Source organism: Eublepharis macularius, chromosome 12 (assembly GCF_028583425.1).
Source record: "Eublepharis macularius isolate TG4126 chromosome 12, MPM_Emac_v1.0, whole genome shotgun sequence".
Classification (NCBI taxonomy): Eukaryota; Metazoa; Chordata; class Lepidosauria; order Squamata; family Eublepharidae; genus Eublepharis; species Eublepharis macularius.
The window spans coordinates 77,231,197-77,438,216 of NC_072801.1; the positions used below are offsets into that span (position 1 = coordinate 77,231,197).

General features: G+C 47.7%; 10 protein-coding genes across 22 annotated transcripts; 7 read left to right on the plus strand and 3 right to left on the minus strand.

The window, feature by feature from the left end:
- The first annotated feature begins 13,500 nt into the window (after positions 1-13,500).
- Positions 13,501-40,693, plus strand: CPNE6 (copine 6). Its single transcript, XM_054993153.1, has 17 exons — positions 13,501-13,568; positions 23,788-23,948; positions 24,040-24,228; positions 26,919-26,993; positions 27,750-27,824; positions 29,244-29,327; positions 30,479-30,568; positions 31,572-31,670; positions 33,091-33,177; positions 36,397-36,456; positions 36,580-36,713; positions 36,828-36,882; positions 36,977-37,028; positions 37,989-38,122; positions 38,516-38,749; positions 39,909-40,082; positions 40,523-40,693. Exons 2-16 carry the CDS (start codon positions 23,796-23,798, stop codon positions 40,029-40,031), a joined length of 1,644 nt encoding a protein of 547 aa, XP_054849128.1. The 5' UTR covers positions 13,501-13,568; positions 23,788-23,795; the 3' UTR covers positions 40,032-40,082; positions 40,523-40,693.
- A 13,161-nt stretch (positions 40,694-53,854) lies between these two features.
- Positions 53,855-58,771, minus strand: NRL (neural retina leucine zipper). Its single transcript, XM_054993646.1, has 3 exons — positions 58,644-58,771; positions 56,369-56,762; positions 53,855-54,646 (listed from the first exon to the last, which is right to left on the minus strand). The coding sequence occupies exons 1-3, from the start codon at positions 58,661-58,663 to the stop codon at positions 54,266-54,268; spliced, it is 795 nt and encodes a 264-aa protein (XP_054849621.1). The 5' UTR covers positions 58,664-58,771; the 3' UTR covers positions 53,855-54,265.
- A 28,592-nt stretch (positions 58,772-87,363) lies between these two features.
- PCK2 (phosphoenolpyruvate carboxykinase 2, mitochondrial) lies at positions 87,364-108,644 on the plus strand. Of its 2 annotated transcripts, none has more exons than XM_054992716.1 (10): positions 87,364-87,435; positions 92,543-92,788; positions 93,248-93,432; positions 94,237-94,440; positions 96,138-96,328; positions 99,636-99,798; positions 101,466-101,684; positions 102,591-102,728; positions 102,815-102,910; positions 105,180-108,644. In XM_054992716.1, the coding sequence occupies exons 1-10, from the start codon at positions 87,407-87,409 to the stop codon at positions 105,632-105,634; spliced, it is 1,926 nt and encodes a 641-aa protein (XP_054848691.1). In that variant the 5' UTR covers positions 87,364-87,406; the 3' UTR covers positions 105,635-108,644. The 2 variants fall into 2 exon arrangements, with proteins under 2 accessions (XP_054848691.1, XP_054848692.1); XM_054992717.1 differs by having other exon boundaries at positions 96,141-96,328.
- Positions 108,645-113,490: 4,846 nt separating this feature from the next.
- On the plus strand, positions 113,491-126,452 carry DCAF11 (DDB1 and CUL4 associated factor 11). Of its 5 annotated transcripts, none has more exons than XM_054992527.1 (15): positions 113,491-113,641; positions 115,361-115,625; positions 117,327-117,454; positions 118,004-118,125; positions 119,449-119,513; positions 119,616-119,716; positions 121,018-121,164; positions 121,281-121,335; positions 121,416-121,484; positions 121,939-121,996; positions 122,788-122,973; positions 123,391-123,544; positions 123,633-123,785; positions 124,362-124,468; positions 124,794-126,452. In XM_054992527.1, exons 2-15 carry the CDS (start codon positions 115,471-115,473, stop codon positions 124,923-124,925), a joined length of 1,632 nt encoding a protein of 543 aa, XP_054848502.1. In that variant the 5' UTR covers positions 113,491-113,641; positions 115,361-115,470; the 3' UTR covers positions 124,926-126,452. The 5 variants fall into 5 exon arrangements, with proteins under 5 accessions (XP_054848502.1, XP_054848504.1, XP_054848503.1 ...); XM_054992529.1 differs by having other exon boundaries at positions 115,375-115,625; XM_054992528.1 differs by lacking the exon at positions 113,491-113,641 and adding an exon at positions 114,174-114,253 and having other exon boundaries at positions 115,375-115,625.
- Positions 125,650-128,363, plus strand: FITM1 (fat storage inducing transmembrane protein 1). 2 transcript variants are annotated; one of them, XM_054992533.1, is made up of 2 exons: positions 125,650-125,801; positions 127,656-128,363. In XM_054992533.1, the coding sequence occupies exons 1-2, from the start codon at positions 125,650-125,652 to the stop codon at positions 128,272-128,274; spliced, it is 771 nt and encodes a 256-aa protein (XP_054848508.1). In that variant the 3' UTR covers positions 128,275-128,363. The 2 variants fall into 2 exon arrangements, with proteins under 2 accessions (XP_054848508.1, XP_054848507.1); XM_054992532.1 differs by lacking the exon at positions 125,650-125,801 and adding an exon at positions 126,538-126,964.
- Positions 128,364-130,605: 2,242 nt separating this feature from the next.
- Positions 130,606-145,763, plus strand: PSME1 (proteasome activator subunit 1). Its single transcript, XM_054994559.1, has 11 exons — positions 130,606-130,765; positions 131,492-131,524; positions 131,965-132,027; positions 134,023-134,124; positions 137,508-137,553; positions 139,390-139,487; positions 139,601-139,669; positions 139,995-140,062; positions 143,995-144,049; positions 144,141-144,227; positions 145,561-145,763. The coding sequence occupies exons 1-11, from the start codon at positions 130,724-130,726 to the stop codon at positions 145,639-145,641; spliced, it is 744 nt and encodes a 247-aa protein (XP_054850534.1). The 5' UTR covers positions 130,606-130,723; the 3' UTR covers positions 145,642-145,763.
- A 141-nt stretch (positions 145,764-145,904) lies between these two features.
- On the minus strand, positions 145,905-152,881 carry EMC9 (ER membrane protein complex subunit 9). 2 transcript variants are annotated; one of them, XM_054994560.1, is made up of 6 exons: positions 152,787-152,881; positions 148,936-149,149; positions 148,027-148,103; positions 147,870-147,939; positions 146,942-147,036; positions 145,905-146,305 (listed from the first exon to the last, which is right to left on the minus strand). In XM_054994560.1, the coding sequence occupies exons 1-6, from the start codon at positions 152,792-152,794 to the stop codon at positions 146,125-146,127; spliced, it is 645 nt and encodes a 214-aa protein (XP_054850535.1). In that variant the 5' UTR covers positions 152,795-152,881; the 3' UTR covers positions 145,905-146,124. The 2 variants fall into 2 exon arrangements, with proteins under 2 accessions (XP_054850535.1, XP_054850536.1); XM_054994561.1 differs by lacking the exon at positions 152,787-152,881 and adding an exon at positions 152,550-152,680.
- A 1,556-nt stretch (positions 152,882-154,437) lies between these two features.
- Positions 154,438-159,037, minus strand: PSME2 (proteasome activator subunit 2). The gene is made up of 11 exons (XM_054992496.1): positions 158,812-159,037; positions 158,497-158,529; positions 158,354-158,416; positions 158,034-158,120; positions 157,887-157,914; positions 157,688-157,785; positions 157,475-157,543; positions 157,316-157,383; positions 155,437-155,491; positions 155,136-155,222; positions 154,438-155,048 (listed from the first exon to the last, which is right to left on the minus strand). The coding sequence occupies exons 1-11, from the start codon at positions 158,857-158,859 to the stop codon at positions 154,968-154,970; spliced, it is 717 nt and encodes a 238-aa protein (XP_054848471.1). The 5' UTR covers positions 158,860-159,037; the 3' UTR covers positions 154,438-154,967.
- RNF31 (ring finger protein 31) lies at positions 158,562-187,273 on the plus strand. Of its 5 annotated transcripts, none has more exons than XM_054992489.1 (22): positions 158,562-158,729; positions 162,724-162,902; positions 163,603-163,749; positions 164,077-164,232; positions 164,339-164,398; positions 164,583-164,652; positions 165,589-165,769; positions 166,029-166,398; positions 167,676-167,945; positions 168,926-169,189; positions 171,138-171,320; positions 171,406-171,618; positions 173,713-173,886; positions 174,646-174,744; positions 175,795-175,884; positions 180,320-180,434; positions 184,073-184,191; positions 184,894-185,007; positions 185,178-185,235; positions 185,722-185,818; positions 186,509-186,683; positions 186,804-187,273. In XM_054992489.1, the coding sequence occupies exons 1-22, from the start codon at positions 158,585-158,587 to the stop codon at positions 186,879-186,881; spliced, it is 3,357 nt and encodes a 1,118-aa protein (XP_054848464.1). In that variant the 5' UTR covers positions 158,562-158,584; the 3' UTR covers positions 186,882-187,273. The 5 variants fall into 5 exon arrangements, with proteins under 5 accessions (XP_054848464.1, XP_054848465.1, XP_054848468.1 ...); XM_054992490.1 differs by having other exon boundaries at positions 162,727-162,902; XM_054992493.1 differs by lacking the exon at positions 158,562-158,729 and adding an exon at positions 159,016-159,058.
- A 1,936-nt stretch (positions 187,274-189,209) lies between these two features.
- On the plus strand, positions 189,210-202,134 carry IRF9 (interferon regulatory factor 9). 2 transcript variants are annotated; one of them, XM_054995683.1, is made up of 9 exons: positions 189,210-189,272; positions 193,420-193,609; positions 195,336-195,522; positions 196,402-196,526; positions 198,244-198,346; positions 199,415-199,492; positions 199,660-200,031; positions 200,239-200,354; positions 200,833-202,134. In XM_054995683.1, the coding sequence occupies exons 2-9, from the start codon at positions 193,421-193,423 to the stop codon at positions 200,929-200,931; spliced, it is 1,269 nt and encodes a 422-aa protein (XP_054851658.1). In that variant the 5' UTR covers positions 189,210-189,272; position 193,420; the 3' UTR covers positions 200,932-202,134. The 2 variants fall into 2 exon arrangements, with proteins under 2 accessions (XP_054851658.1, XP_054851659.1); XM_054995684.1 differs by having other exon boundaries at positions 189,258-189,331.
- The last annotated feature ends 4,886 nt before the right edge of the window (positions 202,135-207,020 follow it).

Below are 207,020 nucleotides of genomic sequence, written 5' to 3' on the forward strand. Positions count from 1 at the left end.
TCCATTGAACTATATACAGAAGAAGAAAAGAAAGAGAAAACAAGAACGATTTTTAAATACAAATTGTGGCCGTTTCCACACTGCTTATCTTCCCTTGGAACGACCCGAAACATCGCGCAAAAAATGCGGAAGATCGTGTTTTCTCGTGCGAGAAAACACGATCTTCCGCATTTTTTGCGCGATGTTTCGGGTCGTTCCAAGGGAAGATAAGCAGTGTGGAAACGGCCAGTGTCAGGTTCCATAGTTGGGTTCCTTCAGTCTATGAAATGCAAAAAGGTGATATCAATATGTTTATCTCGTATATAATAATTTTTAAGCGTAGACAAGTAGATTTATAATAATCTTGGGTGGACATGAGTTTTTTAACAAGAGTTCTCTTTCGTTAGAAATTCTAAAACCAGAGTCCACTGTTCCATAAAATATGGTTTGTAATTTGGTACTTCAGATTGTTTTATTTGATCTGAGCATTTCTCCATGATAAACTGGTCCCAAATATAAATAAACCAGTTTGAAATTGTTGGTGCTCGGTTTCCCTTCCCCAGAGAGGCTGTAACAGATTTAGCCGCCGATGGTAGATTAGCTATTAAATTTTTTCAAACAGGAGATAGAAATCTTTTGAAGTATAAAATGTACAGATGCATCAAACCCGATCTATCCACATCCAACTGCTCTCAAAAAGTTAATTCATAATTTTTTGGTGGGTAGCCGTCTTGGTCTGTAGTAGAACAGCAGGATGGTTCCACTGGACTCAAATCCCTTAATTCATAATATAAAATAAAATAAAAATTAACATCGTAAGTTACCATACGGTAATACGTCCTTTAGGTCAACACTACCTTTTAGTCTGGAGTTACCGTGTTTTGTTCATACTGGGTTTTATGGAGAATCCAGGTGATATCATTGTCAGTCCGTTTGCATTCCTGTGTTTTCTCTGTTGTCTTCCTGTCTTTTAATTCAGCATGGATTTATGGTGCATTTCTTTAATCTAAATGCAATTATAATGCCAGCCATAAGATCATAATGCTGCTAGATCGGACCAGCAGGCCATCTAGAAAGTCAGCATGGTCCTAGTAGTTAAAGTATTGGACTAAGATCCAGGAGACCCAGATTCAAAAACCCACTCTGCCATGAAAGCTTGCCAGATCATTCATTCATTCATTCATTCATTCATTCATTCATTCATTCATTCATTCATTCATTCATTCATTCATTCATTCATTCATTTATATTCCGCGCTCCCCGCACCAGCAGGCTCAGAGCGGATTACACTTCATAGCATTCCAATAAAACTTGCATTTAAGAAAAATTTAAAACCACAAATAGATAAGCACAATCGGGTGGTGGATACTTCTGATAGGGAGGACCACATTCTTCTCCAAAATGGCCAGCGGGGCCTGGCTCAGCCTCGAACGTACGCCTGGCGGAATAGCTCCGTCTTACAGGCCTGGCGGAAAGCAGATCCTGCCGGGCCCTGGTCTCATTAGACAGAGCATTCCACCAGGTTGGAGCCAGGACCAAAAAGGCCCTGGCTGTAGCTGAGGCCAGGCGGGCCTCCCTGGGGCCAGGGACCGGTAATAGATGTTTATCGCCAGATCGAAGCGTAAGTACGATCAGTCATACCCTAGCCTACCTCACAGTGTTGTTGTGAAAATAAAATGGAAGCAGGGAGAATTATATTGCCTGCCTCTTTGAGTATCAATGAAATAAGTAAATAAATACGATCCGGGATCCTGTTTTTGCCCAGCAGCCAAGCATGTACCCCGGAGGGCCAGCGAATGGCATAGAGGCCAAGACCTTTCCCTGTTGTTGCCACCTTGCACTGGGGTTCAGAGGTTTACTGCCTCTGTGTGTGGGAGTTCCTTTTAGTCGTCTTTGCCAGTAGCCACTGAAGGACTTCTCTATGAATCTGCCTAACCTTGTTTTAAAGCTATCTATGCTCAGGGCCATCACTGCCTCCACCAGCCGTGAATTCCACAATTTAATTACTTGTTGGGGAAAAATGTGTGTCCTTTTCTCTGTCGTAGCTATCGCCCATCAACGTCATTGGGTACCCTACGTTTTAGTATCCCTCTATCCAGGGCTTTTTTTCAGCAGGACCGCGGTGGAACGGAGTTCCGGCACCTCTTAAAAATGGTCACATGGCTGGTGGCCCCGCCTCTGATCTCCAGACAGAGGGGAGTTGAGATTGCCTTCTGTGCCGCAAACTCCCCTCTGTCTGGAGATCAGGGGGCGGGGCCACCAGCCATGTGACCATTTTCACCAAGGGTGATTTAAACTTTTAAAAACAACCCCCCCCCCCGTTCCAGCTGACCCCCAAGTGACGTCATTGGTCCTGGGAGTGTGTGCGCACTTTGCACGCGCACATGTGGTACCAGGGGCACCACCTCCTGCCAAGAGTGGCCCCCTGTGCTGGCAACCCCTTGAGTTCCACCACCTCTTTTCCCAGAAAAAAAGCCCTGCCTCTATCTATTTTCTTTACCCCATGCAAAATTGTATAAACTTCTATCATATTCCCCCTTAGCCTTCTTTTTTCTAAACTAAAAATTCCTAGTCCCTCCTAGGAAAGGAGCTCCAACCTCATAATCATCTTGCTTGCCCTCTTCTGCACTTTTTCCAACTTTGCAATTTTTTGTTTTGAGATACAGCAATCAGAACTGTAGATGGCATTCCAGACAAGGCCACGAGGGCATTATAATATCGTCCTTTTACATTTTCAATCTCTTTCCCAATAACCCCCAACACAGAGTTGGCCTTTTTCAGTGCTGCCACATGCTGAGCCGACGTTTTCAACGAACTATCCACTATGACCCCAAGACCTTTTCCTCTCATCTCAACCACTTCTGAAGATCCCATCAACATATACTTAAATTTAGGGTGTTTTTCTCCATTGCGCATCACCTTGCATTTACATACACTGAATATCATTTTGCCACTTTGTCACACACACCCAAAGTAGAGAGATCCCCTCTTATCTCTTTCGCAATCCATCTTGACTGTCACCATCCTGGATAGTTTGGTATCTTCTGCAGACTTGGCCAGTAAACGACTCACCCCAATTCCAGGTAATTTATGAATTAAATAGCACTTATCGCAACACTGATTGGTTCAATGACCTCAATCGCAGAAACTGTCAACTTCTTCTCGCTGCTTCCTGTTGTTGGTAGATGTAAGTTGTCCAGTGAAATGTGAAAAGTGAAATGGCAAGCAAGCCCGGCTGCAGTCTCTCGAGGCGCTTGTCCCTTTCGATTCTCCTTCCCTCTTTTGTTTTGAAGCGACCAGTTCTCCAGGCTTAATGGATTGTGATTCTGCAATTGCACGATTGACATAAAACTCTAGAAAAAATGATGAAAAATTGCTTTTTCTGCAAAGAAAAAGGGAGTAATGAAATTCCCCGCACCACGGAAAATGAACAGATTAGAGGTCTATTCAGGTAAACAGGAAGTAATTAAATAAGCCATTAAGACAAGAGCAGATGAAGAGTGTGTGGGGTGGGGGATAAGTTTAACAGGGAAATTTCAGGGAAATGCAGGATTGTTGGACTTAGTGCCAAGTAAGATATGATAGTAAGATATCGCCCCTTGCTGCCAGATTTTTAATGCTGTGCCAAGGCCTGTGTGAATACCCCATTTTAGTCCCACTTGCAACTGATTATCAAAAAAGAACCTTCAGCAGTGCAAAAAGCGTGGACCATTTTGCATTGGGTTTTTGATCAGCACGCTTGTTCCCGGCCGCCACGCAGTCTGGCTCGGCTGCATCTTCCCAGAAAGAGTCTGGCTTCCATCTGGATATGTTGCACAACTAAGCAATACTTCACTGAGCAAGTGACCATTGACACAAGATGTGACCAGATGAAGCCAGAGGGAGGGGGGGCTTTCAAATGGGCTGTCTCAGTGCTTAGTTCTCCTGGCTCCTTCTTACATGTTCAGGGTAATGCTGATCACCACCTTGTGGTCAGGTAGCAATTTCCCCCAGGCCTGTTTGGCTAGGGATCCTGATGGTGTTTTGTCATCTTCTGGTCATGGAGCAGGGATTCACTGGGTGGGTGTGGTGGGGGGGGAGGTAGTTGTGAATTTCAATCAAACAAAGACTTCAATCAAAGACTCATAGATATTGAGACACAAGAACTGAGAAGCCTTGCCTCTGGCAGATGCTCCCCTTTGAGATGGGGAACCTTTCCCAATGGTTCCTTGGCAGAGTATTTCTCGTGTCTGTCTTTCCCTTACCTTTGGAGAACATTCATGTTAGCTCGGTTTAACGTTCTTCCCTCTGCCGTATTGTACAGGAGGTTTAAGAAAATCCCATACTCCACTCGGCTTTGTGCCTCTGAGGGAGGTAGAAAGTACTGAACACGTTCTTCTGTATTGTTTATTTTATTGTGATATCTGTGCCGTGTATTTAGAACCTCTTTTGCAAAATCAGAAGAGGCAGAACTTCTTCTGCAAAATCATGAAGGACATTCTGATGTCAGTAAGACTTTACTCCTATTATTCACCCCAAACCACGAGGCCATTGAGTCCGTGGCTAAATTCCTCTGTCGTGCATCCAAGAGGAGAAGATTGGTTTAAATGTTCAGGTGACGGTGGTCTTGTCTTCCTGTGACTGTGCATGTCCACGTAGTTATGCCAATAAAGGTATTCTTAAATGGAACGGATTCTGTCTTAGAAGTGTATTGGGAATTCTTCAATGAGCAATGGCAGATTAAGCTTTCTGGAAGCAGATGAAGTTTCCTGGAAAGGCATTTTGCCAATCCTCCTGCTTCTGCAGAAAAGAATGGGTGGGTCATCCAAATTCTATATTTTCAAGTGTTAAAACATTTCTATCCCACCTTTCCATGGGGTTCAACAGTTAAACGCCGTTTCCAGCTAAAGCCAAAATAAAATAACAAACCCCAAGGCTCTTCCTCCCCTCCCCAAATGCCTGCCATTCATTCTCCTTCAAAAGCTCTGGCAAACAAGTAAGCCACCTGAAGTCAATTCTCTTGCTGACCTGGATCCATCCCATGTGTACTTCTTTACTATAGATTCCAGGGACGTGGTGCTTCCAGCTCTGGTGAGGAACGAATCGGCTGGAGCAATTGCTACATTTGAAGGCCAGAGGCAAAGGCTGCAGTCCTAAGCAGTTCCAAGCCAGTCTCATGTTATTCATAGATGCAGAGGAGTTAGCCGTGTTAGTCTGTAGTAGCAAAATCAAAAAGAGTCCAGTAGCACCTTTAAGACTAACCAACTTTATTGTAGCATAAGCTTTCGAGAATCACAGTTCTCTTTGTCAGATGACGAAGAGAACTGTGATTCTCTAAAGCTTATGCTACAATAAAGTTGGTTACTCTTAAAGGTGCTACTGGACTCTTTTTGATCATGTTATTCAGTGGGGCATACTCCCAGGAAAGTGCTTTTAGCCAGAGTCACTGAGAGCAGTGGGCAAAGAATTTTGGGTATAATATACATATGAATCAATGAGAAAATATATGGGTTAAGGGTCTCAAATTTACTTTGTGTTCCACTCTCAAGGAGAATTTTTACAAAATGATGTCTCGGTGGTACATGTCTCCAGACAAAATTGCAAAAATGGCTAAAGGTGTCTCAAATGAATGCTGGAAATGTGAACAACATGAAGGAACACTTTATCATCTTTGGTGGACTTGCAACAAAGTGAAAAAATGTTGGTTCCAAGTACACATGTTAATGCAGAGAATTTCAGAGATTAATTTACAGCTTAAATCAGAGTTCTATTTGTTGAGAGTTATGGATAACAAATTGGAAAAAGAGTATGGTATCTTAATTTTATTTATGGTAACAGCGGCACGGCTCATATATGCTCAAAAATGGAAGTGCAAGGATCTACCTTCATTGGAAAATTGAACGGGAAAGATGATGGACTTAGCTGATATGGCCAAATTTACATCATTAATTAGAGACAAAACACTCTCTACATTCATGGCAAATTGAAAACTCTTTACGGACTATCTGCAAGAGATGAAGAAAAACGAATTAATGATTTGTGGATCTGATTTTTAAGAATAAGGATCTGGGATATCAAGAAGATAAGACACAGAAAAAAGATATTAATTAGACCACAAGCTGATTGATAATAAAGGAGGAAGTGTTGTAGGTGAAAAACTAACGGATTAATAATATGCTTATTACGCTTTTACTGTTTTTTTTACTTTGTAGATATGTAGGCCACGGCTCTTTGTAGTTGTGTTTTTGTTATGTTTTACTCTGTCTTTTAACTTTTTTGCAATAAAAATAAAAAATAATCCCAAGTCACTGAGACCAGGTTGACCACTGGCCTTGCAGAGCGGGTGGTGGGTGAACCTTAAGCAGCTTGGCACACATGCCCTGTTCTTGCGCCAGGGACCCAGCAGAGGAAAACCCCAATACGGACTGACAAATGACAACCCACCCACTGAGAAATGGATGTGTAAATTGCCAGGTGCGCAGTCCTGGTGACCTTCGCCGAGCTGTTGTTTAGAACCAGGCAAACATTGCTGCAGTGTTCCCAAATGGCCAGCAGGTGACAGCAAAGACGTGGGCAAGAGGAAGGACCAGAGGAGAAAGGCCTTGGAACAAGAGAAGGAAGGCCAGATGCAGTAAAGAGCAGCAGTGCCTGCCCAGCCTTTCCTTTCCTCATTGTACATTTAAAAGATGTAGACCTTACATAGTTTTGGGTAGGCAGCCATGTTGGTCTGCAGTAGAACAGCATGCCAGGTGTCAGGTATCTGAGGAAGGGAGCTTTGAGTCTCAAAAGCTCATACGCTGGAAATCTTGGTCTCTCAGGTGCCACTGGACTCAAATCCTGCTACAGTTCTTGCATGTATCTCGATCTGAGATGGGGCTTTTAGGTGGCATATAGTCCAAAGAACTGGCTGGATCTGCCAGTGCCGGTCTGGACTGCTGGCTGTTCACATTGTCGTGCAGTTTAGTCCTATTGCATTGTTCATTGGATGTTTTACACTATATGAATGCATTTCCCCCCCTCTCTGAATTCTGTAATCCGCCTTGAGTCCTGTATGTACCCTGGAGAGCGCTTCGTTCAGCAAATAAGAACTTGCTGGTGATCCGTGGCCCCAGGGAGGCTCGTTTGGCCTCAACCAGGCCAGGGCTTTTTCGGTCCTGGCCCCAACCTGGTGGAACTCTCTGTCTGAAGACACTCAGGCTGGCCAAGATCTGGTATCATTTCGGCGGGCCTGCAAGATGGAGATATTCCGCCGGGCATATGGCTGAGGCCAGTATTAGGACCATCTTTGAGCCTCCCGTCGCCTTCCCCTATCCAACGACATCCCGTCCGTCCAGGTGTCTCCCTCTCTGTATTTGAGGGCAGGAACGTGCAATGGGCCGTCTGAGTTATGATTTCATGATATGATTTTAATTGTATTTATATAATTAAGTATCTTATGGATGTTGTACCCCATCCTGAGCCCGTTTGTGGGGAGGGAGGGCTAAATACCAAATAAAGTAAAGTAAAGTCATGTAGAAAGGTGAGCTATAAATAAACTAGCTACCCAAACTGTTCACAAAGCCCTTCACCCCTCCTCATTTGCCAACAGACAAAAAATCCCTCTCTCTCTCTCGCTTTGCCACTCCATCTTCTCTACTTCTCTATTCATCCATCCACCCTGTGGTTGCCAGCTCCAGGTTGGGAAATTCCTGGAGATTTGGGGGGTGGAGCCTGCAGAGGGTGGTGTTTGGGGAGAAGAGGGACCTCAGTGGAGTATAATGCCATAGAGTCCACCCTCCAGAGCAGCCCTTTTCTCCAGGGGAACTGATCTCTATGGCCTGAAAATCTTTTGTAATTCCAGCACCTGGAAGTTGGCAGCCCTAATCCATCCTCTTGTGCTCACCCTTCCTCTCATATGACCAAGGCCCTTGCAGCCAGCTCTGTCTCTCTTAATTGTTGCAAAGAACCCATCAGCCCCTGCTCTACCCTTGGCAAACTGTTCCCAGTCTGGAGTGCAAAATAGTAAAAAGTCCAGTAGCATCTTTAAAACTAACCAACTTTATTGTAGCATAAGCTTTCGAGAACCACAGCTGTCTTGGTCAGATGCATGGAGGGTATGAAGAAATTGGCCAGAGATATATAGGTGATGAGGGGGGGAGGGTGCAGGGAATGAGGGCCATGTAAATGTAAATCAGTTGCAAAAGTCATGAAAGAGGTGAAGTGCGCAATCCAGGCTGGGTGATAACCATCCAGAGACTGTATTCAGTCCAAGTCTGACTGAGTCAAATTTACATATGAACTTCAGTTCAGCAGCTTCCCATTGGATTTTGTTTTTGAAACGTTTCTGTTGAACTATGGTGATCTTTAAGTCCTTAATGGAGTGTCCTGGTAGATTGAAGTGTTTTCCTACTGGTTTCTGGATATTACCATTTTTGATGTCAGACTTTTGTCCATTTATTCTTTTGCACAGAGGTTGGCTGGTGTCCTATGTACAAAGCAGAGGGGCATTGTTGGCACGTGAGGGCATAAATCACGTTGGCGGATGAGCAGCTATAAGAGCCAGAGATAGTGTAGTTGACTCCATTGGGTGCTGTAATCGTATTTTCTGGGTAGATATGTAGACAGAGTTGGCATCTGGGATTGTTGCAAGGTCTGGTCCTTGTGCTGGTGACTCTGCTAGCTGGTTCTGGAGCAGTTTCCAGTGTGACCCAGGTGGTAGCATCGGGTAGGGAAATGCTTACCCCTGAGCAATCCAATTAATCTGCAGAGATTTGGATGCTAGTCAGACCTTGCGCTGTTTGTTCCATCTGCCCACCCAAGGGTTTCTTGCCCCTGGCAACCCCTGGCAAACCTCTCTTCTACTCTGCTTTTCCCTTTTAGGAATGCTGGCATTTCACTCGCCTTCTTCACTAGGTGGGGCTGCTAAGAAATGAATGGGAGACCTGTGATTTCCCCATACCCCCCCCCCCCCCGCAAAGTGTCTATAAGCCCGAGTCTTGATGTGTCCTTAGCGCCGATGAGCTGGAAGTATCTGAAATGGAATACGTGCAGCTGGAAAACAGTGTTCTGAAGTTCACAAGCTGTTAGTTACCGCTTTTCTCTGCCTCCCTTTAAGCATCTTGCTGTAGTCAGAGTTGCTAATGGAAATTTTCCTCCCAGAATCCTTTCGGCATGCTAAGTGGCCCTGGAGTATTTTAGGTGGGAAAAATGGAAAGGGTGGGGTTGATAGAAATGGGGACAGAATTGGGTTGCCAGTCTTCAGGTGAGGCCTGGAGATCTCCTGGAATTACAACTGATCTCCAGGCAACAGAGATCAATTCTCCTGGAGAAAATGGCTGATGTGGAGGTGGTCTCTGTGGTCCCTCCCCTCCTCAAAACCCAACCTCCCCAGACTTCACCCTCAAATCTCCAGGAATTTTCGAACCTGGAATTGGCAACCCTGAAACAGAGTGGGCACCTGCTGCCGCTGATGATGATGATGATGTTAATAATAATAATAACAATAACAACAACAACATTCGATTTATATACCACCCTTCAGGACAACTCAATGCCCACTCAGAGCGGTTTACAAAGTGTTATTATTACCCCACAACAATCACCCTGTGAGGTGGGTGGGGCTGAGAGAGCTCCAGAGAACTGTGACTCGCCCAAGGTCACCCAGCTGGCTTCAAGTGGAGGAGTGGGGAATCAAACCCGGCTCTCCAGATTAGAATCCCGTGCTCTTAACCACTACACCAAACTGATGTCTTTTGAGCAGGAATTTTCCCAAGTCGAAAAGGAAGTTCTCGCTCTTTATGGTGGTGGAGAGTGCCCTCAAGTCATAGCTGACTTCTGGTGACCCCTGGGGGGTTTTCATTGCAAGAGACTAACAGAGATGGTTTGCCACTGCCTGCCTCTGCAGGCCCGGTCTTTGCTGGAGATCTCCAATCCAATTACTAACCAAGGCCGACCCTGCTTAGCTTCCGAGATCTGGCTCACCTGGGCTGTCCAGGTCAGGGCTCTCTTTCTTTCTATCCAGAGGAGTTAGCCGTGTTAGTCTGCAGTTGCAAAATAGTAGAAAGTCCACTAGCACCTTTAAGACTACCAACTTTATTGTAGCTTAAGCTTTCGAGAACCACAGCTCACTTCGTCAGATGCATCTGATGAAGAGAGCTGTGGTTCTCAAAAGCTTATGCTACAATAAAGTTGCTACAATAAAGTTGGTTAGTCTTAAAGGTGCTAGTGGACTTTTTACTATTCTTTATATCCTGGGGTTTTTTTAGGGAGGGGGAATACATAGATAGGGCGAATCTGGGCTTCAGGTGCACTCACAGGTCCCACCCTAGCTACAGATGCACAAAGAAAAATGTTCATAAGCATTGCTTAAGTGTTCCTTCCCTGGGATCCGTGCCCACCCCAGAGTCTTGGAGGGGGCGGGCGGATGCCTTGTCTGGCGTGTCAAAGCCGGCGTGCCACCGCCGAGGCACCCTGCCGTGCATATCACGCGCTGCAGCTGCAGGGACTTGCTGCAAACTCTCGAGACCTTCTTCTGACGGCTGAAGACTACGATGGGGCTGTCCTCGCTGAAGGCTCAAACGCCCTCCTGGCTTTGGGCGGGTGGGGAGCCAGGCACCAGCGGAGGAAATGGGTGCCGTGCACAGCAGGCGGGGGGATCGAAGCCGGCAGCGATGGGGAAGGGCGTGCACGTGTGCTCGCGCGCCTACGCACGCTCAGACAGTGATCCTCGGTATGAAAACCGGGGCGTTGTTATTATTTTGGGGCGTTTTTGTAGTCCGCCTTTCCCGCAAAGACTTAAAGCGGTTTACAGGGTGCGAGTCAATTTCAAAGGCATCTCGGTGAACGATGGACTGGGGTGTATGGATGCAATTTAGCAAAGACTGAAAACCGGTAGAAACCCAAGACAGACTAGAAGTGTTGGAGCAGAGTGTAAGCAATTCTAAGACTGATGTGATAAACAGGATAGTAAAGAGCCCAGTAGCACCTTTAAAACGAACCCACTTTATTGTAGCATAAGCTTTCGAGAACCACAGCTCTCTTCGTCAGATGCATCGTCAGACGAAGAGAGCTGTGGTTCTCGAAAGCTTATGTTAGAATAAAGTGGGTTAGTCTTAAAGGTGCCACTGGACTCTTTACTGTTTTGCAACTACAGACTAACACAGCGAACTCCTCTGGATCTATGATAAGAAACAAGATAGAAGCTGTCCAGTAGGGATCATATTTATTTATTTATTTATTTATTTAGTTAGTTAGTTAGTTAGTTAGTTAGTTAGTTAGTTAATGTCATTTATAATTCAACTTTCTCACTGAGACTCAAGGCGGATTACATAGTGTGAGATTAGGACAGTCAATGTCAAGGACATTTCCATAAACAATGCCATAGGGTAAAGAAATACCAATTTACAAAGACATAAGCAAAAATTAGACATTAAAAAAAGACATTAGCAAAAATTCAATACAGAGTTGAAGAGATGCTGAAACAGAGCATAAGCAATTCTAGGACTGACATCAGGCAACATAGTACTACCCAGTAGGGTCATACTTAAAGCACAGGTAGCACATAGGAGCAACAGTAGGACATATGGCAACATGGTGGTGAAGTCTACGGTCGATAGTAAAGTCTGTAGTCCCTCCCCCTTTGCTGACGCATCTCTTTGTAGAGACCGCTATAAGCGTGTCTGGGGGAGGGGGCTGGCACGTAAAAGCCATTTTAGGGGAGGAAGAGAAGGGGTGGTATTTTGTCACCCCCAGTAAAGTACCTCCGCCCCCCCCCCCGGATCCACAAAGCCAAGCCCCTCTGGCATCCCACCCCACCCCGTCCCATCAGCAACCTCTGATGGAGGTTGTGCTGCTCCAGCAATGGTTTGGCCGGGGCCTGATCCTGGGGGACAGCATCTACTGGGAGCCTCTTGCCCGCCCCCAGGTCCCAGTTCCAACGGGGGGGGGGGCAGACCTATCGGAAGTCATGCCCTCCAGTTCCCTGAGATCCCCTCCCCACAACCTCAGCTAGGTGAATGGAACGGCGGGGACTCATCCAGAAAAGAAAAGCTCTCTGCACGTGCTCAGAGCCACACTATTGTGTTTCACATTGCCCAAACTGAGCTGCGGTACTGAAAATAGGTAGCGGGGGTTAAAGCCGGAACCAGGCTGGGAAGGATTGCAAGGTTGGTCTGACCTCCTTCTGCGGGGCAGAGTCCGCTGGGCGAACTTGGGCCCCTCCCGGGATCTCAGACTGGCCTACCTCGCGGGGTCATCGTTGGGGCGGGGAAATGGAGGAGAGGAGAATCGACGCTACAAGCCGCTTTCAATTCCCAACGGAGGGGGAAAGCGGGATATAAATAAATAAAGGCATGCATCGAAATGTGTGGAGGGCGAAGTGCCTGTTGTCGCTTGTTTCCATCTTCTGCCTACAACCACGAGGTCGAGAAAGTTTTTAAAAAACTATCAAATGCTCAGAATCCTAGATGATAATGATATTATTACTATTATTGCTACTATTGCTATTCCTTTTAAGACTAACCATCTTTATTGTAGCATAAGCTTTCGAGAACCACAGTTCTCTTCGTCAAATGCATCGTCAGATGCTGTGGTTCTCGAAAGCTTATGCTACAGTAAAGAGGGTTAGATGCATCTGACGAAGAGAGCTGTGGTTCTCGAAAGCTTATGCTACAATAAAGTTGGTTAGTCTTAAAGGTGCCACTGGACTCTTTACTATTTTGCAACTACAGACTAACTCCTCTGGATCTATTACTACTGTTGTTGTTGTTATGTGATGTTGTCACAGTCTACCAGATGTTTTTGGCTCCCCACGGAATCGCATTTTATCCTGGAACCCAGGAGTCCGGGAGGTATCACCTAAGCCCAGGTAGTGCAGCAACTGGCCAGCTGCTATCCTGTCTATTGCGGTTGTGGTTGTTTTCCACAGTCCACCAGTTGTCTGGGCTGGAGATAACAACAATAGTGTTATCCTATTGTTGTTGTCGTTGTTTGATGTCATCCTAGCCACCAGATGTTTGGGCTGGAATTTTGGGGGCTCGCGTTTTATCCGAGAATCCAGGCACCGGTGCGGCACCGCCTTTGCATGTGGCAAGTCCCACGGAGTGTTTGCGAATCTGCGACTGGCCAGTTGTGCTCCCGAATATGTCGATTTCGCTTCGGATTTTAGTGAGTCGTTCAGGATTCGCACCAAGCGCTCCTGTCGCTGGCGGAGTAGCCCTTGAGTGTTTCTCCCGGAGGCGCCGGGCTTCAGATCTCAGATCTTGAATCACCGCCACCACCACCACCACCACCACCATTATTATTATTATTATTATTGTTGTTGTTGTGGTGGTGGTGGTGGTGGTGGTGGTGGTGCACGCGGGGGGCTGGGGCGCTCGCGTCTCGTGTCCCGCCGGGCGGGCCGGGCGCGCGCGTGCGCGCCCTCCCCCTCCCCGCCACTGCGGCGCCCAGGACGGGGAGGAGCCGCGGAGCAGGGGATGGAGGGACCGTGACAGCGGCAGAAGGAGGCGGCCAGCAGCCAGGAGGGGCGCCCGGGACAGAGCGCCACTCGGCCGGGCTGCGGGAGCGGCCAAGGGCGGCGAGGCGAGGCGAGGCAGGCAGAGCCTTCCGGGCGGCGCTCCTTCGACACCCAGGTAGGCGCCGGCCCCGAGCCCGAGCCCGAACCTGAGGCGCCGCGGGGGGACCGCGATCCTGGGCGAGGCCCCCGCGGCGCTCCTTCCCTCTGCGGGCCGGGCGACCCTCCCGCGCCCTTGCCCCGGCAGGGGGGTGTTCGGCGCCTCTCGGCGTGAGTCCCCGTCGCCGCCTGGCCAGTTGCGAATCCCGACGCTGCGCGGCCCGACCTCTGCATTCCCCAGCGCGCGGGAGCACGCCTGAGCAGGTCTACTCGGAGTAAGCCCCAGGTTATTCCTAAGCGTCCTTAGGGTGGCAGCCCGCGTGCGGTGCCAGGGGCCGGGAGCGTGTGGGTGGCCTGCGGCTTGGCACGCCGGTTTGTGTAGCGCTGCTGCCCGGGTTGCGTCTTGCCGGGCTCGCTGCTCCTTGGCCTCTGCGTTGCCCCCGGCCGGACCGGCCCTACGATCCGGTGCGTCCGTCTCCCGGGCGCTTGCCTGCGGACTGCGTCCCCCGGACCGGTGCCAGCGGGGATTGCAACTGGGCGCGGGCGAAGCCGGCTCCGTTGGGTCGCGTTGCCCCTGTCCTGTGCCCCGAGCGCCCCGGACCTTTGCCCACTTCCGCCGACTGCCTGGGTCGCCCCGTCCCAGCCCTCCCACCGCCCTCCTCCAGCACCTCGTTGCGCTTACTTTGGGTGCGGGCCGGGCAGAAAAAGAAAACAGGGCTTCGCGTGGCGCAGAACCGATTTAGGAAAGTCACACCCTTCAAAATGGGCTTTCGGAAAGGCTGGAGAGAGGCGCCTCGGCGCCTAATAGCCACCAGCGCAGCGTGGAGCCTCCAGGTACAGAGGCAGTCTATCGTTGATCAAGATGGAGAGCGGTGCGAGTCTGCCTGTAGCAGTGGAAAAAAGCAAGAGCCCAGTAGCACCTATAAGACTCACACAATTAGTGGCAGGGTAGGAGCTTTCGTGAGCCACAGCACTAATTTTGTGAGTCTTATAGGTGCTACTGGACTCTTGCTCTTTTGCAGTCTATCTTTGGGATGCAGATCCTGGAGATAAACGACACGGAAGGGTCGCCACCTTCATGGGCTGCTGGCATTTCAACAGCCAGGGAGATTCGTGCCATCCTACAAAGTATTCGTTACTTACTGTATTTATCGCATATTCCCTGTGTTGTGCATTATGTAATGGGGGGGGGGGTCTTCCCTGAGTTTTCTATTGCCTTAGATCGCTCTCCTATTGCGTTTCATTGACCACATTTAAATCCCACCCGAGGAGCTCAGGTCATAGATGGGCTGGCGGGCCCAAGTTCCCTTTCATGTATACTGCCTTTGATGTATAGTGTTGCCCCAGAAGGTTGGGCCAGAACCAGAACCAACGGGTTGAAATCAAATCAAAAGAGTTTTCGGCTGAACATGAGGAAGAACCTCCTGACAGTGAGAGCGGTCCCTCGGTGGAACAGGCTTCCTCGGGAGGTGGTGGGCTCTCCTTCTTTGGAGGTTTTTAAGCAGAGGCTAGATGGCCGTCTGACAGCAATGCTAGTTCTGTGAACCCGGGCAGATCGTGAGAGGAAGGGCAGGAAGGGCTACATCAGTGCGTAGTACTCATGACGCCTTTTTACACACTCAGGGTAATGCTGATCACCATTTTGGGGCCAGGAAGCAATTTTCCCCAGGCCAGTTTGGCCAGGGATCCTGGAGGCGTTTTGCCACCTTCTGGGCATGGAGCAGGGGTCAGTGAGGGTGTGGGGTAGTTGTGAATTTCCTGCATTGTACAAGGGGTTGGACTAGATGACCCTGGAGATCCCTTCCATTCTATGATTCTACTGCCCCAGAACAGGGAGGCTCCATTTTGTTACTACAGCGAATAGCTGCGGAGAGTTTCCCTAATCCATTTTCTAGCCTTCCAGCACCCCAGCGAGATGAGTTCTGCCCTGAAATTAACGGGAATGGGTGCGCCAGTTAATTTTGCTGAGCAGGATTCCCGGTTGCCCCTGTCTTCTGGACCTCTCTGGAATGTGTTTTTCTGTGTACTACCGAAACAGATGAGTCTTTCTATACCAAGCATATATGTATGTTGTGTTCTTCCGTAGTTCGTAGTGTATTTGTGCCCTTCCTTGAAGCATTTCTGCACCTCGTCATTTCCCATTTCTCACAGGCATGTTGCCATCAGCCATCCCATTTATTGTGGGTGCTGGGTCACCTCTCGTTGTTGGCTTAAGCATTCCCAAGGAGCATTGGGCAGGTGTTTCCATATCTGCACATGTTGTGCCCTTCGTGTAACTAACACTCTATGCTGCATGCTCTTGATGTGTCTCCATAGTTAAGCCTCCGGGCTGTGTTTTCCCTTTTTTCTTGTGTGCGTGTGTTATATATTCAGCAAGCAACCCTACTGTTTGACTCTTGAACGATAACACATTTAAAAGTAAGCAAAATGATAGTTTTTAAGGGGAGCAGATTTTGTGGCAGCTTGTGTAAGCTTTGGGGTTTCACAGAGCTCTATGTCAAGAAGTTCACCAAAAAAGTTAAACATTCCAAGATCACTGTGGAATGAATTGCCACCTGCCATAGCGACGGCCGCTCTTTTCCACAGCTTTTTGAATGGCGTAGACAAATTAATGGAGGGTAGGTATAAGAAGAGTCCTGTGGCACTTTCAAAAATGAACACATTTGTTTTGTGGACTTGAGCCCATGTTGTCAGAGGACCGGTTTCTTCTTTCCTTTTTGCTGCAGTAGACTAATATGGCCACCTCTGGGAATTAGGAGGATAGCTACATCAGTGGCTAATAGCTCTGATCATGAAATGGAGCCTTGCAATCAGGGGGAATATATCTGTGAGTGCCAGAGCGCATGGCCATCTCCCTTGTGCCCCGCTTACGAGCTTCCAGCATCTGGTTGGCTGTCGTTCAAATCAGATTGCTCGACTGGTCCAACAAAGCAATTACCATTCTTGCAAATTCTGCCTGCTAAAGAATCCTGTGAGCGTCAATGGCTTGCGTTCTTATACAATAAACTAAACTGGTTCAATACAAGGTTAAAAAAAAGGTCACGTACCTATTGTTTCTTGGTTATGTGGTGATTCGAGGTTCCCTTCCCCTTCCCCCCTGGGGATGAATTTTGTATGAGCCAAGTTTTCTTTCTCTGTGATGTGTTTGCCTTTTTTCTGGATAAGCTGACAAAATTCCCTTGATTGTGTTAAGTGAGTAGGGAATGCCTCAAGCTACAAGTGACGAATGACACTTGAACGGCAAGTGAACAGACTCACGTGTATTCCTCCCTGTTCACTTGCGCTCCACTTGCACTCCACTACGTGGTCGAGTGGAGCGCAAGTGAATGGCAAGTGGACAGGGAGGAATACACGTGAGTCTGTTCACTTGCCATTCAAGTGTCAGTCGTCACTTGTAGCTTGGCCCTCTGAGGAAACGGTTCCGGTTTCATTGGCAGGGAACCGCATTCCTTTCAAAGGCAGGAGCAACATTTCAAGCCGCTTGGAAGAGCTAGGGCGGTTTAGATGGAAGTTTGCTGTATTTCTCAGTGCGCCAAATTGCACAGATCCACCGAAGCCCCATACGAACAACCTCCATATGAGCACTCCTCATGCAGAGACAAAACAGAAGAGTCTGCTTGCTGTGTCTCTGCAGGATTCTCTGGACTGGCTTGCCTCCTTCTAATCAGCTTCTACTGCAGGGATGGGGGCAAGCTATTCCCATGCAGTCCCAGTGGCCAACTTACATCCTAACTGTGATCTCTTATTAAAAGGCTTTCTTTTGGAGAGGTTTGTTTGGCCTCTGTTGGATCTCCAACCTTCTCTAGAAGGGCAGCCTCACCCTTTGGGACATTAAGCACCTGGCTCAGGTTCTGTAAAGTTTGCAAGGCTCTCAGATTGTTGTCCATCGGCTTCTGTACGGGCGTGGTTCTCAATTTCTGGGCAAAGAAGGTGGTTGCATTTAACTGGGCTGTCGGGTGATTTTGGTTTGGTTGGATTTGCTGCTGTTTTATTCTTTCATTGCTGTTAGGAGCCTTCCTGAAGACTGAGAGGGAGGGACAGTTAAAACACTAATTTTCATCTGATACTGACATACAGTGGAATCCCCTTCCAGAACAGCGACTCATGCAGAAGCACAACATAGCATTCCATAGCATTCTCTGCACACAACGATACCGCACACTCACATCCCTGAATAGTTTCACACAGAGGCATCAAAAGAGCAGATTCTTAGATAAAACACGTTGCAGGGGTGGACTTGGTGATTTTGAGGCAGTGGGGAAAAGTCCGGGAAGGGACCCCAGAGCCTGCTGCCACCACCATCCTGCCAGGGACAAGCAAGGGGCAGTCGCCTCCTCTCCCCCATGCAAGGTAAGAGGGAGTGGCTGCCCTTACCCAGCTGCTGAGTCTTGAATGGGGTGGGCATAAGTGGGCACCACTGCCAGGATCCTACGCTCCTTTCCCCCCTTTTTGGGAGCAGTGGAGCCATTTGCTTGCTTGCTTGCTTGTTTAAAGTCCACCTTTCTCCCTGAGAACCAAGGCGGATTACACAGAGCAAGTGAAATACTTTATGACCAACAGCTAGGACATTCACTGAGCAAAATGCAAAAACGAACAACCATTAGGACATTCGGTGAGCAGGCGCAATAGGGAAGGATAGCGGAAAGTTTGGAAGAAGCATAAAGCCGAGGAGTGAGATGAAATCTTTCTGGAACAAAGCATAACTAGTTAACATGGCATGTTTAGCAGTGTGGAAACTCCCTAGGAGGAGCGTACCTACAACAGCAGACAATACCCAACGGAGTAGCAAATAGTCCCTGTTCCGGCGAATGCATCTCTCTGAGCTATTTCTTATGACGCAGTTCTGTAATCTGGGTAGAAAGCCCTCCCAAATAATTCAGTTTTGCATAATTTGCAGAAAGTCAAAAGCGTGGGAGCTTTCCTGATCTCCGCAGGCAGGCCATGGGTGGTCGCCCCCTCAGCTCAGGGCTGGAGCAGCCGCCCTGGTGGTCCCTTGGCTAAGACCTCCCCTTTACTTGGGTAGCACTCAGTTGATAGCTGTGTTAAGTGGTTGCTCAGCTTTTGATATCTGAGGACAGGATAGATCTATTGTATTGCAGAGCCGGGTCCAAAGAGCAGCCTGTCTTGTGGTATAGTCCTTGCATGGGTCTGAACCACCTCTGAATGCACACCAGAGAGCTCTTACACAAATGTGCCCCACCATGTGAAATATTGGCATGCTTGGAAAAGGTTTGTTTAGGCAATTGCGGGGGAGCAGTTTGAGGTTTTGATTTTCTTTTGTGTGGATCAGCTGCTGCTTTGTGGGTCCCAGAAAGTGCTGTGGTATGGACAAAAGTTTCTAGCCTCAAACTGAGCAGTGATCTCTTCCTAAAATCTACCCCTTGGCATGCTGATGCACCCGTTTCTGTGCCCCCTGATGCTTGCCACCTGCTCCGAAAGATACCTACAGGCACAAATGCTTTTGCTGAGCTCATCTGCATAAATTCAGAGTTCCTTCCTGGATCCGTTCCAGTGGGGTGAGCGTCGTCTCACAAGACCTCATCCCGGAATAAATGCTGCTAATCTTTAAGTTGCCACTGCTTTGTTTTCCTGGATCTGTCCAGGTAGACCTTCATCCTGTAACCAATGGAGATCAGTCAGATATTTACTGTTTTAAAATGTCGATATGCTTGCCTTTTTCCTGACACCGTCAGGACCCAAAATGAGTAACACGAACACGCAAGAAATAATCTCCTTTAAAATCAATAAAATTGCAAAAAGTGAAGACCAGCTAGGAACCCAGATATGCAGCCTTCTGTATGTCCCATAAGCCCCCCTTCTCAGTAGAAAAGAGCAAGAGTCCAGTAGCACCTATAAAACTAACAAAATTTGTAGCAGGGTATGAGCTTTCAGGAGTCACAGTTCGCTCATGAAAGCTCATACCTGCCACAAATTTTCACAGGAGTTAGCCATGTTAGTCCATAGTTGCAAAATAGTAAAAAGTCCAGTCGCACCTTTAAGACTGACCAATTTTATTGTAGCACAAGCTTTTGAGAACCACAGCTGTCTTCTGTGGTTCTCTTCATGCATCTGACGAAGAGAGCTGTGGTTCTCAAAAGCTTATGCTGCAATAAAGTTGGTTAGTCTTAGAGGTGCTACTGGACTCTTGCTCTTTTCTACTGCTACAGACAGACTAACACAGCTACCCATCTTGATCTACCCCCCTTCTCAGTTTGCAGAAAGAAATAGCTGCCTTCCATTCCTCTTCCAGGAAGTTGTTGTGGGGCCGCAGCCAGAAAAGCTCAAGTCTGGGCAGGGAGAAGGGAAAAAGCAGGAAAGTAGCTATGGCTGCAGTCCGGCCATTCTGCTTGCACCCTGAGGCAAAGCTCTACCCTACTGCCTCCAAACTCGGAAGCTCTATTTTGCTATCACGGCTAACAGCTCTGGACAAACTTCTTTCCCAGCAGGCCTCTTGGAATTCGCAAGAGCATGTTTCTTTTCCACACGTCTGTGGATCTGAAAACGATCACACGGGCAAACTCAAGGATGCCAGCAGAAATTATTTCGGGTGTGTGTGTGTGTGTGTGTGTGTGTCTGACTTCTGATTCGTTGGAGTCTATACCAGTACATTAAGATTCTGTGGGGATCTATCGTTATCGTTATCGTTATCGTTATCGTTATCGTTATCGTTATCGTTATCGTTATCGTTATCGTTATCGTTATTTATTTATTTGTACTCTGCCTTTCGCGCTGAGACTCAAGGAGGATTACATAGTGTGAGATCAGTAAAACCAGTATCAAGGACATTTCCATACAGTGTCAAGGACATTTGTAAACAATGCCATAGGATAAATAAATACAAGTTTACAAAGACATAGCATGAGCAAGGATCCAATACAGAGTTGAAAAATTGCTGAAACAGAAACATAATCAATTCTAGGACTGACATTCGATAACATGAAGCTCAGGTAATATATAGGAATATTAAAAGCAACAAATATGTAAAGCAACATAGTGGTGAAGTCTATGGTCCCTAATTCATTAGCAAAGCATCTGAGATCCCCTCCCTACAATATAGCCCTCCTATCTGAGTAAAAAACCTTTTTGAAAAATTCCATTTTGCATCGTTTGTGGGAAGCCAGGAGAGTGGGGGCTCTCCTGACCTCCTCAGGCAGGCCGTTCCACAGGGTAGGGGCCACCACAGAGAAAGCCCATGTACGGGCTGCTCTTGATTTTGTCCATGTGCAAGGTGGCACCTGCAGGAGACCCTGTTCAGATGAGCGAAGCTGCTGTGGAGGGGCAGGGCACCTGGCTCCTGGCGAAGCTGCCATGCAGGAGCACAGCACTTCACTTACCTGGCTCCTAGCAGTCCTTATGCTGGTACAATTAGGATTCGATGGGGTGAAAGCACCCCCTGTGGATACCCATGGGCAGACACATGAACCCCAGAGGTTTGTCACCTGTTCCGAGAATGAGCAGAAGCGTTTTTTGCTGGGGGCGTCTGCAGAGGTGCAAATGAAGCAGAACAAACATGAGACTGGCTTTCTTGGCGAGGTCCTCGCTCGGGAGCAGAGCAGCCGCTTGGTGGACAGAAGACCCCAGGCCCGATTTGATATCTCCAGTGAAAGGATCTCAGGCAACAGTTGTTAGTGTTAGAGCGAGTGTTAAACTACGCTGCGGAATTAAACGCCGAGCTGGTCAGAGAGGCAAAAGCTTTATTTGAGGAAGTTACATACTTGAAGGAAAGGGGGAGAGATAGATCCTAGCTATCTGACTACATCTTGCAGAGATGGAGAAGAAGTGTGGCAGGAGAGAGAAGAAGCAGGATATTGCCCTGTTTAGCCCAATAGGAGACAAGACAAGGAAATGACCCCCAGGAAACAAGAGAGGTGCTACTCTCACTGTCCTAACTAAGTGATCCTTGCTGCCCCCTGCATGGTAGGCTCTTCTTACTTCTTGCTGCTGCAGTACACCAGACATTGTTATTTCTAACAGTTAGATGAGACTTTTCCTTGCTCAAGACCTGGGAAAGTGGCTACCAGTTGGAGGAGACAAGACGGGGCTGGCTGGCCTGAGCAAACCAGCATGTGAGAGAGTCACTGTAAAAACCACAAAGAAAAGAAACTATGCCGTGATTAGCTTACTAAGAAATATATACAAAGAAATATTGTAGAGACTATTACGACAATATAGATCCAGAAGAGTTAGCCATGTTAGTCTGTAGTAGCAAAATAGTAAAGAGTCCAGTGACATCTTTAAGACTAACTAATCTTATTGTAGCATAAGCTTTCAAGAACCACAGCTCTCTTTGTCAGATGCATCGTCAGAGAACCAACTTTATTGTGGCATAAGTTTTCGAGAACCACAGCTCTCTTTGTCAGATGCATTGATGCATCTGACGAAGAGAGCTGTGGCTCTTGAAAGCTTATGCTATAATAAAGTCAATTAGTCTTAAAGGTGCCACTAGACTCTTTACTATTACAACAATATATTAATTGCCCGTTGTGGTTACAACTGAATTTACAATTGGAATACTCATACCCTTAAAAATTATTTTGTGCATATCTTTGTGCTTTTGATGAATGTATGGACATTTGAATTTGCTTTTGGTATTCATACTGTATTGCATACATTTCGTTGGATTACTGTGAGGCACGGTCACTTTAATGGACGGGCACTAGCACTTCATATTGCTAAGAAAATTGTTTACAAACGCTTGGCACTTTAGAACCGAATTGCTCTTTGTACAGATTGTATTTTGAGCAACGTCCCCCCATGGGTCAGTAATGACTCGGTGCTTGCACAGGGGACTACCGTTACCTTTTACCTATAATATTGAAAAGATTAATTGCCTGCTCTCTCGTCGGACAGTTTGCCCTTAAACTTTATCATTCTTTATGTTCTATGATGAGCTAATATATTGTTGTAATAGACTCTAAAATATTTCTTTGTATGTATTTCTTAGTAAGCTAATCACGGTGTAGTTTCTTCTCTCTCTGATCTGGGGACAAGCACCTTTCTCTGTTCATCCGTGGGTGCCCTGGCTGGAAAACATGTTTACAGCATCTCTTCTGACAACCCACTCACGCTACTAGCACCGGGTTTCCTCTCTCTGCCTCCGTCTCTGGAGAGCTTCCTCCTCCCGACCCTTTCCTTCTGCCTGAGCATCCAGGATTTGACCTGACTCAGGTCCCGGAGGGAGCCAAACCAGCCATCCAGGCCGCAGTGTAATAAATCAGGCAGGCAAGGCTGACTCAGCGCCAGTTGGGCCCAACATCTCCCGTGCCAGGTTGGATGTGTCAATAGCTTCCTTCCCAACTTCTGCAACTAGAGCTGGGAAGGAGAGTGAGGCGTCTCCTCGCCTGGGAACAGGTGGAGGGATATTTAAAGAAGAGAGTGCCTCTGAGCAGGCACAGAGTGCTTTCCCTCACCGCTGATGTCTGTGCCAGGCCAGTACATTTGGAATTAGAGGGGCTTCCCTTTCAGAACCCTTTTGATTTTTTTTTAGCTTCTGTGCTCCCAACTGAGCACTCGGGGGTCCGATCTCCTTTCTGTCACCGACTCTTATTCAGCTCTGGTCCTCCTGAAAGGGCTTCGGAGGATGTGCAAAGTGTATTTCTCTACAGAGAATCTTCCTCAGTTCCAAGAACTATGAGAGGGAGGGGAGCACCCATTTCTTTAGAAATGAAGCTCAGCAATTCTCGCACGAGGTGGCCTTGCGCGCTCAGTTCTTCTTCCCAGCAACTCTCTCTTCTTCCCCCTTTCCTCATGGCCATGTGTGCCACGACTGGTCAACTGGCTTTGAAACGATGGCTGCTCACAGCATTGGGGATCCGCTGCTCAGTTTTATTCTACCGGCATGTGAGAAGCTTTTCTCCATGCCGGATTCCAAGATGACCAGAACTGCTTGGCATGGATTGGACTTCCCTTTCTAAGCCTGTGGGTAAGAGCAACATAACTGAGACCTACATCAAAGATGCAAGACAGCGAGCTTTTAATGTCGAGTTCGTTCGCCCTAGCCAGCGTAGACAAGTGTTTATTATTATTTATTATTATTATTGAGCTTGTGCTCAAGTAGACTGGTTCCTGTTCCGCATACACTCCTTATAATCTTTTTCCAGCCACCCAAACCAGCTTTTCTTCTCCGCATCCCGTCCATTTTCTCCCTGTCCCTTTTTCCCTCTTCTTCGTGTCTGCCTGGCCGTGGATCTTTTTCTTTCTCCCGTGACCTCTGACTTCTGACTCTTGCCCTTCTGCAGGCGACACCATGTCCGAGGGGATCGACTCCCAGCCAGTGGCCCTGGGGGCTTCCCGCGTGGAGCTCCGTGTGTCCTGCTGGAGCCTTTCTCTGCGTGAGGAGGCCCTCAAGCCAGACCCCTGTGTGATGGTCCAGTTGTTCAGCGATGGGCAGTGGAGCGAGGTACGGGCTCTGCTCCCCACACCTGGCTGGGAGGGATCCAGTCTTGCTCCTTAGCATCCTAACCATCTGGCCTGTGTCTGTGTCTCCCCAGGTGGGGCGCTCGGAGGTCCTTCGGGGCTCCCAAAATCCCGTCTTCGCCCATGTCTTTGCTCTGGACTATTTCTTTGAGGAGATGCAGACCCTGAGGTTTGAAGTGTTTGATGCCATTGATGACAGCCCCGAGGATGGGGGGTCTGAATTGGGGACCCTTTTAGGGGCAATCGAATGCACTTTGGGGCAGGTAAGTCTGACGCTTCTGCTGCTCAAAATATGTGAGTCTTCTCTGCTTACTCAGATGGGCTTGTAGCACCTTTAAGACTAAACGACTTTATTGTCGCATAAGCTTTCGAGAATCACAGCTTTCTTCGTCAGATGCATCTAACGATGCATCTGACAAAGAGAGCTGTGGTTCTCGAAAGCGGATGATGCATCTGACGAAGAGAGCTGTGGTTTTCGAAAGCTGACAATGTATCTGACTAAGAGAGCTGTGGTTCTCGAAAGCTTGTGCCACAAGAAAGTTGGTTAGTCTTAAAGGTGCTACTGGACTCTTTACTATTTTGCAACTACAGACTAACATGGCTAACTCCTCTGGATCAGATGGGCTTACGCAGGTGTGGGATGACAGTAATATTACTATTATTATTAATTATTATTATTTATAGTCTGTCTTTCTCACTGAGATCCAAAGCCTATTACACAGTACAAGTGGAAATATCATGGACTGCTTTGCTGGTTCAGACCCCAAAGCCTGTCTGCCCATCCATCCACCTTGTTTTTATCCCACCCTTTTTAAAAAAAATATTTTTAATTTTTTTATTTAGGAGTTCTATATAATAAAAGGACAATACATGAAACAAACAGTTACACAAGACCTAGCCAAACAAAAATAACAAAACACAAACAGAACAAAGAAGGAACACAGAAGAAAATAAAGAAAAACTATATAAACTAAAAGAAGGCTTCTGTAACAAATACTGGTACCATTTTCAAAATTTCTCTTACTCTAATTAAAGATAAAAGCTTTCTTGTTTCTAATGTCCAAGTTCCTTCGTCCAGAAATCCAGAAACCCTCAATTCATTATTGTCTGTTTCATGCAAAACATCTGTTAAGGGTTTCCATTCATCAGCAAACGAACGTATTGTCTTCTTTCTAATCAGTGAAGGAAGTTTTGCCATCTTTGCAAATCCCAACACTTTTATCAATCAATCTTCCATTACAGGCACTGTTGAATTCTTCCAGTTTTGCGCATGTGAGAGTCTTGCTGCCGTAGTCATATATATTTTTAGCCCAACTTTTGGGGCCTCAGAACGGCATATGCGCCCTCCTCTTTGTTTTATCCATGGAGTTTGAGTAGTCCATCGCTCAGTAAGCTTCATGGCTGGGGGTGGGGGAGGGGAGCCTGGGACTCCCTGGTTTAAGTCGAGCACACTAACCACTAGGCTATACTGGCATGCCAAAGGTTCATCTTGCCACAAGAAACTTGCTTGTGTGGCACTCCTACACAAGCCATACGCTGTTGTTGTGTAGATGGAAACTGTCTCTTCCTAAGAATGCTAAGCGGCTCGGTCGCCAGCAAAAATGAGACTTTTTCACAATGGATTTGCCTGAAGGGGGGATTAAAAAGAGAGAGAGAGAGAGAGAGAGAGAGAGAGAGAGAGAGAGAGGTGCTCCAGGAACTAGCCAGCCAACCAAAGAACAACCCTTCCTGGAGTACACAATCAAGAATTGTATTAACAAATTCATATGTATGTAAAGTGCAAAAGTGCTCAGTTTCAACAATAAATATAATAAATATATATAATCTCATCAGTATAAATGTATATAACAATATACAATAGGTCAACTTTTCTTAATCACAATATCCAACTGGTGGGAGAGAATACGGTGTACAGAGTCAATCCAATTTCTTTACATAAATATAATTTCAAAAAGCATTCATTCATTTAAAATGCCCACTAGCGTTCGAACTGAGTCCATTCGATAGTAGTCAAGGAAATCCTCTATTCCTATCCAATTGTCTGCAGAGATCTGCAAAGACACCTCACTCAGAAAGCCACGCCTACAGGTTTGGCCGGCATATGTTGTCCAATCCCATTTTGTCCACTCACTTCTTCATAGGCATTTTTACAGCAATTGCAACAATCAACAATACACCACCGTGTTGGCCATCACAGGACGGTCTGATGGGGGATATGCAAACAGAATGCTTCCCATCATTACTGTCTCTCTGGGGAAATGGTATTATCTGGAAAAGACACCCCCCCACACACACCCAGTGTCATGGCACCACAACTTCCCTCCGACTTCTGGGCCTTGGACAGAGCTCACATGTTGTCAGGTCAACATAGAACCTGCCACAGGTAGGAATGTGGCTTGCCTCGACTTTCAGGCGCATATTTGCAGGGAACCAAACTGATGATTAGGGCTTCACTGATCTGTGGTGTATCAGTGAGGAATAGTGTTTCTTTGCTTTTCTTTTTAAATTATGGTGGAGAATCCTGTACTGTATTCTGCACTGCTGTCTTTACATGTCTATGGGTGTGCAAAGATAATTTTCGGGGGTGGGGGGGATAATCCTTCCTTCCCTAAACCTACCTACCTACCTGCCTGCCCGCCCGCCCGCCCGCCCGCCTTTCTTTCTTTCTTTCTTTCTTTCTTTCTTTCTTTCTTTCTTTCTTTCTTTCTTTCTTTCTTTCTTTCTTTCTTTCTTTCTTTCTTTCTTTCTTTCTTTCTTTCTTCCTTCCTTCCTTCCTTCCTTCCTTCCTTCCTTCCTTCCTTCCTTCCTTCCTTCCTTCCTTTCTTTCTTTCTTTCTCCCTCCCTCCCTCCCTCCCTCCCTCCCTCCCTCCCTTCCTTCCTTCCTTCCTTCTCCTGGTCTATGACTAATTCTGTCTTTTCTCTTGTCCCTGTGGCTCCACCACCAACTCCACAGATTGTCTCCCACACAAAGGTCACCAAAGAGCTGGCGCTGGCAGACGGAGAGCCCGTGGAGAACTCGACCATCACGGTACCAAGAATTCCCTTGGGGTGGGAGGTGCAGAATGGAGAATGGTGAAGCCTCTTCAGAGGCAGGGCAGGCCAAGGAGGAAACCAAGGGCAGGCCTGTAGAAAAGAGGGAAAGGACAATCTGCCCACTTATTGCACGCATATGCTATGAACTTGGAGTTGTATTTACCTGTCCACTTTCTTCTTTATTGCACACTTATGCTATAAACCTGGGATCATATTTATCTATCTACATTCTTTCTTTGTTGCACACATATGCTATGAACTTGGAGTTGTATTTACCTGTCCACTTTCTTCTTTATTGCACACTTATGCTATAAACCTGGGATCATATTTATCTATCTACATTCTTTCTTTATTGCACACATATGCTATGAACTTGGAGTTGTATTTACCTATCCACTTTCTTCTTTATTGCACACTTATGCTATGAACCTGGGGTCATATTTATCTTACATTATTTTTTTATTGCACACACATGCTATAAACCTGGGATCATATTTATCTATCTACATTCTTTCTTTATTGCACACATATGCTATGAACTTGGAGTTGTATTTACCTGTCCACTTTCTTCTTTATTGCACACTTATGCTATGAACCTGGGGTAACATTTATCTATCCACTTTCTTTATTGCACATGTATGCTATGAACCTGGGGTTGTATTTATCTATCCTCTTTCTTTCTTTATTGCACACATGTGATATGAACCTGGGGATGTATTTATCTATCCACTTGGGCTGTTTCTCTTGCCAGATTGAAGCTGAGGAAGTCTCCAGAACCAACGAGTTTGTGCAGCTCGAATTTCACGGCCAGGAACTGGATGACAAGGTAGGCACCGATAGGAACGCTGGTTTGGCAGACGTTGTTGAGATTCTTGTTGAGGGGAAAAAATGGTAGAATCTGAAAGCTTGCAACATATTTTGAAGTTTATTCATTTGGATCAGGGAAAGATATTCTTTCTCCATTTTGATGTTTCTAAATGAGATCTGATCAGATCTAAATGAGAGCCAGGACTCAGTCCTCAAGCTGTGAATCTCGTTGGCTGTGCCCAAGTGTGGGGAGTGTGTAAGCAGGAAGAATAAAGAAAGAGGAGGCAACAGCGGGTTTCTGAAGAAAGAACAGAGAACAGCCTGTCACTGTAGGAAAGCAAAGGGCATTGGGGTAAATCATGGAATCTTTTGATACAAGAACTCTCTAGGGAGGGGGAGAGACCAAATACTTCCTAACAATTAGTTTTACTAGCCTGAGTGATACCGGGGGAAATCAGTATAAAAAGGCAAGAACATTAGTTACAATCCTGTCGAGAGTAACCATTTAAAATCAAATACCTAATTGAAGATACTGTGTGTTTTCCCGTAGACAACGTTAACGGCGCGGGGGGTGGGTGTATGAAGAGGCGGAACTAGCAGCTGTTGACGAAAGACAGGGCAACTGGAATTCCAGGGAGGGGGGAGGAAAGCACATAATATTTTACGTGATTTTGAAGATGTTCCTAGTGCATCAGTGTCGGTGTGGGAAATGGGTACAAAGTTGGAGTGGTATGCTTAGGGTTGCCAGCTCCAAATTGGGAAATTCCTGGAGATCTGGGGGGTGAAACCTGGAGAAACCTGGAGAAAGTGGGGTTTGGGGAGGGAAAAGACCTTGGCATGGCATAATTCCATAGCAGCTACCCCCCCAAAGTAGCCATTTTCTCCAGGTGAACTGATCTCTGGGGCTTGGAGACCAGTTGTAATTCTGGGAGATCTCCAGCCACTACCTGGAGGCTGGCAACCCTAGATATGCTACTCCATTCTTGTAGACCTGAGTTTCTCGGGGGTTTGATGGTGAAGCTGGGCCATTGCGGCAATGTTATTACAATTTTGCCTAGGGCTTTTTTTCAGCTGGAACACGGTGGGACGGAATTCCGGCACCTCTTGAAAACGGTCACATGGCCGGTGGCCCCGCCCCCTGATCTCCAGACAGAGGGGAGTTTAGATTGCCCTCTGCGCTGCCAAGCAGTGTCTGTGATCTTGTGTTGCAAAAGAGAAGGATGCCTTCTCCTTGCTTCTGCCGCATCCTGCCTTTCTGCCATCTGTTCAGGTGTTTAATGTTTCCGAGTCTGAACAATGCCAGAGTCTCTGAAAGAGAGCTATTTTCTGGGGTACTCTTTCCCCCATTGCTGTTTCCCCTATTGGAGCACAGGCAGTTTGCTTGCTTCTGGGCCTCTGCAGTATTACGAGGCTTGAACCGATTCCTCATTCCGCGTAGGATTTCTTCAGCAAGTCCGACCCATTCCTGGAGATTTACAAGGTCAACAGCAACGATATAGAGCAGCTGGTTTGGAGAACAGAGGTAAGGAGGTGGTTTTGGCTTGCTGGACAGGTTTAGTGGACCGGACGAAGCGGGAGTCCCTGGGTAGGAGGAGGCGCTTGGTGCTTGATGGAGGTGAACTAAAGCAAAGGGGGCAGAAGGACCAGGAGTAGCAGTGGCGTGGTGGTGGTGGGGATCTTAGAATATTTTGGCTGCCAGGTGATTGATCAAGCTGGCTTTTCACTGGATAATATTTTTTAGAAGATGGAGAGGCAGCTTCTCTGGAGCTCTGCTCGAAACAGTTCACAAAGCATCAACACAAAAAGAAGCACATTAATTAAATGACTGTACTTAAATAACTGCAGGCATTGCAAACCAACAAAGGAGCCTTGGACGGCTGTTTCTTTCCCCATCCAATCTGTCGGAGAGAGGAGGGAGCTGGCACTGAGCTCGTTTCCATCCAAGGCCTTTTCTTCAGCGGCCTTGGGGCAGAGACTGCAAACTTCCAAGGGGCTCAACCAGGAGGGGAGTGTTGAAATATTTTAAAACAGGTGCAGGGATGGAGGAGGTTAGAAGACGAGTCTGAATGGAGGTGGATTTTATTTTTATTTTATTCAATTTATATTCCATTCTCCTCGTAAGCAGGAGCAGAGCGGAACACCGGTGGTAATAAACGGCTTTTTTTCAGGGGGAACGCGGGGGAACGGAGTTCCGGCACCTCTTGAAAATGGTCACATGGTCGGTGGCCCCACCCCCTGATCTCCAGACAGAGGGGAGTTTAGATTGCCCTCCGCGCCAGGCGGCGCGGAGGGCAATCTGAACTCCCCTCTGTCTGGAGATCAGGGGGTGAGGCCACCAGCCATGTGACCACTTTCTCTGAGGGCAGCCCACTGAGTTCCACCACCTCTTTCCCCAGAAAAAAAGCCCTGGTAATAAATACAATAAAAACAGATAGCGTACGTTAGATTAAAAACATAACAGTCAGTAGAATAAAATCTGTATCGAGCAGTCACACGCCTATTGCACATCCACAAAACATGAAGGCAAATCTGTGGGGCAGGGTGGCCAGCTGCCAGATGACACCAATCTGTGGATGGTGATGGGGATCCCATAGCAAGGGGAGGGACTTTGGCACCTGGATAAGTTCCGTGGCTGATGTTTTGCACGTCTTTTCCCTTCCCATGTTGTGCCAGGTGGTGAAGAACAACCTGAGTCCCCATTGGGAGCCTTTCCGTGTCTCCCTGCAGTCTTTGTGCAGCTGTGACCCAGACAAGAACATCAGGGTGAGCTTCTCCCCAGCGGCTGTGCCTCTGGGGTAACCTTGCAGGTAGAAGATGCAGAGAGAAGAGAATCGGGGTTTGGAGCATATTGGGCTGGGGGCTGATATCCGAGACCTGAGTCTCCTAGCTCCTCTGTTTAAGAGGAGGCAGCCAAGGCGGCAGGATGCCCAAGCGAGATCTGGCACCCGGCAGCAGAAGTGCCTTTTCTCTGAAGGTGCATTGTGGACCATTGGAAAACGGCTGCAGTACAGAGCAGTGCCCTAGCACAGGGTCTGGGAGATGGCTGTGATCCAGAGAGCCCTTGGCTTAAATCTCACCTCTGCTCTGAATTCTCAAGGGGACTTTAGACAATCGTTGACTCGCTTGGCTGCAATCCCCTGTCCGCGCTGTGGGAATCAGCATATTGACCTACCTTACAAGATGGTGGTTGTAACGATTGCTAAGATAATCTGCATGGAGTGCCTTAAATATTCTAAAATAGTAAAGAATCCAGTAGCACCTTTAAGACTAACCAACTTTATTATAGTATATGCTTTCGAGAACCACAGCTCTCTTCATCAGATGCATCACCAGCTTTCGAGAGCCACAGCTGTCTTTGTCAGATGCATCAATGCATCTGCCGAAGACAGCTGTGGTTCTCGAAAGCTTATGTTACAATAAAGTTGATTAGTCTTAAAGGTGCTACTGGACTCTTTACTATTTTGCAACTACAGACTAATGCGGCTAACTCCTCTGGATCTTAAGTATTCTAAGGTGCATTCTAAATCATAAGAATCATTGTTGGTTAAATAAGACTGAGCCTGCCACCCCCCCCCCAAAAAAAACCAAATTCCATTGGTATTGTGGAAGGTCCCTATAAGACATACATATGTTGATTTGTGCCTGTGGCTCTTTATTGTTAGGAGGCAATTAGCCTGGTTTCGGGAGGCTGTAGGTGTAGACCCAGCCAGGGCCCCTTTTTCCAGCCCCCCCCCCCCGTTCCTCATTTTCACTTTCTCCTTTCCAGTGTGTCATTTATGATCATGACTCCAGTGGAAAGCACGACTACATTGGCGAGTTCAGCACCACTTTTCACGAAATGCTACAGGCTTCCTCAGGAGAAGAGGTAATTGTGGAAAGACGGGATGCCCCAGGAGGGGAGGGGGCACTATTTCCAGAAGGAAAAAGAGAGGAAAGGCAGGGGTACTATAAAACCCGAGCTCCCAATGGATCCTTCAGCGCTAATAAGAGTACGGATTCCTCCTAGCACTGAAATGGCAGACATCCACACCAGCCAATTCTGTGTTGGCCTGGCTGTCAGTCTTTCCAACCGCCATGCTTCAGGCAAGCTGCCTGCCTCTTTTTGGTGGATCCATGCAGTTGTCACTATATGAACTGTTAAAAGATGAAACTTCTTTTTTTAAAGTTGCTGTGAGCATTGCAGCAGGATAACCTTATCTGGCGCTGGCCAATCAGTGCTATGCATCTCTGGATTCTGGATAAACAACAGTTAGATAAAATGAAGGGGGAGGGAGCCCCTTAAGTTGTCCTGAGTTTTCTCCAAGAACGGGATAAAAAGAGATGTTCCACTTTACACCTGAAAACTCCCTGTTATTTTTTTTCAGAAATTGACTGTGCAGGGGGGAAATGGTATGTTTTGAAGGGAGCCACGGTGTTTGCAAATCAGCCTTGGCCGTTTCCAGACTACTCACCTTCATCTGGAATGCTGCGGAACGTCGCGAAAAAACCGCGGAAGATTGCGTCTTCTTGTGCGAGTTTTGCGCAATGTCGTGCAAAACTCGCGCGAGAAGATGCTATCTTCCATGGTTTCTTCGCGACGTTCCGCAGCATTCCAGATGAAGGTGAGTAGTGTGGAAACGGCCCTTATCCCCATGTCTGTACATTTCACTGAGAATAGGAGAAATAGAAGGCAACCTTTTTGAATTTAGGCCAGTTGGTTAAGTTAAGATGGAGGGTATTGGAAATAGAAGGCAACCTTTTTGAATTTAGGCCAATTGGTTAAGATAAGATGGAGGGTATTGGAAATAGAAGGCAACCTTTTTGAATTTAGGCCAATTGGTTAAGATAAGATGGAGGGTATTGGAAATAGAAGGCAACCTTTTTGAATTTAGGCCAATTGGTTAAGATAAGATGGAGGGTATTGGAAATAGAAGGCAACCTTTTTGAATTTAGGCCAGTTGGTTAAGTTAAGATGGAGGGTATTGGAAATAGAAGGCAACCTTTTTGAATGTAGGCCAGTTGGTTAAGTTAAGATGGAGGGTATTGGAAATAGAAGGCAACCTTTTTGAATTTAGGCCAGTTGGTTAAGTTAAGATGGAGGGTATTGGAAATAGAAGGCAACCTTTTTGAATTTAGGCCAGTTGGTTAAGTTAAGATGGAGGGTATTGGAAATAGAAGGCAACCTTTTTGAATTTAGGCCAACTGGTTAAGTTAAGATGGAGGGTATTGAAACCAGCACTTCCGTTTTCAAGCCTTTCTTTTCTTCTTAGTTTTATCCATAAACCCAGTTCTATTTTGTTTGGCAGGTGAAATGGGACTGCATCAACCACAAATATCTGGAGAAGAAGAAACATTACAAGAACTCGGGGTACATTGTCCTCACTCAGTGCAAGGTGAGCTGTGGTGAGGGCGAGTCTTACCAGCTGGTATGACTCACGCTAACATTCTGGCTGCAGCACTCTGTACCGACTGTAGCTTCCGGACAGCCTTCAAAGGCAGCCCCACACAGAGTGCATTGCAGTAGTCTAATCTACATTTTACCAGGGCATACACCACAGTGGCAACAAATTATTATTATTTTTTTAAATAAATTTTATTGGATGAGGTGATATAAAACAGTTGGTTAATACATACAACTTATCCAAATTAAACCTTTCTAAATATATAACCCCACCCCTCCTCTCCCCCTTTTCTCTATTGACTTCCAAAAACACTCGAACCCCCCGTTTATTCATAGAAATTATTATTTCACGGTAATACAATTATGTTACCCATGGTAGAGATCTTATATATATTCCCTTCGTTAAAATCTTAATAAAATTTAAAATCCCTCCAAAGACCACAATTGTCCTTTAACATTGCATTTCTTTTCCAAATATTTCTTAAATTTCTTCCAGTCTTCCAAAAAAATGTCTGGATCTTGCTCTTTCAGATTTCTAGTTAATTTGTCCATTTCGGCCATGTACAACAGCTTCCTTGTCCATTCTTCAATATTCGGTACTTCTTTTTTCCAATATTGAGCATATAAAATTCTTGCTGCTACTATCATATAATACAACAATATCTTATCACAACAAATTATTATTTTAACATTGTTTCTGTTGTAGTCAGCCATCTTGGGTCCTGGCTGTGTCTGGAGAAAGGGGGGGGTATATCAATATATTCTAAATATATAATTCTCCAGGAAGCTGATTTCTAGAGGGAAAAGGTGCAGCTGGAGAGTTAACTCCGCCTTCTCAGGTGCCACAGACCTGATTGAAATCTCCTCTTGCCCTGCTGCTACTTGGAGAAGTTTAACAATATGGGAGGCATGATAGCAGATCATCTGTGTCTTCTCTGGCCTTTATCTTTAGTCCAGATAATGCTAAACATATAAAGTTACCTTATACCAAGTTGGACCATTGGTCCACCTTGCTCAGTGTTGCCAATTTGACTAGCAGTGGCCTTCCAGGGTCTTGGGAAGCGTAACGCCTTCTCCAAAGCCTCTTACCTGAGGTCCTTGGCTTTGATGATGCCAGAAATTGAACCAGAGACCTTCCAATGCACAAAGAAAATGTTCCGCTGCTGAACATCAACCCCTACATGGAAGAACAGACCATCGCCCTCAATGTTCTTAGACTGGCAAACATTTAATTAGCAGCAAAAAATGCCTTGCTTTGTACTGCTGGATGGAGTGCACCAGCAATTATGGAATTGCCTTTTAAGTCTCCGTTCCCTAAAATGGTAATTTCTTGAATGTGAATTACAAATTGCTAATGATTTTTTTTTTAATTGCTAACTGATGGAGTAATGGTGTAGAACAAGCGATTGCATCATCCTGCAGGGCTTGTTTGGGGGAAAAAAAGAATGTGGGTAGAGAGAAGCAAGGGGGAGAGAGAACTAGACACAGGTTTATTGGACAAATGAAGGAATGAACGGGAAGAACGGGCCAGGCGAGTCGGTTTTACCTTCTGGCTTTAAACTGAGTCTCCGTTGGTTGGGATTCTTTTTTTTTTATATATATTAAATTTTTATTGCAGTTAAACCATTACAACATACAAACGTACACATATAAACCGAAACATTAACCAGTACAAGACTATTTTGATACAGGAGGGAGTTAAGCACATACAGTTAAAAGCTATGTAGTTCAACAAAACTTATAAGCTATAATGTAAAGCTTCTAGAGAGAGTAATTGTTTGAAGTATTTTTGATCTAGGCTGGATATTATTTTTATCAACATATTCAAAAAATGGAAGCCATTTTTCCATGAACTTGGAATCTGCAGGAAACTGTTCAGCTATGTAAAGGTCATTATGGGTTTTTTCCATTATGAAGTGATTCCATACTTTTTCAAGCCATGAATCTACTGAGGGTGCATGATCTTTCTTCCAGACCAACGCTATCTCATTTTTTGCTACTACGAAAAGAGTTGCAATCAATTCTTTTCTAATCATAGGTATTGCTAAGTCTTCCCACTGATCTAAAAAAATGATTTTGGGGTCCAAAGGGACTTCATATCCTGTAATTGTTCTGATTGATTCAATCACTTTCTCCCAATAACTTTTTATAAAAGGGCAGCCCCACCAACAATGGGCAAACGTGCCCGTCTCTCCACAGTTTTTCCAGCATTTTGGGGAAGCTGATGGATATATATAGGATAGTCTCTTAGGCGTAAGATACCACCTGTGAATGATCTTAAATGTCTGCAGCTTAGTTAGGGTAACATTTGATCTAAATATAGCTGAAGTCCAAATCTTATTCCATGTCTCAAGAGATTGATCTACATTGCAATCTTTGGCCCAGCTGGATTGACAAAGGGTTGGGATTCTTGATGGCTACTCTGACCCAGGCATCTGTTTGGTGAAAAGCCTTTTTGGACATTGCACAGGCGTTTAGAAGAGTACCCAGTTCTGTGTAATAGCAGATGTGCTGATCAGAACTGTTGGACCCTTTTACTGTGCGAGAACCAAAAAACTCTCTCCGAACCCTGCAGCCTGCATTAAAGGAGAACCATAGTTCAGGGGTACAGCACCTGTCTTCCACATGCAATCGTCCAGATTAAATCCTTTTTCTGCAGTCAAGACGGCCATATTGTTGTGCAGTAAGGTTGCCAACCGGCAAGGGGAAAATCTCCTGTCTTTTTAATAGCGTGTTAATATGTGGAAATGGGCGGTTGCAAGGCATGAAGCTAAATAACATCACCTGGGCGTTGCAACAGATCACTCTGATAATAAAGGGACAGCTAGAAGCATTTAAAAATTGCCCCCTCTAGTTGAGAAGGCTCTTAAAATATACAACCCCCAGCAACTACCCAAATTCTGTAACCTACAGGGGTGGCCATGGAATGCAGGGCCAATTCCAGACGGTCCTCTGCAATCCGAAACGTCGCGCGTTGTCGTGCATCGTCGTGCGGAAAACGTGAAATATCGTGTTTTCTCGCGCGAGTTTTGCGCGACCTCTCGCAAAACTCACACGAGAAAACGCAATATTTCGCGTTTTCCGCGCGACGATGTGCAACGACGCGCGACGTTTCGGATTGCAGAGGGCCGTCTGGAATCGGCCCAGGTGACACATTCCTTTATAAAGTAAGAAAAGAATCTGAAAGTGGATGTCCTTTTTCCTTTTGCAGATAGAGAAAGTCCACACATTCCTGGATTACATTATGGGAGGCCTGCAGATCTCCTTCACAGTAAGAAAATTCGGGAGGACTAAGGTAGCCTGTCCCCCCCAAAAGGGGATTTAGAGGAGAGATATGCTGGGAGGGAATTGAGAAAGCCAGCCCCGTTTATCCTTTGCATGTTTGTCTAACCAGGTGGCCATCGACTTTACGGCATCCAACGGGGACCCACGTAGTGAGCACTCCCTTCACTTCATCAACCCGAAGGAACCCAATGAGTACTTGAAGACCTTGTCTTCGGTGGGCGAGATCTGCCAGGATTATGATAGGTAGCCGCACTAGAACCCTTTCCTTGTTCAGTCCAAGGCGGGTCACACGCATCACGTACACACACAACCGGTAATGTGAGCCGGCTTCACCATGACCTAGTTTTTCTCTTTCAGTGACAAGCGCTTCCCAGCCTTTGGTTTTGGGGCACGGATTCCTCCAGACTTTGAGGTAAGCCCTGTGGATTTCTGAGATCAGATTAAAAAGGACTAATCTCTGCACTCTGGCATGCGTTTTAATTCAAGATCCTTTAATCCTTTTATAGGTGTCTCATGATTTCGCTATCAACTTTGATCCAGAGAATCCGGAATGTGAAAGTAGGAATTTCAGATCTATATAGGACTTCTCAATAGCAGAGCGATCCTTTCCCTGATTCTAAACAAGTGGACAACATTTGGGGGAGGGGACTGGATGGAGAGAGACCGACGCCCAAAGACATTCATGAGTCAAGACTTGTTTTACGCAGTTTTGTGCAGACGGGAAGTATTGATTAAGAGGAATTGTCAGGAAAGCGACAGATCTTGAAATCAGTTTCTCCCCCATCCAGTTTACACTATTTAAGAATCATCTTGCGGAACTGTAAATAGAAGGCAAGCACCAGCATGATATCATGGATCTGGGAGACCCAGGTTCATGTCTCCACTTAGAGATAAACTACACGAGACATCGGACACGTGTCGTGTTCCCGTAAGTTTACCTGGGAAGTGTAGTTGGGCCCCACCCCTGAGCTCCCAGAGGAAAACCCGAGCAGAACGGAGACACTCTTGCAAAAATCCACTCCGCTCGGGTTTTCCTCTGGGAGCTCGGGGGCAAGACCCAGGTAAACTTCCCAGGTAAACTTGCGGGACCCTGACACACGTTCGGCATCTCGTGTAGTTTAGCTCTTAGCCATGAAACTTGCTGCGCTAGTCAATCTCTCCCAGATGTAATTGACCTGACAAGGCTCTTGTGAGGATAAAATGGAACCATGTACAGGGATGTGAGTTCTTTGGGGGAATGAGCAAGATAAAAACACACAAGATAAACAGAGTGCCCGCTAATGCATTCTCCCATCAGCTCTACCTCTTGTCCATCAGAGAATGATAAAGTTTTAGAATGGGCATTCTTTAAATGTCCCAGAGTTATATCATGGTTGCAGTTCAACATTCCCATTATGTTATCTTTGTGAGCAGTGGAGAATGTCACATTGGATTCCCTCCTGCTATGAAGACACAAGAATCCTAAATCTACCTTATCCTGAGTTCAGACTCAGGGGTGTTTCCATCTTCTCCCCACAGGGCTCACCGGTGTGATCGAGGCCTACAAGCGATGCTTACCCCAGATACAGCTCTATGGACCGACCAACGTCGCCCCCATCATCAACAAAGTGGCTGCTCCTGCAGCCGAGGAAGAGAAAACAGGGTTGCCCACGGTATGGCAGGACAAAATGGTGGGAACTTGGGAGGAACTCTGGGGTACCAGCTGTAGACCCCAAATGCATGGGATAAAGGGAACAGATCAGAGGTAGAGAGTGGCCCAGAGTGTCCTTTTATCCCCTTTCCTGCTGTAGCATAGTGATTAAGTGGTTGGGCTATGAATCTGCACTCTGCTGGTTCGAATCCCACTACTGCCATGAGCTCAGCAGGTGGCCTTCGGTAAGCCACCACTCTCAACCCCAGCTCCCCAACTATATTGTGGGGATAATAATAACACTGATTTTGTTCACCGCTCTCAGTGGGGCACTAGTCTGTCTAGAACAGCTGTTATTAATATCATTAACATTATTATTATCATTATCTTTCCCACTGACCCTTCTGCCCCACAGAAGTACCGTGTGTTGCTGATCCTCACAGACGGCGTGGTGAGCGACATGCCTGAGGCGTGCGATGCTGTCGTCCGAGCCTCCCGGCTGCCACTCTCCATCATCATTGTGGGCATTGGGAACGCAGACTTTTCGGACATGCGAGAGCTCAATGGCGACCGCGGGATGCTGGAGTCAGAGGAAGGCCGAGCTGTCCGTGACATTGTCCAGTTCGTTCCTGTCCGTGAATTCAAGAAGGTGAGTAGATGCTTCCTCAGGGCATGCTGAGAGCCACTGTGGGCCCCTGGAAAAAAATTCCTCTCTGGGCCCTCCCACATCCATTTAAAGAGAACAGACAAATCAGCGTGCATACACAGGGGTAGGAAGGAAGGCGGAAGGGAACCATCATGGAAGGAAAAGCCTCTGGGAATCCTCAGTTGCTCACTTTAACCTTTCGCTTAACTAGAACTGAGGTCAGAACATCAAAACCAAAACTGTTTCATTTGGCTTCCTAGCCATAGCCAGTAGCCACCAGCCATCAAAGGCCATTAAACTAGCACTTTTACTCTGCAAAATATACTGAATCTCCAAAGAGCATGCTTGCGGAGTATCTCTCTTCATCCATCTCGACATACGGCATTGCCTCTGTCCCCTGCCTGAACACAACCAAGGTGCCTTACCCTGAGTCAGACCCTTGGTCTATTGTCTCCTCTGCATGGCTGCGAATCTCCAGGGCAGAGTCCCTTGTTGCTACAGCCTGATCTGGAGATACCAGGGGTAGAACCTGGGACCTTCTGCATGCCAAGCGAATGCTCTTACGCCGAGCTTTAGCCCCTGTCCCTCTTCCCCTCTCTGAACCTTCCAGCCACCCTGTTGGGTGCTCAAATGAAGACAAGAGGGGAAGGAATCAAATGTATACAACCTCTTGAACGTGCCTTCCTTGCAGAAACTTTCCTGGGGACGGGGGGGGGGGGCATCAGGGCTGGCGTTAGCAGTCTGTATACAGTTATGAGGGCCCCAGGAGCCCCCACAGGCAGACACCTGCCTCTAGGCCCCCCACTGAGTCTTGATTTACACTGTGGGGGTGCTGCTCCGTGGCTTCCCTGCAGGGGACTCTGGGGCAATCTCCCGTTCCTGGCTGGGGGGTGCTCCCTGGGGGAAAGAATGTAACACAGTGCTGCAAGCCCTGTCACTTCCAGCAGGACAGGAGGAAGCCTGAAGGATTCTCCAATAGTATTCCACTCCCCTCTCCAGGGGCAGGAGCCTGTATGGACACCTCCACCCTTAGCAGGGGGACTGGGCATCGGGCGTTGCATCCCCCAGGGCCCCCGAACCAGGGATTGGTCCTGAGGGGCACGGATGGCCATTTGCCCCCTCTACCTTCCATACTCCAGCACACCCCTTTCTTCTCTCCCAGGCTCCTCCCAACGCTCTGGCCAAATACGTTCTGGCCGAGGTCCCAAAGCAAGTGGTGGAGTACTACGGAAGCAAAGGCATCTCACCTGGGACGCAGAGGTCCTCTTCCCCGCAGCCCCAGTGAGGCCCACGTGCCCCCCTCTCCCTACGGGCCTGGCCTCTCCAGCACCTGAATGTGAGTGTTGAGACTGGGAGCAAGTGGGCAGCGCAGAGATGGAAGGGAAGGTCAGGTGGGGTCTTGATCGGTCAAGGATGGGGGTGGAGCCGGTGAGATATGGTACGGGCAAGACCAGTTAGAGCCAGTCTCGTTCCATTTCGACTGGTGAGGCTCAGGGCCAAGCTACAAGTGATGAATGACACTTGAATGGCAAGTGCATTTCTCCCTGTTCACTTGCCCTCCACTTGCGCTCCACTCAATCCACTTGCTGTTCAAGTGTCATTCGTTACTTATAGCTTGGCCCTCAGATTCAGGTTGCTGCTCAGCCACGAAGCTCACAGGGTGGCCTTGGGATGTGGTGGTGGGAGCCGTGGTTTGAGCAAACAGATCACTCACAAAAGTGAGTCAAGCTGCAGACTGTACAATCAGGTCTTTTCCTTCTCTCTCTCTCTGCTCAGGTGCCTGTCTTCTCTTTCCCCTCACCTCTGCCTGTCTTCCGGCCCTCAGTCCCTTAGGAAACACCCCCTCCACCTCTTCTGGTGGGGAAGAAAGAAAGAGAGCACTTCTGCCTCTGCTCCGGGCCTACACCCATGACTCAGGATGGCAGCTGGAACCGTTCCCCACCCAGATGTTGCCAGCTGTTCCCCCTCTTCCCTCCTTCACGGATTTCCCCCCCTCTCAGATAGCCTGCAATGGTGAATTCTCTTTCCTTTAATAAATCACCTCTCTTGAACACAACTTTTCTCCTGCCTGAGTCCTTGTTTGTCCGTCTGAAATATCTCTCAATGTCAGGAATTGGAGACAATGAATATCTGCTTTGGTCAAAGGGTCATAGTGTTGTTTTTCAAAGAATAACTTTCAGGACTAAGCCCTAGGGACAGAGTTCTAGCAAGAGAAGTCCTGAAAAGCAAACGAATGATTTTGAGTATGTACAAAGTGCTGTAACTGCCCTCTGAGGTCCTCAGATGAGACAGTGGCTTCCAGGGAGGCGGGAGCTCTCATGTGTGCAGTTGTAGCTGCACCTTGAATATCTGCCTATGTGACAGATGTTCAACAGGGACAGCCTTCCCATGCACGGAGGCCCAGAACCGGGACTGCTTTGCCTGTTGAATATCCTCCCATAACATAGCTGTTAAAGTACAGCAGCCCTGCCATAAAAGCATACTGGCTCCCTACCCCTTTAAAAATTAAACACTGAGATAGGTTCCCACATCTACTGATGCCCCGGCTTCCTACCTGCCAGAAGGAATTTATGGCTGCTTTTTTTTTTTTTGCTTCCTCCCTGGGGATCTGGGATGGAAAGTGCATTAAAAGATGATAATGTCTTTGTGCTTAGTGCAAGAAAGGACGGGTGGTGGTGGAATTGCTATCTGCATTTTCCTTTCTAAGTGCCCCCACCCCACCCATAATAAGTAGCATTGCTTTGCAAAGTCAGGCTCATTAACTGTTTACTTATTATTTATTCAGGGGGCCCAATAGTGTCCCTCGCCCCACCAGAGCTGGTTCTTTGCCTGTGGGACGGACACAGCACGCAGTGCTGGAAGGGAGTGATTGCACAGTCTCTCAGAGCTACGTTAGTAAAGAGCCCAGTAGAACCTTTAAGACTAACCAACTTTATTATAACATAAGCTTTTGAGAACCACAGCTCTCTTTGTCAGATGCATTGTCAACTTTCGAGAACCACAACTCTCTTCGTCAGATGCTACAATAAAGTTGGTTAGTCTTAAAGGTGCTGCTGGGCTCTTTACTATTTTGCAACTACAGACTAACACGGCTAACTCCTCTGGATCCAGGGCTACACTGACATTGGAGGGGCAGTAATAATCTATGGTTGGGGGGGGGGCGTGTCTGTTTAAGCAAGGCCTTTCCCCCAACTTATCTTTTAGCCCCTGGTTCAGTTTTTTGCAGCTTGTCAAAATGAGAAAGGAGCCTCTGAGCGTATGCAGAGTGACTCCCCCTGTGGCTTCACACACAAACACACCCATGGCGGTTGATTTCTCAAATGAACAGGCAGGCTCCGTTTGCCCGGCAGCTGATTTCCAAGCAGCGAGGCCAATGCCAGCTGTTTCCAGAGGTTTCCCCGGCCAGGCTGTGGCGTACCAAGGTTTGAGGTTTGCTTCCATTGTGGTATTCCCCTCCCCTCCCCCAACACGCCAATGTTTTATTTGTGGTGGCTTTGCAAAGGCTCTTTTAATCTGGTGGTTATTTCTGGTTGCTCTTTTGGCTCGGAGATGACTTCAGTTCTAGAAACCGAGCCTGCCTTGAAAATGGAATAATTTTAAAACAATTGTTAAATACGGATTAATTTCTGGGAAATGAAGCTGCCTGGAATCCTGCCCCACAATTTTGCATGCTTGTGAGTCATACCTGTGGTCACTCTGAAATGCTTTCTGCGCATGCTCAGAAGTGGTCAGGTCTCTGTTGTCCTGTGTCATGCACCCTTGAGCTGAGCAAGGAAATTTGGCAGCTCCTGCCAGAGAGCAGCTGTTCCTTGGGGCATCTGGATCCATTTGCTCTGACAGCACATTTTTCGTGATCTGGACGGCACGGGTGGAAACCAAGGCAGACACGCACCGGACTGAATTAACGGTTGTGCTGAGTGTGCCACCAGAACCGGCGGCCTCAGCTAAATTGACGTCCCCAGGCTGCGGAGTAATTAGCTGGGAGTTTTCCACCATCCTATGGGCTGCATGAATTCCCTTACATTTTGTTGCAATTTAGAAGAGCGTATTTATCAAGTGAACCCCCAGGGGTCTTTGGAAGCTTGTGGGGGGGGGGTTCTGATGAGATCAGCAACAGCAGATGGTGCTTCTCAGTCCACCATGTCCCCCTGCAATGTACAGTTTCAGGGCAGCGCAGAGCACATTTTTTGTTCTCGCAAGATGAAAATAACCCAACAGGCTCTACTTTGTGGGGGGGGGGGCGCACTGGTTTCCGTATGCTCTCTGGTGGTGGCGCTGCAAGCAATGGCAGACATTCTCTTCCCACTTTTCTCCAGCTCACAGGCCAAGAGGGCATGTAGCAGCAGCCACCCTCAATTTCCCTTGTTGCTCAGCCACCAAGTCAGATGCACAGGCAAATGATAGCTGGCAGAGGCGGGGAAGGCGTGGCTAGCACTAGCCACTCACTTGCCTTCTCCTGGGCCTGCTTCTCCTTACCTGGCCGCTGACATGATCAAGAACCACGGGCTGCTAGGAGCAGCTGTTGCTGTCCAGAGAGAGCATTACACTCCTTTTCACAAACGTAGGATAGCAAAGGACGGCTACTGCTTTTAGCTGTCCTTGCCGATCGCCTGATGCACCTCTAGGATTGACAGCAGGTCCTACCACCAAGGCAATAGGTCTTTGGCAGCTGACCACCCATGCTGGTCCCTGACTCCAGCCCAAAGAGAATGCACTTGGTTTTATATTCATTTTCTTTTCCCGAGGAGCCCTAGGAATTCTAACGGTGTGCAAGAATTCTCAGCAGCCCACCAAACAACCAAGTCTTAGTGAGGAAGCTATAGCTGTTAAACCTGTACAAAACCAGCATATATTTGCAGTGCCGAAATATCCAAAGGCACATGCCAGAATCCAGATACTTGTTTTGTGTGTGAAAAGAGTTCTCATAGGAGTTTGAAAAACCACTGAATTGGAGCTAGAAGTGCAGGGGGAACATGCCTTTATTTTGTTCTTCCTCTTCCCTAAGCAACAGAAGTTTTGTTGAGGTTAATTTCCTTTGGAGCAGAGTGCATGCATGCAAGACTGAGGCTATCTGTTTGCAAAAATAATTTGCAAAAATAGTTCATTGCAAATGAAATGAATAAGCTTTACAAGAGTGCAGAGAACTCCCTTCTGCTACACATAGTCACTGTAGAGACTGTGTGGTGCAGTGGCTGGAGCGATGAACTAGGATCGGGGTGACACAGGTTCGATTCCCCGCTCTGTCATGGAAGCTTGCTGGGGACCTTGGGCCAGTCGCGCACACACAGGCTGCTTCCACACATGTTGGATAATCCACTTTCAATACTCTTTAGTGAACATTTGAAACTGATTTTCCATGTGTGGAACAAAAAATCCACTTCTAAAGGATTGTGAAAGTGCACTGAAAGTGCATTATTCAACGTGTGTGGAAATGGCCACAGCCTAACCTACCTTGCAGAGTTGTGAAGAAAAAAGGAGGATAATGACGTATGTTAGTTTGGGTCCCCATTGCGTGGAAAGTAGGGTTGCCAGCTCCAAGCTGGGAAATTTCTGGAGATCTAAGGGGTGAAACCTGGAGAAAGCTGGAGAAAGTGGGGTTTGGGGAGGAAAATACCTTGGCATGGCATAATTCCATAGAGTCCACCCTCCCCCAAAGTAGCCATTTTCTCCAGGTGAACTGATCTCTGTGGCCCGGAGACCAGCTGTAATTCCGGGAGATCTCCAGCCACTACCTGGAGGCTAGTAACCCTAGTGGAAAGACAGGCAATAAATGAAGTTTGAAAAAAAATCGAGCAAGACTGGATCTCCTAACATATTTTAAAATCATGAAAAGAGCCGTGCAGAGGCCTAGTCTGGATATGTGTTAGATTTTCTCTGTGTTGTTTTGTCCCCACAAATTGGGCTGCATTTGTGTGTCACAAAATGCCTTCCCTGTATCTTTTACCCTATTGGGGCTTGTAATTCCTGGTCCAGGAAGAGAGAGTTAAGGCACACAGCCTGATCCAAACTGGGCTTGCTCACAGCTGCTTTTCAAAAAGCTGCAGCAGGAAACACAGTCATGGCTGCTCCCCCTAAGATGCTGCCTAAATCTCTGCTCCCAAAATTGGACAGGTGCTCTGGTGTTTTACAGGAAGTTCCATCTTGTCTATTTTCTTCTTTCTCTGGGGAGTCAATTTTCTCCTTTCTCCTCTCCCCGCTCCGCTCAGGCATTAGCTATTTAGCATTGATGGCTCTCTCCATCCATAGGACATTCACCGATTCCCATCTCCTTCTCAGCTGTTCATAAATAGTATTGATCTATTCCCATAATGTTTTCATTTTGGATCAAGAGCCTGAGTGGAGTGGGGTGGGAAGGACAGGCTGCTGTTAATACTGAATTTCCAGCCCGCGAGAGTTATCGGAAGATTTGCATACGGCGGCTTGTTGCTGCGTCAGCCTCCAGTCTAAGATGCAAGGTGTACAACTGTGCATTAGATATTGCCTGCGTCGGCGTCTCCCAGATGGCATTATGAGTTTTTGCAAGAGTGGAATTTTTAATTACGTTCCATAGCCATTCGTTAGCTGGTTTGGGATTGGTTAGCTCAGAGTCTGAGCAAGTTGTTCTTTCAAGGCCTGGAGGTCAAAAACGGGTAGCAAACTAGAGGTGGTCTCTTATTTAAACCCACCCACCCCCTGCTGAAGCTTAGCCACAGACATATCCACCAGATGGGTCAGCAACTGGCTTGTCCAGGGCCAAATCAGCCAACCTGATCAGAAGGCAACCAGAGTTTCACCTTCTGTTTACCAGGGACAGCTAACATTGAATAGAAATTTGTACAGTTCCCTCAACTCTTCTTCTTTACAACAAGAAAAAAATATCTGGGGGAGACAGAGCTGTGGCAAGAGGATGATTTGCCAGGAAAGGAGGGGGGTCATACGTGCCACCCTGTAATGAATCCAGAAGGATATGGTTGGGGAGTATTACTTGCTGAGCAGAGGCAGTGTTGTATAGTGGTTATTACGGTAATAGACTGGGGAGAAGGCTAGGTTTCAGTTTTCTGCTCAGGCTCGGACCATTTTCTCAAGTTGCTTCACAGACTCACTGAGAATCCAAGGTGTTATGTGTGCTCATCAGGGATGAAAACGGTCTGGTCCGGGTTGCCTAGGCAACCACACGGGCCTAGTTGGTGACCATATGCCTGTCGCCCTCAGTGACTCCCTTTCTCTTTGCTCCTCAAGGCTCTTTTGCTGGAACTTACTGGGCACCCCCAACACGCTGCACCCCCAACCTCATCAGGCCCAGAGGGGTTTGGGGAGCACATCCCGTGGTTACCTAGCAACCGCTTCTTGCCACAGTGTAGCTTGGTTAATGGCTGGGCCCAAAAGTTCATTTTAGACGAAGGATTTGGGAGAAGCTTTACTAGTTGGAGGAAACTCAGTTGGCTGGCATGTTATGTAATGAAGTATCCTCAGAAAAAAATCATTAGGGAGGCAGCGGGAGGTGGCCCAGCGGCCCAGCGAATGCTGCAGTGCAGCAAGACGAAGAAAGCCTCGGGCGGACTCGGACTCAAGCCAGCTTTAACCCCCCTCAGCTGTGACACTCGTGGGAGGAGAGGGACATGGACCTGGCACAGCTTTTTGGACTAGCCTACCTCACAGGGTGGCTGTGAGGACAGAATGAGATAACTGTTTTGTACACCACCTTGGAGGAAGAGTGGAACACAAATAGGATAATAGTTTCAGGTGGGTAGCCGTTCGTCTGTAGTAGAAGAGCAAGATTCAGGTCCAGTAGCACCTGGAAGACTGACTAGATTTCCAGGGTATGAGCTTTCGAGGGTCAGAGCTCCCTTCTTCAGATACGAAGGGATATCTGATGAAGGGAGAGCTGATAGTCAGTGGTTGCAAAATAGAAAAAAGTCTGTGGTTGCAAAATAGTAAAAAGTCTAGTAGCACCTTTAAGACTAACCAACTTTATTGTAGCATAAGCTTTCGAGAACCACAGCTCTCTTTGTCACATGCTTTATTGTAGCATAAGCTTCTGAGAACCACAGCTCTCTTTGTCAGACGCAAATTTATTGTAGCATAAGCTTTCGAGAACCACAGCTCTCTTTGTCAGATGCAACTTTATTGCAGCATAAGCTTTCAAGAACCACAGCTCTCTTCGTCAGATGCAGTGGTTAGACGGAAAGGTGCTACTGAACTCTTTATTGATTCTCAAAAGCTCATATCCTGGAAATCTAAGGCGCTGCTGGGCCTGAATCTTAAAAATCTGATGTTATTCAAGCATGGTTGCAGCATCATAAACAAAAAATCCAGCAGCTGTCATGTGCAAGGAATGAAAACAAGCTTTACTGTTCCTCCCATTTCCATTTCCCTTGCTGTGACTTATGCACATTCAAAGGAGAGCCACACACAACATCCAGCTGTGGCCCTAGAAAGCTTCTGGTTTCCTTTTGTCTCCTGAAGCACTGAACGTTGCTGAGCCAGGACTTCTTTTGAATCTATAGACCGTACCGGAGTCTCTTTTGAATTTCAGTGCTTCAGCTTTGAGATGCTGGAATAATAAAGAGCGCATTTTGCTCACCTCTGAATAGCCATAGCCAGTTCTGCCACATCCCGGATTTTGGGGGGATAGATTTCTAGGTCAGGTCTGTTTAGAAATTAACCACTCAATTCCATGCAGTCTAGAAACATGGTCGGTTGGTTTGAACGAACCTAAGATTCTTCTGACAGAAATCATAGGCCATATTGTGTTTTCCTTGGTATCTTCCATAGCAGTTTCTGGTTTGGGCTGTCGGGGTGGGGGGAGAGGGGAGCTATTCTTTGAGATCCAGCAGGCGCGCCCCTCATTTCAGAACAGATGATAGATTGTTGGCAACCAGAGAACAAAGCTGCAGCCGCACTTCCTACCGCCCCCGAACACCAGACCTATGTTTTTCTTTCTTTCTGTGGCAACCACCAGAGTGCCGGTTCCAAATGCAGTCCCCCTCCCCTAGCCCATTCCCCAGCCCAGCAAAGCTACATATTTGGGACACGGTTGGGAGGAATAAAAACTCATCTCTCTCTTTTGACAGAAGGAGAAATCAAACAAGCTTTTCCAAGCCTTTGTGAAATGCGGGGCAGTCACCTAATCTCACCCCAGGTGCCATAATGTCCTCAAAGTAGGCAGGGAGGATGTCAGAAGGGCGGGGGAGTGCGGGAGAGAGATATTAATTACGGAGATATTCATTAAGGGGATAGAGAGCAAATATGGCCTTTGAAGCGACATAGTGGCTCCAGAGAACGGCAGTTACTCCTTCTCTCCTTTCCGAGGAGAAAGCCAGGCAGAGCGCCAGCCTGGATTTGAGGCCAGTTTTGGAAACCAGACAAATTTGACAGGAGCAATTTGGGGTGGGTAGCTGGAAGTACATGAGGGCTGGGATGCCAAGACACTCTGTGTGTGTGAGTGTGAGTGTGAGTGTGAGTGTGTGGAGGTGGATATCAGCTAAGGGGCCGATCTGAACGTCAAAAGCACCCCACTGGATCCAACCATTTTATGAGTGCGGTTCCCTTATAACGAGTTGGGCCATTGACTTGGTGGCAATTCTCCCTGATTTTGGGAAGGAAGCTGTAGTTCTTAGCCCTGCTGATTGTGGACTTTTTGCCAGATGGTCTGTTGATTAAACTTCCAACTAGGAGGTTCCAGGAAGACCATGAACAGGGCCTTCCCCTGTTGTTTGCCCCAGTTTGCTATTCCAAGATATACTGCCTCTGTACATGGAGCTCTATTTGGCTATTATGGCTAATAGAAGGTGAGAGATCTGTCTTCCATAAATGTGTTCAAACCTTTTCAAAAGCTACCCATAAAAACAGAAAGGCTGCTGACAAAGGCTGAGGAGAACGGACGTAATTGGAATAAAGCAAGAGGGGGGGGGACAGACTTTGACTGAAGGGTGTTTGCATATCCAGGGCAATTGGCGTGGCTTATGAGCTTTCTTTTAAAGGAATTAAGCCCTAGATTGCACAGGGCAGAGGTGGCCTGACTTCCAATTAACTGTCTCTTTTTTAAAGAATAGTATGAGAATCCCCATGGCCTATATATGCATTTTAAACTTACAAAGCAAAGGCACCTATTCAGGATTTCTAAAAAGCAATAGCGTAACATACCAGTTTTATGTGGTTTTGAGCATGCAACATAAGAAATTCTGGCCTGGATCAAGACGAAGTCCACCTAGTGCAGTATTTGTTGCAAGAACCGGCAGGCGCTGGGTGGCCCACCATTGACCAGTGGGTCATTGTAGGCTCCAACCTGTCTTTTGCCCAGTTCTAGAGTCAGGATTAAGAGCTGGGATCTGGTAGGGGTGTAATTTTAGGGGGTAGCTTGAGGAGATGGCTTGTTTGCTTGTATGTGTCACCTGCTACGTGGCTCAACAATTGGGATTTGCAACTCAGGACACAGGTGGGCAAAGTCCAAGCACCAATGCCGAGTGAAAAGGGGCTGGGGGGTGAAGCCTGCGGGGGCAGAGGTGCCAAGGAGCTGAAGAAGATGCAAGAGGTTGGGATGGCAGCCAGTTCCCGATGGATTGCTGGCAAGGAGTGAATCCATTGCTTGGGATTTAATTACAGGCCTTGCTTGCGAGAGCAATGAAAGCAGCTGCAAGCAGCTCCTCCCTGGGAGGGTAAGGGGGGGATTTACCCAGTAGGGGGTGCTGTGCTGACATGCCCCCCATTGTGGCACTTGCCTGCTGCACCCATCCTCAGCTCAGCCCCCAAGCAGCTGTCCTAGAGTTCGTGAAAGGTCCTTCGCCACCACCCCTCTTTGGGGGAGTCAAATAAGGAGGCTGAGGGGTGTGTCTTTTGGGGTGAGGCTGTGTATCAGCTTTGTGTCGTCTTGACAGAGATGCTAGATACAAGATCACTGTTGCCCTTATGGCGATGCTATGGTTGCCAACCTCCAAGTGGGGCCTGGACATCTCCCTGGCATTACAGCTCATCACCAGATTACAGGATCAGTTCACCCGGAGAAAACGGGTGCTTTGGAAGGTGATCTCTGTGGCATTGTACCCCACTGAGATATAATGTTATACTCTTCCACAAACTGTACCTTCCCCAGGCTCCACCCCCCAATTCCCAGGAATTTCCCAGTCAGGAGCTGGCAACCCTAAGTAGTATCCCACACAGCTAAAAGCCCCAAAGGGCCAACAGCTTTGTCTTGTCTGGCAACGGACCCCCCACTTCTTCAGAGGTCCAGTTAGTAGCAACTTGACCTTATTCGGTCAAGTTGTTTCTGCTGCTATTGATTGCCGCCATATGAATATATTTTTATATGCGAATATATTATATTTTTAACAATCTATTTAAGGTTTTAACTGTATAATCTAATTTTAATGTGTTTTAATTATGCTGTAATCCGCCCTGAGCCCTTCGTGGGAAGGGCGGAATAGAAATCCAAATAAATAAATAAATAAATAAATAAATCTTACAGGTGGGGCCTGGAATTCTCTTCGAATTACAACTGTTCTCTAGGCTACAGAGATCAGCTCATATCCCTGCTAAACTCCCTCCAAAACCTGTCCTTTCCAGCCTGAGGTCCCAAATCTCCAGGAATTTCCCAAGCCAGAGTAGGCAATCCAAAACAGGTCACCAGCTTTGCTCTCTGGCAGGGCTCCTATGCTTCTTAATCGGCTGAGTGATAAGGAGGCACTTCACAGAGAAAACTTTTCCTTAAACAGTGCGTATTGGTGGATGGGATACCTGCTGTGTTCCTGTTTGTCACTCAAAATGTACAGGAAAAAAATGGTGGCAGCCCCCCCCCTGCCCACAACATGAAAGAGGCGATGCCAGTTGGAGTGGCTGGGAAGAGAGTACTTTTGTGTAAGGAACAAGGGTGTGGGTGCTGGAGACTAGGGAATTGCAGGACATGGGACACAACCAGCCCACGGGAGCTTAACAATTCCTTGGGAGCATTCCAGACTGCAGCCCTGGCTAGGAAGCTGATGCTCTTGGAAAATGATTAAGTTGTTTGAGAGCCAAGGGCTAATGAGAACAGTGGGGGGGGGACTTTTGCTAGTTCTTGAGGGCTCCAAGTTGGACAGTGGTTGTTCCTGTCTCTAGTACCAGTGCCCCGGAAACAGGAGTAGCTGCTGTCTGACTTGGAGCCCTCAAAGAGACCCTGATGTGACCCTCAAGCTAAATTGGCTTTATGGTAAAAGTGTCTCTGAGTTCATGCAGAATGCCTCTTTGCAACTGCAGCCCATGCACCTCTGGGTAGGGGCAACAAGGCACGGACAGGCTTGGACCCCCACATTTCTTTCTTTCTTTCTTTCTTTCTTTCTTTCTTTCTTTCTTTCTTTCTTTCTTTCTTTTCTTTCTTTCTTTCTTTCTAGTTCATCTCTTTCAGCCCTTGAGGCTTAAGGCGACAGAGTTTATTGTCCCTTTAGTGCCACCTAGTGTTGATATTTGGCATCACCCAGTCTATCTTCACAGCTTCAGTTTTGATGTTTTGATCAGGCATCTGACAAAGAGAACTTGATTCTCGAAAGCTTATGCTACAATAAAATTGGTTAGTCTTAAAGGTGCTACTGGACTCTTTTTGATTTTGCTGCTACAGACTAACACGGCTAACTCCTTTGCCTCTACAGGGAGAAATCTTTGCAAAAAAAAAACCAGGCTCTCCCCTGTGCAATAGAGGTGCAATAGCCATGTGGTTCATCATTGATGCCACATTTTCTAATCCTGGATAGCGATTTGTGGTCTTGATCGGCACAGGCACCCTGCAAAAGTGGGTTATTAGTGCTCCATTTTATAGATGTGGAAAACTGAGGCATAAGTGGTTTGCCCACGGTCACCTGGTGGTTTCCTGGCTGCTTGGACTTTGAGCCCAGATTTCTTTGAGTTTCAATCTGGTGCACTTGGCACTGGACTGCATCCAGATCAAGATTGTCAGAACAAAAGGGGAAAGTCTCTCTCAGCGTTCCAGTCTTTCAAAAGAAGAAAAACAGAATAAAGTTCAAGGTTGGGAGAGCGGCCAGGCAAGCCCTGTTCTTCTTTTGAGGTGCTCATGAGATACCTGATGGATGGATAGAAATGCCCAAATCTTCCCAACTTTCTCACCCCCAAAAAACTCACCCAGACAGGTCAAAACTGTTTTCCATTTTTCTGCAAATGGAGAAGAGAACTATTTCCCGTTTTTAAAAGGGTTCTTTTATTATTTTAAAAATCCATTCATATATGAAGGTCTTCTTTCTCTGCTTTTTCCGTTATGTTACTGGATGGGAATTTTCAGTGGTCATTTGGATGGACAGCAGAAAGTTGAGCTTTAAAAAAAAATAAGGGCACAGAAAGCTAAATAGAAGGAGGGAGCGAAGAACAGACTTTGGAAAGGGGATTGCTTCATGCTAAATAGTACATACATTTGGGAGGGCAGCCACAAAATGCACCCATTCACACACAACCTTGCACAGCTCTTCCCAGGATTCACCCACCCTGGCCTCGTGCACATACAAACCCCAAACCACCCTTCTAGAAACTATTTTTAAAATACATCCCACATACCTGCACAAAAATACATGCTCATGACAAGATTTGCATGAGCGCACGCTCACAGTGATGCCTCTGCAACTACCACACACACATTTGCAGCTGACTGTGCTCAACAAGAGGTGTGATTGTAAAAGTGCAAGGCACAGCTGAGCACATGCGACAGTACTGATGCTTTTATGCATGTCTTGCTACAGCAGCAATTGTGTGTGCATGACTTCTTTTCTGTGGGATTGGATGTGTGCCATTGTGTACACAACCCCCCCCCCCGGCATCCTGCAGTGTTACAGAGTTAACACAGAGCACAGCAGTGTGCAATCATGCAAAACGATGTACAAACACATGCACAACCATGCAGGCAGAGGTAGGGCGCATGAGGCTCTTCTCTTTCCCACAGCAACATGCACCCACATATTCATAGTATATGCCATTCTGAACATACACACTCTTATGCTCACAAGCACACCAAAATTCTCACACACACACTTTTTCTATAGTAATAGGACCTGCCTAATATTGCTTTTAAATAATTAATATATTAGTCTGTTGGGGGGAACTGGGAGAAGGTGGACATCTGAGGTTTCCCAGGGATCCTTCTGTCACTCCCTGGATCCATTCCACAGCACTGGCTCCTTTCTACCCAGGGTCCTGCCGCTGCCCTTTGATCATTGGACTCACAGAAGAACAGTGAAGACAAAAGGGAAAATGGTTGGTGGCTAAATATATCTTACCCTGCTGTTTACAGACAGGAATTCGATCCTGGGCTGAGAGAGAAATTTATTGGAGAGGGAGTGGGCATGTCTGCTGGGTTTTTTCCCTTCCTCATTATTGACAAGAGGAAGGCCTGACATTGTGGTTCCTTTTGGAACAAAAACAATTCCGAGGTGGGTTTTTTGGTGACATTTGTTTTTAGACTTCCAGACAGTTTTCTTTTCCCACAAAGCTGAGCAAATCTCTGCAGGGAGTCGCAGCTATATTGTCCCCCATCACAGCATGGCGGCAGCCCTTCACTTCCATGCAGGACCATGACAGAGAGGGCACTGTTGTGGAGTTGCTTAGCATCTGTGCCACCAGTTGTGAATTTCCTGCATTGTGGAGGGGGTTGGACTAGATGACCCTGGAGGTCCCAACTCTATTCTATGATTTCTGACTCAACCAAAGGTTGCCAGCCAGTGGAACTGTGGGTGCTCCCTTCCCCTCTTATCTCCCATCCCAGCTAGAAAAGCAGATAAGAATACTGAACGGTGTTGGAGATGCAGGATTGGGACCGCCCGGTAAGGACTATTTCTGAGCCCAGGAGGATTGTTCTGGAAGGATAACTGGTTGAAAACTTGTATCATGACAAATGTGGGTTCTTGGTTGGTGCCATTTTCCTACCTGCGGTTGAATGACATGTGTAAGAAGCCGGTTTCATGTGTCGGCCTAAGAGGGGTATGTGAGAAGGGCCTGAATCCCAGCCCCAGCCCTGCTTGCCCAGATATCCAGCCCCAGCCCCACTGCCTCCCCACCGGTTATTGAACCCCTCTCTAGGGAGAAAGTGGGACCACCCCCCCAAACAACCTTCTTAGTCTGCCTGCCTGGCTGTGGAAGAAGAATGACAAGAAAGCGCACTTTCCAGCAAGCCCGAGCATTTATGAAATCAACCGTCTTGTGCAGATCCACACCACAGACTTAAACTGGCTTAATAGTCACTTTTTTCCTCTCCTTGGGGAACCCTGGGAACTTTATTTCCAAGAAAGGGAAATTCTCAGCTCCCTCATCAAATTATAATTCCCATGATTCCAGGAGAGGTAGCCATGACAGTTATACTGCTATGAAACCATGTTTATAGTGTGGATGTGCTCATGGTGACACTCTTCTGGCCTAACTCGCTTGAGACCCAAGTCATGAAAAGGGGAGGGGCCTGTCAGGAGCCTTCGCTTATGTCGCCCTCTAGTGGAGCTAAAGGGGAAAACAGCTCATTGGTCCACAGCTGATGGTTATCTCCCGTTTCACTCCCACTGTCCATATGCTGCGGGCTGTTCATAGAAAAAACTGTGCCAGTGAGGTAGGCTGTGGAGCAGGAGGCTCCGTCCCATCCCCGTAGTGTCCCCCTGCGGTGTCTCCCAGCAGCTTCTGGCAGCGGGCTTTGTACACATCCCTTTCGTGGGCCACCCGGGCCATCTCGACACGCAAGGACTCGAGTTGTTGGGCCAGCTGGGACTTCTCAGCCTCCAGGACGTGGCGTTGCTGCACTCGCTTGTAGCGACAGGACTGGGCGTAGCCACGGTTCTTGAGGGTGCGCCGTTTCTGCTTCAGGCGCTGCACTTCGTCCTTGCCGAAACCGCGGAGCTGCCGGTTAAGATCCCGCACCGACATGGAGACCAGCTGGGCGTCGGAGAAGCGGTCGGAAAGCAGGGGCAGCTGGAAGGAAAGGGAAAGGAACCGGGTGGAGAAGAAGTCAAAGGAAATAAACTGGCTCTGTGGCATAAGAAGCAGGCAAGGTTGCCAGGTTGGAAAATTCCTGGAGATCTGAGGAGTAAACCAGGGTTTAAGGAGAGGAGAGACCATAACAGGGCATGATGTAGGGCTGCCAGGTTCCTATATCCTCCTGGCGGGGGGCGGGGGGGACCTGGCACTTACCATGTGCCTCTGTTGTGCTCCTTTTCACGCACGCCCTCCTGGCGTTTGCGTGATGACATCACTTCTGGGAAGTGACATCACACTCTGGCCACATGCTGGGATAACTCTGGCCCGCTTGGGGCCAAAATTGGTCCCAGCGCATCATGGAAGCACACCTGCAGCCCCCGCGACAATGTCACTTCCGGAAATGACATCGTTGTGACCAGCTGGGGGTGTGCCCAGTGCACGTTTTCCTGATTGTCTGCTGGTGGCGGGCAATCTCCAGGGGTCTTTCAAACCTCCAGGAGATTGCCTACCACTGGTGGGCACCCAGGAAACCTAGCATAATGCCACGGAGTCCACCCTCCAAAGCAGCCATTTTCCTCAGGAGAACTGTGGCTTGGGGATTAATTGTAATTCTAGGAGATCTCTAGCCACCTCCTGGGAGGTTGGCAACCCTAACTGCAGCACTGTGGCTTGAAGCCTCCAGCAGAGGCAGCACAACACCAAGGCAATGCGAGGCAGCCACTCTGCTGTCGCACATTAGATGTCATTAAGAGGACCACATGTTCTGATCCGTGGTGCGCAATGTACCGGGTTCTTCCTCTGTGCAAGGCCCTTTGAAAGAAACTCGCACCCGCCGCTGGGCCTGGACCGAGGGGCTGTTGTGGACCTCTGGCTCTTCTGTCTTGCGTCTTTTTCATATGCAAAATTCTTTTACAATCTCTAATCAGGTCATTCTCTAAAGAAGCCTGATGAGAGAAGTATATTTTTATAGGTAGTTAAGAATGCCTCTGAGTTCCTAGCAGTTGGTCTTAGGGGCTTTCATCTGGAAGCCCAATTACTCAATGACAAAGGTGTGAAAGTGGACTGGGGTTCCCTTTTAATGACTGCAAAGCAATCTGCACATGCTCAGAAGCACGTCCCTTATTCACAAGTTTATGCACACTGCAAATGGATCACTCCCAGAGTGAAATACAGTGAAGTAGTAAAGAGTCCTGTAGCATCTTTAAGACTAACCAACTTTATTGTAGCATAAGCTTTCGAGAGCCACAGCTCTCTTCGTCAGATGCATCATCAGATGCATCTGACGAAGAGAGCTGTGGTTCTCGAAAGCTGACAATGCATCTGACGAAGAGAGCTGTGGCTCTTGAAAGCTTATGCTACAATAACGTTGGTTAGTCTTAAAGGTGCTACTGGACTCTTCGCTATTTTGCTACTACAGACTAACATGGCTAACTCCTCTGGATCTACAACCTGAAAGTGTGTCTTCCAGCTCTCCGGATGTGTGAGGGCTGGTTGTGGCTGTTCTGTAACCGGGCAAAAAGAACTTTGCACATGTTCAGAGACTCTTATCTTCTTTATTATGCCACGTTCTCCAATAACATGACTTAACTGGAACAGGGAATGGGGTTAAGTTGAAGCTATTCTGCCCCCTGCCATTCTCCCGCCTTTCTTCTGTGTCCTCCCCAACAGTATGTGCTTCCTCTTTCCTGCATCTCTCATCTTTCCCCTTCCTCTCACCTGTTGCTGTTCTCCAATGAGCCCCTCAGAGGTTCCCAGGAATCCTCGCAGCGGTGGAGTGGACCCACCGTGGAGGCCACCTTCCGCCAGGGGAACCCCCAAGAGCACCTCCATCGCTTCATCGAAGCCCGGCACCAGCTGGCCTTCCGAGTGCCCCCCGGCTGCCGCCGCCAGCGTCTGATGGAGGGTTGCCATCCAATACAACTCTTCCAGAGTAGACTTCGGGTCCACCGCCTTGTCAAAGGTGGGCGAGGGGGGCACCGAGCTGCAGGGGGTGGAGCTCAGCGAGGCGCTTCCGCCAGCTCTGGACGCCTCCTGCTTCACTTCCAACTTCAACAAGTCAAAGTCGTCGAGATATTCCAGAGCCAGGGGGCTGGGGGGCAGAGCATTCATCCTGTGCGGGAGAGGGAAGAGAAGACGAGGGTGAGCAGCAGTGCAGATAGATGGGGTGGGAGGAGCTCTACATCCATTCACAAAGAAGCTCTTGAAACAGGCAAGCGGAGCCCCTGTTCTTCCCAAAGTGCCCTGTGGGCCAAACCAGGACTTCCTTCGTTCCCCTCCCCTCTTTGATAACTTCGGTTCTTGCAGTGACAGTCCCAGCCATCATACCTTGGATGCTCTGTGAATCTCTGTGCACGCGCAGCAGTGTGCAGCACCAGTGGATGAGCTGTCATGCTCCATATTTGGCGCTAACACTGAAGATGAACCCATTTGCACCCAAGAGCCAGCAAGGGCGTGTGTGTCTCACACTGCTAATGCCTCAGTGATACGGCGCACCCCCTTAGGCTGCCTCAGCCGTGTACAAACCAAAGCAAAGCAGCCCTGGAGGAGTCCACTCTGCTCCTCACAAACACTCCGATGAGTGCGTAAATTACCTGCTTTTCTTCCTGGAGGCCACACACACAAAAATCACACCTTTCCACTCCACATTTAATGCATCTGCAATACTGGCGCTTCTCAACTATCGGTACTGAACAGTTGTTTCCTGTTGCTTGCCATCTGTCCCCACAGCTGGGTTTTTGTTGCAAAGGAATTGTGCTTTCCCGTTTGAAAATGCAATACTCCCAGCCTGCCCCCCCCGATAATTTGTTTCTGTTGTCATAGATCCAGAGAAGTCAGCCGTGTTCGTCTGTAGTTGCAAAATAGTAAAGAGTCCAGTCGCACCTTTAAGACTAACCAACTATATTGTAGTATAAGCTTTCGAGAAGCACAGCTGTCTTCATCAGAGGCATTGTCAGCTTTCAAGAAGCACAGCTCTCTTTGTCAGATACATCTGACGATGCATCTGACAGAGAGAGCTGTGCTTCTCGAAAGCTCATGCTACAATATAGTTGGTTAGTCTTAAAGGTGCTACTGGTCTCTTTACTATTTTGTTTCTGTTGTAGCTGCTGGGTGGATTTTAGGTCTGTAGGTGTCACAGGCCCCTTTTGCAGACCTTTGGGGAAGATGAGTGATGTGCCCCCTTTTCTTTCTCTTCTGGCCAGCTTAAAAATAGGTGGCCCAACAATTCAGCCCTTCTCTCCTAGCCAGCCCCCCCACCCCCCGATTAGGCACCAATGCGATTTTCTGTTCTTGTTATTGACAGGAACTTCTCTGATTACCCCGCAAAAAAGACTAAATCCTGCCACAAAGCCCTCCTAGATCCCTCGGATCCTGTGAATTCATTCTCATGTTCTTTTATCATGTACACCCACATGCCGCACACTTTGCCGCTGTGCTTTTTTAGCTTTAAAAAAGCTGTTGATATTCGTATATAAGATTGCCCCAATTTCCATCAATCAGGACTTGGGAGAGCCCCAACCCCCCAAGGTGCCAGTACACTTTACTTGTGAGTGTCTCTCACGCACGCACGCACGCACGCACACACACAGAGAGAGAGAGAGAGAGAGAGAGAGAGAGAGACCTGCTTTGCCATATGCACTTGGCTTCCATTCCTGCCTTCTCAGGGTCTCCTTGCTTGTCTCTCCAGGCTCTCTATGTCTCACTCTGAGCATTCACACTTTTTCTGTCTTATGTCCTAAACATGACAACATTTCCATTTTCTAGCGACCCCCTGCCTGCAAAGACCTGAAGTCAGGGGCAACACAGGAGGAAAGCAATTCAGAGTAGGAGGTGGAAAGGAACCGAGGAGAAGGGAGGGGAGGGGGATGCTGAGCTTGGTTGTGGGGGGGGGGGAGAAAAATCCACCCCCTTGATCGGCTCTCTGCACCCCCCTTGCATGGAGAGAGATCCATGTACCAAGACAAAGATTGATTGGGGCATAATCCATACCCACCTGTTGGTCTGTGAGTCCATCTCTTGTGTGTCCAGTTGTTGACCTTCCAGCTCTGCAGTGCCCCTGTGCGCCACCACCAGGGGACGGTGGCAGCTGCCCAGCCCAGAGACCAGAGCCTGGACTCCAGGGTCCCATTTAAAGCTCTAGGGCAGCTGAGCTCATAGGAATACATTAGGCCCCAGCCAATGGGGACCTTGGACTTCATTCGCATAGCAAGGAAAGGGCCGGGCCGGGGTGTTGTTTCTCTCCCGGAGCAGTTGGTCCTGCCCCCACAGGCCTCCTCCCCACAGCTGGGAAGGGAGAGAGGGTGTCCATGTGCCCTTCCCCCAGCCACAGCCTAGGGCTCTCCCTCCGGCAGGCAGGCACGGTCTGACAAAATCAGAAGTTTTGTGCTGTTCTGCACTTCCTCATCTGGCTAGCAGAAAGTGGTTTTCAAACTGGCTGCAGGATCTGAGACCAAACGTCATGTGCACGGGTTTGCGCTGCTGCACTCCAGATTCAGTGGTCTGGAATAATGAGAACACTACCCTTGCTTGTAGATCCGGAGGAGTTAGCCGTGTTAGTCTGTAGTTGCAAAATAGTAAAGAGTTCAGTAGCACCTTTAAGACTAACCATCTTTATTGCAGCATAAGCTTTTGAGAACCACAGCTCTCATCATCAATCTGATGAAGAGAGCTGTGGTTCTCGAAAGCTTATGCTACAATAAAGTTGGTTAGTCTTAAAGGTGTGACTGGACTCTTTACTATTTTACTCAGGGCTTTTTTTCAGCAGGAACGCGGTGGAATGGAGTTCCGGAACCTCTTGAAAATGGTCACATGGCTGGTGGCCCCGCCCCCTGATCTCCAGACAGAGGGGAGTTTAGATTACCCTCGAGGGCAGTCTAAACTCCCCTCTGTCTGGAGATCAGGGGGCGGGGCCACCAGCCATGTGACCATTTTCTCCGAGCGCAACCCACTGAGTTCCACCACCTCTTTTCCCAGAAAAAAAATCCCTGATTTTACTCTTGCTTGTAACTCCCTCCCAGATCTCTTCCATAGTGGCTCTGCCTTCCAATCCCTCAACAAAACCCACCTATTAAAAAAAATCACAGGGTTAACTTCCTAGTCCTCATTGCTCCATGAAATGAAGCCCCAAACGCCTTTTAACTGTTCATCCCACAGGCGCTGGCAGGACCTCGCCCTTCCCCGTCTTAATTCCCCCACAGTTGAAAATGACCTGGTTGGGTCCTCAGGACTACAACTTATCTTCTGTGGCCGATGTACAGAGACAGTGCCCTGCACTTCATATCAGAAAACACGGAAAGGTCCCTGCCCTGAGGTCTCAGCAATCTAAATTTCTCTCCAGATGAACGCAGCAAGTTCGAATCCCTGCCCACAAACCTGAAGACAACAGTGAGAAAACACACACACACCCTCAGCAGCTCTGAGGGGCATCCGATAGATTCCTGTTGGCGCTTCGATGCCTCTGCTGCTCCGGTGATGCATAGGTGATGCATAGGGTGAACCAGCCCTATGGTGATATTTCTCCCTTCTCCAGCACCCCATTTCCTCCTCAGCTTGTTTCTGTGCAAAGGCTAAGTCCTAGAACATAGGTAGTCATTGTGCCTCTGTGCATGTGCAGAGGGTGTTTCTTTCCCATTTGGGCAAGCACAGTCCACCCTCTCCCTGACGCACCAAAAATTAGAGGGCAAGGATCTCAGCCAACTTTCCACTCTGCCCCAGCATCTATTATATTTTAAAAGCTGCTTCTGGCTGGTGTGCGCGCGTGTGTGCATGTATGAAGGCACTTTGCAAGAGCTTAGAGTCAATATATCCTTAGGTCCATTTGTTTCAACAGCAATCAAAGAAAAGACACTCCAAGCATGCTTAGAAACAATTTGCCTTGAAATCTTTTTTATTTGATGAAGGTAAACGTCATTTTCCTAAGATGAAAGGCACTCTGCTTATGCTCAGAGTCACAGTGTTTCAAGAAGGGGAACTCAGAACTAAGAAGACAGGGTTGAACCCCAGGGCCACCCTAGCTGCAAATGGGCCAACCTGGGTTTCTTCAAGCTGGTTCTGATGGAACAAAATTGTGGTCATTTGCTGCCAGACACCTGGGGAGCAGGGCGTGATCTGGGGCTCAGGGCCTTGCCCCCATTGGATTCCTCTGTTCTCTGGTTGCTATCCTGCCTTTCCTTCTCACAGCGCGGCATAAAACCAGTGACTGGCCCACGGTCGTCCAGCATGGCTGAATGGTAATTTGACTTCCAGGCTCCATCCTCGTTCAGCGCTGCTGCCCCTGCCCCTCACTGCCCCAACACCACACAGCTGTTTGGCGCGAACCAAGCGTGTGGCGCACATTCCAGATCTCTTCAGCCCTAGGAACTTCCCGCAAGACACTCCAATCCGTCATGTGCCCTTGCAATCAAGTTAAAGTTGCAAAACCCCCTCTTGTTATCTGTGAGTGAAAAATAATATGAAAACTGAAATGTGTAGGCGGGGAGGCGGGGGGAGGATTGTTATTCCTGAGTAATTAAGCCCTGGAAAATGGGCAGAATGACCTCTGTGCATTAAAAAGCATTGTTCCTGGGGGGGCCGGGGAGACCAAAAATTGCCAGAAGCCAATTCAGAATGCAGCCTGGTTGCCATGACTTCTGCCCCCCCCTCCGAGCCTCCCCCTTTTCTAGCATGCAGCACTGGGTGGACAAAAGGCCCAGAGCGCGTTGCTAACCTGTTGTGACAGGGGATTCTCGGCCTATTGAGGGTGATGTCATTCTTTCATCAGGCCTCACCCCATTGCCTGCCCGGGCCTTGTGCCTCTCCGCCACCCCTGGCGTGACCTTCCCACCTGACCGGCCTCTGTTGTTAAGCAAGGAAAGGGAGGAAAAAAATCCAGCTTGCCCAACGCAGACCCCTCGCAACAGCCCCTGCCCCGCTAGCTCTGCTGAAGCCCTGCAGACCCCTCCCCAAATCCAAGCACTGGCGCCTACCCACAAGATATTAGCTTTGCACCCCATGCTCATTTAGGTGGGGGAATTTGGGGGGGGCAGGGATCCTGGACTAACTGCTGTGTGGCAGGTGGAAAATCAAGAGACAAATGTTATCCCACATCTGTATAAATGATACCTGTCTTATTTCTGCCTGTCACACACAGGAGCCCCACTGGAAATTCAAAAGAAATATTTCAACAGCTGTTTGGTTCTTTTTTAAGGGGTGCCCTCAAGTCATAGCTGACTTGTGGCAACCCCAGGTAGGGTTATCATGGCAAGAGACTAACAGAGGTGGTTTGCCATTACCTGCCTCTGCAACCTCGGTCTTCATTGGAGGTCTCCCATCCAATTACTAACCAAGGCCAACCCTGCTTAGCTTCTGAGATCCGACAAGATCAGGCTCAGCTGGGCTAGCCAGATCAGGGCACATCTGGTTCTTTACTAAGGTCCAGTTGACACATGAGGGACCTGGTTGCTAAAACACCCCGGCTATGCCCACAGCGCTACAGACCATCCGCCTGTCTGTGGTTTGACCAATTCCACCCACGCCATCGCAGACTCTTAAGAGGAGATCTGGGAAGGTAGCAATCATAAAAACATTGCCTGTTGAAGTTCCACCTGTCATGCAGCTGGTAAGAGCGTAGGAGCCCAGTGATACGACTATTTTGTTACATTTTTTGCAGTGAGTAGATCCCAGACCCTTCTAAAAGACCGTGTAATGTAATGGATGATCTCAAAATAAGCTATAATACTGGTTTCCGTTGCTCGGTGCCCAACCCATAAGATAAACTAGAAAGCGTTATTTTCATTTGCATGGGTTTTGCCAATAAGAGAAGTGTATACGAACACCTCAAAATAAAGAACAATCTCGCAACCCCTAATTTCCAGATGTCAGCAAATAAAATCAAGGGGTGGCAGTCACTTAATGATCTACTCTCTGTTTCATTGAACAATCTTTCAATCCTCCGTGACGGAACCTTTCCAACGCTTAGATAAGAGAGCAGTTATATGATACTTTAAAAGGACTCCTGATCTCTCCTTAGGAGGAGCGTAGAAAGGGTAGGGTGGAGGAGAAATTCCGCTGTGCTTGTCCCAAAAACTCAACCCCTCCAACGTCTCTTCGCTGTGATCCTAAGCATATGTATGCAGGAGTAAACTGGGGCCCAATGAGTTCAGTTCGGCATTTCTACACGGAGTTATGATGTCCCTTCTGACCCCAAACGGCTTCAGTTTATGCCCTGGTTTCTGCACATTCTCTTGAGCCATTCGTTTTTGCCTCGTATTTCCCCTGGGTTTTGTTCTGGTTCTCTTGGGACCACTTTTACCCCAATCCTTTTCTAGTAACTGAATTTGAGCTGTGTTTGTTTACGTGTGTGATATTTCCGGTGATTTTGGTGGTTTCTCCCACTTCCTGCCGACTTTCCGCAGACTGGATCGTGACTGCGGGACAACCCTACCTCGCATCAGCAGATTTTCAAGTATTATTTTTTTTAAATACTCACCCAATAGAGTAGGTGCAGGAGAGATCATTACTTTTCCTGTGTAATTGGTACCTTTTCCTCCCCTGCCCCATGCTAAGTATGTGCCCCTATGTACTACCTGTAACTTTAAGTATGATCCTGGTGGTTAGTTCTATGTTGTCTAGTGCAGGGCCTTTTTTCTGGGAAAAGAGATGGTGGAACTCAGTGGTGGAACTCAAGACTGCACAATGACGTCACTTTGGGTCAGCTGGAACAAGGGGGGAGTTTTTTAAAGTTTAAATCGCCCTTGGTGAAAATGGTCACATGGCTGGTGGCCCCACCCCCTGATCTCCAGACAGAGGGGAGTTTAGATTGCCCTCCACGGAGGGCAATCTAAACTCCCCTCTGGCTGGAGATCAGGGGGCGGGGTCACCGGCCATGTGACCATTTTTAAGAGGTGCCTGAACTCTGTTCCATCGCGTTCCTGTTGAAAAAAATGCCCTGATCTAATGTCAGTCGTGGAATTGCTTATGTTCTGTTTCAGCATTTCTTCAACTCTGTATTGGATTCTTGCTAATGCTATGTCTTGTAAACTTGCATTTATTTACCCTATGGCATCGTTTATGGAAATGTCCTTGATACTGACTGTGCTAATCTCACACTATGTAATCCACCTTGAGTCTCAGTGAGAAAGGCAGACTAGAAATGACATAAATAAATAAATAAATAAATAAATATCCATTTGCTTCCTTGGGCTTTCAGAAGCATAGGAGCACTCACTGCACTTTCTGGCCGCTCATCAGCCATCACTTTTTGCTTTCGTGCCTGGCTCTCCTGATATCCCTTTCCCCCATGGAGAGAAAGATTTTTCCCCCTTTGCATAGGCAAAGCTTTGATTTTTTTTAATTTAGAAAAACACACTTCCTGATAGAGACATATCACTATAAGATCTGCCTTGATTTCCAACACACGCAACCTTTACTATCTTTATTTTTCCTGGGATTTTGAAATTTTATAATTTGGCGGGGGGGGGGGACTCTTAGCAGCCTGCTAGACCATTGTTCTTGGCCTGCTAGAGAAATTTACAGGACTAGACATTAAGTACCTTTCCCCTGAAAGCAATTGACTAAATGGGCGAGCAATTGACTTCTCTCTCTTTGCCTGCCTTTTGTGGAAAGAAAAACGTTTAAAAAATGTTTTCAGCCCCAAATGTCCAAATATTGGGGTGAACCTTAGAGTGGAGGGCTTTTCTCTATATGGACAATATGGTGATTCTCACACATGCGTATGCCTAGCCTCTCTTCTAGCGGTAGGCTGATAGAGTGCAGGCACATTAAAAGAGAGAGAGAGAAAAAATGGCTTTGTCTTCACTAGAGAGAGAGAGAAAATGGCTTTGTCTCCACTGGTGATGACAGCAGCTAAAGACAGCACCCTTGCACAGAAAACCTTATCAAACTGAGAGTCTCTCTACACAAAACATCCGGCACGTGTTCTTCATATGTCCAGAGACACAATGTTAGCTGGGAAGCATAGTTTCAAAAGAGAGAGCCAGTGGAGATCGCTCCGGAGGGGACGGATTCTCTCACAGCCCTCCGCTGCCTCTGGCATCTCCCCTTCTGGAGCCTTTGCCTTTCCGAGGGTTGGTTAATTCAACGTTTTAAGCAGCGAGGGCAGCAGGGTAAAAGCTTCGGAAGGGGCAGAGACGGCAGAGGGCTGTGAGAGAATCTGCCCTCTCTGGAGCAATCTCCGCCACCTCTGTCATTTAAAACTACACTTCCTGGTGAACATTGTGTCTCCTGATACTTGATGAACACACGCCCAGGTGGCTCATGTAGAGAGACTCTGAGGCAAGTCTGTAAGAATATAAACCAATGTGGAGGCTGGAGACCTGCAGAGAGGAGAATGACGTGCGGAAGCCCAGCGTTCAGTGTGATTCTGTTGCTGTCAAATCAACAGCTAAGGAAAAGCCCTTGAATGCGAGTCCCTAGCAAGGGCGTTCAGGTAGGACTGTAATCTGAGGGTCAAAGTTTCTCCAGTAGCAATTTGCTGGGGTGACTCAGGCAGCCTTCAGCCTCACCCAGGGGTGAAAGTATCGAAGCAGCTCTGCAGTGGGGCTTTGGGAAAGGGTTCTCGAGCAGTCCTCTCTCACAGCCGGGCTCCGTTTTCCTTACAGCGGAAAACCTGAACTCTGAACCCCTTCAGCTGTGCGGCTTCCTCCCCACAGGAAGCCTCAAGAGGTATCACTCTCCTAACTTTCTCTCTGACATATATTAAATTTGTGTATACGACACCGTCAATGAGCCAGGCCTTTTACAAAAGAGGAGAAACAGGCCCCTGCCCCAAGGCATGTACAATATAAAGTTTAACGTAAGGTAGACTACAAAGAAGAGAGGGTAGGGAGGTAGAGATAGGGATGAATAGGGGGGAAATCTGCATATGTTCCAATTAAATGTGTTTAGGACACCCTGACCTGGATAGCCGAGGCAAACCTGACCTTGTCAGATCTCAGAAGCTAAGCAGGGTCAGCCTTGGTTAGTAATTGGATGGGAGACTGCCAATGAAGACTCAGGGTTGCAGAGCCAGGCAATGGCAAGCCACCTCTGTTAGTCTCGTGCCATGAAAACCCCACCAGGGGTTGCCATAAGTCACCTATGACTTGAGGGAAGAGTTTCATTTTCAGGATGTAGGGGTCTAAAGGGTTGTGCCAAAGCTGGACCCAAGGAGGAAATAACAACAACAACAACAGCAACATTCAATTTATATACCACTCTTCAGGGCAACTTAACACCCGCTCAGAGCGGTTTACAAAGTATGCTATTATTATCCCCACAACAATCACCCTGTGGGTGGGTGTGAGAGAGATCTAGAAGAGCTGTGACTTGACCCAAAGTCACCAGATGGCTTCGGGGGGAGGAGTGATCAAACCTGGCTCTCCAGATCAGAGTCCTGCCACTCTTAACCACTACACCAAACTGGCACCAGACAGGCGCTCCTTCCAGGCATACGGCAAGCAAAGAGAGTGTCATTCAAAGGACGAAGTGACCTTTGGGCCCACGGTGGAGCAGATGGAATGAAGAGCAGGAGCTGCAGGGACATTAAAACGGCCCTGGAACAATCTGGGCCAAGTGCCGCCCCGGCAGCGCTGGGGGAGCTGCATGGGTTGTTCGGCAAGGACCCAGGCCATGGCGATGGCGGCAGTGGGTAGTGAGCCTGCATCCTTTGCTGTCATCAGCACTTGTCCCCGTGTCCCGAGTCCAAGCTGAATGGCCCTCAATCTGATGTGAATGCTCGCTAGATGAAAAAAGCACTCTGTACATGCTCAAGAGCATGCTGTTTCCTCAGAGGTTCCAAGGGGGACCTCAGCTAAACAGATTCCCTCTTTTTTTTGCAAAGTAGGCGCTCAGATTCTGAGCAGGATTGTCAACAGATGTGGAGACAAACATCCTGCCCTTTTAATAGAAGCGTAATGTGGGGAAATGGGCTGCTGAAGCTTTTCGTAGTATGGTGGTAAAGACCGCTATTATTAATGGGACGTGTTTTCTCCCCAGGTTATTGGCAACCTTAATTCTGACCTCAGAGGTGGGTGCGAAACTCTTGAGGCTCCCCTTCTTTGGAGTTCTGCAACTTCTCTTTTGGTGCTTTGTGCACAACGTCTGACGGAGACGAGGGGGGAAGAACCATGGCGGAGGAAAACTGGTTGCAGCTGGACTAGGAGTGACTCAGCACCGCGCTGCTGGGCCACCCTGACTCAGCGAAAAGCTCCCTCTCCCAAGATCTCATCGGGCTCATTCATCTTTAATATCGATCTAACATTTGTATCCGGCCTATCTCTCGAGAAGTTCGAGGGGCATACCTCTCCCTTTTCCATTCCATCCTCTCAACAATTCTGGGGGGGCAGGCCGAGAGACTGCGAATGTCCCAAAGTCTCCCAGTGAGCTTAGTAGCATTTGGTGGATTTGGGAGACTCCTGGTTTCACCATTAAGCCACAGGGACTCTGCGCTGACTTCAGGTGCAAACGGGGTTGCCAAATGATCAGAAAAAAAGAGCCTGATCCTGTTCTTATAATAGTAGCTTAGGGAGGGGGTGGCACAATCATCTTCTAATGGCGACAAATTAAGCTGCGCTTAAAAACACAAAAGCGTGAGAGCCGGTAGAAGACATCGACAGCCGTAAGGCCGAACGAGGCATGTTTGTTCAAAAGGCCTGGCTTTCCTGCAATAAAGAATGAAACTGCAATAGGAATGGCTGACCAAGATGCTGGTGCAGATGGCAAAGCTTACTTCATTGATTTGAAAAAAGTCAGTCAGTATGTTTGTTGATGAATGGAAACCCTTCATAGATTATTTACATGCAGGGCTTTTTTTCAGCTGGAACGCGGTGGAACGGAGTTCCGGCACCTCTTGAAAATGGTCACATGGCTGGTGGCCCCGCCCCCTGATCTCCAGACAGAGGGGAGTTGAGATTGCCCTCCGTGCCGCTTGGTGGCACGGAGGGCAATCTCAACTCCCCTCTGCCTGGAGATCAGGGGGCGGGGCCACCAGCCATGTGACCATTTTCTCCAAGGGCAACCCACTGAGTTTCACCACCTCTTTTCCCAGAAAAAAAGCCCAGTTTACATGAAATAGATAATAACAACTTGATAATGGTTGTTGGGGGTTTTCCGGGCTGTATTGCCGTGGTCTTGGCATTGTAGTTCCTGACGTTTCGCCAGCAGCTGTGGCTGGCATCTTCAGAGGTGTAGCACCAAAAGACAGAGATCTCTCAGTGTCACAGTGTGGAAAAGATGTAGGTCATTTGTATCTACTCAGGAGGGGTGGGGTTGAGCTGAGTCATTCTGTAAGAGTTTCCCAGGGTGTGGAATGCTAATGGCGGGAGGCTTCACTGTAACCTGAGGAGGTTCTTTTGCATATGGATTGGTGCTTGATGTGCTAATCTTCTCTACAGGGCTATTGTCGGGTGTGGAGTGTTTTGTTGGCCTGGTGTTTTTCAGAACTGGAGCCCATGCTCTGTTCATTCTTAAGGTTTCTTCTTTCCTGTTGAAGTTTTGCTTATGCTTGTGAATTTCAATGGCTTCCCTGTGCAGTCTGACAAAGTAGTTGGAAGTGTTGTCCAGTATTTTGGTGTCCTGGAATAAGATACTGTGCCCTGTTTGAGTTAGGCTATGTTCAGCCACTGCTGATTTTTCAGGCTGTCCAAGTCTGCAGTGTCTTTCATGTTCTTTTATTCTTGTCTGGATGCTACGCTTTGTGGTCCCGATGTAAACTTGTCCACAGCTGCAGGGTATACGGTATACTCCTGCAGAGGTGAGGGGGTCTCTGCTGTCTTTTGCTGATCGTAGCATCTGTTGTATTTTTCGGGTGGGTCTGAATACTGCTTGAAGGTTATGCTTTTCCATAAGCTTTCCCATCTGATCAGTAATTCCTTTGATATATGGCAAAAACACTTTTCCTGTAGGTGACTGTTTTTCCTTGGTTGTTTGATTCATCCTGGGTTTGATTGCTCTTCGGATTTCATTTCTGGAGTAGCCATTTGCCTGAAGTGCGTGGTTTAGATGATTAATTTCCTCATTGAGAAAGCGCGGCTCACATATCCGTCTTGCACGATCCACTAATGTTTTCATTATGCCTCTTTTCTGTCGGGGGTGGTGATTGGAGTTTTTGTGTAAGTACCGATCAGTGTGAGTTGGTTTCCTGTAGACCTTGTGACCTAACTGAAAGTTTGCTTTGCGGATGACCAAGGTATCCAGGAATGAGAGTTTTCCCTCACTTTCTTTCTCCATTGTGAATTGTATGTTCAGGTGGATGTTGTTGAGATGATTCAAAAACTCCCTCAATTCTTCCTCCCCATGGCTCCAAATGATGAATGTATCATCCACAACTTGATAATTTATGGATTTATGGACTAAGGGATTTTGACCTTATAAAAAAGAGAGCTTCTAATTGTTATCTAGAGAATGTGTAAATCTGACATGATACGTATATTTGTTTTGGAGAATATTGGAAACTTTTTAGTTTAGATAGTTTGTTTTCCTTTTATTGTTGTGGTTTTTTTCTGTATTATGTATGTTTTCCTAGCCTTGTTTGTTGTTTAGTTGTTTTTGTTTGTTTTATTAGCATGTGTGTAATTGTAATCTTCTTAGGTTGGTTCTTTAACAATATAAAACTCTCAATTAAAAAAAGAAGAGGAAAACTGCAATGCAAGAAGGATCTCTTAGGGAAATGTGGTATATTGCTGTGTGAGTGTACACAAAGTTCTGGATGGGACACTACCCTCGCACCCTGTGTCCTCCACAAGTGGCTCTAACAGAGATCCCGTTCTTATATGAGGTATTGGGACTTATCTGGTTGGAAATGGGTACTTGTGGGTTTGAGGAATGCACTTAACTCATGCTCAGAGGCACTCTACATTATTTTATTTTAAAAGCTTCTAACATACCTAATTGGTAAGCTTCTTCTTTTATTCAAATCCAATAATTAGTGACACAAAGCAAAAGGTGAAGACCCAGGCAAAAAAAACTAAAAGCCCGTGCCATAAAAAAAAGATCAGCATACCAATTTATTTATTTATTTATTTACTTAGATTTATAGTCTGTCCACCCCAACCAAGTGGGCTCAAGGCGGATTACAACAATTTAAAACACAGTACACAATACACCAGCAATAGCCATTTAAAATATAAATAATACAAATCATTCATTTAAAACATTGGCACCATATAAATACAGCTATCAAAATTGCAATGTTAGGTTGTCTCAGGACAGAGAAAAGAAAGTCTTTCTTCACTCAAAGAAAAGAGCAAGAGTCCAGTAGCACCTATAACAAAATTTGTGGAGGGTGTGAGCTTTCATGAGTCATAGCTCACTTCTTCAGATACCTTCAGATTCCTGAAGAAGTGAGCTGTGACTCACGAAAGCTCATACCCTACCACAAATTTTATCTGAAGAAGTGAGCTGTGACTCACAAAAGCTCATACTCTTCCACAGATGTTGTTAGTCTTATAGGTGCTACTGGACACTTGCTCTTTTTTACTGCTACAGACAAACTAACATGGTTACCCATCTATCTTCACTCAAAGAGTAATTAACTTGTGGAATTCACTGCTGCAGGATGCTGTGGTGGCCCCTAGTTTAGTTGGCTTCATGAGGGGATTAGACAGACTTGTGGAGGAGGGCGCTGTGAATGGCTATTAGCCTGGATGACTAGACGGAACCTCCATGTTCCGACGCAGTCAACCTCTGAATAAAAGTGCTGAGGGGGCAACAACTGCGGGAATTCATGGCCTCCATGCCCAGTTTATAAGCCTCTTGTGGGCACCTGGTTGGTCACTATGTCAAGCGGGATGCTGGACTAGATGCACCACTGGTTTGATCCAGTATGGGGGCTCTGATGGTCTTGTTATAAGTAAAAGACTAGCAGATGAAAGAGACGTTAAAATCTATCACCAAGACGAAGCTACAAAGCCAACAGAGAGTCACAGAGCCTGGAAAACTGATGAAGGTAGAGAGTACCGCGTTCCTGGCATCACCACAGAGAAGGCCTTGGGCTCAGCTGGCTTGTTTCGGCATTTGGGGCCTCCTTGGCAGAGATTAGCGGAGGGGCTGGCTTGCATGGGAGACGGGAGTCCTTTGAAAGCCCTCACCCCAGGCCCTTTTGAGCTTTGTGGGAAGAATCAGCCCAACGAACTGTGCCTGAAAGCAAATCCCATATGAATTGCACTGTATATGTCAGTGGCCAGCCTGGGAAAAAGATCACCAGGATGAGACCTAAGCGTTCTCCTCTAATACGAGAAGTGAAGCTGGAAGAAAAATGTTGGAAAACAACAGAGTGAAGCAAGGGAAGGGATCGTGGCTCAGAGGTAAAGCATATACTTCTCTTCTCTTCTCTGCCTTTCTCACTGGGACTCAAGGTGGGTTAAACAGAGTAAGTCAACATTAACAAGAGGATGGAACAACCAGGGCTTTTTTTCAGCAGGAACGCGGTGGAATGGAGTTCCAGAACCTCTTGAAAAGGCGGGGCCACCAGCCATGTGACCATTTTCTCCGAGGGCAACCCACTAAGTTCCACCACCTCTTTTCCTAGAAAAAAAAGCCCTGTGAACAACCAATGGACAATACCATAGAATCTGGATTGTAAGAACCTGGAACCGAGCAGAAATATAAACAGAAGGGAAGCAAAACATATGCATTAATATGACATGTTAAACGATGTAAAAATTACATGGTAGGATACAACAACAGAAAGTACAAATTATACATTATAGTATAGATCACAGTCCCTAACACTTTACCCAAGTATCTTTTGGAACTGCTTTGTTACAGTACAGCCTTATGTGTGTAGGAAAGCCCTTTTAAATAATTCAGGTTTGCATAGGTGGTGGTTGTGGGTTTTCCGGGCTGTATTGCCGTGGTCTTGGCATTGTAGTTCCTGACGTTTCGCCAGCAGCTGTGGCTGGCATCTTCAGAGGTGTAGCACCAAAAGACAGAGATCTCTCAGTGTCACAGTGTGGAAAAGATGTTGGCAGGTCATTTGTATCTACTCAGGAGGGGTGGGGTTGAGCTGAGTCATCCTGTAAGAGTTTCCCAGGGTGTGGAATGCTAATGGCGGGAGGCTTCACTGTATCCTGAGGAGGTTCTTTTGCATATGGATTGGTGCTTGATGTGCTAATCTTCTCTGCAGGGCTATTGTTGGGTATAGAGTGTTTTGTTAGCCTGGTGTTTTTCAGAACTGGAAACAACTTTTCCACACTGTGACACTGAGAGATCTCTGTCTTTTGGTGCTACACCTCTGAAGATGCCAGCCACAGCTGCTGGCGAAACGTCAGGAACTACAATGCCAAGACCACGGCAATACAGCCTGGAAAACCCACAACAACCATCGTTCTCCGGCCGTGAAAGCCTTCGACAATACATCAGGTTTGCATAGTTTGCAGAAAGCAAGGAGAGCTTTCCTGACCTCCTCAGGCAGGCCATTCTATAAGGTGGAGACCACAACACATGTATATGAGTGGTTGTCGATTTTGCCTATTTGCAGGTTGGTACCTGCAGAAGTCCCTGCTCAGATGAGTGAAGCTGTCTTGGTGGAGCATGGGGGAGAGGTGGTCCCACAGATATGATGAGCCAAAGCCATGTCGGGCTTTATATGTAAAGCCAATACCTTGAATTGAGCCTGATAACTGATGGGCAGCCAAAGGAGTGATTGCAGAATGGTGGTAATATGCATGCTCCATTTAGCTCTGGGCAATAGCCAAGCTGCAACGTTTTGCACCAAATGAAGTCCCTGCATTGATTTTGAGGGGAGACCGACACAAAGTGCATTACTGTAGTCCAGCCATGATATTTCTGTGGCGTGGAACCAAGTGGCCAGATCGGCTTGGCATGCAAAGTCCCCAGGTTCAAACTTGGACATCTTCAGTTAAAAAGATCTGGCAATAGATGATCGTTTCAGATGGATAGCAGTGTGGGTCCGCAGTAGAAGAGCAAGACTGAAGTCCAGCCGCACTTTAAAGAACGACGAGATTTCCAGAAAAGAGCAAGAGTCCAGTAGCACCTATAAGACTAACAAAATTTGTGGTAGGGGAGGAGCTTTTGTGAGTCACAGCTCATTTCTTCAGAAGATTTCCAGAGTCTAAGCTTTCAAGAGTCAAGCTTCCTTTGGATCTGACTCACCAACTCACTGACGTGGCTACCACCTACTGCCGGATCTTGTTGGTCTTTATGATGCTACTGGGCTTGAATTTGGTGATAGGTGATGGTTCTGAAAGACCTCTGCCTGTGATCCTGGAAAACTGCTGCCAGTCTGAATAGACGATGCCGACTTTGATGTACCAAGAGTCTGATTTAGTATAAAGCAGCTTCAACATAAGGAGGTTGGGTGGGGGTAAGCAGGCTTATACCCCCCTATATTATTTAATAATAAAGAGTCCAGTAGCACCTTTAAGACTAACCAACTTTATTGTAGCATAAGCTTTCGAGAACCACAGCTCTCTTCGTCAGATGCAACTTTATTGTAGCAACCACAGCTCTCTTTGTCAGTTGCAACTTTATTGTAGCATAAGCTTTCGAGAACCACAGCTTTCTTCGTCAGATGCAACTTTATTGTAGCATAAGCTTTTGAGAACCACAGCTTTCTTCGTCAGATGCAACTTTATTGTAGCATAAGCTTTCAAGAACCACAGCTCTCTTTATCAGATGCAACTTTATTGTAGCAACCACAGCTCTCTTCGTCAGATGCAACTTTATTGTAGCATAAGCTTTCGAGAACCACAGCTCTCTTTGTCAGATGCAACTTTATTGTAGCAACCACAGCTCTCTTCGTCAGATGCAACTTTATTGTAGCATAAGCTTTCGAGAACCACAGCTTTCTTCGTCAGATGCAACTTTATTGTAGCATAAGCTTTCGAGAACCACAGCTCTCTTCGTCAGATGCAACTTTATTGTAGCATAAGCTTTCGAGAACCACAGCTCTCTTCGTCAGATGCAACTTTATTGTAGCATAAGCTTTCGAGAACCACAGCTCTCTTTGTCAGATGCATCGATGCATCTGACGAAGAGAGCTGTGGTTCTCAAAAGCTTATGCTACAATAAAGTTGGTTAGTCTTAAAGGTGCTACTGGACTCTTTACTATTTTGCAACTACAGACTAACACGGTTAATTCCTCTGGATCTATATTATTTAAAGTGAACAGACTCCTTTTGCCCCTTGCTTTCTATAATATCTGGTGGGTTTGTGAATAAATGTGTGAAGATCTGCCCCTCCTGACCCTCCCCCCCACCACGTAAGCCCCCATTCTCCAGAAATTTCTGGGCAAAAGTACTGGTGGGATGTTCAGAGGCAGCCAGAATTTTTTTTTCCCTGCCAGAGACAGGAGCACAGCTGCTGCCCCCCCTCCCATTGTGCCGCTTGCACCAAAGAGGTTCATCCTCTGGCTGGAACTGGGAGGTGTCTATTTTAAACCCAGAGTTGGGGGGTGACTTGCACTGTCCAGTCAGCTCAGCTGAACCGCTCGTGATCTCTCCTCCGGGGACCGGAGTGACCTCAGTGGAGAAGAGGCGAGAGAGTTTCTTGCACGAGTCAGCAGACACAAATGAGGAACTTGCGGAGAGAAAAGGAGGCAGGCAGCAAGAAAAGTGGAAAGTGGGGCTGGGAGGGGGGGCTGGGGAGAGAATCTGGGATGCCAGGGCCGCTGGTTGGGGAGGAAGTGAAAAAGCAAAAAACAAAGTTGTTTTCTCGTTCTCTGCACTAAAGTAACGCTCTAACTCCAGATCTGATGCCAGAAAAGAGCAAATTCCCTGCTGGAAATTTAGACATCCAAAGAGCAGAAGAGGAGAAAAAAAATGCTGTCCTCAAATGCATTAAGCAAAAGAGTTGTACATATAATAGGCTAAACCCCAGCATTTGCCTGCTTATTACATACCTGCTATTTCAGAGCATTGCTGATGGTTTGATTTATTTTACTTCTTTTGTCCTCCGCCTTTCTCCCCTTTGGGATCTCTAAGCAACGTGCCCCATTCTCCTCTCCTCCATTTTATCCCCAAGACAACCATCTGAGATAGTTTAGGCTGAGAAAATATGACTGGCCCAAGGTCACCCATTGTGGGGATTTGAACTTGGCTATCAATGATGTCCCGGGGGTCATTTTGTAGAAAAAGAGCTGGAGGAACTCATTAGCATAACTATTAGCATAACTCATTAGCATATGTCACACCCCTTGCCATCACTGGAAGTGTGTCATTAGCATAACTGATTTGCATATGCCACACCCCCTGACATCACCTATCCTGGCTGTTTTGGACCCAATCCTGGCCATTCAGGGCCAAAAGTGGGCCCAAAATGGCAAAAGGGGGCTGAAAATGGCCGAAAAGGGGACCAAAATGGTCAGGATCGGACTGCTGCTGAGTGGGAGAGTGATCCACAACCTGTCAGAGACCTGATCCGGGCCATTTCGGCCCCAATTCAGGCTGAAATGGGCCCAAAATGGCCGAGGGTCAGGTGGGCGGGGCCACCTGACATGTGACCTCTTTGGGGAAATGCTGGAACTGCATTCCTGCACGTTACCCTTTGAAATGAGCCCTGATGATGTCACTGAATATGCACAAACATCTTAACTGCTCTGGTTGAGTGTTGACAAACAAACGTACATTTAATGACACAATGAGTGATCCATTTGGCTAAGGTGAGGGGAGGCTCTTTGGGAGGGACCACCACCTTGATGCTTTGCCTGTAAACTTCCTGGCAGGCTTTTGTTAGAAACTGGATGCTAGAAGAGATGGTTATTGAAGATGGATATAGAAGAGCTTGGGGAAATGCAGAAAACAGCAACCAGAATTATCCTGTGGTTGGTATACCTACCTAATGAAGTAGGGCTAAAGGATTTCAGACTTTTTAGTGTGGGGCTGGGCAGGGAGGCAAATGAGAGGTGACATTACAGGGGTCTGCAAAATCATGCACGGTTTGGAGAAAGGGAATGGAGAGAAACATTTCTTCCTCTTCTAAAAATTGGAGTTACCCTATGAAACTTATTGGCAACAGATTCATAAGGAAGTTGACTTGAGGAGTTCACTTCCACGAAACATGGTGATCATTGCAGACTTAGATGAATAGGTCTTTAGTTGCAGTTTGTCTGACCCTTGCAGACTCTGTTAGGAGCCTAGGGATTATACTGGATCCAGTGCGGTTACTAGAAAAACAAGTTAAGGCAGCCGCAAAAAATGCTTTCTACAACCTCTCCTTAGCCTGGAAAATGGCTTCTTACCTTGTCATGGCCAACCTGGCCACCTGGATCTATGCTACGGTAACATCAGGACTTGACTATTGTAATGCACTATACGCAGGTCTCCCATCTAAACTAACTAGGAGACTCCAGTTGGTGCAAAAGGCTGCGGCTCAATTGTTATCAGGAGCGAGCTGGAGCATGAACATCACTCCCATCCTGCAGTCACTCCATTGCCTAACTATCAGTTACTGTTAGGGGTGCCAGGCCCCCAGTGGGGGCAGGGAATCGCCCGCCCTCGCCCCCACACCCCGCCCCCACTTACCTGGCCAGTGGGGGGGGTGCACACCCTCTGTGCATGCTCCTCTGCGGAGCTGCGCGCTCCTGCGGACCACGCGCGTTTTGAGCCGCTGTGGAGGGCTCCTGCGCTCCGCAGCGCCTCAAAATGGGCCCGTTTTGGCCTGGATTGGGCCCATTTTGAACCACTGTGGAGCACAGGAGCACTCCTGCGTGCTGCAGCACCCAAAAATGGGCCCGATCCGCACCAAAACAGCTGCGGATCGGGCCTGCTTTGATGCGGATCGGGCCCATTTTGGGACGCTGCAGCACACAGGAGTGCTCCCGCGCTCCACAGTGGCTCAAAATGGGCCCAATCCAGGCCAAAACGGGCCCATTTTGAGGCGCTGTGGAGCGCAGGAGCGCTCCTGCGCTCTGCAGCGCCTCAAAATGGGCCCGATCCATGGGTGCATTTTGGACCGCTGTGGAGTGCCGGAGCGTTCCGGCACTCCACAGCAGCCCCCAACGCGAGCCCCTGCAGCGCGTGATTGCACGGGGGGGGGGGTTACGTGCAAAGCGTGATGATGTCACTTCCCGCACGCACCCCCCCTCGCGCACTCTCCCCAGATCCCGCCTGCCTCTCAGCTCTCCCCAGACCCCCCTTGCCCCCTAACTGCCAACCATGCCCAGACCCCTCCTCCCTCTCAGCTCTCTCCAGACCCCCCTTGCCCCCTACCTGCCAACCATGCCCAGACCCCTCCTCCCTCTCAGCTCTCTCCAGACCCCCCTTGCCCCCTATCTGCCAACCATGCCCAGACCCCTCCTGCCTCTCAGCTCTCCCCAGACCCCCCTTGCCCCCTACCTGCCAACCATGCCCAGACCCCTCCTGCCTCTCAGCTCTCCCCAGACCCCCTTGCCCCCTATCTGCCAACCATGCCCAGACCCCGCCTGCCTCTCAGCTCTCCCCAGACCCCCCCTTGCCCCCTATCTGCCAACCATGCCCAGACCCCTCCTGCCTCTCAGCTCTCCCCAGACCCCCCTTGCCCCCTACCTGCCAACCATGCCCAGACCCCGCCTGCCTCTCAGCTCTCCCCAGACCCCCCTTGCCCCCTATCTGCCAACCATGCCCAGACCCCTCCTGCCTCTCAGCTCTCCCCAGACCCCCCTTGCCCCCTATCTGCCAACCATGCCCAGACCCCTCCTCCCTCTCAGCTCTCTCCAGACCCCCCTTGCCCCCTATCTGCCAACCATGCCCAGACCCCTCCTGCCTCTCAGCTCTCCCCAGACCCCCCTTGCCCCCTACCTGCCAACCATGCCCAGACCCCTCCTGCCTCTCAGCTCTCCCCAGACCCCCCTTGCCCCCTACCTGCCAACCATGCCCAGACCCCGCCTGCCTCTCAGCTCTCTCCAGACCCCTCTTGCCCCCTATCTGCCAACCATGCCCAGACCCCTCCTGCCTCTCAGCTCTCCCCAGACCCCCCTTGCCTCCTATCTGCCAACCATGCCCAGACCCCGCCTGCCTCTCAGCTCTCCCCAGACCCCCCTTGCCCCCTAACTGCCAACCATGCCCAGACCCCTCCTGCCTCTCAGCTCTCCCCAGACCCCCCTTGCCCCCTATCTGCCAACCATGCCCAGACCCCTCCTGCCTCTCAGCTCTCCCCAGACCCCCCTTGCCCCCTATCTGCCAACCATGCCCAGACCCCTCCTGCCTCTCAGCTCTCCCCAGACCCCCCTTGCCCCCTACCTGCCAACCATGCCCAGACCCCTCCTGCCTCTCAGCTCTCCCCAGACCCCCCTTGCCCCCTATCTGCCAACCATGCCCAGACCCCGCCTGCCTCTCAGCTCTCTCCAGACCCCCCTTGCCTCCTATCTGCCAACCATGCCCAGACCCTTGCCTGCCTGCCTGCCATTCCCAGACCCCCCCACTGCCAGCCCTCCCCAGCCCCGGCTTTCTAGAGCCCGTTGTATTTATTTGCACAACCAGCTTTGTTTCTAGTCTCAGATGATCCGCTAATGAATTAGGAACCATAGACCTCACCACTATGTTGTATTGGATTCCCGCTAATGTCTTTGTGAACTTGTGTCTGTTTGCCCTATGGCATTGTTTATGGAAATGTTCCTGATATTGACTGAACTAATCTCACACTATGTATTCTGCCTTGCGTCTCAGTGAGAAAGGCAGACTATAAATGACATAAATAAAATAAGATAAAATAAAATATATAAATACTAGCCATTTGGGTTAGAAGGCAGAATGGCGTTAATCAGTTCCGGGGGGGGGGGGAAAGCCTGCCAGCAAAGACTCTTGCCAGTAGGCCTTGCTTGTGGCCTTTTGACTGGACAGTGTTGGAAATTGAATGCTGGCGAGACGGCACAGTAGTCCAATCCAGCACTTTAATGTTCTGACTAGCAATAAAGCCTGTTGCGGCAAAAAATACAATGGGCTCTAGAAAGAGCAGGGGCTGGGCCAGCCATTGCCCCCTCCCCAACACCCCAATATGGGGCAGGGGGGAGGAGATCAGGGTGGTCTGGCTGGGCACTGCCCTCTCCCCAGCGCCCCAATCTGGGTTGGGGGGATGAAGGCAGGGCAGAGGGAGGAGGGCAGGGCAGCGAGGCCAAGCATTGCCCCCTCCCCACTGCCCCGATCTGGGGTGGGGGAAGGAGGGCAGGGCAGGGGGAGGAAGGCATGCTCAGGGGCTGGAGGCTTGGCAGGTGGGCGGGTGCACCTCCCAGCCCTTCACGGCTACCATCGTGGCTGCAAAGGGCTGTAGGCATGCCTGCCCATCTCCAGGCTCCGGGGCTGGAGGCTTGGGGGAGGGACACGCCAGGCACCTGGCTCCTGCACCCAGCAGCAGTCTGTTCAGGCCCCACTGGGGTCAGAGTGCGCCGCTGCCTGGGCCGCTGCAGGTGGTGAGGGCCGAGGGAGAAGCCCTCATGGGCTTCTGTGCCTGGCAGCAGCCTGTTCCGCCCCACTGGCAGCCCATTCCGGCCCATCGGCGTGGGATTGGGCCGCTGCAGGAGGGGAGCAACTCTCCTCTTATCCCACTAGGGGTGCACTACTGCGCCTGCGCAGGGGAATCGAGATGAGTCGTCGGAAATATGCTTACTCAGTTATGTTATAGGATGACCCCCCCCCCCAAAAAGTCTGCCATTAGGCATGGTCCCATTTCATCTCTGTGTTTCTTAGAGTCTCTTCCAGAGATTGTATTTTCTCCATCATGTAAGTCTTGCATTTCAGGATGGTAGATGGAAGTGCTGTCTTGATATAAAGACAGCTCTATAAAGCCCTATGCAGACTGGAACCGGCGTATCTACGGGACTCTCTCCCCCCGTATGAACCCCGGAGGACGCTTCGATCCAATGATAAACAGCTGCTACTGGCCCCTGGCCCCAGGGAGGCCTGTTTAGCGTCGACCAGAGCCAGGGCCTTTTCGGTCCTGGCTCCAACCTGGTGGAACGCTCTGTCTAAAGAGATCAGGGCCTGGCCAGTTTTGCTATCCTTCCACCGGGCCTGTAAGACAGAGCTCTTCCACCAGGCATATGGTTGACGCTCTGGTCTTCCCTGCTGGCCACCTAGAGAAAGCCGTGCCCCTACAAAGGGTATCTACCACCTAGCCTTTGCCGTATGTTTCTGGAGGTGGTTGGGTGGTGGTTGCTGGGGAAATCTGCTGCCCTGTGTTTTTCAAAACCTGCTGCTGTATTGCTTGTTGTGTGTGTTCTTTTTAAAGATGTTTCATTGGTTTTAAAGGTATTTGTATTTTATATTATTGTATTAATTGGAATCCGCCCTGAGCCTGCTGGTGTAGGGAGGGCGGAATACAAATTGAATTAAATAAATAAATAAAATAAATTGAAGAAAGACACCTCTCAGCCTCTAACCAGCAACAGTGTATGTATCCATACAAGACTCTCCAAACCCCAGTAGGATGGAAGACATTCAGTGGGTGGGAGCCTGGAAGGATAATTTGATAGGCAACACCACCTTGTGGCCAGAGGCTGCAGTCTGCAGAAAAAGTAGCTTGGGCTACACTCTAATAATATTTTTTTATTTTTTAAAAAACAGAATAACAACAACAGCGGATACAGAAAGGAAGGGATCATGTAGCATAGTTTATATGAATCAGAAATAATTATATATAACAGAATAAGTAAAACACAAAGTATTTCTCCCTGATGTCCCTGTCATTAAATTTTTAAAGACTCTATTTTTAATATATGCTCTGGACTGAATATTCAAGGGCAGCTTGCTCTCGTCAGATCTCAGAAGCTAAGCAGGGTCGGACTTGGTTAGTAATTGGATGGGAGACCTCCAGCGAAGACTAGAGTTGCTGAGGCAGGCAATGGCTTGTTAGTCTCTTGCAATACAGTGGTTGCAATAGGGCGACTATGACCTGAGGGCAGGATTTCATTTTCATTTAGATATAATGATACTTATATTAAATTAAATTTATAGTCAACGTTAAAAGTTACAGATTTCTTAACTAAGCTCGAAAAGAGTCCAGTAGCACCTTTAAGACTAACCAACTTTACTGTAGCATAAGCTTTCGAGAATCACAGTTCTCTTCGTCAGATGCATTGAGGGTAAGAAGAAACTGGTCAGATATATAGGTGGAGAGGGGAGGGGGGAGTAGATGCAATCAGTAGCTTCTGATAATGGGATCAGTTACTTCTGATAATGAGATAACCATTCATAGTCTCTATTCAATCCAAGCCTGACTGAATCAAATTTGCATATGAATTCCAACGCAGCAGCTTCCCCTTGGATTCTGTTTTTGGAAGGTTTCTGTTGAACTACAGCAACCTTTAAGTCCTTGGTGGAAGGTCCTGGTAGACTGAAGTGTTCTCCCACGTAGGGAGAACTCTTCAGTTGGTTAGTCTTAAAGGTGCTACTGGACTCTTTTCAATTTTGCTACTACAGACTAACACGGCTAACTCCTCTGGATCTTAACTAAGCTGTTTCTCAACTACTTTATTAGCTTCATCATTGCACCATATTCAATGTTAAATGTTTCTGCCACTTCTACATAGCCAACATAACTCTTAACAAATGGATAATATATCAAAGTACATAAGGGAAGTCTCTACTTCAGATTCGATGTCACAAAATAAAAAAACAAACAAATAAAATATAGGAAAAGGAGGAACTTCAGGGCAAGATGTAAAATCCTGGTGTAGTCTGTGTTGCACTAGAGATACTAGAGCAGATGCCAGAATCCAATCTTAAGTTCTTAACACTTCTTAAAGTCATTTACTAAGTCAATAGAATGACAGGAATTAAGCATGAGACTGTCTGTGGGATTATAATATGAGGTAGAACTACATAATTTGGATTTAACTGACTTTATATCTCATGCAACATCTTACATTACATTTTCATATAGCTCACCTTTTGCTTACATTTATCACCAAGAGAGTTTAGTTCTTACTAGGCAGAGAGAAAAAAGGCCATTTGCTGTCTTTGTGTTTACCGTGAAATGTAATTGTTTTATGGCCTCCTGCTCATAAAGACGGTGGGTGCCATAGAACTACTTGCCTTGACCTGGGCAGCCCAGGCAAACCTGATCTCATCAGATCTTAGAAGCTAAGCAAGATCGGCCTTGGTTAGTAATTGACTGGGAGACCTCCAAGGAAGACCAAAGTTGCAGAGGCAGGCAATGGCAAACCATCTCTGTTAAGAGTATCTCTACATGAGACGCCTCGACGCATGTTTGTCAAGTGTAGGAAGGCGCAACGTTAGCTGGGAAGTGTACTTTAAAAAAACAGAGCGGGCGGAGATCGCTCCTCAGAGGGTTTGTTAATTTCATCTTCACCTCCCCAAAGGCTCTGTCAGTTTCACCTCTCCAGTCTAAAACTGTGTGTGATGGCAACCAGAGGACAGCAGAGAATGAAAATGGGGTGGAGCTGCCTTCCAGAGCCGGGCTTGGACCTGAGGAAGTTATAATGGGCTGAAGTTTCCCTTCTGACATTTCACAGCCCCTTCACACAGTTCCAGTGTATCGCAAAGCCTTTGCCCTGCTGCTGGCTCTGTCTTTTTAAACCGCCCTTCCCGGCTAACATTGCCTTTCCCGACACGTGTTCTTCAAGTGTCAGATGTCTTGTGTAGAGAGACTCCATGTCTCTTGCCTTGAAAACCCACCAGGGGTCGCCATAAGTCAGCTATGACTTGACGGTACTCTCTATCACCACCATGGAACCAGCACCAACTCAGCATCTAACATCTACAGTATAACACAGACTAGCCAGGGGTTTGCATCATGTCCTGAAGATGCCTTTTCTATTTTCCCCTCAACATCCAGCATGACAAAATGTTCTGGAGAATGTGAAAGCTTGCACACTATTTTGTGTCATTTGATTGGTCCTAATAAAAGGTATCATGCAGATTGTGTTCTAAAGTTTTGGATCTTGCTTCCTTCCTTCTGCTGGTGATGGTTTTTTAGGAGCAAGAGGGCATAAAATAATGACATTCTCCCAGAATCACAAAGAACAGCAAATGGCCCTTGTCTCTTTACTCCAGCAGTTCTTAACCTTTTTTGGGTCACAGACCCCTCGAGAATCCGATGAAAACTATGGACTCACTACCCAGAAAAACATAACATGGCAAAACTGATGATTGTACATTACCTGACCACATACAGTAGAATCCCATCTCAACCTACACTTGTTTAGAGTGAAACAATATAGATCTCAGAAGCTAAGCAGGGTTGGCTTTGGTTAGTAATTGGATGGGAGACCTCCAACAAAGACCAGGGTTGCAGAGCCAGGCAATGGCAAACCACCTCTGTTCGTCTCTTGCCAGGAAAACCCCGCCAGGAGTTGCCATAAGTCAGCTATGACTTGAGGGCACTCTCCAACATACGTGCCCTCGCCTAGATTGCCCAGGTAAGCCTGATTTTGTCAGATCTCAGAAGCTAAGCAGGGTTGGCTTTGGTTAGTAATTGGATGGGAGACCTCCAACAAAGACCAGGGTTGCAGAGCCAGGCAATGGCAAACCACCTCTGTTCGTCTCTTGCCAGGAAAACCCTGCCAGGAGTTGCCATAAGTCAGCTATGACTTGAGGGCACTCTCCAACATACGTGCCCTCGCCTAGATTGCCCAGGTAAGCCTGATTTTGTCAGATCGCAGAAGCTAAGCAGGGTTGGCTTTGGTTAGTAATTGGATGGGAGACCTCCAACTCAGACGAAGATTGCAGAGGCAGGCAGTGGCAAACCACCTCTGTTAGTTTGTTGCCATGAAAACCCCACCAGGGGTCACCATAAGTCAGCTATGACTTGAGGGCACTCTCCATTATCAATACCGTAATAACGTAATCTGACATTTTTTTCCCCACAAAGACAAATTTCAAAGTTCCAGGAAATTGAAGGAAAAATAAAACATTTTCTGTTCCTGGTTCACAGACTCCATGAAGACCCTAGATTAGGAATTCCCGATTTAGACTCTATAAAACAAATCAATCTCTTTTATTAGGACCAACTACAATGACACAAAACAGTGCACAACCTTTTGAGTTCACGAGAACTTATCCTCAGACTGAAAGTTTCAAAATAAAAGCTAACAAAGAAGGAGGCCAGAGGAGGGAGAGAAAAAGATATTCCACACCGTGACTTTAAAGGCCTTCTCTCACCAACATTTCCGGGCAAATACAGTGGTGCCTTTGATATAAGGCTATTCTGTAGTTTCTCTGAACAAGAGAGAGAGAGAGAGAGAGAGAGAGAAAGAAATCTGGTGTTTCTCCATTTGAATTACAAAGGCCAGCTACAGTGACACAAAACAGTGGGCAAGCTTTTGAGTTCTCTGTGGTGGCTCCTACATTGTGGAAAGGTTTTCCTGAGGCTGTTAGGAAGGCTCACCTATATTTCTATCATTTTGCAAAATGTGCACAACAGACTTGTTCAGAACGGCATTCTTGCAGAGGGAGCTCAGCTGCAATGTGATGGATCAGCTCAGGAGGGGACTTTTATTCGTTTATTTTATCATCTTTATTATTTCTTAGATAGGTTTGCGAAAGTTGTTCTGCCCCCCCCCTCCCACTGCACCAGCATCACAACCCAACTGCATTATTTTGTCTTCCTAAGAATCCTCGCTGTTAGATTCAAATGTTTCTATATCTTGTAATCCACACACTGATTACTTGATCTTATCCTGTTTTGTAATCATCTGCTTACTGATTGACGGTGAATTGTACTTCTAATCTGCCATGGGCCCCAGTGAGAATGGCAGAAAATTACTAAATAAAGAAATCCTTATGTTGGATGTTAGTTATCTATATATTTATAAAGCTGTTCCTCTATAATCCTCTGTAAACTCGTTCACCCCTTGCTCTTCCGTCATGGGCCCATTGTCTCGCTGGTCCGTTTTCTGCTTCTGATGTATTTAAATAAAGTGTTATAATTTCTCTCAATGTTTTCAGCAATCTGCTCCTTGTATTTTGTTTCTACCCACCGTATCATCCCTGTACATGTGATTTGCCAGACATTCACGTGTACATTCACATGTGCTTCAGTTTGTAAGAAAGAGCTGACACACGTTCACTTTATGAATGCAACCGGGAACCAGTCCCAGGATAAATGTGGCATCTAAACGGCACATTCGGCTGTACATAGGTTGACTGCAATTGAGAATTACTCAATGCAAACACACACAAAAATTAAGCGTAATCTGTACACAGATTGCATAATAGTAAAGAGTCCAGTAGCACCTTTAAGACTAACCAACTTTATTGTAGCATAAGCTTTCGAGAACCACAGCTCTCTTCGTCAGATGCAATAAAGTTGGTTAGCCTTAAAGGTGCAACTGGACTATTTACTATTTTGCAACTACAGACTAAAGTGGCTAACTCCTCTGGATCTACGACAGATTGTATAGGCGCTCATTGCAACTTGTGAACTGGGCTAGAGTCTGTACTTCTTCATGGCCACCTCATTTGTCTTTGATGGCTTTCTTTATTTTGCTCTGGAACCACCAGGTCTTAGATAGCAACTCTATGAGAGCAGTTCGTAAGGACTTATTTAAACCAATTCAGAACACATCCCCTGATGCCTACGTCTGCATGCTAGAGGAATTAAGCCTACTGGCATTGTCTCAGTCCAACAACCCAGCCTGAAACCACACTGAAAAGGGACCAGTGCAGATGAATTATCCAAAGAGTTGGTCCACCACTGCTCTCTCAAACATTGGCTTCCCAGTTGCCTGCCAATAGTGGGCAATCTCCCAGGGGTTTGCCCCATTACCTGCTGGTGGCCACTGGCAGGCAACCCAGGCAAGGGCGCACCGGGCATGCTCCCGGTGGGGTGTGACTGAAGTGGCGTCGCACAGCCGTGGTGTACTCTTGCAGTGCACTGAAGCTGATTTGGGCCCCAAATGGGCCAGAATTAGCACCGCATGAAAGGCAGGAGCACACCCATGGCTGGCGTGATGACATCACTTCCCGGAAGTGATGCCATCACACAAGCACCAGGAGCACACATGCACTTTGCGCGTGTGCAAAAAAGAACACAAACAAGGCACAAGCTAAGTGCCAGGTCCCCTGCTCCCACCAGGAGGGTATACAGACCTGGCAACCCTAAATACCTTGCCCAGGAATGCAAATTAGAGACAAAATTGGGCGCACAATTTTTCTGTAGTGATTTTTTTTTAAGTAGCAGGTTGATCATCACCTGTTTGAGTTGGCAATGGGAGATACGATGAGTCAGTGAGTGAGTTATGATGGGCTCCAAGGGCTCACCAATGTACTCATTACATGATTTCAACAGCCAGGGAGGGCAGGGATCCAAGGCTCAAGCGGTGGTTGCATAAATCCCAAGATGCTGTCAACATCCATCATGCTTATTGGGTTGAAATGGTCCATAAACAGACCAGACAATGCATTAGACGTATCTCCGGCCTGATCTATGATACGACCAGCATCCAAGTCAGAACGCACTGGAGAGATTTTATCGGGGTGGACTTTGCAAAAGCGTCACAACTGATTTCCTGCTCCTGAGACAATAGAGGCGTAGATTAGGAGTCAGCAGATGCCGAGAGATCTCAAACAGCTGGGACGGTTGTGAACTAAATGATGCAATCGTGGCCAAAAAAATAAAACACCTCTTTGTTGTGGTAACATTCAAGGTACATAAATGCTGAACTTCAAAGCAGGGAGTGCAACCAGTGCAACAAGCGTGGCGTAGTGGTTAGCGGGTCGGATTAGGATCTGGGAGGGCCGAGTTCGAATCCCCGCTCTGCCATGGAAGCTCGCTGGGTGACCTGGGCTAGCCAGGGGCGGGCCTCTCAGTCTAATCGACCTCAGAGGGTTGCTGTGAAAATAAAATGGAGGAGAGTGATGCAAACCACTGAAGGGTCCCCCCACTAGGGAAAAAGGTGAGATTAGGGATTTTAGGTGCCCGCTGGTGGAGGGCAGTCTCTGGGCAGTTCACCTTCTTGCCTGACCGGTGGAAGGTTTTGGGCAGCCAGAGATCGCCCGCCACTGGCAGTCACCCCGGGAACATGTGAAGCACTCACGCTCCCCAGGGGGGCATGACATCACTTCCTGAAGTGACATCATCACGCTGGCCACAGGCCTGCTCCTGCACTTCATTGGAGCCAATTTTGGCCCCAAACAGGCCAGAATTAGCCCCACGCAAAGCACGGGAGAGACCTCAGCAGGGTATAATGCCACAGAACCCACCCTTCCAAGCAGCCATCTTCTCCAGGGGAACTGATCTGAGTGGCCTGGAGATCAGCTGCAGTTCCGGGAGATCTCCAGACACCACCTGGAGGTTGGCAACCCTACGTCAGAGCAGACTGTTCCATTACATACATACAGTTAAAAGACCACATTCTGTGCATGCTCAGAGTCAATGCTTTGTATAACTCCAGAGCTGCCCCTGTGAGGGACGTGGCCACGGGTGAAGAGCCGCCCAATGGGCGTGGCTGGGGGACAAGGGGCGGGGCTACGAGGCCCCAGGTCCTCCCCCCGCTTGCGCCCTGAGCCGGCAGCCTTCCCCTCCCCTGTCACAAGGCGCTTTGCACATGCTCAGAGGCCCCGCGCTCCTCCTGATTGCGGGGCAAGCCACTTGCGGAGCCTTGCCCGCTTGGCGGCGCGCCCTGCAGCCGAGGCGCCCGGCCGCCGCCGCCTCCCTCCGGCCCCGGCAAGAGCAGGCGGCTCTTACATCATGCCTGCAACGCGGGGCGGGGACCGGCGGCCGGAGGAGGCGGCCAGGGGCGGGCCAGGGGCCTGCCGGCAGCAGCCTATGCGCGGCCCGAGCCGCCGCTCCCTCCGCCCCGGGGGCCGCGCAGGGCTGCGCGCCGCCCCTCCCGGCCTCTTAAAGGCCGCTCCCGGACGCCGGGGTCCATCCTGAGCGGGGGACAGGATGCCGGCGCCCTACACGCGGATCCTGGGGTGAGCAGCGCCGCCCTGCCCCTGCGCCCGCTTCTGCCCTCCTTTGCGCCGCGCATCCCGCAGGTGCACCGTCCGCCCCTTAAACGAATGGCGATACGAACGGCTTAACGAATGGCTAGCCGTTGGCTCCCCCTCCTCGCCTTCGAATCAGGGCGCTTGGAGGAGGAGGAGGAGGAGGAGGAGGAGGAGGAGTGGCACGAGGGGCTCTGCCTGGGGGGAAGGGGCTTCCCTGCCCTCTAAGCCGCCCCCGCTACTTTCCCTTAATCGTTTTCGGAACTTGCTTAAAACGAGCCCTCCTCGTTGCAATCCGGGGGGAGGTGGGGGGCTTCCTGCCCCATGCGAAGCAGCCCCTCCGATGCCTCCCCCAAAGCCCTTCCCGAGCCCTTGCGCCCCGCCCCCCCGCCCCGAGAGTTCCTTGGTGATCAATATTTGGCTCCAGCCCTGTTGTGCCTTAAAGACCAGCTCGCTTTCCAGGCTTCGAGGGTCAAAGCTCCCTTCTGGCCATCCTCCGGGCATGGATTAGGGGGCGCCGGGGGTGGGGGCGGGAGGTCGTTGTGAATGTCCTGCATCGTGCAGGGGCTTGGACTGGATGGGCCTGGAGGTCGCTTCCAACCCCACGATTTTATGATTCCCCAGCAGACTAACACTCAAAATATCAGCCTGCCGTCGCTGTTCCTTTCCTCTGCCTTCTCAGCTGCCCCTCTCCTACCCTCTGCACTTCTCCCAACTGCCTTCATTCATTCATTTTCTCTTTCCCTCCTTCCTCTGTCTTCAGTGTTGCTTTACCAGAATTTGCTCTGCTGTGCGGCTGTGTGAATGCCCTGGGGAGGGCCAGAAAGTGGAGCAGGGAGTGCTTTGGGCTGGGATCAAAGGGGCCTTTGGGGGAACACCCGGGCGGGTGCGAGTCTCCCAGGGCCTGCTTCCTCCTCCTGCTCTCCCTCCACGTCACCTGCACCCTCCTCCCTGGGGACTAACCCCCCCTCCTCTGCAACCTTTCACCCGCAAGAGGAAACGGCAGCCCTCAGCCGGTTCACGGCTCTGCCTTGTTTACCCTCGACTTTATTTCCTTGGCAGTTTCCCCAGGACAGATAAACAGGATCACGGATAATCGAGGTCCCAAAGAGGAAGTAGAAAGGCAGAGGAGTTAGCTGTGTTAGTCTGCAGTAGCAAAACAGTGAAGAGTCCAGTAGCACCTTTAAGACGAACCAACTTTATTGTGGCATAAGCTTTCGAGAGCCACAGCTCTCTTTGTCAGATGCATGGTCAGCTTTTGAGAGCCACAGCTCTCTTCGTCAGATGCATGACGTTGGAATAGTTATTTTTGAACACGGGAGTCTACAGCTCACTTCTGCTGCTGACTCACTGTGGCACCCATGCCCACAGATGATTGCTCAACTCGTTTTCCAACTGTAAAACTGGAATAACTGTGGCCTGCCTTCCAGGGTTGTTGTCCTGCATTGGCCTCTGAGCTAGTTTGTGGCATTGGGTGCGAGTTCCCTGTACAATGGAAATTATAGTGATTGATATCTCAGAGTTGTGGAGTAGGCACAATGTTTTTAAAAATGCACTAATGTTATGTTTTTGCAAATTAAAGATGCTAGTGTGATGTAGTGGCTAGAGAGGCAAAATAGGATCTAGGAGGCCCAGGTTTGAATCCCCGCTCTGCTAGGGAAGCTGTCCGGGTGACCTTAGGCCTGTCACTCTCAGCCTAACTTACCTCAGAGGTCCAGAGGAGTTAGCCGTGTTAGTCTGTAGTAGCAAAATAGTAAAGAGTACAGTAGCACCTTTAAGATGAGCCAACTTTATTGCAGCATAAGCTTTTGAGAACCACAGCTCTCTTCGTCAGATGCATCGTCAGCTTTCGAGAACCACAGCTGTCTTCGTCAGATGCATGGATGCATCTGATGAAGTGAGCTGTGGTTCTCAAAAGCTGACGATGCCTCTGATGAAGAGAGCTGTGGTTTTTGAAAGCTGACAGTGCATCTGACGAAGAGAGCGATTTTGCTACTTCAGAGGTTGTTGTGAGAATTAAAAAGGAGGCAAGGGGAACAATGTTGTAAGTCACTTTGCACACACACACCCCCCGGGGAAGAAAAGGAGTGTAAATTAAATAAAAGAATGATTGGAGTATGAATCTTCCTAAATCATCTGTGAGGCAGATGGTTGATGTGTGTTTGTTCTAAGCATTTACATCCTGCAATTCAAACTGGCTCCCGGGACTCCTACCCACATATTAAAATTGCTATAAAACATAATTCCAAGTGCACATAAACTTTTTATTCCCATTTTAGATGAGGAACTCAGACCGGGAGACAGCTTGCACCCAGAGCAGCTGATTCAGTCAGTGGGAAAGGCAGAATCCTCTACAGCAGGCGAAGTGGGCTCCAGAAAGGGCTTCTAAGAGTTTTTCTACGTGAGATGTCTTTCACAAGGATGCTCAAATGCAATGTTAGCCGGGAAGCGTAGTTTAAAAAGACAGAGCCAAAGAATCTGTCCGTTTCACCTCTCTACATGAAGGTAGTTTTAAAAAGTTAGAGCTGGCAAAGATCACCCCTCAGAGGGTTTGTTAATTTCATCTTCTCCTCTGGTAAGGCTCTGTCAATTTCACCTCCCCTTTGGGGAAGCGAAGATGAAATTAACAAACCCTCTGAGGAGCGATCTCCGCCAGCTCTGTCGTTTGAAACTGTGCTTCCCGGCTAACATTGCATCTCCCTATACTTGAGCGTCCGCGTGTAAGATGTTCTGTGTCGTCACAGAGAATTAGTTGTTTGCAAAGAGGACGCATGGCTGGAGGACAGACCCACTCTCATCTCAGAGGAGGGCAGGCCTGTGAGTTTGGGTAGAAAGAAGGAGCTTCCGCTAAAAGGCTTGACTTTTTTTAAAAAAAATAAGAATTCTCCCTTGGAGCAGCAGGAAAATCCTGAGTGGAAGCCCTGGTGCAGGGCTGCGTGCCTGTCTGGGAACAACACGTTCCCTTATCCCAGCTGTGCCCCCAGGGGTTGACCAGACCTCCCTTCCTCCCTCAACTGGGGTGAAGGTCCGCACAATGTGGCAGTCCCTTGTACTTTACTCTGCTGCCTGAAGCCGGCCTAATGTTGCCTCACTCCGTCCTGGGCAGTCAGCCAATCCCAGGCCGTGAGGGGAGAAGTGAACTCTCACCTTCCCCAAATCTAGTGTGCAAGGGTCAGGGCAGTACATGCACACACAGGCACAAACAGCCAAGGCCTGGACTCGGCAATCCAAGGGCGGTGGTGGGGAGCTGGGGTGGTACAAGAGGTCAGCTTAGAATGCCCCACCAGGGCTTTACTTTGTGGTGTGCTCCTCTCATGCTCAAATTCACAAATGTGCGCTGGAAAGGGATTGTGTGTGTGCATGCACAGCAAAACTGTGGGCCAGAGTCTGCATGTGTCACCAATAGACTTTAAGCACGGGATGGGCATTGGTGTGCAGCATTTGTGAATCTGGGTACGAGAGGAGCACACCAGAAAGTGTGCTTGACTGTGGAAGGACTCGTGCAAGAACTGATGTGCCTAGGCAGGCACCAGCTGGTGCAAGCAGGAGTGCCAAAGCATGCTGCGACATGCTTTAAAATCTATGTGCATGTTTCCCATCACTTGCACAGGCAACTAGCTGAAAAAGGCCCTTTGAGTGGCAGCATCGACACTCTCAAATAAGTATCCCTCCATCAGTGATGTATGCTTTGCACATCAGAGGTATGGGTGCTTTATCTGTATGTGGGTGCTATGCTGTGGGGGCAATGCCAATTAGTTTGTTTAGATGGATGAATTCTAGTGTGTGGTTCATTCATTGTGGAGTTAAGTTCCATCCTCCTCACAGTCTCTGTGGTTTTAGAGGTTCCCATCTCTGTGGTTTAACCTTCATCCAGAACAGATCAAGATGGGTAGCCATGTTAGTCTGTCTGTAGCAGCAGAAAAGAGCAAGAGTCCAGTAGCACCTATAATTTTGTTGGTCTCATAGCTGCTACTGGACTCTTGCTCTTTTCTACTTCGTCTAGAAGGATGTAGTTTATCCAAGCATGTGGCTATGGGTGGAACTGTATGGGAATGAGCCAGTGCAAACACGTAGCTTGGAAAGGGGACACTGATGCTTGTGCCATCCTTAAAAGTGCCCGCAGGTGTCTGCTTTCCTGTACATTCTCGCCTACTCGTGGAATATGTGCATGCTTTTGGATGGGCATGCTTTTGGATGCTCTTTGGACAGAACCACAGAGCTCTACGCAGAGTGCTCAAAATCATGCTCTTATTTTATGCTTACAGAGGCATAAGCAGCCACTCACGCATATTTTTGTAAAGCCTTTTTACATGGTTGTCAAAAGTTTTTCTGCTCCTCTGTGCGCTCAGAGAAGCACATTTATGTATCTAATTGCTTTGTAAGGCTCTCACGCTGACATTCCCAGTCAGGAATATGTAGGTGCCGTGACTTCGATACATTCTGATCAGAGTCCAGTGGCACCTTAGAGACCAGCAAGATTTTCAGAGTGTAAACTTTTGAGACTCAGAGCGCTCTTCTTTAGACTTTGGTACACTCTGCCTCTTGTACATCTTTGCAGCCAGTTTGGTGTAGTGGTTAAGAGTGCGGGACTCTAATCTGGAGAGCCGGGTTTGAGTCCTCCACTTGAAGCCAGCAGGGTGACCTTGGGCTAGTCACAGTTCTCTGGACCTCTCTCAGTCCCACCCACCTCACAGGGTGATTGTTGTGGGGATAATAATGGCATAGTTTGTAAACCGCTCTGAGTGGGCGTTAAGTTGTCCTGAAGGGCGGCATATAAATCGAATGTTGTTGTTGTTATCTTCTGCCATAGGCCCAGATCCTCCTGCAAGTTTGCGTACTCGCTTGTGTGTATTTTGCTTTACTTTGTCAGCTATGGGTGGGCTCCCCTGCTTCTAGACTTGATTTTATGGACTTGTGCAAGATTTACACACTTTAGTGGATGAAAGTAGCAGTATAGAGAAGTGGACGTGGTGTGTGAGGTGTAGCTGATCAGAGGTGACTCGGCTAGTTTCTTTCTGCCCCATCCCTTCCATACTCTTCTGCCTACATGAATGGAATCCCGGTCTCATCCTTTCTCCCTCCTCCTCCCTTGCAGTCTGGGCGCTTCCTCTCTCAAGTGCTGGTCTGCAGCCCCAGTCCGCTGGGCTCATGCTCCACGAGTGATACATGGAGATCTCGGTAAACTTTCGGGGAAAGTACAAGAGTTTGTGGACCATGGGGTACGGCTCTGCCAACCGGAGAACATCCACATCTGTGATGGGACCGAAAAGGAGAATGGCAAAATCTTAAATTATCTGGAGTCAGAAGGCATGATAAAACCCCTGACCAAATACGAGAATTGGTAAGCACCTCCGCAGGCTGAATGAGGGCGGTGTAGCAAGAGCATGCAACATCACTGCTTAGTTCTCATGGCCCCTTCTTACACGCCCAGGGTAATGCTGATCACCGCCTTGGGGGCAGGCAGCAATTTTCCCCAAGCCAGTTTGGCTAGGGATCCTGAGGGGGTTTTGCCATCTTCTGGGCATGGAGTAGGGGGTCACTGGGGGTGTGTGGGGAGGAGGTAGTTGTGAATTTCCTGCATTTTGCAGAGGGTTTGACTAGATGACCTAGGAGGTCCCTTCCAACCCTATGATTCTAACAGAGAACATAACCTGCAGTGCCTCTCGGGAGTGCTGTAGGGAGGCATCTGCTGGTGTACATTTGCATTGCACCCTGTACCATAGTGCACTCAGCCTGGGGAACGTCACCCCCAAACACATAGGCATAACAAGAATCCCACACTTGCTTTTCCTTCCCGTAGCTGGCTGGCCAAGACCGATCCGAAGGATGTGGCCCGTGTGGAGAGTCGGACGGTCATTGTGACCGAGAACCAGAGGGATACAATACCCATCCCTGCGCCCGGAGTCAAAGGGCAACTGGGCAATTGGATGAACCCCAAAGCGTTTCAGGAGGCAATAGATGACCGGTTCCCCAGCTGTATGAAAGGTAAAAAGGAGACCGCTCAGGGAGGCAGAGAACATAATATGAGTCCTCGTACATCTAGGGTGCATTCCAATCAGGAGCCCGGTTTGGGGGGATTAGGCAAAAGCCATGGGGAATAAAATGGTGGTGGAGAGTGCCCTCAAGTCATGGCTGACTTATGGCGACCCCTGGTGAGATTTTCATGCCAAGAGACTAAAATAGGTGGTTTGCCATTGCCTGCCTCCGCAACCCTGGTCTTTGCTGGGGGTCTCCCATTCAATTATTAACCAAAGCTGCCCCTGCTTAGCTTCTGAGATCTGATGAGATCAGGCTCACCTGGGCTATCCAGGTCAGGGAAGGGAATGAGAAAATGAGCCTAATTCTTGAGAGCTGCTGTAGCACAGTGGTTAAGTGGTTCAGTTGTGAATCGGTACTCTGCTGTTTCGAATCCCACTACTTCCATAAGTTTAGTAGGTGGCCTTGGGTAAGCCACTCCTCTCAGCCCCTGCTCCCCAGCTGTATTGTGGGGATAATAATAACACTAACTTGTTCACTGCTGTGGGTGAGACACTAATCTGTCTAGAAGAGCGGTATATAAGGGCAGTTGTTATTGTTATTATGTGACTTGTAGTCATCTGTCCTTCTATTTCTTTACACCCTTCCCTGTTTATATCCCTGTATCAGCTCATCGATTCAAATTATCCCTCCCTCCCTAATAATTAACCCATCTTTGTCCATTTTTGAAACCGTCCATCCATGCCCATTTGTACTCCTGCCTGCATTTTCCCCTCCATCGTGGCCCGTTATCTGTTCCATATTCTCTCGTAGGCCGTACCATGTACGTCATCCCTTACAGCATGGGGCCCATCGGCTCGCCCCTGTCCAAGATCGGGATCCAGCTCACAGACTCGGCCTATGTGGTTGCCAGCATGCGCATCATGACCCGCATGGGTGCCGCCGTCCTCCGCAATCTGGGCGATGGGGAGTTTGTCAAGTGCTTGCATTCCGTGGGGCGGCCTCTTCCTCTGGAAGGTAAGTGGCACCCTGTGCCTTGAGTGCGTCTCCTTATTGGGAACAAAGATCTGGCCGCTGGTTACATCTAGATTAGATTACTGCAATGTGCTGTATGTGGGGCTGCTGTGGTTGGAAGCTTCCGTTGGTGCAGAATCCTACAGCAAAGATGTTGACTGGGATGGGTGGTAGGGGCCGTACTGTGCCAGTCTTGACTCATCCACTGGCTCCCGATCGGTTTCTGGGCACAGTTTGCGTACTGGTGTTGATCTTTAAAGCCCTACATGGCTTGGGACCAGTATATCTGAAGGACTGCCTACTCCCTTACAAACCGACCCAATTGCTATGGTCATCTTCCAAGGCGTTGCTTTGGGTGTCTCTTCCCTCTGAGATTAAGTGGGTGGCAATCTGGCAGAGGGCCTTCTTGGTTGTGGCACCAAAACTCCGGAGCTCTCTTCCCAGAGAGACTCACCGGTCCCCTTCTGTTGCTGTCTTTTGACAGTGGTTAAAGACTTGGGATCCAGAGGAGTTAGCCATGTTAGTCTGTAGTTGCAAAATAGTAAAGAGTTCAGTAGCACTTTTAAGACTAACCAACTTTATTGTAGCCTAAGTTTTCAAGATGCATCTGACGAAGAGAGCTGTGGTTCTCAAAAGCTGACAATGTATCTGATGAAGAGAGCTGTGGTTCTCAAAAGCTGATGATGCATCTGACGAAGAGAACTGTGGTGCTCAAAAGCTGACAATGTATCTGACGAAGAGAGCTGTGGTTCTCAAAAGCTGATGATGCATCTGACGAAGAGAACTGTGGTTCTCGAAAGCTTATGCTACAATAAAGTTGGTTAGTCTTAAAGGTGCGACTGGACTCTTATTATTTTGTCTGGCATTCCTTCAGTGATTCCTCCTTCCAACCTATGTGTGTAATTGTTTTTATGTTTATGTATGTGTTAGCTTGGATTCAGTTGTTCAAAGGGTTTGTGTAGTTTGGTTTTAAGATTTTTAAAGATGTGTTATTATGTCTGTTGTTAATTCGTTAGCCACCTTGGTGGCCCCAATCAGAGCAGAAAGGCGTCGTATAAATTTTGTTAATAAATAAGCCTAATGTTTCAGCTGCTGGTTGCTTCTCCAAGTTTTGTGATTTGCCAGCCATGGTGAATAATAACTTTAAGTGACAAGGCCTGGATTGATCATCTTGCTGGCAGAGGAGTGGGCCTCAATATCCTGGAAATTATCTGAGAGTTGCTCAGTGCAAGAAAAGAAGATGTGATATGATTGTGGACTTCCATGTGCATAAACCAATAGCTAATTGCATGGAGATCTGAGGCTATCGTACTTTGGTCACATCATGAGAAGACAAGGTTCTCTGGAAAAGTCAATAATGCTAGGAAACGTGAGAGGCAGTAGGAAAAGAGGAAGAACTAAAATGAGATGGCTTGACTCAGTCAAAGAAGTCAATTTTCAGGATCTGAGCAAGTCTTTTAATGTTTTGGAGGTCTTTCCTTCATAGGGTCTGCATAGATCGAAGGTGGCTTGATGGCACACACAATTGCATGGAGAAGCATACCAGTCTCTCTCTATATATTTAATTCCTTAATTTCCTAAAATAGGAGTCAGGGCACTTCTCATTGTAAATTCCATTTGCTTAGCGGTTTTTGTGAGCTCTCCGGATGATGTATTGTGTTGATGGCTATTTCCCTTTCCCTTTGCCTCTTCCATCTAAGAAGGAGAGCTGGTGAATAACTGGCCTTGTAACCCGGAGAAGACCTTAATCGGACATGTCCCGGAACGGCGTGAGATTGTCTCCTTCGGCAGCGGCTACGGAGGCAACTCCCTCCTGGGCAAAAAATGCTTCGCTCTCCGTATTGCCTCTTGCATTGCCAAAGACGAGGGCTGGCTTGCTGAACACATGCTGGTAAGAGGAGCTCAAGGGGAGGGTATCGAAGTGGGAAAGAGCAGGAGTGAACGTTCCTGGTGCTGTGGAGAGTGGCTGGCAGCTTGGAACCAGCGGTGCTCAGCAGCCACTGTGATGGTTGCCCGTTTGCTCCTGCCGCGGGGCTGCTGGCCAGAATCGAGCAGCTTGAACTGGACTGTCAGCAGAGTGTGTAGAAGTGATGTCTGAGCACATCGGCGTCATGGCTGGAGGCCACATCAGAGGCAAGCTGCCTTAGAGTTGCTGCCAGAAGCACAGGCTGTTGGGACATCTTTAATGTCCCAGGCTGTCCCTGGAGAGAAGGGGTGGGATAAGGGGGAGGGTGAGCATTGGATCCCATCCAGCGGCCAGTTTCTAACCACAGCTTCAGGTGTAACAGGAGCTGCTTGCTCGTATCTTCACCACCACCTCTTTGGAGAGCAGGCTATCTGCAGGCTCTGAGGACAGATCCTGTGGCTGATCTTAAGCTCAGCCCTGCTAGGGAGACGGAAGGGAGTCTAGCGCTCTGCAGCGAGGGGTTCGGGGAGAAAGAATGACGGTGAGAGGAAGAGAAGTTGATAGCTGGAATGGCCGGTGGGAGGCCAAAGGACAGTGAGTGTTTACACTGCCTCTCCAGGGATATTTAGCGAGCAAATATTAATTGGTTAATGAGTGACTGAGGGCTGCTGAAATCCTAAATGGCGAGGATGAGTCTGACGCACAAAGTGGGACGGGGAGGAGTGGATGAACGTGCAAGATCTCCCGTCGGGACCCAGAGGCCGTTGGCCCCTGCGGAGGGACATGCAGAGAGCAAAGGGCTGCGGTTGAAATCCTGAGGCCGTGGGCTTGTCTGCAAAGCGTTGTGGGGTAGCTTGCACAGGCTATGGTGGTTTTCGAGCACAGAAGTGTTAACAGTGGGGTGGGGTGGGCTTGAAAGCCCTGTGGGCAGTTTTGGCCAGTCGCTGTTTATATATACAGAGAGGGGCTGATGGGCAATTTGGAACTGCTGCATTGAAAACAATGATGAGTCGATTGTTTTCTCCCCCAGTAAAATTCTCAAAAGATGGACCGTTTAGAGTTCTTTTTGTATAACCTCTGTTGCAAGATACAGGCCGTTTCCACACGTCTTAAAAATAACACTACATTCACCGAACGCCGGCGGCTTCTTCGTGCAATTTCGGACATCACTGTTTCCAAAACGGATTCAGGCAGTTATGATTCGTTTTTCACAGAGGTCATTTCGTAGAAAAAGAGCTGGAGGAACTTATTAGCATAACTCATTAGCATATGTCACACCCCTTGACATCACCGGAAGTGTGTAGTTAGCATAACTGATTTGTATATGCCACACCCCCTGACATCACCTATCCTGGCTGTTTTGGACCCAATCCTGGCCATTCAGGGCCGAAATTGAGCCCAAAATGGCAAAAAGGGGCTGAAAATGGCTGAAAAGTGGTCCAAAATGGTCAGGATCAGGCCACTGCTGAGTGGGAGAGTGATCCACCACCCATCAGGGGCCTGATCCAGGCTGTTTCGGCCCCAATCCAGGCTGAAACAGGCCCAAAATGGCTGAGAGTCAAGTGGGCGGGGCCACCTGACATGTGACCTCTTTGGGGAACTACTAGAACTGCGTTCCCCCTCAAAATTAGCTCTGTTTTTTTGTGGCACCATTCAGTGAGTGTGGCGTTATTTTTAAGACGTGTGGAAACGGCCACAGCCATGTTATGTTAGAATAATAGGTGTGGCAAAAGGACTTCGTGCGGTGTGGTAATTTCAGATTTCATTGTGAAGCCACGATTTCTGCCTTTCTTAGCAGGATCCCTGTCTGGTTAAACAGCTTCCCTGTTTTCAGAAATGCAGCAGTTGAAGGGTTAACTCTCGTGGCCTCTCCCTGGTGGACCCAAGTGGCGTGGAGAATTTCTGGCTGTCCCGCAGTTGTTGAAGGCAGAGAGACAAAAGGGTCAGGGCAGAAAAAATGTGGAAAAGCACCTCTTAAGAATTTCCCATAGGTTTTACGCCCCAAATATTTTTCATTGCAAAGAGCCAACTGCCCACCCGCTTTCTAGAATACACTCGGCGTTCTTAAAAGAAGGCAATAATTGAAATGCTTGTCGTGCATCTATTGGTCGTTTATTCCTGTGGAGAGTATGATTTTAAATATTTAATTATTTCTTAAAAAAAAAAAGTATGAGCGGAGTTAATTTCTAGGACTGTAGCCCAGCCAAACCAATCTTGATTACTAAATAATTAGAAGAAGTATATGCCGCCTCTTCCCAAAGCTATTCATGGCGTCTCGCAAAACAAAAGAATCCAAAATCGTAAAAACACAAAATCATTAAAAGGATAAAGACCGAATCTGCTGTGGGAAGCTTGGAATGTTGAGAGTTAATTTTATAGTAAGAAGGTGGGAGGGGGGAAATGGAGCTTGTAGAATCGTGGAGCCACTTATTTAATCAACTGAAAGATTTCCAATAGATTAATCTGATTGTTAACTGACTAAACACTGCCGCCCTAATCATTTCATTTTTGGAAAGGCAAACAGATACTGTTTGGAATGCAAAACGCTGCTCTGTGTGCTTGGGAAGAATTTTGGCTGGCTTCGGTTTGCAAAGGACTGTGTGGTGTGATAGGCCAAAGTTTGCCTGCGAAGCGTTGTGGGATGTTTTCCTGGTTTCATGCATCTGACGAAGAGAGCTGTGTCTCTCAAAAGCTGACCATGCATCTGACGAAGAGAGCTGTGGCTCTCAAAAGCTGACCATGCATCTGACGAAGAGAGCTGTGGCTCTCGAAAGCTTATGCTACAATAAAGTTGGTTAGTCTTAAAGGTGCTACTGGACTCTTTTCGATTTTGCTACTACAGACTAACACGGCTACCTCCTCTGGATTCCTGGTATAAATCTGTTTTTGACGGTGAATTTAGTATTGGTTGCGAAGCGTTATCGGTCCCTGGAAGAAGCGGGCTGCATTTGCCTAACTTTTTGAAAATGAAATTTTAGCCATATGGGCTCATTTGGGTCAGGGCCATGTGAGGAGCAGAGACGGGGTTTTATCTGTCCATCCATTTATGGTTTTGCCTATCAAAACTGCCCTGTCTGACATGTTCCTATTAGCCTTGAACAGGGCTTTTTTTCTGGGGAAAGAGGTGGTGGAACTCAGGACTGCACAATGACGTCACTTTGGGTCAGCTGGAACAAGGGGGGAGTTTTTTAAAGTTTAAATCGCTCTCGGTGAAAATGGTCACATGGCTGGTGGCCCCGCCCCCTGATCTCCAGACAGAGGGGAGTTTAGATGTTCTCATGTTCTTTTTCAGATCTTGGGGATCACAAACCCAGAGGGGAAGAAGAAGTACGTGGCCGCAGCCTTCCCCAGCGCTTGTGGAAAGACCAACATGGCTATGATGAATCCCACGCTGCCTGGCTGGAGAGTGGAGTGTGTGGGAGATGACATTGCCTGGATGAAGTTTGACAGTGAAGGTGAACTTGTGGGGTTAGTTTTGGGTGGGGGAAAAAAGAGCTGGCAGGTGTAGCACGGCCTCCCCGGGACGTTCCTCTGTGTGTCATGTTTTTATCTCGCCCGTCCTCCAAAGGGCTCACAATGGCCTTTGTGATTCTCCCCTCACAACAACCCTGCGAGGTTAGGGTGGCTGAGTGAGGCCACTTCATGGCAGAGGGGAGGTCTGACCCCTGGTCCTAATCTGATGATCTAATCGCCATGCCACACTCGCTATGTTCCTGTGACAGCAACCTGCCATGCAGAAATTCACCAGGTGAAGCTTTTTCCCTTGCTTGATCTGTACCAAGAAAAGCTTACCTTCCTTGTTTCTGGAAATGCTCCTCCTGGAAAAAAGAAGATGGCAAGAGGGGGAGGAAGCTACAATATTGACAGTTTTAAAACATATAATAACAACAACAGCAACAACAACAACATTCGATTTATATACCTCCCTTCAGGACAATTTAATGCCCACTCAGAGCGGTTTACAAAGTATGTCATTATTATCCCCACAACAAAACACCCTGTGAGGTGGGTGGGGCTGAGAGAGCTCTGAGAGAGCTGTGACTACCCCAAGGTCACCCAGCTGGCTTCAAGTGGAGGAGTGGGGAATCGAACCCGGCTCTCCAGATTAGAGTCCCGTGCTCTTAACCACTACACCAAACTGGCTGTCCAGTTATATACAGTTGTGCTGTTTTCTCTGTCCCCAGAGACTTCGTTTGGGGAGGGGAGCCAGCCTAGTGTAATGGCTAGAGAGATGGACTAGAATAAGAGACGAGTTCAAAACCCTGCTCATTGGGTGACCTTGGGCCAGTCACACACTTTATCTCAGTGAGGATAAAATGGAGGAGGGGGAGAATGATATAAACCGCTTTGGGTCCCCCATTGGGGAGAAAGGCGTAGTGCTATAGCATGGTGGTGAAGTGGTTGGGCTGCGAATCAGCCCTCTGCTGGTTCGAATCCCACTACAGCCATGAGCCACACTTCTCAGCTCCAGCTGTATTGTGGGGATAATAATACACTGACTTTGTTCACTGCTCTAAGTAGGGCACTAATCTGTCTAGAAGAGCAGAATATAAGTGCTGCTGTTGTTGTTCTTTATTATAAATAATAATAATAATAATATAATAACATTCGATTTATATACCGCCCTTCAGGACAACTTAATGCCCACTCAGAGCGGTTTACAAAGTGTTATTATTATGTTGAAAATGAAATCTTGCCCTCAAGTCATAATTGACTTATGGCAATTCTTGGTGAGGTTTTCATGGCAAGAGATAGCAGAGGTGGTTTGCTGTTGTCTGGTTCTGCAACCCTGGTCTTTTTGGGAGGTCTCCCATCCACGTACTAACCACGGCTGACTGCTTAGCTTCTGAAATCTGATGAGATCAGGCTCACCTGGGCTATCCAGGTCAGAGTACAAATGAAGTTAACATAAAACATTTTCTGATGTCATCCACCTTTGGGACAGGGTGGCTCCTCCAGTTCCAAAAAAGGGAAATAAAGGGTTTGGTTGGAGTCTTGTCCAAGGAGTAGGAGATAAGGGCAGCAGAACCCTTTCTGGGGGAATGAAGGATCTGGCAGTTGAGCGGGAGCTGCTCACAAGAGAGCCTGCTCACAAATCTCCTCCCCCTCCTATATCCTGCAGGGCGTTTGCGGGCCATCAATCCCGAAAACGGCTTTTTTGGAGTGGCCCCAGGAACATCCACCAAAACTAACCCCAACGCCATGCACACGATCCAACGGAACACCATTTTCACCAATGTTGCCGAGACCAGCGAGGGGGGAGTTTACTGGGAAGGCATTGACCAAATGATCCCGGCGGGGGTGACCATCAGCACCTGGCAGGGGAAGCCCTGGAAACCCGGTAAGTATTTGGACCTGGTTGCAAAGCACTCTGGGTAACTATGCAGAGCATTGTGGGATATTGGAGGAGACTGCGGACACTGTTGAACTCTTGTACAGGTGAAACTAACGCTTGTTGTGGGGAGAGGAGGGAGTGCTTTTATATTTGGCTGAAGAAGGATGATTATTTACTCCACCTATTCAAAATGTTTAATAAAATCCTCTTTTCTGGATGCTGTTGGAACATGCATGGAGCATTTAATTTGGAATAATAACTCCTAAGACAACAGTGTTCCATGTTATCAGCAAGATGCTAAGGACTCTGGAGTTGGCCTTGGTATATGGCAGAGTTTTAATTTTGAGGCTTTCACATGCTTTGAATCTTTGCCTATTCTCCCCCCCCCCCACACACCCCACATCCTTTACTGGGTACTTGGGCATCCATAGGAGCTGGGGCTTAGCCCCGATCTGGATTTTAATAGCAAGACTAGGCCCGGGGCAGATGAGAAGTTTTACAAAGGTAGGGGCAGAGTTTTTTTCCAGCGGGAACGTGGTGGAACAAAGTTCCAGCACCTCTTGAAAATACTTGGCAATAGTGCATGAAAATAATATGATTTCAAAGAATCCTGTGTGTTTCTTCCTCATTTCCCTCTTGAGAGTTCCGCCACCTCTTTTCCCAGGAAAAAAAACCCTGGGTAGGGGTATCTCTGATCATGTGCAGAGTGCTTTTCTGTTGCCATTGAGTGATTACTGTGAGCTTCCACTTGCTAACTATTTGTACAAAGGGATTCTGTAGCAGAAGACGCGTCTTCTGGGAGATGTTTGACTTCATCATCCACCATTCCCAGAAATTAGAGACTGTAGAGCTCCTGTGGAAGTTCTTCTTCGGAGCGTGGTGACCTGAACTCTCCCTTCTCTCTCTCTCCAGGTGACAAAGAAGCTGCTGCCCACCCCAATTCCCGTTTTTGTGCTCCAGCCCGCCAGTGCCCAATCATGGACCCGGACTGGGAATCTCCGCAGGGTGTCCCTATTGATGCCCTTATCTTTGGGGGCAGGAGACCTGTGGGTAAGCCCCCGGCCTTGTGTCTCTCCTCCTAGATTCTGGTGGTCATAGCACATCCACGGGGTTACCTTCTTGAATGTCCCCCACAGGAGTGCCCTTGGTGTACGAGGCCTTCAACTGGCGCCATGGAGTCTTCGTGGGCAGTGCTATGAGATCCGAGTCCACTGCAGCCGCTGAACACAAAGGTGGGTTTTCTTGCGGGGTTTCTCTCTTACATCGGGAGATTGCTTCTCTTCTGTGCGGCTGAGCTTGGGGAAGAGCCACCGACTAGAGTTGGCAGTAGGGTGGGGGAGACCTTCATGTCTGGCCATAGATGGCTTCAGAGGCAGATAGGTGGCCATGAGGGGCACATGATACAAGCAGGGAATAGCAACAACAACATTCGATTTATTTACCACCCTTCAGGACAACTTAACACCCACTCAGAGTGGTTTACAAATCTATTATTATCCCCACAACAATCACCCTGTGAGGTGAGTTGGGGCTGAGAGAGCTCCGGAGAGCTGTGACGGACCCAAGGTCACCTAGTTGGCTTCAAGAGGAGGAATGGGGAATCGAACCCGGTTCTCCAGATTAGAGTCCCATCACTCTTAACCATCACACCAAACTGGCTCTCTAACTGGAATCTAACAGGAGAGGCAAGACTCTGGGGAAAGCACACAGAGGCTAACGGCAAGGCTAAGGCCGGTCAAGTTAGCCTCTCCCAGTGCTGCAAGACCATATTTATTCAGGAAATTTCAGTGCTGCCCCTCCTGAGACCTGGTCAAGGGATCTCACAAAGTTAAATGTCATAAAATCATGAAAGCAATCAACGAGCATAAAAACCGCATAAAACATTTAGCAGCCTAAAAATGGTATCTGTAAAATGTGCTGGAAGCAAACTGTAAAAACAATTCAGAAGGCAAAAGCCCTCAGTTAAAATAAATGTTTTAGTATGGTGGCCTGAGGTGATGAGACATTTATTTATAGTCCACCTCTCTCACAAGGTGGATTACACAGTATGAGATTAGTAGAGTCAGCATCAAGGACATTTCCATAAACAATGCCATAGGGTAAATAAATGCAAGTTTACAAAGACGTAGCATTAGCAAGAATCTGATACAGAGTTGAAGAAATGCTGAAACAGCATAAGCAATTCTAGGGCTGACATTAAACAACACGAAGCACAGGTAGCTCATAGAAGCACATATTTAAAGCAACAGATAGTATGTAAGGCAACATAGTGGTGAAGTCTTAGCAAAGCATCTGAGACCCCCTCCCTATAATGCAGCCCCCCTATCTTGATGGATAGAGCATTCCAGAGGCAAGACGCTGTGATTAAAAAGGTCCTGTCTCTGGTTATGACCTGCCTCGCCCTCTGAACAGACAGCAGGACTTGTGAAGAGGGTGGCTAACAGTGGGTTCAGGGCTGGCGCCAGAGTTTCTGGCGCCTGCGGCCACTCGTGCGCTCGCGTGCAGAGCGCATGTGCACGCCACTGACTGCGTGATGACGTCATCGTGCCCTTCGGATTGTGTTTACAAACTGATGGGTAAACAGTGTAGATTATTTTTCCCCCAACAGGGATGGAACAGTCCCACAGTAGCCTGACTGCTGCATTTTGGACCAACTGAAGCCTGTCAGGCTGTGGATGACAGGATATGGCAGATAGATCCCTGGACCATTGCAGCAGACACAGGTTCTTGGTCAAATGGCTTTTATTCAGAAATCAGATCATTTCCATATATATGTCCATAGGACTACTTAGAAGCAAGGTAGGCATCTAGGCAGCAAGAGTGAAAGTTGATAGGAATTACATCATGTGAGAGAGACTTCTCTTTTAACATTTAAGTCTGTTCTTTTCCCCCCTCCCAATCCTAAACAAGGTTTTGGCGCTCTCCTGGTGTGAGAATGTTCCACATATTTGCGATATCAAAGTGGGTCACTAAGAAGCAAGACATAGCAAAGGCTGAGAGTACAAGGTCATAAACACTGGAAGCTGTTACAGTCCATCAGATAAACGCCTGTGGAAGCCTGTAAGAGAAATAGTTATAACCAAGGCTTTTTTTCAGGGGGCAGGGGAACGGAGTTCTGGAACCTCTTGAAAATGGTCACATGGCCGGTGGCCCCACCCCCTGATCTCCAGACAGAGGGGAGTTGAGATCGCCCTCAGCGGCACGGAGGGCAATCTCAACTCCCCTCTGTCTGGAGATCAGGGGTGGGGCCACCAGCCATGTGATCATTTTCGCCAAGGGCAACCCACTGAGTTCCACCACCTCTTTTCCCAGAAAAAAAGCCCTGGTTATAACACTGGTAAAATGACATTGAGTTACAGCAGGATACAGTGGTTCAGCACAGAAGGATCGTTCACATTGGCACGGATGGGGCTCAGACATGACAAAGCCTGATGCTTGTGCACTCATGTTTAACACGTACTCATCTCTCTCCCTTCTGTTTCCTCCTCCCCCCATGTCCAGGCAAGGTCATCATGCACGATCCCTTTGCCATGCGCCCTTTCTTCGGTTACAACTTCGGCCGCTACCTGACACACTGGTTGAGCATGGAAGGGAGAAAGGGTGTCCGACTTCCCAAGATCTTCCACGTCAATTGGTTCCGGAAGGATGCTGAGGGGAACTTCTTATGGCCAGGCTTTGGGGAGAACTCTCGGGTCCTAGACTGGATCTGTCGGCGTGTCGATGGAGAGGATAGCGCCCAGGAAACGCCCATCGGGTATGTCCCCAAAGATGGCGCCCTAGACCTGACAGGCCTCAAGAAAGTGGACTATCAGGAGCTATTCTCATTGCCTAAAGAGTTCTGGCAACAAGAAGCGCGTGAAGTGAGGCAATACCTGACAGAGCAAGTCAACGAGGATCTTCCCAAGGAAGTGATGAAGGAACTGGAGGGCTTGGAAGACCGTGTAAAGAAGATGTGAGGGACCTAGAAAAAAAAGAAGAAATTTGACCAAAGACACGTCTCCTGCATCTCCAGAAGGGAAAGGGAGGAGATGTCAGGGAGTTTGTTTACAGAATTCCCTTCCCCACCTCTTGCCAGCAATGCCTCTGTGACCATCAGGATTCGGCCATCTTGTTTCTATGGTTGTGAGGCAGCCCTCTTTCTACCTAGGCACCATGAGCCAGACATACTGTTTCCTAGCTTTATCTAGGGTTACCGACCTCAGGGCGGGGTCTGGAGTTCTTCCAGAATTACAGCTGAACTCCAGAGTACAGAGATCAGTCCTTTTCAAGGAAATGGCAGCTTTGCAGGACAGCCTCTGTCGCATCACATCCCCGCTAAGCTCTCTTCCCTCCCCAAACTCTGCCCCCAAATCTTCAGGAATTTCCCAAGCCGGCGTTGACAACACTAGCTACGTCAGGTTTATTCCCTTCATCTTGATCTGTCCCTTGTGTGTTGGTTCTCTTTCATTCGTTTCATGTCTGCTTTAGGGGCCTTTCTATTTGAGTGTGTGTTTTTAAGGCTTTCCCAGACTGTCTTTTCCCCTCTAGAGAAAGTCTTTGCTTTCTAAATCACTTGCGGAGAGCAAGGCTATTCTCCTGGATGCTCTCAACCTATCACAATTTTAGCATATAGAAATATAGAGTCAGTTAGCTGTGATGCGGATAATTAACGACGATCAGTTAAGGTCTTCAAAATAGGCAGAATTGGCATAACCAAATCCCAGTACCAGCTTTCCCTTTTTGTATTGTAATTCAACTGAATTGCTGGTGGTAGTCTCTAACTTCTAGTCCTGTTGCTAACTCCACCTCGCCCTTATATTTGCATAGCCCCTTCCTCTATTTTTTCTTAACCAGAAATTGAATGTAATAATTGTGTACCGTATGGAGAAGGCTTCCCTCAGCAACCATTCTAAAATATTTATCAACCTACAAGTGCCGGCAAAAAATTCCAGTGCTTGTCCCTGGCTCTTAAGTCTTCATTTTTTGGAATCCAGGGCCGTGCCCGTTTCCACACGTCTTACCTGCCTGTGGAACATCGTGCGAAAGACCCAGAAAACAGCATCTTCCTGGTGCGACTTCGCGCGAGAAGACACTGTCTTCCGGGTCTTTTGCTCGACGTTCCGCAGGCAGGTAAGACGTGTGGAAACGGCCCTTGTTACATCTCTTTTATGCTTCTTTGAACTCACCATTACCCGAAACCAGCATTTAAGTTCTAAAGTAGTTTTTAACGTCATTCATTCTTTTCCAGACCAATCAGGTACATCGCATCCCTTGATCGATTTTATGATTCATAAATTCAGTAAAACCGGAGGAAGCTAGTGATCCTCTTCTATGTCTGGTGATAAATTTGCTCGGCAGAAACCCACCAGAAGCATAGCCAATTGCAGTTTTGAGTCTGTGTTTGCGGAATTTGTGCCTCATACAGTCAGCTGATCAGTCGAAGTTGTGATGGAGAAGACCTTGTCCCGCTAAGGACAATTCTATTGCCTTCCCCTAAAATATCTGAAGTGTAATGCTTGAAATTCACTACTCAACTAGAACTTGAATCCTCTCCGTGTTCTATTGCTTACCTCTGCCTGTTCTTCCATGACATCATGGCAGTTCATCCCAGTTCTGATTATTAGGTCCAATAAGACAACGTCTAGCTTTGTCTTCAGAATAACATTCACTCTATAGACAAAAATCTTGCTTCGCGTTTATCTGTTCCAGTCTGCTTGTCAAATCTGCCAAGCAGATGCGAGGCATTAAAGATTCTTTGCAAAGAAGTCAGCTGACTATCAAATCATTTTGAGAAAACTAATTGCGCTGTTAAAATGAATGGCATTATAAACCTACTTGTTAGTTCTAACAATAGAGTAAGGCAGGGCTAGAGGGACGGATCTGGATTGAGAAGACTTTGAAATCATTCTCTGCATGGCTTTACATAATCCACTCTTACGCTCCCCTGTGTCAAAGGATAAATGAGATAACAGCATATATCCTTGATATACCAAAATACACTGTGGGGATAATAATTATTCCATGTCCTTGGTTCTGTGTTTGAACACATTGTTCTATAATTCAGTCATCAAGCTTTATCAGACCTTCCTTTCTCAACATTTAAAATAGCCATGAACATGTCATGACATCACAGCAGCTCAACCAATGGCTTGAAAACTCTCACAAGATACAGGAAAGCGACAGGCTGTTTTTAGCCTACTACACAAAACAAAGCTTCAAGCTACTGGAGGAATTAGTTACATGGTGCGCTCCCCCTGCAAAAAACCACCAAATTATCCACATGGTTCTGTTACGGGTTGCCCTACTCATATGCCTAAGCCCTAATTTTCATGGTGAAGACAACTGGCAGTTGGTTTTCTACCTTTCCAACATTCTTTATTGGGGTGGCTGCTCAACATTGTATCCTAATTTTTCCAACTTTCCCAGTCCCTGCATCTTTGGATTCCAACCAACAGATTTTTTTTTCTTCCTCTATTTTCTAACAAAGTTTGTGCTCGGGTATGAGCTTTTGTGAGTCTTTTTGTTAGTCTTATAAGTGTTACTGGACTCTTGCTCTTCTCTGCTGCTACAGAGAGACTAACATGGCTACCCATCTTGATTTGTTTTCTAAGCTCCTCTAATTTGCATAAATGTCAAAAAGTTAGCATATGCAAACAATCAATGGTTTTATACTTTTCTTCCACCCTTCCCTCCGCCAACAAGCGTGGCAGTTTTTCAGGGTTGGATGGAACGTGAGCAAACGTAGGCTTAGTGGGAAGCAGAGAAGGGGAATAAAGGGGCAATACGAGGAAAGCTTTTACTTACATTTTTAAAGGTGGGATTCAATTAGGACCAAGAGAGCAGGTAGAAAGAAACCCAGACTGAGAACTAAACATTTGGCTGCAATTTAATTCAGGTTGTCTCGTTTTTAAACAGAACATGTATTTTTTATTAATGACCAACATTAATGACAATAAAACTATAAAGCAATAAAAGCTCTGAACTTTATGAAGTTGTGGCATGTAGAGGTTTGTTCCTTGGTAAGAACAACCGGGTACATTCACGCTGGATTTGGAAATTTTTGCGGGCTTCCCCACAACATTGCCTTTCAGCTGTTTTGAAAAACGGCTGTCAGATTTCTCCCATGGATCGCTGGGTTTGTAGTTGGGTGTGGAGCCTTCTCAAAGTACATGACATGAGGAACATGAGGAAAAAACCTGTGAGTATGAAATCACTTTGAGATGGTTGTGTAAATACATCTTAAGAGTGTTCACATGGGGAGTAGCAGAGATTCTTTGTGATCTTGAAAAGGGGGATATATGGAAGGAAGCTCACTAGATCCTTATATTATTTCCATGCCCAATTGACTTTCTGATCATCGGCCACACTGGCTCTCCAAGGGGTACCTGGAGGAGTGAATAGGTTTGGGTGCAGACAGTAATCGAAGAAGAAGTAGTGGGGGGCACCAAGGCAAAATAAAGGGGGGGGGGAAGGGCAATTGGTGCAAAGGGAAGATTTTAAAGAATTGTATACCCCTACGTGTTTCGCATACAGCGTTGGGGCTCTACCAATTAAAACAAAATATAAAATAATAATTCGTACATCATCTCAGAAGTTAATAAAACATATGAATAACATACAGGAGACAGAGCATGTACAGAGTGCAATTCATGATAAATACTTGGTATCTACATAATTGGACTAACCTTAACATACACTACATATTTCATGCTCACAAACATTTTCCGTTTAAATAGTATATGAATAAACATTTCAAAACCTTACGGACCTTTTTTAGTGTATTTTAATAACAACAACAACAACAATAACTGCGCTTATATACCACACCTAGACAGATTAGTGTGTCACCTGGAGTGGTGAACAAGTTAGTGTTATTATTAACTAGTTTCATGTAGTGGTTAAGAGCACAGGAGTCTAATCTGGAGAACTGGATTTGATTCTCCACTGCTCCGCTTGAAGCCAGCTGGGTGACCTTGGGTCAGTCGCAGCTCTCTCAGAGCTCTCTCAGCCCCACCCATCTCACAGGGTGTTTATTTATTTACGTCATTTATAGTCTGCCTTTCTCACTGAGACTCAAGACAGATTACACAGTATGAGGTTAATACAATCAGTATCAAGTAAGTACATTTCAATACAATACCATAAGGTAAACATATACAAGTTTAAAGACATAGCATTAGCAAGGATCCAAGACATAGTAGAGATAGGGTGTTTGTTGTGGGGATAATAAGAACATACTTTGTAAACCACTCTGAGTGGGCATTAAGTTGTCCTGAAGGGTGGTATATAAATTGAATGTTGTTAATCCCACTGGGGAGCTGGGGCTGAGAGGTTTACCCAAGTCCGCCTACTGAGCTCATGGCAGTAATGGGATTCAAACCAGTAGAGTGCTGATTTTCCATAAATTCAATTCAGCAAAGTGATTTGCCTGCGCCAATTCTTATCTACAGGAGCGCTTGCCAGGAAATGCTGTCATTTAACCCATTAGGGTGCAGAGTTTGCAGTTTCAAAATCCATTCTGCTTCCTTTTCTATTTTATTTTATTTTATTTTATTTTATTTATGTCATTTATAGTCTGCATTTCTCAGAGACTCAAGGTGGATCACACAGTGTGAGGTTAGTACAACCAATTTCAAAGGCATTTCCATAAACAATGCCATAGGATAAAGAAATGCAAGTTTACAAAATAGTAAAGAGTCCAGTAGCACCTTTAAGACTAACTAACTTTATTGTAGCATAAGCTTTCAAGAACTACAGCTCTCTTCGTCAGATGCATCTGTGGCACACAGCCCTGACCTCCCCTAAATTCTGAGTAGTAAGCAGGGGCCCTCAGAGTCCCTGAGTGATATCTTATGCAACTCTAGATATAGCACAAACATGTATCAGAAAGATGACTATATGTAGATGTAATCATGTTTTATGATTTTTGTCTACACAGCTACACTAAGAGAAGCCCCTTACCCATCTTTCTCTTGTTCTTGCAAGCTAACAAAAGTGCTGACAGTAGAAAATGAAACTGCATTTCTAGAATCTGTGAGAACAAAACAATTAAGATCCAGGCCTGTAGAATCTCAGTTCCCTCATTGGCAACATTGCAAGAGATAGATGGCCATCATCCTGCCATAGATTGGGGCACATTTATCAAAGCCTTTGTTTCAGGAATGTTGGGAAATGTTCTTTGCCCAGCACCTATACCATGTAATGGAATAAATTAACAATGGGTAGTTGTCCTGCTAGTTACATCAAGGATGAGAACAGATCCGGTCTAGTCGTGAAAATGACACACATCTGCCCAATGGATACTTGAACTGGTATCAGAGTTGCCAAAGAAAGAGTGTTTGTTCTTTAAGATGATAAACAACTTTTACAAGTTTTAATTGAGTAAGAGGACAACCCCTAATTATGCTAAACCAATGGAATGATACTAAGTCATATGTACATGTAACTAACTCAACCAATAACTCGCTGAATGTATAATGAACCCAAAGTGATAAAAGTTGATGTAATGTTTCTCAGACCTCTGAAGAACGGTTGGTTTTACTGGGCTTTTATTGCCCTTGTATCCATGGTCTTCCCTCTATTCGAATAAAGTAACTCAGTTTCCTCTCCTCATCGGACTCTATCTGTCTGCTTCTTCTGAATTGGGCCTGAGGCAGAACAGGCCACGAATTTGCGTGGTTCACATCTGACAAAGAGAGCTGTGGTTCTCGAAAGCTTATGCTACAATAAAGTTGGTTAGTCTTAAAGGTGCTACTGGACTCTTTACTATTTCGCAACTACAGACTAACATGGCTAACTCCTCTGGATCTATGACCAAGTTTACAAAGACATAGCATTAGCAAGAATCCAATACAAAGTTGAAGAAATGCTGAAACAGAGCATAAGCAATTCTAGGACTGACATTAGACAACATGAAGCACAGGTAGCTCATAGGTGCATATATTTAAAGCAACGGATAGGATGTAAGGCAACATAGTGGTGAAGTCTATGGTCCTTAATTCTTTAGTGAAGCATCTGAAACTACCTCCCTACAATATAAAACCATTTTGAATAATTTGGCTTTGCAACAGAACTCTATCACCCTGTCTCTTACATTTAAATATAACCCAAAACAAAAAGTCTGTGGGCTAGTGTTTGTACTCTAAGAAATGTTCTACCAAAGAACCTTTTCCCTTTGCACCAGTTTCCCTTTTTTGGGTGCAGGCAGCACAAAAGCTATACATTAGACTGCTTAGGTAAGCTGCTGTTATTGGAGATGAAAATGCACCTTGAAGGCACAAAACCAACACAGCTCTCTCAGGTAGTCTCAGATGTTTCTACAAGTGTTTCTATTCAAGTCATGAGAATAATCCCACTTTACATGGGTCACACCTCATCAGAGGAGAGTAATGAAGATGAATGGAGGCCTTGGGAAGACGTCCTATATGGAAAAGTGGAAAGAAGCAAGTGTGTTTAGCTGGAGAAGATAAGACCGAAGACTGACATTATCGAGCTCTTCAAGTACTTAAAGAGCTGGTTCATGGAAGAGGGCAGAGCCAAGGCTCAATTAACAGGCTTAAGTTTTACAGGATTTTGACTGAACATTGGGAGATGTTTCCTAACCTTGAGGGCACTTTGCCAATGAAATCAGTGACCTAAAATGGTGCTTGGCGCTTCCTTGCTGGAGGCCTTTAGGCAGAGGGTGGCATGGATGTTATAGTTTGGGATATTCTGTATTGAGCAGGGGGCTGAACTAGCTGGTCTCTAAGAGCCAATTCACCAGTCTGCAAGTGACTGAGCAAAGATGTTGAAAAAAATTTAAAAGCTCAGTGGCACCTTGAAGAGTATTTATTCCAGCATGAGCTCGCTTCTTTCAGGGGCAGGGCTCATTTTGAGGGGGAACGTGCAGGAACGCAGTTCCGGTAGTTCTCTAAAGAGGTCACATGTCAGGTGGCCCCGCCCACCTGATTTTGGGCCATTTTGGGCCCGTTTTGGCCTAGATTGGGCCCAAAATGGTCAGGATTGGGCCTAAAACAGCCAGGATTGGTTCCCAAACAGCCAGGATCGGGCCTCTAACGGGTGGTGGATCACTCTCCCGCTCAGCAGTAGCCCAATTCTGACCATTTTGGGCCAATTTTCAGCCCTTTTCTGCCCCTTCTTGCCATTTTGGGCCCAATTTCAGCCCTGAATGGCCAGGATTGGGTCCAAAACAGCCAGGATAGGTGAGGTCAGGGGTGTGTGGCATATGCAAATAAGTTATGCCAATGACATGTGTCTGGTGATGGCAAAGGGCGTGGCACATGCTAATGAGCTATGCTAATGAGTTCCTGCAGCTCTTTTTCTAGGAAATGACCCCTGTTCAGGGGCATCTGACTCACGCAAGCTCATGCTGGAATAAATGTTTTATTGGTTTTAAATTGCTGCAATAGACTAACATGGCTATCCCTCTGGGACAAAAGTGCTTTTAAAGGGAGTGGCCAGCTTGCTTTCCAAGGTTCCAAGCTGGCCAAGTCTCTGGAGGGGGCCTCTGGGCTGTAACACGCCCCCCCCCCCAAGTTAAATCCTCGAAGATGTTTGCTATGCCCTCCCCTACCACCAAATTTGGATTGATCAGAATTACATTTTAACCCAGCCTTATTGTGAAACGCCACATGTACATAACATTGCGCATGCAAACCAAGACAAGAGGGGTGTGTGCAAGCATGCAAGATTCTCGGACAGATAGAGGAGGAATCTGGCTGGAAAACAGCGTTTAATCTGTGGGACAGAGGGGTTTTAAAAAATCATTCTTAGACTTAGCCCTGCTACAGTTTCCAAGAAGTGTGATAGGCAGAGAAGTTGGAAGTCAGTTAATGTGTCCCTCCTGGGTCTGTGTTCGTGCAACAACAGAACTGGTCGAAGTCCAAAGGGTTACTGCTTATCAGAGAATCCACACTGAAGAACAGAGGAAGGCTGCAGACCTGTGCATTTCCTTGGGAAGAGGAACCTCGTTGGGACGTTTCCAAGTAAGCATGCAAAATCTTGCGTTGGAAAAACCCACATTGATTCGGGAATATGTCCTACGGAGTATCATGGGCTTATTTCCTAGTAAAGATAATCGCCTCGGCTGCACTCTTGTAACGTGTGAATGTGTGTTTGGGTGGATACTTGTTCCCAGCGTCCTGAAACCCCGCCTTAGCTACGTCGGTTACTTTGCCGGTATCCAATCAGAAACTTGAAAGCAATTAGTGCCCCTTTCCCCTCTCTGCTTCCTGAAATGTCAATCATTCTTCTCGGAGAGTCCATTTAACTGAGGTTACGCAACTATGTAGGCGTGCACCAAGATAGCTGGAGCCAATCAGAGAGCACCCTTTAGTCAACGGTCCGCCAGTTTGTCCAATCGGTGAGCCGTTAGCCTATTCTCTGACGTGTCGCTGAGCTTGGTAGGTGCAGCCCTGACCGCGCCTCTTGCGAGCGAGGCCAATCCAAAAGTAGAGCCTTTTAAAGCCCCACGTGGGGGGCAGATATGAGTAGCCAATCAAGCAGCAGCCGGCTTGCCCCGCCCTCTTCGCACTCCGGTTAGAAGCGGCTGCGTCCTTTAAGATGTAAACAAGGCCTCGCGCGGGGACCGTTAGAGGGTGAGGAGGGTCTCGCGCTCGGGGAGGAGGGGAGGGAGTAAGAGGAGCGGCTTTTCATTGGCTGGGAGGATGCAACGGGAGGGGGCGAACGAGAGGGGGCTGCTCGGAGAGTGCGTGACGAGCGTTCCGATTGGTGGGCGGAGCGGGCCACTAGGAGAGAACACTGAGGGGGTAGCCAGAGTGTACCTCCAATATGGTGCCTTCTGATTGGCCGAGTCTTGAGCATGGGCCCTTCCCATTGGCTGATAACTAAGAAAGGACTCTAAACTGGTTTAAGAGGATGCTGGGCTCTGGTGGGTAGTCCAGGATGGCGGTGGGAGAGCAGGTTGGCCGTCTGCACCACTGGTGTGTGTGTGTGGGGACATCGAGAAGAGTCCTTCAGTGTTGAATGCTGTGGTGGATGGAGTTGGCTGCATGAAGAAAGTGTATAATGCCTAGCGTTGCCAACTCCTGGTTGGGAAATAACTGGACATGTTGAGGGTGGAGCCTGGGAGGGCAGGGTTTCAGGAGGGGCAAGAGCTCAGCAGTGTATAATGCTAGAGAATCCACACCCATCGAAGCAGCCATTTTCTCCAGGCGAACTGATATCCATCATCTGGAGATCTGTTGTAATTCTGGGAGATCTCCAGGCTCCAGCTGGACTTTGACAACCCTAATAATGCCCCAAGCAGGGTTGTTCTCCGACTTCTGGAAGGCCAAGAGGTTGAGGGCTGTGCTGGGTAGGTGGCTGTGGCTGCTTAAACAATAAGAATAAGAAGAGCTTTGACTGATGCCATAGGGTAGGGAAATATATGGAGATTGTGGGAGTGGAGCTTGGGGGGTGGGGTTTGGGGAGGAGCTAGAGCTCAACAGGTTATAATCCTATAGAGTCCACTGTCCAGAGCTGCCATTTTCTCCAGGGGGACTGACCTGGAGGTTGGCAAGCCTACTAGTAGATCAGTTGGGGTACAAGAAAGAAAAGCATCTTCTCACTTCCTTTGGTTCCTATGCTAAAAGAGATACTGGCTTTGGTTCTACTTCTGGTAAGTAGCTGCGGCTGTGCAAGAAGGGGGCAAGGCTACCACCGCTCACCTTGCCTGATTCAAATTGCTCTGATTAGTGGCTCAGGATTTTCCTTTCAGGAGGGACTTGTTCCCCCAATTGGATTACTGGACAACAGGAGAGAGAGCATCAGGAGCACGGGTACCTAGACCAGGTGGTGGAGAATGCCGTAAGAAATGGGCTCCCGCAGTAGCAGTAACGCTGGCTCAGGCGGTCGGGATCGCCAGGGCAGCTGGTCACAGAGGGACTCGGGGATCCTACGCAGTGAGGAAGAGGACGACGAAGACGAGGATGTGGATCTGGCCCAGGTATTGGCATATCTACTGCGCAGGTAACTCACCCCCCACTTACCCCTTTTCAGTCATTGTGGCTATGGGGATAGTCTCAGGTGGGTAGCTGTGTTGGTCTGCAGTAGAAGCGCAAGATTCCGGTCCAGTAGCACCTTGGTGGCTGGCACATTGCCATTTCAGTGTTGCTAAGGAGCAAGAGTTCTCCCTTGGTGAGACTGCTGGGTGGGAGAACCAGAAGGAAGTTATGTGCGGAACCGCAAAATGGGACATGGAGGGGAATTGGTCACGCCTGTCTGATCCATTAATCTGCATGGAAAGAATTCAGTCCTCCTGGTAACTAGAACCTGATTGTGGTGGTTGGCATGCAGTCTTGTGAGACCCTACTGGAAAATCCAGTCTTGGCTGATTTCCTGCAGTGTTCTTGTCTGATGGAACCAGAATTTTAGAGGTGGGTGGGAGAAGGAGTGAGAGGAGACAGCCCCATATTTCATTGCAATGTGATATATTTAATGACGTGGAGGGCATAATGGAATGTCAATGGCACCATCTGATTAGAAACACAGACTGTTGTAGTATATTCATGCTACAGTCCTCTCTGGGGTGCTGCCTCAGAAACTGATGAAGTTGTTACCAGCTCTTGAGGTCCATGAAGGCTATTTACTTAAAAGTGGAGGAGTGCATGTGTGTGGTTTTTTTTCTGCAGAAGACATGTGATGGCATGCTTTAGGACTACAAAAAAGATATGTTGGGTCATTATTCCAACTGATATTGTACGATTTCTTGATTTAATAAACGAGCTTATTCATATACCAGAATTATAGGACATTACCCATCACAAAGGAAAAAAAGGAACAAGCAGGTGTGAAGGGCAAAGGCAGTGTGTTAATATGTTCTCGGCAGGGTCCAGAAATGGCTGTGTTTAGATGGGCCAGACTACATATTATGATTTAATTTTTTAAGCATTGCATTCTGTTTTGATGTCCTGATTTAACCCATCTCCCTCTACCTTTCCAAAATCTAATATAATATCATAGATAGAAATTGATCCCTGGAACAGCTGTAATCGTGGTAGGGAAAAGGTACTTGATTGGGAACAACTATTGTCAAGGGTGGGGGTGGAGTGTTGCTCGCTTTCTCTTTGGGTCTTACCTTTGATTCTAATCAAGAGTCCCTTGGAGCTGGTTTGGAAAGTTAAAGAAAACCTTTGGAGAACCCATCAATGATTAGTCCTGAAAGACCTCCTGTGCCTCTAACAGTTGTGTAGGAGGGTGAATTGCCTCCTGTGTGGCATTTCCCGTCACTGCGCCCATGTTTCTGATGTCACCTTGGTGTACTGCAGAGCATTCTTGGATGCTGTCTTTTAAAAAAAAACATTTCGCCTACCCTCCTAACTAGGATTTGGGTCATCGCACTTAGACAAAATAGATCTCTGATCATTTGGTCTTTTGACAGAGATGAATAGCCTTAGGGTGCTCCCAGTTCCTATCACTGTATGTAAAAGTAACACGGGAGAGAGTGGATTAAAGGACGCTCTCAAAATTTCTACCAAGGTTGCGTCTTTGTTCTGCGCAAGCCCTTTATGCAGGTACGCACCTACTCTCGTCTGTGCCTGTGCAGGCTCCAATTTAAATTATTCTGTGTCTAATAAAATTCGGGATCAAAGGCTAGCTTAAGGGAAAAGTGAACGGGGCAAAATGGGTCAGTAATCTCTCTAATAGCCTTCTGCTCCCTGCTCCCTCCAGAGGACAGTTTCATCTGATGCAGGGCGGGGGAGCAGCCAGCGTCCAGGTGGTCCATGCGCTCTCCGACTCGGACGACGACAGTGACAATGCATGGGAAGGTCGGCTGGGAGACCAGTACAAACCTGCAGGTACTGGCCAGGACTACTTGTAAGAGAGTGTAAGAGGTTCGGAGTGTTCAGTAGACTGCCGAATGCTTCAGCATCATTAAAATTGTTCCATAAGTAGTCACGGTAAACTGAGGCCAGCAGGGCTTCCTAGGAAGGCGGATGGTTAGAATGGGCTTGTGTGGCCAGCATACAGGCCTGGTTTGTAGAGGGGCATGACTGGAGTGGCTAAGCCTTGTCTTAGCTCAGGGTTATGCAAAGAAAAGAGAGAAAACCTCACGGGAGCACAAGTAAATAGTTATATATAATTGTATATAATTTTCAATTGCAAATTTCTACTAATCTATAATATACTCAAATAGCAAACATTTGTACAGAAGGAAAATTATATACAATTATATATAACTATTTATTTACTTGTGATCCTGTGAGGTTCTCTCTCTTTTCTTTGCATTGCTTGGTACGGGAGCAGCCTTTCCTTGTCTTAGCCCAGGGTTATGCATAATGGCTAGAGCAGAGTCAGCAGGACGGTTGTTCTCCTCTATTCTATCTGCGGTCTTCTCTCTCTTGCAGTGGATTTGACACCAGACACCCGTGGTCTGGAGACCAACGAGATCAAAACCCGCATCCAGTTGGCAACAGGCAGGCTGTGCCCCGGGCGAGCCGACTGCAGTATCCCCAGGCTGCTTTGCCAGGTGCCCTCTTGGCTGCTTTGGGATGGCAACATAAGTCTAGGAGGGAATGGTCTTGCGGTGGCTACGGCCGGTGGGGAAGGCCAGCTTTGGGAGTATGAAGGTGCCAGGCTCTTTTGCGAGGTGGGGGGAACTCTTCTCGAATTCTTGCCTCTCATTTGGAGGTGTCACCTCCTCTCCCCTAGTTCCAAACTGTTCTTTCATGGTCAGTAGAGGCACTAGTTCCCTTGCTGGGTTCCCAAGCTGAGCCCCAGGCTCATGCGCAAGATCATCTGGGCGAGAACTTTCTCCCGTTGACTACGTCGCAGGCTCTCACAGCTGGTATTTTCAAGCTGTTGTCTTGGATATTTTAGGAAATCTTGTATATAGAGGGTTGTTTTAAATGTCCTCTGTTAGTAAGCTGCTGTGGGATAAAAAAATGAGTATCCTGGGCTATCAGATTACAATTCCTTAGTGTATAAAAACAAGCAATTTCTATTCTATGTACACACCCTGTCTTTATGTTAAATTGATTCCTAAGGCAGCTATTTAAAAGGGCTGTTTAACTTGCCAAGTACGTTGCCGTCTTTATGTTCACCTGCGTAACAGCCTGGTGAGGGAGGTCACACATAGGGACCTAAGGCTGAGAATGAGGGATGATGAGACGGTGGCAGAGGAGGGACTTGGAAAGCCATGTCTCCCAGTCCAAGGACAAGTTTCCGTCACCTGCTGGGCCTCTGGGCTACCCTTTTTCTGCTTTATATTTTCCCGACAGCCTTGTGCGGTAGGTTGCATAAATGAAGCTGCCTTATTGAATTCGGTCTCTTCAGTTTAGCTGTGTCTTGCTCTGTCTAGCAGCAGTTCTTTAGGCCTCAGCCCTGACATCCTGGAGACAAGAGGGGCTGCTGTGCTCTACCACTGAGCCAAACCCCCTTCCCCAGCGCGGTGGCGAGAGAATGATGGGGCACTAGGCCAGTGGGTGAGCACCTTAAGACCCAGAGAGCCCTGCCTGTCCCTTAAGAAGAGCCAAGGCAGCAATGAAGCTCTCTCACCTACTGGGGCAAAATGGGAATCATCTTTGTTAAACTGGGCAAATGGGTGGGTGTAACATGAAGTTCAAGAACTGCACCCTTGCCTGCTACTTTTGTATTTTAAAGGAACAGATCTGAGGGTTGCCATTTGGCTACAGGGGTTCTTTCCTTCTCGCTCTTCCAAGGCTCGGTAGCTGGGCCTTGGTTTATTCGAGGTGGTCTTCCAGCATTTTTAGTCAAGGGGTTCAGAATGGATTGTGAGGAGACCGAGATTCAGGAGCCCTGATTAACTTGCTACCTCTTTTGCTCTGTACAGAGGGAGCGTGGCCTTTGCCACAACGGCAGCTTTTCCCCTGGCGAGTGCTCGCGGGTGGTGTCGCAGTGAGTATCTGGCCCTGGAGTGGGAGGGGGTGGGTGGGACTAAAGGGCGTGTGATTGTGGGAAAGGCCTCTCCTACAACTCCCATCTTTGCTCTGCTTCCAGCTTTCTCCCCAACTACTTGACCTTCACAGACTCCTACTCCCAGAAGGCTTTCTGTGGAATCTATTCCCTTGATGGACAGCTGTTTATGTCAGCTTGTCAAGGTGCGTTGGAAATAACTTAAGAGCTCCTAGCTGACATTGGCTTCTGTTTGGTGTTATTGGGGCTATCTCAGTATTCACTTTTCTTGCCACTGTTACTGTAGCTTGGCTTTCTGGCTAGCAGGTGTTCTGGAATGCTATCTACCTGGGCCCCTTTGGACAAGAATACTATCACAAGCTGCACTGTGGGTAGGCCTTGACACAGCTCTCTAAGAGGTGTTGTGCTGATAAATCATTCTTGGACTACTAATAACAATAACAACAATAACATTCGATTTATATACCTCCCTTCAGGGCAACTTAACGCCCACTCAGAGCAGTTTACAAATATGCTGCTATCCCCACAACAATCACCCTGTGAGGCTGTGATTGACCCAAGGTCACCTTTTAAGCAGAGGGGGGAATCAAACCCAGTTTTCCAGATTAGACTCCTGCCACTCTTAACCACTACACCAAACTGGCTCCAAGCAGGATGTGACTTGCTTATCAGAACCAAAATGGTTTTGATTGGGATTGCAGTTCTTGTCCTGGCTTGATTCAGCTGTAGTGGTAGCCATATTTTTCCTGTACACAAATGAGTCTTGGGGATTCTTCAACTCGCCTGCTCCCCCCTTCACTGCAGCCAAGTAATTAGATATTTCTGGGTTTCTGGCAAACCACAGTTTACTGTTGCTTCTGAACTTGCACACTTGTAGTTTGTGCTTCCTTTGCAAATGAGGGATTCTTCCAATATTGGCTTGCAGGCAGAGTACAAACCATAATTCATCAGATCGGCTATGATGGCAAACTGGTTTGCCGTGGAAGCAGAAATCTGTAATGGTGGAAGTTGAGAAATCGTAGGCTCACTAACATAGCAGCAAACTGTGGTTAGCTGTTAATTCTGAACCAAGTCCCTGTCCCCATGGAAAGAACTATACAAAAACTCTTCTTAGTCAGATTATTAAATGAATTTACAAGCATGTTGGCTGTTACAAAACCATTTCTTTCTTATATGCGGTCCCAGTTGCCTTTTGTCTAAGTCAAGACTTCACATTTGGTATATATGCAGACAATCTTTACTGAGTAAGCAGCACCTGGCTTCTGGCTGGACTTTGCAGAATGCTATCTTTGGTTAAGAGTAGACAAACAAACAAGCACCACGTTCACAGAGAGAGACTGTAAAATCGCACAGAGGCAAAGGATTTGGGGAGTTAGGAACCCTACTGTAGGAGAAGGCCGCTGGGATTATTAAGGCGAATGGGCCTGCCTGTTAAAGGATTGTGGTAAGAACTCTCTTTGTTCTTCCTCTTGCTGCCCTCCATCAGACCAGACAATCCGTTTGTACAACTGCTCCTATGGAGCCTTCCGGAAATTCAGGAGCATCAAAGCGCGGGACGTGGGCTGGAGTGTGCTGGATGTCGCCTTTACACCGGACGGGGCTCATTTCCTTTACTCCAGCTGGTCAAACTACAGTGAGTGGGGATGGCATGCAGGAGCGGGGAAAGAGCTGCGGTCTCCTCCCTGGTTAGTCCCTGACCCTGCAGAGGAGCGTTCATTCTCGTTCTCTTTTCTTCTCTCCCCTCTTTAGTTCACATTGGCAACATCTACGGTGAGAGTGACACCCACACAGCACTGGATCTGAGGTAAAGAAACCCACAGATACCAGAGGGGAGAATGAAAGATAATCCCCCGACTGCTTCTCACTCTCTTCTCCTTGCGGTAGGCCTGAAGAACGCCGCTTTGCTGTCTTCTCCCTCACAGTCTCCTCGGATGGACGGGAAGTGCTGGGAGGGTAAGTTGGCCATCTGCCCGGTCACTCCTTCCAACCACCTCTTGACCTGTAGCCTCTGAGCCTCTGTGCTATGACCAAGGAGGTTCCTGTCTTTAAGTTCTTCTGTACTGATTACATAGTGAAGTTTGGTGGTGTTTTCTCACTGAATCTTTGATCAAGGGGATTCCTGATGTATAGCAGGCGTGCCTGCGCTAGCTGAACTGGGTTAGAACAGCTGCCTTGCCTCCCTTGTTTGAGTGGCATTCTCCCTGTGTAGATGTTGCAGTCTGCTTGTTCACCTGCTAATTGCGTTGAACGTGTGACTTTGTTTTCTGGTGTGCCTCACAATGTATTGCCAGTGCTACGTGTGATTGAGTGCTCTTGTACTAGCTGCCTGGGGTAGTTTGGCTAGTTTGGCCTCTTTCCCCGATTCATATCACTTCTTCTACTGAGTCCACTTGGGCTTTTGATCTAGGGCCAATGACGGCTGCGTCTACGTCTTTGATATGGAGCAGAAGAAGCGGACGCTCAAGGTACGTGTGTCTCTATGTCCTGCCCCTTACCCCTCTCTTCTGTTGCCGCTTCCTTTCGGGCTTCTTTAGGCAAGGCACCGCCTCACTCCTGGGCCTCGCTTCTTTCCTGGCCTCTTCTAGAGCTCTGCACCCTTTTCTTGACTGCTACACTTCGCGTGCTCTTTCCCATCTCTGTGAGCACAATTCATTTCTCCAAGTTAGTGCATGTGTGTGCAATTCCACTGTTTCTCTGCATCGTGAGGAACTGAATCATTCAGTTGAACACGATGCTGATTTGCCAGTCAGTTTCTCCCTTCCAGGAGAAGCCAGCTGAAAAAAAAGAAAGGCCAAAGATGTTAACCGGGCATAGATGCAGTAAGATTATCTGCACAGTGGATGGGACTTTGGAGCCCCCAAAAGCCTTCAGTGCCCTTTCTTCTATCCGTTTAGAACATAAATATTCTACTCACCCTACTTCCAAGGATCAGGCTGGGATACATGGTTTCCCCCCCTCCACTTTATCCTCATGACAATCCTCTGAGGTAGTTGGGTGAGAGAGCAGTTAACCCAGAGTCACCCTATGAGCTTTATAGTGTGGTGGTGGTGGGATTCGAACCTGGGTCTTCCAGATCCTACTCGAGTGCTTTAACTACACCACACAGGATCTGTTTGTTCCTCATAACACGTTAAAGGCTCCTGGGCCTGCAGTTCGGGAGTTTTGTGCATGAATGTTTGGCACATAGAGACCATCTGCCAGTCCGCTGGATTAAACGTGCCGTCTCTCCTCCTCCTAAGCCTCCATCTTTCCACAGATTGAGTCCCATGAAGATGATGTGAATGCTGTGGCTTTTGCTGATACCAGTTCCCATATTCTGTTCTCTGGGGGTGATGACGCCATCTGTAAAGTGTGGGACCGGCGCACCATGAGGGAAAGCGAACCCAAGCCCGTGGGGATCCTGGCTGGCCACCGGGATGGCATCACCTTCATAGACAGCAAAGTAAGCTTCTTCCTCGAGGGAGTGGGGTCCAAGGGAAGAAGCCCCTGGGATGCCTCCCTTGGAAGAACCTCCCTGGCAGAAGGTGAAAGAGAGAGCTGCACTGTGCACCTCGAGGCACTGGAGTGCTGTTCAGCAAACTCAAAGGGCACCAGAGGGGCTGCTGGGAGTTACGCTGGTATCTCAGTGGCTCTTTAGGGCCCTGCAAGATACATGGGTGGGGGTCATCACATAGAGGGGGGAAGCATAACGAGCTAAAAATGAAGATTCTTTGAGCTGGAGGGAAACACACGCTCTGGCTTAAATGCCTTGCAAAAGTAAAATGCCTTTGTACTTTAGCTCTGAGACTGTGGAGATGTTGTCTTGGTGTGAGTATCTGCTAAGCAGCCATTTGGCCTCTTCTCCCCTCCCCACCCCCAGGGAGATGCTAGATACCTCATCTCCAACTCCAAGGACCAGACCATTAAGCTTTGGGACATGCGGAAGTTCTCGGGCCGCGAGGGGCTGGAAGCCTCCCGCAAAGCCGTCACCCAGCAAAACTGGGATTACCGCTGGCAGCAGGTGCCCAAGAAAGGTAGGCCCTCTGGAGACATCCCTGAGGAGGAAGGGGCGGAAGGGTGATGCAAGGAGGGGGTTCTTATCATCTTCTCTCCTCCCCTCAGCCCAGCACAAATCAAAGCTTCCGGGTGATAGCTCCCTCATGACGTACCGAGGCCATGGAGTGCTGCACACCCTGATCCGTTGCCGGTTCTCCCCAGCTCACAGCACTGGGCAACAGTACATCTATAGCGGCTGCTCCACTGGCAAGGTGGTGGGTGAGTGTCCTGGGGTGGGAGGCACTGTGGGGTACAGCAGGAGTGGCAGAACCCTGCTAGACCCAACCAATCGTGTGTGTGTGAGTCCTACCATTCTGCGTAAGCTTACAGAACACTTCTTGGGCTGAGTCTTTAGCATCCTGAAAGCTCCCTTGCCCTCTCTTAGCTGCAGAGAGAGCTTTTTAAAATACCCATGTTTTAAAAGAACCCATCCTTTTGCTACAGGGAGCTGTAATGGCTTCTAGAGGAATGTGAGTGAATGGGATTGAGCCATAGAAGTGCACGAGGAGGGGTGGGGAGGTAAATGAGTCAAAGTGGAGAGGGTGGAATTTGTAGGCAGATTCGCACTCGAGGGAAGGACCATTGTTGATTCCTAAGAACTGAGGGGTGGGATTGGGTTTACTTGCTCCGGGAGCCAGAAACGATGGGTAACCATTTGACACGCACCAGCCTCAGGGATGGGTAGAAAGATGAAGCCGCCAAGTTTTGAGCTTGACGGTGGCCGGTAAAGAGGGAGCAGCTTAAAACAGCGGCAGCAGAGTCTGTTGATAAGACCGTCTTCTCTCCCCCCACAAGTATACGACCTCCTGAGCGGCCGTATTGTGACGAGGCTGACCGACCACCGAGCCTGCGTCCGTGACGTCAGCTGGCACCCCTACGAGGAGAAGATTGTCAGCAGCTCGGCAAGTGTTGAGGGGCGGGAGGGAGTGATCAGGGGACCCCCAGCACCAAGGCCTGCGTTGGTGGCAGCGGGGTTCCCCTCCCTTTCTAGGGCTAAGGGCACAGAAACAGCAGTGCCCATCTAGAGCATACAGCCCACTGGGGCCCAAGCGGGTGGGAGTGGGAGCAGCTGCCCCTTGAGCCTTATTTGCCAGAGCCGGGGTAGCAGTTGGGAGTCTGGCTGTCTCTTTGTCTTTCCCCTCTCTCGGGATGAGGCTTGGCTTTAGCAAGCGTAAAAAAAGCCCTCCAGAAATGTTTCACCGTCGCATTCCTTTCTCCCGGCTGCAGTGGGACGGGAACCTCCGGCTGTGGGAATATCGCCAAACAGAATACGACGAAGACGCTCTCAGGGACCCCCAGCGGCTCCCCACCACCAGAGAATTACGCCCCAGATCCTCCTCGAGAGCCTCTAATCAATAGCCCTCCTGTTTTGCTGATCACAGTTCTTCAGTTTTGGACTTGCTGTTTTTTGTGGGGTGGGGGGTGCGGCCAGCAAACTGATCTTGGAGCAGTGAACAAGTGTGCCCCTCTTCGCAGATCACTTGCTGGACAGAGGCAAGCAACCATCAGATAATAGGGAACCTGGTTGGGGGAGGGCAGCAGACGGAGCAGGGCAAATTTAGTTGAGAAGGGGTTTGAACAAAATTGGACGATCAGGTTGTGGAGGGGTGCGCCAGAGTGTGGAAATTACCCCCTCCCCCCAGTCTGATGTTGTTGTAATAGGATAGGGTGGGAAATCATGAGCAGACATGAAATAAGCTGCCCTGCCAGCAGTGGGCTTTCTCTCGGGGCCTCCCTTGCCCTGCATAAAGCCGGGTTGTGCCGGGCTGGAGCCTGGATATCTTTCCATTCCTTGGTGGGTGCCATGTCACGTGTGCGGGAAAGGGACCGTAAGACTGGGAGTTACCCAGGTGGGACAGAGCATTTCAGCAGGGGAGGAGCTTTCCTGTGTTCCCTCTTGTGGTGGCATCTGGTCACAGGTTGAAACGCAACCGTGGGAGCTGGGAATGGTGGGAGTCCTGCTTTTCCCAACAAGGGGATTCTCGTTTTCTCACTTACATACGCAAGAGAAATGGCTTGTGCGGAGTAATTGGATGAATCCCTGAATCGGAGTAAGGGCAGCTTCCTTGGCACATTTCCTCCGATGGGGCTCCCGGCTTGCAGATACTTGACCTTTGGGGGTATTTCTGCCACAGCAGGGACGGCTGAGGACACATGCACACGCTTCTATACAATGGGGTGCAGGAGGGATAAATGCCAGAGTTTCTGGATTGCAGCAAGGGGCCATTTGGGCTGGTGAGTGGCTGTCCTCCCTGAACAGAGCTCACCTGTCTTCCTTTGCACTCCCACCTGTTTCCGTTCTGTCACCCGCCTGTCCTTGCCTTACTTCTGCTCCCAGCACTTCCCCCTACCCTGGTTGCCCTTTTAATTGCCGGCTGGTATCCCTCCCCAAGGAAAATTTTGGTCTTGCACCTTTCTCTTCTTACCTTCTTGCTGTGTGTGGGCTGCAGATACAGCTGGTTTATTTGCAGGTGGAGTGGGGAATTTCTGTCCATTCACCCCCGCTGTGTGTATTAGTTCGGAGGTACATCGGGAAGTTGTCCCCTAATGTCAGTGGCTGGAGTGAAAGCTATTGCCCTACCCCCACTGTGGATATAATGGGGGTGGGATATGGGGAAATCTGAAGGGTACCCCTCTGGTACCCTAAGTTTTTTTTTTAAAAAAAACTTATAGAGATTCTTGTTTTTTAAACTGGGGAAAGACTAGAAAGTCTCTGATTAAGTTCCTGCATCTAAATGGGGAGTTGTTACCTAGGCCCCATGCAAAAGTGGGGCACTCTGGGTGAGAGGTAATGGAGGGGCTGCCCCTCGTCATGGCCCCCTACTTTCCGCCTGAGAGGGTGTCTGTGCAAACTACTGTCTTGTCAATAAAAGTGGTTGAAATTTCTCTTCCAGCTTTGATGTTTTTTGTTTCTGTTGAAGAGTAGAAGGCTAGCTTTTCAACGTGCTCCCCCCCATTTGTTTGCTGCTCCCTCCCTCTCATTTCTCCCTCTCAGCTGTTCATTCCAAACTCAGATATGATCCCGGCAGCTGTTGTTAAGCATCAGCTCTGGGCGACACTTCTCGTTTGATTCCCCCCCCCTTTCCTCCCCAGACTGAGGAGGGGAGGGTCGTCTGGCACCTCTGGACCTGCAGGTGGGCTAATCCGGAGGGCATGGCAGAGGGATCGGGGGTCAGGAAGCCCTCCTCTCTACTGGCCATGGTGGCTGGCTGGGCCCAAGCCCTTTGCCGTGGCTTGGTGTGTTTTTGGAGCAACCAGTATGCCTGGCTGCTGGGGGTGCCGTGCCTTCGTCGGGCTTACCACCTGTGGCTGGCGGCCATTGTCATGTTTGGGCCACTGCTCCAGTTCTACGTGAACCCGCGGGCGATCTTTGCCAACCATCACAACTTCTTTAACATGTGAGTGAGCCAAGCAGGGGCTGCAGGGGTGGGAATAGGGGCCCAGACCCGTCGGAAGGATAGGAGTGCTACAGCCACATGGCCCGATAACGTTCAGGCTCAGCAACTGCTGTTCAGTCTCTGTGATCCAGGCTGGATGAGTACTTGCACAAAAATGGCAGAATATGAATGTGGGGTGTGTGTGTGTGGAGGTTAATTCACTGTCCCTTCCCATCCAGCACCCACCCTCTGCACGTTAAAAACCAATTCTGCAGTCTAGCATGGGATGTCCGTGCAACTGTTTCCATGTGGCTGGAGTTCTGTAAAATGTCCAGTGTTGTGGCGATTTACAGACTGGGGATTTAGTAGTTTAGGGGGAGGGGCTTGTCTCTGAGTAGTAACTTGGGCCTTCCTTCATCATGGGGCTGGGGGAAGGATCCTGTGGGGTTGGGAGGGACCTGCAGTCGATTGCTCGCTGGCCCCATTTTGGGGTTGCCTTGCCCTTCGCTGTTGCCCAGGCTCCCTTTGTTTGAGACGCCTCGGCCTGGTTGCTGCTATAGCATGGACTGTCTTGCATTCTGCTTGCTATGAGTTGGGGCATACTTGGGTGAATAGTACAACAAGGGCTGCTAGTGCCATGGGGCAGGTAAGGGTGTTGTGCTGCTTCTCCGTTGCCCACCTACTGTTCTAACCCCTCTTCCCTTCCTCGCAGCAAGTTTGTCAGGTCTGCCTGGGGCTGGACATGCATTTTCCTGGGGGGCTTCATCCTTCTGGTCGTGTACCTGGCTACCCAGCGGCTCCTGCTCACCCTCCGCCATCTCAGCCGCCTGGCAGTAGGGGCTGGGCTCTGGCTGGGGGCAACAGAGACCTTTCTGCTCATAGAGAACCTCACCGGCTACTGCTTCGACCCTGTGTCTGAGGGCATCTTGGTGAACAACCTTCCGGATAAGTGGACGTGTCTTCACAATGGCCACAAGTGGCATGGATATGATGTGTCAGGCCACACGTTCCTGCTCACTTTCTGTTGCCTCCTCATGGTGGAAGAGACCTCCGTCTTCCGGCGCTATCTGGCCCACGGCCACCCTGCCGGTGTCCCCCTGCGCCTCATCTTTCTCCTCAACGTCCTCCTGCTCGGCCTGTGGAACTTCCTGTTGGCTTGCACTGTTGTGTACCTTTACGAATACAGTCACAAGGTGGTTGGGGCTGCCATCGCGACCCTCTGCTGGTTCCTTACCTACCGGGTCTGGTATCGCTGTGCTTGGTCTCCAGGGAGGCCTGGAGCTGGCCTGTTCCTCAAAGGAGCCCCTGAAGAGGCTAAGAAACGGAACTGAGCACCCTTCGAGAGGGCCGAGGGCTGGAAAAGGGCCTGTAAGAGAATTACCTGTCTTGAGAGAGAAATAAAAACGGGATCTTTGGGGGCTGTGCTGTATCAAGTGTGGTTTATTTGGGTGAGTGGAAACCTTGGGGAGGGGGTATCTAGGAACTGGGGGAGGGATATAGGGTGTGGGGCAGGTTGACCACTGGCCCTTCGCTTGAAACTGCCACAAGGGGGCAAATTTGGATCTGAGTAGCAGGACAGACTGGCTAGGCAGAAGTCCTGCCACTGAAAGCTGCTTCAACCAAAGTCCCTGCACGTAGACACTCCTTGTCGTGCCATGATCTCATGAAAGCTCACACCCTACCACAACTTTTGTTAGTCTTAGAGGCGCTCCTGGACTCTTGCTATCTGAAGAAGAGCTGAGACTCACGAAAGCTGAGACTCACCCTACCACAAATTTTGTTAGTCTTATAGGTGCTACTGTACTCTTGCTCTTTTCTTCTGCTACAGACAGACTAGCACGGCTACCCATCTTGATCTATCTCTTGCCATGCTAGCTTTTTAATCTGGAACCCTTCTCTTGATCTCCGGGTTTCTAGCAGGAGAATTTAGTATAGTTGTGCAGGGAGGAAAATTCAGTTCTCTGCAAAGACACCTTCTTCTTTAGTCTTAAAGGTGCTACTGGACTCTCCTGTTTTTATATAACCTTTGGGCACCCCGCTCATTTTGAGATTATCGCTGGTTCAGGCATATTAAGAACATAAGCAAAGCCATGTTGGATCAGGCCAGTGGCCCATCCAGTCCAACATTCTGTCACACACAGTGGCTAGAAATCCAGTGCCATCTAAAGGATTTCCTCCTGTCCTTAACTTCTGCTCATCCAGGGCGCTTCAGACGTTTGGTAATTTGTTTCCGGACAACCTATTCTGTCTGATTTAAAAGGCAAGAGGGTTTAGTTTTACTTGCTTTAAAAAATTGTCCTCTACAGGGTGTTCCTGCCACTTCAAAGCAGCTGAAATGTGTCTAGCCTCCCTGGCACGGAGATTAACCAACCAGAATGGCAGGAAGGGGCAGCACTGCTTGCATAGCTCATGTTAACACAATTTTAAGAGACTGATCCCAATATACAAAGCGTTACGTGGATTTTGTCCCTGAGTTTGGATCCCCCAAAGGCAGAAGAAGTTGGATCAGCGACTCAGCAAGGGGCAGAAGCCAAGGAACGGGCTTTGTGCCTGAGGAGAGGGGGCTACCGGGATTGCTGCCCGTGTTGCCCGTTCCTTTCCCCAGCACACCCGGTGGGTCATGTGAAGTGGTTTCACAAGGGTGACTCTGAGCTTACACAGAGTGCATGCTTTTGAGCATGAGTCGTCACAGCCAGCCCTCCTGTGTGGCTTTCAATGAGGGACCAGCTTGTTTGCTTGGAAAGGGAAGGGCAAGCCTGGCAAACAGGCTGACCTGCTTCGCTTTATGAGAGCGGTGTCACCTCTTCAGTTATGCTTCAGTTAATGATGCTTTTCATCATTAAAACTCTGGAGTGCATTGTACCGGGATCTGGTGAGGTGTTAGCATATATATCTTTTGGAAGCCCTATTTAGGCTAATAACCTCGAGCAATTCCCCGCAAGCCAACCCTTCCCGTGCAGCAGGGGTGTTCTCTCTTGGCAATCACAGCCTCCATTTCCTGGCACAGCAGAGGCTGTTTGCCACAATATGGCTGCCTGGCCCAAGTTCACTCAGACGTGTGCCCCCTCTGCCCTTGCAACAGGGGACAGCTGGGTTCGAAACCCCTCTCTGGAAGCTCATCGGGTCATGTGGGCTCACCCTTTATTCAGGTGGGCTTGCAGGGGTGTTGTGAGGAAGAAGTAGGACCAAATGGGTGTATTTCATGCTCCAAGGAGGAAGGGCACGGTTTAAAAAGAACCCTGTGCTTATAACGCCCCCCTCCATACCCTGTTCAGGACATAAATTAAAGTTTTTAAAGACACTTTCTTCTATGCTGCACCATGCAGGCCTGCAGCAGCTGTAAAAGTGCCTAAAGTTGTATTTGGGGGAAAGGGAGGGGGGGAGAGGTTGGGGTGTATTAGGTTGCCAATCTCTAAGTGGCGGCTGGAGATCTCCCGGAATTGCAACAGATCTCCAGATTACAGAGGTCAGCTCCCCTGCAGAAGATGTCAGAAGGTGGAGCGTATTGCATTATAACCTTTTGCGGTCCCTCTCCTCCCACAAACTTTGCAAGATGCACCTCCGAAATCTCCAGGAACCTCCCCCCTGGAGCTGGCAAGCGTGGCTTTATGTGCCGCCCCGGGAAGTCCCGCCGGGCTCCCCTCCTCCTCCTCCTCCTCCCCCGCTTCCTTTCGTTTTCGCTTTGATGCGTGACTGGCGAGCCTCTCCCAGCTTCCCAAGCCGCTTTGCAACCCGCCGCCGGGCTTTCGGGGTTCGGCCCGCCGCGCACCAGCCGGGATCATGGCAGCCGCCTTGCAAGTCTCCCCCGAGCGCCAAGCGCAAGTAAGGAGCCTGGGGGGCGTTGGGGGGCTCCGGAGGCTGCACAGAGCGGCGTGGCAAGCAGCCACTCCACGGGGGAAGTTCCCTGGGCCGGGGGAGGCTTCACCGGTGGGATTGCTGCCAATGAGGCCGCTGGGAAAGGCACAGGAGCAGACGAACTCCCCCCCCTTGAGACGGAGGATTGGGTGCGTGGGAGGCAGGGACGGGTTGCCATCCTCCAGGTGGGGCCAGGAGGTCTCCCGGAATTAGAACTGGTCTCCAGGCTACGGAGATCAATTCTCCTGGAGGAAATGGCAGATGGAGATTGCTAGTCTGGAGTTGGCAACCCTACGAGGCACATAAGGGAGGCAGAAAAGGGGCAGGGAGAAGTTTGGGGGCTCTGAATTGGCTCCTGATGGGCCAAGGGGAGTTGATTTCCTTACTCTCTTCCTCCCCCAAAGTTGGGGGGAGGCACAGACATGGAGAAGGCAGGCGGGGCGCCCACAAATTGGCACTCTGCTTTGTGGCTTGTCAAATCACAGACCAAGCGTTGCAGGGGAACAGGTGTGTGGAGGGATCGGGTGACACCGGGGCCTGGTGCGGGGGGGGGGCGCTGGCGGACTGCCCAGGCTCACAATTGTTTAGTATAGCACAACTTTCATATTTCAGGAGTTTCGTATTTCTCTCTCTCTCTCTCTCTCTCTCTCTCTCTCTCTCTCTCTCTCTGTCTCTGGTTTCTTCCCCTTGCAGGTGGAATCTTTCAGGAAGAACCTCTGTGCTCAGGTGAGATGCAGGCAGCCTTTCCCTGACCACCCCCCCCCCCCCCGCCCCTGGATCTAACTGGGGAGCTTTGCATTTGGGGTACCTCCAAAGTGGAAGACTGGGGGAGGGAGCAGGGCTTGTCTCGCCGGTCCAGAGCTTGGGATCTCAACCTGTTTCCCGTGCTCCATTTCGAGCCTGAATCGTGTGAGTAAAGTACAACAGGAGATTCTCTGAGCATATGCTGAGCGTATTTCTTGGTTTCTGTGATCCCAAACTTTTCTTGGCAAGATTTCAGGCCTCGCAGGATTGAAACCTTTCTGGAGACTTTGCAATTCAGTTTGGTGCAAATTTGCATCAGTTTTTTTTTTTAAAGTTTGGTAGAGTTTTTGTTTCTCCGTTGTTCTCATCTGGATGAGCTTTCCTCAATTCTCCTCCTCCCTATTCTCTCCTCAATCCTCAAGGCTGAAGAACTGGTTGCCCAGCGTTTCCCAGAAAAGATTGTGGAGCTAAATAATTTTCTGAAGGTGAGTCTCATAGCGTGGGTGTTGGATCGGATATCTTGGAGAAGAACTTTTTTAAGGAAGGCTGTTGGGGGGAGGATAAGACCAAGGGCCTGGGAAGGGAGGAATTCAAGCTAATTCACGTGTCTGTAAATGCCAGGGGCAGGACTGGGATGCAGTGGGTACATGGAAGGGGAATTTGGAGGTGGGATTGCAGTTGGAGCCAAGTCTTGGGATAAAGGATCCCAGTCCCCGTCAAGAGAGAAAAGTGTGAGGACTGGAAGAGGAGGACGGAAGCTTTTAGCATCTCCCCAACTTTGCCTGAATCAGTAAGCAAGACCGATCTGAGAACAGAAAAAACTTCTAGATGGCCGAAATTCATCAGGTCAAGCTTTTCCTGTTACTCTGTTCCTATGTTGATCTCCAGGTAGATCACTTGCTAAAGTTTATGGAACGACATTCCCAGGAAGCTGGAGTTGGCCCCCCTCACCTTTGATCTTTAGAAAGCAGTTGATAGTTTTATTTAGGACGGCATTTGACCAATTTAGTTTTTCTGTTTATCAGCAGTCCTGAATTGTGATTTTAAATTGTGATCTTTTATGTATTTTTATTGTAACTGTTTTATATTGTAAATGGCCTTGAGCAACATAAGGGGAAAAGGACCCAGAGGAGGTAGCCGTGTTAGTCTGTAGTTGCAAGATAGTAAAGAGTCCAGTAGCACCTTTAAGACTAACCAACTTTATTGTAGCATAAGCTTTCGAGAACCACAGCTCTCTTCGTCAGATGCATCTGACGAAGAGAGCTGTGGTTCTCGAAAGCTTATGCTACAATAAAGTTGGTTAGTCTTAAAGGTGCTACTGGACTTTTTACTCTAAGGTAAAAAGGCAGCTGTTAGTAAGCAAAACTGAAGACCGTTTTGGAGAACGCCACGCCACCTCTTAATAAATGCAGGTTCAGGGGCGCAACACAAACTTTTTCAAAAGAGAGGAACATGAACGGGACTCCCACGGGCTGAAGTTTGCCCCTCATAAGTAGCCATGGTGGCAAACCCCAAACTTCAGGCATCAGTGCAACATAGTGCCTCCCAGCTCCCCCACCTCACCCCACTGCACGCAACATTTGAGGAAGTTCATCTTAGGGCTACATAGAGGGAAGGGGGAAAGGGTGGGTTCTGGGAAGGCTGGCAGGATGTACAATAGAGGAGTTGGAAAATTGTTGTGAAATTGCAAGCTGTAGCCTTCAGTGTAAGCATGATTTTATTCAGGGGTCATTTCGTAGAAAAAGAGCGGGAGGAACTAATTAGCATAACTTATTAGCATATGCCATGCCCCTTGACAGCACTGGAAATGTGTCATTAGCATAACTGATTTGCATATGCCACACCCCCTGACAGCACCTATCCTGGCTGTTTTGGACCCAATCCTGGCCATTCAGGGCTGAAATTGGGCCCAAAATGGCAAAAAAGGGCTGAAAATGGCCGAAAAGGGGCCCAAAATGGTCAGGATTGGTCCACTGCTGAGCAGGAGAGTGATCCACCACCTGTCAGAGGCCCGATCCGGGCTGTTTCGGCCCCAATCCAGGCTGAAACGGGCCCAAAATGTCCGAGAGACAGGTGGGTGGGGCCACCTGACATGTGACCTCTTTGGGGAACTGCTGGAACTGCGTTCCTGCGCATTCCCCCTTGAAATGAGCCCTGATTTTATTTATTTTATTATTTTATTATTTATTTATTAATTTAATTTATAGCCCACTTTCCCCGCACGCAGGCACAAAGCAGATTTACAACATAATACATAAACAATTAAAATAGTTAAAAACATTGATAGCAGTCATAAAATACAATATTGGACATAACAGGTAGCACATTTTGCTTCTACCACACATTTTGTTAGTGGCCGCTAGCCCTGTTCAGTGGAAAGGGCAGAGTGCCTTTCCCAAACAGCTTACAGGTGACCAAAAAGGGAAAGGAGCAGGAATAGGGCAGAGGACAACGGGGCTTGTTCTTTCTTTTCCTCCCAGGCCCCCGAACTGAATGTCTCGGACCTCATTTCGCTGCGTGCTGAGCTAGACATCCCTATTCCGGACCCCAAGAAGGACGAGGAACGCCGGAAGAAAAAGGAAGTGAGTGGAGCCCGTGGGGGGATTGGGGCATGCACACCTGAACCCCAATACCAGGAGAAAAAATGTTGATTCTTAAGCTGTGCTCATATTTGGGACTTGAGGAAGGGCAGCTTAATTCACGGGAGTCCCTCGGACCAGCTGGGGGCTAATCCTTCCCGCCCCCTCCTGTCTTTTCTCAGCCCATCTTCCTGGGAGATCTCCAGGGACTTCACAGGATTTTTGCCCTGTTGAAGAAATGATGGCTGGTTGTTGTGTTTTGTTGTGATGCCTTTGGGAAGTGGGGGCTGTTTTCACGTGCTGGGTCAGTTGCTGCTTTTTGTACAGTGACTTGTTATGACCTTTGCTGTTGGCTTCTGGAGACGCTTCTGGATTTTCTACTACAGTTTGCAGAGAACGGCTGTTGTGTTGTTTAATTTTTGTACAGTTTTTGCTTGTTGGAAACTGCTTGGGGAATTTTACTATTTCTTACTACTATTACTAAGAGCCCCGTGGCGCAGAGTGGTAAGTGGCAGCACTGCAGCCCAAGCTCTGCTCACGACCTGAGCTCCATCCTGGCGGAAGCCGGGTTCTGGGAGCCAGCTCAAGGTCGACTCAGCCTTCCATCCTTCCGAGGTCGGTAAAATGAGTACCCAGTTTCCTGGGGGTAAAGTGTAGATGACTGGGGAAGGCAAGGGCAAACCACCCCGTAAAAAGTCTGCCAAGAAAACATCGTGACGCAACGTCCCCCCCATGGGTTAGTAATGACTCGGTGCTTGCAAAGGGGACTACCTTTACCTTTATTACTATTACTATTACTATTTCTTATGAGACCCTTTCTTATTATGAGACCATGGTGTATGCTTTAAATACATGGGGTTAGAATCCATGGATTCGTTCTGTTAACAGCAGTGCTTTCCCCTGGTGCAAGGAGCCATCCCTGAATGTGGCAGGGAGAAAGAAGGTTCAATTCCTTCAGAGAAGCTGGCATCCACAGGTAGGTCGCTGTGTACCAGCTACTCCTGTGCACACACACCGTGCAGCATTCAGGCACCTGTCGCCTGCACATGTGACCGTCTCCTTGTGGGTTGCATGAGAAGTGGTCCTTGGGGTGGAAATATTGCATGTGAAAGTTTGCATTCCCTTCATCCTTTGCATTTACACATTTTTAAAACACCATTTACTTATTAGCAAGACTGATGGACAATAGTAACGATAGCAGCAAGGACACGTTGTAAAAAACAAGAGTGAAACAGATAATTAACAATGCAGGAAGGGCTAATGACAGTAATCTGAGAGCTGGTGTGGTATTGTGGCTAGAAATCTGGACTAGGGTTTGGGAGACTGAGGTTCTAGAATCTCTACTGTGGTCAGAGATCCAGAGGAATTAGCCGTGTTAGTCTGTAGTTGCAAAATAGTAAAGAGTCCAGTAGCACCTTTAAGACTCACCAACTTTATTGTAGCATAAGCTTTCGAGAACCACAGCTCTCTTCATCAGATGCATCTGACGAAGAGAGCTGTGGTTCTCGAAAGCTGACAGAGAGCTGTGGTTAGAATCATAGAATCATAGAATCATAGAGTTGGAAGGGGCCATACAGACCATCTAGTCCAACCCCCTGCCCAGGGCAGGATCAGCCTAAAGCATCTCTGACAAGTATTCATCCAGCCTCTTCTTGAAAACTGCCAGTGAGGGGGAGCTCACCACCTCCCTAGGCAGCTGATTCCACCTTTGAACTACTCTGACCGTGAAAAAGTTCTTCCTAATATCCAGCCGGTACCTTTGTGCATGTAATTTAAGCCCATTGTTTCGGGTCCTACCCTCTGCTACCAACTAGAACAGCTCCCTGCCTTTCAAATATTTAAAGGGAGCAAGCATGTCCCCCCTCAACCTCCTCTTCTCCAAACTAAACATTCCCAAGGCCCTCAGCCTTTCCCCGTAGGGCTCAGTTTCCAGACCCCTGATGGTCCTACATGAAAGTTCTCGAAAGCTTAGGCTACAATAAAGTTGGATAATCTGAAAGGTACTACTAGACTCTTTACTATTTTATTCTACTGTGGAAACTCGCTGGGTAGCCTTGGATCAGTCCCATGCTCTCAACCTAAACTACCTTGTTGTGTGGATAAAACAAAAGAGAAGACACTGTTACTGTCACCAGCTTTGCTGAGGGGAATAAATAGTTTAAAAAGCGAACCAATATATAACCACTACACCAGTTTGGTGTAGTGGTTAAGAGCACGGGACTCTAATCTGGAGAGCCGGGTTTGATTCCCCACTCCTCCACAAAGCCAGCTGGGTGACCTTGGGCGAGTCACAGTTCTCTTGAGCTCTCTTAGCCCCACCCACCTCACAGGGTGATTGTTGTGGGGTAATAATAACACTTTGTAAACCGCTCTGAGTGGGCATTAAGTTGTCCTGAAGGGCGGTATATAAATCGAATGTTATTATTATTATTATTAAATACTGGGCTTTCTTTTTGGCCCTCCCAGCATCCTGCAGGAAAGATCAATGTGATTCCCATTTTGAGCTGTGAAACTGGAGGCTTGCTCAAGGCCAAACCATGAGGCTATAGCAGAGGTGGAACCGGTCTCTCTTTCCCCAGATCCAAGCTGTGACACAACCGCATTACTCCAGCCGAGTTGTGTGTGTGTGATCTCATTAGTCCGCCTCCTCCTTCTAATTGATGCCGCCTTCTCTGCCTGGGGAGATTACGAGGAGATGTGAGCTCTGCTCTGAAGCCATATGCCTTAATTTAACTCTCTCTGGCCCACTGGGAGAAGTCAAGAGCTGTGAGATGCATGCATCTCTTTCATCTTTCTTCCCCCCCCTTCCTGTTTCTCAATGTATGGCAGAAGGAGGCTGATCTCTGTCTGCTCCCTGAGAGAGGGGGGGGGGAAGTGAGCTGTGGTTCACAAAAGCTCACACCTTATCTGAAGAATAGCTTTTGTGTGAACTTTCGTGAGCCACAGCTCACTTCTTCAGATAGGGTGTGAGCTTTCGTGAGCCACAGCTCACTTCTTCAGATAGGGTATGAGCTTTCGTGAGCTGGGCTCACACCCTATCTGAAGAAGTGAGCTGTGGCTCACAAAAGCTCACACCCTACCACCAATGTTGTTAGTCTTACAGGTGCTTCTGGACTCTTGCTCTTTTCTACTGCTACAGACGGACTAACATGGCCACCCATCTTGATCTCTTTCCTCCCCGTGATTACTTTTACTTTCTTTTCTTTCGCTGTTAGGGTGTAGAAGATGCTCTCACTTTGTGGTTGTGCTTCAAAGGAAATTATATACTTCTGTGTGTGTCATTCTCTGCTTTCAAATAATCTGAGTGAGAGAAGCGTTGCCTTGTTGAGCGCCAGAGTCAAATTTCTCCCCCATGCTGAACGTTCCTATTTCTTTCTGCCAACCAGAAAGAAGAGAAGGATGGGAAGAAAGAGAAGGAGGACGAGGATAAAGGTACTGAGGGAGGGCTTGGAATTATGAGGGCGGGCTGGAAGGGGTGGCATTTGCAAGCGTATCTGTCCGTAGCAGTGGCAAGCAAGAGTTAAGAACCCTCCCCTGGGGAACCTACGTCTAGATAGGGTTGCCAGGCCCATGTTGGGAAATTCCTGGAGATTTTGGGGGTGGAGCCTGGAGAGGGCAGGGTTTATGGAGGGGAGGGGCCTCAGAATGGTATAATGCCATAGATTCCACCCTCCAAGGCAGCCATTTTCTCCAGGGGAACTGATTTTTGTCACCTGGAGACCAGTTTTAATTCCGGGAGATCTTCAGCCGCCACCTGGAGACTGGCAACCCTACATGACCCGAAAAGATGAAATGTGGGACGTATGTCACTCAAGAGACCTGATTCCTGGGAAGTTTGAAAATGAGGCGTATTTTTGTCAAAACCTGAGACATTACATTTACCTCACGAGAGTTCAGCCTCTTGGCAGAAAGCAAGCCAAGCTGCGTGAGGCCTGGAAGATTGGGGTGCGGATGCTGCCCTCTGTGCCAGGGGCCTAACAGCTGAATCCAGCCCTGGGCCTGACCAAAGGGCTCCCTCCCTTGTCTCCAAAACTTCCTCATAATGATGGGAGAGAAGGAGATGGAGGTAGGGTTGTCTGGGTCAGAAGAGGGAGAAAGTGTGTAGAAGTGAAGAGCTGGCAACAGGCTAGCGTGCCACTGTGGGAGGGGGCTCTAGATGCCCCCCAACTCTTTTGCAGCAACCCATGAAGACTGGGTACCGGCAGTCCTCCTAGGGGTGTGCCAGAAAACTGTATGGCAGACAGACATTCAACAGGTTGAGTATCCCCATCTCTGCACCACGCTCCATCTATTACTATTCCTGATTGGTCAAGCTGCTATTAATGGGGCACAGCCTCAGCCTTAAACTGAGAGCCAAGCTACAAGTGACGCCTTACACAGGTTGGACACTTGTCAGCTTCCCTCAAGTTTTGATGGGAAATGTAGGCGTCCTGGTTTTACAGCTTGGCTCTCCGTTATAGCTGCAAGACCAGGATGCCTACATTTCCCATCAAAACCTGAGGGAAGCTGACAAGTGTCCAACCTGGGTCAGGCGTCACTTGTAGCTTGGCTCTTAGTTTAAAAAACTAAAATGGCAGCTCCTGGTTTATTTGTGGTTGCTGTGATTATCTTAAGAAATAACGGCAACTGCTGGCAGTAGCTGTGAAAGAAAAAGGGCTGGGGGGGGAGTACAAAAATACACAGTGAATTATTTAAGTATATGGTGAGTAATATACACAGCAAAATGGAAAGCAGTGAAATGTCTAGATTTAAAGGAATGGAAGAATAAACGGAATGAATATGTGATAATGGCAAAATTAACATCTTTTATATACAATAAACTGATTTCAGAATTTCAAGAAAGGGTGTTTTTTTATCACATAGCTGCAAATCAAGATTAAAATTAAATTAAAACAGAGAATGACAGAAAGACAGACTTGGGTAATGCATATTAACAGGTATGAAGACAGGTGGGAAAGACAGAAGTATTTAATTAAACAAGTGAAATATGAAAAAGTAAATTTAAGTTCTATAATGTATGATTTGATTATAAAAGATGGGTAACCCTTGGTCGACTCCCTGAGTGCTTTCTGCCCTCCCACTTAGGACTGAGCTGTAAATTTATGTTTGTGTATTTGTAAAACAAGATGAAAGGAAAGGGTGGGAGGGGAGCAAAGTTTTGGCAGGCTGATTGGAGATGTTGGTGGACCAGGAAAGCTGGTGGTCCCCTTCCCCTGCCATGGAATGGCTGGATTCTGGTCTCTTTAAGTGCCCCCCCTTCTTTCCCAGCACCTCCTTGTGGCCCCGTTGCCCACAACGAGAAGATCACGGCCCTGCTGAACCGCGTCAAGCCGGAGATCCAGGGCACCAAGGAGAAGATTAACTTGGTGAGTAGTCTGGAGGACATGTGCCGCATCCCACACAAATGTGTAAACATGTGCCAAATGCACATGACAGCAAGTGTTCATCCAACACCCTCCCTTTTCCCTCCTCTCTCCAGATCTCTCTGTGGTTGCAGCTCCAGGTTCCACGGATTGAGGACGGCAATAATTTTGGGGTTGCAGTCCAGGTGAGTTTCTGCTCTGACACACCTGCCCCAGCCACACCCACATGTACACACTGGGTTGTAATATTAACAAAGGCATGCCTTGCCTATGCTCAGCGCTGGAATGTGATTTCAAAGGCAGGTCCTCAAACATATGGGCCAACAGCAAAGAGTGCCTCTGGGCACGTGCAGAGTACATAACCCGATCCTCTGAGTAACCCCAACTAGCCCTCATACATCTGGGACTGAAAGCAAGGCTTCCACATCTGAGAGTATGTCATTTATAGTATACACTTTCTATTGTCCCTCACTGTGACCCTTTCCATTTCTTTTTCCCCCTCCTGCCCAGGAAAAAGTGTACGAGTTGCTGACTGCAGTTCGAACCAAGTTGGAAGGATTCCAAACTCACATCGCCAAGTGAGTCTGAACTCAGACATGGGGAAGCTGCTGCTGACCCACAAGACCTAGACATGGCTTCTTTGCCTTATTCACTGGAGAGAAGAATCCAGTGGTGATCGGCAACAGGCAAAACTGCTTGCTATGTGCCCTGCTTGCTATGCGCCCTGTGGTTCATGTCCAATTTTTTGGGCTCTCTCTGCTTTTGGAGGAGCATGGAAGACTGCCTGAAGAAGCTTTCCCACAGTGGGTTTCTGAATAGGGGTGGGCTGTGGAGTTACCGGTTTTCAGGGGGAGTGGTGTGTTCAGCCTCTTGGAATGTGGAGCCAGATGCCAGAATCTTTCTGTTGTCTCCTGAAAGCTGATTCCAGGCCACTTGAATTGTGGACCAGGGAAAGCCGTGGTTGTAGCTAGCCAGGTTAAGCTGCTGCAGCACCAGTGAGTTGCCTTGCTGTTCCTCAAATGTGGCAAAAGCTTTAGTGAGCCACTCTTTATCAGAAAAGAGCCCAGTAGCACCTTTAAGACTAACCAACTTTACTGTAGCATAAGCTTTTAAGAACCACAGTTCTCGAAAGCTTATGCTACTGTGTTCTCGAAAGCTTATGCTACAGTAAAGTTGGTTAGTCTTAAAGATGCTACTGGGCTCTTTTCTATTTTGCTACTGCAGACTAACATGGCTGTGACTCTTTATCAGATACCACCACATGAGGAAGAACTTCCTGACAGAGTGGTCCCTCAGTGGAAGAGGCTTCCTCGGGAGGTGGTGGGCTTCCTACCTTCCTCGGGAGGTGGTGAGCTCTCCTTTTTTGGAGGATTTTAAGCAGAGGCTAGATGGCCACCTGACAGCAATGCTGATTCTGTGAACTTGGGCAGATCATGAGGGAGGGCAGGAAGGGTTACATCAGTGCTTAGTTCTCATGGCGCCTTCCTACATGCTGATCGCTACTTTGGGGTCAGGAAGCAATTTTCTCCAGGCCAGATTGGTCAGGGATCCTGACAGTGTTTTGCCATGTTCTGGGTATGGAGCAAAGGTCACTGGGTGTGTGTGTGTTGGGGAAGTAGTTGCGAATTTCCTACATTGTGCAGGGGGTTGGACTAGATGACTCTGAAGGTCCCTTCCAACCCTATGATTCTGTGAGTGAGCATTTGCATTCCCTGGAACTCTATTTAAGGCAGGGGATTTAATTTTTTAAAAGAAAAATGTGTTGCAGGGCATGTTCCTGGAGAAGTTGGTTTGCAGACTTTAGGAGGTGTCAACGGGAGTGCAGGGTGCTCCGAGAGCAAATGAGACAAAGAATCGTACCAGGGCTGGTCTCCTTTTCCAAAATATAAAACCAGCCATAATCTGGGGGAAGGAGGATTTGTCTCAATAGCTCAATGGGGAGGACTTGTTACTGCAGAACGGAGCTGGGGTGATGCCTCCCCTTCCAGTTGCAATACCAAGGCCTCCAGAGGACTGCTGCTGCCGCCACCCCTGTGCCCTGCCCTGCGATGCAGAGATCTGTGTGGCTGACTCCCACACTGATTAGATCTCCAGCACTCAAAGGTTGGCTCGTGACGAGTGCCTTCTGTTGCATCAGGATTGCACCTCGGGCGGGCCTTACGGTTGCCAGCTGCTTTTTTCCCAGGAAGAGCTCCGGTGCCTTTCAGCACTAGTCTGCCTGTCAGAGCCTGGACAGAGGCTGCTGCTGGAAATGCTTCCAAATCTTGCGAAATCCAGTTCGGGTGGGGTGGGGGGGGGAGGGAAGCCTTCCTTCCCATGCACCTCTGTGGTTAGGGAGAAGAGCAAAGGGCTAACTAGGGGCAGCTGAAGAGGACCTGCTCGTGTACGGTCAGCATGGAGTCAAAAGGCCTGCTGGAGATGTTGCTGGAAGGCCCTAAATGGAAAGACAGACCGGAGGATGAGTGATTCCACACACGTTGGATAATGCACTTCCAATCCTCTTTATAGATCATTTGGAACGGATTTTTTTTGTGTGCGGAACAAATAATCCACCTCAAACGATTGAGAAAGTGCATTATCCAACGTGTGCGGAATTAGCCGATGTAAACACAGATTTTGCTTATTGAGATCGAGTGTCTGGGGACATTGTTAAGCCTTGCAGGTAGAACAAGGACAACTGAGACTCCCACATGGGTTATCTGTCCCAGGGTTCAATGCTGTTGAAAAGCAGGTCTTTCCCCACTTCCCTGCAACATCATAGCACATTTGTGCACCTGCCAGACTGTCCCCAGCTTTTCTCCTGTGTTTCCCAAACCTGTTTTGCTCCTAAGTTTTGGGAAAGACTGGAATGGCTTCAGTGTGGGTAGGAAGGTTTGGGTTTTTCTGCCCCCATGGGTCTCCTGCCCCTGCCCTTGCAGGGGGCCATTTCTTCCCTCCACCCCAGGTGGCTTTTGTGTGTGTGTTTTTAAAAACACTGATTTCATATTGTTATACTGATAAACCGTTAGAACAGTTCTGTGGGTTCCCAGCTTTCATTAAAAAGAGGTAAGTCCATAGCCCCTTAAATTGGGGAGAGATGCCTTTTCCCTTCTATCTCCTCAATGGAAAGGGCTAGAGACTGTTTCTCTTATTGGTATATCAATACAATATGAAATTGACAGAAGCCACAGTGACTCAGAAGAGGAGAGTGGCTGTTGCTCGGGGGCTAGGCAGGGAAACTGCAGGAAAAAAATTACTGTGTTGAAGCACAGTTGTTGCAGTGCTATACTGGCATCTTCATCAGCAGTGGGGAAACAAGCTCATCCCTGTGTGTAAACCACCAGAGTTGCTGGCACTGGAAGAAAGGTTTGTCAGGACTCGGGAGATTGTGGCAAATTCCAGGGTAGCCAAACCACCTTTCCAAAGTGTACAATTAAATGGCTGAAGGAATCACTGCCCCGATCTCCTCCTTCCCAAGCGTTATACTTTTAAAAAATGGCTGAACTGCCCTCTTTAACGATGACCACACATACTGATGAATATAATATATGGCTTTGTATTTGGTTTTCAAGTAGTTTCTTGTCCCTGCCTGGGAAGGTAAAGTTGCCGCTTCCAAAAATGTAGAGCAACAAACTCGCTCCTCTTTAAAGATTCTCTCCAAGTTTTATGGAACTCTTGTCTCTGCCACCTCTGCAGCTGACATCTCTCTGCCCAAAGAAACAGTCCACCTCTTTTAAGGATGTATAGAGCCTGTTACGTTGTTATTCTGCGGCAAAAAACCGACAGAAGAGGTGCTGTCTGTGAGCCTTGCTGCAAGTGACATTTTACACTTGAAGGATTGAAGGATAAAGGATCGTTTTCGCAAGTCTTTCTGGGAACTGAAGTTCCTCTCCCCTAACCCTTTTCCTTTTGTTCCTTCCCCTCGCTGCCTGAAGAGACAGAGAAAGCCGGCGGCAACAGCAACTTTTGCAAATCGTTCCTCCAGTCACGAGCCTGCTCTCAATGATCTTTGGGGCAGGCAGCTGCAACTTTCTCAGCTTTCTCCGGAGCATTCCCCCCACCCCCAGCAAGACGATTTGCAAAAGCTGATGTTGCCGTACACTCTCTCTGTCTCTTCAGGCAGCGAGGGGAAGGAACAGAAGGAAAAGGGGTGTGGGAGAGGAACTTCAGTTCCCAGAAAGACTTGCGAAAATGATCCCTTTATCCTTCACGTGTAAAATGTCACTTGTAGCAAGGCTCTGTGTGCTTCTCTTGCAGGTCTAAGGGGACCTTCCTCCTCAAGCATTTGAACTTTATTAAAACGTTTGTGCGGTTGCCCAGGATTCTGTAACTGCCCTATGACCCTTTTTATGGGGTTAAGTCTTATGCTGTTAAATCCAGAAACAAAGCTGAGACTCCAAATGAGTTCAGGAAGGGTTCTTCCTGGCTCGGCAAGTATACACCTAACACCTAAGGCTGAAGATGGTAATTTTCCATGAACAACAAACCCATGTCTCAGTTCTAAGGCTGCCCCTTTCCTGTTTGTTTCCAGGTATTATTCTGAACGGGGCGATGCGGTGTCAAAAGCAGCCAAGAGTCCACACGTGGTAAGTTCCATCCCAGCTGGGTTCCGTCACATTGGTGGGAATAGCCCACAGATTTCGTGAATCCCTCCGTCTTTTCCTTGGTTGTATGCAGGGTGACTTCCGGCAACTTGTGCATGAAATCGACGAGGCAGAGTATGCTGAAATCCGATTCATGGTCAACGAGCTTCGCAACGTTTACGTGAGTAGCCGTACCCTACATAAAAATTGGCGATAGGGGTGCAGAAGTGTCTCTGTTGACACGGATGCCTGATCTCCCATTCCGGAGGTCGGCGACCACGCTGATCGCTGTTGATTTGAAAGGGAGGTGGGATAGGAGAGAGATGGATGCACCCTGAGATGGGCTTCCCCTGCACCTTGGCGCCTAGAGAATTCCCATGTGCAGGCCAGGTTTGCTGTGCCAGTGAGGGAAAAAAATTGTCTGATTGAGACCATGACCGCTTGTCAATCTCTCCTGCTTTAACTGTGCTTATTATAGGACCTGATGGATTGGTTTGGTTGGCTAGAAGACCAATGGGCCCTCTAGCCTGGTTTTTTAAATAGCCCCAGCCAAGGACTTCAGGAAGATTCCCAGAGCAAGGCAAAACGGATCTCCCCAATACTGAGCATATGAAGCTGTTTTCTAACAAATCAGATTCTTGGCCGCTCCAAGCCAAGCCACGCAAAGTAGAAGTGATCCATAGCCCCTCACCAGACTGCATCTTCTGGTAGTCACCCACTATGAAGTTAGACCAGTGGGGGCTACAAGGCTTAGCACCGATTGGGTAGCTGGTATAGGTTTTAAAGAAGACTAGCAGGATGCATTTAGCAGGATGACAGGTCCCTGTTCTGGCCATGGCAGCATCCTGTGGCCATGAGTTCCACAGGATAATGGACATCCCGAAGCAGTGGGTGTCCTTTTTACTTGTCTCAAAATTGGGTTTGGGCCCACAAAAGCTTCTGCTGATGTTTAAGGTGCCCCGATGTATTTATTAATTTATTAAAATAGTTGTATCCTGCCTTTCCTCTTGGCTCAAGGCGGCTTACCGATGACAGTTTAAATAGGACAATTTAAGACTACCCCCTCGTAAAATACCTGCAGTCTACACACCCTTAAAATCCCTGGCAAATAAAAGGGTCTTGCAGTGCTGCCTGAAGATTTCTAGCAACGGCGCCTTCTCCCCTCCGGATCCCGTGCCACAAAGTGGGAGCAGCATTGGAAAAGGCACGGGCTGCGGTTGTTGCCAGGCGGGGAAACTTAAGTTGGGGAACAGTCAGTAAGTGGCAACTCAAGGTGCCTTTGAGGGTAGGCTGCCATGGACTCACATGCCTACAGCACTGGCACGTTGAGACTGGGCCAGGGCACTCTGCCCCGTACACATTGTCACGGCGCTTTGTTATGTCTGTGTGCTTTTGCTTGGCCCCAGACAACGTTCCATTGCGAACCACCTCTGCACCAGGTCCCTGCTCCATATTTGGCTGCAGGGAGCTCCCCTATGGTGGCTTCCAATTCTCCTTTTCCTCCCCCTCTCCAGGCTGTAGTCTATGATATTGTCCTGAAGAACTTTGAGAAGATTAAAAAGCCGAGAGATGAAAACAAAGGGATGATCTACTAAGCGACCAATCAGAGACCGGGATGGAAGAGCTCCTGCCACCAAGAACGGAATATTCCTGCCGTCTCCTCTACCTGCCAAATTCCTCCCTCTTACAAATAAAGAGATTTTAAATTTCACAAGAATTTCTTTTTTTAAATTCTAACTAAAGGAATACAGCATGAAAATTAACATGCATAAATCTGTCCACCTAGAAGCACCACTGCAATATATTTCTGAAACATCAGCTGGAAATATAGATTTGGTGTATAGTGAAAATGTTAAAATTGTCGCTGCTATACTCCCTTTATTTATTTTTTGCATACTACGAATATTTTGGGGGTGTCCATTGCTGTGGGAAGGAACAAAAACTGCCAACTCCAAATCCACAGCTTCTTTTTGTAACTGTTCACCTATTTTATTTTTTAGTGGTAGTCTGAGATGATTCTCTGCTCCTCTTCTTGCCCTTCCCTGTTGTCTTGCCTGCTGCCGACCAATCACAGTCCTTTACGCGCTGCCATTGGCCACTGACACCAGCTGTGCAATTTCTGTGTTGAGCTGCTGATTGGTCCAGTCCTCTCTGATGTCGTCCAGGTGGACATCAAAGTCGACCAATTGGGTGTAGGCTTTGGCTTCTAGGAGGGACTTGCAGATGTGGCGAGAAGATTCCCAGTCACGCCACATGATTCTGAAAGAGGCCAAAGAGGAGGGTTAGATTCTGGATGAATTTGGTTCCCGGGACTGACCCTGTAAGAAGGTGCTAAAAGCCAACATGTCCTCCTGAACGGTTTGGGCAGGACAGCTCAATCCCGTCTGTGCTAAGGCCCAAGTGTGGAGATGTGAGTGTCTCTGACTCATTCTGCAAGCCGCAATGTGGAAATAACTATTTTATTTTCATTCATTCATTCATGTCATTTATAGTCCACCTTTCTCACGAGACACAAGGCGGATTACACACCGCAAGATCAGTACAGTCAGTATCGAGTGCATTTCCATAAACAATGCCATAGGATAAAGAAATGCAAGTTTACAAGGACCATCGCATTAGCAAGAATCCAATACAGAGTTGAAGAAATGCTGAAACAGAGCATAAGCAGTTCTGACGTTAGACAACATTAGAACTACCCAGTAGGATCGTAATCGAGGCAAGGGTAGTATACAAGGCAATATTGGTGACGTCTATGGTCCCAACGCATTGGCAAAGCATTTGAGACCCCCTCCCTACAATACAGGCTGGTTATGACAGTGCAAATGCAATTACAAAGGAGGACACAGCAGATATTTTTTAAAAGAGCTACAGAAATGACTGATCATGGCAACTCACAGGTTTTTGTCTTTGGGGACCCACTGCCGATCTTTCTGTTCCAACACAATTATCGGAGGCACTCGGGGATTTGTTGTAAACTTGTGGTTATCTAGCTGGAGAAGAAATTGGAGCAAGAGAAGGATGTAATTAGGCTCCTTGGTCACTAGGACAGAGGGCAGCCCTCTTTGCCACGCTTCTCCGTTTCCCACAGAATAACTAGCTGACAGTGGGCAGAACGTCAAAGGCCAGAGACTGGGCAGTCTGGAAACCAGCAGAAGTGCAGCAGGGCTCCAAGTGAGGAGGGACACACCTTTGCCCTGCCTTCTGATGACAAGACAAAGCTGCTTCTTTTCATGTTTACTGTCCTGTCCAAGCCGCAAGTGACTCATTTGGGCAGGCACAGGGCTTTTTTTCAGCGGGAACGCAGTGGAACAGAGTTCCGGCACCTCTTGAAAACGGTCACATGGCCAGTGGCCCCGCCCCCCCTGATCTCCAGACAGAGGGGAGTTTAGATTGCCCTCTACGCCGCATGTCTGGAGATCAGGGGGTGGGGCCATCAGCCATGTGACCATTTTCACCAAGGGCCATTTAAACTTTAAAAAACTCCCCCCTTGTTCCAGCTGACCCAAAGTGACGTCCTTGTGCCGTTCTGAGTTCCACCACCTCTTTTCCCAGAAAAAAAGCCCTGGGCAGGCAGATGGTCACATTCTCTGGTGGGCTCAAGTCATAACTATTGCTTCGTAAGGCTGGGGCTGTTAACGGTTCGGCAGCAAGAGATCTTAGAGGTGCACCCAAGAGATGACAAGCAGACTGACTGCATCTAAGGGAGAAAGCCGATGCTTGAGTGCTCTTTGATAAGGTGCCCTGGCCAATCAAAAACCAGCAACATGCAAACTGAATTCTGAATCCCATCTAGAGCTTGATTGCCCCAAGCTGCCGTTCTCACCATTATCAGCACCGCATCATCATACAATTCCGCTATACGTCCAGCAGTCTTTTGAGCGAGGGGAGAAGGGCTGCGGGGAGCAGAGAAAGGAGGAGTCAGGGACAACAATGAGAGAAAACTCCTGGGCCCATAACCAAGTCCTGCTCCCCAAAAGTACCTCTTGTCGTCAATCCCAGAGTTGGCCTGGTAGTAGCCGGCAAGGAGCAGATCAGACTCTGTGCTCCAGAGATCAATCTGCAGAGGAAGATACAGTCGAGAACTGTCAAAGACTCTTCATGCAATTTTACTTCTAACCAGTTGATATATCCATGTACATACTGGAAAAAAATCTACAAACTGGAAAAAAATCTACAAAGCTGTAATATGAGAACTAAATGGAGAAGAATAGTTTATCTGATGCTCCTTCATTTGTCTAACTATGAATTCTCTCTTTTTCTAGACTGGGAATGCAAAATAGTTCTAATTGAATTAGCTTGTGAGAGCCAAAGTGGCTTAGGAAATCAATCAAGTTCAAAACCCATCAGTATTATAGATCATCAGCTGAAAAATGCATTCATATTGGTTTTAGCTGATAGTTGCTAGCTTCAGTTCTTACTGTTTGAAAGTTGCTTTCAGCTACAAGAAAGGAAAGCTGACAGGATAAGCCAGTCCTAACATCTGAGGAGGTCCTTCAAGAATAATAATCTGCGCTTATGTATCTCTCTTCTACACAGATTAGTGCCTCACCCACAGTGGTGAACAAGTCAATGTTATTTATTATCCCCACAATATAGCTGGGAAGCTGGGCTGAGAAGAGTGGCTTACCCAAGGCCACCTACTGAGCTCATGGCGGTAGTGGGATTCGAACCAGTAGAGTGCTAATTCACAGTCAAACTACTTATCCACTGTGCTACAGCAGCTCAAGAATCCTAATCTCAGAATCTTCACTTCTTGTCAAACCCACCAATGAATGTGGTTGCACTCTGAGCAGATCCATTTACGGCCCTAGAAAATTTGCATCTGAAAAGTAGTCCCGGTCCCCCACAATCCCACAGGCACCCCGCCACGTGCCTCCCTTCGCTCCCACCTGGTTCAGTGCCACCTCCAGCATCACTGTGAGAGACAGGTTGCTGTGGAAGAGAGGGATGCAGTCTGTAATGCAGAGGCAGTCGGGCTGCCCCGCCATGGTCGCCTGGCGCTTTTGTGCCAAGAGCAGCCCATTCACAGCCATGTGCGGGTAGCGGGCAGCGTGGAGGCACATCTTGACATAGGCCCGGGCGCAGATCTCTACTTCTCCTTTCCTAGCAGGCAAAAGAGGAATCATTTCAAGCTGCAGATACTTCCTGCATCTCTCTCTCTTTCACACAGGCACGTACACACACAAGCACAACACTAACCCAAAGCAATCTTTTTTGAGACTCCACCACCACCTTCCTTGGCTTCCCAATTCTGAGCTCCCTCAACCCCTGCAAAACCCCAGCCTTCCCCCCTCTTTGGATTTTCTAAGCATCCCACAGGCTTCTTCCCCAACTTCACAGCCCCTTCCTGTGATCCCTCTAACTCCCAGCCATGCCTTTTTGCTCTTCCAAGATCAGCATCCCCATACACACATCTTCCATAAATCCCACCGCTGCCAACTCTTATTACATCCATCTTACAGAGGACAGAGTTTCTGCACCTTGAAATGTTGGGTGGAGATTGTCACAAGTGCCTCTTTTCTTGCCAGAGGCCTGCAGGAGTGGGAAAGGCAAGCTTCCCCCTGCTATGAAATTAAATAGATGCAAGGCTTTTTTCCAGCTGGAACATGGTGGAACGGAGTTCCGGCACCTCTTGAAAATGGTCACATGGCCGGTGGCCCTGCCCCCTGATCTCCAGACAGAGGGGAGTTTAGATTGCCCTCGATCAGGGGGCAGGGCCACCGGCCATGTGACCATTTCTGCCGAGGGCGATTTAAACTTTATAACCCCCCCCTTGTTCCAGCTGACCCAAAGTGCGGTCCTGAGTTCTACCACTGAGTTCCACCACCTCTTATCCCAGAAAAAAAGCCCTGAATAGATGGCAGTCCTTTCTCAACCTGGATTGCCCAGCCTAGCTTGATTTCATCAGGGTTGGCCCTGGTCAGTATCTAGATGGAAAAACCACCAAGGTAGTCCAGCATCTATGCAGAGGCAGGTAATGGCAAACAACCTCCGATTATCTCTTGCGTTGGAAGCTCTCTGGGGTCACCATACGTCGGCTGCGACTTGACAGCAAAACAAAACAAAAACTCCTGCAGTCCTTCTAAGCACTCATACCTCATCCACTATCAACATACATTTGGTTTTATGAACCTGGACAGATCGTGAGGGCAAGGGCAGAATGGGTTACATCAGTGCTTAGTTCTTGTGGCCCCTTCTTACATACCCAGAGTAATGCTGAACTCCACCTTGGGGTCAGGTAGCAATTTTCCCCAGGTCATTTTGGCTAGGGATCCTGGAGGTGTTTTGCTATCTTCTGGGACAGTCGGGGAGAAGGGGGTAGTTGTGAATTTCCTGCATTGTGCAGGGGGTTGGACTAGATGACCCTAGAGGTACCTTCCAACCCTATATGATCCTAATCTTACAATCTCCCCCACTTGATAGTCTCCCCCATATCTTCCCAGTCAAGCTAAGCACTCCATCCAGCTGCCCCCTTGCTCCCCACTGGCCCAAGCCACTCTATCACAGCCAGAAATGTGGGGTGGACATTTTTTCTGTGAGAAATATTCCACTGCTTTATTTTTGCATAGAAAATATTCTATTTACAAACATTCACAGTTTCATAAAATTAATAGCTGTAAGTGGATGCTACTATGAATGTAACACTTGGAAGGTACAGTGATTTCAAAATTGCCATTAATGGTTTTCAGGTGATTATCCCTTAGAATCGTGTGAAATTTCTTGAGGGGTAACCCTGACCTGGATAGCCCAGGTGAGCCGGATCTCATCAGATCCCAGAAGCTAAGCAGGGTTGGCCTTGGTAGAAAAAAGCAAGAGTCCAGTAGTACCTATAAGACTAACAAAATTTGTGGTAGGGTAGGAGCTTTCTTATATCTGGAGTGGGCTCTTCCAAAGGCACTGGAAATAAGTTTAGTGCACCTACAATAGGGTTGCCAGCTCCAACCTAGGAAATTCCTGGAGATCTGGGGAGTGAAACCTGGAGAAAGTACGGTTTGGGGAGGGAAAGGACCTTGGCATGGCATAATTCCATAGACTCCACCCCCCAAAGTAGCCATTTTCTCCAGGGGAACAGAGCTCTGTGGCCTGGAGACCAGTTGTAATTCCGGGAGATCTCCAGCCACTACCTGGAGGCTGACAACCCTAACCTACAGTGCAACTCTTAGAAGAATTACTCCAGTCTAAGCCCATTGATTTCAAGAAAGCTCATACCTTACCACAAATTTTGTTAGTACTGAAGAAGTGAGCTGTGGCTCACGAAAACTCACACCCTACCACAACTTTTGTTAAGTCTTATAGGTGCTACTGGACTCGTTCTTTTCTACTGCTACAGACAAATACAGCTACCCATCTTGATCTATCTCCATGGAAGGGTTGGCCTTGGCTAGTAATTAGATGGGAGACCTCCAACAAAGACCAGGATTGCAGAGGCAGGCAATGGCAAGCCACCTCTGTTAGTCTCTTGCCATGAAAACCCCATCAGGGGTCTCCATAAGTCAACTATGACTAAAGGGCAGGATTTCATTTTTTTTTCAAACTGGGGGTAGGGGGTGGAAACCACAAATGCACACAATAGTCCAAATTTTTTAAAACCAAGTTATAAATTCACCTGATTGGCTATGAAACTCAAAACAAAAACAAAGCTAAAATTATTATTTATATGAAAGTGATACTGCAATTGCCAATCTGAGATGGAGAGAGTAAATGATGCCATAGAGAGCAGTACTGAAATTGAGACACCCTGGTGACCTCTGTTGAAGAGCCATCTTCTGTTTACACGCATTTATTTCCTTTATACCCCACCTTTCTCCCCAGCCAGGACTCAAGTGGCCACCCCATTCACAGTCTTTAGCAGTGCAATCCTAAGAAGAGTTACTCCAGTCTAAGCCCATTGAAATCAATGGGTTTGGACTGCAGTAATTCTTCTTAGGATTGCACTGTAGGTGCACTAAAATTATTTTCAGTGCCTTTGGGAGAGCCCACTCGAGATACAAGAAATATAATCTTACTTTGCAGATGTATATAAATGGGCGTGGGGGAGGGGGGGAACCAGCGTTAAAAAACAAATTTGAGTCCTCAGTTTACTATTGTTTTCTATGCCAAGTATATTTGCACATAGGTATCCTGCTGTTCCACTGCAGACCAACACGGCTACCTCCTAAAACTTTCCCTTCTTCAACAAGGCCATTTCTATTTTTATTATAGATGCAGAGAAGTTAGCCGTGTTAGTCTGTGGTAGCAAAATCAAAAAGAGTCCAGTAGCACCTTTAAGACTAACCAATTTTATTTTAGCATAAGCTTTCGAGAAGAGAACTTGATTCTCGAAAGCTTATGCTAAAATAAAATTGGTTAGTCTTAAAGGTGCTACTGGACTCTTTTTGATTCTATTTTTATTAAAATCAAAGTTTAATGGTCATACAAAGATACGCAGCGCTTCAACCACACTTGATTGCCCCCTTAAATATTTTAATTATTATTAAAATTAACGATTAATCTATAATCTTACAGTTCCTGGATCTGCTGCTCTTAGCTCATAACAGAGGCACTTTTTATTTTTCTGTCCATGTAAATTTTAAAAAACACCAGCTAAATATTCCCATAAAGACTTCCCCTGAAAACCAATAGTAAAAAAAAAAATCCCCAATTCCCCCTCCTCAGGGAAGCCCATGTGGCCCAGGCAGGGAACACGGGGGGGGGGGAGAGACACTGCACACACTTCCTGGCCCCCTCCCCGTCCACTCACCTCTCCATCTCGTCCAATGGCTGCGGCTCAAAGGGCCCAACTACAGCACCTCTCCCTCCCGAGATCCCCGATTGGGCAGCTGCGCACCAATTGCGGGGCGTCTTTCCCCTCACTTCATTCCCGTCCTCCTCATTGGTTGCACCGCCCGTCACCTTCACGGCGCCAGGTTTCCTCTGCCCCTCTGAAGCCCCGCCCCTCTGTCCTTTCCGCGCCTTTTCCTCGTGATGAGACATAAACAGTTGCCTTTAGCTTGAACTTCCGGTCAAAAACCAATTGGCTTTCCCTCTGAGAGGAACTGGAAAGAACGGCCATGGAGATTTCAAGTCCTAGAGCGTCACCCTCCACTTAAGTCAGTGGCTGAATATGTCACTAGTCCTATCACTGTGGTATTTATTAATTAATAATTTCATTTATACGTACCTTTCTCCCCTAAGGGGACCCAAAGCAGCTTACATTCTTCTCCATTTTATCCTCCGATAACCTTGTGAACTACATAAGAGAGCAAGAGTCCAGGAGGACCCATAAGACTTAACAAAATTTGTGGTAAGGTATAAGCTTTCCTGAGTCACAGCATGCTTCTTCAGGTACCTGAAGAAAATTTTGAAGAAAATCTTAAGAAAATTTGTAGTAGGGTATGAACTTTCACGAGTTACAGCTCACTTCTTCAGATATCCTACCAGAAAGTGAGCTGTGACTCACGAAAGCTCATACCTTACCACAAATTTTATTAGTGCTGCTGGACTCTTGCTCTTTTCTACTGCTACAGACTTACACAGCTACCCATCTTGACCCATGAACTACATTAGGCTGAAAGTAGATCCAGAGGAGTTAACCATGCTAGTCTGTAAATGCAAAATAGTAGAGTCCAGTAGCACCTTTAAGACTAACCAACTTATTTGTAGCATAAGCTTTTGAGAACCACAGCTCTCTTCGTCAGATGTACCTGACACAGAGAGCTGTGGTTCTCGAAAGCTTATGCTACAAGTAAGTTGGTTAGTCTTAAAGGTGCTACTGGATTCTATGCTGTGTGTGTGTGACTGACCCAGTGACTACCATGGAAAAGTGGGGATTCGAACCTGGTTCTCCCAGATCCTAGTCTGACACTCAAACCACTATACCACACTGCTTCATATACTAATATACTAGTCAATCTCTCAGGCACAACACCAACTAGTGCTGTCTGAAAAAGAGATTAATTTGTCAGTACCTCCCCAGGAGAAGCAGGCAGGAACACTAAGGATTGGATTGCGAACGCTCTCCCCCTACTCCCCCAGAAAAACTGCCTGTGCCTTTAACAGCACCAATTCAGGCGGAATTTCAACTGCTGCAACTTTCTTCATCTTAGCCTTGCTCTGCCCCTGTTGAGTTTCAGGGTAACACATTCCAGTGGGGCAGTGCTGTTGCTGCCACAGTGCCCTTCGGGTTTTTCTTCAACAGCCAAACAGGGCAACCCCACTGGGGATTTGGTACCACAAAAGCCATCAATCAGTTTAGCGGCCTGTGGGCAATGTTGGATTTTTGAGCAGGATGTGGGCACCATGAAACACACTGGCAGGTGCCATAGTGCCAATGGGCACCATGTTGGGAATTACTAGCCTGACCTTATCAAATATCAGCTGTTGGTCCCCAAGATTGAAAAACAAACAACAAATGAAACGAGTCTATTTTTAATTGAATTAGCTAGCTCTTTAAAGCATCACAAATCTTTCAAGCTCAATGCCTTCCAACAGGCATAGGGATTTAGAGCCCAAAATACAAATAATCTTGTTTTACACCTTGATCCCTGGATTCCTTGGTTGTGCACGCTGCTCCTCTGAACAGAGAAAGGCCACAGAACGCTGTGTGGGTCAGATCACAGACAGAAAAAAAGGTTGAGGGCCCAGGTTTACAATGGCTCCTGAATTAAAGCAAGACATCTGAGAACATGTAGCCAATGGAAAAAAAATTATCACAGGAAAATAAGATGTATTTTGTCCAGCTTTAATTTCACTCTCTTTCACAGACCCCTTGTAACAAGAAGGCAGAGTGCATTTCTTTGGTTTTTTTCTGAACCAGCAACATATAGCTGTGCATCTACTTTCATATTTCTCTGCCCTCTTTCTTTGTACCCTTCTCTGGTTATGTGTCACCCTGGAGAAGAGAGCAGAGTCAGTGGCCAGGGACTCCACTGAAGAGGATCTCCTAGTACATCGATGGCTTCTCCTCCCCCTTGGGGTTGGTCAGTTTCTCCAGGTTTTTGCTCACGATGTGGTACAGTTCAGCCTGCCGGGAAACAAACCGGGAAATATTAAGAGACTTGTCTCTTTCCTCCCTTCCTCAAGCTTACTGCCTCTTTCCTAATTTACTCACATAAAACCCACGGATATCAAGCGCCATCATTTGGACTTCCCTGTATATAGCCTCATCTCGTTCGTGAACGAGACACCGATAATCCATCTGCAACAAAATAAGAAATGCAAATCAGACTGCCTAGGGACCCTGCTTCAAGGACATTTGCTACCCCATCGCTATTCTTCTGGCCAATCCTAGGACTCATACATTGCAGCCAAGAAACCTGGGGGAAGACTTCATACCCATCACTCTGCATTAGATTTCCAGTCAGTGGGAGTGGAAAGTTTGACTCCTGAGGAAGTGGGACCTCACTACTCACCACGTGAGTGTCTTTGGAGGCCTTAGCCACGGCATCACCACGCTCTGAGAAATATCTGGAAAGGAGAGTAGCACTGGTGTTTACGGTATGTATAGGGAGACAGTCTGTTGCGAGACTATTGTTTCCAATATCCCAGGCAAAACGTTGGACACACTATTTTATTTATTTATATTTATAGTCCGCCTTTCTCACTAAGAAGGCAGATTACACAGTGTGAGATTTGTACAGTCAGTATCAAGGACAATTTTATAAACAATGCCATAGGGTAAATAAACACAAGTTTACAAAGCCGTAACATTAGCAAGGATCCGATCCAGAGTTGAAGAAATGCTGAAACAGAGCACAAGTAATTCTAGGACTGACATTAGACAACACAAGACACAGGTAGCTCATAGGAGCACATATTTAAAGCAACAGAGTGTACGTAAATCAACAAAGTGATGTCTGTGGTCCCTAACTCATTAGCAAAGCATCTCAGACCCCCCTCCCTATAATACAGCCCTGCTTCTGAGTAAAAAGCTGTTTTGAATAATTCAGTTTTGCATTGTTTGTGGAAAACCAGGAGCGTGGGGGCTCTCCTGACATCCTCAGGCAGGCCATTGCACAGGGTGTGGGCCACCATAGAGAAAGCCCATGTACGGGCTGCTGTTGATTTCACCCAAGTGCGGGGTGGCACCTGCAGGAGATACTATCCATATTTTATCGCATACTGAAGGCACATTACCAAGAATACAGTAGGGATGATCCCTTCTAGTTCACCAGCCTTTGTAAGTATCCTCTTTGAAGGCACTGTGGTTCACTGTGCATGTGGGCAAGGCAGAAATGTTACCCATGATCCCTCTGAACAGGATTGCTTATAAGGGACGGTTACCCACAATGGCAAAAGCGTTTGAGGAAGAAGCCGCCAATGGAGTTCATTCCTCATAAAGCTCTCCAGCATTCATTCATTTTAGCTATCAAGTTAATTTAGGTGCCACCTTTCTGTTCAATGAACAGCCAAGGTAGCTAACAATCAATAAACAATACAAGTGGTGAGTTGTATTCAGCCAAGCCATAATGACATCTGAGGGAAAAAATCAACTCCATTCAAAGGCTATCAGCAATAAAGGTATCTTGGCTGTATGCCCAAGGCCTGTAAAAACTGCACTGCCGGGGGGGGGGGAGCAGAATTTAGAGGTAGGTGCTGAAGAGACCCTTATAACATCTATTGGACTTTAGATAACATGGGATCCTGCAGTAAGAATGCTCCCACCTTGCACTCCATCCAAACTCAGAACCCACTGGGTTCAAAGTGATGGAGATGGTAATTCAGGTCCCTTGGACCCACTCCTAAATCGAAGAGGCTTCTGACTGGCTACTGAAGATCTGATGGGCTGTGTGCAGATTTTAAAAAACATTGCTTTGGCAGCCGTTGCCACCACAGCACAAGGCTGTTCACTGTGTCTGAAGGTCAGCTGAGGCAGCCATTTTGTGCCTGGCTCCACCTCCTCAGGCAGCCATTTTGTGGCTGTGCCCAACACACTGTAACACAATTCAGAAAAAGCCTGCAGGCTGAAAAAGGTTGGGGGCTCCTGGGTCAGTCTGGAAGAACCAGATTTGAATCCGCACTCTGCCATGGAAGCTTGCTTGGATGACCTTGGGCCAGTCACACTCAGCTTAACCTGCCTCACAGAGTTGTTGTGGGGATAAAACGGAGAAGAATTATGTAAGCCACCTTGGGTCCCCTCTGGAGAGAATGGTGGAGTATAAGCAAAGTGAATAAAACAGGGAAGCATTACCCACTGTGCTCTTGGCACAAGAACGCCCATGGGGTTGTAGAACCCATAGTGTTCAGGGGAGGGCTGTAAACAGCTCGTTTTCTTCTACACCCCATCCTTACTTGGCGATGGTGGTCTGGAAGCCTTCTGCCTTGGTTTTTAGGGCCACGATACGCTCCAGGACTTTCTCCTGTCAGAGGAAAAGGGAAGAAAGGAGGTGCGTGTGACTGAACAGCTTGAGAAATGGCAGATTTCAGTAAGATAGCCTTGGCGCCTCTTACCTGAACAGCCACCCCAAAATCATTACCGTCTTCTATTTTGGGGATCATGTACTGAATCCAGGTAGCAACCTAACAGGAACGGAGAGAAGGGAATTGGGACACAGATGTGGGGTGCCCACAACGCCCTCAGCCACAGATGTCGCCATAAAGACACAGCAGTGCGTCTCTAGGACATGAGGATCGGGGCAGGCAGGGGGCACAAAGTCAACTCACCAAAACGCATTTCTCTCGGAACTCCCGAACTTCGGGTTTGACCCGGTCCAAAAGGGACACAATGGATTCATTACCCTTAAGATAGCCGCATTTGGGGGCTGGGAGTAGGGGACAAAGTGGTGGTAAATCTATAGAAAACTGAGAATCCCCTCCCCATAAACCATACAGTTTCCCCCTCCCTCCAATGGTTTCCATTCACCTTCCTTGTCCTCCTTCTCCGTCTCCATCTGTGTAGAAACAAACAAGCAAAACAAATGTGTATGTGCCTTTTTCTCACTCATTACAGGTTTTTTTTAGTGGTGGAATTTGGGGGAGTCAGAGGAGAAAACATCTTAAAATGTCTCACCTCGTCGTCTTTGGGAGGAGGGTCTGGAATAGGGATATCCAGTGGGGCTCGAAGAACCGACAGATCTTGAAGGTTCAATTGATCTTCCTGGAAAAGGGGAAAAGATGAAGAGCTATGCAGGATTATATCAGGTTCAATCCAGCATCCAATTTCCTGCAGCGACCCATAGGATGCTCCTTGAAAGACGGAAGCTAAAGCCAAGGCGCATTCAAAGGTATATTGCCTCTGAACATGGAGGCTCCACGTTGCCACTACGGCCAACAGAGCCAGGGTTGAATGTACAGCAAGAGGAGGGATTCCACCTTGGGGAGTTCTCTTACCTTCAAAAACTGATCCAGTTGAAATATTTTTGCAGGTAAAAACGTTGAGAGAAATTCTTCTGCCTGTGAGAGGTGGAAAAAGAGAAGTGAGGGAGGGAGGGGAACTCTGATGGGGGACTTCCAATGCAGCAAAAGTCACCTACCTCTTTAGAAAGGGAGTCCCTGAAATCGATTATCTAGGAAAAGGAAAGAAGAGAAAGTGAAAGGCGTCTTTGGTCCCAGGGCAGCTTAATGCGCAGACGGAGGGAGGCTGTGGGAATGGGCCAGGCATTCCCAGGACCCAGCAAGGAATGCGGCCAGAATGCACTCTGCACGTGTGCAGAGGCGCGCTTGCTTTATTCTCACGTGACGGATGTCCCGAGCCGGAGAACTGACGGTATTTTTTTAAAGTTTCTTTTAAGAAAATTTTGGGCATCCCCTCCTTTAGACCCTCCCCACTTTCCCAGCCCCCTCCCCACCTTTTTACGCGTCTCGTTGCTGACTTGGATGGTGAAGGTCTTGGCCATGGCTTGGCTTGTGGGGGGGGGGGGGTCCAGGGGACGTCAAAGCCGCTTCGATGGTCGCCCTTTCCCGGAATGCAACGACAGCGAAAGCTCGATGGGAAGCGAGCAAAGCCCCCGCTTGTTTTCACTTTCACATTCACACGTTCCGCCCTCTGGAGCCGCCTCCTTCCACCTGCTCCCCCCACGGGGTTTATGTATGTATGTACGTATGTATGTATTATGTAATTTATATTCCGCCTTTCTTTGCAGGGAGGGGGGGACGGCAGCAGAGCTCCCCCGACACCAAAAAAATCTCTTTCCCCAATACTAAAGGAAAGCCATTTTCCAAGAAACTTTTGCAAGAAAACTTTTGCATGTCACAAGTGCAAGGAAATGCTCGGGCCACGCCCCAGCCATACCCCCCCTTCTTTGTGCCCCACAGTGCAGCATGCCCCCCACCGCAATGCTCAGGAGCGTGCATATTGCATTATAACGTGCGCCGATGCAGGAGCTGCTCGGCGCTTCTAAGAACCCTCTTTGCATTCCATCCCCCGGGCGGGAGGGCTGTTGCGCTTCCTTCTGCACTCTGCCTGTGCGCAGAGGCCCCCTCGCCCTCGGACCCGCCGGGCGGCGTGTAGTTCTTCCTCCTCGTCTGCGGGTGTCTCCCTTGGCTTGGCGGGCGGGGTCGGTTTCTTTTTCTCCGCGCCTTCATTTCCTGCCCCCTCCCTCCTTCCTCTTCTGCCACCAGCTGGTGCTGTTTCGCATGACCCCGGGAAGGGGGGCTTGGATCCTCATCTCCCACCCCCAGCAGGTAAGGCACCCCCCCACTCCCATTTTCTGGCGGGGGGAACGATAGGAAGCCTCAATCTCCCCCTCCCTTTAATACATCAGATGTGATTCCCCCCCCCCCCGGTCATTGAACTAGAAGAGTTTTTGGAAAGGTGGCAAAAAGTTAGAGTTGGGAACCCTAAAACCCGCCTTTAACCCCCTGATTATTGAAAAGAGGCACCTGCTGCCCAGGGCTTAGACGGGGTGGGGGCCAGCAGTCCACCTGCAGCGCCAGGTCTCCCCACCCCCCATTTTTTTTGGAGAGGGGAGGTCTTTTAATGAATGTGACAGCTTCCATTCAAAGGATGAGTGCTTTTTAGAATAGAGAAGTTGCTAGTAAGATTAACACAAATCAGGGGCAATGGGTGCCCTATTGTCCTGCTGCAAAGCCCACCAGGTCTTGCCCCTACAGATTTCCCCCGGGAATCAAGGTGAATTTTTCCAAGATCCTTGTGGTTGCCAATCTCTCTGTAGTGCCTGGAGATCGCCTAGAATGACATCTGATCTCGAGACAACAGAGCCAGTTTAGTGTGGTGGTTAAGAGTGACTAGGAGCCTAGTTTGATTCCCCACTGCTCCGCTTGAAGCCAGCTGGGTGACCTGGGGTCAGTCACAGCTCTCCCAGAGCTCTCTCAGCCCCACCCACCTCACAGGATGATTGTTGTGGGGACAATAACAACACACTTTGTAAACTGCTCTGAGTGGGTGTTAAGTTGTCCTGAAGGGTGGTATATAAATAGAATGTTATTATTATTATTATTAGAGATCAGTTCCGCTGGAGAAAAGGGTTGCTTTGGAAGGGGGACTTTATGCTGTAACTGGTGGTCTCATCTACTGGTGGTCCCTGGCCCCAAGGAGGTTTGTCTTGCCTTGACAGGGCCCCTGGGCCTTTTTGGCCTTGGCCCCAACCTGGTGGAACTCTTTGTCTGAGACAACCCAGGCCCAGTGGGACTTATTATCAATCCCTCCAGACCTGCAAGACAGAGATGTTCTGCCTGGCCTTTGGTGGTTGAGGCAAGCAGGCCTCCTCCCTGGCCTCCCACGGGGGGCGGGGGGGGAGTACCCCCTCTCGACGTCTGCTTTTATTTGTTGTTTGCCATTCACCACCATGGGCCCAAATGATTACATGCGGGATTGTGCACAGGGCCATATTATTCATAAGTCTGATTAGACTGAAGCCTAGGGAGGGGCCCTGCAGGAACTTGGGGCCCGTCAATTTTTTTTTGCTGAGGTACTCTTACCTGCTCCCTAGGGTTCCAGTGGTTAAAGGCATTTTACACTCTGCACTGTAGCAATATGAGTACATATATATTTATCCATATGTATATATACACTCTCATAAATGTATATGAATAGAATTCTTCAGGAGACCCTCAAAATGGATATAGGGGTAGTACCTACTGTAGCAGGTCAGGCTCTCAGCTGTAGTGGGATGAAAGACTGACGTGCCGGAGGAGGCCCGAAATACCTGAAAGCCTGGGGGCCCAGCCGTGGATTAATACGGCCCTGATTTTGCGATATGCGCTGCTGAGGGTGGGCTATGAAATTGCAACTGCTCTTTTAATGCGACCAGTTTTAATTGTCCATATTGTCTGTATTGTATATTGCTCTGTGTTTTAATTGGATGTGATCCGCTCTGAGAATGCTTGCGGGAAGAGCGGACTACAAATCAAATTAATGATAATGATGCTAGTGATAACGATAATGATAATACCCTGCGGATGTCTCTCCCCTCCCCAAACCCTGCCCTTCCCAGGGGTTACCTCCCCAAATTTCCAGGAATTTCCCAATCCAGAGTTGGCAACCATACTGTTGCCCTTCTAGTGCTTGAGGCCTTCTGGGGAAAAATTCCCTTTTATCTCATTTTAAAAAAATGTTTATATGATCTGCCTTTTCCTATAAATGCTGAATGAGTCATTAAAATAGAAAGACACATGAAAACATCCACCCTGCGGGAGCCATCTCAATACACACAGAGAGCTCTCTCTGGCTGTGGCGAATGTGAGTTTCTTGGCTGCTTAACAGAAAAAGCAATTGTCTAATGAAGCTTCTCCTGGAATAAAACTGAGCAAGTCTAAAAGTACTGCAAGACTCCAGTGTTTTTTTTGCCACAATGGGCCAACACAGCAACTCCGCCAGAACCGAAAAGCATTGATTCCCATTTACTGTCCTGCCCCTCTGGAACTGAAAAGCATCGATCCCTATTTACCGCCCTGTAAATTGTTCACCTCTATAAAAAAAGACACAGAGACGCATTGTTTTGGTGGTCTGTGTGTCTTTCATTTGGTTATGAGGGAGGGAAAATCACTGATTTTTCAGTTTGTACTTTGGAACCTTCACCTGGAAATGAGACAGCCCCACCCCAAGGGACGGGGCTGGCTACAGTCATATTTTCTCCTTGGGTGAGATTGGGAATAACCCTTCCAAGAGATCCATATTATAAATATGGCCCACATCTCCCCCGCCCCCACCTTGGTCATTTGTAGGTATGGAACTGTGTGTAATATTTGATGGCTCCATCTTGCCTGTCTCTTGCTGGCAAAGCCACGGTCTGTCCCCTCCATTCATTTGACAAAATGCTTGCCTGGCCTGCCCGCTGCTTTTTGTGCCTGTGCCAGAGCACAGAAAATAGGTTCAGCGGCAGATTAGAAGAAGCATGGTGTTAGTGGATAGAGGGCTGGACTTCAGAGAGACCGAAGTTCAAATCCCTACTGGGGCACAAAGCTGATCTTGGGCCTGCCAATTTCTTTCTTGGGCTAACCTACCTTGCAAGGTTGTTGTGTGTGTGGGGGGGTATTGCTTCACCTCCATAGCTTATTAGAGGAAGGGCAGGATAGAAAGGTAAAGGTGATGAATTGCAAATGAAGAAAAAAACAGCCTTTTTAATTTAGGTCCTGTTATTTATTCATTTATGTATTTAAAACATTTTATTCATTTAAAACATTTAGAAGTGTGGGCTTAGTGATTGAAAGGGGGTAGCACTTAGCTGACCCTGGTGGGCCTTACATGTGAAGGTCTCATTTCTCATGTGCAGTCTCTGTTTGTCCTCTGCCCCCGGCAGCAGACATGGAGTCCAAGTTCCTGAGCCTCCGGGAAGAGCTGGTGGCTGCTTTGATCCAGAGCCCCTCCGAGCTAAATCCAGAGTCTGTGCAGCAGCTGGTGGAGATGTCTTTGCCTCCGTCCAAGAAATACCGGGAGATCGACGTGAAGGGCATTGTGCGGGCCAATACTCAGGGACAGGTAAGGGGGAGGGCGCAGCTGAATTGGGAGGGGGCCTTGGGAGATTTGGAATTGGTGAGGGGCACAAATTGAGTCCCGATTCCCACCTCACTCAGAAGGCTCCTGTGCCTTAGACGTTCGTCAGGTGAAGCATTTCCTATTGCCACATCTGTCTGCCAGGAAAAGCTTCACTTGTGGGATTTCTGCCTGTAATTCAGCTGCCGGGTGAAAGAAAAAGGGGAACAACCTTGAGGAGAGCAGAGAGAGTGTGGAAGCTGTGTGTGTGTGTGTGTGTGTGTGTGTGTGTGTGTGTGTGACTTAGTAAGGAAGAACTGGCTTGGGGTGTGAGGAGGCAGCTTGGCAAGGATATGGTCGAGGAACTTCTGTGCAACTGGATTAGCATTCTAAGAATGGAGAATGGGGGGAAATGCAGAAAGCAGGAGATTGGCCCCTAAGGCTGAAGAAACAAGGAGGCAAATGCGTGTGCCAGAGCCTGCTGAAGGTTTGGAAGCCGGAGGTGCCCACCGTCTGTGTGCTGTTGGCCTGGCTTTTGGGGCAGCAAGCTAGGTGATGTGGCCTTTCATGAGCTTGGCACATAGCGCTGTGGGAATGCAAGAGGTTGCAGCTGCAGCACGAAGCTCCCTGAGATTTTGGGCTGGGTGGCTGGGTGTGTGTGCAACATCTGGTAAGAGACGATTCCAAAGATCCAATCCTCTCCCAGACCCCCAAAGAGCTGCGGACAATTTCCACTGCTCTAAACATCCTTGAGAAGTACGGGCGCAATCTCTTGAACCCCCACAAGCCTCGCTTCTGGCGGACGGTCAAGTTCAACAACCCTGTCTTCCGAGACACCGTCGACACCATCCAGGTGAGAGAGAGTCCTCCCTCTTCCAGTTTCATTTTTTTCTGTTTAAACTTCATTATTTTGCTGGTTTGTGTGAGCCTCTCAAAGGAAAAATACCCCCCCCCCCCGCCGCCATTTTACTGGTTTCTGACACATTTCAGTAGAACGAACCTGGTTGGGTTGTATAGGTATGGGGTCACCACAGGCAAGGCCCTGCTTCCAAGCAGAAATCAGTCTCATTTCCGATAATGAAGGGCCTCACCTGGAAAGGTATGTCATTAAGAGGGGCCAACTGTACAGCCCCTCCTGCCCTGCCCTCTTGATTTTCTGCATGCTTCGTGTTTTTGGCAGGGTGGACGGGACGTCCTTCGCCTATATGGCTATTCGGAAGAACAGACTGACGGGCTCTGCTTCCCGGAGCAGCTGCAGGAACCTGAAACTGTCCAAGTGGCCTCCATCACCGTGGACGTCATGCTCTTACGAGCCGAGCTGAACCTTCTCCTTTCGGTAGGGGGGACCCCAGTGCCGAGGGGAGGGATGGGGAGAGAAGAGCATTTGGAGAGGGGCATACTGGGAGTCATTTTCATTGTGTCTCCCCCCCCCCCCTTTTTAGGACAACCACCCCAACCCTCGGGTTTTGCAGGAGCTGATGGAGGAGGGGAATGGCTTAGAGGTGAGTGAGAGATGGGGAGTGAAAGCAGTGGACCTGGCCAGAGGTGATGGAGATGGGCATGCACTTATCTGCAGGGGCCGTTTGTCCTGGCTTGCTGTAATGGCCCAGTCCGCCGCTGGCCGTGAATGAAATTTGCCAGGTGTGGGTATGAATAGAAAAGGTCTCATCCTCGTCTCTTTCCCAGGCCAGCCTCACTGCAGACGTGGCCCCAGAACGTGTTCCTCCGCACACAGCAACGGCATTATCACACACAGGTAATGCAGAACAACGAAGCAAATGGTGGGAATGGCCCCCAGCTCTCTGGGGATTGTACTTACTTCTGGGTGCAAACTTTGAGATCCGGAATATTTATAGGTTGTAACTTGCCAAGTTTCTCATCCTCATGGCAGCAGAGCAACTCAGTAAAGCTCTTGTGCACTTCTGAGAGGGCTTTGACACTCTGTGTGGGGCCTTGCCCAAGGACTACCTTCTCCCCTATGCACCTACCCTTCTGCTCTGGTCTACTTTGGAGAGCCTGCTTCGGGTGCCCCCATGATGTGAGGGTAGATGGGTGACAACCTGAGAAAGGGCCTTCTTGGTTGTGGTGCCAGAACTTTGGAAATCCTTCCCTGGGGAGATTTGGTTGTCTTCCTCTATTGTTGTCTTCCACCAGCATATGAAGACTTCTGTTTCATTTGGTGTACCCTCAGTAAACTCTTATTGACCTTCCTCCCTGGATGTGTCTGTATGTCTGTTTTTTGTAGCATTGTAGCATAAGCTTTCGTGAACCACAGCTCTCTTTATCAGATGCATCTGATGAAGCAAGCTGTAATTCTCGAAAGCTTATGCTTCAATAAAGTTGGTCAGTCTTAAAGGTGTTACTGGACTCTTTTGCAGCTACAGACTAACATGGCTAACTCCTCTGGATCTATGTTTTTATTGTATTGTTAAATATTTATGTATACATTTTAAACATTCTTTTATTATTTTAAATGTTTAATGCCCAATGTTTGCTGCCTTGGGGACCTTATTTGGGTGGAAAGGGAGCATGTAAATGTTTTCAATAAATAAATAAGTCTTAACAGCAAACCACTATCATAAGTTATGCAGACTGCACAAGTTGTCTTTTCTTGGTTGGAAGTTAGGATATCTGGGAAAGAGGTGGGCTCACCTAAATCTTGACCAACTCTTCTCTGCCCCGCTTTGCACAGAGTACCTGCCGCCAGATGCCTGCCTGCTTTGTGGTTTGGAGCCCCCGTCGCTGCACTGCCCGTCCTGTGCCCAGTCACTGTGCCCAGATTGTGACTTGCTCTTCCACAAGCACCCTTCGCGGACACATCACCGGCGGGTGCCTTTGAAGGAACGAGCTTGGCGCAGCACACTGCCTCCCAGGTAGCACCTTCTGGGAATCCACGTTCGTCTTTGCTACTGATGGGTGTTTGGATGCTGGGTGGCACCAGGAAATTTAGGTAGACTCTACGGTGAGGAGGTTGGATTTTCCATTTTTCTGAGCTCTGAGTGACTGGCCTCTAAATATATGGGGCCTAAGGGAGAAACCGTGCCTTGCATACAGATGTGTGGAATGGACGCTTTTTTTTTTTTCCAGGAGAAGACCTTATTTGCTTAACCAAATAATTCTGATCTCTTCTAGCCTCTCCACAGTGACCCCCGATGCAGCATCTTTGCGTCCTCCGATGGAGGGCTGGCGCAGCCTCCCCCCACAGCCGCCAGCCCCACGCCCTGCCTGGTTCTGCGCAGCCTGCCACACCCACAACGATGCTCGCTGCGTACTGTGCGTGGCCTGTGACCGCCCCCGTGGCTGCAAGATACCCGTCAGCCTCAGTTCGGAGGACCAGATGGCTCGTGGTCGCTGGTCGTGCCAGTCTTGCACCTTTGAGAACGAGGCATCTACAGTGTTGTGTACTGTGTGTGAGAGGCCCCGTCTGGCCGGGAGGCCTGGCATAGGTGATGCAAAGCCCCTAATGGCGTGGGGGGAGGATTCAGAAGTGCAGCAGGAAGAGGTAAGTCTGTGTGCAGGATAAGGCCGATCCGCCTAGCCTTGAAACTTTTCCCCTTCCACGATCATGAGGTCTCGTGTGTGTGATGTGCCGTCAAGTTGCCTCCGACCTCTGGCAACCCTATGAATGAAAGGCCTCCCAAATGTCCTATCATTAACAGACTTGCTCAGATCCTGCAAACAGAGGACGTGGCTTCTTTCATTGAGTCAAGCAATCTCATTTTAGGTCTTCCTCTTTTCCTGCTGCCTTCCACTTTTCCCAGCATTATTGACTTTTCCAGAGGATCTTGTCTTCTCATGATGTGAACAAAGTACAACAGCCTAAGTTTCAGCTTCTAGGGAGAATTCCGGCTTGATTTGAGCTAGAACCCACTTATTTGTCTTTTTGGCTGTCCATAGTATCCGCAAAACTCTCCTCTTTCATTTCTGTCTTTTTTGCAAAACGAATATCAACATTTTCAGGAATCTGTCTTTGGTTCCAGGTTTTCGGTAAACCCCTACAATTCCATTTCAGGTAGGTTTTAGCCCTAGAATGTTTTCAATGCCACGATCCAGTCTTGAAACACATGAGATTTTCATGAAGAACGTGACCCTGATGTTCCATCCTCTTTTGGGATTTAGGAAGCCAGTTTTTTGGGGCAAAAGATTTATGTCTGGGCAGACTGGAGACCTTTTAGAGCTTGACCATAGCATCACTGAGCTTCGGTCGTGCTCTGTTAGTGAATTTTGTGATGACCCCCCCCCCTCTTACTGTAAGAACTAGTTGTTTATTTATTGAACTATATGAGATCTTAGCTGTTTCCACGCTACTTACCTTCATTTGGAATGCCACGGAACGTAGCGAAAAAACCATGGAAGATAGCGTCTTCTTGTGCGCGTTTTGCGCGACATTGCGATGTCGCGCAAAACTCACATGAGAAGACGCTATCTTCCGTGTTTTTTTCGCGACGTTCCGGATGAAGGTACATAGTCTGGAAACGGCCCTTATGTCCTGTAGACGGATTTCGCAGTGATGAATGAAAGATACAATTTACAGTTACAATTGTTGTTTTTCTGTAATGCATTCAGGCACCTATTTGGTTGCGTCAGGTTTATTAATCTAAATAAATTTATTTCTATGACCACCACTGTTTAATGCCTTGATTTATTTCTCAAATTCATGGCATGGGGAAATAAGAGAATTTGGCTATGGGTCTTGATTCATTCCCCCCCGCCCCCCAATATGCTGAGTGCAACACCTCTCTCTGTTGGGTATCTCAATTAACCCCTTCCTCACCACAGCTCCCTGGCTGGCAGTGCGAACACTGTACCTTCTGGAACAAGATTCACGGCCGGGTGTGTGAAATGTGCAACCGTACCAGCCAGCGAGGGGGCCCTGAGCCCGCTTCACTGCGTCCCAGGCCAGAGGAGGAGGAAAAGCCGAAGAAGGAGCCAGCCAACATTAAGGCAGATCCAAAATGCCTATTGAAGTCCCTCTCCCTAGAGGATGCAGAACATCGGAGACAGGCGAAACTGCGAGAGGACGGCCAGAAGATGGTAGCCATGATCCGGGTGAGCTCTTCCTCGGAAGCAGCTGTCTGCAAACATCCATTCCTTCAATTTTTTTAGCTTCTGTACCTGTGCTTTTACTACCCAGGATGCACTGCTAAAAAATTCCAAAATTATGCACCAAGGAAACATGAAGGCCTCCAGTTTTGAAGTAAAACATGCAGTTTTTTTGTTAGGTAGAATGTAGTTCCCTTTCAGGATGCATTTGAAGGCTGGGAGTGATAGAAAGCAAGGAAGGTGGCTGGGTGGAGGAATGGGAGAACCGCCTAAAGACGGAGAGAAAGGTACATGTCCTCCTGTCTACCTGCCCTCTGCTCATTTTTCTAGCAACCGGTCAGGGAATGGGAGGAAAGAAGGGGTGGCTGGGAATGTCCACTCTTCTGGAGGAGTGGGAATAGCCGCTTGGCTTGGCTACCCCTCCCAGTCAAAATTCTCCTGTTTTCATATAGTTGCAGAACAGTCACCCCAGTCAATGTAATCTAAGCACCAGGGATGCTAAGAGCTACTTTGGGACCCCAGACAAAGATTCCTTTTCATAGAATCATAGGGTTGGAAGGGACCTCCAGGGTCATCTAGTCCAACCCCCTGCACAATGCAGTAAATTCACAACTACCTTCCCTTCTCCCTCCGCACACACACCCCATGACCCTTGCCCAGAAGATGGCAAAACACTGTCAGGATCCCTTGCTACCTGACCCCAAGGTGGCAATTGGCATTACCCTGGGCATGTAACTGGCATTATCCTGTAATTAGTAATTGAAATTACCCTGGGCATCCCCTCTGCTAGCATCTCATTGGAGCCCCGTCGCAATCAGCCTGAATAGAACAGGGGTGCTGCTACCCCCTCCCCCAAGCAGCACCTTACCTGGAATGTTTTTACCCCTAGTCCCCCCTTCCCAGTGACCCTGCCCTTCCTGTCTTTAGGCCACACCTGCACCCCCAGCATTGCCCTGTAGTCTCACTTCCTGTCTGTTTTCCCGCAGGAAGCCGAGGCGGTGGGGGTGGCGCCTGAGATGGTGGCAGCTGCTTTGCACTACTCAGGGGCCGAGCTGCCTCTGGCTTGGCTGAATTCGGAGCTCCCCTGCGTCCTGGAAGGGGTGGCTGAGCTGGCTACGCAGCGGGGCGAGGAGGAGCCAGGGGGTGGGCTGGGTGCTGTGACCCAACAGGAAGCCCAGACGGCCTGGATGGAGAGCCAGGGGGATGTGGACGAAGCCGTCAGCCGATGCCTCAGCGCTCGCCGCAGCAAGGTCAGCCTGGGCAGGGCTGAGGTGGGCTGGTAGGAGGGTCTCAATGGAAAGACCAGCCATCCTGAGAAAGATGGTGACCTAAAAGTGGGCTCTAGAGGCTGTCCTGGGGAAAGGATTTTAAGGAAAATGGGGAGGGGTTTTAAGGAACAGGGTCAGGAGGAGTGTGGGAGGGGCCAGTTGAGAAGCTGGAGGAAAAGGAGGGACTTAGGAAGGGGCAGGAGGGAGGAATGGGCAGTGCTTGGATTTTGTGGGAGGAGTCTGAGCTGTGGGTGGGGCTCCCCTTCTGGGTTATTAGGAAGGATGGAGCTTAGGAAGCAACTGGCGGGAGAATCTGAGCAGGGGGACGGATGTGGCAAAGAGATTTATGGGAAGCTGGTCTTGAAAGGGAGTCAAGGATTTGGGGATGAACGGATGCTGGTGTCGGAATCAGGGGCTTGAGATGAGGCTTAATTTGAGCCTAGCCTGTAGAATCAATATATTTAATTCTCAACATAGCCCCACCTGTGGATACTTAAATCTAGAGATGGGGTCATAGACAGATAAGACAGATTTTTCTACAAACCTGAGAAAAGCCCCAGATTTGCAGAAAAAATGTGAAATCTACAAAAAACAGTGTTTTAAAAATCTGCTTGTAGCTTTAAGAAATGAATGCCTTTAGTGGCCATTTCTAGGCAACCTCAGAAGTATTGCCAGCCTTCAAGCCTTGGTTTCTGTCAGTAAACGGCAGGAGGAGGGGCAGGTCTCATTCCAGGGTTGTTTTGACCTTTGAGGGAGGACTATTGAGGGCTGTGTCAAACAGCAGCAACCCCAGGTGTCTTGCTGCCACGGGACTTGCATGACTCTCTCAGGCTTGGCTACTCATTGCTATACAACAAGCCATTGCACAAAAGACACTGTGGTATAGTGGTTACAGTTTCTGCCATGGAAGCTTACTGGGTATCTTTGGGCCAGTTGCACACTCAGCCTAACCTACCTCACAGGGTTGTTGTGAGGATAAAATGGAGGAGGGGAGAATGATGTAAATGATTTGGGTCCACATTGTGGAGAAAGGTAAAGTATAAATGAAGTAAGTAAATAAATAAATAATGCTGAAGATGAGGGGTAGATAGGTTGGTGGGAAGGAAAGAAAGAAGCAGGGAAAGTTGAGGATATGAAGCTTTTAATAATAATAACAACAGCAGCATTCAATTTATATACCGCCCTTCAGGACAACGCCCACTCAGAGTGGTTTACAAAGTGAGTTATTATCCTCACAACAATCACCCTGTGAGGTGGGTGGGACTGAGAGAGCTCCGAGAAGCTGTGACTGACCCCAGGTCACCCAGCTGGCTTCAAGCGGAGGAATGGGGAATCAAACCTGGCTCTCCAGATTAGAGTCCTGCCACTCTTAACCACTGCACCAAAGTGGAAAGAAGATATGGAGTGGGGTGGGGGTTATAGGGGGAAGTGAGGTGCCCCCCACAAATCCTTTCATGGTCCCCCACCACATACCGAAGCCTGGCTCAGCCAGGACCCTGCAACTGGGCTCAGCTTTGTCTGGCAACAGGCACTGTGTAATTCAGCCAGAGTTTTCTTTCGGAGAGGCTTCCAGGAGAGGGAAGGAGGAAAGCGGCAGAAAAAGGGTAGATTGGCTGGTGAGTAGGAAGGAGAGAAGGAAGCAAGATAAAAGGGAGGGGTAGGGGGGCTTTCAGGAAAGGGAAGATGAAATAGTGAGTGGGGGGATGAGATACCCATACAAGTCACTGTGGGTCCCCCACTTGTACCTTTCTATTATTGTTGAGTTACTACAGCTGAGCTTAGGAGACGGTGTCTCTGTGTTGGAACACATGGCTTCCACCACACGTAAACCATAGCTGTGAGGGAGTGGGGGACCAGGCTGGGATTTGGCTCCTTATACTCAGTTGCTGGCATTCTGCCCCCCCCCCCGGACTTTTCTTTTTCTAAACAGGTGCGGGAGCTAAAAGTGCTGGGCTTTGCCGAGCGAGGTCCTGTGCTACAGGCCCTCTACCAGAACAAAGGGGATGTGTGGCAGGCGTTGGTACAGCTGCAGCGCCTCCGGCTGGAGCCCTTCCACCAGCGTTTGTGGGAGACTGAAGAGCCCCCGATAGACTTCCAAAGCCCTGACCGGCAGGTAAGAAGGAGACCTGGAAGCGACCTGCTCTGGCCGTGTCCTTTTGTGGCTCTCGCCAATGGCTCCGCTTCCTCCCTCCTTCCAGGCGCTCCTGCGACGTCTCCTGGCCTCTCTTTCCCTGCCCAGCTGGGGCCGAGCAGAGCTGGTCGTTTCCCTGATGCTGGAGAAGCCGAGCGAAGGGGGCTGGGAGCTGGCCGACATTGTGGAGGCCGTGAAGGCCTCTCCCAGCCGGGACTTCATCAAGCGCCTGCTGAGCTGGGAGTGCGCCGTCTGCAGCTGGGCCCTGCCACGCAACAAGGTAGCCTGCAGTGGGTTGGGGCCCCAAGGCTAGGTGCCAGGTGTCCCTTGGACAGTTGTTAGGATGGCATCTTTGGGTTAAGATGACTTTTAAAAATTTGTTGGTTTGTTTCTTCGATTTATATTCCTCCCTCCCTGCACAAGCAGACTCAGATGTGGATTACAATATGATAAAAAGCATTTACAGTATAAATTATATTAAAACAGTTTAAGTAACAACATAAAACAGCATCGTATAAAAATAATATAAAATAGAAAGCAGCACTTGGTAACAGGCTGTTGCCCTGGTCTCATTCGACAGAGAGTTCCACCAGGATGGAGCCAGGACCAAAAAGGCCCTGGCTTTGGTCGAGGTTAGGCAGGCCTTCCTGGGGCCAGGGACCACCAACAGTTGCTTATTTCCTGATCATAACATCCTCTGGGGCTCATACAGGGAGAGACGGTCCCGCAGATACACTGGTCCCAGTCCGCATAGGGCTTTATAGGTTAACACCAAAAATTCGGTACTCCACTGGTTGCCAATGCAGCTGGTGCAATACCAGTGTTATGTGTGCACCATTTGGCACTCCGGCGATGACACGCACCAATGCATTTTGAACCAGCTGTAATCGCCGGATCAGACCCAAGGGAAGCCCCGCGTAGAGTGCATTACAGTAATCCAGCCTAGAGCTGACCATTGCTTGAATCACTGTAGTTAAATCTGTAGTTAAATGTCCTTCTCTGTATTTGGTTTGAAGTGATGCTGTATTTCGAATGCCTTTACTTTGTATTTTAAATTAGAAAGCAGAGTGCAAGCTAAATGAACTGAATAAGGAACTAAATAGCGACTCCTACTGAGTGTTGAACAAATAACTACCAAAAAGCACTTCAGTGCACTTGGTTGCTGTCCAATTAATTCTAATACACTTTGAATTCGACTGGCTGTTGAGTTACGGGCTCTGGTGAAATTTTGGGGCTGAACAGGAAGTGAAAAGGGCCACATGGATGCCCTCCTTTCCTTTTACTATCCAGGAGGATTTTTAAAAGGAGATTCTGAAAATGCCAGTCTTGTGTTTCAGCAGATAACCCTATAAAAACACACCAGGTCCCCAAGGTCTTAAGGATATGCCAGAATGACACACTGTCTTCAGAAGCAATAATGTCTGTGCCTTTTACATTCTGTCTTTTAGGATTATGGGGAGTTCTAGATGTCCACGAGAGATTCCCCTTCCCTTCCCTGCTCTCTCTTATTTTCTTTTTAAATTAAATTTAATTTTTAAAACATTGATATCCTGTCCTTTCAAAAGCCTGGCAGCTAATATTATGATAATAAAAACACATCTAATTAAAATTACCCAGTATAAAAACAAACAAATCCAGTTTAATTTAGGTGGATAGCTGTGTTAGTCTGTAGTAGAACAGCAGGATTTGAGTCCCGTGGCACCTTAGAGACGAACAAGATTTTCAGGGCGCGGGATTTCGAGAGTCAGAGCTCCCTTTTTCAAGACACAAGTAGGAATGGAGACCCCTGAGCCTTTCTATCCCAACCAAAGGTGGGTGGGGTGTTACAGGAGAAGGTATTTGGAACGTAAAGGTACAATGCAGCTTGATTAGATAGGAGGGGAGCTCTTGCTGTCTAAAGCTTACCTTCTAAAAATTGTGTTGGTCTCCAAAGTGCCACTGGACTCAAAATCCCATTTAAATATCCAGCACACAATCCAATATAAACATACTTCCCTTGATTAGGATCTGATGGGTGGTCAATGGATGGTAACCCGAGAAAGGGCCTTCTCGGTTGTGGCACCAAATTTATGGAATTTCCCCTTAGTGAGATTTACCTGTGTCTCTTGATTGTCTTCTGCCAGCAGGGTATGTTTTGTCTGACGTACCTTTATTTGACCCTCCTTGTGTGTTTTTAATGGCTGCTATTATGTACTGTTTTTAAAAACTGGTTTTTAAAATCTCTTGATTGGTTGCTGCTTTGAGGTTTGTAATTGGTGGGAAAAGGGGTATGCAAATATTTTGCATAAATAAATAAGTAAATTAAAATTGGCTCTTGTTTCTTTACGTCCCCTGCAAACCTTTTGACTGTCACCCTCCTTTTCCTCCGTGGCAGATGCAGTCGCTGACATCGTGTGAATGTACAATCTGCCCTGACTGCTTTACTCAGCACTTCACCATTGCTGTGAAAGAGAAACACATCACTGACTTGGTGTGCCCGGCTTGCTCTGAGCCGGAAATCAGCGATGAACGGGAACTCCTCAGCTACTTTTCCACCCTCGACATCCAGGTACTCACCCAACTCCATCCCTTGGCCTGGTATTTCTGAAATCCCAGATCCCTAAGTCCCGTGCCAGCATCACTGTTTTTGTGGAACCATAGACCAAGTTGACCCTTTCTTTGGTTTGATGGACCTTTTGACGTCCTCTTCACTGGGATAAAACAAGGAGGAAGAGTAAGATCTCCTTTTGAAGGAGGCATATATGCCCCTGCTTCTGAGCAATTCCAGTACCATGAATATTACCAGTGGAGGCTCTGCCCCTTCCAAGATGCTGCCGCCCGTCCACCCACCACCAACAGCAAACCAAGCAGGAAGGGATTCTGTGACATTCTTGCATGGCTTCTATGATTTGGTTCTGTTTGCTGGGGAAAAATGGGTCTTGTCCCATTATGGAGTTTCTCTTCATATTTTTTGGGGGGTCATGCTTTAATCTAGAATTTGCCTCCCTGCATAAATCCATTGCTTCTTGTCCTATCTTCAGTGGGGATGGAGGAACTAATTGTTCAGATTTATTCAAGTTTTTTAGATCTCTACGTCTTTTGCTTTAGAAGATCCCCTGGCAAAGCCTAAAGCGACATGCGTAGGGATCTAAAAAACTTCAGTAAAGCCTTTCACCTGGTTCTCCCTTGTTTCCTTACCTACTGGTATGGCCATTGTTTCTCTAGCATTGTGACTGATTGCTCCCCATCTTCTTCCTTTAAAAAAAACACTGAGAACTGCCCGTCATCCCTCTCTTATCCTGCTTCTGTTTTCTGCATCTCTTCCCAGCTCCGCAGCTGCCTAGACCTGGAGACCTATGAGCTCTTCCACAAGAAACTGACCGAGAGGGTGCTTATGCGGGACCCGAAGTTTCAGTGGTGCACACATGTGAGTAAGCACTTTGGGGGTGGGCTAAGAGGCTGTTTACGAAGGGGAAAGAGTTCATAGGATAAAGGGACAATATTCACATTTTAAAACCCGCCTGATGTCTTAGTGGAAACTTTGTGTGACCGAGAGATGAAGTAGGGCTTAACAGACGTCATCTGTCCCTTATTTGTCTTGGTATGTCTTGTTCCAAGTATACCAGTGGGGGCCAAGGAAAGCGGAAAACACTCCAGGTATCCCACCCACCCATGTTGCAGCTGCCCCAGAAGAAAAAATCCTTTGCTCAGCCCTATGCAGGGAGAGGAGAGCTTGTTGAACGCTTTGGGCATCACCAAATCCATTTGCCAAGCGTCTACCAAGGACAAGTTGGGCAGGGGTGGGTGAGGGTTAGAACAGAATCCCTGGATTGTGCTCTGGATGGTCCCTATACTATTAAGAAAGCCACAAAAGCTCAAAAGTCGGGAATGGGCGCTTGCCATCCCCTCCCATCAGCTTTCCCATCATTTGTGCGCGCATCAGTTTCTCATATAAACCCAAACTGGTTTTTTTAATCGATAAAAAGTTGGCACAACAGAGCATCCAAAGGTGTACAGAGTTCGACTCCATAGGCATATTGCTTAATCAGTAAAAACAGGCTCCTCGTTCATCCAGAGACCAGAATCCCTAGGCATTCCAGCACAGAATATGGTATTTCCAAAATCTGCTAGAAAGCAGGCTTACTTTGTCAGAAGGTGGTATGAAAAGGGAAGGTACGCGCATGATAATTCCAGGATGCTAACAGTGCAATCTTAAACAGAGTTACTCCAGTCTAAGCCCATTAATTTCAGTAACTCTGTTTAGGATTGCATTGTAAGACTACAAGGTCAGTTTTACAATACAGCTCAGACGAGACCAGCCACCCTCCCTGATATCTAAGCCTATCTTCTCCCATAGAAATCCAGAAGGCAGAGTACACTAGAAATTCCAGCTACCCTTGAGTCGGAGTCCGAATCTCTTTGTCTCTCTTTCATAATGAAGATGCCCTGATCGCCCTCCCTCTCTTCTCCCCTCCAGTGTTCCTTTGGGTTCATCTACGAGTCTGAACAGCTGGAAGCCAAATGTCCGCAGTGCCGCAAGAGCTTCTGTGTCCGATGCAGGCGCCCGGTCAGTGGGGAGTGGCGGGGGGTGAAGCTGTGACTCGGAATGATAACACCAAGTGCTTGTTATGATGATTGGAGGGGTTGCACGGGGACAGGGTGGGGGTTATACAGTAAGAGGTGCAGTAAACATACCGATGTGAGACCCTTGTCGGTGCGGGCCAGGTCACCAAGGGTCAGGGGTGACGGGAAGGTTTTCGCCAAATTTGCTCGTATAAGGGAAAGGTTTCTCTTTACCTCTAGGAGGAATCCAAAGAGCTCCACTTGGGGGCTAATCCTGCTCCTTCAGATTTCATCCCTTAAGAATCATGTCTGTTCCTATCTGCCAAGTCCCTTCTTTTCCTTGTTCACTCTATGCTGGCTTGCTTTGCCTTTTAGATACGTCTTTATAGTACACTAGTTTGTGCATTTATTAGATTTTTATACCCCCCCGTCTAGGGCTGCCAGTACCCCAGTGGGAACGGGGGAATCTCCTGCTCCCAGCCTCTGCCTTCCTGCCGCCACACACCAGGGCCGATTCCAGACGGCCCTCTCCATGCCGAAACGTCGTGCATCGTCGCGCGGAAAATGCGATATTTCGTGTTTTCCGCACGACGACGCGCGACGTTTCGGCATGGAGAGGGCCGTCTGGAATCAGCCCTGGCTGGCAGGGGGAAAAGTCTGGAGGAGGGGCCTGGGAGGCAAAGAAACTCCCGGGAAAGTGCACAGTGGTGCACTTCCGGAAGTGATGTCATGGCGCCCGCCTGGAGCGCACATATCTGTGCACAAAGATCACCCAAGGTCACTCCCCTTCCTGCCAGGAGGGTAAGGGGACCCCACCCCTTTCTCCAAAGAGCTCAGGGTGGCCTTTGACTCTGTTGATAGAGATCTTCTGTGGAAGAGCTCAGGGCAAGAGATGTGATTCCCTGAGCCCCCATTTATCCTCACAACAACCCTGTGAGGTAGGTTAGGCTGAGAGGGGGATTGTCTCAAGGTTACCCAGTGACCTCCATGAGTTGAGTGGAGATTTTGAACCTCGAGTTCCACGCTTCAAATTTAGCACTATAGCCACTGTCTCATACGATGCTCGTTTATTTAAGCTGAACTGGTTTTTCTAGAGCTCTCCAGGAAGTTGTTCAGGTATTTTGTAATTTATTGCTGTCCTAAGCGAGCCTTTTCACGTTCACTTTAAGCCTACTTGACAGAAGTCAGAAGCCCCATCATAAAACTTGATTAATTCTGGCCAAATCCCCACTTTGAATCTGAACGGAAAAGCATCAGCCACTGAATGTGGATCTCACAGGTCAGCTACAAATGGTTTGAAAGGAACTTTGGTGAAAAGCAATCTTAAATACAAATGGACATTAGAAATCTAAAAGCTAAAATGGAGTAGTTTATCTCTCGGTGCGGCGGAAACTAAAAGTCCTGTCTTTTTGATGGAAGATAAATGAGGTCATGTCGATGTGAGGGGAAATGCAAGAACTGAAAAACAAGTTTATCAGTTTAGAACATCTGAGCAAGGAATAACGTTCATTTTTAGAGAGAGAAGATAGAGGCAAAGTTGTAAGTTTTAGTATTACTGTTTCATTGTTGTCTGGATTACTACTTGGAAATAGAAAAGGGTTTCTAGCACTGAACCGAAACCAGCCTCTAAACAGAGAGCCTTAATCCTGCTGTGATCTAAGACACGGCTAAAGAATGTAGTGGTGGGTGCAGGGAGAGTTTTCACCAAAGTTAAAACTGACCCGTGACAAATTTAAACCTGTTTCTAAAGTTCCCAGCTGCCTTCAGTCTTAGTATTGGGATCAGTTGCTGGATCCCAAAGGAGCTGAGACTTGTATTTTAAGTTAATTTATGGTGTTCAGCACCTTGAGTCTTTTGCTAGCTATTTCTTTATGTATTTTGTAGCAGTAGACTAGCAAAATTTGTGGTAGGGTATGAGCTTTCATGAGTCACAGCTCACTTCTTCAGATACTCACGAAAGCTATCACAAATTTTGTTAGTCCTATAGGTGCTACTGGACTTTTGCTCTTTTCTATTGCTACAGACAGGCTAACATGGCTACCCATCTAGATCTATCTTTATGTATTTTGATTTGCTTAGAAAAGGAATGGCCTGTTTTTGGCATTTTATTTTTTTAAGTTATTTATTTACTCATTTACACCTCGCCAGGGCTTTTTTCCAGCTGGAACGCGGTGGAACGGAGTTCCTGCACCTCTTGAAAATGGTCACATGGCCGGTGGCCCCACCCCCTGATCTCCTGACAGTGGGGTGGTTTAGATTGGAGATCAGGGGGCGGGGCCACCAGCCATGTGACCATTTTTGCCGAGGGCGATTTAACCTTTAAAAAACTCCCCCCTTGTTCCAGCTGACCCAAAGTGATGTCATTGTGCGGTCCTGAGTTCCACCACCTCTTTTCCCAGAAAAAAAGCCCTGCACCTCACCTTTCTCCTCAATGGGCATTGAAAGAAGTTGACCTCATTTGCTTCTCCTCTGTTTTATTCTCATAACAACCCTGGGAGGTTGGGTTTTCAAACTGAGTCCTAGATATAAACGCTTAGCAAGAACAAGAATTCTGCAGAGTTCTGTAGCCCAGGGGCCATGAGGGAAGAAGCTCACTTAGAAGTGTCCATTAATTTGATGTTATGTGGCCCTGCTTACAAATTGTCTTCTGTGGATTATAAAGAACAAGAAGGAACACGTAGAAAATAGTGAGATAAATATTTAATGCATCTGTGACTGGTTCAACGGGACAAAAGGTATTTAAAAAAAACATACCAAATTTGTGATAAACCTTGCCACTAGAGGCTAAATTAAGGTTGTCAGCTGCCAGCTAGAGGCTGGCAAATCTACCTCAATAATTGAGTAATTCATGTATAAGGAGCGTAGTTGGGTGTCTTCAAGATAAAAAAAGCGGTTTCTATATCCTCAGCTTTTTAAAGCAAAGCAAAATTGCCATCTGTTTAAGCTGCAGTACTGCAGCCAAGCTCTGCTCCCGACCTGAGTTCGATCCTGGCGGAAGCCGGGTTCAGGTAGCCAGCTTAAGGTTGACTCAGCCTTCCATCCTTCCAAGGTCAGTAAAATGAGTACCCAGTTTCCTGGGGGTAAAGTGTAGATGACTGGGGAAGGCCATGGCAAACCACCCCATAGCAAAAGTCTGCAAAGAAAATGTTGTGATGCGACGTCCCCCCCCCCCCATGGGTCAGTAATGACTCGGTGCTTGCACCTTTACCTTTTTTTAAAAAAAAATCAAGATGGCTTCCTCTTCTTCTCCGAGCAGCTTTTCTTTGTGTGAATTAAATCACTCGTGACAAAGAAACACACATCTAGCACAAATCTCCAAAAAAAGAGAACTCCGGGCACTGTGTAATTAACATTCTGTTAAAAGGGTATAGGATCTGGGAGGCCTCAGGTTCAAATCCTCACTTTGCCTTGAAGCCCGCTGGGTGACCTCAGGCCAGTCACACACACTCAGCCTAACCTACCTCACAGGGTTGTTATGTGGATAAAATGGAAAAAGGAAGACCATGTGTGCTGCCCTGAGCTCCCTGAGCAAAAGATGAGATAAAAACGTACCACTGTAGATAGATAACAATATACCAGTATATGAGCTACACCAGTTTGGTGTAGTGGTTAAGAGCACAGGACTCTAATCTGGAGAGCCGGGTTTGATTCCCCACTCCTCCACTTGAAGCCAACTGGGTGACCTTGGGCGAGTCACAGTTCTCTGGAGCTCTCTCAGCCCCACCCACCTCACAGGGTGATTGTTGTGGGGTAATAATAACACTTTGTAAACCGCTCTGAGTGGGCATTAAGTTGTCCTGAAGGGCGGTATATAAATCGAATGTTATTATTATTACTTCTGCCATACACAGAGAGAAGAACAGCCCATGCCACACTAATCTAATTTTTCCTTCTAATCTGTCTGAGATAATCGGATTCCGTCTTGCCGTCTGAGTCGGCGGTGACATCAGATTTTGGCTCTGCCTTTCGATCGATCTCTTGAGCTGTGGAATTCCCTTGTGCAATGATATCATAACACTTTCTGGAAGAAGCAGCTCTGTCTAATGGACTGGCAGACATCTGCTGTGCCGTCCACAGAATTCTCTCTCTACCCCTTGCTAGAGCATCTGCTTGGCATACAGAAGGGTCCAGGCTCAGTCCTTGGCATTTCCATTTAAAAGGACCTGGCAGTAGGTGATATGAAAGACTGAAACTATGGGATGGTGGACAGCTCTGACCATCTAACGGTCTGATTCGGTATAGGGTTTCATGTGTTCATAATACTTTTCCTATTCCTGACAAAGAGTTCTGTGGGAGCTGAAATCTTGCACACTCCTGCATGGACCTACAAAACAGTAATATTTTTTTACAGAGTGTTCCTTCTGCTGTCCAGGGAACCCAAGCATGGGAACTTGTCAGCTCCTCCTGACCCCTGGCTCTTTTTCTCTTTCCTCGGTCAGTGGGAGCCGCAGCACCAAGGCCTGACTTGTGAAGGGTTCCAGGAGTGGAAGCGAACCAACGACCCCGAGTACCAGGCCCAGGGCTTGGCTGCCTACCTGCAAGAGAATGGGATTGGTGAGATTCGTGTACCTGGATCAGGGGGGCAAGGGAGGAGCTGCCAGGCAGTGAGGGACCCCAACTCATCTCTGGTTAGACGTTTCACTCCCTGTTGCTGAGGAGTCATAACCAAACTAGGTCCTGTGCTTGACTGGTATTGCATAAAAGACCAGAAGCACGCCTCTTCTGCAGCAGTGCTCTTCCACTTACGGGTTGAGCCACCTGCTGGATAATAAGCCCTTAGAGAGATACCATTTTTGTTGTTAGATCAAGATGGGTAGCCGTGAGTCTGTCTGTAGCAGTAGAAAAGAGCAAGAGTCCAGTAGCACCTCTAAGACTTAACAACATTTGTGGTAGGGTATGAGCTTTTGTGAGTCACAGCTCACTTCTTCAGATACCAAAAGTCCAGTAGCACCTACAAGACGTAACAAAATTTGTGGTAAGGTATGAGCTTTTGTGAGTCACAGCTCACTTCTTCAGGTATCTGAAGGAAATTTTGAAGAAAATCTGAAGAAAATTCAGGTATCTGAAGAAAATTTGTGGTAGGGTATGAGCTTTTGTGAGTCACAGCTCACTTCTTCAGGTATCTGAAGGAAATTTTGAAGAAAATCTGAAGAAAATTCAGGTATCTGAAGAAAATTTGTGGTAGGGTATGAGGTTTTGAGAGTCACAGCTCAGTTCTTTCATGCATCCGAAGGAAATTGGTGGTAGGGTATGAGCTTTCGTGAACCACGGCTCACTTTTGTTGTTGGTTCTCAGTGAAGGCCTCTCTGCTCACTGCATTTGTAGAGATGGAGGGCGTTACGCAGCCTCCTCTGCTTTTTGAAAATTTAGAGAAGCAGCAGGAGGCTGACTTTGAGGTCACTTGGCTGCAGAGAAGATTCCTTTTAAGCAGGTTTAGAGACAACCCTCTTCCTTCTGTAAAAGTAGCCCAGCCATTCCCCACCGCAGTGGTGTGTGTGTGTGTGTGTGTGTGTGTGTGTGAGTGAGTGAGTGAGTGAGTGAGTGAGTGAGTGAGTGAGAAAGCTCTCCTTTGCCTACTGTTTCATCCTCCAGCCTGCCTTCCCCCCCCCTCCCCCACATACACTCCCACCAGTCAGACTGGAGTCCAACACAATCAACAAGATTTGGAGGGTATAAGCTTTCCAGAGTCAAAGCTCCCTTCTTCTGACTCTCGGAAGCTCACATCTTGAAAATCTTGTTGGTCTCTAAGGTGCCACTGGACTCAAATCCTGCTGTTCTACTGCACAGCTACCCACCGAAAATGCTCCATTGAGTCGGTATTCCTCCCAATGCTCGGCAGCTGCGAGGGTCTCACCACACAGAGATGCTTGGCACGTGCTGTTTAGGTGTCAGGTTTTGCAGTTTTACCTGGGGACTGTAGTTTTAAAAGAGCCATTGGATCAATTGTTGTGGAGAGAGAAGGAGTCGCCCTTTTTGTAAAACAAAGAGTTGGGAGGGAGGGATGGTGTGGAGAAACGCCCTCTTGTTTGTGGAGTTAACTTTCTATGGGCTGCAGAGGAGAGGGGTCAGTTCCCTAGTAGAATGTGATTTGAGAGAGGGAGAGAGTCGGTTGGTGAGGAGCTTGACAGTTGAGGGAGAGATGGCTCTGAGGGGAGATGTAGATCTAATGTAACCCCAGTTAACAAAGTATCGTGCCTGCCCTACACAACATCTAATTGGGGCATGAGTATAGAGAAGCAGAGGGAGAGACAGTAGAAGTTCCTTTTTATGTTGTATTCTTCCTTCCGTTCACTGTATAGTTGCCTGTGTATAGTTAGAAGTTAAATAAATGATTTTTGGAATTTATGAAGGAAGAAAGATCTTCTGTTCCACATAGTCCCCCAACCGCTTGGGCCCACTAGCAGAGGAGGGGGGTTAGGAGGCTGTCCCGCCTAACCAGGACCCACTATAGGGATGGTGGTGGCAGCAACTACCCGGAGGCAGGAAAGGGAGACGGCCCCTTCAGGTGCTAGGCTAGGCAAGGGGGAGGGGTAGGCAGAGCGGGGTCTAGGAAAAAAAGAAAGGAGAGGCCCCATTTCGCCACAGATGGAAAAGAAAAGAAGCTTTTGGCTAGCTCCCTTAACTTGTTAGTTGCTGAACTACACAGCCCCCCCACACACACACACAGATTCCACCCAGAGGGGGTGAGGAGGGAGAGGCTGTGTAGTTCAGCAACCCCTTGGGTGGAATCTGCCAGATCTTAAAGAGGGTGGGGGACACTGTATCGTTCAGCAACTAAGGAGTTAAGGGCACTAGCCAAAAGCTTCTTTTCTTTTTGACACTCCCCCCCCCCCGCCCGCCCCCAACTCTGTTTTACAAAAAGAGTGAATCCTTCTCTGTCCAACAGCTCTTTTAAAACTACAGCTCCCAGGTAAAACTGTGAAAACCAACATTTAAAGAGCACATGCCAGGCGTCGCTGTGCGGTGAGACCCTCAGAGCAGTCCCTCCTCTGGGGAGATCATAATGACCAACTCTCTTAAATCCAGCTGGGGCTGCCAATCTTGGCAGGCCAGTGACCTTGCTGGCATGAGTTGTGGACATTTTGGTCCTCTGGCAGCGACTGGGGAGAGAGCATCCTCTCCTCCTCTGCTGGCTCAGTGGAAGAACCCCTGTTTTTGCACGCAGAAGGTCCCAAATTCAATCCTTGGCATCTCCAGTTAAAAGGACCAGAGGCAGGTGATGTGAAAGGTCTCCACCTGAGACCCTGGAGAGCAGCTGCCAGTCTGAGTAGACAGTACTGAACTTATTTTATTTATTATTATTATTTTTATTTATGTCATTTATAGTCCACCTTTCTCACTGAGACTCAAGGCGGATTACACAGTGTGAGATTAGTAAAATAGAAAAGAGTCCAGTAGCACCTTTAAGACTAACCAGCTTTACTGTAGCATAAGCGTTTGAGAACCACAGTTCTCTTCACCAAATTTAACACGGCTAACTCCTCTGGATCTGTGAGATTAGTACAGTCAGTATCAAGGACATCTCCATAAACAATGCCATAGGGTAAATAAACACGTTTAGAAAGATCAAGACTGGTAGCCGTGTTCGTCTGTTTGTAGCAGTAGAAAAGAGCAAAAGTCCAGTAGCACCTACAAGACTAACAAAATTTGTGGTAGGGTAGGAGCTTTCGTAAGTCACAGCTCACTTCTTCAGGTACAGCTAGAATGTGAGTCCATCTATCCTTATTTCTTGGAGAGTGGAGTGATTGCAGAAGCCGAATGATAATAGCCGGTGAATGACAATGGCAGGCATGATTGAATAGGGTAGGGTATCAATACAGAGCTGAAGAAATGCTGAAACAGAACATAAGCAATTCTAGGGCTGACATTAGACCACATGAAGCACAGGTAGCTCATAGGAGCACGTATTTAAAACAACAGATAGTACGTAAGGCAACATAGTGGTGAAGGTCCCTAATTCATTAACAAAGCATCTGAGACCCCCCTCCCTACAATACAAAAGCCTTTTTGAATAATTCGGTTTTGCATCGTTTGTGGAAAGCTAGGAGAGTGGCGGCCGAGGGTCTGATTCGGTATAAGGCAGCTTCATGTGTCAGAATGGCAAATGTCCTCCTCTTCTAGATCCTTGGGAGTGTAATGGCAGGAGAGCCCCCCCCCCACACTCTTAACCTCCTTTTTTGTTCTCTCGCCAGCCTGTCCCAACTGCAAGTTCTCGTATGCCCTGGCCCGGGGAGGCTGCATGCATTTCCATTGTACCCAATGCAGGCACCATTTCTGCAGTGGCTGCTACAGCGTCTTCCATGCCAAGAACGTAAGGATTGTTTTAGGGAATTGAGCTGGCAGCGTATGAGTCTGCGCAGGCTCAACTTTGGCATTCAAAGCATGATTACCCCCTTGGAGATTGGAACTGATTAAAATTATAGTTAACCTTGGCACTTTTGATTTGCAATGTTATACTGTATTTTGTTTGTTTTTAATGGCCTCTGTAACAATCCTGCAAGGTGGGTTCATGTTTTGCCAGAAGGGTTTCTATATATACCCATTTTACAGACGGGGAAGACTGAGGCTTGGAGACATTGACTTGCCCAAAGCCACACAGTCAATTTAGGGCAGAGGTGAGGTTTGTTTCCGGGTCTCCTTGGTTGAAGTCAACCCTTTGGACAGAAGAATGGAGAGATTTTTGAAAAAATTATCCTCTAAAAACGGCATTCACAAGAGAGGCTGCTTCTCTAGTGTACTGCTAAATTTCTTGGAAGGCCATTATATTTTTCAAAATTTGGGGCATGAAGAAAGTCAAATCTCTAAGTCCAAACGCCACCTTCTCAAAAATGCCAGTCCAGTCACACACACTTCCCAACTGGGCTGGCATCTACCCCCTGCAGTGAGCTGAATGGGGGATCCTTTGGTCCCACAATTGTTTTTCATAGTGGCATGAGGAAATCTGTACGACAGGTGGGTTTGTTCATGATGCCAGCAGCTGCCTCACTTTTTCCCGTCCTCAATCTTCACCCAGAAATGCCCACTTCAAGGTTGCCTCATCCGGCGGTCCCTCCACGCCCACCATCCTCGAGACTGCCTGTTCTACCTGCGTGACTGGGATGTGGTTCGCCTGCAGCGCCTCTTACAGGTGAAGTTGGCCGGGGGCAAAGGGGTAGGATGACGGTATTTTATTGGAGGGGGGGAGGAGAAGCAGGAGGAGGGCAGGCTTACCTGCCGAGAGAAGCGAGGAGGATTCTTTTGCTGTGGGGTGTCTGAAGCGGCAGCCTGACGTTCGTTCTTGGTGCCTCCCGGTCACAGGATAACGGAGTCGTGTTCAACACTGATCCCCCTGCTGGAACCCGGGCTACCACTGGTGGTGAGTACGGAAGGACTCCGGGACGCCTCACGTTGATCCCTTTGCATGTCCTCTCCCCCCGCCCCCTGGTGATGCTAGGGTGATTCCGTTTTTTGAAAACAATAATGTTTGGGTGGAATTTCAGAGAGAGCGTTGGCTGCCGGATCACAAGCTGAACTTCCGGTGAACCCTGGAAGCCACCGTCGGCCTATGTTTTAGACCACAAGCACCCATTGGGACAGTGCTGGAATTGCACCCGCTGAGTGGTAGCAGCGTGGTCTCTTTTCGAGGGTACATTTTGGGGACAAATTGACACCAGCTTGACTGCCATGGCTTCTCCCAAGGACCTCAGGATGTCATTTTTTGAAGATACTGACCAATTCTCTTTTGGTGATCCTGAGCTCCCTTCCCCACCTTCAAGAGAGAACTGTGATTTCCGCTTAAGTTGATTTATAATTTGACGTTTGGGCAAGCCACTGTAGGACAAAAGCTTTCCTCCTTCCACAGGTGGGTGTCAGGTTATGGAGCAGAAGGAGACGATGGCGGGGTTGAAGGACGAGCCTTGCGGGAAAGAGACCCAAGCCGGATATGCCGGCCTTTGTCAGTGAGTAACACCATTTATGGCACATTGTCAGTTGGGAAGCCCTGAGATAACTGTCAAGAGTTTGGGGGTTCTGGGGAGAGGATGAGCGGGTGGAGGAAGACATGGACTCCGTGGGGTGCAGTAGAAAGTGCCCTATTTATTGAGACATACAAATACATACACATGTTTTTTTAAAACAAACAAAATACAGTATTACTGAATCAGGCCTCTGGTCCATCAAGGCCAGTATTGCCTACACTGACTGGCAGCTGCTCTCCAGAGCCTCAGGTAGGCCTTTTCCATCACGTACTGCTTGGTCCTTCAACTGGAGATGCTGAGACTTGAATCTGGGATGATGATGATGATGATGATGATGATATTTGATTTATATACCACCCTTCAGGATGACTTAACACCCACTCAGAGCAGTTTACAAAGTATGCTATTATTATCCCCTCAGCAAAACACCCTGTGAGGTGGGCGGGGCTGAGAGAGCTCTGAGAGAGCTGTGACGAGCCCAAGGTCGGCCACCTGGCTTCAAGTGGAGGAGCGGGGAATCGAACCCGGTTCCCCAGATTAGAGCCCTGCCACTCTAAGCCACTACACCAAACCGACGCCCAGCAGAGGCTCTGCCACTGAACCACAGCCCATCCTCAGCAGATCTTGGTTGAAGCAAGTCCCTCATTTCTTTCTCCGCCCCAACCCACCCAGGGCACACTACAAGGAGTACTTGGTCAGCCTCATCAACAGCTACTCCCTGGACCCTGCTGCCCTGTACAATCCGCAGGAAGCAGAGCTTGTCTGCCAGCGCTACCTGCCTGCTGCACAGCTGCCACCGCGGGGACCTGCTGAAGATGACGAAACTTTTGCGGGGCGCTTGATCAAGGTGAAACTGGGTCCCCTACAGACAAATGGGGGAAGCGTCCCTGGAGGGGGATGCCTGGGAAAGTTGAACGGGACCTCCCGCTTGGCTAACCTCCTTTTTAAAAAATCCAACCCTCTACAGAAACTAATGGATGAGGTGGCTCTGGGTCCGAAAATCCCACGGAGACAGAAGCAGCTGGATGCTCGTGCCCTCCACTAACTTGGGCAGAAAGCACGGTTAAGAGTTACAATCTGGTTCCCTTTTGCCGGGACTGAAAAGCCGAACAGAAGTATTCCTCATCTCTGGAGGAGAAGAATTTGGTGGGAGGTACTGGGGTGGGGGTGGTGAGGAAGCGGTTAATATTTTGAAGTGCCTTTATGTTTGGGGGTTCCAAGGGGCAATCTGAAGACCCTCATGTCCACTAGTTGGGGGCTGGAGGGGGTCTAAATAAATTAAGTATGCCTCCCCTAAAATTAGAGCTGGTTCCCCTGCCCTGCCACCTCCTTCCAAGCAAAGATCTAGTCTGCTGTTGGGAGAGAAGAGACCTTGGGGAGGGAAGAGGCTTTCTTATACTTGCAAATGTCCTATTTACATGTGCAAGACCCCCCCCCCCCCAAAAAAAACAGTTTGGAAGACTTGTGGGAGGGGACAGCAATCCGGAGCATTTTAACTTCTACAAAACCCTGTTCTGGAAAAGTTTAAGGATGCATTTCCTGGATTTTATGAGAATGATTTTACAGTAGCAGATTGGAAATGTGGGAGCCTTCCAAAAACGATTCAGTGATCGAACAGAAAATTCTGTGCCGTTTTCTGGGTTCTCCTGGCTCCTTGCCTTTCTCATTCCTCTTCATCTTTTTTCCTGCTCACAAGCATTCAGTTCTGATCTTTGAGAAATCCAAATAAATCATTCTCTGATTTAAACGACAACAAAAAGTGTGGCTGGGTTTTTTTTGCTGAAAGATACCCCCCACATGCCTACAAATCCCAGGGGCCACTTTGGAGTTAAGTGGTTCAGCCGCCTCAAGGCCCAAGTCAGTTGTCTGTCTGGTGCTGGCTTGCTTCCTCCATCCGTCAGGGTTCTGCTTAACCTCTGCTATGACTTTTGTTTTGATCCGGCTTGCCTATCTCCTTGCATTTTGAATGGCAGTCTGGAGAAGACTCCTGTGTTTTGGAAGATTGCACTCCCTGTGGCTGGACTAGTATTAGTCCAAAGTAATGGTATGTGCTTCTTTCTTGCCCTATGCTGACAATGAACATAAAAAGTCCACTAAAGAAAGTGCATTCGGTTTGATGTTCTACTGTGCCGCTCTGTTTTCAGGAGGCATTTTTTCGACATTGGCTACTGATTACTGTGGTCCTTTTTTTGTTTATTTGAAGCTCTGTTTTCAGGGCGGGTTCTTGCTTCTGGAAATGTTTGACAATGATAAAGAGATTCTCAACAAGCGTATGCTTGAATGCCTCTACCCCTCATATCTGGGAGTTGGACTTCACCGGCTGCAATGTTTTGCAAACAAGGAGCAGTTGTTTACTTTCTGCTGCATTCACTGTGCTGCGTTATTTACTCTCTGGTTTTGCATTCACCATTTATACTCGGGTGTTTGGTTATATGAAACCAAGTTGTATTGTTCAATACAGTGAAGGGTTTTTGAGCTAAAGAAACTCTGTTTAATTTGGGTTGCAGGTTTTTAAAGTCCCTTAGAACCTAAACAGGAAGACGTTATTCCAGCACAACCCAAACAGGAATCTCGACAATAAAAATAGACTTTTGAGATTCTATAGTATCTTATGTACATTTGTCTTTGAATTAAAGAGAATATTTTTATTTTATTTATATGTCATTTACAGTCCACCTTTCTGAGACTCAAGGTGGATTACATAGTGTGAGATTAGTAGAGTCAGTATCAAGGATATTTCCATAAACAATGCCATAGGGTAAATAAATACAAGTTTACAAAGACACAGCATTAGCAAGAATCCAATACCAAGTTGAACAAAAGCTGAAACAGCATAAGCAATTCTAGACTGGCATTAGACAACACAAATCACAGGTAGATCATATGAGCACATATTTAAAGCAACATATAGGATGTAAGGCAACATAGTGGTGAAGTCTATGGTGTCTAACTCATTAGTGAAGCATCTGAGACCCCCTCCCTACAATACAGCCCTCCTGTCTCGAATACCTCGTAGCACACATTGCAGACAGCGATGGACAGCGGGGAAGAGACCTGTGTGGTCTGTAGGCATTGCTCAAATAGCATTAGATGGGTACCAGAGCCCAGGCCATTTGCAGCAGCTCTTGGTCACTTATCCTTCGCAACGGAGAAGGAATCCCCAAATGAAAAAAACTCCAGGCTTCTCCGCTCCAAAATTCAGTAATTGTGCCGGGCGCTCTGTGCTGCCTCCTGGAGGACATCCTATAATATAACCCGGGGGGCGGGGGAGAGAGACACACAGCAGGCCTCCCTCGTGACTTCTGGGAAAGGGAGAGAAGCGGCGAAGAAATGGCACGGAGGGGGGAGCCCGCATGCAAAAAAGGAGCTCCGCCCCGCCGCTGCAAACCATTGCAAGCGAAACCACTGGTAAGCGGCAACCCGGCTGGAAGAGGAGGTACGGCTTTTTCTTTCCCTGTTTCCCGGTCTGAGCTAACAACGCAATCCTAAACGGAGGTACTCCAATGTAAACCTGTTGGCTTCAAGGGGTTTAGACTGGGGTAGCTCTGTTTAGGATTGCAAGGTTCGGTCCAGTAGTTTAGGATTGCATTGCAAGATAGTTTAGGATTGCAAGATTCGGGTCCAGCAGCCCCTTCAAGACTGACTAGATTTCTAGTTAGTTGGTCTTCAAGGTGCTGCTGGACCCGAATCTTGCTCTTCTCCAACAGAAGGTTATAATTGTTGCTTAAGAATTAAGGTGGCGGTTGTTGAAATGCAAAGGAAGAGCCGGATCGGGGTCCCCAGTCTTGTTTTCCTTCGCGCTGCCGCTTCTTGCCCTTTTCCTGCCCTCTTGGCGTGTGAAACAGCCTGAGCCCCCTAGGAGCGGCCCCGAAGCCCGAAGGCATTGCGGCGCGCAGCGAAGTCCAGCGCGCGGGGAAAACAGCTGGAGGCGCACAGCTGGGCGGAAGAGGGGATCGGGCAGCCCGGGGATGGCGCTGCGCGGACTGCTCAGGGCTTGGGGCTGCGTACGAGGGCGTCGGTCCCGGGGGCTTTCTCCCGAGGAAGTGGGCTTGCTGGTGGATCGTAGCCTGCGTGGAATCGGGGCTGTGCCGGTCCTCGCAGCGGTTTACATTTTTGCAAGAAGCTTCCTGCTTTGAAGAAGCGGAGTAAGAACATGGATATGTCTTAAATTCTGAACTCAAAATACACACAGCTTTTTTTAAAATTCCCAACTACTATTGGGGATCCTGTATTGGGTGGAAAGAGGACGCAGAAGTGTTTTAAAGAATGTAACAACGTTGCCCTGCCATGGACTATATAATTTTAGTTGGGATACTTTGTATTATAGGAGTACTTTTATAGAATAAACTATGCTAAAGTCTTTTTTTTTTTAAAGTTAGCATTGTGTTGTGGTTAGAGCAGTAGGCAGTGTGGTGTGGTGGTGAGAGCGGTTATTTTAGCGTGTCAGATTAGTCCCCTGGGTTCAAATTACCTCACTCCGTTCACAGGATGCAGCCTAGCTTACTAAACAGGGTTACTGAAGATAAAATAGGGAGGGGAGAAGAACCACGTAACTGTCCTGGACTCTTTGTCACAAGCAGGCTTGGCTATGGGGCAACTAGAGCAGCTGCCCCAGGCTCCATGCTTAGGGGGCGGCAACCACCTAGCTGCCATGGGGTTGCCGTTGCCAGCGTCTCTGGAGTCTTGGCTTCAGAGCAGCGGCTGGGACAATTGCCTGTAGGGTGGTGGGTGGAGAGGCGGATCAAAATATAATGGATAGTTTTGGTTCTGTCATTTGGAGGAGGCCAAGGAGCTGTTCTAGTTGGCAGCAGAGGGTAGGACCTGAAACAATGGGCTTAAATTACATGCACAAAGGTACCGGCTGGATATTAGGAAGAACTTTTTCACGGTCAGAGTAGTTCAAAGGTGGAGTCAGCTGCCTAGGGAGGTGGTGAGCTCCCCTTCACTGGCAGTTTTCAAGAAGAGGCTGGATGAATACTTGTCAGAGAAGCTTTAGGCTGATCCTGCACTGGGCGGGGGGGGGGGGGGGGTTGGACTAGATGGTCTGTATGGCCCCTTCCAACTCTATGATTCTATGATTCTTTGTCTCTGTTTGATTCTCTGGGCCCAGTGTGGGTGCCATCTGGCCTCGTCGTTTACATGGGTGCTGCCAGGAGGCGCAAGTTGAAAACTTGTGCCAGAGCGGAAGCCATTTTCTTTCAGCTCAACCAACTCAGGCTTCTGGCTGGCGCTGGAATTTGGTATCGCTGGACATTCGCCAGCCTCTATCTTGGTTGCCATTTGGCATGAGGTCCAGAACTTTGGGCAGCTGTTGGTGTCCTCCCCCAGTTGGGATAAAATGCAGCAAGATACCTCAGCAGGTTCCCCATTGTCCAAAATGTGTAATATATTAAAAATAGTATAAGGCAGTTGTTTTTCCTTTGTTTTGTCTCTTATGTCCATGCTTCTTCTCGAAGCCCCATTTTCTCTGCTACAGCCAGATCTTTCTTCGCATCCTGGGCATTCAGTTGTATTAACCCCCTACCCCTTTTTCTTGGCACCTCCAGTTGTCCTTCCTCCCTGCCCATTCCCTTCTTATACCTGTCAGGCATTCTTTGGTTTCTGCTATTACTTTCTGAGCCTTAGCAAAAAAAAGTTTACACATTCATAAATGTATCTGATATTTTGTGATTTTTAACTTTTAATGTATCTATTTATACTATGTTTTTATAAAAAGGTGAAGCGTGCTAAAGTGCTCTAAATATAAATGCAAATCTTATCCGATATCCAGGGAATCGCTTACTTTCAATAAATAACACTTCTAATGTCATACAATAAATATCATACAAATATATATATATTGGTTGGTAGCTTTCTGGTTCCTGGAGGAGCCCTTCCTTCGTTTTTCATAATACTTTCTGAACCCTGACGCTCAGGGAAGCATCAAATTAAATTCTCTGTCTTTTGGTGTGGCCTCTTGATCTCGGGTTCTCTCCATTCTCAGAGTGGCCCCAGCTCTTGTTCTTCCCTCATACTCTCTCCAGCCTTTCCAACAAGACTTAAGTCTGTGTTTGGCAAGAGTGAGTATTAATTTAGGCATCTTGCTGAAATGCGGTATTCTCCTACACCCGGATTCTGGACAATGAACTCCATTGGCTTATTTTGCCGGTCTCTTGTTTGGCTTTGCAAAGACACTGGTAGAACATGTCAGACATTAAAAATTGAACTATAAATAGAACCGCAAGCTTTAATTTTCTTAATGAGTGCAATTAATGAGCTAAAATAGCTGATTAACCCCATCCCTTTCCTGCTTCCCCTACTCTTCCCGCTCTGGTTTATGTCCAACAACAACAAGTACATTCTTCAGGGTGGCCACTCAGAAGTTCCAGACGATGTTACAAATTCCATTGTCCCCAAAATTAGTGGTAATGGTCTTTCTTAAAAAAATAAACAGAATAATTGATTGTGCTTTTCAGCAAAAAATGACTTTCAAAGCAACTTTCCAGATTTCTTAAAACCGATTCAAATTCAGTGCAAAAGCTCTGTGGGGAGCAGCTCCTCAGATAGAGGAGGACCCAGAAACAACAGGGGAGGTTCCTTCACACCCTCAATGTTACTTGAAAGTCAGAGGAAGGGGGTCCTCGGCTGTACTGGATTTCAGGCACAATGGGTTTGGTCATAATCTTGATAGTTGTGTCACTCTGGTTTGACTCAGTTCAAGTGCACTGGCTCACTGATCCTCTCTGCCTTTGAGCAGCAAAATTCAAATGCATTTAACTGATTCACTGATCTATCAAACATCGATGGACTGTAAACTAAACATGAGCAGTCGGTGTGATGCGGTGGCAAAAAACGCAAACTCATTCTTGGGTTGTATCAAAAGGGCCATAGCATCGAAATTGCAGGAGGTCATAGCCCCTCTCTACACTGCCTTGGTCAGGCTGCACCTGGAGTATTGTGTGCAGTTCTGGAGGCCTCGCTTCAAAAAGGATGTGGACAAAATCGAGAGGGTGCAGAAGAAAGCGACGAGAATGATCAGGGGTCTGGAGACTGAGCCCTACGAGGAAAGGCTGAGGGCCTTGGGAATGTTGAGTTTGGAGAAGGAGAGATTGAGGGGGGACATGCTTGCTCCCTTTAAATATTTGAAAGGCTGTCATTTGGAGGAGGGCAAGGAGCTGTTCCAGTTGGCAACAGAGGATAGGACCCAAAGCAATCGGCTTAAATTACATGCACAAAGGTACCAGCTGGGTATTGGGAAAAAGATTTTCAGGGTCAGAGTAGTTCAAAGGTGGAATCAGGTGCCTAAGGAGGTGGTGAGCTCCCCTTCACTGGCAGTTTTCAAGTAGAGGCTGGATGAATATTTGTCAGAGATGCTTTAGGCTGATCCTGCATTGGGCATGGGGTTGGACTAGAAGGTCTGTATGGCCCCTCCCAGCTCCGTGATTCTGTGATTGTGTTCCTCTCATCTCATAGGGGTGGGGTCACTCTTTCCACCTGCATTTCAGGCTTTTCCTTTGCATGCACTTTTGCCTTCTCTTCTCACTCATCCTTTAGTTGCTGTATCTTTGCCTCTACTGAGCTTTCTGTTTTTACCTCTCATCAAGGATGGCGACACCAGGGCGAGGTGTGCGATCCACGCGGAAGCTGCGGCAGTGGACTGTGGAACAGGTGGAGAGCGGGAAATTTCCCGGGCTGGTATGGGATGACCCTCCAGCGAAGACCATGTTCCGCATCCCCTGGAAACACGCAGGAAAACAAGAGTTCCGCTCTGATGAAGATGCCGGCTTCTTCAAGGTACTGGACTTAATTAATGCCTGCTTAAGATAGAGAGTTAGGGTTGCAAATGGTGAGATTTGTTAGGAGTGTCAGATAGTGAAATGCTAAGGAACTGGGAGCTCAAATTTGACTTCTTTCTGGTTCCAGTTCATTATTGTATTTTTAAAAGAAAGAGAAGACAGTTAAATGGACAATTACAAAAATACTACAAGAGGCCACAGGCTTAGCCAGTTTCCTGTTCAATATTTGATATTTGGGCCCTCCTCTTTCATCTTCTGAACTGAAGCTGTGGGTACCAGACCCGTGCATACTGCAAATGATGCTGTAGTTCCGAGAAAAGCAGAGAAGTAGCTCTCTCTGTGGGGTTGGCTGTGCATGTTGCTGTTTGTCAAAAGTTGATTTGACATGTGCTTCTTGAATCGGAGCTACCTGCAAAATGGGAGAAGTTTGAAATTGATGTATCCAGTCAAGATGGGAAGGGTGGCGACAGGGTTAACTGACGCAGGGTTTGGTTTGGGGGCCATAGGGCTGAAGTCGAGTTTGGGCTAGCTTGCTTGTAATTCTTGCTCGCATTTATTTTATTTATTGATTTTACTTAAAACATTCCCGTGCTGCTTTTGCATCCAGTTCAGGGTCCCCAAGCTGGCAAACGTTAGAACAAAACATTAAAACATTGGAGACTTAAAAAGCATTTGAAATCTTATCTATTTAAAACAATTAAATAAAATACAAACCCATAGAAACACTCAAACAGGGTGGAGGGCTAATAAGAATTAATGAAGGGAATAACAAACAAAATTAAAAAAAGACAACCCACTGACAGAAGACAATGATAGAGGCAGAAGTGAAGGACGTGGTATCTGCCCCGATAATGGTCAGTTTAAATGTAAATGTAATTGTTGATCTTCCAAACTATGGATTGGGAAATCTGCTAGAGCTCCCTTCTCTCTTCTTTTTGCATGCTGTTCTTTTCCTGTTTGTCAGCAAACCTGAGTTTGCCTGGAAATCAATTAAACTCAGGCTTATAGTTCTGATTGTTGGGTTCACATGCAGCAGCAGACTAATAACAACAACAACAACAACAAAACAACTGCGCTTATATACTGCTCTTCTAGACAGATCAGTGCCTCACCCAGAGCGGTGAACAAGTTAATATTATTGTTATCCCCACAATACAGCTGTGGAGCTGGGGCTGAGAGGAGTGGCTGACCCAAGGCCACCTATTGAGCTCATGGCAGTAGTGGGATTTGAACCTGTAGAGTGCTGATTGGCAGCTGAACCACTTAACCACTGTGCTATAGCAGCTGAAAAAGGGAGTAAGCAAGGGACGTGGCAGAACTGGGTGTGTCAGGTTAAAGTTCATATAGAGATGGCCAAATCATGCTTTGTTTATTCTGTGTGAACCAAGCCCAAGTGCTCTTTTATCTCAAAGAGAACTCATTCTGGAAAGGTTATGCTGGGTTGGAAGAGGGGAGAACAAAACTACTGGAGATTTGAAAGCTTGGAGCTTATTAAATTCACACATCAAGGAGCTGGTGTTCCTGAACACAGGCTTGGTATCTGATGGGGGCTCACATGATGGAATTGGCCCTCTGTGAAAAACAGCCTTGCATGCAGAAAACTAGTGCATCAGGGAGAAGGCTAGCCTGTGGAGGAACATTCAGTCCTGTGAGTTCCTGGTTGGCATGCAAGGACAAGGCCTCAGTCCTAATGTGGATGAATGTGCTCCAACATCTCTTCACAGGCTTGGGCCATCTTTAAAGGAAAATATCGCCCTGGAGAACGCCTTGATCCCGCCACCTGGAAGACACGTGTCCGCTGTGCCTTGTCTAAGAGCCCTGAATTCGAGGAGGTGCCATCACGCTCCAAGATGGATATCACAGAGCCCTACAAGGTGTATCGCCTGGTCCCGCTATCTGAGCAGTGTATTGGTGAGGGGCCAAAACTCAAATTTTCTCCTAAAAAGTCCCTGCACCCTCTTTAAAAAGTCTCAGGTCAGGTTGCAGAAGGGAAATCCCTATGTGAGGATCCAGACATCGTTCACTCATACCACAGGGATTGTACAATTAAATAGGACGTATGTGTGTGTTGGGGGAGCTGGCTTGGTTTAACTGGAACCAGAGCCAGTGTGAAACCATTTGGCAACAGTACGAGTTAGCCCTGTACTTCAGGCATCACTGATCACATCAGGAATACTTCGATGTATTTATATATCACTTTTCCCCCCTAAAGCAGTTTACAACATCATCTACAACAACCCTGTGAGGTAGGGTAGGTTGAGAGAGAACGATGGACCAAAGACGTCCAGGGAGCTTCCATGGGGCAGAGTAGGGATTCGAACCTGGGTCTCCCAGATCCTAATCTGGCATTCTTAGCACTATAGCATACTGGTTGTACTAATGACAACTGTAGTTTGGCGAGGAAGATTTGACAGTAAAGATTTCTGTGCTCACACACACCCCATTTCAGATGCTAAGGCTCCTCGTTTAATTCTGCAGAGAGAGATTCCTCAGGTATCTCAAACAGCCTCTCAAGAATCTATTGAAGAAAAGCATGTTTCTACTTAAAAAACAAGCCTTCAGATGCCATGTAGGGATACTGGAGAGCAATACCGGACGCAGCTTCATTTGGGGAAGGGGGAAATGAAGAATATGAAGCTGTTCCATGCAAGAAAGTAGAATCTAGATCGCTTAATTTATTCACAGTGCAGAATCTGTCCTGTCTTGGAACAGAGTTTGGCTATGTGTGTCCGCACAATTTTGGCCGTACCTAATCCTATGCCTGCCCGCTATATCTTGTTGTTTCCTTAGAGAACTCATCACAGAAGTCCAAGAAGAGGAAGTTGAAAAGCTCCCGTGGGTCCACAGAGGAGGGGGGAGGAAGCCCCCCTGAAAGTGCCCCTCGGATACTATCCTCCTTTTCCCTACTGATTATGGTGAGTGTTGAAATTGAAAGGGTAGGACTGAGGCGGGAAGCACTCCGCAAAAGGGTAGCAAAAGGTGTGTGGGTGGAGGATGGCAGATTGCACTGTATCTCGTAATGCTTCTTGCTCCATACTCTTGTTTCCTTCTCTTCTTGTGCAAAACCTTACAAGCTTTGCCTCTTTTGGAGTCTCAACCAAAACCTTGTGCTTTCCCCAATTTCTGGCCCTTAACCCTGCTGTTCCTCACTTTTCTGTTGGATCATTATTTCCCTAGATTCGTTCCATCTGCACGCATGCCTTGTGTGATATTTGTCCGTCATGTTGGAGTCAGGCCTTATCAGAGTGGGAAGGGCGGGCGGGACAGGACAGAGTTGCAGAGGTGGAACTGGGGAATACAATAAAACCGTTGATTGCATGAAGGGTCTTGATTAGATTAACAGCTGGCCTTTTGGCTGATTGAATTATTACGTTTAAACAGGCCTGCATACGATCAGAATTGGCAGCTGGCAAATACAATTCCTAGGGGGGGCATTCCTTAGCTGTGTTCTGCTGTCTCTCAAAGGCTCTGCCCTCTCACTGTATGCTAAATAGTAAAAAGTCCAGTAGCACCTTTAAGACTATCCGACTTTATTGAGGCATCAGCTTTAGAGAACCACAGCTCTCTTCATCAGATTGATGCTGAGAGCTGTGGTTCCCAAAAGCTTATGCTACAATAAAGTTGGTTAGTCTTAAAGGTGCTACTGAACTCTTTACTATTTTGCAACTACAGACTAACATGGCTGTCTCCTCTGGATCTTTGTCAGATGAAGGGAGCGTTGACTCTTGACTGCTTATACTTGACTGCTTATACTCAGGTTAACACAGCTAACTCTTCTGGATCACTGTATGCTGAAAGAGTTGCTGTCCTTTCCCGTATGCCAGCTTTTTTGAAAAAAATGAAACCTCCTTGAGAGCTCTTTTGCCTGACTCCCAGCATCATGTGTGGGTTGGCATGCTTTCGTCACTCTGCCCAGGCTGGATGTCCCCTTTTCAAAGTTGTTGACCACTATGCGCTGTGGCTTAGCCACAGAGTGCCTGCTTTGCATACAAGTTTTGTCCCTGTTGTTTCTGATGACAGGGGCTTGGGTAATATGGGAAAGACCCCCGAGTCCCTAAAAAGCTGCTGCTAGCAGACAGGACTGAGCAAGACACACCAAGAATCCAGCAGCATCAATGTACTTCTGCATTGTCATCTAGGGTAGAACCAGTCTCCACCGCCCAAGTCCGGGAACGAGCTCTGCAGGCTTTTCTGATGTAGTGGAGAAAGTCTTGGATAGCTTTCGGTGTGTTTAGTTGTAAGGGAACTCTCATTGTTAGAAGAAAAAGGTTTTTCCATGTCCTATTATGGTAACAGGCTAGAACAACGACCCACGAAAATGAACACGTTGCCCATCACGTTGGCTGAAATTTGTTCTTGGTGCTTAATCAACCGGTTTGGTCGATCAGTAAGAACAAATTTTAATAAGTATCAGGGGCTTCCTGATTTATTTTTTTGGACTGTACTTCATTTACAATAATAAGAAATATTAGAAATGACTTTCAGAGCTGTACCATTTTGGTGGTGGAGGGGAGACTTTTGGAAGGGGTGTGTGCACGTGTTCATGTGGAGAAGCACCGCTGAGCAACGCTGACATGAAATGTGAGCCAAGCTGTGGAACGCACAAACTGATCCATCTCCCTTCTCCTCTAGGATGGAAGCTCAACGTCTGAGGCCACGGCTAGCCCTTCTCTGAACACGGACGCTGCTGTCTCCTTCCAGCAAGAGGAGTTCAGCCCTCAGCCCGGTGAACCAGGTGGGGCGATTCACACCTTGCTGTAAGTTGTGCTGTATTTTCAAAAGCAAAGTCACCTGGCCTCAGGCACTCTTCTCACATTACTCCGGTGCCAGGTGCCCCATTCATGTACTGTTTGTGTTTAGTAGGAGGAGATAATACTCTGCTTTCTAGGGAGGAGTAAGAAGCATCCTGGGAAGGAACGGGGTTGAAAGTCCTATTCTGGCAACACTCACACAGACAGATATTTCAGAATCTTGCCCTTATTTTAAACCTTACCTTCAATGAGAACAGAACGGGAGGGCCTGGCTTGTTGGATGTTGTTAGACAAACACAGCTGGGGGTGGAAGTGGCTTACATACACAAGATGACTCACTGGGGCGGGGAGTGGGTCTTTCATAATACTTCTGTGCCTGTTTCTTCAGTTCCATGAGGCTGGTTGGAAAGGAAATTGTCTCTGAGCCAATGCAATGTAACCTTCCCTTATCCACTTTGTCCCTCCCAGCTGGCATTCCTCCCCCAATGTTCTACTTCAGGAGGGTAGGATTCTTTGATGGGAGGGTTGCTTTCAGATTGGCTCATGCTTCTCCTCGTATGTTTTGTAAATTAATGTGATGCGGGGCAGAACTTCCACGTAACATGCTGTGATTGAACCCTTGTCTGGGAGCGGGTGGCGCATTGCAGTGGAATGAATTATGGGCTGCTTGATGTTGTCATCCTCACTCCTAATCCAGATGTGAAGAATTCCTTCTTCCCAGTTATGTGTCGCTGGCTGCAGTTTCTCTGTGGTGGGAGAAATGCATTCTCCTCGTGCTTGTAGGCCCTCTGTTTCTGGCTCCTTTTGTACACATTGCAAACCCGAAAAAGGCTCTGGCATTGAACCCTGGTGAGCCCTGCCTGAAATTAAGACTGAGAGAATGAGATTGTGAGTGACTGTAGGGACCACTGGCCACCATGCACTCTCAAGTTGGGAGGAAAGAGCACAGATGTAAGATTTTGGGAAAGGACGGCATGGATATAGGTAAGGGTTGGTCACTCCCCAAGTTTTTCATTTCTTATTCTTTATCTTTTTCACTCTTGCCACACCAGCTCCTGACTTGACCGAAATTACCCTCTCTTTCAAGGCAAAGACTGTACCAACAGAGATGCCTCTGGCAGTGATACCAGGTGAGATCCCTTTGCATTTAAAGGGTTTGTTTCCTTTGTAGGAGGTAGGGAAAGAGGGTGCTCGCACAGTAGAGGACGTATGCCATTGTGGTCATAATCTGTTTATATGCAAACTGTGTTCAGTTCCATTGGTCAGTGTGTGGCTGATCTCCCTTCGCCTTTCCTAGACGATTATTCTATTCAGCTGTCCATCTGCTACTGTGGTGTGCTGGTTCAGAGCTTTTGGCTCCCGCAAGGCGATTTCCTGATTACGTCCGTCGCTACTCCGCCAGGAGTGCCAATTAACATGATGCGGCGCATGGTGCTGCCACATCCAAACAGGTTGGAGGACCCCCAAAAGCAGAAAGCCATCCTGCAGTTACTGAAGGATCTGGAAAATGGTGTGATGGCTGACAGCAACCGGGAAGGGATATTCATCCAGTACAAGAGGAAGTGTAAAGCCAGCGTCTCTTGGCAGGGACTCACAGAATCCCAGACCTCTGGCAAGCTGGATAACGGCGTCTTCCTTCAAGTGTTCAGCACCAAGGTATTTCAGTCAGGTACGGTCATGTGCCAAGAATGTTGTTTCCAAAAAAATTAAATAAATAAAGCCTGCATTGTTCAAGTGAGAAATGTTGCTTTTCTTAGAAAATTACCCTGCAGTGTCAGTCCACTGAGATGTTGTAATGTTCATTTTAGATGGTTAATTTACTGAATCAGTAGCCCTAGAATGTACTGACCCATCTGCCTACATTTTCTGCTCTCAGCCTGGAACCTCTACCTGCAGGGCTTAGCTCCCAAGCCTGAACACCAAGTTACTCTATGTATAGGAGACAAACTGGATGGAAATGATAGTCTAGATACTAAACTCATCGTAATTCAGGTAAGTGTTGATCTTGCAAAGGTGCATTGTAGGATAGGAAGGATGAACCATATGGTACAGTCTGGAGCCCCTCTGTGTATAGTGAAAGCCATGCTTTGGAGATTTTCAGAGAAATCAGTTGTGGGTATGCAGGTTCATGTCAGAGTTGCCCTGTAAGTTGCTGATTTCACACAACAACACAATGGATGGAAGTTTAGAAATAAATGCATTATCTAGCAGCTTGGAATCAGAAAATAAACCTCTTCTGGGTTACTGGTAGAGGTATATTATGTGCGGAGGTTGGGAATCAAGGCAGAAAGGTGTAATAGGTAGGAAGTAAAATGCATTATGGGTGGCCACAGTTCAGGTCAAGCAACCAGGTAGACTGGGATGCAGGTGGGGTTTTGTGGCAACAGAGAACTGATACTGAAGAGTGAAGGGGAACCTGAGGCTGAGGAAAAGAGATCTTTCACATCTTTCTTCTCTCTCCAATCTGCAGATGGTGCAGACCTGTGCTTCTCGAATGAGTGAGATAAAAGAGATACCTGACCCGGATTCCTTCTTGGCATCGTTTGCTTTTCCACACCTCTCAGCCTGAAAATTGTGGCTGCTGCTGGTTCTTGCTTTCCCGTTGATGAATATTGTCTTGCACAACAAAGCTCCTGTCTGGGTCATTGAGTTTGAGGTAGCACGTTGTAGGTTAACAGTCTCTTCTCTATTCCGTTAGCATGATCAGCAACTTCTAGAATTTCTAGAGGCACAGTCCCTCTGCTCCTTATGGTTTAAGCTTGGACTTTCTACATTTCCTTTATGTCTGGGCAGTCCAGCTTTGCCAGTGAGTTTGTGTTCATTATATACAAACTTGTGAAACACTAGAGTGACCCAGAATATGTAGTTACATTCTGAGACTGAGGAATTTCCTTTTGGAGTCCTAGTAGCTGTGGCGAACAAATTCCGTAATTTGCTCCCATTTTCTGTGCCTGCTAGAATCCCATTCCTGCCCTTCTTGCACTTTATTTGAAACTGCACATTCTTCAGTCAATTGTGAGTGTGCAACATCTTCCTTTAGAAACAATAAAAGCCGTATAGAAACGAGTGCCTAGATTCTGCCTAGTGTATTCTTTAGATACAACTGAATTGTGTTACCAACCTGGACAGACTTTTTGTCTCACCACGAGTTCAAGTGAAGTCACTTCGCTTCTACAAGATACGCATGGTTATATTTTTAAGCTATTTCGAACCTTAATAATGGTGAAATGTAAATGGCACAATTCGAGTAACAATGGGAGTGAGTGGGAAATAATCCAGTGTGCTGATTGCATCAAGCCGTTTTTTGTCAGGCACTGCCTTCACACTTGATCCTTATCTTTATCCAGTCCTGTCCAAACCCTAGGGAATCCTGAACTGGCCTGTTGCCGGTTTAACCATAAAGAACAAATAGATCCTGATTGGTGGAAAAGACTGGATCTTGAGTGTGTGTTATGTGTCGTCAGGTGGTTTTTTTACTGACAGCAACCCTATGAATGACCGACCTCCAAAACATCCTATCATTGACAGCCTTGCTCCGGTCTTGCAAACTGAAGGCTGTGGTTTCCTTTATTGAGTCAGTCCATCTCATGTTGGGCCTTTCTCTTTTCCTACTGCATTCAACTTTTCCTAGAATTACAGTATTTTCCAGTGGCCTTGTTTGTTCACTGTCTATGTAACCATTTTTCATTGTGTATTGGTTTGGTGAGAATTCTTGTATTTCTTGTCGCACTGAGTTTTGGTGGCTCTGTCTCAATAAACCATTCAACTCATAGTTAATTGAGTTTGTGTTCCTTATTGGTTCACTGTGGCAAAAAAGGACACAGGTACACAGTGAGAACTAATAAACATAAAACGTGAGATTTTAAAGGTAATGGGATAGATCTTGTGAGCAAAAGCACAGCCATTTTTCTTGCTAGCTTGAAATGCAAAGCAGCTTTTGTCTGGCCTTGAGTGTAATTATATAGAGAAATGCTTGGCCAGCAAGACAAGAAGCAGTAAATAGCTACCAGTTGAAACCAGCTAGATAAAATGAGAAAGTTTCACTTAGAGCGAAGAAAAGAGGATAAGCCTTCTGTCTCAGCAAAAAGGTGGGGTTTGTCTCAGAATGGAGCAAGTGGTATAAAAAGATCCTCCCCTCCATTTTAGGGTGAGCTCAGAGTGTTCTTACTGGCTTGAAACGCTGTACCCCTTTTATTCCTGGAATAAAATCATTCCATTTTCAAAGTTCTCCAAGTCTTGGTGTAATCATTGGGCAGAGCAACAGGTCACCAACCATGCTATTTTTGCAACAATCTCATGGCAGCACTTTTCCATTGGCACGAGGATTCTTCTTCCCCTGATTCAAGAGGGAATCGAGGGTTGTTGGAGAGGGAAACGTGTTGGATTTCTATATACTAATGCTAGAAGCCTCTGAGCCAAGATGGGGGAACTAAAGTGCATGATGCTAAATGATCATTTAGAAATAGTGGGTGTCTCAGAATAAAGGTAAAATGAGGAAGATCAATAGTCTATAGGTATAAGGTTTGTAGGCAGGACAGGGAGGGACATGTTGGGGAAGGTACTGCATTTTACATCAACGAATGTGCAGAATCAAATACATTGGAAAACATTAGGAGACAACTCCCCAACAGAAGTGATATGAGTAGAGGGTTACGTAAAAGTGGGGACGGACTGTTGCCCACTTGATCAAGCCCTTTAAGATGATCTCAAGAAAAAACGGAGGTGACTAAAGTAGATAATGTCGCAATACTGCGGGACTGGGTAAACATGCTCAAGTCATGCTGTAGAAAATAAGATTCCTAGACATAAATGACTGCATTGGGACAGGGCTCAGGACCTGGTGGGAATGGTGACTACACAGCTATTAAGTTCAGCATTCATGTCAATGGAAAGTCACCCCTAAAGTCCAAAACTCTTAATCTTTGATTTCAAAAGAGGGAACTTGACAAAAATGAGGGGAATAGTTAATGAGAAGCTGAAAGGGAAATGCAAGAGTTAAATCCTACAGGATGCTTGGAAGCCAGAAGTTATTTTGATGTCTGATATACTTGGTTGCAACTTGCAAGGCATAATTATTAGGTAGAGTTGCCCACCTCCAGGTAGGGCCTGAAGATCTTTTGGAATTACAGTGGATCTCCAGATGACAGAAATAAGTTTGCCTTGGAGAAAACGGCTGCTTTAGAGGGTGGACTCAATGGCTATGGCATTATAACCAGTGGAGGTCTCTCTCCTGTCCCCACCAAACTCCACATCCAAATCTCCAGGAAATTCCCATCCTGGAGTTGGAACTATTGATTATTTTGGTAGAGAGATGGGATTAAATCGTTTGACCAAATAACATGCAAGGCTTTTAGGCGGGTCAGCATTCTCCCACATTTTCTATTACATTTTCATCTTGTAGTACCTCAAAGGAGTTTAGCACAGTAATATATGTGGTTTCTTTGTGGGGGTTTTCCTATCCTATTTTGTCTTATTTTTTCCCCTCACAAAACCCTGTGAAATAAGATTAGGTTAAGACTTGGGCCAAGGCTTCATGGCTGACCAGGGATTGTCTTTTATGGAGACATGATATAAGCTATTCTTTTAAATTTGTCCTTTATTGATGCTTGACATTTCTATAAGGAATAGAAGAAATTGGAGGGAAAATGACCCTTTTCCTGTGAAATACATCAGTCTGAGACTGGCTCAAGGCTGAGCAAGGAAACTGACTGAGCAAGGAAACTGTCACTTCTATGAAGAAATGAATATAAGCTATTATTTTAAACTGTCGCTTATTTGAGGCTTGAATTTCTGTGAAGAAATAAAATCCTGTGAGGAAAAGAAGAAATTTATAGACGCTCGAATTTCTCAGAGGAAAAATTGGAGGGAAAAATGACCCTTTCCTTGTGATTGGACAAGCTTCTGTCCAAACTTCCTCTGATTGGCCAAAGTTAACCAGGGAGTGGTGGGAAGAAGTTAACCAGGTGAGCCTGATCGTTGGACCAGCACCTTCTGACGAATAAAGGGGGGCGTGGCAAAGAAAGGCTGTTTCTTAGGTCGAGCGGCAAGAAATCAGTCCCGTGCAGGGGCGTTATCATGATTGGTTAGATGCTTTCAGGGCGGGATTAAGAAGACCGCTCAACCCCCCCCCCCAGAGCAGCGATCTGATTGGCTGGAGAGGCAAGCCGCGTGTTTCCAAGGTAAAGGCGTTATCCCTCGATTTCCCCTGAGCTGCTTTGCATTAAACAGATCAGCGCTGATTGGCCAGCAGGGATCACTTTTGTAGCGGAGGATATTGCTTGTGTTGTCAGTTTGAGCTTGGCAAATAGCGAGGGGAGAGCTTTAGGTTTGACTGCCTGCAAGTTCCTTAACATTCAAGTCTCAGCCCGTCCTTGACTGATATATTGATAGAAAGTGATTAAAAATATATATATTTTTGCATCCATGGTAATTAACTGGATTCCCAGAGATCTAGATAATTAGCGTGATTCTCTCTTTCTTTGGCAAGCATTACTGCTCCTGGAATCTACCCTTGCCATTCCTCTTTTTCCTATTTTTAAAAAATTAATTACGCCTTACCTTATACAGAGAAGTTTAAAAAAGCTTTTTTAAACGTTATTTCTGATCCTAGTTTAGTGGTAATACAGCTGATTGCTAAAGTTTCTTTAATTCTTGGAGTTTTTAAAATGGCTCACATCTAGTTTAATTTATTAACAAAAATATTAATTGCATCCTCACTTCATTATTGCTTTCTCTTCCCGTTTATTAACCCAGTTGAAAGATTTTAGGTCTAGCTAGAAAGCACAGATAGTATTTAAAAGTCTTCAGGTTTTGAGTAGTTTGATTTATTAATGTATCTTTTCCCACTCAACTGTTTGAATTTCCTGTTAATTATCCATATCTGACTGAGAAATAATACAATAGTTTAATTCCTAACATTCTTATTTTCCAACTTTAATTAATGTAATATTTCTTGTCAGCTGTGATCAGTTGGGGTTTTATTGTCCTCCTGAATAACATTTTTTAAAAATTCTGGTGGACCTGACTATTAATTCCTGGGTTGTAAAAACACCTCCTTTTCCAGTTGACCATTTTAATCCCTTTTAATTAATATCACAATCAAATGTGTAACTGGTTTTATGTTGCTTATGTCACTAAACCTTTCATGCACAAGCATCTCCAGTGACTTTTTTTCACTGTTTCCCATCTCCATTAATTAACGGGGCATAGCTCTCAGACCCACTTCACTGCCAGGTTTGGTGAAAAATAGGGGCAAAGTTTTAATATGAAATAAGGCCAGTTCCCACCTTAATTTTTGGGCTTCAGCATTAAAGAAATGAATTTGTGAGATATTTAGGATTTTAAAAATTAACTGTTTTGCCAGCCACTTAGGTGTCTCTAAGTTGGGGGGGGGGGTTCCCTGATTTAAATACTGTTGCATAGTACAGCTTGCCTGGAAAGAGGTCATACTTTAAGGGTGAAGCACCCACACACACACACACCAAAAATCTTTGAAGTCTGTCCTTGCTGAAGGAGGAAGAGCAACATTTCCACCATGTTCTATTACCCCAACGTTTTGCAACGCCATACTGGATGCTTTGCTACTATTTGGTAATGCCCTTGCTATGCGCTTGTGGGGTGGGGGGACTGACAGCTCCTGCTGACCCCCCTCCTCCATATTAATGATCCCTCATCTCCCAGGTTGGCAGCAACGGGTGCCACCAGACTACTCAAGCGGGAATACTTGAAAGTCAACATTCCAAAAACATGGTAAGCAATGGCAGGTTGGAAGGAGGAGCAAGGATGGAAAGAACCAGGGCTTTTTTTCAGCTGGAACACAGTGGAACGGAGTTCCGGCACCTCTTGAAAATGGTCACATGGCCGGTGGCCCCGCCCCCTGCTCTCCAGACAGAGGGGAGTTTAGATTGCCCTCCGCGCCACCGGCCATGTGACCATTTTCACCAAGGCCGATTTAAACTTTAAAAAACTCCCCCCCCGCCCCCGTTCCAGCTGACCCAAAGTAATATCATTGTGCGGTCCTGAGTCCCACCACTGAGTTCCATCACCTCTTTTCCCAGAAAAAAAGCCCTGGAAAGAACTAGCCATCAAGATATGGGAGAGGGCTATAGAAATGGGATGGAAGGATTTTTTTTTCTTAAACGGGGGAGAGAAGTTGAGTGGTTTATTGCAGTGACTGGCATGTGGTGGCCCCTGGAATAAATCTGGTTCACAGATGGCTAATCAGATGCCAGTCTACCTTAGTCTTCTCTTGCCAGGTCTAGGTTGAGAAATTCCTGGAGGTTTTGGGGATGGAGCCTGGAGAGGGAGGTGTTTGGGGAGAAGAGAGGCTTCAGAAGTGTATAATGCCATAGAGTTCACCCTTCAAAGCAAACATTTTCTGCAATGGTACCCCATGAGCACAGGGAAATTTGATGTTTTAAACTGACAAGCCTAGCAGTTGAAATTCTCAGAAGCCAGGGGGCTGGGGTGACTGGGATTCGGTGCTCTTGCTCTTCGGCCCTTCCCAAGGCAAAGATGGAACGAGAGAAGAGATGAATGGTGGAGTAGCAGGGAAGGCAGGGCAGTGTGGTGTTGGGAGCCGATAGACAAAGAGAGGCTTATCCGTTGTACTGATGACGTTTTTCTTTCTATCTGCAGCGAGGATATCATCGCCTTCAT

Coding starts and splice junctions, on each gene's coding strand:
- NRL (XM_054993646.1), bottom strand. CDS start 58,663: ATGGACTCACAGACCAACAG. Junction 56,763..58,643: donor ATGGACTCACAGACCAACAG/GTGGGTATGGAT, acceptor TCTCCCGCACAG/GATGAATGCTCTGCCCCCCA. Junction 54,647..56,368: donor TCATTGGAGAACAGCAACAG/GTGAGAGGAAGG, acceptor CTTTCCTTCCAG/CTGCCCCTGCTTTCCGACCG.
- FITM1 (XM_054992532.1), top strand. CDS start 126,720: ATGGCAGAGGGATCGGGGGTCAGGAAGCCCTCCTCTCTACTGGCCATG. Junction 126,965..127,655: donor CATCACAACTTCTTTAACAT/GTGAGTGAGCCA, acceptor CCTTCCTCGCAG/CAAGTTTGTCAGGTCTGCCT.
- RNF31 (XM_054992489.1), top strand. CDS start 158,585: ATGCGCAGACGGAGGGAGGCTGTGGGAATGGGCCAGGCATTCCCAGGA. Junction 164,399..164,582: donor AGGAGGGGAATGGCTTAGAG/GTGAGTGAGAGA, acceptor TCTCTTTCCCAG/GCCAGCCTCACTGCAGACGT. Junction 171,321..171,405: donor TCCAAAGCCCTGACCGGCAG/GTAAGAAGGAGA, acceptor CCCTCCTTCCAG/GCGCTCCTGCGACGTCTCCT.
- PSME2 (XM_054992496.1), bottom strand. CDS start 158,859: ATGGCCAAGACCTTCACCATCCAAGTCAGCAACGAGACGCGTAAAAAG. Junction 158,417..158,496: donor GGGACTCCCTTTCTAAAGAG/GTAGGTGACTTT, acceptor CACCTCTCACAG/GCAGAAGAATTTCTCTCAAC. Junction 155,049..155,135: donor TTGATATCCGTGGGTTTTAT/GTGAGTAAATTA, acceptor GTTTCCCGGCAG/GCTGAACTGTACCACATCGT.
- CPNE6 (XM_054993153.1), top strand. CDS start 23,796: ATGTCCGAGGGGATCGACTCCCAGCCAGTGGCCCTGGGGGCTTCCCGC. Junction 27,825..29,243: donor GCCAGGAACTGGATGACAAG/GTAGGCACCGAT, acceptor CATTCCGCGTAG/GATTTCTTCAGCAAGTCCGA. Junction 29,328..30,478: donor AGCTGGTTTGGAGAACAGAG/GTAAGGAGGTGG, acceptor ATGTTGTGCCAG/GTGGTGAAGAACAACCTGAG.
- PSME1 (XM_054994559.1), top strand. CDS start 130,724: ATGGCAGCCGCCTTGCAAGTCTCCCCCGAGCGCCAAGCGCAA. Junction 132,028..134,022: donor AGCTAAATAATTTTCTGAAG/GTGAGTCTCATA, acceptor TTTTCCTCCCAG/GCCCCCGAACTGAATGTCTC. Junction 144,050..144,140: donor CAGCCAAGAGTCCACACGTG/GTAAGTTCCATC, acceptor GGTTGTATGCAG/GGTGACTTCCGGCAACTTGT.
- PCK2 (XM_054992716.1), top strand. CDS start 87,407: ATGCCGGCGCCCTACACGCGGATCCTGGG. Junction 94,441..96,137: donor GCGGCCTCTTCCTCTGGAAG/GTAAGTGGCACC, acceptor CTTCCATCTAAG/AAGGAGAGCTGGTGAATAAC. Junction 102,729..102,814: donor TGGGGGCAGGAGACCTGTGG/GTAAGCCCCCGG, acceptor TGTCCCCCACAG/GAGTGCCCTTGGTGTACGAG.
- EMC9 (XM_054994560.1), bottom strand. Junction 147,940..148,026: donor TCTGGGATTGACGACAAGAG/GTACTTTTGGGG, acceptor TGCTCCCCGCAG/CCCTTCTCCCCTCGCTCAAA. Junction 147,037..147,869: donor ATGATGCGGTGCTGATAATG/GTGAGAACGGCA, acceptor TTTCTTCTCCAG/CTAGATAACCACAAGTTTAC.
- IRF9 (XM_054995683.1), top strand. CDS start 193,421: ATGGCGACACCAGGGCGAGGTGTGCGATCCACGCGGAAGCTGCGGCAG. Junction 195,523..196,401: donor GCTATCTGAGCAGTGTATTG/GTGAGGGGCCAA, acceptor TTGTTTCCTTAG/AGAACTCATCACAGAAGTCC. Junction 200,032..200,238: donor CACCAAGGTATTTCAGTCAG/GTACGGTCATGT, acceptor TTCTGCTCTCAG/CCTGGAACCTCTACCTGCAG.
- DCAF11 (XM_054992527.1), top strand. CDS start 115,471: ATGGGCTCCCGCAGTAGCAGTAACGCTGGCTCAGGCGGTCGGGATCGC. Junction 117,455..118,003: donor AGACCAGTACAAACCTGCAG/GTACTGGCCAGG, acceptor TCTCTCTTGCAG/TGGATTTGACACCAGACACC. Junction 121,485..121,938: donor GGACGGGAAGTGCTGGGAGG/GTAAGTTGGCCA, acceptor CTTTTGATCTAG/GGCCAATGACGGCTGCGTCT.